This window comes from Oncorhynchus masou, chromosome 5 (genome assembly GCF_036934945.1).
Source record: "Oncorhynchus masou masou isolate Uvic2021 chromosome 5, UVic_Omas_1.1, whole genome shotgun sequence".
NCBI lineage: Eukaryota > Metazoa > Chordata > Actinopteri > Salmoniformes > Salmonidae > Oncorhynchus > Oncorhynchus masou.
The window spans coordinates 78288051-78576408 of record NC_088216.1 but is presented as its reverse complement, the minus strand read 5'-3'; the positions used below and the strand labels follow the sequence as shown (position 1 = coordinate 78576408).

Below are 288358 nucleotides of genomic sequence, written 5' to 3'. Positions count from 1 at the left end.
ATTTACACGGGATAAGACACGGGATAAGACAAAGACGAATACACATATCCTACTGCTACGACATTTTAGATTTTAAAAAGTTTATATACAGTACCAGTCAAAAGTCTGGACACACCTAGTCATTCCAGGGGTTTCTTTATTTTTACGATCTTCTACATTGTCGAATAATCAAATTTTAAATCAAATCAAATCAAATGTATTTATATAGCCCTTCGTACATCAGCTGATATTTCAAAGTGCTGTACAGAAACCCAGCCTAAAACGTCAAACAGCAAGCAATGCAGGTGTAGAAGCATGATGGCTAGGAAAAACTCCCTAGAAAGGCCAAAACCTAGGAAGAAACCTAGAGAGGAACCAGGCTATGTGGGGTGGCCAGTCCTCTTCTGGCTGTGCTGGGTGGAGATTGTAACAGAACATGGCCAAGATGTTCAAATGTTCATAAATGACCAGCATGGTCAAATAATAATAATCACAGGCATAACAGTTGAAATTGGAACAGCAGCATGGCCAGGTGGACTGGGGACAGCAAGGAGTCATCATGTCAGGTAGTCCTGAGGCATGGTCCTAGGGCTCAGGTCCTCCGAGAGAGAGAAAGAAAGAGAGAAAGAGAGAATTAGAGAAAGCATACTTAAATTCACACAGGACACCGGATAGGATATAAGAAGAACTCCAGATTAATAATAGTGATGACATCAAAACTATGAAATTACACATGGAATCATGCAGTTTCCAAAAAAATGTTAAACAAACCAAATATAGTTTCTATTTGAGATTCTTCAAAGTAGCCACCCTTTGCCTTTTTGACAGCGTTTCACACTCTTGGCAATCTCTCAACCAGCTTCATGAGGTGGTCACCTGGAATGCATTTCAATTAATAGGTGTGCCTTGTTAATAGTTAATTTGTGGAATTTTATTCCTTCCTCTTGTGACACCCCATCCCGTGAACGGGACCGTTGTCATCATCTGACACTAATTAGCATAAAGCAACGGACATAAATATTACTAGAAAATATTCTTATTCATGAAAATCACAAGTGAAATATATTGAGACACAGTTTAGCCTTTTGTTAATCACCCTGTCATCTCAGATTATATGCTTTACAGCCAAAGCTAGACAAGCATTTGTGTAAGTTTATCGATAGCCTAGCATAGCATTTCGTCCTGCTAGCAGCAGGTAACTTGGTCACGGAAATCAGAAAAGCACTCAAATTAAATTGTTTACCTTTGATAAGCTTCAGATGTTTTCACTCACGAGACTCCCAGTTAGATAGAAAATGTTCCTTTTTTTCCAAAAAGAATATTTTTCTTGGCGAAATAGCTCCGTTTGTTCTTCACGTTTGGCTGAGAAATCGCCCGGAAATTGCAGTCACGAAAACGGCAAAAATATTCCAAATTAGCTACATAATATCGACAGAAACATGGCAAACGTTGTTTATAATCAATCCTCAAGGTGTTTTTCAAATATCTATTCGATAATATATCCATCGGGACAAATATTTTTTCAGTAGGACCGATTGGAGTAATGGCTGTATTTTACGCAAGAATCTCTCTGGGAGCATCAGGTGACCACTTGCGCATTGTAGCCGCCTACGGGTATTCTTCAACATAAATGCGTAAAACTACATCACAATGCTGTAGACACCTTCGGGAATACGGAGAAAGCGTAATCTGGTTGATAGCCCATTCACTGCTCAATAGGGACACATTGGAACGCAGCGCTTTCAAAACATGAGGCACTTCCGGATTGGATTTTTCTCAGGCTTTCGCCTGCAACATCTGTTCTGTTATACTCACAGACAATATTTTTACAGTTTTGGAAACTTTAGAGTGATTTCTATCCTAAGCTGTCAATTATATGCATATTCTAGCATCTTGTCCTGACAAAATATCCCGTTTACTACGGGAATGTTTTTTTTGCCCCCTAGTCACAAAAGGTTAATGCGTTTGAGCTAATCAGTTTTTTGGTGACAATGTAGGGGAGGTATACAGAAGATATCCCTATTTGGTAAAAGACCAAGTCCATATTATGGGAAGAACAGCTCAAATAAGCAAAGAGAAATGACAGTCCATCATTACTTTAAGACATGAAGGTCAGTCAATACAGAAAATGTTACGGACTTTGAAAGTTTCTTCAAATGCAGTCGCAAACACCATCAAGTGCTATGATAAAACTGGCTCTCATGAGGACCACCACAGGAAAGGACGATCCAGAGTTACCTTTGCTGCAGAGAATAAGTTCATTAGAGTTACCCGTTACCAGCTCAGAGAATGTGTGCAAAGCTGTCATCAAGGCAAAAGGTGGCTATTTTGAGGAATCTAAAAATGTAAAATATATTTTGGTTTGTTCAACACTTTTTTGTTTAGTACATGGTTTGACATGTTCTTTCATAGTTTTGATGTCTTCACTATTATTCTACAAACCCTTGAATGAGTAGGTGTGTCCAAACTTTTGACTGGTACTGTATATATGTTTGTATTGCTTGTTTTGCATGTTATTTTGAAGGCTCAGTAATTGGACACAGATAAAATGACGTCAAATCAAGTTATTTCTGCCACAGCTTTGATTTGAATGATCATGTCAACATCATACTTTCAAAATCTTAGCTGGTAACAAGATGAGCAGTCATTATCATCAATCAAGTCAACAATCTACTGGCAAATCCTTTTCAATTGTTGTCATATGAAGAAAAGATATAGATAAAAAGTATCACTGCTCATTGGCCATTGGACACAAACAATACACAACAAGTTGGAAATCGCAAAATCAATGAGTGGTTTGGAATGAATCAGTGGCTAACTTCAAGCGTTGCAAAGCAATCACTAGTCTGCTATTCAGTGGAGTGGGTGTGTGGAACAAGTCTTGGTATAAAGGTCTCTTTTCCAAGCTTAATAGGATAAACATTCACATACAACACCATTGGCCAGAAAAGGTTGAATACATTGGCCATGCTGACAATCCTGCAAAAACTCTGCCGCGTTCAAAACAACTGGAAACTTGGAACTGGGAAATCTCAGACTTCAGTGAGTTCAAGACAACTGGGAACTCGGAAAAGAACAAGCTCAGACTGGGATAATATGTTTTGAACGGTCATCCAACTCGGAATTCCAAGTCAGGAACTCTGGCGTCTTTCTAGAGCTCCGACCTGAAGATCACTGACGTCATGATTCAACCTTGATTTTTTTTTTAGTTCCCAGTAGTCTTGAAAGTACCATAAATCCAGAGAATGGCAGACTTTGATGACAAAGTTTGATGAGAAAATGTTCCCACAAGAAGGACCCTCGGGCCACATTCCTGTTCAAGTAAGCCCAGAACAAAAAGTGGAATCCAAAAATGTATTGTATGCTGCTGCATAATGATGTATTATGCCAGGGAGCTATGTATGCTGTAGCTACGAAAGTAATACTAAGTGTATGTTGTGTAGTAAGCTGTTAGTAGCCCATGTGCCTCACCCTAACAATTTGGTCCCTGTCCCCATTTAGCTTAGCCTACTGTTCTAAATTGGTGGTGCACACATAGCCTACAGAGCTTTCATTGTAAGAGTTTTCATTGTCTGCTTATTTGCCCCATTTATTTATCCTACGGTTCTGACTTTGTGTACAGGAATAATACTGAGAATGGCCCATGTTCTGAATTCTGTCGCTGTACATTTCAAAAGTGCTGAATAAATAGCTATATTCACTACGTCTGTCCTAGCTCGCTCATTAATGTCTTTTTCGCAATTACAGATTGCCTCTTATCTGCTCGTCATTCCCTTTTACCATAGTTTATAGGTACATCTCAATTATCAGTAGAAACCACATTTGTTTAAGCAAGTCAGCCATATCAGCTATGTTTTTTTAAAGGCAGTAAAATAATTAACTGTTTTGTTGCCAGACAAGGGTCCGCTGATAACCAGGTGTAGAAGTGATAAGGAGTCACTCCATGGTGCTGAATAGAAAGCTCTTATGTGGGACAGCTTTATGTAGTCCTAACAGTTTGTGGGCACCGTTTGTCACCGTTATAGTGCAATTAATGTATTGTTTAGTGTTGTGTTGGGTTGTGTAGTGGAGTGGCTTTGTTGGCATGCATAAAAAACAAAACATTTTTGAGTTTGCCCCACCAAGATTTACATGCTAAAATCACCACTGCCCCCAGCACAAGGTGCACCTGTGTAATAATCATGCTGTTTAATAAGCTTCTTGATATGCCACACCTGTCAGGTGGATGGATTATCTTGGCAATTGAGAAATGCTCACTAGTGGGGATGTAAACACATTTGTGCACAACATTTTAGAGAAATAAGCGTTTGTATTCATGGAATATTTCTGGGATCTTTTATTTCAGCTCATGAAACATGGGAACAACGCTTTAAATGTTGCATTTATATTTTTTGTTCAGTATAAATAACATTAGTGAATTTTTTTCAGCTATTACTATTTGTAGAAAACATTGTTGTTGTTGTTTCTCTCTCTCTCTCTCTCTCTCTCTCTCTCTCTCTCTCTCTCTCTCATATATATACATATATATAGTGTTCACTCAGTAAGTATCAAAGACCCAAATATGACAATTCACAAATGCATGTTGCGAAACCACTAACATTTCAAAGCTACCACTTCACTGCCTGAAAGCTGTGCCTACGTCAAACCCATGTGACGTGGATGATATATGAACAACGATTGACACCATCCATATTTCTATTTTCAGAGCCTATACTGTATTGATTAATCATTGCAGTGGCTATATTAGGCTGTGAAGGAAAGTGCAATCACTTGTTTAATGAGATAAGTGAAAAATGACAGTGCTATACAGTACACTCTGAACAAAGGTAAACATTCTAGAACCGAGAGGATCGCACTTGGAGTTTAATGAAAGACAACTCATGCATAGTGGAACACCCAAACCTTCAGAATGCATCCCAACAGAAGGCTTGCGTGTTAGAGTTTCAGAATTAATCCTAACAGAAGGTTTGCTTGTTAGAGTTTCAGAATGCATCCTAACAGAAGGTTTGCGTGTTAGAGTTTCAGAATGCATCCTAACAGAAGGTTTGCATGTTAGAGTTTCAGAATGCATCCTAACAGAAGGTTTGCGTGTTAGAGTTTCAGAATGCATCCTAACAGAAGGTTTGCGTGTTAGAGTTTCAGAATGCATCCTAACAGAAGGTTTGCGTGTTAGAGTTTCAGAATGCATCCCAACAGAAGGCTTGCGTGTTAGAGTTTCAGAATGCATCCCAACAGAAGGTTTGCGTGTTAGAGTTTCAGAATGCATCCCAACAGAAGGTTTGCGTGTTAGAGTTTCAGAATGCATCCCAACAGAAGGTTTGCGTGTTAGAGTTTCAGAATGCATCCTAACAGAAGGTTTGCGTGTTAGAGTTTCAGAATGCATCCTAACAGAAGGTTTGCTTGTTAGAGTTTCAGAATGCATCCTAACAGAAGGTTTGCATGTTAGAGTTTCAGAATGCATCCTAACAGAAGGTTTGCGTGTTAGAGTTTCAGAATGCATCCTAACAGAAGGTTTGCGTGTTAGAGTTTCAGAATGCATCCTAACAGAAGGTTTGCGTGTTAGAGTTTCAGAATGCATCCTAACAGAAGGTTTGCGTGTTAGAGTTTCAGAATGCATCCTAACAGAAGATTTGCTTGTTAGAGTTTCAGAATGCATCCTAACAGAAGGTTTGCATGTTAGAGTTTCAGAATGCATCCTAACAGAAGGTTTGCGTGTTAGAGTTTCAGAATGCATCCTAACAGAAGGTTTGCGTGTTAGAGTTTCAGAATGCATCCTAACAGAAGGTTTGCATGTTAGAGTTTCAGAATGCATCCTAACAGAAGGCTTGCGTGTTAGAGTTTCAGAATGCATCCTAACAGAAGGTTTGCGTGTTAGAGTTTCAGAATGCATCCTAACAGAAGGTTTGCATGCTAGAGTTTCAGAATGCATCCTAACAGAAGGTTTGCGTGTTAGAGTTTCAGAATGCATCCTAACAGAAGGTTTGCGTGTTAGAGTTTCAGAATGCATCCTAACAGAAGGTTTGCGTGTTAGAGTTTCAGAATGCATCCTAACAGAAGGTTTGCGTGTTAGAGTTTCAGAATGCATCCTAACAGAAGGTTTGCGTGTTAGAGTTTCAGAATGCATCCTAACAGAAGGTTTGCGTGTTAGAGTTTCAGAATGCATCCTAACAGAAGGTTTGCATGTTAGAGTTTCAGAATGCATCCTAACAGAAGGTTTGCGTGTTAGAGTTTCAGAATGCATCCTAACAGAAGGTTTGCGTGTTAGAGTTTCAGAATGCATCCTAACAGAAGGTTTGCATGTTAGAGTTTCAGAATGCATCCTAACAGAAGGTTTGCATGCTAGAGTTTCAGAATGCATCCTAACAGAAGGTTTGCATGCTAGAGTTTCAGAATGCATCCTGACAGAAGGTTTGCGTGCTAGAGTTTCAGAATGCATCCTGACAGAAGGATGCATTCTGAAACTCTAGTGTAGAATTGCACCATGCTGTATGAGTGCTCTCCCCTTCTCTCTCTCTCAAATGTAATTGTAATACATTGTCAACTTGTATCTACTGTAGCTCTTTTCATTACATGTGTTTCTTTTGCCAACACAGATACAGTAGATGGTAGTCTGCCTTCTGTGCTTTCACATTACCACACACACACACACGCACGCACGCACGCACGCACACACACACACACACACACACACACACACACACACACACACACACACACACACACACACACACACACACACACACACACACACACACACACACACACACACACACACACACACACACACACACACACCAATATCATTAGTCCCTAACGTAACCATCTGTTCTTCTGTAAATTTCTTATGCATAAACTGCTAACCAATTGTTGGCAAAAAGCCTTCACTCTGAGCTTCACATGCATCACAGCTAATTAATGGCTTACCTGGGAGAGAACATGAATTGATATTTTGTGTGAGTCTTATGGGAAATTAAAAAATGCATAACAACCCTGACTCACACCAAGTGGAGAGTGCTACCATTGCCTTCCTGGACATTGTCATGACACCGCAGACAGTACTGCCAGTGTACATACTAATTGACACAGGAGGAAGTAGCCGCTACGCCACCTTATTTAATGAAGTGAGGTCTTTGAATAAATAACTAAATACAATTAAACATTAAATAACGAAAACACAAGTTCTTAACATCAGGGGTGGAGCATGAAAATTACAAGACATATTGCTATAGAAAGATTTGATTTACTGCAAGGTAATGAGAAGCAGACCAACAGTAATGTGATCAATTAATTATCAATAAATAATAGGAGCGCTCCACATATCTCAAACGTCATCACATCTCAAACGTCATCACATCTCAAACATCATCACATCTCAAACGTCATCACATCTCAAACATCATGACATCTCAAACATCATCACATCTCAAATGTCATCACTTCTCAAACGTCATCACATCTCAAACGTCATCACATCTCAAACATCACATCATCACATCTCAAACATCATCACATCTCGAACGTCATCACATCACAATCATCATCACATCTCAAACATCACATCACATCTCATAAATAACTAAATACAATTAAACATTAAATAACGAAAACACAAGTTCTTAACAAACGTCATCACATCTCAAATATCATCACATCTCAAACGTCATCACATCTCAAACATCATGACATCTCAAACATCATCACATCTCAAACATCATCACATCTCAAACATCACATCATCACATCTCAAACGTCATCACATCTCAAACATCATCACATCTCAAACGTCATCACATCACAGTCATCATCACATCTCAAACTTCAAATCATCACATCTCAAATGTCATCACGTCTCAAACATCATCACATCTCAAATGTCATCACATCTCAAACATCATCACATCTCAAACAACATCACATCTCAAACATCATCACATCTCAAACGTCATCCCATCTCAAACGGCAACACATCTCAAACATCATCACATCTCAAACGTCACATCATCACATCTCAAACGTCATCACATCTCAAACATCATCACATCTCAAACGTCATCACATCACAGTCATCATCACATCTCAAACATCACATCATCACATCTCAAACGTCATCACATCTCAAACATCATCACATCTAAAACATCATCACATCTCAAACGTCATCACATCTCAAACGTCATCACATCTCAAACGTCATCACATCTCAAACATCATCATATCTCAAACGTCATCACTTCTCAATCGTGATCACATCTCAAACATCATCACATCTCAAACATCATCACATCTCAAACATCATCACTTCTCAATCGTCATCACATCTCAAACATCATCACATCTCAAACATCATCACATCTCAAACATCACATCATCACATCTCAAACATCACATCATCACATCACAATCATCATCACATCTCAAACATCACATCATCACATCTCAAAAGTCATCACATCTCAAACGTCATCACACCTCAAACATCATCACATCTCAAACGTCATCACTTCTCAAACGTCGTCACATCTCAAACGTCATCACATCTCAAACATCATAACATCTCAAACGTCACATCATCACATCTCAAACGTCATCACATCATCACATCTCAAACATCATCACATCTCAAACATCATCACATCTCAAACGTCATCACATCTCAAACATCACATCATCACATCAAACATCATCACATCTCAAACATCATCATCACATCACATCATAACATCTCAAATGTCATCACATCTCAAACATCATCACATCTAAAACGTCATCACATCTCAAACATCATCACATCTCAAACATCATCAGATCTCAAACGTCATCACTTCTCAATCGTCATCACATCTCAAACATCATCACATCTCAAACATCATCACATCTCAAACATCACATCATCACATCTCAAACATCACATCATCACATCACAATCATCATCACATCTCAACATCACATCATCACATCTCAAACGTCATCACATCTCAAACGTCATCACATCTCAAACATCATCATATCTCAAACGTCATCACATCTCAATCGTGATCACATCTCAAACATCATCACATCTCAAACATCATCACATCTCAAACGTCATCACATCTCAAACATCATCACATCTCAAACATCATCACATCTCAAACGTCATCACATCTCAAACATCATCACATCTCAAACATCATCACATCACAAACATCATCACATCTCAAACATCACATCATCACATCTCAAACGTCATCACATCTCAAACATCATCACATCTCAAACGTCATCACATCTCAAACGTCATCACATCTCAAACATCATCACATCTCAAACGTCATCACATCTCAAACATCATCACATCTCAAACATCATCACATCTCAAACATCATCACATCTCAAACATCATCACACCTCAAACATCATCACATCTCAAACGTCATCACATCTCAAACATCAAGTCATCACATCTCAAACATCATCACATCTCAAACATCACATCATCACATCTAAAACGTCATCACATCTCAAACATCATCACATCTCAAAACGTAATCACATCTCAAACATCATCACATCTCAAACGCATCACATCTCAAACATCATCACATCTCAAACATCACATCTCAAACATCATCACATCTCAAACGTCATCAACATCACAATCATCATCACATCTCAAACATCTCATCACATCTCAAACATCATCACATCTCAAACGCCATCACATCACAAACATCATCATCACATCTCAAACATCACATCATCACATCTCAAACGTCATCACATCTCAAACATCATCACATCTCAAAAGTCATCACATCTCAAACATCATCACATCTCAAACGTCATCACATCTCAAACATCATCACATCTCAAACATCATCACATCTCAAACGCCATCACTTCTCAATCGTCATCATCTCAAACATCACATCTCAAACATCATCACATCTCAAACATCACATCATCACATCTCAAACATCACATCATCACATCACAATCATCATCACATCTCAACATCACATCATCACATCTCAAAAGTCATCACATCTCAAATGTCATCACATCTCAAACGTCATCACACCTCAAACATCATCACATCTCAAACATCATCACTTCTCAAACGTCGTCATCACATCTCAAACGTCATCACATCTCAAACATCATCACATCTCAAACGTCACATCATCACATCTCAAACATCATCAGATCTCAAACGTCATCACTTCTCAATCACATCACATCTCAAACATCATCACATCTCAAACATCATCACATCTCAAACATCACATCATCACATCTCAAACATCACATCATCACATCACAATCATCATCACATCTCAACATCACATCACATCTCAAAATCATCACATCTCAAATGTCATCACATCTCAAACGTCATCACACCTCAAACATCATCACATCTCAAATGTCATCACATCTCAAACATCATCACATCTAAAACGTCATCACATCTAAAACGTCATCACATCTCAAACATCATCACATCTCAAACATCATCAGATCTCAAACGTCATCACTTCTCAATCGTCATCACATCTCAAACATCATCACATCTCAAACATCATCACATCTCAAACATCACATCATCACATCTCAAACATCACATCATCACATCACAATCATCATCACATCTCAACATCACATCATCACATCTCAAAAGTCATCACATCTCAAATGTCATCACATCTCAAACGTCATCACACCTCAAACATCATCACATCTCAAATGTCATCACATCTAAAACACCATCACATCTAAAACGTCATCACATCTCAAACATCATCACATCTCAAACATCATCAGATCTCAAACGTCATCACATCACATTCATCATCACATCTCAAACATCATCACATCTCAAACATCATCACATCTCAAACGTCACATCATCACATCTCAAGCGTCATCACATCTCAAACATCATCACATCTCAAATGTCATCACATCTCAAACATCATCACATCTAAAACGTCATCACATCTCAAACGTCATCACATCTCAAACATCATCATATCTCAAACGCCATCACTTCTCAATTGTCATCACATCTCAAACATCATCACATCTCAAATGTCATCACATCTCAAACATCACATCATCACATCTCAAATGTCATCACATCTCAAACGTCACATCATCACATCTCAAACGTCATCACATCTCAAACATCGTCACATCTCAAACATCACATCATCACATCTCAAACGTCATCACATCTCAAACGGCAACACATCTCAAACATCATCACATCTCAAATGTAATCACATCTCAAACATCATGACATCTCAAACATCATCACTTCTCAAACGTCATCACATCTCAAACGTCATCACATCTCAAACATCATCACATCTCAAACATCATCACATCTCAAACGTCACATCATCACATCTCAAACGTCATCACATCTCAAACATCATCACATCTCAAACGTCATCACATCTCAAACGTCATCACATCTCAAATATCATCATATCTCAAACGTCATCACTTCTCAATCGTGATCACATCTCAAACATCATCACATCTCAAACATCATCACATCTCAAACATCATCACATCTCAAATATCACATCATCACATCTCAAACATCATCACATCTCAAACATCACATTATCACATCTCAAACGTCATCACATCTCAAACATCACATCATCACATCTCAAACGTCATCACATCTCAAATATCATCACATCTCAAACATCACATCATTACATCTCAAACTTCATCACATCTCAAACGTCATCACATCTCAAACATCATCACATCTCAAACATCACATCATCACATCTCAAACATCATCACATCTCAAACGTCATCACATCACAATCATCATCACATCTCAAACATCACATCATCACATCTCAAACATCATCACATCTCGAACGTCATCACATCACAATCATCATCACATCTCAAACATCACATCACATCTCATAAATAACTAAATACAATTAAACATTAAATAACGAAAACACAAGTTCTTAACAAACGTCATCACATCTCAAATATCATCACATCTCAAACGTCATCACATCTCAAACATCATCACATCTCAAACATCATCACATCTCAAACATCATCACATCTCAAACATCACATCATCACATCTCAAACGTCATCACATCTCAAACATCATCACATCTCAAACGTCATCACATCTCAATCATCATCACATCTCAAACATCATCACATCTCAAATGTCATCACGTCTCAAACATCATCACATCTCAAATGTCATCACATCTCAAACATCATCACATCTCAAACAACATCACATCTCAAACATCATCACATCTCAAACGCATCCCATCTCAAACGGCAACACATCTCAAACGTCATCACATCTCAACATCATCACATCTCAAACGTCATCACATCTCAAACATCATCACATCTCAAACGTCATCACATCACAATCATCATCACATCTCAAACATCACATCATCACATCTCAAACGTCATCACATCTCAAACATCACATCATCACATCTCAAACGTCATCACATCTCAAACGTCATCACATCTCAAACGTCATCACATCTCAAACATCATCATATCTCAAACGTCATCACTTCTCAATCGTGATCACATCTCAAACATCATCACATCTCAAACATCATCACATCTCAAACATCATCACTTCTCAATCGTCATCACATTTCAAACATCATCACATCTCAAACATCATCACATCTCAAACATCACATCATCACATCTCAAACATCACATCATCACATCACAATCATCATCACATCTCAAACATCACATCATCACATCTCAAAAGTCATCACATCTCAAACGCATCACACCTCAAACATCATCACATCTCAAACGTCATCACTTCTCAAACGTCGTCACATCTCAAACGTCATCACATCTCAAACATCATCACATCTCAAACGTCACATCATCACATCTCAAACGTCATCACATCTCAAACATCATCACATCTCAAACGCCATCACATCACAATCATCATCACATCTCAAACATCACATCATCACATCTCAAGCGTCATCACATCTCAAACATCATAACATCTCAAATGTCATCACATCTCAAACATCATCACATCTAAAACGTCATCACATCTCAAACATCATCACATCTCAAACATCATCAGATCTCAAACGTCACATCATCACATCTCAAACGTCATCACATCTCAAACATCATCACATCTCAAACGTCATCACATCACAGTCATCATCACATCTCAAACATCACATCATCACATCTCAAACGTCATCACATCTCAAACGTCATCACATCTCAAACATCATCACATCTCAAACGTCATCACATCTCAAACGTCATCACATCTCAAATATCATCATATCTCAAACGTCATCACTTCTCAATCGTGATCACATCTCAAACATCATCACATCTCAAACATCATCACATCTCAAACATCATCACATCTCAAATATCACATCATCACATCTCAAACATCATCACATCTCAAACATCACATTATCACATCTCAAACGTCATCATATCTCAAACATCACATTATCACATCTCAAACGTCATCACATCTCAAATATCATCACATCTCAAACATCACATCATTACATCTCAAACTTCATCACATCTCAAACGTCATCACATCTCAAACATCATCACATCTCAAACATCACATCATCACATCTCAAACATCATCACATCTCAACGTCATCACATCACAATCATCATCACATCTCAAACATCACATCATCACATCTCAAACATCATCACATCTCGAACGTCATCACATCACAATCATCATCACATCTCAAACATCACATCACATCTCATAAATAACTAAATACAATTAAACATTAAATAACGAAAACACAAGTTCTTAACAAACGTCATCACATCTCAAATATCATCACATCTCAAACATCATGACATCTCAAACATCATCACATCTCAAACATCATCACATCTCAAACATCACATCATCACATCTCAAACGTCATCACATCTCAAACATCATCACATCTCAAACGTCATCACATCACAGTCATCATCACATCTCAAACTTCAAATCATCACATCTCAAATGTCATCACGTCTCAAACATCATCACATCTCAAATGTCATCACATCCCAAACATCATCACATCTCAAACAACATCACATCTCAAACATCATCACATCTCAAACGCCATCCCATCTCAAACGGCAACACATCTCAAACATCATCACATCTCAAACGTCACATCATCACATCTCAAACGCATCACATCTCAAACATCATCACATCTCAAACGCCATCACATCACAGTCATCATCACATCTCAAACATCACATCATCACATCTCAAACGTCATCACATCTCAAACATCATCACATCTAAAACATCATCACATCTCAAACGTCATCACATCTCAAACGCATCACATCTCAAACGTCATCACATCTCAAACATCATCATATCTCAAACGTCATCACTTCTCAATCGTGATCACATCTCAAACATCATCACATCTCAAACATCATCACATCTCAAACATCATCACTTCTCAATCGTCATCACATCTCAAACATCATCACATCTCAAACATCATCACATCTCAAACATCACATCATCACATCTCAAACATCACATCATCACATCACAATCATCATCACATCTCAAACATCACATCATCACATCTCAAAAGTCATCACATCTCAAACGTCATCACACCTCAAACATCATCACATCTCAAACGTCATCACTTCTCAAACGTCGTCACATCTCAAACGTCATCACATCTCAAACATCATCACATCTCAAACGTCACATCATCACATCTCAAACGTCATCACATCTCAAACATCATCACATCTCAAACGCCATCACATCACAATCATCATCACATCTCAAACATCACATCATCACATCTCAAGCGTCATCACATCTCAAACATCATAACATCTCAAATGTCATCACATCTCAAACATCATCACATCTAAAACGTCATCACATCTCAAACATCATCACATCTCAAACATCATCAGATCTCAAACGTCATCACTTCTCAATCGTCATCACATCTCAAACATCATCACATCTCAAACATCATCACATCTCAAACATCACATCATCACATCTCAAACATCACATCATCACATCACAATCATCATCACATCTCAACATCACATCATCACATCTCAAAAGTCATCACATCTCAAATGTCATCACATCTCAAACGTCATCACACCTCAAACATCATCACATCTCAAACGTCATCACTTCTCAAACGTCGTCACATCTCAAACGTCATCACATCTCAAACATCATCACATCTCAAACGTCACATCATCACATCTCAAACATCATCAGATCTCAAACGTCATCACTTCTCAATCGTCATCACATCTCAAACATCATCACATCTCAAACATCATCCCATCTCAAACATCACATCATCACATCTCAAACATCATCACATCTAAAACGTCATCACATCTAAAACGTCATCACATCTCAAACATCATCACATCTCAAACATCATCAGATCTCAAACGTCATCACTTCTCAATCGCATCACATCTCAAACATCATCACATCTCAAACATCATCACATCTCAAACATCACATCATCACATCTCAAACATCACATCATCACATCACAATCATCATCACATCTCAACATCACATCATCACATCTCAAAAGTCATCACATCTCAAATGTCATCACATCTCAAACGTCATCACACCTCAAACATCATCACATCTCAAATGTCATCACATCTAAAACACCATCACATCTAAAACGTCATCACATCTCAAACATCATCACATCTCAAACATCATCAGATCTCAAACGTCATCACTTCTCAATCGTCATCACATCTCAAACATCATCACATCTCAAACATCATCACATCTCAAACGTCACATCATCACATCTCAAACGTCATCACATCTCAAACATCATCACATCTCAAATGTCATCACATCTCAAACATCATCACATCTAAAACGTCATCACTTCTCAAACGTCATCACATCTCAAACATCATCATATCTCAAACGCCATCACTTCTCAATTGTCATCACATCTCAAACATCATCACATCTCAAATGTCATCACATCTCAAACATCACATCATCACATCTCAAATGTCATCACATCTCAAACGCACATCATCACATCTCAAACGCATCACATCTCAAACATCGTCACATCTCAAACATCACATCATCACATCTCAAACGCATCACATCTCAAACGCTATCACATCTCAAACGGCAACACATCTCAAACATCATCACATCTCAAATGTAATCACATCTCAAACATCATGACATCTCAAACATCATCACTTCTCAAACGTCATCACATCTCAAACGTCATCACATCTCAAACATCATCACATCTCAAACATCATCACATCTCAAACGTCACATCATCACATCTCAAACGTCATCACATCTCAAACATCATCACATCTCAAACGTCATCACATCACAATCATCATCACATCTCAAACATCACATCATCACATCTCAAACGTCATCACATCTCAAACGTCATCACATCTCAAACATCATCACATCTCAAACGTCATCACATCTCAAACGTCATCACATCTCAAATATCATCATATCTCAAACGTCATCACTTCTCAATCGTGATCACATCTCAAACATCATCACATCTCAAACATCATCACATCTCAAACATCATCACATCTCAAATATCACATCATCACATCTCAAACATCATCACATCTCAAACATCACATTATCACATCTCAAACGTCATCATATCTCAAACATCACATTATCACATCTCAAACGTCATCACATCTCAAATATCATCACATCTCAAACATCACATCATTACATCTCAAACTTCATCACATCTCAAACGTCATCACATCTCAAACATCATCACATCTCAAACATCACATCATCACCTCTCAAACATCATCACATCTCGAACGTCATCACATCACAATCATCATCACATCTCAAACATCACATCATCACATCTCAAAAGTCATCACATCTCAAATGTCATCACATCTCAAACGTCATCACATCTCAAACGTCATCACTTCTCAAACGTCGTCACATCTCAAACGTCATCACATCTCAAACATCATCACATCTCAAACGTCACATCATCACATCTCAAACGTCATCACATCTCAAACATCATCACATCTCAAACGCCATCACATCTCAAACATCATCACATCTCAAACATCACATCTCACACGTCATCACATCTCAAACATCATCACATCTCAAACAACATCACATCTCAAACATCATCACATCTCAAACGCCATCCCATCTCAAACGGCAACACATCTCAAACATCATCACATCTCAAACGTCACATCATCACATCTCAAACGTCATCACATCTCAAACATCATCACATCTCAAACGTCATCACATCACAGTCATCATCACATCTCAAACATCACATCATCACATCTCAAACGCATCACATCTCAAACATCATCACATCTAAAACATCATCACATCTCAAACGTCATCACATCTCAAACGTCATCACATCTCAAACGCCATCACATCTCAAACATCATCATATCTCAAACGTCATCACTTCTCAATCGTGATCACATCTCAAACATCATCACATCTCAAACATCATCACATCTCAAACATCATCACTTCTCAATCGTCATCACATCTCAAACATCATCACATCTCAAACATCATCACATCTCAAACATCACATCATCACATCTCAAACATCACATCATCACACAATCATCATCACATCTCAAACATCACATCATCACATCTCAAAAGTCATCACATCTCAAACGCATCACACCTCAAACATCATCACATCTCAAACGTCATCACTTCTCAAACGTCGTCACATCTCAAACGTCATCACATCTCAAACATCATCACATCTCAAACGTCACATCATCACATCTCAAACGTCATCACATCTCAAACATCATCACATCTCAAACGCCATCACATCACAATCATCATCACATCTCAAACATCACATCATCACATCTCAAGCGTCATCACATCTCAAACATCATAACATCTCAAATGTCATCACATCTCAAACATCATCACATCTAAAACGTCATCACATCTCAAACATCATCACATCTCAAACATCATCAGATCTCAAACGTCATCACTTCTCAATCGTCATCACATCTCAAACATCATCACATCTCAAACATCATCACATCTCAAACATCACATCATCACATCTCAAACATCACATCATCACATCACAATCATCATCACATCTCAACATCACATCATCACATCTCAAAAGTCATCACATCTCAAATGTCATCACATCTCAAACGCCATCACACCTCAAACATCATCACATCTCAAACGCATCACTTCTCAAACGTCATCACATCTCAAACGCATCACATCTCAAACATCATCACATCTCAAACGTCACATCATCACATCTCAAACATCATCAGATCTCAAACGTCATCACTTCTCAATCGTCATCACATCTCAAACATCATCACATCTCAAACATCATCCCATCTCAAACATCACATCATCACATCTCAAACATCATCACATCTAAAACGTCATCACATCTAAAACGTCATCACATCTCAAACATCATCACATCTCAAACATCATCAGATCTCAAACGTCATCACTTCTCAATCGTCATCACATCTCAAACATCATCACATCTCAAACATCATCACATCTCAAACATCACATCATCACATCTCAAACATCACATCATCACATCACAATCATCATCACATCTCAACATCACATCATCACATCTCAAAAGTCATCACATCTCAAATGTCATCACATCTCAAACGTCATCACACCTCAAACATCATCACATCTCAAATGTCATCACATCTAAAACACCATCACATCTAAAACGTCATCACATCTCAAACATCATCACATCTCAAACATCATCAGATCTCAAACGTCATCACTTCTCAATCGTCATCACATCTCAAACATCATCACATCTCAAACATCATCACATCTCAAACGTCACATCATCACATCTCAAACGTCATCACATCTCAAACATCATCACATCTCAAACGTCATCACATCACAATCATCATCACATCTCAAACATCACATCATCACATCTCAAACATCATCACATCTCAAACATCATATCTCAAACGCCATCACTTCTCAATTGTCATCACATCTCAAACATCATCACATCTCAAATGTCATCACATCTCAAACATCACATCATCACATCTCAAATGTCATCACATCTCAAACGTCACATCATCACATCTCAAACGTCATCACATCTCAAACATCGTCACATCTCAAACATCACATCATCACATCTCAAACGTCATCACATCTCAAACGTCATCACATCTCAAACGGCAACACATCTCAAACATCATCACATCTCAAATGTAATCACATCTCAAACATCATGACATCTCAAACATCATCACTTCTCAAACGTCATCACATCTCAAACGTCATCACATCTCAAACATCATCACATCTCAAACATCATCACATCTCAAACGTCACATCATCACATCTCAAACGTCATCACATCTCAAACATCATCATCTCAAACGCTATCACATCACAGTTGTCATCACATCTCAAACATCACATCATCACATCTCAAACGTCATCACATCTCAACGTCATCACATCTCAAACATCATCACATCTCAAACATCATCACATCTCAAACGCATCACATCTCAAATATCATCATATCTCAAACGCCATCACTTCTCAATCGTGATCACATCTCAAACATCATCACATCTCAAACATCATCACATCTCAAACATCATCACATCTCAAATATCACATCATCACATCTCAAACATCATCACATCTCAAACATCACATTATCACATCTCAAACATCATCATATCTCAAACATCACATTATCACATCTCAAACGTCATCACATCGCAAACGTCATCACATCTCAAACATCACATCATCACATCTCAAACGTCATCACATCTCAAACGTCTTCACATCTCAAACATCATCACATCTCAAACATCACATCATAACATCTCAAATGTCATCACATCTCGACATCACATCACAATCATCATCACATCTCAAACATCACATCATCACATCTCAAAATCATCACATCTCAAATGTCATCACATCTCAAACGTCATCACATCTCAAACGTCATCACTTCTCAAACGTCGTCACATCTCAAACGTCATCACATCTCAAACATCATCACATCTCAAACGTCACATCATCACATCTCAAACGTCATCACATCTCAAACATCATCACATCTCAAACGCCATCACATCTCAAACATCATCACATCTCAAACATCACATCTCAAACGTCATCACATCTCAAACATCATCACATCTCACATGTCATCACATCTCAAACATCATCACAACTCAAACGTCATCAGATCTCAAACGTCATCACTTCTCAATCGTCATCACATCTAAAAAATCATCACATCTCAAACGTCATAACATCTCAAACATCATCACATCTCAAACATCATCAGATCTCAAACGTCATCACTTCTCAATCGTCATCACATCTCAAACATCATCACATCTCAAACATCATCACATCTCAAACATCACATCATCACATCTCAAACATCACATCATCACATCACAATCATCATCACATCTCAAACATCACATCATCACATCTCAAAAGTCATCACATCTCAAACGTCATCACACCTCAAACATCATCACATCTCAAACGTCTCACTTCAAACTCAAACGTCACATCTCAAACGTCATCACATCTCAAACATCATCACATCTCAAACATCACATCATCACATCTCAAACGTCATCACATCTCAAACATCATCACATCTCAAACGTCATCACATCACAATCATCATCACATCTCAAACATCACATCATCACATCTCAAACGTCATCACATCTCAAACATCATCACATCTCAAATGTCATCACATCTCAAACATCATCACATCTCAAACGTCATCACATCTCAAACATCATCACATCTCAAACATCATCAGATCTCAAACGTCATCACTTCTCAATCGTCATCACATCTCAAACATCATCACATCACAATCATCATCACATCTCAACATCACATCATCACATCTCAAAAGTCATCACATCTCAAATGTCATCACATCTCAAACGTCATCACACCTCAAACATCATCACATCTCAAACGTCATCACTTCTCAAACGTCGTCACATCTCAAACGTCATCACATCTCAAACATCATCACATCTCAAACGTCACATCATCACATCTCAAACATCATCAGATCTCAAACGTCATCACTTCTCAATCGTCATCACATCTCAAACATCATCACATCTCAAACATCATCCCATCTCAAACATCACATCATCACATCTCAAACATCACATCATCACATCACAATCATCATCACATCTCAACATCACATCATCACATCTCAAAAGTCATCACATCTCAAATGTCATCACATCTCAAACGTCATCACACCTCAAACATCATCACATCTCAAATGTCATCACATCTCAAACATCATCACATCTAAAACGTCATCACATCTAAAACGTCATCATATCTCAAACATCATCACATCTCAAACATCATCAGATCTCAAACGTCATCACTTCTCAATCGTCATCACATCTCAAACATCATCACATCTCAAACATCATCACATCTCAAACATCACATCATCACATCTCAAACATCACATCATCATCACAATCATCATCACATCTCAACATCTCACATCATCACATCTCAAAAGTCATCACATCTCAAATGTCATCACATCTCAAACGCATCACACCTCAAACATCATCACATCTCAAATGTCATCACATCTCAAACACCATCACATCTAAAACGTCATCACATCTCAAACATCATCACATCTCAAACATCATCAGATCTCAAACGTCATCACTTCTCAATCGTCATCACATCTCAAACATCATCACATCTCAAATATCATCATATCTCAAACATCATCACATCTCAAACATCATCACATCTCAAACATCATCACATCTCAAATATCACATCATCACATCTCAAACATCATCACATCTCAAACATCACATTATCACATCTCAAACGTCATCACATCTCAAACATCACATTATCACATCTCAAACGTCATCATCACATCTCAAACATCACATCATTACATCTCATCACATCAAACATCACATCATCATACATCTCAAACGTCATCACATCACAATCATCATCACATCAAACATCACATCATCAAACATCACATCAAATCATCATCACATCTCAAACATCATCACATCTCAAACGTCATCACATCTCAAACAACATCATCACATCTCAAACGCATCATCACATCTCAAACATCATCACATCTCAAACGCATCATCAAACATCATCTCAAACGCATCACATCTCAAACATCATCACATCTCAAACGCCATCACACATCTCAAACATCATCACATCTCAAACATCATCACATCTCAAACGCATCACATCTCAAACATCATCACATCTCAAATGTCATCACATCTCAAACATCATCACAACTCAAACGCCAAATCTCAAACGCTCACTTCTCAATCGTCATCACATCTCAAAATCATCATCAAACATCATCTCAAACATCATCACATCTCAAACATCATCAGATCTCAAATGTCATCACTTCTCAATCGTCATCACATCTCAAACATCATCACATCTCAAACATCATCACATCTCAAACATCACATCATCACATCTCAAACATCACATCATCACATCTCAAACGTCATCACATCTCATACATCATCACATCTCAAATGTCATCACATCTCAAACATCATCACATCTCAAACATCATCACATCTCAAATGTCATCACATCTCAAACGTCATCACATCTCAAACATCATCACATCTCAAACATCATCAGATCTCAAACGTCATCACTTCTCAATCGTCATCACATCTCAAACATCATCACATCTAAAACGTCATCACATCTAAAACGTCATCACATCTCAAACATCATCACATCTCAAACATCATCAGATCTCAAACGTCATCACTTCTCAATCGTCATCACATCTCAAACATCATCACATCTCAAACATCATCACATCTCAAACATCACATCATCACATCTCAAACATCACATCATCACATCACAATCATCATCACATCTCAACATCACATCATCACATCTCAAAAGTCATCACATCTCAAATGTCATCACATCTCAAACGTCATCACACCTCAAACATCATCACATCTCAAATGTCATCACATCTCAAACACCATCACATCTAAAACGTCATCACATCTCAAACATCATCACATCTCAAACATCATCAGATCTCAAACGTCATCACTTCTCAATCGTCATCACATCTCAAACATCATCACATCTCAAACATCATCACATCTCAAACATCACATCATCACATCTCAAACATCACATCATCACATCACAATCATCATCACATCTCAACATCACATCATCACATCTCAAAAGTCATCACATCTCAAATGTCATCACATCTCAAACGCATCACACCTCAAACATCATCACATCTCAAACGCCATCACTTCTCAAACGTCATCATCTCAAACGCATCACATCTCAAACATCATCACATCTCAAACATAATCACATCTCAAACGTCATCACCACATCTCAAACATCATCACATCTCAAACGTCATCACATCACAATCATCATCACATCTCAAACATCACATCATCACATCTCAAGCGTCATCACATCTCAAACATCATAACATCTCAAATGTCATCACATCTCAAACATCATCACATCTAAAATGTCATCACATCTCAAACGTCATCACATCTCAAACATCATCATATCTCAAACGCCATCACTTCTCAATTGTCATCACATCTCAAACATCATCACATCTCAAATGTCATCACATCTCAAACATCACATCATCACATCTCAAATGTCATCACATCTCAAACGTCACATCATCACATCTCAAACGTCATCACATCTCAAACATCATCACATCTCAAACATCACATCATCACATCTCAAACGTCATCACATCTCAAACGTCATCACATCTCAAACGGCAACACATCTCAAACATCATCACATCTCAAATGTAATCACATCTCAAACATCATGACATCTCAAACATCATCACATCTCAAACATCATCACATCTCAAATGTCATCACTTCTCAAACGTCATCACATCTCAAACGTCATCACATCTCAAACATCATCACATCTCAAACATCATCACATCTCAAACGCCACATCATCACATCTCAAACGCCATCACATCTCAAACATCATCACATCTCAAACGCATCACATCACAATCATCATCACATCTCAAACATCACATCATCACATCTCAAACGCCATCACATCTCAAACGCATCACATCTCAAACATCATCACATCTCAAACGTCATCACATCTCAAACGTCATCACATCTCAAACGTCATCACATCTCAAATATCATCATATCTCAAACATCATCACATCTCAAACATCATCACATCTCAAACATCATCACATCTCAAATATCACATCATCACATCTCAAACATCATCACATCTCAAACATCACATTATCACATCTCAAACGTCATCACATCTCAAACATCACATTATCACATCTCAAACGTCATCACATCTCAAATATCATCACATCTCAAACATCACATCATTACATCTCAAACTTCATCACATCTCAAACGTCATCACATCTCAAACATCATCACATCTCAAACATCACATCATCACATCTCAAACATCATCACATCTCGAACGTCATCACATCACAATCATCATCACATCTCAAACATCACATCATCACATCTCAAAAGTCATCACATCTCAAATGTCATCACATCTCAAACGTCATCACATCTCAAACGTCATCACATCTCAAACATCATCACATCTCAAACATCATCACATCTCAAACGTCACATCATCACATCTCAAACGTCATCACATCTCAAACATCATCACATCTCAAACGTCATCACATCACAATCATCATCACATCTCAAACATCACATCATCACATCTCAAACGTCATCACATCTCAAACGTCATCACATCTCAAACATCATCACATCTCAAACATCATCACATCTCAAACGTCATCACATCTCAAACATCATCACATCTCAAATGTCATCACATCTCAAACATCATCACATCTCAAACATCACATCATCACATCTCAAACGTCATCACATCTCAAACATCATCACATCTCAAACGTCATAACATCTCAAACGTCATCACATCTCAAACGTCATCACATCTCAAACATCATCACATCTCAAACGTCATCACATCTCAAACGTCATCACATCTCAAACATCATCACATCTCAAACGTCATAACATCTCAAACGTCATCACATCACAATCATCATCACATCTCAAACATCACATCATCACATCTCAAACGTCATCACATCTCAAACATCATCACATCTCAAACGTCATCACTTCTCAAACATCATCACATCTCAAACATCATCACACCTCAAACGTCATAACATCTCAAACATCATCAGAACTCAAACGTCATCACTTCTCAATCGTCATCACATCTCAAACATCATCACATCTCAAACGTCATAACATCTCAAACATCATCACATCTCAAACATCATCAGATCTCAAACGTCATCACTTCTCAATCGTCATCACATCTCAAACATCATCACATCTCAAACATCATCACATCTCAAACATCATCACCACATCTCAAACTTCATCACATCTCAAACATCACATCATCACATCTCAAACGTCATCACATCTCAAACGTCATCACATCTCAAACATCATCACATCTCAAACGTCATCACATCTCAAACGTCATCACATCTCAAACGTCATCACATCTCAAACATCATCACATCTCAAACGTCATCACATCTCAAACATCACATCATCACATCTCAAACGTCATCACATCTCAAACATCATCACATCTAAACACTAAACAGTCAATCAGTAATCACAATAAGTGCACACAATTGAGGAGAGTGTGCCCTGGGAGAAGGAGAGCGGATCTGGAGGGAGATGGGCACTTACGCACACTCACACATTCTGGTTCCACTGAATTTGGACTATGACACAGTCCCCACTCTCATCCTTCCAGCACATGCAAACCTGTACACAGATAAACGAGATCTGCTGGACACAGGGAAAAACTGGCTATTCAAAAGGAAAACCCCACCCCCCTACCAACAGGTAGCACCTGGAGATAATCACAATTGAATGCATGTCACATAATAATCACAGTCAACCCAGAGTGGGTTCAAAACTGAGAGGGTTCAACCCAAAGAGGGTTCAAAAGTGAGAGGGTTCAACCCAGAGTGGGTTCAAAACTGAGAGGGTTCAACCCAGAGTGGGTTCAAAACTGAGAGGGTTCAACCAGAGTTGGTTCAAAACCGAGAGGGTTCAACCCAGAGTTGGTTCAAAACTGAGAGGCTTAAAAGAGTGATTACATACAGTATGTCTGTAAGTAAAAAATGAATCAAAACAAGGTTAAGCCGAATAGGACAGTATTCGGTTGAATTGACATCAACAGTTCGCTCATGTTAGTGATATCACATTGTAAGAAACTTTCAAATAACTTGTCAAAGCCACCATTCTCTTTGTTTAACATTGTACTGTACATAACCCTATGAGCATAATAAGTTGAGAAGGTGAGAAGATGTCTTTTTGGTTGAAAATACATCGTGTCAATGTCTTTTTAACCAAAAATATGTTTTTTCATGTCATTTGATTACTGGGAACCTGATCCCACGGCATGTGCTCACTGCTCAGCTTGCCACCCCATTGTTTTCTAGCGTGATCAGGGATTTATATTGGAGAGACTATTTCTATGCATCTTCCTACATTGTCTATCTTTGGTCACCCACAGAGTCCTTCCTTTTCTCTTCTGCCTTCCAAAAGGATATCATCAAATCCAGACGCAGTCACCTGCAAAGGAATTGGGATCTCAGATTTGCTGCATATACAGTGCACTCGGAACATATTCAGACCCATTCACTTTTTCCACATTTGGTTACATTACAGCATTATGCTAACATTTGTTTAGTTTTTTTAACTAGACAAGTCAGTTAAGAACAAAAAACATGCATTATATAAATAAAAAAATCCTCATCAATCTACACACAATAACCCATAATGGCAAAGTGAAAACAGGATTTTAGAGTTTTGTAAATGTATTAAAAATAGAAAACAGATACCTTATTTACATAAGTATTCAGACTCTTTGCTATGAGACTCGAAATTGAGCTCAGGTGTATCCTATTTCCATTGATCATCCTTGAGATGTTTATACAACTTGATTGGAATCCACCTGTGGTAAATTCCATTGATTGGACATGATTTGGAAATTCACACCTGTCTATAGAAAGGCCCACAGTTGACAGTGCATGTCAGAGCAAAAACCAAGCCATGAGGTCGAAGGAATTGTCTATAGAGCGTCGAGAAAGGATTGTGTCGAGGCACAGATCTGGGGAAGGGTACCAAAACATTTCTGCAGCATTGAAGGTCCCCAAGAACACAGTGGCCTCCATCATAATACAATGGAAGAAGTTTGGAACCACCAAGACTCTTCCTAGAGCTGGCTGCCTGACCAAACTGAGCAATCAGGGGAGAAGGGCGTTGGTCAGGGAGGTGACCAAGAACCCAATGGTCACTCTGACAGAGTTCCTCTGTGGAGATGGGAGAAACCTCCAGAAGGACAACCATCTCTGCAGCAATAAGGCCTTTATGGTAGAGTGGCCAGATGGAAGCCACTCCTCAGTAAAAGGCACATGACAGCCAGCTTGGAGTTTGCCAAAGGGCACCTACAGTAAAGGACTCTCAGAGCATGAAAAACAAGATTCTCTGGTTTGATGAAACTCTTCGCCTGAATGCCAAGTGTCACGTAGGGAGGAAACCTGGCACCATTCCTACGGTGAAGCATGATGGTGGCAGCATCATGCTGTGGGGGTGTTTTTCAGAAAGCAGGGACTGGGGGACTACTCAGAATTCGAGGGAAAGATGAACGGAGCAAAGTACAGAGAGATCCTTGATGAAAACCTGCTCCAAAGCACTCAGGACCTCTGGGGGCAAAAGTTCACCTTCCAACAGGACAACAATCCTAAGCACACAGCCAAGACAACGCAGGAGTGGCTTCGGGGACGTCTCTGAATGTCCTTGAGTGGCCCAGCCAGAACCCGGACTTGAACCTGATCCAACATCTCTGGAGAGACCTGAAAATAGTTGTGCTGCGACACTCCCCATTCAACTTGACAGAGCTTGAGAGGATCTGCAGAGAAGAACGGGAGAAACTCCCCACATAGAGGTGTGCCAAGCTTGTAGCATCATACACAAGAAGAATCGAGGCTGTAATGGCTGCCAAAGGTGCTTCAACTAAGTACTCAGTAGAGTTTGAATACTTATATACATGGAATATTGTTTTTATACATTTTGCAAAGATTTATAAAAACCTATTTTTACTTTCTCATTATGGGGTACTGTGTGTAGATTGAAGGGGGGAAACAATTGAATCAATTTTAGAATATAACTAAATGTGGAAAAAGTCAAGGGGTCTGAATACTTTATGAATGCACTGTATTTAATGGTTTAAGAGAGAAACCATAAATATTCTGTAACTCTTTCAAAACCTTATTTTGAATGTTTCTTATTCACAGCACACTTCACACTGGTTGACAAGAGATCCTCAGGGATCAAATCCAATTGTATTTGTCACATGCGGAGCATACATGAAATGCTTACTTACGAGCCCCCCAACCAACAATGCAGTTCAAGAAATAGAGTTAAGAAAATATTTATTGATTAGAGCGTTTTTTCCCCTCTGGTTGCACATGTGACATGCTGGTAGAAATGAAAGTCCCCGACCACTATGAGTGCCGTTTCTGGATGAGGATTTTCTTGTTTGCTGATGGCCTTATACAGCTCGTTGAGCGCGGTCGTAGTGCCAGCATCGATTTCTGGTGGTAAATAGACAGCTACAAAAAATAGAGATGAAAACTCTCTTGGTAGATAGTGTGGTTTACAGCTTATCATGAAGTACTCTACCTCAGGCGAGCAATACCTCAAGACCGCTTTAATATTGTGCACCAGTTGTTATTGAACAATAGACACACACCACCACCCCTCGTCTTACCAGACGTAGCTGTTCTGTCCTACAGAACGATATTGATTGCCATATAGGATACATATTTTAGGAAACCATGGGTTCGTAGAAAATGTTTTGCTCTGCATATCATTCAGCAATTGTACTGTAAGATTGATAAAATGTAAAGTTACTGACATGTCAAAACAACCTGGACTCGGGTAGACATGGTGAATGTAAATCCGGGACACACCAATTAGTATTATATATTACCTCCAGGGATGTATTGTTGCCATAGTGCGGTGGAGCGGTGCTCCCTCACTTTTTTCAATTTGAGAATACACAGAGCTTGTAAAAAATATTTTGGGAAAATGTATTCTGGTAAATTCTAAATATAGTATATTTCATTACCATTCCATGAAAACGATAGAATGACAAAATAAATAAATATGTAGGCTATAGCAGCCTATACGTGGGTAAATGTTGGTTTCTTCCCTGTCTTCTCTCTCTCTGAAGGTGGCACAAATGATGAGTAAGTGCAGACATGTGTGCAGAGCCCCGTCGGTCGGAGGCGTGACCACTTTGAGCAGGCCAAACCAGACAGAACAGCCACAGACAGAAAACTCTACCAGGGGTTGCTAAAAACGGATGTCCTCAAAACATTTTGTTATGGACTTGGGGCTCATGTAAGGCTATGACGCATTTGAACCCGGACTACTGTCTGAGTGCTTATCTTATAGAAACGTACCACCTCTATTGCATATACAGACAAACTGATCCACTGCATGAACCTTATCATCACACTAACGAGATCTAGGATACAAATTCACTGCGTGTCTGCCTTGATGTTCACAAACCTCCACGGGACCCCTCTTGGGCAGTGGAACCCATATATCACGATTTAAAGGGCGCTTTAAAAATAACCCTCATCAAGATCTGTTGCCTACACCTAATAGTCCTACTCTTCACTTATTATTACAATAAGTGATGAGTTATTACAAATAGAAGATTCACTTCTCAGATTCACTTCACTTCAGTGGTGCCAGTTTAGTCAAGTTATATCAAAGCTGAATCAATGGCTTGAAATATCAGAACCAAATATAAAAGTGTAAAGGCTACTGTAGCAGTAGGCCTATAATACAGTATGTTACACCAAAAACACCTCAGTACATTTCTTATCTGAAGCTGAATGGTCACATTTAATTCCTCATGCCGCCAAAATATCACACCTGCTCCAGGTCCCCAGCATTACGCATTCCTGCCACCAACAGTACTCACACCTGCCTTTCCCCGTCACCTGCATCAGCGTATTATTGGACTCACCTGGACTCAATCACCTGTTCATTACCTCCCCTATATTTGTCAGTTCCCCATTTCTGTTCGACTCTGCTGCATTGATTGTTGATTGTCGTTGTGTATCCGTGTGCTGACGGTGTTCCTGTCTTGTTTCCAATTAAATGTCAACTCCCCCTACCTGGTTCTCCATTCCAGCGTCGGTATTTACAGGAACAGCGCGTGCAATTAGGCAGGATAGGCATTGATTGAAACTAAATACAAGAAAGGCTAATAGTTTGTTAACACCATCTGCTTCAATTCGCCCACGAAACAGTCATTCAAGAAGATCTAAATGCATATTTACATGAAACTGCTTGAGATCAGGTGATTGGCATGCGGACAGAATTTGGACATTTCACTGGTAAAACGTGAAGAGTTATCATTCATGATTGACAGTGATGATAGCCTATTTTTAAATGAGGTATGCCTGACTTAGTGTTGTGGGTATTAATAGAAAAATGTGTGGGTTTAGGAAGAAGTTGCAATTGGAAAATGCATTTTATCCATAGGCCTATTCTACAACGATATTCAATAGTCTACACCTCTCTGAACAAACTGATTGAGAAATGATAACATCATGAAAAAATAGCACTACACCACTGATTACTTAATTAGCAACTTTGCAACTACTTAATTACGTTTTACTATGTTACGTCTAGTCTAGGAGACCAAGCTGGACTGAACGGTAATGACTATTCTAGATTTTGTCTTCGGGATCCAAATTAACCATATGGAACTGAAGGGTGAGATGTTAGACACCAACTGTGTTTCACTGTAAACACCGAACAAGGGAATGTTTTCACATCTATTCTAACCAATTATTCTGAATTATCACCAATTATTATCCAATTATCCAGTTATTATAAAATGTTTTAAATCAAATGATTCTGAATATTAATGTAGTCAGGAGAGATGGGAGTCAGAAGGAACGGTAGTGTTACAGTAGAGCTACTATGTTTGGGAACGTCTTTCCAACATGTTACATGAGCATCCTCCTGTGTGATTCCGTGGAGCCAGATGACTAGGACTTAAAGACAGCAACACCATCCAGCCAGTCAGCATATCCAGAAACCCTCTTCCACCTCCCTTATCCTCACCTCCTCTCTCTACCAACAATACAGCATTATCTAAAACACAGCCCCAGGTGGTTGCAGAAGTCACTCTACATCCATATCATGACAATGCTGCTTCCTTTTCCTAGTGGCAGTGACCTTATGGATTCCCTGTGATCTGTAGTGAAAAGACAGCCACCCCAACGCTAACATTGACAGGACTACAAAGCCAGCCAACCATAGCTTAATCCATTCTAGCTGTAGTCACATGGTCTGGCTGAGTAGGTTATTTTAGATGTTGAACCTCCCTCGACTTCCGTATCCATTATTGTTTTATCATTCAGCCTATTAGCACACTAGGTACTGTAGCGTCCGTGGGTTTTTAGACAACTGGCATAACCACAACTGTTCTGTCATTCTGTGTTATGAAGCTAAAAACACTCTTATTTCCACTGACATTCACCTTCTGAACATTTCAGATGGTGTTTGCAAATGTTTTGTGCGCTGTTTTAATTTGATCCTCTTGTAAATACTTCTTTGTTAAATGATTAATGTACGTACATGTGCTAACATGCTCATCGCAGGCTGTACCGTTAAGTTAAGAGCAGAGAACTTGATTACAATGTTCAAATCCTAAATTACTTTTGGAAAGGATCCATACAAGATTAGGAGTTACAGTTGACTCAAATCACTTGGGCTTGCATTTCTCACAAATTATTACATTTAATATTGTAAAGTTTATTGTGGAGGTCTGAAATGTCTCATAGGTCATAGATTAATTGATTGCCAATTAGTCATGTTAGGGCTAGCCATCACTGTGTGGTTACATCCTTGATCACATCTATTTAAAAAGGTCTGTTCCCATAACAGTCCAGTGTTCCAGCATTAACCACACATTTATGTATAGCTATTGTGAAATCTTTCTACTAACCCTTGAGTTTTTGAATGGTTGAGTAGCACTAAATATACACACAGTCAAAACTTGGTGTGCAATGACTTTATTCTAAGCCATATAGAGTAGGACAGTTATCCAGTAGGCGTACAGTGTCATCAGAAAGTATTCATACCCCTTGACATTACATATTTTGTTGTGTTACAGCCTGAATTCAAAATTGATTAACAAGATTGTTTTCTCAGCCATCTACACACGATACCTCATAATTAAAAAGTGAAATCACGTTTTTCAACATTTTTGCAAATGTATTAATTTACAAAAGTACTCGCACCCCTGAGTCAAGCCATTGTAGTAGAACCTTTGGCAGCAATTACAGCTGTGAGTCTTTCTGTGTAAGTCTCTAACACCATGCCCAGACTGGACGGCGCGTGGGCCATCGTGCGTAAATTGATTTTGTCCCCCCACAACAAACAAAATCACAACATGCAGGTTGAAATCTCAAAACAAACTCTGAACCAATTATATTAATTTGGGGACAGGTTTAAAAGCGTTAAACTTGCAGTTGCTAGCTAATTCGTTCTTTTTAGCTAGCTTGCTGTTGCTAGCTAATTTGTCCTGGGATATAAATGTTAAGTTGTTATTGTACCTGAAATGCACAAGGTCCTCTACTCTGACAATTAATCCACACATAAAACGGTCAACCGGATCATTTCTAGTCATCTCTCCTCCTTCCAGGCTATTTCTTCTTTGGACTTTATATGGTGATTGGGATCAAACTTTCATAGTATTACTACAACCGACCGACCGACCTCACTTCATCTTTCAATCAGCCATGTGGGTATAACCAATGAGGAGATGGCAAGTGGGTATCTGCTTCTATGAACCAATGAGGAGAGGCAGGACTTGCACCTTAATTGTCACAAATAGAACTGACTTCTATTTTAGCTTTTAGCAACGCAGACTTGTTGCAAACATGATGCATATTTTGGAATATTTTTGTTCTGTACAGGCTTCCTTCTTTTCACTCTGTCAATGAAGATATTATTGTGGAGTAACTGCAATGTTGTTGATCCATCCTCAATTTTATCCTATCACTGCCAGTGGTGGAAAAAGTACCCAATTGAGTAAAAGTAAAAATAAAGATACCTTCATAGAAAAGTAAAAGTGAAAGTCACCCAGTAAAATACTACTTGAATTAAAGTATTTGTTTTTATAATTTTATTTATTTTTATTTAAGGATAGCCAGGGGCCCGTTCCAGATAAGAGGTTGTAGGGATGACTAGGGATGTTCTTTTGATAAGTGTGTGAATTAGACCACTTTATTGTCCTGCTAATAATTCAAAATGTAATGAGTACTTTTGGGTGTCAGGGAAAATGTACGGAGTAAAAAGTACATCATATAAATAGTAAAGTAAAGTACAGATACCCCAAAAAACAATTTAAGTAGTACTTTTACTTAAGTACTTTTCACCACTGCACAGCCATTAAACTCTGTAACTGTTTTTAAGCCAATTTTGGTCTCATGGTGAAATCCCTGAGCTGTTTCCTTTCTCTCCGGGAATTGAGTAAGGAAGGATGCCTGTTTCTTTGTAGTGCCTGGGTATATTGGTACACCATCCAAAGAATAATTAATAACTTCACCATGATCAAATGGCTAGTCAATGTCTGCTTTTTAAAATTTGAACCATCTACCAATTGGTATCCTTCTTTGTGAGGCATTAGAGAACCTTGTGGTTCCTTGTATTCTTCAGGCGCCGACAGAGATGGCTGCCTCGCTTCGCGTTCCTAGGAAACTATGCAGTTTTTTTTTTTTACGTGTTATTTCTTACATTGGTACCCCAGGTCATCTTAGGTTTCATAACATACAGTTGAGAAGAACTACTGATTATAAGAGCAGCGTCAACTCACCATCAGTACGACCAAGAATATGACTTTGGCGAAGCGGATCCTGTGTTCTGCCTTTCACCCAGGACAACGGAATGGATCCCAGCCGGCGACCCAAAAAAAACGACTTCGTAAAAGGGGGAAACGAAGCGGTCTTCTGGTCAGACTCCGGAGACGGGCACATCGTGCACCACTCCCTAGCATTCTTCTCGCCAATGTCCATTCTCTTGACAACAAGGTTGATGAAATCCGAGCAAGGGTAGCATTCCAGAGGGACATCAGAGACTGTAACGTTCTTTGCTTCACGGAAACATGGCTCACTGGAGAGACGCTATCGGAGTCGGTGCAGCCAACTGGTTTCTCCACGCATCGCGCGGACAGAAACAAACATCTTTCTGGTAAGAAGAGGGGCGGAGGCGTATGCTTCATGATTAACGAGACGTGGTGTGGCCACAACAACATACAGGTACTCAAGTCCTTCTGTTCACCTGATTTAGAATTCCTCACAATCAAATGTCGACTGCATTATCTACCAAGGGAATTCTCTTCGATTATAATCACAGCCGTATATATTCCCCCCCAAGCAGACACATCGATGGCTCTGAACAAACTTTATTTGACTCTTTGCAAACTGGAATCCATACATCCTGAGGCTGCATTCATTGTAGCTGGGGATTTTAACAAGGCAAATCTGAAAACAAGACTCCCTAAATTGTATCAGCATATCGATTGCGCAACCAGGGCTGGAAAAACCTTGGATCATTGCTATTCTAACTTCCGCGACGCATATAAGGCCCTGCCCCGCTCTCCTTTCGGAAAAGCTGACCACGACTCCATTTTGTTGATCCCTGCCTACAGACAGAAACTAAAACAAGAAGCTCCCGCGCTGAGGTCTGTTCAATGCTAGTCCGACCAATCTGATTCCACACTCCAAGCCTGCTTCCATCGCGTGGACTGGGATATGTTTCGTATTGCATCAAACAACAACATTGACGAATACGCTGATCCGATGAGCGAGTTCATTAGAACGTGCGTTGAAGATGTCGTTCCCATAGCAACGATTAAAACGTTCCCAAACCAGAAACCGTGGATTGATGGCAGCATCTGCGTGAAACTGAAAGCGCGAACCACTGCTTTTAATCAGGGCAAGGTGACCGGAAACATGACCGAATACAAACAGTGTAGCTATTCCCGCCGCAAGACAATCAAACAAGCTAAGCATCAGTATAGAGACAAAGTAGAATCTCAATTCAACGGCACAGACACAAGAGGTATGTGGCAGGATCTACAGTCAATCACGGATTACAAAAAGAAAACCAGCCCTGTCACGGATGTCTTGCTCCCAGGCAGAGTAAATAACTTTTTTGCCCGCTTTGAGGACAATACAGTGCCACTGACACGGCCCGCAACAAAAACATGCGGACTCTCCTTCACTGCATCCGACGTGAGGAAAACATTTAAACGTGTCAACCCTCGCAAGGCTGCTGGCCCAGACGGCATCCCCAGCCGCGCCCTCAGAGCATGCGCAGACCAGCTGGCTGGTGTGTTTACGGACATATTCAATCAATCCCTATCCCAGTCTGTTGTTCCCACATGCTTCAAGAGGGCCACCATTGTTCTTGTTCCCAAGAAAGCTAAGGTAACTGAGCAAAACGACTACCGCCCCGTAGCACTCACTTCCGTCATCATGAAGTGCTTTGAGAGACTAGTCAAGGACCATTTCACCTCCACCCTACCTGACACCCTAGACCCACTCCAATTTGCTTACCGCCCAAATAGGTCCACAGACGATGCAATCTCAACCACACTGCACACTGCCCTAACCCATCTGGACAAGAGGAATACCTATGTGAGAATGCTGTTCATCGACTACAGCTCAGCATTTAACACCATAGTGCCCTCCAAGCTCGTCATCAAGCTCGAGACCCTGGGTCTCAACCCTGCCCTGTGCAACTGGGTACTGGACTTCCTGACGGGCCGCCCCCAGGTGGTGAGGGTAGGCAGCAACATCTCCACACCGCGGATCCTCAACACTGGGGCCCCACAAGGGTGTGTTCTGAGCCCGCTCCTGTACTCCCTGTTCACCCACGACTGCGTGGCCACGCACGCCTCCAACTCAATCATCAAGTTTGTGGAAGACACAACAGTGGTAGGCTTGATTACCAACAACGACGAGACGGCCTACAGGGAGGTGTTGAGGGCCCTCGGAGTGTGGTGTCAGGAATGAAACCTCACACTCAACGTCAACAAAACTAAGGAGATGATTGTGGACTTCAGGAAACAGCAGAGGGAACAGAGGGAAGAGGGAGAGGGAACACACACTATCCACATCGATGGAACAGTAGTGGAGAGGGTAGTAAGTTTTAAGTTCCTCAGCGTACACATCACAGACAAACTGAATTGGTCCACCCACACAAACAGCATCGTGAAGAAGGCGCAGCAGCGCCTCAGGAGGCTGAAGAAATTTGGCTTGTCACCAAAAGCACTCAGAAACTTCTACCGATGCACAATCGAGAGCATCCTGTCGGGTTGTATCACCGCCTGGTACGGCAACTGCTCCGCCCACAACCGTAAGGCTCTCCAGAGGGTAGTGAGGTCTGCATAACGTATCACCGGGGGCAAACTACCTGCCCTCCAGGATACCTACACCACCCGATGTTACAGGAAGGCCATAAAGATCATCAAGGATAACAACCACCCGAGCCACTGCCTGTTCACCCTGCTATCATCCAGAAGGCGAGGTCAGTACAGGTGCATCAAAGCTGGGACCGAGAGACTAAAAAACAGCTTCTATCTCAATGCCATCAGACTGTTAAACAGCCACCACTAACATTGAGTGGCTGCTGCCAACACACTGACTCAACTCAAGCCACTTTAATAATGGGAATTGATGGGAAATGATATAAAATATATCACTAGCCACTTTAAACAATGCTACCCAATATAATGTTTACATACCCTACATTATTCATCTTATAGGTATACGTATATACTGTACGCTATATCATCTACTGAATCTTTATGTAATACATGTATTACTAGCCACTTTAACTATGCCACTTTGTTTACATACTCATCTCATATGTATATACTGTACTCAATACCATCTACTGTATCTTGCCTATGCCGCTCTGTACCATCACTCATTCATATACAGTGCCTTGCGAAAGTATTCGGCCCCCTTGAACTTTGCGCCCTTTTGCCACATTTCAGGCTTCAAACATAAAGATATAAAACTGTATTTTTTTGTGAAGAATCAACAAGTGGGACACAATCATGAAGTGGAACGACATTTATTGGATATTTCAAACTTTTTTAACAAATCAAAAACTGAAAAATTGGGCGTGCAAAATTAATCAGCCCCTTTACTTTCAGTGCAGCAAACTCTCTCCAGAAGTTCAGTGAGGATCTCTGAATGATCCAATGTTGACCTAAATGACTAATGATGATAAATACAATCCACCTGTGTGTAATCAAGTCTCCGTATAAATGCACCTGCACTGTGATAGTCTCAGAGGTCCGTTAAAAGCGCAGAGAGCATCATGAAGAACAAGGAACACACCAGGCAGGTCCGAAATATTGTTGTGAAGAAGTTTAAAGCCGGATTTGGATACAAAAAGATTTCCCAAGCTTTAAACATCCCAAGGAGCACTGTGCAAGCGATAATATTGAAATGGAAGGAGTATCAGACCACTGCAAATCTACCAAGACCTGGCTGTCCCTCTAAACTTTCAGCTCATACAAGGAGAAGACTGATCAGAGATGGAGCCAAGAGGCCCATGATCACTCTGGATGAACTGCAGAGATCTACAGCTGAGGTGGGAGACTCTGTCCATAGGACAACAATCAGTCGTATATTGCACAAATCTGGCCTTTATGGAAGAGTGGCAAGAAGAAAGCCATTTCTTAAAGATATCCATAAAAGGTGTCGTTTAAAGTTTGCCACAAGCCACCTAGGAGACACACCAAACCAAATGTGGAAGAAGGTGCTCTGGTCAGATGAAACCAAAATTGAACTTTTTGGCAACAATGCAAAACGTTATGTTTGGCGTAAAAGCAACACAGCTCATCACCCTGACCACACCATCCCCACTGTCAAACATGGTGGTGGCAGCATCATGGTTTGGGCCTGCTTTTCTTCAGCAGGGACAGGGAAGATGGTTAAAATTGATGGGAAGATGGATGGAGCCAAATACAGGACCATGAACTTATTTAGACTTGTATACTTATTGACTCAAGACATTTCAACTTTTAATTTATTACTAATTTGTAAAAAAAATGAAAAAATACATCTGAACAAAATCTCCATTTTATAAATGTTAAATGCAGGCTGTAACACAACAAAATGTGGAAAAAGTCAAGGGGTATAAGTACTTTCTGAAGGCACTGTATATAGTAGACTGCAGGTAGCTGAGTGTGTTGCTGGTAGGCTAGACTCAGTGCTTCTGGTTCCCTTGTACAGATGGAGGGGAGTGCCCCAGGTAACAGGAGAACCGGAGACAGAGCCAAGGATATGAAACACAGATGACCAGCCTCCCACAGGATGGGATTCAGGGATATGTGAGATCTGCGCTACAATAGATAATTAGTTTGGAACATCTGTTAGAGGAGGTTCCCCAGTACCTCAGTTGGAAAATAATTTTAAATCACTCTGGCTGTGGAAACCATGGTGAGCTTTTCTTATTTACTTTGATTAATTGTTTGTGCTCATCATCAAGGTCCACTTGTTTACATGTACAGTAATACCATATGGTTATGATAGGGTGGCAAGCTGCCTCAAGTGTTTTAGAAGTAGTTCAAGAAGTTCAATGTCATTAAAAAATATATATCTGATGAAGAATCAAACAAGAGAGAAACAAATTAGACATTCTACAAGCCCCAATTTTCTTCCAGACCTTATCTTCCCTTAAAAGTATCTCTTGTTTCACCCCTCTAATAAAACAGCATTTTTAAAATGAACTGTGGAGGTGATATAATCTTCTACGAGAGTCGATTTTGTTTGAAATGTGGACACATGCTATCTCTGCAAATTACATCAAAAGCAAGAACAGATATCTTCTCAGATCCCTGCCAAGCTTATGTAACGAGAGCCTGGCCGTCTGTATTGGAGGGAAGACGCTGTGCACACTGCAGTGTTCAGTCAGGGAGAACCAGCATGGAGCTATAGCTTCAAGTTCCACTGCTTCCCTGTGATTTCAGTCTCCAATTGAATAGCTACACATCAGCCTGACTGACCATGCCAGTGATGATAACAAACAAAAACAACTCGTCTATGACTGAAACAGGTGAGAGAACATATGATGAGATACATTTTCAGTTTGTTCTAATCGTCATCAATCTTCTGCCATCTTCTAAATGATGGGCCATTGACCTCATCAAAGGGTAACTTTGGAAATTAATCTTTAATTTCCCCAGAATCGTTAACTGCCTCATTGGACCCAACCCAAAATATGCTACGGTAACTTGTCCAAATGCACACGCATCAAAAAAATGGGGCCAAGGATGGAAAAAAGACAGAAATACATCAGAATGTCATTTCGTGCCTCTCTCCCTCTCTCCCTCCCTCTCCCTCGCTCTCTCTTTCCCTTTCCCTCACTCTCTTTCCTGCTTTCCCTCCCTCTCTCTTTCCTGCTCTCTCTACCCCTCTCGCTCTCTCCCCCTCCCTCCCTCTATCTCTCTCTCTCTCTCTTTCCCTCTCCCTCCCTGTCTCGCTCCCCCTCTCTCCCCCTCCCTTACTCCATCTCTCCCCCTCCCTCTCTCTTTTCCTTCCCCTCCTTCTCTCTCTCTCCCCCTCACACCCTCTTTCCCCCTCTCTCTCTCCCTCTCCCTCTCTTCCTCTTGCCCCGTCCTGATAGGCATTAGCTCTTTCAAGTCTCCCTCCCATTAACCTGTTCACAGGTTGCAAGGAGAGAAGTGTTACTTTCCTATTTTCTGTCCTCCTCCCCTATCTCTCTCTGATCTTCCCACTTTCCATCTGTCTCAGTAACTATCACAAAATATAATTTCCTTTTTAAATTACAGCAGGCCCTTTGTTATGACCCCTGGGCATTGTGATAATGCAGTGTGGGAGTGGAGAGAGTCTATGATGAGGATTCCTAACAGAAACAGACGCGCTGGCCAGCACTAATGCCAGACTGACAGACAACAGTATATTCGGACACAAGGATACGGGACCTCTACAGTAACACAATGGGAGGGAAAGGCTCCATCGAACCTAGTTGGACAGATTCATCCATTCATTATGTGTCATGGAAAGGGCAAAATCGATGAGTGAGGGCCTGTATAATCAGCTGTCACCTACTTCCTCCTGAATCCATCATTAGTGTACGCAAGGAGAGGAGTTGTCCAGAGCAGGTAGAGAAAATCCTTTGAAAGGGGGAACATACAGTGTGAATGACTGACTGGATGTAGCTGCTTGAGGGCCATGTTGTGTGATACACACGATGAATAGTCTCAGTCCAGGCAAGCGTGAGGAACATGAAGAGGAGGAAGTGTCAGGTACAGGCATACAGGAATAGTTTGATATTAAAATGCCAGCCGCTATGCCTTGGCCCCGAGCACAATAATCCCATTGTGCTGCAGGTCATAGCAGAGAGAGAAGTGGAGCTGCCTCACTTCAAACTAAATTGCTTATTCTGACGAGAAGAACACAAAACAACCATCAGAATAACATCAAATTCCCACCTAAAGTGAATTAGGGAAAACATCCAATTTAGATGATATGGGGAAGACATGGTGAGATATTGAGAACGGAGAGAGAGGCCAAACAATTAGATCAACATGTAGGAGGAACTTTCTTCATAGGCAGACTTCTACAGTTCATCTCAAGTGTTTTCAAGATCCAATGGTTTTTCATTACACTCAGTCAGATTTCATTACGAGGTGAGAAAATCTAATTCTGTTCCATGTATCTGACAGTTTTTCAGACTAATTCATCCTGTCAAGGTGCAGCCTCAACAAACTCACCAGATGGTGTTTATGTAGCTGGAGCCTAGTGTTTCTTGTTCATGTGTCTCTTAAAGTCAAGTGTGGTAGTTCGCTACTAGTTACTTAGCTATTCGTTTTTCTGTTTATAAATGAGGTATTCTCCTTCATAGACCTATTTAATCAACAGAGCTTCAATCATATATGTTTTTGGAGATCTCCATGCGTATTGGGCTGATGAACATACACGAAAGGTACTGCTATAATAGTGATAGTACTGCAATCATATTCAGACAGGCCTAAGAAAGTGCACAGTATTACGCTACACTCGCATTAACATCTGCTAACCGTGTGTATGTGACAAATACCATTTGATTTGATTTAGTAAGCCTAAGCCTAAACCTAAGCCTAAACTCAACTATCCAGCTGTGCACTGGACTATGCTGTTAACAACATAGTAAGCCTTAACTTCTTAAATGTAGGATCTCTTAAACATATGACACATTTGACCATTTAGCATCCTTGCAGACAAAGGACATCCATTCATTGCAAAAGCTCAGCAAATACTGCAGTGAATATGGCACAAACAAAAACTCCACTCCTCTAGTCAGATTTTTATTTTCTGTGACAAGGTTACCGGCTTGAGAACTCTTGAGTGTCTTTTCGAAATGTCAATAACATTCTTAGATTCAAGCTGTGGTTTTCAAAACACCCTGAAATTATTTCTTGCTCTCAAGCTTTCGTTGAAAGCCTTTTATGCCTTGATATGCAAAACCCAGAGGATTCATTTGTGAAAAGGCTTTCCAGTGTTAATAGAATATTAGAGCACATAAAGGTAAATTACTGAAGGATTGTGTTTTAATACGTCCGGGATGTCATAGTGCAGAACAGGTTCATTCTCCTATCCAAGGGTAGATTCAAATCATTGTTAGTAGATTGAAAGGGCCTTTCTCTGGGACCGGTTTCATGTGTCCTCTTTCTCTTCTACCGAACGCCACAGTGGGATGCCGTCTGATTAATCTTAATGAATTATGGAAATTGCCTTTATCTCAAACAATTTAGGAATGTTTCTGTATTGTTTTATTAATGCACTTTTGAATTACTCTGTATAATCACGTAGCCCTTCTCTGAGCCGTTCAGTGTTTGTTCTTCATTGCGAGCTCTTTATAAAATCCTTGGTGGTCTCTGGCGTATTGCATGCAGGAACGAGATATTAGTCATTACAGTAATTTAATGATTTCTAACCAAACAAGAGTCAACCTGGATCACTAAACGTATCACCCCATATCGCTCTATTCCCCACGGTCTGGTCTTTGAGAGCATGTCTCTCCTAAAATGTATACTTAATTAATTGTGTCCATCATCCGGAGAATCCTGTGGTGAATGTACTGTTTCAACTGACAGACAAAATATTAAATGCCCTGGATGACTGAAGCCCCGGCCTGAAGAGAGTCTGGAAATGCTGTATTGTGTTGCATTATGATAAAGGGCTTTTTGGTTTCCATAAATACCAGTAGGTCTACTGGAAATGATGATGTGCAGTAAGGTAAAAATACACTGTGAGTTTGTCTTCACATTGACTTGATGAACTTGATGGAGCTACTTTTAGCAACAGATGAGCTGCATTCTCACACATACAGTAATTCATGAATGTAAATAAACATGAGTTACTGAAACATTGAATAGCAAAATGGCACAAAGAACTTAATTTCAGGTGTAATTTTTGTGTAGGTGAATACTTGAGTTAAATGAGTGATAGCCTGTAACAGACAATTGTCTGGCCGTGAAGACGGCGGAGTACAAATAGAGATTAAGCATCTGCTCTAAAGTATAGTTATATAAACGCAACATGCAACAATTTCAAAGATTTTTGCTGAGTTACAGTTAATATAAGGAAATCAGTCAATTTATATAAATCTATTAGACCCTAATCTATGGTTTTCACATGACTCGGCAAGGGCGCAGTGGGGAGCCATGCCCAGCTAATCAGAATGATTACTTTGTTACAGACAAAAATTCTCCCCAGCACCCCACTCCACCCCCTCAGATGATCCCGCAGGTGAAGAAGTCAGAGTGGAGGTCCTGGGCTGGCGTGGTTACACGTGGTCTGCAGTTGAGGCCGGTTGGACGTACTGCCAAATTCTCTAAAATGTCGTTGGAGGCGGCTTATGGTAGAGAAATGAACATTACATCTCTGACAACAGCTCTGGTGGACATTCTTGCACTCAGCATGACAATTACATACTCCCTCAACACTTGAGACATCTGTGGCATTGTGTTGTGTGATAAAACTGCATATTTATTGTCCCCACCATTATTATCATGCTGTTTAATCAAATTCTTGATATGTCACATCTGTCAGGTGGAGGAACTATTTTAACAAAGGATAAAATGCTCACAAACAGGGATGTTAGCAAATTTGTGCACAACATTTGTGAGAAATACGCTTTTTGTGCATATGGAACATTTCTGGGATCTTTTATTTCATCTCATGAAACATGGGACCAACACTTAACATGTTGCGTTTGTATTTTGTGATCAGTATATTTTCCGAGTTTATATTCCCTAAGAGTTATTCCTTTCCACTAAACATTTAGTGAACTGCCATCTCTAAATGCACCATCCAACCACTCCCACACCAAGACTTACAGCTGTTACACAAGTACCTTTATGCTTCATCAAATCTGTCACTGATGTACCAGACGCTACCATCAGAGCGGCATCACAGACAAACAGGAATTTCCATACATATTGTCACCAATTTATACCCGGGAACCATATATATGTATCTACATGTCCCAATCATCCTTATCATACCAGCAGAAGCAGAACCCCACATTATAAGGTTACATATCATAATATTATGGGGTGTGCTGGGGTTAGGAAAGCCATAGGAGCAAATTCAACACAGCTCCATCTGTGTCCTCCGTATCTCTGTGTTTCCTGTGAGCAGCCTGCCTGCCTCTAACCTGTATTTGGTTTCCACAGGGAGGGGAATAGAGCTGCATGTTGATAATAACATCAAAAATTACAATGGCCGCAGTATATATCGGTGTGGAAATGGAAGAGTGTGCCATTCGCCCTTGGCCCCCACAGATTAAGGCTGCAACACAAACAGTCAGAAGGTTCAGCAGGCAGGACTAAGCCTTCTCTTCTCTATTGCAGCTAGCCCCCCCCCCCACTCTCTCTCTCTTTCTCTGCTCTCCATCCAGTTCCACCCCTGCTCGAGACTGTACGTCTTGAATTCCGGTTTATTTTCTGTAAGCTTTTAATGACATGCACTAACAACGTTTTGGGGATTTCTCGGAGGTGGCTTCTTAACAGGAAATCGCTCAGAAGGAAAGAGCATCTTTGTGCAAAAGGGCTTTCATTGAACGGCTTTGGTAGAGGGCAGGGTAATGGGCTACTCACTAAACAGGGAACTCACTAAATGGCAAAAAAAACGCCAGCAGTTGGTTTAAGAAACTAACCCGAATGGTCCATTTTACAGTACTTGTTTTGGTTACCCTTAAAACATGTCTTTATTTAATTTATTTGGTGTTCTTATATCACTTATACCACAATCAAGGTCTACTATTGTTTTTAATGTATTTCTTTTCGATGTGTGAATTTCTTCATAAAAAGCACAAACACGCTCTTCAGAAGGCGGGGTGGGGTGAAGACCAGAGGAAAAACAGTGCCATGTATACAACTCTGGATTAATGCAACTCTGAATTAACGCAACTTTGAATTAACACAACTCTGAATTAACACAACTTTGAACTAACACAACTCTGAATTAACACAACTCTAAATTAATACAACTCTAAATTAATACAACTCTGAATTAATGATCAGCGCTCTTCCACTTCAATTAGTCCACTATTTGCAGGACTGGCTAATTGTAAATTAGTTCCAGTGTGGATACTGGACAATTATCGTATGCTAACATCATTAACCTTGCACAAGACAAGTCCCACAGAGGTTGTCTGGGACTGTGACATAAACAGGACTTTTTTCATGTAATCTGAGTTCATGCATATGGATTCCCAGAGAATGCAATGAAAGGGGATATCTTTAGGTTACTGGCAAAACACCCTTAACTGCTAGGCTACCTGTGGGAGAGGTGCTATATGACGTCAGTGCAGTAGGTCCTTTTCATGCAGTTCCTGGTTTCCCATTCTGACCTCTGTTTCACAATGCGTCATCAACCCCCATGACAGGACCATGTCAGAATGACCACTTTTAGTGTTGTTGATATCCTGCCTCACAGTAACATTAACATTCAGTACTACACTACTGTGATATAGCACAAACAAGTGCATGGAATGGTTTTTTATATTTTTTATTACATTTTGTGCTTGTACTGTGGGGGTTTATATGCACAATAGGGGTGTTGAAATTCTTTGCTTTTTATTTTGGCTTTACAGTATTTGATGGTCTTGCGATGGTGGCCTCAGCAATGTTGTAAAATCTATTGTGTTGCAGAGACGTTTGAAACTATGATACAAAACCAAACCCCTTTTCACCCAGTGTTATCCTTTTGAAATAGGTTTATTGAGATAATACTGACACTTTTACTCAATGTTGGTCACCAGGCTTTTAAAAACAGATAGTAAAACAGTTAGTAAAACAGTTGGAGCTTATGTCATTTTAATTGGTTTGGTGAAACAATCCCACTGGGCACACACTGGTTAAATCAACATTGTTTACACGTCCAATCAATGAAATTACGTTTAACGGACATGGAATAGATGTTGAAGTGAAGTCTGTGCCCAGTGGGATGGTGTCTTTTAATTCAAAACACTGAAACTTAGAGGTTAGAACAGTTTTTTCTACTGTGCCATCTCCTTTGATGTCTCAAGTTCTCAAAAACACTTCATATTTTTTTTCCAAATCAAAAACCTTAAAAAGAAGAGACATCTGATTCATAAAGCTAAAAAGGAATGGAAATGCTTATGATCTAAAATCGATCTCGAACACAGACACATTGTTTTGGAGTCACTGAGCTCTCAGTGACAAAAAGAGGAACATTTTGAAAATGTCACGTCACATGTTTCGAATTAAGGTTTATCTCGCTTGCGTAATCCACAGTATGTCTTTTTAATTAATAAATACCTTGCAGGTTGGATCTCCTACTGTAGTAGTCCGTTGGAGGAAAAAACACAAACAGGAATTTGGTGGGTGATACAATAACGGCTAGGAATTGGATGTAATCAGTAGTCCAGTTGTCTGGATAGGTGGTTCTATGTTATTTCCAGGTCAAGTCTCTGCTCTGCATCCGTTCAGTAGAATATCAGGAGTTTTCCATGTTCCCTTACTGGTCCCTCGTTCCTTCCCAAAATCATTCAATACATAGTTCTCACATCCAAGAAGACCCCGTGGTTTCTGTCAAGGAAGAAATGACTGATGACACCAAGTCTTCAGATCCAGGACAGACAGCACTATCGCGTGACCTGTAAACAGGGGAGATAGCAGGGTGTTAGTTCATATTAATGGACACTACAGATTAAACTAGGATTTGCAGCTATTTATGACACAGGCAGTGTGTAAAAACCTCAGTCAGTCTGACCTGGCTGCTGGGCTACAAAACCAGAAGAAGATTTAGTGATTAATTACACAACATAGATAGAGTGTTGTTTATTCCAAAAGATCCATCTCAAAGTAAGACCCACACCACACTCCCTGTTACTGTGTAAATCTATATTCTATATCTGTCATACTGTGCAGATCTATCTGTCAAATGGGCTGCATACACCAGGCTGAGTTTGAATCCCCAGCTGCTATGGCCATCACTCACCTGTCCTAGGGTGTCAGAGTCAAATACATTGTACTGTAGTATTAGGAATTAGAACTCTATTCTACTATTCTACTATTCTACTCTATTAGAACTCTACTCTAGAACTCTATAACTCTATGCATTCCAATTAGACTAGTTTGGATTCCTGCTTCACCAAAATGGCTGCCATCATCAGTACATTCTGGAACTATGAAGGTCTATGACATCAGCCCCTGCTTGGTGGTACAGTACGTATGGTACAGCATATGTCATTTCAAAGAATACTGCACATGATTCATTTTGACACCCTATTAAGCCAAGTATTTCACTGACCATTAATCCAAAGGGCCTTCAAAAAGTAGCAGGTTGACGTTTATTGTCATGAGTCTTGCCCAAGAGGCAGAACTAAGCGGTTTCCACAAGATGGCCCAGCTGCAAAGTCAACAATGGCTATAGACCTATTGTAAAACAATATATTCTGGTTCTTCATTTAAGGCTAGGGTTAGCCATTAGAGTTAGCAATGTGGTTAAGGTTAGGTTTAAAATCAGATTTGATGACTACCCTGCAGAGCTACCTCCAATAAATGACAACCTGTGAATATTAATCCAAAGGGCCTTTACAAAGTACAGTATGACGTGCCATATTTGCTGTTAACATGGTCATATTAACAGTGCTGTTTCCCAGTATGCAAAAAATTCCTCCCGCTTGCTATTTTCCGCTTTCCCTGCAACCAAAACTATAATTTCCTACTGCCAGCGGGCGAGGGGAGTTTGTCATTCAAAACGTGATTTGCATCTCTGGTGGGTAGCCTCCACTCATACAGTAGGTCCGCTATAAGCCCTTGGCAGGCCACTTTTGCATCTCTGGCGTTTATCCCCCACTCAGAGGACAGTTATAAGCCCTAGGCAAGCCATCTAGACATGAGTTAATTTGAAAGACAATGGCAAGGAATTTCTCTAACCTCAAATTGGGCCTGTCACCTTCCAGCTAATCACAGACAGCCAGAGGCTGCAAGTTGATTCTGTTGTTTCTATAAATACCTTACATGTGTTGTGATTTTAATATGATTCGATTTTTTTGCCAATTTAAAAACACAATACAACCACATGTGGCCAAACTGCATCTAAAATCCTAGAAGATGACTCAAAGTGATACACCTAATCATTTACAGTTCAAGTAGATTCATGATATCATGATTATGACCAAAAATAGCCTACATTTTTGCCATTGATTTAATATACTATACTGTATTTGAAGCAATACAAATGGTTCCTCCTTAAACCTCCTCACACACTTAAACACCACAGAAGAAGCCGAAAAGCCTTCACCAGTAAGTTATCCTTGTTACCTCCTTTGCTTCATTGTGTTTTCAGACCTGTCTTGATGCCTTGATAGTAGCCATTAGCTGGATTTCATAAAATAAAACACTGGAATTAAAGATCGGTTGAATTGTTTGTATTTATCACCACCGAATGTTTTGTGTGAGGAAAACGGCAAGTGAATGGCAGGAGAACGGCTGCCGCTTTACAAAGCGGCATTTCGGGGGTGAATGAAGTAGATGGGCAAAAAAAGAGTCTCATGTCGCTCGAACTGGAGGGACGCCGGCCTCCCGAGTGCTCACTGCTAACTGGGTAGTTTTCCTCTCTTTACTGTTAACATGGTCATAGTAACAGTTCTGTTAGTTGTCCTCTCTTTGCTGTAAACAAGGTCATTGTAACAGTTCTGTTAGTTATCCTCTCTTTGCTGTAAACAAGGTCATTGTAACAGTTCCCTTTAAGTACAACATGCTAACATATTTAGTGTGAAGAAGTATAAGTTGGTCTCTTTATCACACACATTCATAGGTGTTCCTATTTGTGAATTGGCACATATTAGTGTCATTCAATTAGTGAGTGGCGGAGGCTTCATGGTCTTGGCCTGAAAAGCAGCGCGGAGCGTAGGGCTCGGGGCCAGGCGACAGGATGTGTCAGTACTCCAGTGCACACTGTTCCAAGATATGCCTTAATCCAAATCAAATCAAATGTTATTGGTCACATGCGTGTGTTTAGCAGATGTTATTACGAGTGTAGCGAAATGCTTGTGTTTCTAGCTCCAACCGTGTTGCAATGTCTAACAAGTAATATCTAACAATTTCACAACGCATACCTAATACACACACATCTAAGTAATGGAATGGTATGAAAAATATGTAAATGGACGAGCAATGTCAGAGCGGCATAGACTGAGATACATGTAGAGTCTCACTTTCTAACAGACATCACACACCAACATCGAACATCTAAAAATACATTAGGCTGTCGTTTTCTGTTCCCGGGTGCTGGAAAAGGGGAACAGAAGTCAATGAGACTCATCAGGAAGCTGGGATATAAGACCACATTTGATTGGTCAGGATCAAACTAAGCCCTGATGCAAAGCTTCATGGACAAACAAAACAAAAAACAAACACAAACAATTGCCTACCCCTGATAAACAAAATGATGTTGTTATTTCAATGTTGTTCTTTGCTTGTCACCAATAGGGATTGAATGAAACAGTAGGTTTGACATAGTATCTGCACTAGCATTGAATGCTCAACCATGTAACATCATGTGTGGCAAGGCTTACAATGAGTAAGAACGTCCATCACAGTGGATGTACAATACAGAAAATCAACATGGGTCCCAAGCACCCTTCTTCATTATCTTAGTCCAAACTAGGGGTGTGAACAGTTTAAACATTACAATATTTAAACGAGGTTGGTATGCTTAACGTCAAGAAAAATCCCTAAACGAGAAAACAATTCAAATCACAGTGCTGTTATCACAAAACATTATTTTCCATGTTCTAGCCTAACCAGACTATATGGCTATAAAGGCCTTGGGAAAGGTGTGTCATTTAAATTCAACCAGAGAGGAGGAGGAAAACTTTATGCTACTTTGGTGAATATGTGAGGCATGCAAGACAAGACATTGCAAGATGCAGATTAGATTAGCAAGATATATCCACATGGTTCTGCCTGCCCCTCCTCTCTCTCCCTCCAGCTGGCCTGCCTGCCTGCTCTTTCTCTTAGTTAATGACACAGGTGTGTATTCAGTATTCGGTCTGATGCATGCAGAATATCCTAGTTTAGACAATTCATGGGACTGATGTCTCCCTAGTACAGAAGTATCTTTGGGCCAGTCTTGCGAGCACAAAGTAGGCTCCTCTTTGTTTCTGAGTGGGTGAGGATGTTTTTCACTCATAATATGAAATTACAGTAGGCTACCGGTATAGCCTGTATCGATTACCCTATAATATAATGGTAGATGGCCCCTTGAAAGCGCCTTGGCTACTGCGTGTATGCTTGGCTGTTAAAGGCTCTGCATGATCAATCTGAAATCTGCAGTGGCCGTATATAGCATTTATTGTGATGCGGCCTCCGCAGAAGTCAGAGCAGAGCAGAGCTGATGTGTCGAAAGTTGTCAAGGAAGTGAGTTTGTGTTTATACAGGACGTCTCGTCCCAACCTACCGTCAACCAATCAAGTCAATGCAGAGCTATACAGAGCCCTCCACATTGTTAAAACATTTGGGAGAAGCACAGCGATGCAGTATGGAGCTCGATTTGGCCTCCGCAAGCTCTGTGATTGTGTCAAACCCTCCGTGATTGTGTCAAACCCTCCGAGATTGTATCAAACCCTCCCTAAGGACCCTCCTGATCGCATTTCCAGAGCAAGCATCCCAGCTAGCAATGAGAAATCGGCCCAGAAGCAGCCCGCTTCTCGGGGGACGGAACTGATTGTATCGGCCCGGAATCGGGTGTCGGACTCGGCCCGGAATCAAAATGAATGACTGCCCAGAACCGGCCCAAGTACATAGAGCCGTTTCCGTCATCTAGAATTCAGCCGATTTTGCCAGCATCTTAGCAGAATCCCCCCAGAAACGGCCCGATGTAAATGTAAATAAATGTATACATAATTACCCCATTTAGTCATTTTAAATATTACTATTATACATTGCAAATTATACCCACCCACAAAGAAACATGTCTCGGAGGAAACACCATACACCTGGTGACCGTGTCACTGTGCAATCGCCTAGCCCGCCACAGGAGTCACTTCAGCGAGATGGGACAAGGACATACCGGCCGGCCAAAACCTACCCTAACTCAGATGACACTGGGCCAATTGTGCGTCGCCTCATGGGTCTAGAAGCAGCATCTGTAGAAACGCAGTTTGCACTGTTACGCAGTGTCTTAGACTGCTGCGCCACTCGGGAAGTTTCTTCTGAAAAGTTTTTAATGCTTATCAAATGCCTTGACAAAGTATCAAAATACTTAAATACTACACAGGATTCTTAAAGAATTTCATTTAAATGTTAATTGTATTTTTTTTATCACAGAAACAATGAAAAAATGTGGAAAAATAAATAATGAAATGTTATTTATATAAAGCAGCCCGTGTAATAATCTGCCAGAGAGTAACGTTGAGCCCCAATCATGGGCCTGAATCTGCCCAAGCCCCAAGTAATACATGGGCCGATAACTCTCACCGGAATCTGCCCAAGCCCCAAGTAATACATGGGCCGATAACTCTCACCGGAATCTGCCCAAGCCGCAAGTAATACATGGGCCGATAACTCTCACCGGAATCTGCCCAAGCCGCAAGTAATACATGGGCCGATAACTCTCACCGGAATCTGCCCAAGCCCCAAGTAATACATGGGCCGATAACTCTCACCGGAATCTGCCCAAGCCCCAAGTAATACATGGGCCGATAACTCTCACCGGAATCTGCCCAAGCCGCAAGTAATACATGGGCCGATAACTCTCAACGGAATCTGCCCAAACCCCAAGTAATACATGGGCCGATAACTCTCACCGGAATCTGCCAAAGCCCCAAGTAATACATGGGCCGATAACTCTCACCGGAATCTGCCCAAGCCCCAAGTAATACATGGGCCGATAACTCTCACCGGGGCCGATCTGCCAGAGCCCCAAGTAATACATGGGCCGATAACTCTCACCGGAATCTGCCCAAACCCCAAGTAATACATGGGCCGATAACTCTCACCGGAATCTGCCAAAGCCCCAAGTAATACATGGGCCGATAACTCTCACCGGAATCTGCCCAAGCCCCAAGTAATACATGGGCCGATAACTCTCACCGGAATCTGCCAAAGCCCCAAGTAATACATGGGCCGATAACTCTCACCGGAATCTGCCCAAGCCCCAAGTAATACATGGGCCGATAACTCTCACCGGAATCTGCCAGAGCCCCAAGTAATACATGGGCCGATAACTCTCACCGGAATCTGCCAGAGCCCCAAGTAATACATGGGCCGATAACTCTCACCGGAATCTGCCAGAGCCCCAAGTAATACATGGGCCGATAATCTCACCGGAATCTGCCAGAGCCCCAAGTAATACATGGGCCGAATCCTAGCCATAAGTAATACTGCCGAAGGCGACCCAGACATGACGTTGGCCGAGTCTGACTCTCAGCCGAGTGCCACCACTATCAGCCGGAATCAGCCCAGTTCCACTGTGCTAGCTGGGATGAATGGGTTTTTAGGGTAGGCTACACTACAGCTGTACGCAGACACCCTCTCTGGAGACATGAATGGCATTTGACTTGTCTGTAAAGTAATTCCTAACTTCCATCACTTGGCAACCTGAACTCTCAAACCTAGCCTGCCTGCTGCCTTAGCACAGACCACTTTTTCCTAAAAAAGTCATTTCAAGTTAGTTAAATGTTGCTACTTATCAAGATATTTAATAGAACAAAAGCACATCTAGCTATCCTACCATAAAACAAACTGCTTAAACAACACAGCAGCACATAAATCAGCTATGTTTATTGTTGTCAGGGAAACAATAGAACAAAGAGACAGACACCCTTTTTTTAGTTGTCTGAAAAGTGAAATTATCCGCGTTACTGTAGCTGCGTTCTGTGTCTGTAAAGGGTCGCGGTAGATAGAACTTCATTGCCCGGCCCTAGTAGTCATATACCCTTAATAGGAACATTATTCTGCAATGTGAATTGATGTGGAATTTTATGATTTTGATTATAATTTTGAAAGAAAAACATAAAAAAAATGGCAGTTTAAACGTTAAGAAATGTTCTCCATTTGTTACATCCTTAGTCCAAACACAGTAAGCCCTTTGGAGGCCTGTTATTTTGCAATCTTACCCAGCTTCTCATCACAGACATACAACTAATTCTCTCTTACATCACAACACTTGTCCTGTGAAATTGCTCTGTGACGCTTGTTATGTGTGATGTGTGTTGATTGATATGATGTGAAAGCAGAGGTGAGGGCATGACTGGTGACATTACCGGAAGGATTCGAACCCCTGGTCGGGTCTTGCCTGGCCAGTGTGAGGCTCTGTGTCTGCTCTTTGACACGGGGAGAATGGAGAGCTGCTAAGGTCGTTGGAGAGATGCCCTGGGGGCTTTGTGGAGGTGATTTGTTATTGTGAATCTGTCGTGATGTGAAGTGACACCGTCATTTGTTATCAGCCATAAATAGGACTTGGATCAATATGGAGAGATGGTGAGCCACTGATAGTCTATTGATAGTTTGTTGATTTATAGGGGGACTCTATTTATTACAAAATAATGTATTACCAATTTAACATCGTAAAAACACACATTAGCACATATAGAAAACAAATCATTGAATGAATGCTACTACCCACACACACTTCTTATTCTGAAAACGAGGTACGTATCTATCTTTGTAGGAGCATGTAGATTTTTACAGAACCCCCAAAAAAGTTTTATTAGACCACTGAACAAAAACCTACTGCTTAAAAACAAACTTCTCATTTAGAAAAGAGCCTATGTGGCATCGATATGACTCTACTAAGAGTAAATAGGATCATTTTTGTAATAAAGTCAAGTCAACAATATTTTTTTGTGAAACTTTTGTGAAAGGTTCTTGACTGCATCACAAAGTCAATTAAGGTTTGTTTCAATCCTGCCCACATCTGGCAGAACACAAGTAATTATCAATTCGAAGTGAAGCTGCACGTGACCCAATTGTAATGCCTGTGGTAAATTGGGTTGACTTTGGATATCCTTATGGGGCTAGTTAGGGACCATCTGTAAATTACACAATGTACAGGAGACTAAATCAAACAAACTGAAATAAAACCTACTTCCCAAAATCAAACAAACTGAGCTTCTGTCTAGCCCTACTGTAATGTAGCAGTCACCTGCACACCAGGCTGCCTGCCTGCCTCTCTGCCTGCCTGCCTGCCTGCCTGTCTGTCTGTCTGTCTGTCTGTCTGTGTGAGAGAGAGTGGGTATACATTATTAACCTGGCTAAAATAAAATAAAAAGTCTGCCTCGCCCAGGCCCTCCACACAATGAATAATGGAGAAGGCAGCTCAAGTACAGGCGTTTGGTGAGTCAAACACCAGGCCGTGATAGATGGCTCTGGGCCCACTGTGTCACACACCCCCCTTCCTCCCTCACCCCCAACCCCACCCCAAACACAGACACACATAACCTCTGGAATCACCCTGAACATCCACCTCCACGGCTCAGTTTTTCTTCAGAGGCTGTTTGTTTGTTTCTTTGTTGTTTTTTGCCTGTTTTGTTTCCTTGCTGACGTTTGAAGTTACATCCAAGACTACTCAGATTTTTTCAAAAGCAGGCCCCGACCCAAGCCTGTTCTCTTATCCCATTGCCAAATGCAAGTGGGTCAGATGGAAGCGCAAGAGTTCTCTGTATACCGATAGGCAGGCAGGCAGGCAGGCAGGCAGGCAGGCAGGCAGGCAGGCAGGCAGGCTGGCAGGCAGGCAGGCAGGCTGGCAGGCAGGCTGGCAGGCAGGCTGGCAGGCAGGCTGGCAGGCAGGCATGCAGAGATGTTTAAAGGCCCAATGTAGCCGTTTTTATATACATTTCTAATAATTTCTGGGTAAAAATTTGGTGCCGTACTATAAAAGATTTCCATTAAAATCTCAAGGAAGAATTTCGCAAGGACTGCCTGGATCTGAGTGGGAAGGGGAAAACTGAAAACTAGCTGTTATTGGCAGAGATGTTTGGAACTCTCTTTTTTATTGGTCAATTTACAGCATGGTGATGTCACCATGGAAATCAGAAACTCCAGCCCATGCAAACCTGCTGATTAGAAGGTGTTGTGTAGATTGTATTTTCAACCAGCAACTATCATAAATTAACACAGATAAAATGTTTTCAGAATTGTACAGTGTTAGTTTCAACAGATGTTGTATAATATGATATAAAACACAGAAAAAATGAATGTTGACTGCACTGGGCCTTTAAGGATAATGTTGGCTTTCCTAGGTGGGCATGTTTTCAGCCGATGTAGGAGCTGGGATATACAGTCATTTGAACCATAGACTTGCATTTTCTATTTCAAGGTGATTATTTTTCATATTTATCACCAGAGCCTGCTGTCAAACTGTCATATGTACTTCAGAATTACACTTTTCATATGGAAAACAAAAAACAAAATGTGTGAGTATAATATTGATTTATTTTACCTTTATCTGAATGGGAGTCACCATTGAGACAAATGTCTCTTTTACAAGGGAGCCCTGCATATACACAATTGACAAAATAAAGTAAAATGCAATTGTCACATCTGATCCTCCCCTCCTGCGTTCGATGTCTCCAGTTTACGAACCACCGACCCTGGCTACCCATCATTACGCACACCTGCGCCTCATCAGTTACACCTGGACTCTACCACCTTCCTGATTACTTCCCGTATTATAGCACTCTGTTGTTATTTCCCATCAGCCGTTATAGACTGTTCCTATGTCCCGGCGCTACTCCTGTTTTTGTACTGTTTATTGTTCGTGCTCTATTAAACTCTCCAAATGCACCTGACTCCCAGCGTCTATGTTACAGAATAACGTCTCAATATTATGGAAGCAGCAGTTGATCAAGGCTTCTCCTAGATGGTCAGCGAACAGGGAAACCTACTTCGCCAACACCACAACCAGCTGGCTCAACTGGGAATGGCTATGGAAGAGGTCCTCTTCGTTCTGCAGCATCTCAACGTTATCCAAGGGGCATCACCTCCCTCGGGCGGAGGATCATCAAATCAATTCTTATTTGTCACATGCTCCGAATACAACACTGTGAAACGCTTACTTACAAGCCCTTAACCAACAATGCAGTTCAAGTAATAGAGTTAAGAAAATATGCCCTAAATAAACTAAAGTAAAAAATAATCAAAAGTAACACAATAACGAGGCTATATACAGGGGGTACCAGTACCGAGTCAATGTGCAGGGGTACAGGTTAATCAAGTTAATTTGTACATGTATGCAGGGGTAAAGTGACTATGCATAGTCACTTCACCCCTAGAGAAAACAGTCTATGACTTGGGTGACAGGAGTCTTTGGCAATTTTTTGGTCTTTCCTCTGACACTGCCTAGTATATAGGTCCTGGATGGCAGGAAGCTTGGCCCCAGTGATGTACTGGGCCGTACGCACTACACTCTGTAGGGCCTTATGGTCAGATGCCGAGCAGTTATCATATCAGGCGGTGATGGAACTGGTCAGGATACTCTTGATGGTGCAGCTGTAGAACTTTTTGAGGATCTGGGGACCCAAGCCAAATCTTTTCAGCCTCCTGAGGGGGAGGTTCCTTTTTTTATGTCTCTTTTTTTAGTTTGGTCAGGGCCTGAGTTGGGGTGGGCATTCTATGTTTTTGTTTTGTATTTCTGTGTTTGGCCTGGGTTGGTTCCCAATCAGAGACAGCTGTCTATTGTTGTCTCTGATTTAGAACCATACTTAGGCAGCCTGTTTTCCCACTTTGGGTTGTGGGTAGTTGTTTTCTGTTTCAATGTTTGCACCATACGGGACCATTTCAGTTTTAATTTATTCTCTTGTTCTTTTGTATTTAGTGTTCAGTTAATTAAAGGAAATATGAACACGTACCACGCTGCGCTTTGATCAACTCCTTCTTCCTCGGATGAACATCATTACAGCTCCACTACAGCCCTGTCTAAGTTAATGGTGCCTGTTCGGCCTGCTTTTTCCTATAGTCCGCGATCAGCTCCTTTGTCTTGCTCACATTGAGGGAGAGGTTGTTGTCCTGGCACCACACTGTCTGGTCTCTGACCTCCTTCCTATAGGCTGTCTCATCATTGTTGGTGATCAGGCCTACCACTGTGGTGTCGTCAGCAAACTTAATGATGGTGTTGGAGTCGTGTTTGGCTATGCAGTTGTGGGTGAACAGGGAGTAAAGGAGGGGACTAAGGACACACCCCTGAGGGCCACCAGTGTTGACGATCAGCGCGGCAGATGAGTTGTTGCCTACCCTTACCACCTCGGAGCAGCCCGTCAGGAAATCTAGGATCCAATTGTAGAGGGAGGTGTTTAGTCCCAGGGTCCTTAGCTTAGTGATGAGCTATGTGAGAACCGTGAGCTGTAGTCAATGAACAGCATTCTCACATACAGTGGGGCAAAAAAGTATTTAGTCAGCCACCAATTGTGCAAGTTCTCCCACTTAAAAATATGAGAGAAGCCTGTCATTTTCATCATAGGTACACTTCAACTATGACAGACAAAATGCGGAAAAAAAATCGAGAAAATCATATTGTAGGATTTTTAATGAATTTATTTGCAAATTATGGTGGAAAATAAGTATTTGGTCAATAACAAAAGTTTATCTCAATACTTTGTTATATACCCTTTGTTGGTAATGACAGAGGTCCGCACAAGGTTTTCACACACTGTTGCTGGTATTTTGGCCCATTCCTCCATGCAGATCTCCTCTAGAGCAGTGATGTTTTGGGGCTGTTGCTGGGCAACACGGACTTTCAACTCCCTCCAAAGATTTTCTATGGGGTTGAGATCTGGAGACAGGACCTTGAAATGCTTCTTACGAAACACACCTGGGCGGTGTGTTTGGGATCATTGTCATGCTGAAAGACCCAGCCACGTTTCATCTACAATGCCCTTGCTGATGGAAGGAGGTTTTCACTCAAAATCTCACGATACATGGCCCCATTCATTCTTTCCTTTACACGGTTCAGTCGTCCTTGTCCCATTGCAGAAAAACAGCCCAAAAGTATGATATTTCTACCCCCATGCTTCACAGTAGGTATGGTGTTCTTTGGATGCAACTCAGCATTCTTTGTCCTCCAAACACGACAAGTTGAGTTTATACCAAAAAGTTAGATTTTGGTTTAATCTGACCATATGACATTCTCCCAATCTTCTTCTGGATCATCCAAATGCTCTCCAGCAAACTTCAGACGGGCCTGGACATGTACTGGCTTATGCAGGGGGACACGTCTGGCACTGCAGGATTTGAGTCCCTGGCGGCGTAGTGTGTTACTGATGGTAGGCTTTGCTACTTTGGTCCCAGCTCTCTGTAGGTCATTCACTAGGTCCCCCCGTGTGGTTCTGGGATTTTTGCTCACTGTTCTTGTGATCATTTTGACCCCACGGGGTGAGATCTTGTGTGGAGCCCCAGATCGAGGGAGATTATCAGTGGTCTTGTGTGTCTTCGATTTTCTAATAATTGCTCCCACAGTTGATTTCTTCAAACCAAGCTGCTTACCTATTGCAGATTCAGTCATCCCAGCCTGGTGTAGGTCTACAATTTTGTTTCTGGTGTCCTTTGATAGATCTTTGGTCTTGGCCATAGTGGAGTTTGGAATGTGACTGTTTGAGGTTGTGGACAGGTGTCTTTTATTCTGATAACAAGTTCAAACAGATGCCATTAATACAGGTAACGAGTGGAGGAAAGAGGAGCCTCTTAAAGAAGAAGTTACAGGTCTGTGAGACAGAAAACTTGCCTGTTTGTTGTTGACCAAATACTTATTTTCCACCATAATTTGCAAATAAATTCATAAAAAATCCTGCAATGAGATTTTCTGGATTTTTTTCCGCATTTTGTCTGTCATAGTTGAAGTGTACCTATGATGAAAATTACAGGCCTCTCTCATCTTTTTAAGTGGGAGAACTTGCACAATTGGTGGCTGACTAAATACTTTTTTGCCCCACCGTAGGTGTTTTTTATTGTCCAGATGGGAAAGGGCAGTGTGAAGTGTAATTGAGATTAAGTCATCTGTGGATTTGTTGGGGCGGTATGCTAATTGGAGTGGCTCTAAGGTTTCCGGAATGACGGTATTGATGTTATCCAGGACCAGCCTTTCGAAGCACTTCATGAATACCGACATGAGTGCTACGGGGCGGTAGTAATTTAGGCAGGTTACCTACACATTCTTGGCAAAGGGACTAAGTTAAAAATGTCAGTGAAGATACTTGCTAGTTGGTCCTCGCATGCTATGAGTACACGCCCTGGTAATCCTTTTGGCCCTGCAGCCTTGTGAATGTTGACCTGTTTAAAGGTCTTGCTCATATTGGCTACGGAGAGCGTGACCACACAATCGTCCAGAACAGCTGGTGCTCTCATGAAAGCTTCAGTGTTGCTTGCCTCGAAGCTAGTATAAATGGAATTACATTCAAATTCAGTTTTTTGCAATTCCTGACATTTAATCCTAGTTAAAATTCCCTGTCTTAGGTCAGTTAGGATCACCACTTTATTTTAAGAATGTGAAATGTCAGAATAATAGTAGAGAGAATGATTTATTTCAGCTTTTATTTCTTTCATCACATTCCCAGTGGGTCAGATGTTTACATACGCTCAATTAGTATTTGGTATCATTGCCTTTAAAATTGTTGAACTTGGGTCAAACGTTTCAGGTAGCCTTCCACAAGATTTCCACAATAAGTTGGGTGAATTTTGTCCCATTCCTCCTGACAAAGCTGGTGTAACCGAGTCAGGTTTGTAGGCCTCCTTGCTCGCAAATGCTTTTTCAGTTCTGCCCACAAATTCTCTATGGGATTTTAGGTCAGGGCTTTGTGATGGCCACTCCAATACCTTGACTTTGTTGTCCTTAAGCCATTTTGCCACAACTTTGGAAGTATGCTTGGGGTCATTGTCCATTTGGAAGAACCATTTGCGACCAAGCTTTAACTTCCTAACTGAGATGTTGAGATGTTGCTTCAATATATTCAATATATCCACATAATTTTCTTTCCTTATTATGCCATCTATTTTGTGAAGTGCACCAGTCCCTCCTGCAGCAAAACACCCCTACAACATGATGCTGCCACACCCGTGCTTCACGGTTGGAATGGTGTTCTTCAGCTTGCAAGCCTCCCACTTTTTCTCCAAACATAACAATGGTCATTATGGCCAAACAGTTGTATTTTTGTTTCATCAGACCAGAGGACATTTCTCCAAAAAGTATGATCTTTGTCCCCATGTGCAGTTGCAAACCGTAGTCTGGCTTTTTATGGCAGTTGTGGAGCAGTGGCTTCTTCCTTCCTTGCCTTTGATGTTATGTCGATATAGGACTCGTTTTACTGTGGATATACACTGCTCAAAAAAATAAAGGGAACACTAAAATGACACATCCTAGATCTGAATGAATGAAATATTCTTATTAAATACTTTTTTCTTTACATAGTTGAATGTGCTGACAACAAAATCACCCCAAAATGATCAATGGAAATCAAATTTATCAACCCATGGAGGTCTGGATTTGGAGTCACACTCAAAATTAAAGTGGAAAACCACACTACAGGCTGATCCAACTTTGATGTAATGTCCTTAAAACAAGTCAAAATGAGGCTCAGTAGTGTGTGTGGCCTCCACGTGCCTGTATGACCTCCCTACAATGCCTGGGCATGCTCCTGATGAGGTGGCCGATGGTCTCCTGAGGGATCTCCTCCCAGACCTGGACTAAAGCATCTGCCAACTCCTGGACAGTCTGTGGTGCGTTGGTGGATGGAGCGAGACATGATGTCCCAGATGTGCTCAATTGGATTCAGGTCTGTGGAACGGGCGGGCCAGTCCATAGCATCAATGCCTTCCTCTTGCAGGAACTGCTGACACACTCCAGCCATATGAGGTCTAGCATTGTCTTGCATTAGGAGGAACCCAGGGCAATCGCACCAGCAAATGGTCTCACAAAGGGTCTGATGATCTCATCTTGGTACCTAATGGCAGTCAGGCTACCTCTGGCGAGCACATGGAGGGCTGTGCGGTCCCTCAAAGAAATGCCACCCCACACCATGACTGACCCACCGCCAAACCAGTCATGCTGGAGGATGTTGCAGGCAGCAGAACGTTCTCCACGGCATCTCCAGACTCTGTCACGTCTGTCACGTGCTTAGTGTGAACCTGTTTTCATCTGTGAAGAGCACAGGGCGCCAGTGACGAATTTGCCAATCTTGGTGTTCTCTGGCAAATGCCAAACGTCCTGCACGGTGTTGGGCTGTAAGCACAACCCCCACCTGTGGACGTTGGGCCCTCATACCACCTTCATGGAGTCTGTTTCTGACCGTTTGAGCAGACATATGCACATTTGTGGCCTGCTGGAGGTCATTTTGCAGGGTTCTGGCAGCGCTCCTCCTTGCACAAAGGCGGAGGTAGTGGTCCTGCTGCTGGGTTGTTGCCCTCCTATGGCCTCCTCCACGTCTCCTGATGTGCTGGCCTGTCTCCTGGTAGTGCCTCCATGTTCTGGACACTACGCTGACAGACACAGCAAACCTTATTGCCACAGCTCGCATTGATGTTCCATCCTGGATGAGCTGCACTACCTGAGCCACTTGTGTGGGTTGTAGACTCCGTCTCATGCTACCACTAGAATGAAAGCACCGCCAGCATTCAAAAGTGACCAAAACCTAAGCCAGGAAGCATAGGAACTGAGAAGTGGTCTGTGGTACCAGCTGCAGAACCACTCCTTTATTGGGGGTGTCTTGCTAATTGCCTATAATTTCCACCTGTTGTCTATTCCATTTGCACAACAGCATGTGAAATGTATTGTCAAATCAGTGTTGCTTCCTAAGTGGACAGTTTGATTTCACAGAAGTGTGATTGACTCGGAGTTACATTGTGTTGTTTAAGTGTTCCATTTATTTTTTGAGCAGTGTAGATACTTTTGTACCTGTTTCCTCCAGCATCTTCACAAGGTACTTTGCTGTTGTTCTGGGATTGAAGTACGTTGATCTCTAGGATACAGAATGTGTCTCCTTCCTGAGCGGTATGACGGCTGTGTGGTCCCAAGGTGTTTCTACTTGCTTTGTTTGTACAGATGAGCGTTGTACCTTCAGGCATTTGGAAATTGCTGGATGAACCAGACTTGTAGAGGTCTACAATTGTTTTTCTGAAGTCTTTTGAGCAAAGAGGGACTGAGTTTGAAAGTAGGCCTTTTAATACATCCACAGGTACAACTCCAATTGACTCAAATGATGTCAATTGGCCAACCAGAAGCTTCTAAAGCCAGGACATCATTTTCTGGAATTTTCCAAGCTGTTTAAAGGCACAGTCAATTTAGTGTATGTAAACCTCTGACCCACTGGAATTGTGATACCGTGAATTATAAGTGAAATAATCTGTATGTTAACAATTGTTGGAAAAATTACTTGTGTCATGCACAAAGCAGATGTCCTAACCGACTCGCCAAAACTATTGTTTGTTAACAAGAAATTTGTGGAGTGGTTGAAAAACAAGTTTTAATGACTCCAATCTAGGTGTATGCAAACTTCCGACTTCAACTGTAGCTCCTCTGGTAGGTTCGCGTCACTGGGCATCTCGCGGGTGGGTTTCCCTTTGTAGTCCATAATAGTTTGCGAGCTCTGCCATATCCGACGAGTGTCAGAGCTGGTGTAGTAGGATTAAAACTTAGTCCTGTATTGACGCCATGGCTTCTGATTGGGATATGTATGTACGGTCACTGTAGGGATGACGTCGTCGATTCACTTATTGATGAAGCCGGTGACTGAGGTGGTACAGTGGTTTGTACTGTAAAAGTTGCAGCGTACTGCAGCACAGCTTGTGTGGTGTCGCAGAATTCTATGGCATGTTATTTAAGTGCCAACCACTGGTACCATTAATGCTAGTTAGTGCTAGTTTGGCCACCAGAGGGTATCATTGAGAAGCATTTGATAGTGTCTGTACTAGAGAATTTAAAACCTTTTTTGTAAGAACATAGTATATGGGACTGATTTTAAGAAATGTTTAATACATTTTATTAATATTATGTTGTTTCTATTAAAAAAAATGAAAACACCTCTGGGTTTCAGTTAGGATGGAATGGAAAATATGGGACTGTCCAACATGATGGTCGAGAGTTGGCTACAGTAAGTAATGTAGCCTACTCTCGACCATCATGTTGGACATGTTGGACAGTGCCATATAAAATCAGTCCCATATACTATGTTCTTACAAAAATGGTTTTAAATTCTCTAGTACAGACACTATTGAAGGTTATTTAGCTGAAGAATCCCCGTGTCGTGCGGGCACGCGGGAGACCGGGGTTCAATTCCCCAACGGGGAGGAAGGAATAGTCTGTCCATGTAAATAGGAATCTGACTTGCCAAGTTAAATAAAGGTTACACTAAGAGCATAACATTTCTAGTTGTCGTCTAACCAATATCCAAACGGAGATTCAGTGAAAATAAAAATCTCATTGATTAATCAAGACCAGTCCGCATGCTTGTCTCAGAGCAGCACAAAACGGTGCTAAAATAGTTGTAGGCTTTGCTTCAAATCCTATTGCTTCTAACTTCAATATGCTCTTTAAATAAATAAGATCTACACCACTTTTAACATCACACTACTCAACATTAGTGAGACTCATGTCGCCTACGGTAGGCCTACAGTATATTGAAAAATATAATGTGACTCTCCACCAATAATTACATAAAGAGGATTGGAGGATTCTAAATTAAAACCAAAAGCTGCCTCATGGGTCTCCCGCTGGCAGCCTGCACGGGCATCGAACCTGCATCTGAAGCAACGCATTTTGCTCTGCGGGAGACCCCATCCACTCTAGAGCGCCCATCCAGAAAGTATCAAAATGCAGAGAGGTGTTGCTAATCGGGTTTCAAGTGTTTGAAAACATCTTTTCAAAATGCCACCAGCTGTCCATCACTACTTTAAATAAAAACACAGCATCTTGTTTGCATTCTTTATTATAACCACAATGTCACAAATAATTGTACAGCCAACCTAACTTAGATATGCATTTGACGATAGACTTCAAATCAAATTTATTTGTCACATACACATGGTTAGCAGATGTTAATGTGAGTGTAGCGAAATGCTTGTGCTTCTAGTTCCGACAATGCGGTAATAACCGACAAGTAATCTAACTAACAATTCCAAAACTACTACCTTATACACAGTATTAAGGGATAAATAATATGTACATAAAGATATATGAATGAGTGATGGTACAGAACGGCATAGGCAAGATGCAGTAGATGGTATCGAGTACAGTATATACATATGACATGAGTAATGTAGGGTATGTAAACATATAAAAGTGGCATAGTTTAAAGTGGCTAGTAATACATGTATTACATAAAGATGCAGTAGATGATATAGGGTACAGTATATACATATGAGATGAGTAATGTATGGTATGTAAATATTATATTAAGTAACATTGTTTAAAGTGGCTAGTGATATATTTTACATCAATTTCCATCAATTCACATTATTAAAGTGGCTGGAGTTGAGTCAGTGTGTTGGCAGCAGCCACTCAATGTTAGTGGTGGCAATTTAACAGTCTGATGGACTTGAGATAGAAGCTGTTTTTCAGTCTCTCGGTCCCTGCTTTGATGCACCTGTACTGACCTCGCCTTCTGGATGATAGCGGGGTGAACAGGCAGTGGCTCGGGTGGTTGTTGTCCTTGATGATCTTCATGACCTTCCTGTGACATCGGGTGGTGTAGGTGTCCTGGAGGGCAGGAAGTTTGCCCCCGGTGATGCGTTGTGCAGACCTCACTACCCCCTGGAGAGCCTTACGGTTGTGGGCGGAGCAGTTGCCGTACCAGGCGGTGATACATTCCGACAGGATGCTCTCGATTGTGCATCTGTAGAAGTTTGTGAGTGCTTTTGGTGACAAGCCGAATTTCTTCAGCCTCCTGAGGTTGAAGAGGCGCTGCTGCGCCTTCTTCACAACGCTGTCTGTGTGGGTGGACCAATTCAGTTTGTCCATGATGTGTACGCCGAGGAACTTAAAATGTTCTACCCTCTCCACTACTGTCCCATCGATGTGGATAGGGGGGTGCTCCCTCTGCTGTTTCCTGAAGTCCACAATCATCTCCTTTGTTTTGTTGACGTTGAGTGTGAGGTTATTTTCCTGACACCACACTCAGAGGGCCCTCACCTCCTCCCTGTAAGCCATCTCGTCGTTGTTGGTAATCAAGCCTACCACTGTAGTGTCGTCCGCAAACTTGATGATTGAGTTGGAGGCGTGAATGGCCACGCAGTCATGGGTGAACAGGGAGTACAGGAGAGGGCTCAGAACGCACCCTTGTGGGGCCCCAGTGTTGAGGATCAGCGTGCTGGAGATGTTGTTACCTACCCTCACCACCTGGGGGCGGCTCGTCAGGAAGTCCAGTACCCAGTTGCACAGGGCGGGGTCGAGACCCAGGGTCTCGAGCTTGATGACGAGTTTGGGGGGTACTATGGTGTTAAATGCTGAGCTGTAGTCGATGAACAGCATTCTCACATAGGTATTCCTCTTGTCCAGATGGGTTAGGGCAGTGTGCAGTGTGGTTGAGATTGCATCAGCTGTGGTCCTATTTGGGCGGTAAGCAAATTGGAGTGGGTCTAGGGTGTCAGGTAGGGTGGAGGTGATGTGGTCCTTGACTAGTCTCTCAAAGCACTTCATGATGACGGAAATGAGTGCTACGGGGCGGTAGTCGTTTAGCTCAGTTACTGTAGCTTTCTTGGGAACAGGGACAATGGTGGCCCTCTTGAAGCATGTGGGAACAGTAGACTGGGATAAGGATGGATTGAATATGTCTGTAAACACACCAGCCAGCTGGTCTGCGCATGCTCTGAGGAAGCATGCTCTGGAGAGCCGTCTGGGCCTGCAGCCTTGCGAGGGTTAACACGTTTAAATGTTTTCCTCACGTCTGCTGCAGTGAAGGAGAGTCTGCAGATTCTGGTTGCGGGCCGTGTCAGAGTGGCACTGTATTGTCCTCAAAGCGGGCAAAAAAGTTAATTAGTCTGCCTGGGAGCAAGACATCCTGGTCCGTGACGGGGCTGTTTTTTTTTGTAATCCGTAATTGACTGTAGACCCTGCCACATACCTCTTGTGTCTGAGCCATTGAATTCTGACTCTACTTTGTCGCTATACTGACGCTTAGCTTGTTTTATTGCCTTTCGAAGGGAATAGCTACACTGTTTGTATTCGGTCATGTTTCCAGTCACCTTTCCCTGGTTAAAAGCAGTGGATCGCGCTTTCAGTTTCACGCGAATGCTGCCATCAATCCACGATTTCTGGTTTGGGAACGTTTTAATCGTTTCTATGGGAACGACATCATCAATGCACTTTCTAATGAACTCGCTCACCGAATCAGCGTATTCATCAATGTTGTTGTTGGACGCAATGCGGAACATATCCCAGTCCACGTGACCGAAGCAGTCTTTGAGCGTGGAATCAGATTGGTCGGACCAGCGTTGAACCTGAGCGCGGGAGCTTCTTGTTTCTGTTTGTAGGCAGGGAGCAACAAAATGGAGTCATGGTCAGCTTTTCCGAAAGGAGGGCAGGAGAGTGCTTTATATGCGTCGCGGAAGTTAGAATAGCAATGATCCAAGGTTTTACCAGCCCAGGTTGCGGAATCGATATGCTCATACAATTTAGGCAGTCTTGTTTTCAGATTAGCCTTGTTAAAATCCCCAGCTACAATGAATGCAGCCTCAGGATATGTGGGTTCCAGTTTGCAAAGAGTCAAATAAAGTTTGTTCAGGGCAATCGATGTGTCTGCTTGGGGGGGAATATATACGGCTGTGATTATAATCGAGGAGAATTCCCTTGGTAGATAATGCTGACGACATTTGATTGTGAGGAATTCTAAGTCAGGTGAACAGAAGGACTTGAGTTCCTGTATGATGTTGTGGTCACACCACATCTCGTTAATCATAAGGCATACGCCCCCGCCCCTCTTCTTACCAGAAAGATGTGTGTTTCTGTCGGCGCGATGCGTGAAGAAATCAGCTGGCTGCACCGAATCCTTTAGCGTCTCTCCAGTGAGCCATGTTTCCGTGAAGCAAAGAACATTACAGTCTCTGATGTCCCTCTGGAATGCTACCCTTGCTCAGATTTCATTGACCTTGTTGTCAAGAGACTGGACATTGGCGAGTAGTATGATAGGGAGTGGTGCACGATGTGCCCGTCTCCAGGACCCTGACCAAAAGACCGCTACGTTTCCCTCTTTTACGTCGTCTTTGTTTTGGGTCGCAGGCTGGGATCCATTCCGTTGTCCTGGGTGGAAGGCAGAACACAGGATCCGCTTGTGGTGAGTTGACGTTGCTCTTATATTCAGTAGTTCTTCCCGACTGTATGTAATGAAACCTAAGATTACCTGGGGTACCAATGTAAGAAATAACACGTAAAAAAAAAAACTGCATAGTTTCCTAGGAACGCGAAGCGAGGCGGCCATCTCCTAATTCAGTGATATTTATTCCCATAGTAATTCATTATGGATCCAATAACTAAATAAACTTTGTCATTTTGAAAGATTATTTTTATAATTATTTTATAATTATTTTTTTAACGAAAGCATAAAGATGCCATTGTTGGTTATAGTGTTTTAGATTAAACGTGCAGACTGGCACTAAAAACAGTGGGAACGATTCCCTAGTCAGTGCCATTATTAGTGCAATGCCCCTTAAGGTGTTGCTATGTGCTACCCAGTGTGGTGGGGTGGGGATCCACCATTCAGGAGCCATGACCAATATGACCAAAATACACTACCGTTCAAAAGTTTGGGGTCACTTAGAAATGTCCTTGTTTTTGAAAGAAAAACTCATTTTTTGTCCATTAAAATAACATCAAATTGATCAGAAATACAGTGTAGACATTGCTAATGTTCTAAATGACTATTGTAGCTGGAATGGAATTCTAATTCTATTCTAATGGAACATCTACATAGGCGTACAGAGGCCCATTTCAGCAACCATCACTCCTGTGTTCCAATGGCACGTTGTGTTAGCTAATCCAAGTTTATAATTTTAAAAGGCTAATTGATCATTAGAAAACCCTTTTGCAATTATGTTAGCACAGCTGAAAACTGTTGTTCTGATTAAAGAAGAAATAAAACTCGCCTCTATGTTTAACAGCAGAGAAATCCCCCCTAAATTATATATTTTCAACTTGAAATTGTATGACTTTTCCTAGAGTGACCCCAACATTTGAAAAAGTGAAACATTTGTTCACATTTCCATGAAAGCTGTACACCACCAGGGTACAAAGATTGTCTTAGGGTCATTTTTGACCCTGCAGTCCTAAAATAATTTACACACCACATAAACCAAAGACACACACACATGCACACAATGATAAATTGAGATTATGTGTGCTACTGATTGAACTCAGACAAAACTAAAACTTCTTTGTGCAACATCTCCCCTCCACGACCCCAAACCTGACTCAAGTTCACAGACAATAAAAACAACTTCAGACAAATAAACAACATTTCAGGCAAAATAAACAAAAGGGTTTTCGAATGATCAGCTTTTTAAAATGATAAAGTGGATTAGCTAACAAAACGTGCCATTAGAACACAGGAGAATAGTTGCTGATAAGGGCCTCTGTACGCCTATGTAGATATTCCATTAAAAAATCTACCGTTTCCATCTACAATAGTCATTTACAACATTAACAATGTCTACACTGTATTTCTGATCAATTTTATGTTATTTTAAATGGACAAAAAATCTGTTTTCTTTAAAAAAACATTTCTAAGTGACCCCAAGTCAATAAACAGATCACTGACCATTTTGAATTCCACCGTATCTTCTCCGCTGTGCAATCCGGTTTCCGAGCTGGTCACGGGTCCACCTCAGCCATGCTCAAGGTACTAAACAATATCAGAACCACTATCGATAAAAGACAGTACTGTGCAGCCGTCTTCATCGACCTGGCCAAGGCTTTCGACTCTGTCAATCACCGCATTCTTATCTGCAGACTCAACAGCCTTGGTTTCTCAAATGACTGCCTCGCCTGGTTCACCAACTACTTTGCAGACAGAGTTCAGTGATTCAAATCGGAGGGCCTGTTGTCCGAACCTCTGGCATTATCTATGGGGGTACCACAGGGTTCAATTCTCGGTCTGACTCTTTTCTCTGTATATATCAACGATGTCACTCTTGCTGTGGGTGATTCCCTGATCCAGACGATACCATTCTGTATTCATCTGGCCCTTCTTTGGACACTGTGTTAACAAACCTCCAAACGAGCTTCAATGCCATACAACACTCCTTCCATGGCCTTCAACTACTCTTAAATGCTAGTAAAACTAAATGCATGCTTTTCAACCATTCGCTGCCCGCACCCACCCCACAAGCATCACTACTCTGGATGGTTCCGAATGAGAATATGTGGACAACTACAAATACCTAGGTGTCTGGCTAGACTGTAAACTCTCCTTCCAGACTCATATTAAACATCTCCAATCCAAAATTACATCTAGAATTGGCTTCCTATTTTGCAACAAAGCCTCCTTCACTCACGCCTCAAAACATACCCTCGTAAAACTGACTATCCTACTGATCCTCAACTTCGGCAATGTAATCTACAAAATAGCCTCCGACACTCTACTCAGCAAATTGGATGCAGACTATCACAGTGCCATCCGTTTTGACACCAAAGCCCCATACACCACCCACCACTGCAACCTGTATGCTCTCGTCGGCTGGCCCTCGCTACATATTCGTCGCCAGACCCTCTGGCTCTAGGTCATCTACAAGTCTCTGCTAGGTAAAGCTCTGCCTTATCTCAGCTCACTGGTCACGATATCAACACCCACCCGTAGCACGCGCTCCTGCAGGTATATCTCACTGGTCATCCCCAAAGCCAACACCTAATTTGTCCACCTTTCCTTCCAGTTCTCTGCTGCCAATGTCTGGAACGAACTGCAAAAATCGCTGAAGCTTGGAGACTAATATTTCCCACACTAACTTTTAACATCAGATATCTGAGCAGCTGACCGACTGCTGCAGCTGTAAATAGCACATCCAATCTACCTAACTCATCCCCATATTGATTTTAAAGTACCTTTCTGCTCTTTTGCACACCAGTATATTTACTTGCACATCATCATCTGCACATCTATCACTCCAGTGTTAACTTGCTACTATGGCCTATTTATTACCTTACCTCCTCATGCCATTTGCCATTTGCATGGCATTTGCACACACTGTATATCTTTTTTTCTATTGTGTTTATTCCATGTGTAACTCTGTGTTGTAAATGAGAACTTGTTCTCAACTAGCCTAACCGGTTAAATAAAGGTCAAATAAAAACTTTGGTGCAAAGAAACTAAATGCAGATTTACGCAACTCTGAGGAGACCGAAGAGATTTCCACAGGTAGCCATTCCTGAATTAAGGCCATTCCCTTAATTATGTGAGGATCTGGATCCCAACCAGGGGTACTGGAACCCCTGGGTGTACTTGGCCTATCCACAGGCATTACATTATAAGGTAAATCAGGGGCATTCTGGGCAGTGTACATTTCAGTTGGTGGTACAGTAACCGAAAAAGGTTGGGAATCACTAGTGGGAGGTATGGCTGGAGTTTTTGTAAGAGAGCTTTATAGATAAAATAAATCATTGAATTGACCTACATAACTTCAAAGAGAGTCAGCCTACTTTCTGTAAAGAATGCAGTGACAAGTACTGCACCTATCACCCTTAATAAAACGGTGTGTTACTTAATACGTGATAAGTGGCTAAGTTTGCGTGTGTGGGTCTCTCACTGCAACCTCTAGATACTCCTCCTTCAATATTGACAGTATCTCAGCAGAATTGAGCCTTTTTGATCATATGCACTTTGAATGTATTGGTCCTGACAGGTACAGACACACAACCAGTAGGTGACTACATTTGGCTAAGTAGAGGACCAATCAACACCTTCACTTACTGAAGATTCTACGTCATGGTGGACTTTAGAAGAAACAAAATTGTGTGTGTGTGTGTGTGTGTGTGTGTGTGTGTGTGTGTGTGTGTGTGTGTGTGTGTGTGTGTGTGTGTGTGTGTGTGTGTGTGTGTGTGTGTGTGTGTGCGTGCGTGCGTGCGTGTGTGTGTGTGTGTGTGTGTATACATTTGTGTGTGTGTGTGTAACAGTACATGTGATGCATTTGCTTACATTATGCACCCACCTTCGTCGTCTTCACTTTGTTGCCCGTACTGCAGCTCCAGCCTTTCAGATCAGGCAAAACTTTACACTCCTCCCCATCCATACATGGATGCATCTGACACCACCACTTCTGGGCAACTATGGAAGCTGCAAGAGGCAATGAGAGAGGGACACAAGTGATTAAAGTGTGCCCTTTACAAGTCAGTGAAAATATACATCCACTAGTAGACTGCAGTAACAACTGAACCAACAAAATATGTCTGTTTCTACAAACATGTCAATAAAAGTGAATAGAAGGTATTTTGATACACGACTGACAGTACAGTAGTGAGATCCTCCATGACTGACAGTACAGTAGTGAGATCCTCCATGACTGACAGTACAGAAGTGAGAGGTACTCCATGAATGACAGTAGAGTAGAGAGAGATCCTCCATGACTGACAGTAGAGTAGTGAGAGATACTCCATGACTGACAGTACAGTAGTGAGAGATCCTCCATGACTGACAGTAGAGTAGTGAGATCTTCCATGACTGACAGTAGAGTAGTGAGATCCTCCATGACTGACAGTAAAGTAGTGAGATCCTCCATGACTGACAGTACAATAGTGAGATCCTCTATGACTGACAGTACAGTAGTGAGAGATACTCCATGACTGACAGTAGAGTACTGAGATCCTCCATGACTGACAGCACAGTAGAGAGAGATCCTGCATGACTGACAGTAGAGAAGAGAGAGATCATCCATGACTGACATTACAATAGTGAGATCCTCTATGACTGACAGTACAGTAGTGAGAGATACTCCATGACTGACAGTAGAGTAGTGAGATCCTCCATGACTGACAGTAGAGAAGAGAGATCCTCCATGACTGACAGTAGAGTAGTGAGATCCTCCATGACTGACAGAGTAGTGAGATCCTCCATGACTGACAGTAGAGAAGAGAGATCCTCCATGACTGACAGTAGAATAGAAATCCTCCATGACTGACAGTAGAGAAGAGAGATCCTTCATGACTGAGAGTAGAGAGAGATCCTCCATGACTGACAGTAGAGAGAGATCCTCCATGACTGACAGTAGAGAAAAGAGATCCTCCATGACTGACAGTAGAGTAGAGAGATCCTCCATGACTGACAGAAGAGTAGAGAGATCCTCCATGACTGACAGTAGAGTAGAGAGATATCCTCCATGACTGACAGTAGAGTAGAGAGATCCTCCATGACTGACAGTAGAGTAGAGAGATCCTCCATGACTGACAGTAAAGTAGAGAGATCCTCCATGACTGACAGTAGAGTAGAGAGATATCCTCCATGACTGACAGTAAAGTAGTGAGATCCTCCATGACTGACAGTAAAGTAGTGAGATCCTCCATGACTGACAGTAAAGTAGTGAGATAATCCATGACTGACAGTAGAGTAGAGAGATCCTCCATGACTGACAGTAAAGTAGTGAGATCCTCCATGACTGACAGTAAAGTAGTGAGATCCTCCATGACTGACAGTAAAGTAGTGAGATCCTCCATGACTGACAGTAAAGTAGTGAGATCCTCCATGACTGACAGTAAAGTAGTGAGATCCTCCATGACTGACAGTACAGAAGTGAGGTCCTCCATGATTGATAGTACAGTTTTAATTTTTTTAGTTCACCTTTATTTAACCAGGTAGGCTAGTTGAGAATAAGTTCTCATTTACAACTGTGTCGTGTCTTTACTATCATGAACTGAAGACTTGTAGTTTTTATCAAAGATTCTCTGTAATTAGTTATTACGCGATTAGACTGATTAATCATGTAACCGTAATTACTAGGAAGTAGGGGCACCAAGGAAAAATATTCAGATTACAAAGTTATCATTTCCTAAAATAACTTTTCAGATATTTTATCTGATCAATGAGTCTTCGAATTAATTAATTATTTACTTTATCTACATTTACATTACATTTAAGTCATTTGGCAGACGCTCTTATCCAGAGCGACTTACAAATTGGTGAATTCACCTTATGACATTTACCTCACGTTAGTCTCATTCTAAACGCCATAAATTGTTGGTTATCTGCACGAACCCAGTCTTCACTATGAGTCATCCATACATCAATTGTCTTAAATCATTTATTTATTACTAACTAAGTAACACAGAAATGCATAAACAAACAAACAAACAAGGTAAATGTGGTTACATGAAATGATAGGAGAATGTGCCCTAGTGGGCTAAACCGGCATTGTGGCTTGTTAGACAAAAGGGGAAGAGTGATAATTGTAACAATTGAAATGCTAATCCTTTACACATGAACGCTCACTCATTCGGGAACAATTGCAATGAATATATATATTTACGCTCAGTGTGTTGTCTTGATCGCTGGTGAAAAGTTTGTTTCATTTGTAGAATTGTCCGTCTCTCTCCCTCTGTCGTGGTTATAGTGGTTTAGTTCAGAGTGACATTCATTCGTTTCGTTATAGAGTAGTGGATGTTTCGGCGGTTGTCGTTCTCATAATCCCCTACGGGAGAGTGCAGATGCTCTCCGCGCACTTTACAGAGATCGCCTTGACAAAATCGTCAAAAACGTCCACCTCTTTGACCCCGTTCCTGGGAAAGCCAAACGACACTGAGACATTCTTAGCAGACATAGAAGACGCCTTGGATGGCTACCGAAATACTATTAATGCAGACAGGCTCTACATTTTGAAGCGAACGTCCCACAGACACGTGACAAGGTTCATCCGTCTACAAGAACAACACGTGCAAAACGACTATGCTAAACTTGCCACTGTTTTGAAAATAGAATTCAGTGGTTCTGTGACTCGCAAACATGATAGCTCGTTGGCTAACAATATCAGACAAGTTTGAAATGAACATCCACAAGCCTACTATCACCGGCTTCGTTCAGCTTAATTTGGTATGCTCACTGAAACCGGAATGGAAGATCTATTACCATTTAAACAACTGTTCCTGTCAAACATGTCTCCCAACTTCATTAGTTACTTGGGCCCTACTGCCCACGTTGGGTTGCCAACCTCGATGCTCCGAGAACTTGCAAGCACAGCTTTTGAAGCATCAAAAGCAAACTGGGCTAAGGGCCCGGACACCTTGACCTTCGAGCTTAGGCGGGAACCATCACTCGGATCAGAAGGTGCTGCATCGGGGACATGTGGGGTAAAAGATGACGATCAAAGGGGGTGGCTACCACGTAACCACCACCCCGACAACCACCGCCATAATAATAGCTACGAGGAACGTCCCCAATCTAACAGATCCCGTAGAGATCAACCTTGCCGAAATGCCCCTGTGCCTAATTCTCACAAACGGTCAGGACCTAAGGGTAACAAGCGTAACAAATTGTTCAACAATGATCTAAACGCTAACTAAAATTATCTAGAAGCTCTGATAAGAGATATACTGCATCGCAAGATATCTGAGAAGGATGACAAGGATAAGTCATCATGACTAAGCATAAAATTGTTGGAAACCAAGTCCGCCGAAACTTTTAATTTTTTATTTTTTATTGTACCCCTTTTTCTCTCCAATTTTGTGGTATCCAATTGTTTTTAGTAGCTACTATCTTGCCTCATCGCTACAACTCCCGTACGGGCTCGGGAGAGACGAAGGTTGAAGGTCATGCGTCCTTCAGATACACAACCCAATCAAGCCGCACTGCTTCTTTACACAGCGAGCATCCAAGCCGGAAGCCAGCCGCACCAATGTGTCGGAGGAAACACCGTGCACCTGGCAACCTTGGTTGGCGCGCACTGCGCCCGGTCCACCACAGGTCAAAACCAACCCAACAGACGTAATCACGAACGGACCCCCTACGGGAATTGTTCACCGCGACGACCCAGGACTCCTCATAATTAACTGCAGAGGTGTATGTCCGCCTAGATGCAGAGAATGTGTACCGCCAACGCTTTCCACCTGCAGCGCATTTGAGTTGGGCCGGGGCTGACTGGACCAGCCAGGCAATTAACCACGCCTAGCTAGACACTGCCCATATGTTGGCCCAACTCCAAAAGTTCACAGTAACCCAGTCAGAACTAGCAGAGCCCAGGCGAGAGAAACGATTCGTCGGGGCGCTACTATCGATAGGAGCAGCCGTAGAGTCACTATTTTCCCTAGGTACCACTGCCGTCAACGCAGTCAGTCTAGCCACAGTCAAGAGGAATGTTAGGGAGATTACTGAAGAGATGCCACTTATCCAGCAGCAGATGAAGGCACAGCCCCTCAGGTTGCAGCCTGTGGGAAAGTCTCTCCAGGACACTATTCTGGTGGTCAACACACACGCTACTCTCCTGAACAAAACTATCCTGTCTGTAGGAAAGCTAGCAGAGGTCATGAACCATGTCCAATTGGTTTGATTGTTACTGGAGGATTTTCTCTGTGAAGTTAGCCCTTCTATGGACCACTTGGCCATGAATAGAATCCCCTCATATCTAGTGCCCCTCTCAATGGTGCATAACATACTGACCTCAGCTACTTCAACCACGATAAGGCCATAACAGTCACATTTTGCCTATAGTCTGGGGTCGGCCATCCCAATACACGTTGATGTTGGTTGTAAGGAAGTGGGATTTCTACTGGCGCTGCCGGTTGTTGAACTGGAGAATATCTACAGATTGAAAACAGTTCTCAATGTAGGATTTTGGCGCGACAGTACCCATGTAAAGATTGCCACCCCCCAGTTGTAGCTTACCAGGAAAACAACCCAGATGTATATCTCACCCCTAACCTGTTAATGTGTACTCTAACCAAAGATGTCCACTACCTCTGTCCTAGCAAACCGGATAACACTGAGCGTCTTTGTGGTTTTAAAGCTATCACCAGAGAAGAACGCTGTAGAGCCAAACTAACAGCCAGGGATGGGGCCACCACCACACAAGTGGATGTGGTAGGGAACCGATGGTTGGTCAACACACCGTTCGCGTCCGCCACTATGACTTACAAACGCCATGATTACGCCATGATTATGATTACCTCGCTCTATACCAACTTCCCGACGACAGGATAGACACAGAAATTGAAATGCCGGACGCTTTCGCTAAACGTTCCCTTGAGTTACCACAAGCCATTCAAAACCAAATCCAGTACGAGGGACCCATGACTGTTGGTCTTAGCGTACGGGATGAGGCACTTTTAGTTGACCCGACTGACTACAGACCAAAAGATTGGTCTGTCGCCCGCTCTTGGACGGTGCCGGACAGTATCCTGACCATGATCCTTGGTCTTATTTCCCTTGGCGTGTGCACCTACTATGTACACAGGCGCACACGTGCAATGGAAGACCTAATTAGGTCTTATACCAGGATTACCCGTGGGACGGATCGATTCCGATGTTTGGAAAGTTAGCAATAGATCCTGAAACCCCCTTAGGGGGCCCAGTCCCAGCCTCCTCTCCTGAACTCATTAGGTCAGCCCAGTAATGTGCCCAATGTAAGCTTTGGCCTTCAGGGGCCAAGTTTTTCCAAGTGCCTTAACTACCCACCTGCAAGTAGGATCACCATAGACATGACATTAGAAACACTGCGATGATAGAGTCACTTAGCCAAGACCTTGGACATACAGTATATAGAACATAGTCCAAATTAGATGATTAAGGTGTGGTAGACACATTTTGTATACTTTTATGTTTTTATTCCATTATTTTTCGTTTCATTTCCTTTGACACTTAGGAACCAGTAGAGCCCAATGCCGCTCATTTGGGGAGGAAATGTAATGATGTATTGCCTGAGTGTTGTGCGTTATTAACGTCTGCCAAGTTACTGCCTAGGTCCACTAACCAGGATAACTGGACGACGGGCCGGAACACAGAGCCACTGCCGAACCTCCTGGGTCCATTCTGGTGGTGGTCCGCAGCTTGCGGAAATCCTACCAGGGTGAACCACCAAAAGGGGGGTGGGGTGGACTGCTATGGTGATCCACAAACCAGGACATCCGATGATCATTCTTATGGTAGGTTGCAACATACAGAATCACTCCAAGTTGAACCTACCAGAGGGGGACTGTCATGACTGTCTTGGTCAGGTTACAGGAGACCACAACCCTACAGATTATCTCTCAACAGAGGAGGATAGATCTAGGGTTCTGATGATGCCCCTCACGGCCCTGGTAAATCTCAGGCCACAGACAAATTCCTTTGTCCCGTTACTATGGAGAACCAGCCTCAGGACATTAAACATGAAATAAAGGGACTTTGGAACAATGGTTTCCGTCAGCCACAATAGTGGTCATGACGATAGATGGACAATGAAAATGTATGTCATTTTTGTTCTGTTATTAAAGGTTAATAGATTATGTTATTACGAAAACATTGTAATGTGAAGGGTTTTCCTAGTATATGTCTGATGTTTATACATTGTACATAGTATGGAAAATATCCAAATCAAAGAGAATGTTTTGGGGAAGATGAAATGTTAAGTTAGTTGTCTAAAATGGGATTTGAGAAAAACCTAACCCTTGCCTCATTAACTTGGTACGCCCAGAGAATTTCCCTAAAGGCAGTTATGCCCACTTCTGACCCTAGGGTATAAAACCTGTGAGTATAGAATTTAAAACAGAATTACGTGACCCCAGCTGCAGCAGCGTCTGAAAAAGTCAACCAACCGAGAACGCAACGCAAGTTTCAGGACAAAGAAATCCTTTTCTACCCAAGCTAAGGATGAGTAGCTGTGTCTAAGCGGGTGAATTCAAGTCGAACCACCTAGCTTCCATCTCCCATCGAATCGTGGTATCTAAAGGGTTTCATTCCTATGCTGTGAGCTCTGAGCTCCAGAGCTGTCTGTCCTCAGAAGACCCCTTCCAGAGAAAAGGGGGGAACAGACTCCTAAGCCAAAAGGGACACAGACACCGGGAGGACAAGCAACGAGGTGCGCAGGAGAAGTGCGTCATCGAACAACAGAACGGTCCACGCAGAGAATCCCCGGAGATCATCCCCACGTAATTACATCATTATATTCTGACCCATGAGAGCGGCAGTTTGAGGCAAGGCTAGGGTTAGAATAGCATAGCTGACAAATTCACCAAATGTATATTTCTTTTGTGTACTTCTTTTTTTTCTCTCTTTTGAAATTCCCATTGTGGGTAACACGCGCCATAGTGTGTTGGCCCGTTATACTAAGTTCTAATCAATAGCTTATAATGTGTTTTGTCTATGTGTATCTTTTATCATCATTTTAGCTTTTTAGTAAATAAATATTCAATTAAGATTGGTGTGGTACGAATTCATTAGTGGGACTCGGATCCGTGCAGATTCAAGGGCTATACGACGTTCAGATTATGAGACTGATAGAGGAAACTGGTTAATTAGCGGCTGTTGTAAAATCGATATTCTGAAATTCTTTTGAGTTAATTTGGGAAATAGAAACTCAATAAAAACTAGTTTTCCCATGGTGCCCCAGGTTAATGAGTTAATAATTGCTTGATTCAGTTAATCACGTAATTAGAAACTTGTAATCCTTCGATGAGCAACAGTCGTCACATTAACTAATACAACATCACAACAATAGTCTAAGAGTTTAACCACGTGGTATGGTTAAAAGATTCAGCAATGGTCTACAACCTTTGTCTCCACCTAATGGAGAAAAGCATGGTCTGGTGATAATTTCTCAAAGTTGGGTTTTATTTGGAATGGCAGAAAAGGGCTGTGCCAGGATGTCTGACCCTAACTGGGCTCAGGGCCGGTCCAGGATGTCTGATCCTAACTGGGCTCAGGGGCGGTCCAGGATGTCTGACCCTAACTGGGCTCAGGGGCGGTCCAGGATGTCTGACCCTAACTGGGCCCAGGGGCGGTCCAGGATGTCTGACCCTAACTGGGCTCAGGGGCGGTCCAGGATGTCTGACCCTAACTGGGCTCAGGGGCGGTCCAGGATGTCTGACCCTAACTGGGCCCAGGGGCGGTCCAGGATGTCTGACTCTAACTGGGCTCAGGGGCGGTCCAGGATGTCTGACCCTAACTGGGCTCAGGGGCGGTCCAGGATGTCTGACCCTAACTGGGCCCAGGGGCGGTCCTCTGATTTAGTTCACTCCAATCCTCTTTTTGAGTTTTCCTTCATTAAACAGTCCAAAATCATATTACACCATTTTACAAACAGTATCATACTCACTCCTTCATCTTATACAACATTTAGATGTAAACCTCATATCTGAGGCTATTATATAAACAGCGTTATGGTAATGTGGCCACACTGTCTCCCATGAGCTTCCCCAAGTTGTAACAAACGGACCAGTTCGTAGCTGGATTCTTCACCGACCTTTTATACATTCTCCAGAACATGAAATTTGTTCGTACCTCAAGTTCTGTGAGGTGGAAGGAATTGCTTTGTTCTCTATGAAAATTTACTCTCTCTATACTGTGTCCATGAGGAGATCCTCAGGAATTTACGACGTCTCTCTGACCACAGCAACCTAGTTGAAGGAGGCAAGGGGGAGGCAGGGAGAGGGGGATGGGGCTTGCAATACCCAAAGATGCCAACCTCCCCCATACCCCCCTGGTGGCAACCCCATACCTCCCCTAGTGGTTAGGATCTTGTTTGTCCTGCAAGTTACAAATCAACATAAAATCATGAACACGTGATGTCCTGTTTGTAGATCATCGTTACGTGATGTCCTGTTTGTAGATCTTCGTTACGTGATGTCCTGTTTGTATGTCATCGTTTCGTAATGTCCTGTTTGTAGATCATCGTTACGTGATGTCCTGTTTGTAGATCATCGTTACGTAATGTCCTGTTTGTAGATCATCGTTACGTGATGTCCTGTTTGTAGATCATCGTTGCAGTTCCCTCTGCTGGTTGAACTGGGTAGGCTTCTCTGAAAGCGGAACAGTTCACCACAAGGATGGCAGTTGATGTCCGGTTGGTGATCGCCGTTACGGTTCCTTCTAGTGATGTACCTTGGTAGGTTCCCTGGAAGCTGCAAAGTACCCCAGGGAGGGCCAGGTGATGTCCTGGTTGGTGATCGCCGTTGTGGTCCCCCCCCACCCCCCTCTGGTGGTTTACCTTGGTAGGCCGCCACAAGGATGGGCCGTGGGTGTCTGGATTTGGGGTCGCCGTTCTGGACCCGTAGTCTGGTCGTCGTCCAGACTGGAAAGATCTGGGCAGTAACTTAGGCAGATGTTAACAACGCACGCACGCACACACACTCATGAAATATATATAATTATATTAATTCCCCAATGAGCGGCGTTGTGTCACTAAGCGATGGTTGTATGGGGACTTTGTTTATGGCGCTATCACTTCAAAGGAACTGAACCGAAAAGGAATGAAAGCATAAACAAAAGATATACAAAATATAGTTCTCACACAAAAATCATCTAATTGGACTGTATTCTTTATACGTACAATGTTCTGGCAAAATGACTATCATGGCATTGTCTCTAATGCCATATCTAGGTTTTTCCTACTTGGTGTGTTGCTTATGGACTATCCTAAGTTGATAACTATATGATAAGTCTACAGCTGTAAGGCACTAGTTTTAGGAAGAAAACTGGTGAGTGCTGTAGAGTCAAAGGCCTAGAAATAAATTTACTAAGGCTGGATCCTAGCATAAATACTAATTGGATGTACCATTGTGCATGTGCGCTTATGCCTACACAATCGCGCATGTCAAAGAAGGAAGAAGAACCAAGTATCCTGGCAGATTACAACTTGTTCAGAATGAGTCTGACGTAGTCAGGTAATTTTCAGGTCAATGCCTGGAGGTCAGTCAGAATTGATGTCCAGGGAATCTTTAGTAGTTTTTACTACAAGTCACTGTGTCTTCCACTATTGTAGTGGTGCTAGGTATGAAGTCTATTTCATAGCTATGTTATCGACGGAGGAGCTAACCTCACAACGGAAGTACTCTTTAAGTAATGGACCAGTCGTACGTGGTGTGATCATGGTTAATGATTCTAATAATATTCCTCCTGAACAGAGGATTCTATTTATTAGTGACATGTGTGTTAACCATTGGAAGAGTGCACTGGAGATTCCCTTCCACGTGTTGCACTCTGAGTGACTCCTATGTCGCTATTGTCAAGTGTAATTTGATTGGTTAGGTCTCTAACCTTCTTACTCATTGTAGCTGGACTGACTGTCACTGGTATTGGTACTCAAAGGGACCAGTTATCCTAATGATTTATTCTGAAATATTATACTACCGGAACACATGATTGGAGCATTTTACTAGTTGTATTGTATTTGAACCTACACATGGCAAGGAATGATTATTGTTGCCATTTGTTTTGGAGGTGGACAAGACCTTCCGGTTACTAGTCCAACGCTCTACCCACTAGGCTACCCTGCCGCCCCAATACGACTAGTGTGGTACACCTCAGTACTATCTTAGATGTGTTCTAAGACAATACCTGTCTAGGGGCCTGTCTGCTCCTCACTGTTCTCATAGGGGAGTTTACAACTAGATTTTATTTATGCTCTGGCGGCCTCGTACAGTGTTGTCCATAGTCTCGACCCCCCAAACGGCCTCAATGAGGCTCATCATGGGTCTGGGCTACTATTTACGTGCCCTGTGTGTCTCCGGACTCCCCCACCACCGGGTGGTGTTGGTGTCCAAGGGGCAAACGAAAAGGTCGGACCCTATGTACGAGTTGTCAGCGGCCTCGTTGTTATGAGAATGGCTGTAACCTTTCAACCAAATCACCTGGTGTTTGTGCTTCAAAACGCTCAGTGGCTGTCGAGGCATGTCAGTCACCACCATGTCCGCGTGTGGCAACCTCTTCAGTACCTGCAAACTGAGATGAGGATATCAGTCTGTGATATCGCAAAGTGTTTCAGCAGTGGGAGTCATCGGGTTAGTTGCTGGACTGACGCCATTTGTGTCATTGTAAGGCGTGACAGTCCCCAACAAAGCGGAAGGTGTATCATTGGAAGCAGAGTATACTCTGCGCATCAATATGTTTCTTGCTGAGACGGCCACAGTGCTTGAGGAAGTGTCCGAAGGGCAAGAGGAGTTCATCTCAACTATCGTATTGCACGACTGCAAGGAGGAGGGAAGTTGCTTATTCACTGAGACAGCTGGCTCGAAATCATGAAAAGATTGTCAATCAGGTTGGCTGATGGAATGTGTCGAGATGTCGTAATATCTCCTTGGATCGGATTCTGCCCCAAGAGGTTTCTAAACGTATTTTTCCCAAGGGGGGCTTTCGACAGATACCCCTTGTGAATGACTGCGTTGCAGCTAGTGTTAGGGACCGGCTGTGTGGTCTGTGGAGAAGGCACTGTGGCCTGTGACCATCCCTGGTTGGTTTTCCAATCCATCAATGGGAGTAACCAATCCATCAAGTCTGCTCCAAGAAGCAGGGTTACAGTTTCAAAGGCTGGTAACATACACAGGGTGAATGAGCGATACGTCCTTCCAGTGTAGTTTCAGCATGACTCTCAATGTGAGAGACGAGGTAGTCTGAGTGACCTCTCGAAGTGTAGTGTCGCATCGTTCCACTTTTAACCAACGTTTAGTTGGCTTCAAACCCCTTTTAAGATCATCAAACAATGTTTGAGAGATGAGTGATATTGTAGCACCCAAATCAATTAGTGCATGCAAGTTAAGCAGTCCTCCAGGACTGTTTCCAGGTATGGCCGTTTAGATTTGTGGTTAGTGGACATATTCCCCACAAAGTGGAGTGGTCGTTCGCAATGACGTGATGTGCCATTTATGTTCAAGGTGGAGGCAGACTGACTTATCCGATTTTGAGTGGCTTCCATTTTCTTTGCAACCTTTGTATCCGAGTCTATAGACAAAGCCCGGGGACTTGTTTCTTGATCAAGCGGGCCCTGGATAGGGTCTTGAATGAGAGCGGGAGAAATTTGAACTTTAACGTCCTTCCTATGGGTGTTAATTCCTGTGTACCTGGTGTCCGGTAATTCTTCGTCTAGTCCTTGTGACTTATCTTTTACCCTTTTCTCAAATTGTTCTCGAATTAGTTCTTCCTGTAGTGGAACTTCTGGAGAACATTGGTATACGTTTTGATCGTCCTTCAACCCGTTGTTACCCTTGTGCTCTGCCACTTTTTGTGGGTTGGGTGCAGGAACGTAGCGAACAGGTCGATTGTAGCGGTAGTCATGTTGATGGCGACGTACTTTACAGTTATTTCGACCACGGAGGTTACTGGAATCATGGTTTCGTTGTAGAAACTGTTGTTGTGCGTCATCTCTCAACGCTCCAATACCTCATAATGCACCCTCTAACTGATGTGCTCCTGGTCAAACTTCAAAACCGAGTGGTCAGGGCTCTTAGCGTTGTGAACTGTTGATGCCTCAAAAGCTGTGCTTGCAAGCTCTCTGAGTTGTAAGATAGGCAAGCCAACATGGGCGGCAGGGCCCAAGTAGGTAATGAAGGTAGGATACATGTTCGACAGGAACATTTGTTTAAAAGGTAACAGGTCTTCCATGCCTGTTTCAGTGAGTAGGCCAAAGTAAGCTGAACGAAACTTATGGTAGTAAGCTTGTGGGTGTTTGTTCCGAGCTTGTCTGACGGTGTTAGCCAGTGAGCTATCATGTTTGAGAGTCGCAGAACCACTTAATTCTAATTTCAAAGATGTGGCAAGTTTAGCGTAGTCATTTAGCACGTGTTGCTGTTGTAGGCGAATGAACCTTGAACCTATTCGACGTTCGCTTCAACAGGTAAATCCTGTCAGAACCCGTAGCGTTTGGGTAGCCATCCAACGTGTCCTCTATGTCAGCTAGGAAAGTCTCAGTATCGTTTGGCTGACCTGGAATGGGGTCAATGGTGGGGAAATTCATGATGAGTTTGTCAAGGTATTCCACGCCAAGTGGGCAGATAGGGTTGGCTTCATCCTGTGGGGAGATTGCGGCCGAAAGGCCAAGAGGAGAAGCCAAGCCTTGTTGTTGTTGTTGGCTAAGAGGCGCAATATTACTCAGTGCCGAATGGCCAAGAGGAGAAGACTGAGGGACACATGAGGGATGCAAGGTCTGAAACCTATCGTCTTTACTCCTGTGAGTACAGGGCTCCGGTTGCTTGGATTGGTAGTCACACCGTAGAGCGTGACCATTCTGGACTTCCTCCAGATGGTACCTAAGGGTGGTATTCTGCTGCATTGCAGAGTCCATTTGAGCGCTTAGAGTACTGATTTTGGACACATGAGTGTCACACTTGCTCCTTCGGGCTCAAACTTATCTGTCATGGTTTGCAGATAGAGGTCTTGAGTACGGAGTGAGAGATTCAGTGATGAGATTTCCTCCACTTGCTTAGAAATGAATATTTCTATCTTCATCACCTGAGTTCTCCCATCATTCATTTGGTCAGCGACTTCAATGAGTTCTGCTGATTTGTCATCCAACTTTGTCATTGTGTTCATTAACTGATTGGCTTTGGTCTGCAGCGTTTTGAGTAGAACCATGTTACTCTGAGTAACGTTCAAGAAAAGTTCATGCATGTTATCAAGTTGAGCGCTCCTGTTTGTAGATAACTCTTCAAATTTATCTAGTTTGGAGTGGACATCATCATACTTAGTTCTGTCTAAATCGAGTTGTTCCTGTAGCATATGATTTTGTTCCTGTAGAAGATGATTTTGTTGAAGAGCTTGTGCCTGTTCATTGTCATAAATATTTGCAATTACATTTAATTGTTCAGTTTTCAAGCGCAGTTCCATAGCTAGCAGAATTTTTCCCTTTTCTGTATTTGTCATTGGTTTCCCGGATCTCTCCACCTGTCCCTTTATGTCTCCCATTACCTGCTCGCGCTTCAGCTGTGCACTGCGGTATTGGACAGATGCCAATCTCGGATGGCAAGACATCAGGGCTAGACCGGAGAGAACCTTTATGAGGCCTGCGCCTGATGGTGGATTTTGGACAGCGTTATTGTCTGTTTTTCCACTAATGGCATAATTAGGGTTGGTATTGCTGCTGAGTTCAGAGATCAATCAATTTGGTGGAGGTGGAGGTTCAGTAATTAGCAGGCAAGTGGGGACTACCCCCTCTGATAGCTTGCACATTATTAGAACATTTTGAAAGGAAAAAATGTTTTTCCTAATTTTCCAAAGTTTGGTTTTGGAATATATTGGGAGCTGCAAAGACGATTTTAATCTATTTATAGATGTTAATGAACCATCAGTACTGGACAGTACTGTGGAAGTTGGACGTGAATGAATTTGCAAAAGCAAATTGAATTAATCAATGATAATGATTAATCATACCTGGATTGGCTATCTGGATATTAAAGTTTAAATTAACCTGGGAAGTTGGTTCATCTAGGTTACTATTGCAAAGTTTTAGGTGTCTCATTTAATTGGAAGAACCTAGAAAGGTATGTTTGACAATTTAAAGAAATAAATTGAATGAGACGATACTACCCAAGTAATTGAGATTGCTGGATTATCATAAAGATAACGTTAAGTACATTTACCACTATGGTACACTTTCCCCTCAGGCCAAAACCATATGCAGACGATGAATGTGCAAGTAGAGATACTGGTGTGCAAAGGAGCAAAAAAATATTACAGATGGGCTATGTACAGGTGCAATGATCTGTGAGCTACTCTGACAGGTTATGTTTAAAGTTAGTGAGGGAGAGATGAGTCTCCAGCTTCAGTGATTTTTGCAATTCGTTCCAGTCAATGGCAGGAGATAACTGGAAGGAAAGGCATCCAAAGGAGGAATAGGCTTTGGAGGTGACCAGTGAAATATACCTGCTGGAGCGCGTGCTCCGGGTGGGTGCTGCTATGGTGACCAGTGAGCTGAGATAAGACGGGGTTTTACCTAGTAAAGACTTATAGATGACAGTAGTGAGAGATCCTCCATGACTGCGAGCTGACTGGCTGCTTGGCTGCCTGGCTGGGCTGTGTGTTTCCAGAAGTGAATTACAGTCCGTGGGTCAATGTCAAGACCATGAACACAGTGGCAGGAGCGGAATAAACAGAGCGGCGTAGTGGAGGTGGGATAGGAGCAGAGCTCCAAGGTCTACAGCTGCCTCTAAGGAGGCCTGTAGGGGGTAAGGATTCCCTTGAGATTTCTAATGCTTCAGCAAGCAGTGTCAAGACGGGAGGAAGCCCCTGTCAGAGCCATTACAGTACAGAACACAAGACAGGGATCGATTCACCTGTCGGAGGGGCCACTGAGGACATGATATTAAATGACCTGTCCCCCTCTCTACTTCAGTGAGTCAGCGCAGCAGCTCCCCAGGTCTTAGTGTCTCATAATCCAGCAGACAGACTGCAGACAGACAGCATATAGCTGGCTGGCTCAGTAAGAAGTTGACTGGGTCAGTTTGAAGTATCCTAAAACAGATCACATACAGAATGCTCTAAGACAAGTGATCTAAAGAGCTCTTAACCAATTAAATGTTTAGATTGTTCAGTAGATTGATCAGTAGATTGATCAGTAGATTGTTCAGTAGATTGTTCAGTAGATTGTTCAGTAGATTGTTCAGTAGATTGATTAGTAGATTGATTAGTAGATTGATCAGTATATTGATCAGTAGATTGATCAGTAGATTGATCAGTAGATCGATCAGTGGATTGATCAGTAGTTTGATCAGTAGATTGATCAGTAGATTGATCAGTATATTGATTGTTCAGTAAATTGATTGGTAGATTGATCAGTAGAAGAAAATATTTTACCCTAAATGTGACCCATCACCTGGATTCGGTCTTATGTAGCATCATTTGAAATGGTACTTTCTACATAGGATAAAAGTAGACTCTAGAGCTACAAAATTGCATATCATACACTGCAGTTGAGGAACAACGGGAAAGTGAGTCTGCATTGAAAGTTAATAAACTTGTAACCCCACTTTTTAGAAAATGACCCATGATATTTTTGGTACACCTACTGGAGAGCTCTTCTTTGTCAACACCCATTCAGAATTGTTCACACCCTCTTTAGCCTTAGCCCTACCCATTACTTTAAGGTTTCACATATGAGTCCATGTGCTAAACAGAGTGAATACGTAGTGTAGTAAACAACCAAAGATTTCAAGTCTAGAAGTGGTGAAAGTAGCAGCAAAAAGTAGTAGTGAATTGGCCTATATTCTAATCTGAATTTGGTGCAGGTCATGTTGTACTTTACATTACGGTCTCTGGTAAACACCCACTCTATCAAATAAAATCAAACTTTATTTGTCATATGTACAGGATACAGAAGGTGTAAACAGTACAGTGAAATGGTTACTTGCACAGTGGAGTCTTGCATAGTGGAGTTAGCTGAACAATGAATCATCATCCCAACTCATAATACCATGCACCATGCATGAATCTGCAGGTAACTAAAGCTAACCATCTATGTTCAATGTTAGTTAGCTAATATTAGGCTATAACTAGCAATAAAAATGGCTTTCTGAGATACAAATGATATTACTAAACAGATCATACACGTAACGTTAGCTAGCAATACACGTAACGTTAGCTTGCAATGAAAAACAACTTTCTGAAAAGATTTGAAACATATAATATCTGAAAATGTAGCTAAACTCTTACCCGTATACATTGATGAACATTTCTCCCTCTGTCATGGATGCCATGGTTGCCCTTAATTTGAAGATGTAACCCAGAGACAGGTGCTTTATACAACAGCCTTCTCTGTTCTTTTTTGACTCTCTCCGTATTTGTCAATCATCTCTCTGCTTCCACCGGGCATTCCATTGATTTCAAATCTCAGTCAAATTCTTCCGTGACAACAACACTGTTGATCGTTGTTTCTTCCCCTATCACGGTCATCAGAAGACTCTACAATTTCTAGTTCAATGAACATGTTGTTTTATACCTAAATCAGGTATTTCCTGATCATCTGATTTAGTCAGAGAGAGTCAACATGGCACAATCGTCCTCCAGAAAGTAGTCCATCACAGCCTTTTCCCACTGATCTTTGTCAATAGTGCAATTATCTTCAGGGCAGCAATGCAACACTTCAGTTATTCATGATATCTTAAAAAAGAACGCTGTGGTAGAAAGGGTTATCCACACATATTGAGCAGCTCATGTTATAGACAGAAGCATGTTACATGGCAGACCAATCCAAATTCATCTCTCGACATGTCCAGCTTATCATTTTCTCAGCCAATAATGGATAGCAGGAAGGTTCCTGTATTTTTCCGTGGCTAAACCAACTAGGCTCAGAATTTAACAATTGTATTCAAATTTACAGATAGCATACAAGTTTGCTATTAAGGTACATGAAAGATCACATGTTCCAGAAGGCATTTCGGCCAAAAAACGCATACATTAAAAAAAGTATTTAAAAAAAAAAAAAAAAACGTTAAAATGTCTTTCCTGTGAAGTAGTGACGTGCAACATATTCCTAGCTTCTTAAACGGGTAACACATTTTGAAAATTTGAAGAAAGCATTTGAAACAACACTATTTCTAGGTGATACATGAGTGAAACTAGACCAATGTTGGTACAATATACAGCCTCTTACTGTGGTGTTAATCCTGTCAATAAAAATAGAAAACATACGAGAGAAAAAACAAAGACCGTACCGTCCACACAAGATGGGGCCGCTCTTGTTGTCCCGGCAACCTGTCCGGGGAAGCAGGAACATTTCACCGTCTGGGATCTCTCTTCGATCTTGTTCTTGTTGCAGCAGCGGTGGGCGGCGGTCACTTCACAGGTCCCTGCTTTGACATGCACTGCAAACACAGAGGTGGTTCCATGTTAGAATCATGTTCAACACTCCAGCTCCTGCAGAACAAACACTGTAAGCTACAGCTATGTCTGTAAGGACAGATCTCAAATGACCCTATTCTCATTAGTGCACTCTGTATGTTTGTCCCAGGTTTGAACAGTCACATAGGGCTGCCACATTGGGCTCTGGTCAGAATAGGGCACTACATGAAAAAAGCAGTGGAACTGGCTTTGAGGTCCATATCTGAATTTGAGGGATACAGTGAGACAAAGACTGTACCCTACAGAGGCTTTGAAACACAAACTCTTTGTATGTACCCTACAGAGTCAATAAGACACATCTTTCTTTGTACCCTAAAGAGTCTATAAGAAATCTTTCTACAGTATCTACACTTCAGAGTCTAATCCATCTAAAGCAATGAGTATATTGATTGGGAATATCCCTCCTGATCTTAAATGGCCTTTAAAAAAGCCAGAGAAGAGTGGGCAGGAGGAAGTGTATTAGAACCGACCAGGCAGGGACCTCTATATAGCTGACCTGCAGCTCACTGCAAAGATACATCTCTCGTGTACTTTCATGCTTAAATTGTTCTCCACGTAGGGGGCCTTTTCTTTCCTGCAACTGATGAATTATGCATAGGGAAAATCCTTCTTTAAAAGCTGAGAGGGCCACAACTTCAGTGGTGAGAACACGGACAATATAGTTACTTCATGAAGTAAGAGATATAAAAATACCCCATATAGATTGGTGCTGAATTATTAATTCCAAGTATAAAATGTAGACTTTTTTTGTGGAGATGTTTGAACAAGCAACGCATTAATCCACAGCAATGTTAACAGCAATACATTGTCGATGTTGTGTTTTTAAATGCCTCCTTTGATGTAAGGAATCGTGGACTGAATGACCACAGAATTGTTGTGTCAATTGCGTTTACATCAATAACAGTATGACCTGTGTTATACCATTTAAAGATGAGTCTTTTAATATTCAGAATAATAATTTACTGCGGGTGATGATATCCTTCATGTACACAGTTGTCTTTTTAGATAAAAAAAAAATAAAAAAAATCTATTTGTGTCTATTTTATATTCATTACCTTCTTAGTAGACCTACGTGAAAGTCTTTCGTTTTTTACACATCATTGTCAAGGGGGAAAACGATTAAAAGTTTCAGTGTTATTTTCAGATCAGCCTTAATTACGCCTGTAAAGATTTTCAATTTGGGACCTGAATTGAAAATAGATTGAAAATGGGCCTCCATCTTGTCATTAGTGAGCAATCCAAAAATCTAATCTACAACATTACAAACATTTTGCTTCCAATCAATAAGGGGCCATTCAAATTCCAACAAAAGGCCAGTTAACAATTGGTGATTGAGTGTTTTCCAGCCAACACAACCTTACTGATGCAAACACAGGTGAGGGTCTTTGTCTGTGATGTGATTATCTTTAAGCCACAGGCATACCCCTGGGTCACAGTTTCAATTGCTCAAATTGACTATTCAAACTTTTTTGAAGAGGGGGAGATGTATGTGACTGATACGTAATCAATAACGGTCCAGTAAAGCTCCGTGTCACTCAGTCACTCAGTCACTCAGTCACTCTGTTACACTGGGAGATAAACGGAACAATCGAATGTCAGAGTTGAAGGAAATGATCTTATAAGTGATCAAGAGGTGAATTTTAGAACACACAATAGATTCAGAAAACAGAAATGTCATAATAATAGCTACCAGTGATTTCTCCATAATAATTTGATCAACTTGTTCACTAAAATGTACTGAGCATTCCACAGCAGAGAACTTTCCGCTCCAAACCGAGCAGCCATGTTTGCTAGCCCTGCATGGCTAGCTTTGCCAAGTCACCCAGTTCATTGGCTGCGCCTCCACCCTACGCCCACCAGGCTATTTGTGGTTGAGAGGAGGAGAGCCAGTGCAACAGAGCTACCGTACAGGGTTAGGTCTGGGCTGGATAGCTGGAAGACTGGAAGGGTTTACTCATTAGGGTGCAGTTGGCAGCATGCAGCCAGAGCTGTGAGGAGAGGAACCTGTAAAAAACTGATTAAACCTCGGCCTCAGCAGCCCTCTACGGGTCAAGGTCACTGACTCAGGAGTCAAACCCCACACCAAGCAGTGTGCATGGTGGGGAGGGGGTAGGGGGGCAAGGTGAGGAAGATTAGGGTGTGTGTTACAGGGGTGAGGTGAGGGGTGAGGCGAGCCTTGGTTGGTAACTACACACAACAAAGAAAAGGCCATAAGCTGGATGACTGCTGATCCTATACCCTCAGCCTACACCCTCAGCCTATTGGGAGAAGGTGGAAGTGAAGTGTGAGAAATATGATGGTCCTGGTGCCCATACTGTAGTTGGACAGGATGCCCATACTGTATATGGGCTAGTTTCCCTGTTATACAGTGCATTCGGAAAAGTACTTAGAACCCTTGACATTTTCCACATTTTGTTACGTTACAGCCTCATTCTAAAATGATTCAGTTGTTTTTTTCTCATCAATTGACACACAAATACCCCATAATGACAAAGCAAAACCAGGTATTTAGAAATTTTTGCAAATATATACAAAAACATTTCTGGAAATATCACATTTACATAAGTATTCAGACCCTTTACTCAGTACTTTGCTGAAGCACCTTTGGCAGCTATTACAGCCTTGAATCTTCTTCGGTAAGAAGAAGTGTCTCCCATTCTTCTGCACTGGCTGAGCCACTCAAGGACATTCAGAGACTTGTCCCAAAGCCAATTCTGCATTGTCTTGGCTGTGTTCTTAGGGTTGCTGTCCTGTTGGAAGATGAACCTTTGCCCCAGTCTGAGGTCCTGAGTGCTCTGGAGCAGGTTTTCATCAAGGATCTCTCTGTACTTTGCTCCGTTTATCTTTTCCTTGATCTTGATTAGTCGACCATTCCCTGCCAATGAAAAACATCACCACAGCATGATGCTGCCACCACCATGCTTCACAGTAGGGATAGTGCCAGGTGTCCTCCAGATATGACACTTGGCATTCAGGCCAAAGAGATCAATCTCGTTAGACAGATAATATTTTTTTCTCAGTCTGAGAGAGCTTTAGGTGCACTTTGGCAACATCCAAGTGGGCTGTCAGGTGTCTTTTACAGAGGAGTGGATTCCGTCTTGACACTCTACCATAAAAGCCTGATTGGTGGAGTGCTGCAGAGATGGTTGTCCTTCTGGAAGGTTCTCCCATCTCCACAGAGGAACTGGAAATATGTCAGAGTGACCATCAGGTTTTTGGTCACCTCCCTGACCAAGGCCCTTCTCCCCAAATTGCTCAGTTTGGCCAGGTGGCCAGCTCTAGGAAGAGTCTTGGTGGTTCCAAACTTCTTCCATTTAATAATGATGGAGGCCACTGTATTCTTGGGAATTTTTTTTGGTACCCTTCCCCAGATCTGTGCCTCGACACAATCCTGTCTTTGAGCTCTATGGACAATTCCCTCGACCTCATGGCTTGGTTTTTGCTCTGACATGCACTGTCAACTGTGGGATCTTATATGACAGGTGTTTGCCTTCCAAAATCATGTCCAATCAAATGAATTTACAACAGGTGGACTCCAATCAAGTTGTAGAAACTTTTATACTTTATACATGTTAGAATAAGGCTGTAACATAACAAAATGTGGAAAAGGGTAAGGGGTTTGAATACTTTCCGAGTGCACTGTATACACTAGATGACCAAAAGTATGTGTACACCTGCTTGTTGAACATCTCATTCCAAAATCATGGTTATTAATATGGAGTTGGTTCCCCATTTGCTGCTATAACAGCCTCCACTCTTCCGGGAAGGCTTTCCACTTCGATTACTGCGGCTTCCATTCAGCCACAAGAGCATTAGTAAGGTTCGGCACTGATGTTGGGCGATTAAGCCTGGCTCACAGTTGGCATTCCAATTCATCCCAAAGGTGTTCTATGGGGTAGAGGTCAGTGCTCTGTGCAGGCTAGTGAAGTTCTTTCACACCAATCTGGTGACAGCAAGTTTTACACCACTCCAGCCTACACTAGGTATTGCGCATGGTGATCTTAGGTTTGTTTGTGCTGCTCGGTCATGGAAACCCATTTCATGAAGGTCCCGAGGAGCAGTTGTTGTGCTGATGTTGCTTCCAGAGACAGTTCGGAACTCGGTAGTGAGTGTTGCAACTGAGGACAGACAATTTTTACATGCAACGCTCTTCAGCACTCGGTGGTCCCATTCTGTGAGCTTGTGTGTCCTACCACTTTGCAGCAAAGCCAGTGTGGCTCCTAGACGTTTCCACTTCACAATAACAGAACTTGCAGTTGACTTGGGCAACTCTAGCAGGGCAGAAATCTGATGAACTGACTTGTTGGAAAGGTGGCATTCTATGACGGTGCCACGTTGAATGTCACTGAGCTATTTGGTGAAGCCATTCTACTGCCAATTTTTGTCAGCGACGGGTGTTGCTGAAATAGCCAAATCCACTGGCTCATTCATCCCCCCCTCCTTTCCCCTGTAACTATTCCCCAAATTGTCAACTTACCTGGTAAAATAAGGGTTCCAAAAAATAGCAGTTGAAAGTTTGGACACATCTACCTATTCAAGGTTTTTCTTTATCTACTACATTGTAGAATAATAGTAAAGACATAAAAAATATGAAATAACACAAGTGTTCAACAAAAAATATATACATTTAAAAAGTAGCCACCCTTTGCCTTGATGACAAGTTTGCACACTTTTTGCATTCTCTCAACCAGCTTCACCTGGAATGCTTTTCCAACAGTCTTGAAGGTGCTGAGAACATGCTGAGCATATGTTGGCTGCTTTTCCTTCACTCTGCGGTCCAACTCATCCCAAACCATCTCAATTGGGTTGAGGTCGGGGGATTGTGGAGGCCAGGTCATCTGATGCCGCACTCAATCACTCTCCTTCTTGGTCAAAAAGCCCTTACACAGCCTGGAGGTGTGTTATAGGTCATGATAGTCCCACTAAGCGCAAACCAGATTGGATGGCGTATCACTGCAGAATGCTGTTGTAGCCATGCTGGTTAAGTGTGCTTTGAATTCTGAATAAATCACTGACAGTGTCATCAGCAAAGCACCCCCACACCAGCACATCTCCTCCTCCATGCTTCACGGTGGGAACCACACATGCGGAGATCATCCGTGCACCTACTCTGCGTCTCACAAAGACACGGCGGTTGGAACCAAAAATGGCACATTTTGACTCATCAGACCAAAGGACAGATTTCCACCGGTCTAATGTCCATTGCTTATGTTTCTTGGCCTAAGCAAGTCTTTCTTATTATTGGTATCCTTTAGTAGTGTTTTTTTTGCAGCAATTCGACCACAAAAGCCTGATTCATGCAGTCTCCTCTGAACAGTTGATGTTGAGATGTGTCTGTTACTTGAACTCTGTGGAAGCATTTATTTGGGCTGCAATCTAAGGTGCAGTTAACTCTAATGAAGGTAACTCTGGGTCTCCCTTTCCTGTGGCGGTCCTCATGAGAGCCAGTTTCATCATAGTGCTTTATGGTTTTTGCAACTGCACTTGAAGAAACTTTAAACAGTCTTGAAATTTTCCGGATTTTCTGACGTTCTAAAGTAATAAAGTAATGACGGGCTGTCGTTTCTCTTTGCTTATTTGAGCTGTTCTTCCCATAATATGGACTTTTTTTTACCAAATAGAGCTATCTTCTGTAACAGCCCTACCTTGTCACAACACAACTGATTGGCTCAAAGGTATTAAGAAGGAAAGCAATTCCACAAATTAACTTTTAAGCACATCTGTTAATTGAAATGCATTCCAGGTGACTACCTCATGAAGCTGGTTGAGAGAAGGCCAAGAGTGTGCAAAGCTGTCATCAAGGCAAAGGATGGCTACTTAGAAGAATCTCAAATATAAAATATATTTAGATTTGTTTAACACGTTTTTGGTTACTACTATTCCATTTGTGTTATTTCATAGTTTTGTCACTATTATTCTACAATATAAAACATAGTAAAAATAAATAGAAACCCTGGAATGAGTAGGTGTGTCTAAAATTTGACTAGTACTGTATATATAATATTAATAATTTGAAGGGGTGTCCACATACTTTTGTATATATAGTGTACCATCGGGCTCATTAGGATCTCTTTGAGATCAATGGAGAGGATGCAAAGTACTAATAGTATAGTCAGAATAATGTCTCAATGTGCCAGCTAGCTAGAAGCTTCTCCTCTTTCTCTTGCAGTGTTGCCCTGCTGTGCTAGTCCAGACAGCTGGACCAAATGGCTCCCAACACCTGTGATCAATACGTTTCACTTAAAGAATGTATATTAGGATTGTCATCAGTTAGAATCCCCCAGCACCCACGTCAGCAGGAAGGAGAGACTAATGAGGACTGGCGTGAGGTCCGGAATCAATAGCACTTTAAGCACAGTGCTCCTCTCTGCAATCATATTAATTGATCCCTGAATGATAAGTGCCAACATGCATCCAGAAGTTATTTAGAGCTTTGATGAGTCACAGAAGAGAGAAACACTGATAAAACTAGTGGAGGCAAGAAGCAGCTAATGACTGTGTTTTCAGATTGTCTCATGGTATTATGGCATGGGGAGCTTTGCTTTTAAAGGCACAGCTTGAATTAATAAATTCTGTTGCAATAAATTCTGAATATTTTCTTATTGAGCTGACAAGTATAGCACACACACAATTAAATTTGATCTATTTTTTTTTTACAATAATCTTCCCAGTGGACCTGTAGTTTGCAAATGTTCTATACTATCATCCACATTTTATAAATAACTGCAAACTGTATTGCTGAATGCTTGTGTAATTAAATTCATCCTGTACAGAAGTAGACACAAAACAGTACATTATAGCTTTGCTAGTTGGCTAGTTTTGTGGTTAAAAAAAATAGAATATTAAAATGTTCTGTAATATATTCAAACAGCTGTAACAAAATGTAAATGACACTGAAGGATTTATGTTGACAAGCAATTCCAGACACAAGGCAATTGTAAGGTTTGGAGACTAACACTTGTCGAAAGCTATTTTCTTCTCAGAAATATGTTTGTTTTCAATTCATGAGAATGATTGGTGGAAACATCTAAAATAGAAACATAGAAATGTGACCTTCCATGGAGGCTAGGAGCCATTTAAAAATAAAACGGTGCATAGTCAGTCTGCATGTAGCCTCAAACAAAAAAGGAATATTTGATGGGATGTGCTCTCCTTTCAATTGCCCTGCTCAAAGATATTCTTTTTGAGTTGCTGTCATATTTTTCATCAATTGTTTGCTAACATGATGACAAATAATAAACAAAAACAAATGGGAAAGAATAGCCACATTTCCTGTGAGTTTATTTATGATGTCTGTTCATGGGAGAAATTAGCATTGCAGTGTGGCAGTCACTTGTCTTGATACACCCTGTATTCTTCAGAAAGTGTCTCAGGCGTTTGTTTTGTGCAGCATACAAAACACTGACAAAGAGGTAGAGAAAGTCAAGCCACAGCAGAAAATAAAGAGAATTGCGCATTGAACCCAAAGGCAATGAAAACTGCATCGCTGTGAATATTAGAATTTCAGTTCATGCAACATCCTAGATAAAAGAAATGTACCTTTTAACTTGTCAGTCATACTAAGTGACAATAACGCAGAAAAATGGCCCACACGCATCATAAAATAATGGTGATCGTGGAACATCTTCAGTGAAACCTTCGAAGCAAACATCTGCTTCTGGTCAACATTTACCATGGGTCCATGCTATGTGGGATCCTTGGGACATCCCTACCCAATTGAAGTATACATTTTATGGTTAAGGTAAGTGTTAGGGTTAGGTAAGGGTTATGGTTAAGTTTAGGGTTAGGTAAGGGTTATGGTTAAGTTTAGGGTTAGGTAAGGGTTATGATTAAGTTTAGGGTTAGGTAAGGGTTATGGTTAAGTTTAGGGTTAGGGTAGGAGTTAGGGTTAGGTAAGTGTTATGGTTAAGTTTAGGGTTAGGGTAGGAGTTAGGGTTGAAAATAGGGATGTCTCAACGATCTTGAATAGTACTAACCATTTACCATGCCTCCTCTCCGTGAACAAGTTTCAATCAGCAGGTGAATAAAATGACTGTCCAGTATGTAGGCGGCAGGTAGCTTAGTGGTTAAAGCGTTGGGCCAGTAACCGAAAAGTTGCTGGATTAAATCCCCGAGCTGGCAAGGTAAAAATCGGTCGTTCTGCCCCTGAGCAAGGCAGTTAACCCAATGTACCCCGGCGTCGAAGAAGTGGATGTCCATTCTGGCAGCCCCCGCACCTCTGATTCAGAGGGGTTGGGTTAAGAGGTTGGCGTTGGGTTAAATGCGGAAGACACATTTCACTAGGTATCCCCCTGTCCCTACTCTGGCTAAATTAACTCCAGAGCTGACTTGTTTTCTAGGGCCTTACTAGGATGGGCTCTAAGGGATCAAAATTATTCTAGCTTTCCCAAAATTCCCTGGTTCCCAGAAAGCCTGTTTGGAAGGTTCCCAGAATCAGGAGGCAATAAGCAGGAAATCTGGTATCCTCAAACCATGACTTTTGTAAAACTTGGGAATTTTGCAACACTAAGGGGTTCAAAAGCATTCTTGAGGAATGTTCTTTAACTGTCATCTACTTCAAATGCACCTCAGACAGAGAGTCTCCCTGTACCCTTCTGACAGTGTGCATCAGACTCAGCAGTTCAGTCTAGCACAAGGAGGCGAAGGAGAGGACACAGTGTTCCGCCATCACATCAGCCTTCACCACTGCAACAACCTTGGAGAGAACTCTAGCTAACAACCTCAGTCTGGTCAATGTGCAGCGATCGTTGAGAGTTGTTTTAAGCACAGTTCTGTATATCATATGTTTTGGCTCACTGACACAGACATAGGGCTTATAATACGGCAACATGAGAGAGGGGCGTTTTAAATGCCTGTAGGCTTTTAAAGCATCCACTGGCTTTTTACTGTAGAAATCTTCAATATATACAAAGGCTTAACTGAAACAAGGTTAAAGAGGGTTAGAGCACTGTAGAAGCTACAGTATAAGATCAAACAAGACCCATTCAGTTAGGACTACTGTGTTTTTCACAGCTTGATCTAATACTGTAGTCATGATAAGCTTCATGCTCCCAGCACATCCTCATGGTTATTATTACTCACTCACAGACACTGCTGAGGGCATTAAAAGCTTTTAGGATAGACAGAGAGAGAGAGAGAGAGAGAGAGAGAGAGAGAGAGAGAGAGAGAGAGAGAGAGAGAGAGAGAGAGAACCCAATTACCTAGTCACCACCACAGCAATTTACATCCAGTCACTTGTGAAACGGTTATGATCGGGTATGAACTAATGAGAGAACCAACCTGACCATCTGGGCTGCGCGGGAACAGAGCTCAAACACACTCGCACGACAGGACCCAGGCTGGGTCACACTATCGGAGAGGCTGAGTTAGTAGGCTGATCTAAAATGTTCAAATTGAATTAATGTCACAAATGTAAACGTTGTTTCCTGACTGTGTTGATGACAGCAATAGTCTGTGTTTGTATCTCCCTGACAGACAGGAAACTAACTTCTCTGTCCACTGAGGCACGAACGGACCCAAGCCTCTGGTTTAGCTTCACTGACTCCTTTTAACCAGAAAAGGAAGAAAACAAAATGTCCTTAACCTCATTTCCTGTTTGTGCTGCTCTCCCTTTTCAACCCACAGACTGGGGAGGCTAAATCACAACACTGTCAACAGAGTCACGGGCGGGTGTGGGCCCAGACCACAGCAGCCAGCAAAACAGGTAGACAATAGAAACACCATGAATAAATGATGACTAGATTTTATGCTCAAGCTGCTCATGTAGCTTGAGAGATGGTACTGTACAGTACAGCCACAAAATGCTGAGTATATGACTGTCTGTCTGCTACATTTTGCATTGTCAAAAGTCTAAGCAGTGATGTAATACCTGGGATCAATCCTAAGGTCCTCATAACACCAGTTAAACATTTGCAAAAAGAGAAACAAAGGGAGGACAGAGCGAGGAGGGAGAGATGTATGGACTAGGTGAAAGAGGTATATGAAAAAGAGAAGGTGGAGATAGTTTTTTCCACCTCTATCATGTTATAGCATTTAAAGCAGGCATGGAAATATTGGTTCCCTGAGACATTCATCCCTCAAGCTTCCTGAGCAATGGGAGTATGTTTCAGAAGACTTATGTTTAATTGGCTTACGGTTTTCTGAAGAGATTGACTCATATCTCTCCTGCTGTAAACCTGCTGAGCTCGACAATCACACTTGGTTGTGCCCAGGAAATAAGCCCACATCACAGAGACAGGCTAGAGAAAGCTCCACAGATGCCAAAGTGTCTCTGAGTATACTTTCGCACTAGGCCTTACTGACGCTTTTCAATAGTTTCACCTGTGCAACAAAATACAACTATGGAAGACTGTAAAAAGTCAACCAAACCAAATGTTTGCTTGACTTTATACAGGCTTCCACAGTTTTTCCATGGTTTTGTTTTGTTGCACAGGTATAGTACTAAACTATAGTTAGCATGAGGCCTACTGAGAAATATAAGGTGCTCTTAAAGCAACAAGGAGCAAATATAGATGACATAATATGATACTATACATAAGCCATAAACTATGAACTTCAGACAGATGAGTACGCCTTACTTGACCATCCCTACAACATCAACTGTATCTTGACACCCTCAGTCACAAGCCAGACTCTTGACAGTTGTTGTAAATGCAGGACTGGAGGAGAACATTATTCAACTTTGGCTCAGAAAGCATCATATGCCTCGAAATCCACTGTGTTGATGAGTAGAGGTGTTTCTGATTGTGAAGCTCCTTTTCCTTGGTAGAATCAATAACTACTGTGTAAACTTGGGAACGCCAGATACACACTGCTGTGCGTTATTGTGTTAACATAAAGAGCTATTCTGCAGTACATGCACATTCTTCCAGGGTTTGTTTCGTCTGCATTGCAGCATTGCAGCATTGCACAGACACTTGCTATTTGACTAATCTACTCTATCACACATTGGCATTATAGTTCCATTCACCAAAGCGTATTATCTGTATATAACATGTTATACAGTATTATTAACCATTATTAATCCTCTCTGGTTCATTACCATAAAACAGATACACTTTCTCTCAAAATATCCCCAACAGCAATGGCCTCAGCTCTCCTTCTCAACCTTGTCGTCTGCAGCGTGGTGACAACCCTCCAAGAGGCCTTAGCAGGAGAGAGTTCATAGTGTATAGTGTAGCAGCATGTAAATCTTGTTCATTTCTATATTCTCTCATCTCACACGCCACACATACTCGTTATCTGTCTGAGAGCCGTCATGTCACCTCTAAATGGGTTGCAGTCTCCTCTCTCAAAGTGTAAACCGATTGTGCTAACGCTCCACTCTCGGGGTTGATTGACAGGCAGAATGTCAGGAGACATCCAGAATGTCAGGAGACACCCAGAATGTCAGCAGACACCCAGAGCTGTGGAGCAACAAAGGGGGGGATAAGGCCCTTGTTCGCCGCGTGAGAGTGGCACACGTTTCCAGTTCTATCTCCAGTCGGCTACAATAAGGGAATCATGATTTGAATACTGAGAGGTGTCTTTATCTCTCTGAGTTTTGCTACTGTAGATATAATCAGTTGAACAGGCTGCATATACAGTGCCTTCGGGAAGTATTCAGACCCCTTGACTTTTTCCATATTTTGTTACTTTACAGCCTTATTCTCAAATTGATTTAAAAAAGAATTGTCCTCAGCAATCTAGACACCATACCGCATAATGACAAAGCGAGAACAGGTTTTAAGATTTTTTTGCAAAATAAAACGTTTTTACATAAGTATTCAGACACTTTGCTATGAGACTGGAGACTCGAAATGGAGCTCAGGTGCATCCTGTTCCATTGATCGTCCTTCAGATGTTTCTACAACTTGATTGGAGTCCATTGTGGTAAATTCAACTGATTAAACATGATTTGGAAAGGCACACACCTGTCTATATAATGTCCCACAGTTGACAGTGCATGTCAAAGCAAAAACAAAGTCATGAGGTCGAAGGAATTGTCCGTAGAGCTCCAAGACAGGATTGTGTTGAGGCACAGATCTGGGGAAGGGAACAAACAAAACAATCTGCTGCATTGAAGGTCCCCGAGAACATAGTGGCCTCCATCATTCTTATATTAAAGAAATTCAGAACCACTAAAACTCTTCCTACAGCTGGCCGCCTGGCCAAACTGCGCAATCGGGGGAGAAGGGCCTTGATCAGGGAGGTGACCAAAAACCTGATTTTCACTCTGACAGAGTTCCAGAGTTCCTTTGTGGAGATGGGAGAACCTTCCAGAAGGACAACCATCTCTGCAGCACTCCACCAATCAAGCCTTTCTGGTAGAGTGGCCAGATGAAAGCCACATGACAGCCCGCTTGCAGTTTGCCAAAAGGCATCTAAAGATTCTCAGACCATGAGAAACAAGATTCTCTGGTCTGATGAAACCAAGATTGAACTCTTTGGCCTGAATGCCAAGCGTCACGTCTGAAGGAAACCTGGCACCATCACTACGGTGAAGCATGGTGGTGGCAGCATCATGCTGTGGGGATGAGACTCAGGGACTGAGAGACTAATCAGGATTTAGGCAAAGATGAATGGCGCAAAGAGATCCTTGATGAAAACCTGTTACAGAGCGCTCAGGACCTCAAACTGCGGCAAAAGTTCATCTTCCAACAGGACAGCGACCCTAAGCACACAGCCAAGACAGCGCAGGAGTGGCTTCGGAACAAGTCTCATTATGGGTTATTGTGTGCAGAGTGATTAGGGAAAATACAATTTAATACATTTTTGAATAAGGCTGTAACATAACAAATTTTGAAAAATTAAAGGGGTCTGAATACTTTTCAAACGCACTGTATATGTTTTGAAATCCACTTATGACCAAATATGGAATATTACCTATACTATGTGCAGTAATATCCGTTCTCATACTAAATAGTGGATTGCCTTGGAGAACAATGGATTTGGGTATTCACCAACCAACATGTAGTGCCCAGCTGCTGAGTTGCTATAGTCACCCCCAGGTCAAGGTGAATATGACCTGACCATTTTCTCTCAACTCACAATATCTATGTGAGTATGTGCCTTTCCCTAATAGGCCACACTGCAGAACAATGTCAAGAGACCTTTAAAAAAAGCAATTTCCAGAAACTATCCAGCAGTCCCACCCATTATATTTTATGCTCCATTCACATAAAACGTGCTGCTCAGCCTTGGTTGTGTTTTTTATGGGTTCGATGTGGACACTGTGCTGTGCTGTTCTTCATTCCAGCAGAGAGATGCAAGCCGGGGGGTAAAGGAGATATCGAGCACAGCTGAGAGATGGAGATGCGATTGATAGATTGAATTTTAGAAGCTTACATTTCCATCGTAGCATGGCTGAAAAGAAAGGAGTGGAAGAAGAGACGACCCAGGGCTCTGTGACTGCCACTGAAAACCCTGTTCAATGTTGCTTGGCTGGGGATGAGCACTGGTAAATGTCTGGTAGGATTTATATCATCTAACTGCACTTCAAAGGACAGTTATTAAAGCACATTTCTTTAATTAACAATCAGGGGCCGTCAATCTGCAACAGTAATAACAGCATGGGAATTAGTGTTTAGAAGAGGAAATTAAACTTGCCTGATTTATTGTCAGCAATGTTGGGATAGCACTGTGACAAAACACTCCGATGGTAGGCTATTTGAAACATTCAGTCAGATGCTAAGCTATTTGAAACATTCAGTCAGATGCTAAGCTACTTGAAACATTCAGTCAGATGCTAAGCTTTTTGAAACATTCAGTCAGATGCTAAGCTATTTGAAACATTCAGTCAGATGCTAAGCTATTTGAAATTTTCAGTCAGATGCTAAGCTATTTAAAACATTCAATCAGATGCTAAGCGTTTTGAAACATTCAGTGAGATGTTAAGCTATTTGAAACATTCAGTCAGATGCTAAGCTATTTGAAACATTCAGTCAGATGCTAAGCTTTTTGAAACATTCAGTCAGATGCTAAGCTATTTGAAACATTCAGTCGGATGCTAAGCTATTTGAAATATTCAGTCAGATGCTAAGCTATTTGAAATATTCAGTCAGATGCTAAGCTATTTGAAACATTCAGTCAGATGCTAAGCTATGCCCTCGGCTGTGGGAGGGAAATAAAGCATAATCACAATAAAGAGCCCACAAACATATTACCCAGAGGGAATGGAAGAGATATGTTGTACGATGGTGTATTTATTTGGATCCCCATTAGCTTCTACTTTAAACTGAATAGGTCTTAGAAAATAAAATGTCTTCTAGAAAGTGGTATGAGCCAATTATAGCTCACCATGAAGAGAACCAGTCATCACTCACCACATTTGATTAGAATCATGACGTCAAGGATAACAGAAATATCCATGATCTTCAGCCAAATGTTAATACTTCCTCCAAAATGCTACAATCCCTCTCTGTAGAAATATCATCATCTTAATGAGCACTTGAAGAAATGTTTTCAATCACCAAGAGAAAAATGGAAAAATACATTGAACTGACACAACTCATGATCTTTACCCATGTACTAAACATGCTCCCTGTAAATAGCACATAGGCCTACATATATAGCCTACATGGGCTGAATATTTCAGCTCAATCACGAGGTAATCACACACAACCAAGAGGAACATGTTCTGAACCATAATCCTGACTTTGACACAATACCACCACATAATCTTTATAGTATATAATGCCCATCATTGACATATTTATTGCTCTAAATGATTCAAGGCATTAGAAATTCAACAGAGAGTGTTAAAATCCGAGTGCAAAAGAATGGGACGGTGGCCAATTTGGAAGGTGATATCCTCGGTGCTCAGCCTCAACCAAGCGTTTCCAGTTAACAACAACACAATTGACTGAACTTAAAAGGGGTTCCAATATCCAGGTAATGGCAAGGCTCTCAGTGTAGACCTAATTACTGCTACGCTGTTAGCACTTCTCCGCTAATTGCATTCATCATCACTGCAAATTCATTATCATCGAAACGAAGATCAAGGATCCCTCATTTATATTAAAATCTAAAAGCCACCAGGTTTCTTTTGAGTTACAGGGTAGTTAGAGGTAGGTAACTAGCTTCCAATGTGGTGTGGGATAATGTCATTCTATTGGAACTCTAATTGGAGAAGGACAGGAGAGAGTAATCACTGCAGAGATGTGTGAAACGCTGGGTCACAGCAGGGGGTCCGTTAGTGCAATGAAAAATCATTTGAGATCATTTAGAGACACTCAACTAATGTCTAATTAAACCACTCTTGACCTGACAACTACAGAAGTAACGACTGTTAACCTGACAACTACAGTAGTAACCACTCTTGACCTGATAACTACCATAGTAACCACTCTTGACCTGACAACTACAGAGGTAACGACTCTTAACCTGACAACTACAGTAGTAACCACTCTTGACCTGACAACTACAGTAGTAACCACTCTTAACCTGATAACTACCATAGTAACCACTCTTGACCTGATAACTACAGTGGTAACCACTCTTGACCTGACAACTACAGTAGTAACCACTCTTGACCTGACAACTACAGAGGTAACGACTCTTAACCTGACAACTACAGTAGTAACCACTCTTGACCTGATAACTACAGTAGTAACCACTCTTGACCTGACAACTACAGTAGTAACCACTCTTGACCTGACAACTACAGTAGTAACCACTCTTGACCTGACAACTACAGTAGTAACCACTCTTGACCTGACAACTACAGTAGTAACCACTCTTGACCTGACAACTACAGTAGTAACCACTCTTGACCTGATAACTACAGTAGTAAACACTCTTAACCTGACAACTACCATAGTAACCACTCTTGACCTGACAACTACAGTAGTAACCACTCTTAACCTGATAACTACAGTGGTACCCACTCTTAACCTGACAACTACAGTAGTAACCACTCTTAACCTGATAACTACAGTGGTACCCACTCTTAACCTGACAACTACAGTAGTAACCACTCTTAACCTGACAACTACAGTAGTAAACACTCTTAACCTGATAACTACCATAGTAACCACTCTTGACCTGACAACTACAGAGGTAACGACTCTTAACCTGATAACTACCATAGTAACCACTCTTGACCTGACAACTACAGAGGTAACGACTCTTAACCTGACAACTACAGTAGTAACCACTCTTGACCTGATAACTACAGTAGTAACCACTCTTAACCTGATAACTACCATAGTAACCACTCTTGACCTGACAACTACAGAGGTAACGACTCTTAACCTGACAACTACAGTAGTAACCACTCTTCACCTGATAACTACAGTAGTAACCACTCTTCACCTGACAACTACAGAGGTAACGACTCTTAACCTGATAACTACCATAGTAACCACTCTTGACCTGACAACTACAGAGGTAACGACTCTTAACCTGACAACTACAGTAGTAACCACTCTTCACCTGATAACTACAGTAGTAACCACTCTTCACCTGACAACTACAGTAGTAACCACTCTTCACCTGATAACTACAGTAGTAACCACTCTTAACCTGATAACTACAGTAGTAACCACTCTTGACCTGACAACTACAGTAGTAACCACTCTTGACCTGACAACTACAGTAGTAACCACTCTTGACCTGACAACTACAGTAGTAACCACTCTTAACCTGATAACTACAGTGGTACCCACTCTTAACCTGACAACTACAGTAGTAACCACTCTTAACCTGATAACTACAGTAGTAACCACTCTTAACCTGACAACTACAGTAGTAACCACTCTTAACCTGATAACTACAGTGGTACCCACTCTTAACCTGACATCTACAGTAGTAACCACTCTTAACCTGATAACTACAGTAGTAACCACTCTTAACCTGATAACTACCATAGTAACCACTCTTGACCTGATAACTACAGGAGTAACCACTTTTAACCTGATAACTACAGTACAGTAGTAACCACTCTTGTGTGATAGTTGTTGTTCATACTAACCCAACAATGCTTGTAAATGTAAGGTATTGTTAAAATTCAAGCAAATCAACTCATGTCTTTCTGTTATGACTCAAACTTTTACACTATAAATAATTCACCTGATGTGGCAAAGTTCCTAAACACCTCACAAAGCACAGAAGAAGAACAACATACTGCAGTCTGCATATAAAAGATTCAAATCTCTAAGCGTTTACTGTCCACTTCTTAAACAAATCGTATTTCTATATCAAATGTCTTCCTCAGTCCTTCATGGATAAACACTGCATCATACCTCACATCCTCCCAGCTCATATAACCAGCTGCCATTCAGAGAGGTCTATAGCATGGGACAAATATTAGTGGTCTACCACTAGGAAACAGAGCCACCTGACCCCCTCCCCTGTCTGTCACCAACAGCGCATTTCAAACAGGCCCCACGTCTCCATCACTTCCGTTTCCTCATCTCCTCATCCCGATACATTGACATGGACCACACACACGCTCTGTCTTCTCCACCACGCTCAGCTCTGTCCCTAGGGAGGCCATGACCTGCTCTGCCACCACTGCCTGCCCACTGCCCAGCAGAATGACAGCACTAGTCCCAGAGCTATGCTGTTCTCTCTGCCCTATTTTGGCTGTAGGCTACTTGATGTACACCATTACAAATCTGCAAGGCTCCCTAAAGACCGATATGGCATCCAGAGTATAGAGTACAAACATCAGTCAGCCAGTCAGAACCAGTCTGATGTCATTATCTCACTGTTAGAAGACAATATACTATATCTTTCAGGGGGGGATATGGAAGCAGGAAATACATTACAGTGACTGTTTGATTTCAAATCAAATTTTATTTGTCACATGCGCCGAATACAACAGGTGTAGTAGACCTTACAGTGAAATGCTTACATACAATCCCTTAATCAACAACGCAGTTTTAAGACAAATAAGAAATAAAAGTAACAAAAAATTAAAGACCATCAGTAAAATAATAATAGTGAGGCTATATACAGTCGTGGTCAAAAGTTGAGAATGACACAAGTATTACTTTTCACAAAGTCTGCTGCCTCAGTTTGTGTGATGGCATGTTGCATATACTCCAGAATGGAGAGTGATCAGATTAATTGCATTTAATTGCAAAGTCCCTCTTTGCCATGCAAATGAACTGAATCCCCAAAAAACTGCTGCTCTGGCAGCTCCTGGCTGACTGACGGCTCAGGCCAGACTGGCGGTTCTGACGGGTCAGGACAGACGGGATACTCTAACAGCGCTGGGCAGGAGGAAGTCTCTGGCAGCTCTGGACAGACGGGAGCACCTGTAGGGATGAGACGGAGAGACAGCCTGGTGCGGGGGGCTGCCACCGGAGGGCTGGTGCGTGGAGGTGGCACTGGATAGACCGGACCGTGCAGTCGCACTGGAGCTCTTGAGCACCGAGCCTGCCCAACCTTACCTGGTTGAATGCTCCCGGTAGCCAGGCCAGTGCGGCGAGGTGGAATAGCCTGCACTGGGCTGTGCTGGCGAACCGGGGACACCATGCGTAAGGCTGGTGCCATGTTCGCCGGCCTGAGGAGACGCACTGGAGACCAGATGCGTAAAGCTGGCTTCATGGCACCTGGCTCGATGCCCACTCTAGCCTGGCCAATAAGAGGAGCTGGAATGTATCGCACCAGGCTATGCACATGCACTGGGGAGACTGTGCACTCCACCGCATAACACGGTGCCTGCCCGGTCCCTCTCTATCTCTGGTAAGCACGGGAAGTTGGCGCAGGTCTCCTACCTGGCTTCATCACACTCCCCATGTTCCCCCCAATACATTTTTGGGGCTGCTTCTTCTTGGGCTTCCAGCCACTCTGCCGTGCTGCCTCCTCATACCGGTGCCTCTTTGCTTTCGCTGCCTCCAGCTCTGCTTTGGGGCGGTGATATTCTCCTGGCTGTGCCCAGGGTCCTTCGCCGTCCAGAATCTCCTCCCAAGTCCATGGGTCCTGCGTTCTTTGCCGCTGCTGCTGCTGGCCGTTACCACGCTGCTTGGTCCATTGTTGGTGGGTTATATTCTGTCACGTTCGTTGAATGGAGTAGACCAAAGCACAGCGTGGTGTGAATCCATTCTTTTATTGAATGACGAAAAAACACGAAGAACACTTAAACAAAAACAACAAAACGAACGTGACACTATGACACCGAGTGCAGACACAGGCAACTACACATAGACAATAATCCACGAACCACAATACAAAACAGGCTACCTAAATATGGTTCCCAATCAGAGACAACGACAAACACCTGCCACTGATTGAGAACCATATCACGCCAAAACACATAGAAACAGACTGACTAGACAGGCAACATAGAATGCCCACTCATATCACACCCTGACCAAACAAAACATAGAAACAAACAACAATAATGGTCAGAGTGTGACAGTCAACCATGGTTACCTGCAAGGAAACACGTGCCATCATCATAGCTTTGCACAAAAAGTGCTTCACAGGCAAGGATATTGCTGCCAGTAAGACTGCACCTAAATCAACCATGTATCAGATCATCAAGAACTTCAAAGAAAGAGTGGTTCAATTGTTGTGAAGAAAGCGGCGGCCAAGAAAGTCCAGCAAGCGCCAATACCGTCTCCTAAAGTTGATTCTGCTGCGGGATTGGGGCACCCCCAGTACAGAGCTTGCTCAGGAATGGCAGCAGGCAGGTGTGAGTGCATCTGCATACACAGTGAGGCGAAGACATTTGGAGGATGGCCTGCTGTCAAGAAGGGTAGCAAAGAAGCCACTTCTCTCCAGGAAAAACATCAGGGACAGACTGATATTCTGCAAAAGGTACAGGGATTGGACTGCTGAGGACTGGGGTAAAGTCATTTTCTCTGATGAATCCCCTTTCCGATTGTTTGGGGCATCTGGAAAAAAGCTTGCCCGGAGAAGACAAGGTGAGCGCTACCATCAGTCCTGTGTCATGCCAACAGTAAGGAAACCTGAGACCATTCATGTGTGGGGTTGCTTCTCAGCCAAGGGAGTGGGCTCACTCACAATTTTGCCTATGAACACAGCCATGAATAATGAATGGTAACAACACATCCTCCGAGAGCAACTTCTCCCAACCATCCAGGAACAGTTTGGTGACGAACAATGCCTTTTCCAGCATGATGGAGCACCTTGCCATAATGCAAAAGTGATAACATTGTGGCTCGGGGAACAAAACATCGATATTTTGGGTCCATGGCCAGTAAACTCCCCAGACCTTAATCCCATTGAGAACTTGTGGTCAATCCTCAAGAGGTGGGTGGACAAACAAAACCCCACAAATTCTGACAAACTCCAACCATTGATTATGTAAGAATGGGCTGCCATCAATCAGGATGTGGCCCAGAAGTTAATTGACAGCATGCCAGGGTGGATTGCAGAGGTCTTGAAAAAGAAGGGTCAACACTGCAAATATTGACTCTTTGCATCGACTTCATGTAATTGTCAATAAAAGCCTTTGACACTTATGAAATACTGAATACTTCAGTATTCCATAGTAACATCTGGCAAAACATATCTAAAGACACTGAGGCAGCAAACTTTGTGGAATTAATACTTGTGTCATTCTCAAAACCTTTGGCCACGACTGTACAGGGGGTACCGGTACAGAGTCAATGTGATTTGATTATTAAAATGGAAAAGCTGAAGGCAGGAACAGGTTATTGTCACGTTCTGACCTTATTTCCTTTGTTTTGTCATGATTTAGTATGGTCAGGGCGTGAGTTGGGGTGGGTAGTCTATGTTTGTTTTTCTATGATTTGGGTATTTCTATGTTTCGGCCTAGTATGGTTCTCAATCAGAGGCAGGTGTCATTAGTTGTCTCTGATTGAGAATCATACTTAGGTAGCCTGGGTTTCACTGTGTGTTGGTGGGTGATTGTTCCTGTTTCTGTGTTTGCACCAGATAGGGCTGTTTAGGTTTTCGCATGTTTATTGTTTTTGTTAGTCTATTCATGTATAGTTTTTTTCTTTATTAAAGAACCATGAATAGAAACCACGCTGCATTTTGGTCTGCCTCTCCTTCAACTAAAGAAAACCATTACAGTTATGGGTTGTTTCAACACAGAAGAAAATAGTAAATATCGGTAGAGGCTTCACTGACTTAAACATTTGGTTTCTATTCTAAACAGACAAGAGATTAGACAGAACCAAGTCATGGCTGGATCACATAATGCTAGTCATAAGAATGACCTCTGCACCCTGTGATCAACCCTCTGTCGATGTGACCTTTTTCAGTGAAACATCTATGGTACGCATTATATGGTTGTTAGATTCTCGTTAATTCCTCATTGATCACACAAGACCTGTGATCAGCTCCCTGTAGAAATTCAAACATGAAAATCTCCCATCAAAGAAGATATAAGTATCCAAACCACCATCATATGCTGCATCTCAGTTTAATAGGTGTCACTACAGTCCTTGGTTCGAATCACCTCCGGCCGTGATTGGGAGTCACATAGGGAGGCGCACAATTGGCCCAGCGTCGTCTGGGTTTGGCTAGGGTAGGCTGTCATTGTAAATAAGAATGTGTTCTTAACTGACTTGCCTGGTTAAATAAAAAAAACATGTTTTCGACTAAAATGCTAATGCATATTTGCATAAAAAAACAAGTATCTCATGGAGCATAAGAACCAGTGTGAGAATGATCCATTAGAGCGCATTACACAGTTTTTACAAAGTATTCACCATAAGCAAATATGCAAATATGGCGCTGGAATGCAAATGAGGGGGAATGACTGCACAATTTCAACTCATAAGCATATCTGCACAGTCTCATGTGACGTTTGTTAAACCTTAAACCCAACATAAACCAAAAAAAAATAAAAAATTGAATACATTTTGGGATTCAGAGTTTTACAGCATCTATGAGCAGTAAGGTTTAATCCCTTTCCACTGTGAGATGTAACAGAGTGTGAGCATTTCATCTCCAGAAAAGCAGAGCTGTCACACCGCATCACACAATCAGCTTGGCCAATGTGTTTTTCACGCCCGGTTTCCTTTCCACTGCATTTCAGCATCTGGCCATCCGGCTGCTGACTGACTAACAAATCAGAGAGAGCCTGATTGCTGTTTTCAAAATGAGAGAAAAAAATGGATCTGTTCGTAGTAATGTTTTTTATTTGAATGAAATGAAGCTATTGAAAGATATCCACACGATTGATGTGTTGTGTGTAATTCAGGGTCACTTTTGATCTAGCGATTTCATGGATCTAAGTTGTATACTGTAGATCACACCAGCAAAAAGAAAAACTGGTTTCTCTGTCCCCCCCCCTCTCATGACTATAACTAATGAATGTGGATGGTGCTTTGGGGGCTTGCAGTCTTATTAATGTGCTCGGCTGTGCTCTCGTCAGGTTACGGTGAAAGGTTCAATTGCTCTGGCGAGGCCCCCACCTCAATAAAGAGCGGTGCTAAAGAGGTTTGTTTATTGGGCAGACCTTGGCTTGACCTCTGGAGCTGCGGGACCTGCCTTGTGATTACCTCAGTGTTGGCCCTGCCCTCAGAGACCAGTGGCTGGCAACTAGTCCACTTCCCAGGGCTGTCGAGTGGCTGTGTGGTCTGGCCATCTCTTCAAAATCAATCACACTCACTCCGCATAGTGGTGCACCCATCTCTGTGGAAACGAACATGGCTTGTGGCCATACTACAGGCGCTTGGATACTAGTAGATTTTTGGAAGACTAATAATGTACTCAAGTGAGTTTATCATGAACATTTGAAACTTCAGGTCTTTTCCCTGTCTCTAGTAGCCTGGGGTTTCATTTCATCTGCGATCACAGTGTTGCTGTTCCAGTGTTGTTGTTTTGTCTAATCCAGAGACGTCTCTCCAGTCGGGTATCGTTGTGACCTCATTATATCAATGTGATGTCACAGCTTCTACCTTTTCGCCCAGGGGAGCACTGACTCTCTCCCCATCACTAAAATCACTCTGAACTTCACAACAGTTCTCCTAAAGCTGCAAATGTCTGTTGTTGTTTTGTTATATTGGCTTTTTGTTCGAAGCCAAAAAAACTCAAAATCAATATGTGACCCCAGAGCAACGTACATTCCTGTCTACATCAGCCTCTCCTCATTTCAGTGTCGCACAACTAATAAGTGTCCATTAATTATTTACAGTGAGATGTGTTGGAGTGAAGAACTGATCCATATGACTGCTTTTACAGTGAGATCTGTAGGAGTGAAGAACTGATCAATATGACTGCTTTTACAGTGAGATGTGTTGGAGTGAAGAACTGATCCATATGACTGCTTTTACAGTGAGATCTGTAGGAGTGAAGAACTGATCAATATGACTGCTGTTACAGTGAGATCTGTTGGAGTGAAGAACTGATCAATATGACTGCTTTTACAGTGAGATCTGTTGGAGCGAAGAACTGATCATTATGACTGCTTTTACAGTGAGAAGTGTTGGAGTGAAGAACTGATCAATATGACTGCTTTTACAGTGAGATATGTTGGAGCGAAGAACTGATCAATATGACTGCTTTTACAGTGAGATATGTTGGAGCGAAGAACTGATCAATATGACTGCTTTTACAGTGAGATCTGTTGGAGCGAAGAACTGATCAATATGACTGCTTTTACAGTGAGATGTGTTGGAGTGAAGAACTGATCCATATGACTGCTTTTACAGTGAGATGTGTTGGAGTGAAGAACTGATCCATATGACTGATTTTACAGTGAGATCTGTTGGAGTGAAGAACTGATCAATATGACTGCTTTTACAGTGAGATCTGTTGGAGTGAACTGATCCATATGACTGCTTTTACAGTGAGATGTGTTGGAGTGAAGAACTGATCCATATGACTGCTTTTACAGAGAGATCTGATGGAGCGAAGAACTGATCCATATGACTGCTTTTACAGTGAGATGTGTTGGAGTGAAGAACTGATCCATATGACTGCTTTTACAGTGAGATCTGTTGGAGTGAAGAACTGATCCATATGACTGCTTTTACAGTGATATCTGTTGGAGTGAAGAACTGATCCATATGACTGCTTTTACAGTGAGATCTGTAGGAGCGAAGAACTGATCAATATGACTGCTTTTACAGTGAGATCTGTTGGAGTGAAGAACTGATCCATATGACTGCTTTTACAGTGAGATCTGTAGGAGTGAAGAACTGATCCATATGACTGCTTTTACAGTGAGATCTGTTGGAGTGAAGAACTGATCCATATGACTGCTTTTACAGTGAGATCTGTAGGAGCGAAGAACTGATCAATATGACTGCTTTTACAGTGAGATCTGTAGGAGTGAAGAACTGATCCATATGACTGCTTTTACAGTGAGATCTGTTGGAGTGAAGAACTGATCCATATGACTGCTTTTACAGTGATATCTGTTGGAGTGAAGAACTGATCCATATGACTGCTTTTACAGTGAGATCTGTAGGAGCGAAGAACTGATCAATATGACTGCTTTTACAGTGAGATCTGTTGGAGTGAAGAACTGATCTTTTACAGTGAGATCTGTTGGAGTGATATGACTGCTTTTACAGTGAGATCTGTAGGAGTGAAGAACTGATCCATATGACTGCTTTTACAGTGAGATCTGTTGGAGTGAAGAACTGATCCATATGACTGCTTTTACAGTGAGATCTGTAGGAGCGAAGAACTGATCAATATGACTGCTTTTACAGTGAGATCTGTAGGAGTGAAGAACTGATCCATATGACTGCTTTTACAGTGAGATCTGTTGGAGCGAAGAACTGATCCATATGACTGCTTTTACAGTGAGATCTGTTGGAGCGAAGAACTGATCCATATGACTGCTTTTACAGTGAGATCTGTTGGAGCGAAGAACTGATCCATATGACTGCTTTTACAGTGATATCTGTTGGAGTGAAGAACTGATCCATATGACTGCTTTTACAGTGAGATCTGTTGGAGTGAAGAACTGATCCATATGACTGCTTTTACAGTGAGATCTGTTGGAGTGAAGAACTGATCCATATGACTGCTTTTACAGTGAGATGTGTTGGAGTGAAGAACTGATCCATATGACTGCTTTTACAGTGAGATCTGTAGGAGTGAAGAACTGATCCATATGACTGCTTTTACAGTGAGATCTGTTGGAGTGAAGAACTGATCCATATGACTGCTTTTACAGTGAGATCTGTAGGAGTGAAGAACTGATCAATATGACTGCTTTTACAGTGAGATCTGTTGGAGCGAAGAACTGATCAATATGACTGCTCTTACAGTGAGATGTGTTGGAGTGAAGAACTGATCCATATGACTGCTTTTACAGTGAGATCTGTTGGAGTGAAGAACTGATCCATATGACTGCTTTTACAGTGAGATCTGTTGGAGTGAAGAACTGATCCATATGACTGCTTTTACAGTGAGATCTGTAGGAGCGAAGAACTGATCAATATGACTGCTTTTACAGTGAGATCTGTTGGAGTGAAGAACTGATCCATATGACTGCTTTTACAGTGAGATCTGTAGGAGCGAAGAACTGATCAATATGACTGCTTTTACAGTGAGATCTGTAGGAGTGAAGAACTGATCCATATGACTGCTTTTACAGTGAGATCTGTTGGAGCGAAGAACTGATCCATATGACTGCTTTTACAGTGAGATCTGTTGGAGCGAAGAACTGATCAATATGACTGCTTTTACAGTGAGATGTGTTGGAGTGAAGAACTGATCCATATGACTGCTTTTACAGTGAGATGTGTTGGAGTGAAGAACTGATCCATATGACTGCTTTTACAGTGAGATCTGTAGGAGTGAAGAACTGATCCATATGACTGCTTTTACAGTGAGATCTGTTGGAGTGAAGAACTGATCCATATGACTGCTTTTACAGTGAGATCTGTTGGAGTGAAGAACTGATCCATATGACTGCTTTTACAGTGAGATCTGTTGGAGCGAAGAACTGATCAATATGACTGCTTTTACAGTGAGATGTGTTGGAGTGAAGAACTGATCCATATGACTGCTTTTACAGTGAGATCTGTTGGAGTGAAGAACTGATCCATATGACTGCTTTTACTGATCCATATGACTGCTTTTACAGTGAGATCTGTTGGAGTGAAGAACTGATCCATATGACTGCTTTTACAGTGAGATCTGTAGGAGCGAAGAACTGATCCATATGACTGCTTTTACAGTGAGATCTGTTGGAGTGAAGAACTGATCCATATGACTGCTTTTACAGTGAGATCTGTAGGAGTGAAGAACTGATCCATATGACTGCTTTTACAGTGAGATCTGTTGGAGTGAAGAACTGATCCATATGACTGCTTTTACAGTGAGATCTGTAGGAGTGAAGAACTGATCCATATGACTGCTTTTACAGTGAGATCTGTTGGAGTGAAGAACTGATCCATATGACTGCTTTTACAGTGAGATCTGTTGGAGTGAAGAACTGATCCATATGACTGCTTTTACAGTGAGATCTGTTGGAGTGAAGAACTGATCCATATGACTGCTTTTACAGTGAGATCTGTTGGAGTGAAGAACTGATCCATATGACTGCTTTTACAGTGAGATCTGTTGGAGTGAAGAACTGATCCATATGACTGCTTTTACAGTGAGATGTGTTGGAGTGAAGAACTGATCCATATGACTGCTTTTACAGTGAGATCTGTAGGAGTGAAGAACTGATCAATATGACTGCTTTTACAGTGAGATCTGTTGGAGTGAAGAACTGATCCATATGACTGCTTTTACAGTGAGATCTGTAGGAGTGAAGAACTGATCAATATGACTGCTCTTACAGTGAGATGTGTTGGAGTGAAGAACTGATCCATATGACTGCTTTTACAGTGAGATCTTTTTGAGTGAAGAACTGATCCATATGACTGCTTTTACAGTGAGATCTGTTGGAGTGAAGAACTGATCCATATGACTGCTTTTACAGTGAGATCTGTTGGAGCGAAGAACTGATCAATATGACTGCTTTTACAGTGAGATCTGTTGGAGTGAAGAACTGATCCATATGACTGCTTTTACAGTGAGATCTGTAGGAGTGAAGAACTGATCCATATGACTGCTTTTACAGTGAGATCTGTTGGAGTGAAGAACTGATCCATATGACTGCTTTTACAGTGAGATCTGTAGGAGCGAAGAACTGATCAATATGACTGCTTTTACAGTGAGATCTGTAGGAGTGAAGAACTGATCCATATGACTGCTTTTACAGTGAGATCTGTTGGAGCGAAGAACTGATCCATATGACTGCTTTTACAGTGAGATCTGTTGGAGCGAAGAACTGATCCATATGACTGCTTTTACAGTGAGATCTGTAGGAGTGAAGAACTGATCCATATGACTGCTTTTACAGTGAGATCTGTTGGAGTGAAGAACTGATCCATATGACTGCTTTTACAGTGAGATCTGTAGGAGCGAAGAACTGATCAATATGACTGCTTTTACAGTGAGATCTGTTGGAGTGAAGAACTGATCCATATGACTGCTTTTACAGTGAGATCTGTAGGAGCGAAGAACTGATCAATATGACTGCTTTTACAGTGAGATCTGTAGGAGTGAAGACCTGATCCATATGACTGCTTTTACAGTGAGATCTGTTGGAGCGAAGAACTGATCCATATGACTGCTTTTACAGTGAGATCTGTTGGAGCGAAGAACTGATCAATATGACTGCTTTTACAGTGAGATGTGTTGGAGTGAAGAACTGATCCATATGACTGCTTTTACAGTGAGATGTGTTGGAGTGAAGAACTGATCCATATGACTGCTTTTACAGTGAGATGTGTTGGAGTGAAGAACTGATCCATATGACTGCTTTTACAGTGAGATCTGTTGGAGCGAAGAACTGATCAATATGACTGCTTTTACAGTGAGATGTGTTGGAGTGAAGAACTGATCCATATGACTGCTTTTACAGTGAGATCTGTTGGAGTGAAGAACTGATCCATATGACTGCTTTTACAGTGAGATCTGTTGGAGTGAAGAACTGATCCATATGACTGCTTTTACAGTGAGATCTGTAGGAGCGAAGAACTGATCAATATGACTGCTTTTACAGTGAGATCTGTTGGAGTGAAGAACTGATCCATATGACTGCTTTTACAGTGAGATCTGTAGGAGTGAAGAACTGATCCATATGACTGCTTTTACAGTGAGATCTGTTGGAGTGAAGAACTGATCCATATGATTGCTTTTACAGTGAGATCTGTAGGAAGAACTGATCAAGAACTGATCAATATGACTGCTTTTACAGTGAGATCTGTAGGAGTGAAGAACTGATCCATATGACTGCTTTTACAGTGAGATCTGTTGGAGCGAAGAACTGATCAATATGACTGCTTTTACAGTGAGATGTGTTGGAGTGAAGAACTGATCCATATGACTGCTTTTACAGTGAGATCTGTTGGAGTGAAGAACTGATCCATATGACTGCTTTTACAGTGAGATCTGTTGGAGTGAAGAACTGATCCATATGACTGCTTTTGACAGTGAGATCTGTTTTACAGTGAGGAGCGAAGAACTGATCAATATGACTGCTTTTACAGTGAGATCTGTTGGAGTGAAGAACTGATCCATATGACTGCTTTTACAGTGAGATCTGACTGCTTTTACAGTGAGATCTGTAGGAGTGAAGAACTGATCCATATGACTGCTTTTACAGTGAGATCTGTTGGAGTGAAGAACTGATCCATATGATTGCTTTTACAGTGAGATCTGTAGGAGCGAAGAACTGATCAATATGACTGCTTTTACAGTGAGATCTGTAGGAGTGAAGAACTGATCCATATGACTGCTTTTACAGTGAGATCTGTTGGAGCGAAGAACTGATCCATATGACTGCTTTTACAGTGAGATCTGTTGGAGCGAAGAACTGATCCATATGACTGCTTTTACAGTGAGATCTGTTGGAGCGAAGAACTGATCCATATGACTGCTTTTACAGTGAGATCTGTTGGAGTGAAGAACTGATCCATATGACTGCTTTTACAGTGAGATCTGTTGGAGTGAAGAACTGATCCATATGACTGCTTTTACAGTGAGATGTGTTGGAGTGAAGAACTGATCCATATGACTGCTTTTACAGTGAGATCTGTAGGAGTGAAGAACTGATCCATATGACTGCTTTTACAGTGAGATCTGTTGGAGTGAAGAACTGATCCATATGACTGCTTTTACAGTGAGATCTGTAGGAGTGAAGAACTGATCAATATGACTGCTTTTACAGTGAGATCTGTTGGAGCGAAGAACTGATCAATATGACTGCTTTTACAGTGAGATGTGTTGGAGTGAAGAACTGATCCATATGACTGCTTTTACAGTGAGATCTGTTGGAGTGAAGAACTGATCCATATGACTGCTTTTACAGTGAGATCTGTTGGAGTGAAGAACTGATCCATATGACTGCTTTTACAGTGAGATCTGTAGGAGTGAAGAACTGATCAATATGACTGCTTTTACAGTGAGATCTGTTGGAGTGAAGAATTGATCCATATGACTGCTTTTACAGTGAGATCTGTAGGAGTGAAGAACTGATCCATATGACTGCTTTTACAGTGACATCTGTTGGAGTGAAGAACTGATCAATATGACTGCTTTTACAGTGAGATCTGTTGGAGCGAAGAACTGATCCATATGACTGCTTTTACAGTGAGATCTGTTGGAGCGAAGAACTGATCCATATGACTGCTTTTACAGTGAGATCTGTTGGAGCGAAGAACTGATCAATATGACTGCTTTTTCAGTGAGTCTGTTGGAGCGAAGAACTGATCCATATGACTGCTTTTACAGTGAGATCTGTAGGAGTGAAGAACTGATCCATATGACTGCTTTTACAGTGAGATCTGTTGGAGTGAAGAACTGATCCATATGACTGCTTTTACAGTGAGATCTGTAGGAGTGAAGAACTGATCAATATGACTGCTTTTACAGTGAGATCTGTAGTAGCGAAGAACTGATCAATATGACTGCTTTTACAGTGAGATCTGTAGGAGTGAAGAACTGATCCATATGACTGCTTTTACAGTGAGATCTGTTGGAGCGAAGAACTGATCCATATGACTGCTTTTACAGTGAGATCTGTTGGAGCTGATCCATATGACTGCTTTTACAGTGAGATCTGTTGGAGTGAAGAACCATATGACTGCTTTTACAGTGAGATCTGTAGGAGTGAAGAACTGATCCATATGACTGCTTTTACAGTGAGATCTGTTGGAGTGAAGAACTGATCCATATGACTGCTTTTACAGTGAGATCTGTTGGAGCGAAGAACTGATCCATATGACTGCTTTTACAGTGAGATCTGTTGGAGTGAAGAACTGATCCATATGACTGCTTTTACAGTGAGATCTGTAGGAGTGAAGAACTGATCAATATGACTGCTTTTACAGTGAGATCTGTTGGAGCGAAGAACTGATCCATATGACTGCTTTTACAGTGAGATCTGTTGGAGCGAAGAACTGATCCATATGACTGCTTTTACAGTGAGATCTGTTGGAGTGAAGAACTGATCCATATGACTGCTTTTACAGTGAGATCTGTTGGTGTGAAGAACTTATCAATATGACTGCTTTTACAGTGAGATCTGTTGGAGTGAAGAACTGATCCATATGACTGCTTTTACAGTGAGATCTGTAGGAGCGAAGAACTGATCAATATGACTGCTTTTACAGTGAGATCTGTTGGAGTGAAGAACTGTTCCATATGACTGCTTTTACAGTGAGATCTGTAGGAGTGAAGAACTGATCCATATGACTGCTTTTACAGTGAGATCTGTTGGAGTGAAGAACTGATCCATATGACTGCTTTTACAGTGAGATCTGTAGGAGCGAAGAACTGATCAATATGACTGCTTTTACAGTGAGATCTGTAGGAGTGAAGAACTGATCCATATGACTGCTTTTACAGTGAGATCTGTTGGAGCGAAGAACTGATCCATATGACTGCTTTTACAGTGAGATCTGTAGGAGTGAAGAACTGATCCACATGACTGCTTTTACAGTGAGATCTGTTGGAGTGAAGAACTGATCCATATGACTGCTTTTACAGTGAGATCTGTTGGAGCGAAGAACTGATCCATATGACTGCTTTTACAGTGAGATCTGTTGGAGTGAAGAACTGATCCATATGACTGCTTTTACAGTGAGATCTGTAGGAGTGAAGAACTGATCAATATGACTGCTTTTACAGTGAGATCTGTTGGAGCGAAGAACTGATCCATATGACTGCTTTTACAGTGAGATCTGTTGGAGCGAAGAACTGATCCATATGACTGCTTTTACAGTGAGATCTGTTGGAGCGAAGAACTGATCCATATGACTGCTTTTACAGTGAGATCTGTAGGAGTGAAGAACTGATCCATATGACTGCTTTTACAGTGAGATCTGTTGGAGTGAAGAACTGATCCATATGACTGCTTTTACAGTGAGATCTGTTGGAGCGAAGAACTGATCCATATGACTGCTTTTACAGTGAGATCTGTAGGAGTGAAGAACTGATCCAATGACTGCTTTTACAGTGAGATCTGTTGGAGTGAAGAACTGATCCATATGACTGCTTTTACAGTGAGATCTGTTGGAGCGAAGAACTGATCCATATGACTGCTTTTACAGTGAGATCTGTTGGAGCTGATCCATATGAAGAGTGAGATCTGAACTGATCCATATGACTGCTTTTACAGTGAGATCTGTTGGAGTGAAGAACTGATCCATATGACTGCTTTTACAGTGAGATCTGTAGGAGTGAAGAACTGATCAATATGACTGCTTTTACAGTGAGATCTGTTGGAGCGAAGAACTGATCCATATGACTGCTTTTACAGTGAGATCTGTTGGAGCGAAGAACTGATCCATATGACTGCTTTTACAGTGAGATCTGTTGGAGTGAAGAACTGATCCATATGACTGCTTTTACAGTGAGATCTGTTGGTGTGAAGAACTTATCAATATGACTGCTTTTACAGTGAGATCTGTTGGAGTGAAGAACTGATCCATATGACTGCTTTTACAGTGAGATCTGTAGGAGCGAAGAACTGATCAATATGACTGCTTTTACAGTGAGATCTGTTGGAGTGAAGAACTGTTCCATATGACTGCTTTTACAGTGAGATCTGTAGGAGTGAAGAACTGATCCATATGACTGCTTTTACAGTGAGATCTGTTGGAGTGAAGAACTGATCCATATGACTGCTTTTACAGTGAGATCTGTAGGAGCGAAGAACTGATCAATATGACTGCTTTTACAGTGAGATCTGTAGGAGTGAAGAACTGATCCATATGACTGCTTTTACAGTGAGATCTGTTGGAGCGAAGAACTGATCCATATGACTGCTTTTACAGTGAGATCTGTAGGAGTGAAGAACTGATCCATATGACTGCTTTTACAGTGAGATCTGTTGGAGTGAAGAACTGATCCATATGACTGCTTTTACAGTGAGATCTGTTGGAGCGAAGAACTGATCCATATGACTGCTTTTACAGTGAGATCTGTTGGAGTGAAGAACTGATCCATATGACTGCTTTTACAGTGAGATCTGTAGGAGTGAAGAACTGATCAATATGACTGCTTTTACAGTGAGATCTGTTGGAGCGAAGAACTGATCCATATGACTGCTTTTACAGTGAGATCTGTTGGAGCGAAGAACTGATCCATATGACTGCTTTTACAGTGAGATCTGTTGGAGTGAAGAACTGATCCATATGACTGCTTTTACAGTGAGATCTGTAGGAGTGAAGAACTGATCCATATGACTGCTTTTACAGTGAGATCTGTTGGAGTGAAGAACTGATCCATATGACTGCTTTTACAGTGAGATCTGTTGGAGCGAAGAACTGATCCATATGACTGCTTTTACAGTGAGATCTGTAGGAGTGAAGAACTGATCCATATGACTGCTTTTACAGTGAGATCTGTTGGAGTGAAGAACTGATCCATATGACTGCTTTTACAGTGAGATCTGTTGGAGCGAAGAACTGATCCATATGACTGCTTTTACAGTGAGATCTGTTGGAGTGAAGAACTGATCCATATGACTGCTTTTACAGTGAGATCTGTAGGAGTGAAGAACTGATCAATATGACTGCTTTTACAGTGAGATCTGTTGGAGCGAAGAACTGATCCATATGACTGCTTTTACAGTGAGAACTGTTGGAGCGAAGAACTGATCCATATGACTGCTTTTACAGTGAGATCTGTTGGAGCGAAGAACTGATCCATATGACTGCTTTTACAGTGAGATCTGTAGGAGTGAAGAACTGATCCATATGACTGCTTTTACAGTGAGATCTGTTGGAGTGAAGAACTGATCCATATGACTGCTTTTACAGTGAGATCTGTTGGAGCGAAGAACTGATCCATATGACTGCTTTTACAGTGAGATCTGTTGGAGCGAAGAACTGATCAATATGACTGCTTTTACAGTGAGATCTGTTGGAGCGAAGAACTGATCCATATGACTGCTTTTACAGTGAGATCTGTTGGAGCGAAGAACTGATCCATATGACTGCTTTTACAGTGAGATCTGTTGGAGTGAAGAACTGATCCATATGACTGCTTTTACAGTGAGATCTGTTGGTGTGAAGAACTTATCAATATGACTGCTTTTACAGTGAGATCTGTTGGAGTGAAGAACTGATCCATATGACTGCTTTTACAGTAGGCTACATTATCCTTGCACCTGACCATTGTAAACAACCTCACCTCTTCAATGTGATAGCTCATAGCAATGTGTTGTGGTGAGCTTTCTGGCCCAAAATGTCGGCCTGACATCGACTAGTTGGAAGCTACTAAAGCCATACAATTTCAAGTGCTTTGAGGACCTGGTGGAAGAGATACGTTAAGCCATGTAAAGCCATACTGTATAGGAAATATTTTACATTAAGTATTGTATTATAACATGTTACATAGTAGGTGCTTTGCATTTACCCTGTAATAGTTGAACAGTTTACGTTATTGCACATATTAAGTTATTACACAATTTGCTGACAGTAATTACACACCATCATTATGATGAGGATGTGTTCGACGTGCCCATAGAGATGCATACAGTATCTACTGTAATTGTGTTAACATACCTATGTGACTTCTGTGTGACGAAGCGAGGGTCAGCTGTCCCCAGAGAGACACCAGACAGACGGCCAACAGCAGCACCCTTCTGCCCACACTCCGTAGGTCTCTCTCCCGCATTCTGAAAAGACAGGATGGGGAAAATTTGTTCAGTCACATATCAGACATTAGGGCATTTTTGGAGTGTCATGCAGGAGTGGCGTAGCGACAACACTACAGCACAGCTCCAATAACATGATGCGATCTCTATTGTACTCCACACATTTCACTGTAAGGTGACTACAACTACACCTGTTGTATTCAGGCGCATGTAACAAATACAGAGACAGCAAGACAAAATCACAATGGAGAAAGCAACTGGCTTTGTGCATTGGACTCTTTACAAGCGCTAGTGATCAGCATCATCTGTCCCATCCTGCTGATACAGTACAATGTGTCTTCCTTCCCACAAACCAGAATAACAGATTCAGGATCTTAACTTGATCACCCTGTTGCTGGGTAACTTTTTGGCAATGCAGGAAATTAAATACTTGTAGTGTATTTGAGGTTTCAAAAAGCTTCTGAAGCTTGTAATTTCCACTTAGAAATTTCAGACTTAATTTTCCATTATGAAAAAAATATCAACCCTTACAAAAATGCAGTGCTTTCCTTCCACCACTGTGAATTCCAGTTTATTGTTTGATCGACTGCAAGGATTTGTGTTTCGCATAGCTTTCTTCACAGAGACGAACACACCCATGTTGATTCAGTGTTAACTGACTTAGGTAAATAACTTGTTAGTATTCACGTGTCAACATAGAGAAGAGAGGTGCTTTTCATTTCTCCTAAAATTATGTGTTGTATTATCTTACCAAAACATAGCTACAGGAACGCTGCAGCAACCACAAACCCACCACAACCTCCAGTATTGTACTTCTCTATAGTCCAAGAAGATCTACAAATAGAATGTCTGACTGTCCCTTATTCCTCCTTTTCCCTCTTTATAAACGACGCCTCACTGTCCCTTTTCCCCCCGTCTCCCTCTTCATAAATGACATCAGACTGTCACTTATTCCCGTTTCCCTTTTTATAAATGACGTCTGACTGTCCCTTATTCCCCCGTTTCCCTCTTTATAAATGACGTCAGACTGTCCCTTATTCCCCCGTTTCCCTCTTTATAAATGATGTCTGATTGTCCCTTTACCCCTGTTTCCCTCTTTATAAATGACGTCTGACTGTCCCTTTCCCCCCCGTTTCCCTCTTTATAAATTACATCTGACTGTTCCTTTCCCCCCCGTTTCCCTCTTTATAAATTACGTCCAACTGTCCCTTATTCCCCCGTTTCCCTCTTTATAAATGTCTGACTGTCCCTTTCGCCCCGTTTCCCACTTTATAAATGAGGTCCGACTGTCCCTTATTCCCCCGTTTCCCTCTTTATAAATTACATCTGACTGTTCCTTTCCCCCCTGTTTCCCTCTTTATAAATTATGTCAGACTGTCCCTTATTCCCCCGTTTCCCTCTTTATAGATGATGTCTGACTGTCCCTTTCCCCCGTTTCCCTCTTTATAAATGACGTCTGACTGTCCCTTATTCCCCCGTTTCCCTCTTTATAGATGATGCCTGACTGTCCCTTTTCCCCCGTTTCCCTCTTTATAAATGATGACTGACTGTCACTTTCCCCCCGTTTCCCTCTTTATAAATGATGTCTGACTGTCCCTTATTCCCCTGTTTCCCTCTATATAAATGATGTCTGATTGTCCCTTATTCCCCCGTTTCCCTCTTTATAGATGATGTCTGACTGTCCCTTATTCCCCTGTTTCCCTCTTTATAAATTACGTCAGACTGTCCCTTATTCCCCCGTTTCCCTCTTTATAGATGATATCTGACTTTCTCTTTTCCTCCGTTTCCCTATTTATAAATGACGTCTGACAGTTCCTTTCCCCCCGTTTCCCTCTTTATAAATGATGTCTGATTGTCCCTTTTCCCCCCGTTTCCCTATTTATAAATTACATCTGACTGTTCCTTTTCCCCCCGTTTCCCTCTTCATAAATGACATCCGACTGTCCCTTTCCCCCCTTTCCTTCTTTATAAATTACTGTCTTTCACTCATTCCCTTGTTTCCTCTCCCCCTCCTCCCCCTAGAACCGGGAGGGAGGTTACTAGGTAATAGTGTTTGGGTGGTCTGTCTTGGCTAGCATTTCCCAGCTCACTAATCTTCATGTAGTGTTCAGGGTCTGTTGTCCAGTAAAACACTGTGGCTGTGTAAGAGGTCCTGGGAGAGGACTACAAACAATGCAATCAGAGGCTCATCTTATTGCCAACAGAGCATGCTCCGCTCACAGGAAAAAACAGTCACAAATCACAGGCATCCTTTCAACGCCTTTGCAGTGTATCCACTTGAATTAGTGAAAAGATTTTTTCATGCAAAGAGCTTAACTCTTGCTTATTTGGCAGTGGCTGGTGAAGGGAGTAGAGAGGGAGACATCAACAGTTGTAGAGCTGGGTGGCATCTAATGGGAGGTTCTATCTACTGTAGCCTATGTAGAGGAGGCTTCTCTGATGGCTTCTGTCAAGTACAACCAGACCTGGATTCAGATTCAGTATTTTTTTCCCTTTCTTTGAGCGTTTCATTCAGCCAGCCTTGAGTGCCAGATTGGTGGGTTTTTGAGCCATTTTGGGGCAATTCCATTATGACACCTGGTTCTATTGCGCCGCCAGGTAAGATGAATTAAGCACAGCAAGAATGTGAAATAAAACAAATACTATTTGAACCCAAGTCTGGGCACAACCTCCATCTACCTAACCAGACCAGGCCACCGTGTTCAGGTGGCTGAAGGGACTTGGAAAACAGGACAAGTATCCCCCTGATAGAGATGATGATGGGACCAGGTGGCGTATCAGAACGGTTGGAAGAGGAATGGAAAACCAGCTGAACAGGTGAAAATATCGCTTGGTGTGTAATGGTTGTCTGACGAGGAGGAGTAGTAGGAAGGATCGAAGGACCAAAGCGCCGCGTGGTAAGTGTCCATATTGTTTAATAAGAAATATGAACACTGAACAAAACAAAAAACGACAACGTGAAATAACAAAACCGAAACAGTTCCCTGTGGAACAAACACTGACATGGAAAATAATCACACACCACTCAAAAGTGAAACCAGGCTACCTAAGTATGGTTCTCATCAGGGACAACGATTGACAGCTGCCTCTGATTGAGAACCATACCAGACCAAACACAGAAATCCCAAATTATAGAAAAAGCAACATAGACTGCCCACCCCAACTCACGCCCTGACCATACTAACACAAAGACAAAACAAAGGAACTAAGGTCAGAACGTGACATGGTGATTACTGGTCCTAGACCTTTATGTGCTTTATTTAGCCAACTCGGACTATTGTTGTTACACCATGCATGTATGGCATGACAACGATTGTCAGACGAGTTGGCTCAACTCCATGCATGTGGCATGCATGGCAACACATGCATGACATGAAAATTATAGAGGAGTTGGCTCAGGCACATACAGGTCTGGGACATAACACCACCAGGGTAGTTGAGGGAGGCTGAGGGATGGTCTTTCTGCATACTTGCCATACAGTGGGGCAAAAAAGTATTGAGTCAGCCACCAATTATGCAAGTTTTCCCACTTAAAAAGATGAGAGAGGCCTGTCATTTTCATCATAGGTACACTTCAACCATGACAGACAAAATGAGAAAAAAAATCCAGAAGATCACATTGTGGGATTTTTAATGAATTTATTTGCAAATTATGGTGGAAAATAGGTTTTGGTCAATAACAAAAGTTTATCTCAATATTTTGTTATATAGCCTTTGTTGGCAATGACAGAGGTCAAACGTTTTCTGTAACTCTTCACAAGGTTTTTCACACACTGTTGCTGGTATTTTGGCCTTTCCTCCATGCAGATCTCCTCTAGAGCAGTGATGTTTTGGGGCTGTTGCTGGGCAACACGGACTTTCAACTCCCTCCAAAGATTTTCTATGGGGTTGAGATCTGGAGACTGGCTAGGCCACTCCTGGACCTTGAAATGCTTCTTACAAAGCCACTCCTTCGTTGCCCGGGCGGTGTGTTTGGGATCATTGTCATGCCGAAAGACCCAGCCACATTTCATCTTCAATGCCCTTGCTGATGGAAGGAGGTTTTCACTAGAAATCTCACAATACATGGCCCCATTCATTCTTTCCTTTACACGGATCAGTCGTCCTGGTCTCTTTGCAGAAAAACAGCCCCAAAGCATGTTTCCACCCCAATGCTTCACAGTAGGTATGGTGTTCTTTGGATGTAACTCAGCATTCTTTGTCCTCGAAACGCGACGAGTTGAGTTTTTACCAAAAAGTTATATTTTGGTTTCATCTGACCATATGACATTCTCCCAATCATCTTCTGGATCATCCAAATGCTCTCTAGCAAACTTCAGACCGGCCTGGACATGTACTGGCTTAAGCAGGGGGACACGTCTGGCACTGCAGGATTTGAGTCCCTGGCGGCATAGTGTGTTACTGATGGTAGGCTTGTTACTTTGGTCCAAGTTCTCTGTAGGTCATTCACTAGGTCCCCCGTGTGGTTCTGGGATTTTTGCTCACTGTTCTTGTGATCATTTTGACCCCACGGGGCAAGATCTTGCGTGGAGCCCCAGATCGAGGGAGATTATCAGTGGTCTTGTATGTCTTCCATTTCCTAATAATTGCTCCCACAGTTGATTTCTTCAAACTAAGCTGCTTACCAATTGCAGATTCAGTCTTCCCAGCCTGGTGCAGGTCTACAATTTTGTTTCTGGTGTCCAGATCTTTGGTCTTGGCCATAGTGGAGTTTGGAGTGTGACTGTTTGAGGTTGTGGACAGGTGTCTTTTATACTGATAACAAGTTCAAACAGGTGCCATTAATACAGGTAACGAGTGGAGGACAGAGCAGCCTCTTAAAGAAGAAGTTACAGGTCTGTGAGAGACAGAAATATTGCTTGTTTGTAGGTGAACAAATACTTATTTTCCACCATAATTTGCAAATAAAATCATTAAAAATCCTACAATGTGATTTTCTGGACTTTTTTTTCTAATTTTGTCTGTCATATTTGAAGTTTACCTATGATGAAAATTGCAGGCCTCTCTCATATTTTTAAGTGGGAGAACTTGCACAATTGGTGGCTGACTAAATACTTTTTTGCCCCACTGTACATACTGTATACAGACTGTATAATACACGTCACCTTCTCAAAACCCATTGGAGGAGAAGGTCAGAGGCGAGGGACCTCTGGCTTTCTCATCCAATGGGATTTTGAGAAGGAAACGAGGAGAGAAGACGTGAGGAGTATGCAATTGAGATTTTCCCACAGTACATCTCCAAAGCTTAAAGATGTAGTATTTCCTGGTTAATGACAGAGATGAGTCGTTGGGACCAATCGGGCAGCTGGGTGGACAAAGCTGACGTGTCATGGTTGGATGGCAAAACAAACTGGTGTTGTTGTTGTTGAGGCTGTTTTTCTCTGCGTGATGCAGCTGGCTGTGTGCCACTTGTCATGCCCCCGAGCCAAGCCAAGCCATGACTACTCTCTCGCAACAGAACCTAGATAAACATGCATCTTTCTAATGAATTAGATAGAGAACATCTGGGCATAATAAATAGCATACCAAACCAACTTCATTGAATTATATTTATAAGGGTTGATCATTAAATGTTTTCTGGTTATGAAATTAATGATATTGCACAGAAATCAGCAGTTATTCACAAATGAATCCCCCCCAATGTGTTGTACCTACCAAAGACAATACATTATGTATAGCAGCTCTGAATTCCTTAAAATGAAACCACAACATGGAATTTCAACACATTTCTCATAACATATATTGTAAATAAAAGCATACAGTGATTTGACCAAACCTACATACAGTATCAACATTGAATCACCTTATCAAGTTTGTTTTGAAGGAAAGTTAAAAGGCAAAAAAATTAAATACAAAGTGAAATGCTACTTTAACCGTGGTAAGAAGAATTCTCCCAACAAACACTCCAACATATTGGACAGAGTGAGTCAGCAATGCAGGCTTGGGTTGCACTCTGTACCTGATTTCTAGAAGAGTGGTTATGGTTTCAGATGAGAGGCTCAGCTGGCTTATTTTCTCTAATTAGTCCCTTTGGAATTCTTCTCTACATGTGGGAAGATGCCTGACATATTTATTTTTGTTCCTGCTTCTAAACTCCCTCTCATTCCTCCACTAAGGGATGTACTGTAGCCAAACTGTAGAGATGTTCAGGGTGGAACAGGATGTACTGTAGCCAAACTGTAGAGATGTTCAGGGTGGAACAGAATGTACTGTAGCCAAACTGTAGAGATGTTTCAGGATGGAACAGGATGTACTGTAGCCAAACTGTAGAGATGTTTCAGGATGGAACAGGAGGGATACTGTAGCCAAACTGTAGAGATGGTTCAGGATGGAACAGGAGGGATACTGTAGCCAAACTGTAGAGATGTTCAGGGTGGAACAGAATGTACTGTAGCCAAACTGTAGAGATGTTCAGGATGTAACAGGAGGGTTACTGGAGCCAAACTGTAGAGATGGTTCAGGATGGAACAGGATGTATTGCAGCCAAACTGTAGAGATGTTCAGGATGGAACAGGATGTACTGTAGCCAAACTGGAGAGATGTTCAAGATGGAACAGGATGGAACAGGAGGGATACTGTAGAAACTGTAGAGAGGTTCAGGATGGAACAGAATGTACTGTAGCCAAACTGTAGAGATGTTCAGGATGGAACAGGAGGGATACTGTAGCCAAACTGTAGAGATGGTTCAGGATGGAACAGGAGGGATACAGTGTGTAGAGATGGTTCAGGATGGAACAGGAATACTGTAAACTGTAGAGATGGTTCAGGATGGAACAGGAGGGATACTGTAGCCAAACAGTAGAGATGGTTCAGGATGGAACAGGAGGGATACTGTAGCCAAACTGTAGAGATGTTCAGGATAGAACAGGAGGGATACTGTAGCCAAACTGTAGAGATGGTTCAGGATGGAACAGAATGTACTGTAGCCAAACTGGAGAGAGGTTCAGGATGGAACAGGATGTACTGTAGCCAAACTGTAGAGATGTTCAGGATGGAACAGGATGTACTGTAGCCAAACTATAGAGAGGTTCAGGATGGAACAGGATGTATTGCAGCCAAACTGTAGAGATGTTCAGGATGGAACAGGATGTACTGTAGCCAAACTGGAGAGATGTTCAAGATGGAACAGGATATACTGTAGCCAAACTATAGAGAGGTTCAGGATGGAACAGGATATGACTGCTTTTAGGATGTACTGTAGCCAAACTGTAGAGATGGTTCAGGATGGAACAGGAGGGATACTGTAGCCAAACTGTAGAGATGTTCAGGATAGAACAGGAGGGATACTGTAGCCAAACTGTAGAGATGGTTCAGGATGGAACAGAATGTACTGTAGCCAAACTGTAGAGATGTTCAGGATGGAACATGAGGGATACTGTAGCTAAACTGTAGAGATGTTTCAGGATGGAACAGGAGGGATACTGTAGCCAAACTGTAGAGATGTTTCAGGATGGAACAGGAGGGATACTGTAGCCAAACTGTAGAGATGGTTCAGGATGGAACAGGAGGGATACAGTAGCCAAACTGTAGAGATGGTTCAGGATGGAACAGGAGGGATACTGTAGCCAAACTGTAGAGATGGTTCAGGATGGAACAGGAGGGATACTGTAGCCAAACAGTAGATATGGTTCAGGATGGAACAGGAGGGATACTGTAGCCAAACTGTAGAGATGTTCAGGATAGAACAGGAGGGATACTGTAGCCAAACTGTAGAGATGGTTCAGGATGGAACAGAATGTACTGTAGCCAAACTGTAGAGATGTTCAGGATGGAACAGGATGTAGAAACTGGAGAGATGTTCAAGATGGAACAGGATATACTGTAGCCAAACTATAGAGAGGTTCAGGATGGAACAGGATGTACTGTAGCCAAACTGTAGAGATGGTTCAGGATGGAACAGGTGGGATACTGTAGCCAAACTGTAGAGATGTTCAGGATAGAACAGGAGGGATACTGTAGCCAAACTGTAGAGATGGTTCAGGATGGAACAGGAGGGATACTGTAGCCAAACAGTAGAGATGGTTCAGGACGGAACAGGAGGGATACTGTAGCCAAACTGTAGAGATGTTCAGGATAGAACAGGAGGGATACTGTAGCCAAACTGTAGAGATGGTTCAGGATGGAACAGAATGTACTGAAAACTGTAGAGATGTTCAGGATGGAACAGGATGTACTGTAGCCAAACTGGAGAGATGTTCAAGATGGAACAGGATATACTGGAAACTATAGAGAGGTTCAGGATGGAACAGGATGTACTGTAGCCAAACTGTAGAGATGGTTCAGGATGGAACAGGAGGGATACTGTAGCCAAACTGTAGAGATGTTCAGGATAGAACAGGAGGGATACTGTAGCCAAACTGTAGAGATGGTTCAGGATGGAACAGAATGTACTGTAGCCAAACTGTAGAGATGTTCAGGATGGAACATGAGGGATACTGTAGCTAAACTGTAGAGATGTTTCAGGATGGAACAGGAGGGATACTGTAGCCAAACTGTAGAGATGTTTCAGGATGGAACAGGAGGGATACTGCCAAACTGTAGAGATGGTTCAGGATGGAACAGGAGGGATACTGTAGCCAAACTGTAGAGATGGTTCAGGATGGAACAGGAGGGATACTGTAGCCAAACAGTAGAGATGGTTCAGGATGGAACAGGAGGGATACTGTAGCCAAACTGTAGAGATGGTTCAGGATGGAACAGGAGGGATACTGTAGCCAAACTGTAGAGATGGTTCAGGATGGAACAGGATGGAACAGGATGTACTGTAGCCAAACTGTAGAGATGTTCAGGATGGAACAGGATGTACTGTAGCCAAACTATAGAGATGTTCAGGATGGAACAGGATGTACTGTAGCCAAACTGGAGAGATGTTCAGGATGGAACAGGAGGGATACTGTAGCCAAACTATAGAGAGGTTCAGGATGGAACAGGATGTACTGTAGCCAAACTGTAGAGATGGTTCAGGATGGAACAGGAGGGATACTGTAGCCAAACTGTAGAGATGTTCAGGATAGAACAGGAGGGATACTGTAGCCAAACTGTAGAGATGGTTCAGGATGGAACAGAATGTACTGTAAAACTGTAGAGATGTTCAGGATGGAACATGAGGGATACTGTAGCTAAACTGTAAATGTTTCAGGATGGAACAGGAGATGGTTCAGGAGGATGGAACAGGAGGGATACTGTAGCCAAACTGTAGAGATGGTTCAGGATGGAACAGGAGGGATACAGTAGCCAAACTGTAGAGATGGTTCAGGATGGAACAGGAGGGATACTGTAGCCAAACTGTAGAGATGGTTCAGGATGGAACAGGAACAGGAGATATGGTTACAGGAGGGATACTAGCCAAACTGTAGAGATGTTCAGGATAGAACAGGAGGGATACTGTAGCCAAACTGTAGAGATGGTTCAGGATGGAACAGAATGTACTGTAGCCAAACTGTAGAGATGTTCAGGATGGAACAGGATGTACTGTAGCCAAACTGGAGAGATGTTCAAGATGGAACAGGATATACTGTAGCCAAACTTAGAGAGGTTCAGGATGGAACAGGATGTACTGTAGCCAAACTGTAGAGATGGTTCAGGATGGAACAGGAGGGATACTGTAGCCAAACTGTAGAGATGTTCAGGATGGAACAGGAGGGATACTGTAGCCAAACTGTAGAGATGGTTCAGGATGGAACAGGAGGGATACTGTAGCCAAACTGTAGAGATGGTTCAGGATACTGTAGCCAAACTGTAGAGATGTTCAGGATAGAACAGGAGGGATACTGTAGCCAAACTGTAGAGATGGTTCAGGATGGAACAGAATGTACTGTAGCCAAACTGTAGAGATGTTCAGGATGGAACAGGATGTACTGTAGCCAAACTGGAGAGATGTTCAAGATGGAACAGGATATACTGTAGCCAAACTATAGAGAGGTTCAGGATGGAACAGGATGTACTGTAGCCAAACTGTAGAGATGGTTCAGGATGGAACAGGAGGGATACTGTAGCCAAACTGTAGAGATGTTCAGGATAGAACAGGAGGGATACTGTAGCCAAACTGTAGAGATGGTTCAGGATGGAACAGAATGTACTGTAGCCAAACTGTAGAGATGTTCAGGATGGAACATGAGGGATACTGTAGCTAAACTGTAGAGATGTTTCAGGATGGAACAGGAGGGATACTGTAGCCAAACTGTAGAGATGTTTCAGGATGGAACAGGAGGGATACTGTAGCCAAACTGTAGAGATGGTTCAGGATGGAACAGGAGGGATACTGTAGCCAAACTGTAGAGATGGTTCAGGATGGAACAGGAGGGATACTGTAGCCAAACAGTAGAGATGGTTCAGGATGGAACAGGAGGGATACTGTAGCCAAACTGTAGAGATGTTCAGGATGGAACAGGAGGGATACTGTAGCCAAACTGTAGAGATGGTTCAGGATGGAACAAATGTACAGGAGGGATGGAACAGGATGTAGCCAAACTGTAGAGATGGTTCAGGATGGAACAGGATGTACTGTAGCCAAACTATAGAGAGGTTCAGAGAACAGGATGTTTGCAGCCAGGATGGAACAGGATGTACTGTAGCCAAACTGGAGAGATGTTCAAGATGGAACAGGATATACTGTAGCCAAACTATAGAGAGGTTCAGGATGGAACAGGATGTACTGTAGCCAAACTGTAGAGATGGTTCAGGATGGAACAGGAGGGATACTGTAGCCAAACTGTAGAGATGTTCAGGATAGAACAGGAGGGATACTGTAGCCAAACTGTAGAGATGGTTCAGGATGGAACAGAATGTACTGTAGCCAAACTGTAGAGATGTTCAGGATGGAACATGAGGGATACTGTAGCTAAACTGTAGAGATGTTTCAGGATGGAACAGGAGGGATACTGTAGCCAAACTGTAGAGATGTTTCAGGATGGAACAGGAGGGATACTGTAGCCAAACTGTAGAGATGGTTCAGGATGGAACAGGAGGGATACAGTAGCCAAACTGTAGAGATGGTTCAGGATGGAACAGGAGGGATACTGTAGCCAAACTGTAGAGATGGTTATGGTTCAGGATGGAACAGGAGGGATAGAACATACTGTAGCCAAACTGTAGCTGTAGAAACAGTAGATATGAGGATGGAACAGGAGGGATACTGTAGCCAAACTGTAGAGATGTTCAGGATAGAACAGGAGGGATACTGTAAGAGATGTTCAGATGGAACAGATGGTGTCATGTTCAGGATGGAACAGGATGTACTGTAGCCAAACTGGAGAGATGTTCAAGATGGAACAGGATATACTGTAGCCAAACTATAGAGAGGTTCAGGATGGAACAGGATGTACTCTAGCCAAACTGTAGAGATGGTTCAGGATGATGGGATACTGTAGCCAAACTGTAGAGATGTTCAGGATAGAACAGGAGGGATACTGTAGCCAAACTGTAGAGATGGTTCAGGATGGAACAGGAGGGATACTGTAGCCAAACAGTAGAGATGGTTCAGGATGGAACAGGAGGGATACTGTAGCCAAACTGTAGAGATGTTCAGGATAGAACAGGAGGGATACTGTAGCCAAACTGTAGAGATGGTTCAGGATGGAACAGAATGTACTGTAGCCAAACTGTAGAGATGTTCAGGATGGAACAGGATGTACTGTAGCCAAACTGGAGAGATGTTCAAGATGGAACAGGATATACTGTAGCCAAACTATAGAGAGGTTCAGGATGGAACAGGATGTACTGTAGCCAAACTGTAGAGATGGTTCAGGATGGAACAGGAGGGATACTGTAGCCAAACTGTAGAGATGTTCAGGATAGAACAGGAGGGATACTGTAGCCAAACTGTAGAGATGGTTCAGGATGGAACAGAATGTACTGTAGCCAAACTGTAGAGATGTTCAGGATGGAACATGAGGGATACTGTAGCTAAACTGTAGAGATGTTTCAGGATGGAACAGGAGGGATACTGTAGCCAAACTGTAGAGATGTTTCAGGATGGAACAGGAGGGATACTGTAGCCAAACTGTAGAGATGGTTCAGGATGGAACAGGAGGGATACAGTAGCCAAACTGTAGAGATGGTTCAGGATGGAACAGGAGGGATACTGTAGCCAAACTGTAGAGATGGTTCAGGATGGAACAGGAGGGATACTGTAGCCAAACAGTAGAGATGGTTCAGGATGGAACAGGAGGGATACTGTAGCCAAACTGTAGAGATGTTCAGGATAGAACAGGAGGGATACTGTAGCCAAACTGTAGAGATGGTTCAGGATGGAACAGAATGTACTGTAGCCAAACTGTAGAGATGTTCAGGATGGAACATGAGGGATACTGTAGCTAAACTGTATAGATGTTTCAGGATGGAACAGGAGGGATACTGTAGCCAAACTGTAGAGATGGTTCAGGATGGAACAGGAGGGATACTGTAGCCAAACAGTAGAGATGTTCAGGATGGAACAGGAGGGATACTGTAGCTAAACTGTAGAGATGTTTCAGGATGGAACAGGAGGGATAATGTAGCCAAACTGTAGAGATGTTTCAGGATGGAACAGGAGGGATACTGTAGCCAAACTGTAGAGATGGTTCAGGATGGAACAGAATGTACTGTAGCCAAACTGTAGAGATGTTCAAGATGGAACAGGATATACTGTAGCCAAACTATAGAGAGGTTCAGGATGGATCAGGATGTACTGTAGCCAAACTGTAGAGATGGTTCAGGATGGAACAGGAGGGATACTGTAGCCAAACTGTAGAGATGTTTCAGGATGGAACAGGAGGGATAATGTAGCCAAACTGTAGAGATGTTTCAGGATGGAACAGGAGGGATACTGTAGCCGAACTGTAGAGATGGTTCAGGATGGAACAGGAGGGATACAGTAGCCAAACTGTAGAGATGGTTCAGGATGGAACAGGAGGGATACTATAGCCAAACTGTAGAGATGGTTCAGGATGGAACAGGAGGGATACTGTAGCCAAACAGTAGAGATGGTTCAGGATGGAACAGGAGGGATACTGTAGCCAAACTGTAGAGATGGTTCAGGATGGAACAGGAAGGATACTGTAGCCAAACTGTAGAGATGGTTCAGGATGGAACAGGAGGGATACTGTAGCCAAACTGTAGAGATGGTTCAGGATGGAACAGGAGGGATACTGTAGCCAAACTGTAGAGATGGTTCAGGATGGAACAGGATGTACTGTAGCCAAACTGGAGAGATGTTCAGGATGGAACATGAGGGATACTGTAGCTAAACTGTATAGATGTTTCAGGATGGAACAGGAGGGATACTGTAGCCAAACTGTAGAGATGGTTCAGGATGGAACAGGAGGGATACTGTAGCCAAACAGTAGAGATGTTCAGGATGGAACAGGAGGGATACTGTAGCTAAACTGTAGAGATGTTTCAGGATGGAACAGGAGGGATAATGTAGCCAAACTGTAGAGATGTTTCAGGATGGAACAGGAGGGATACTGTAGCCAAACTGTAGAGATGGTTCAGGATGGAACAGAATGTACTGTAGCCAAACTGTAGAGATGTTCAGGATGGAACAGGATGTACTGTAGCCAAACTGGAGAGATGTTCAAGATGGAACAGGATATACTGTAGCCAAACTATAGAGAGGTTCAGGATGGAACAGGATGTACTGTAGCCAAACTGTAGAGATGGTTCAGGATGGAACAGGAGGGATACTGTAGCCAAACTGTAGAGATGTTTCAGGATGGAACAGGAGGGATAATGTAGCCAAACTGTAGAGATGTTTCAGGATGGAACAGGAGGGATACTGTAGCCGAACTGTAGAGATGGTTCAGGATGGAACAGGAGGGATACAGTAGCCAAACTGTAGAGATGGTTCAGGATGGAACAGGAGGGATACTATAGCCAAACTGTAGAGATGGTTCAGGATGGAACAGGAGGGATACTGTAGCCAAACTGTAGAGATGGTTCAGGATGGAACAGGAGGGATACTATAGCCAAACTGTAGAGATGGTTCAGGATGGAACAGGAGGGATACTGTAGCCAAACTGTAGAGATGGTTCAGGATGGAACAGGAGGGATACTGTAGCCAAACAGTAGAGATGGTTCAGGATGGAACAGGAGGGATACTGTAGCCAAACTGTAGAGATGGTTCAGGATGGAACAGGAAGGATACTGTAGCCAAACTGTAGAGATGGTTCAGGATGGAACAGGAGGGATACTGTAGCCAAACTGTAGAGATGGTTCAGGATGGAACAGGAGGGATACTGTAGCCAAACTGTAGAGATGGTTCAGGATGGAACAGGATGTACTGTAGCCAAACTGGAGAGATGTTCAGGATGGAACAGGAGGGATACTGTAGCCAAACTGTAGAGATGTTCAGGATGGAACAGGAGGGATACTGTAGCCAAACTGTAGAGATGTTCAGGATGGAACAGGAGGGATACTGTAGCCAAACTGTAGAGATGTTCAGGATGGAACAGGAGGGTTACTGGAGCCAAACTGTAGAGATGGTTCAGGATGGAACAGGAAGGATACTGTAGCCAAACTGAGCTCCTACCCTCTGGGCTCTCTGCTAAGCTAGGCTGTAGCACAGTTTGGGTCTGGACCAGCTTTGGATTTAGACCCAGACATCTGCTACAGTATACTACACAGAGGGTTGAGATGTAAAGAGGAAATGACTGGAATGGTTTCATGCCAGGAAGCCAGAGAGGAAAACAGGAGGGCATGTTAATCCAGGCCTCAGGTGGTTTACAGGTTCATGGTTCATGACCTAAAGACCAGTAGATAATCAATAGATTACCAGTATATCAACCAGTATATGACCAGTATATCACCGGTAGATAATCAGTAGATCATCAGTAGGTTAACCAGTATATTACCAGTATATTACCCGTATGTCACCAGTATATGACCAGTATATCACCGGTAGATAATCAGTAGTTAAACAGTATATTACCTGTATATCACCGGTAGATAATCAGTAGATCATCAGTAGGTTAACCAGTATATTACCAGTATATTACCAGTATATTACCCGTATGTCACCAGTATATGACCAGTATATCACCGGTAGATTATCAGTAGTTAAACAGTATATAACCTGTATATCACCAGAAAATCATCAGTTGAAAACCAGTACATCACCAGTATATCACCATTAGAGTATCAGTAGATTACCAGTATATAACCAGTAGATCATCAGTAGATCATCAGTAGATCATCAGTAGTTAACCAGTATATTACCAGTATATCACCAGTATATCACCAGTATGTAACCTGTATATGACCTGTATATCATCAGTATATCACCAGTATATCATCAGTATATCACCAGTATATCACCAGTATATCACCAGTGGTTAACCAGTATATTAGCAGTATATCCCCAGTAGATCATGAGTAGTTAACCAATAATAATAATAATAATATATCCCATTTAGCAGACGCTTTTGTCCAAAGCGACTTACAAGTCGGCTGGGGCCACTACTTTTACATATGGGTGGCCCTAGCGGGAATCGAACCCACGACGCTTGGCGTTGCAAGCGCTGCAAGCGCCATGCTCTACCAACTGAGCCACACAGGACCCCAACCAGTATATTACCAGAAATTAATTTTAACTTTATTTAACCAGGCAAGTCAGTTAAGAACATTAACATTAAAATTAAATTCTTATTTTCAATGCCGGCCTAGGAACAGTGGGTTAACCTCTTGAAACTCCCCATCCCGGATCTGGGATTGTGACTAAGCCTCAGGCTCATTAGCATAACGCAACGTTAACGATTTCTGAAAATCGCAAATAAAATTAAAATAATGCGTTTGCTCTCAAGCTTAGCCTTTTCTTAACAACACTGTCATCTCAGATTTTCAAAATATGCTTTTGAACCATAGAAATTGACTAATTTGTGTAAGAGTATGCAAAGCTAGCATAGCATTTTGTGTAGCATGTAGCACGCAACATTTTCACAAAAGCCAGATAACCAAATAAATAAAATCATTTACCTTTGAAGAGCTTCTGATGTTTTCAATGAGGAGACTCCCAGCCACATACCAGATGCGCAGTGCTTCCTGAAAGCGTCTGTGTGTAGGAGAAATCGTTCCGTTTTCTACATTGCGCCTGGCTACCGAAACAACCGAAAATGCAGTCACCTACAACGTGAAACTTTTTCCGGATTAACTACATAATATCGAGAAACATGGCAAACGTTGTTTGGAATCAATCCTCAAGGTGTTTTTTCACATATCTCTTCATTGACATGCAGTTTGTGGAAGCTTGCTTCTCTCTCTGTGCCCCATGGAAAATACTGGCAGGTGACTTTTGCGCATCAAGTTTCGTGGTAAATGTGGTCTCTTATGGTCAATCTTCCAACGATCTGCCTACAAATACGTCACAATGCTGCAGACACCTTGGGGAAACGACAGAAAGGGCAGACTCATTCCTCTTGCGTTCACAGCCATATAAGGAGATCATGAAAGACAGAGCCTCAAAATCCTTGTCATTTCCTGGATGCCAAGTCATCTTGGTTTTGCCTGAAGCTCACGTTAAAGGGCACGCACAGAGAAGATATTTGTATTTCTGGACACGTCAGAGTGTTTTCTTTCGAACAGTAGCAATTATATGCATAGTCGAGCATCTTTTTGTGACAAAATATCTTGTTTAAAACGGGAACGTTTTTCTTCCAAAAATGAAATAGCGCCACCATAAGTGTAAGAGGTTAACTGCCTGTTCAGGGGCAGAACGGCAGATTTTTACCTTGTCAGCTGGGGGGTTTGAACTTGCAACCTTCCGGTCCAACGCTCTAACCACTAGGCTACCCTGCCGTATATCCCCAATAGATAATCAGTAGATTACCAGCATAATCTGGTCAGTAGATAACAAGTAGATAGTAGTTATCTACATCAGTAGATAACAAGTAGATAATCAGTAAATCATCAGTATATCACCAGTAGATAATCAGTATATGATCCTGTTCCGTCCAGTATATCACCAGTATAATCACCATTATATCACTAGTTGATAACCAGTATATCACCAGTAGATAACCAGTATATCACCAGTAGATCATCAGTAGATCATCAGTAGGTTAACCAGTAAATTACCAGTATGTCACCAGTAGATAACCAGTATATCGCTTGTATATGACCAGTATATGACCAGTATATCACCCGTAGATAATCAGTAAATTGTCAGTATATCACCTGTATATCACCAGTAAATCACAAGCAAATCACCAGTATATCACCGGTATATCACCAGCATATCACCAGTGGATCACCAGTATATCATCAGTAGATCACCAGTGGATTACCAGTAGATAATCAGTAGCCAGTATATCACCAGCATATCACCAGTAGATACTCAGTAGATTACCAGTATATCCCCTGGTTATCACCAGATTATCACCAGTATATCACCAGCATATCATCAGTATATCACCAGTAGATCATCAGTAGTTAACCAGTATATTAGCAGTATATTAACAGTATATTACCAGTATATTGCCAGTATGTCCCAGTAGATCACCAGTATGTCACCAGTATATCACCAGTATTTAACCAGTATATCACCAGTATATGACCAGTATATCACCAGTAGATACCCAGTATATCATCAGTATATCACCAGTAGATGACGAGTATATCACCAGTAGATAATCAGTATATCGTCAGTATATCACCAGTAGTTAACCAGTATAACATCAGTATATCACCAGTATATCACCAGTAGATCACCAGTATGTCACCAGTATATCACCAGTATTTAACCAGTATATCACCAGTATATGACCAGTATATCACCAGTTGAAAACCAGTATATCACCAGTATATTTCCAGTATATAATCATTAGATCACCAGGTTATCACCAGTATATCACCAGTATATCACCAGTAGATCACCAGTATGTCACCAGTATATCACCAGTTTTTAACCAGTATATCACCAGTATATGACCAGTATATCACCAGTAGATCCCCAGTATATCATCAGTATATCACCAGTAGATAACCAGTAGATCCCCAGTATATCATCAGTATATCACCAGTAGATAACCAGTAGATCCCCAGTATATCATCAGTATATCACCAGTAGATAACCAGTAGATCCCCAGTATATCATCAGTATATCACCAGTAGATAACAAGTAGATCCCCAGTATATCATCAGTATATCACCAGTAGATAACAAGTAGATCCCCAGTATATCATCAGTATATCACCAGTAGATAACCAGTAGATCCCCAGTATATCATCAGTATGTATATCAGCATTATATCACCAGTATGTCACCAATATATCACTAGTAGATTACCAGGATGTCACCAGTAGATAATCAGTAGTTAACCAGTATATCACCAGTACATGACGAGTATATCACCAGTAGATAATCAGTAAATCACCAGTATATCACCGGTAGATAATCAGTAGTTAAACAGTATATCATCAGTATATCACCTGTATATCACCAGTATATCACTACCAGTATATCACCAGTATATCACCAGTAGATCACCGGTAGATAATCAGTAGATATCCTTGTAGCACCCTACTGAACCCTATGGATAACCCAGAGTCCGCTCAAAATGAGGCACACAGGTGAGTACATCATTAGCATGTAAGGTACTTGCCAATGGTGGAGATGGTCACTTTCAATACCACTAGGCATGACAGAGTGCCAGCCCTCGACTTCGTGCCACACTGAATAACTGACACATTTACAGATTCTTCGAGAATACTTAAGCATGGTCTGTGGCATGCAATCAAGGAAACAATACCCAAACATTCTGGAACTTAAATGCAATTAACATTGGAGCATATGGCTAGATTGGCAGTGGAATGCAGAGTTGAGTGGGTTTCTATTTATGGCATCACCCTACTTTGGTAAGAGCCAAAGACTTAAGAACCAAAAGCGTAACCCACAGAGATGGGAATTTCAATACTTTTAAGAAAATATGTAGATCTATTTCAGATTGATTTGAAGTGATGCATAATCAATGATGCATCCACCCTTGTCTAAAAGTTAAGGTTACAACCAGTAAAGAACATCATGGGAAGACTTCAGTTGGGTCTTTAACCATGACCCAGGGGTAGCTAGCTTAGTTGACACCCAATTGTATACATCCCAAGAAATCATTTTGAAAACAGAAAAACTATGGGTGATGTTCTAAACTCAGACTTTCACATACAAATCATTAATTTATGTCAATGGGAGACTTTGTGAGAGTTAAACTTCCAGTTTAAGTGCACGGATCTCAAGTCAAAATACTGCCTTATGATGTATAACAGATTAGTTTAAATCTTGGATCAATCCTGCACACACAAAAAGTATTGGTCTACCAGTTGGAATGGGGGAAGATTAACTCAGCTCTGTTGCCCTCGGTCTTGGAAGTATGGATTTAGAAAAGATATTTGGGGTGAGGCTTATGAGTCCAAGGCACCCACCCAGTGCTCGTCTGTGGTGCGTAGAGAACTCCTGCCACGGTTCTGTTTCTGAACCAATCAATTAGAACTAGCGCCATTGTGCTTCCAGGGAAATAGCAACAGCATTCTAAGAGCTATTAGTTTGCACTATTTAACAATGGCTCCAAGATATCTGCTCCCCTTTACAGACGCAGCCACTCTCTCCCCTGGTTCTCTCTCTCTTTCTCCCTCTCCCCTCTTTCCCTATCTTTCTCCCCCATCTCTCTCTCTCCCTTCTCTATCCCGGCCCTCTCTCTCTCTCCCCCCTCTCTCTTTCTCTACCCCTCTCTCCTAGCTAAACCCCACTGATTTGCATACTTCTTTCTGGTTCAATAACCCACCACAAACACACTGAGAGCGACTGGCAACCTTTATCTCGTCTTAAACTGACAACCAAATTGGGGTTAGAAGTTGAATGAAGCCCCAACAGAATTCAGCAAACCAGAGTAGAGAAATGCGGCTGAATCTCAGAGTTCACTCCCCACTGGGGTCTCAGAGTTGGCAACATTAGTTCCAGTACTGGAAGAGGCTGACAAAGCCCTGTTGGCCCTGTTAACGGAGCTAAATTTGGGAAGGCTGACCTGGCTGAAAAGATCCCCTCCAGTTTATAATATGGCAGAGGTCATCTCAATAATGTTGGAGCTCCCCTGCCTGCCACGGGTAGTCCATAATGCCTGGCTGCACTCTCGGAGTTCTCCGGGTTTATATGGTCCCGCACACACGCGTGCACCCACACACACACTCCTGACTCATCCACTCTCCTCCCAGCGTGTTTTGGGCAGTGCACTCAGGGTGGATAACCTAAGGAAGAGGCGAGGGCTCAGATAACTATTGTGTTGCTACAGAATACACCCAAGACCACAAGGCTGGCTACAGAGCAGCAAGGGGAACTGCCCCTCCCTACCTTCAGGCTATGCTCAAACCCTACACCCTAACCTAAGTACTCTGTTCTGACACCTCTGGTCTCTTGGCCCTCCCACCCTTATGAGACTGCAGCTCCCACTCTGCCCAGTCCAAGCTCTTCTCTGTCCTGGCAACCCGATGGTGGAACCAACTTCCCCCTGAAGCGAGGACAGCAGAGTCCATGAACATCTTACAAAAACATCTGAAACCCCACCTCTTCAAAGAGTATTGTAAATAATCCCACAGCATGCCTGTCTACAGTGGGACTACCCAGTGGTTCTGACCGACAGCATGCCTGTCTACAGTTGGACTACCTAGTGGTTCTGACCGACAGCATGCCTGTCTACAGTTGGACTACCCAGTGGTTCTGACCGACAGCATGCCTGTCTACAGTTGGACTAGCCAGTTGGACTACCTAGTGGTTCTGACCGACAGCATGCCTGTCTACAGTTGGACTACCCAGTGGTTCTGACCGACAGCATGCCTGTCTACAGTTGGACTAGCCAGTTGGACTACCTAGTGGTTCTGACCGACAGCATGCCTGTCTACAGTTGGACTACCCAGTGGTTCTGACTGACAGCATGTCTGTCTACAGTTGGACTAACCAGTGGTTCTGACCGACAGCATGCATGTCTACAGTTGGACTACCCAGTGGTTCTGACCGACAGCATGTCTGTCTACAGTTGGACTAACCAGTGGTTCTGACCGACAGCATGCATGTCTACAGTTGGACTAACCAGTGGTTTTGACCGACAGCATGCCTGTCTACAGTTGGACTACCCAGTGGTTCTGACCGACAGCATGCCTGTCTACAGTTGGACTACCTAGTGGTTCTGACCGACAGCATGCCTGTCTACAGTTGGACTACCCAGTGGTTCTGACCGACAGCATGCTTGTCTACAGTTGGACTGCCCAGTGGTTCTGACCGACAGCATGCCTGTCTACAGTTGGACTAGCCAGTGGTTCTGACCGACAGCATGCCAGGCTACAGCTGGACTACCCAGTGGTTCTGACCGACAGCATGCCTGGCTACAGCTGGACTACCCAGTGATTCTGACCGACTGTATGCCTGGCTACAGTGGGACTACCCAGTGATTCTGACCGACTGTATGCCAGGCTACAGTTGGACTACCCAGTGATTCTGACCGACTGTATGCCAGGCTACAGCTGGACTACCCAGTAGGCAAAATTAGTTGCATTGATATCAGGCTGACATCCTATATAACGTCATGGTCTGTCACGTTCTGACCTTTATTTCCTTTGTTTTGTATTTATTTAGTATGGTCAGTGTGTGAGTTGGGTGGGCAGTCTATGTTTGATTTTCTATGATTTGGGATTTCTATGTTTCGGCCTCGTATGGTTCTCAATCAGAGGTAGGTGTCATTAGTTGTCTCTGATTGAGAATCATACTTTGGTAGCCTGGGTTGCACTGTTTGTTTGTGTGTGATTGTCTATGTTGATGGCTTGTTCCAGCGCAGCTCGCATTAGCTTCACAGTTGTTATTTTGTTTACTGTTTTTTGTATAGTGTTTCTGTGTTCAGTTCTTTCTTTAATTAAAACATTCAACATGAACACATATCACGCCGCATTTTGGTCCTCCGATCCTTCTGGCCTCTCCTCTTCAGATGAAGAGGATGACCGTGACATGGTCAGGTTGTATATTTGCTGTAGAAAAGCATGACTTCTTTCCCAGACACCTTGAAATCATTTCTTTAATTATTATTCTGGTTTACCTGATTGTATAATGTATATTCAACCGCCTTTTAAAAGGTATTTTCAAATATTTCAAAGAAAGAATCCACTTCTTAGCACCACACGCTAACTACCCTACTCTCAGTTACATTGAAATTATTTCCACGACTGGATTAAAGATTTTGCGGATATATGGCAGAGTTATTAGCATTTTAGAGGAATTAACTCCCAATAAGCTTTGCTCGTTGGTTCTATGCGGGGGGCTTTTCGTCAAAGCTGTTGTCACTTCTGATATAGACTCACACATCAAATGACATTTTTGGACTGTGTGTTCCATTCCCCTAAATGAATATTCAAAACCGTGAAGAGAACACATAAATTGAATGCATGAGCTGTAATAAGATCAAAGTCATGCTAAGTGGATCTTCAAGCTTTATTTCCACATTTCATCCAACAATGTGTCTGCTGAAGCAGAAAATTATACTGCTGCTTTAAAGCAATATAAGTCACTCTAGAATAAACACAATAAACTGTGATGCTCGTACTCATGTGATTAAACTCCAATACGACTGAATGCCCAGATCTGAATGATCAGGAAACTGATCTCATAGAAAGTGACTGATTATGGGGCTGAACCAGCCATGCCAAGCACCAGCCTCTTTCACCATGGACCTGTCTCTTACATTTCCCCTGCAATGATCCTCAATGATATACTGGCATAATATTCTAACTCTAGAGTCACATGATGTGGAACATGATGAAGCCCACTGGTTCCTGTGCCCGACCAGGCTGGCAATTACAAAGTAATGGGAGGACTTTCTGCTGACCCCAATACCACCTCCACATTAAATGTTGCATGAGGTAACCTTTCATCCCTCTTAGAGGAATGACAGAATCTTGATGCTATTTCCCCTTTAGCAAGCACTTTTTTCCCACAGTGAAGCCCTACATTGAGTCTTAAATAGGTTAAACTTGAAAGCATTCAAGATTTTGCAAAAACTTTTCAAACTGACATAGCATCTTCAGAGTAAAACTATATTCATGTGATAAAGAGCATCTTAAATAATCCCACAGCACCCCCTCTCGCACCGTGAAACAACCCAACCCACCAAAAATGTAGAAATAAAGCCTTTCATGAACTAACACTTGCACTTTTAGCAGTTATCATAAGAATCTCAGTCTTTCAAAAGAAAGAAAGAAAAAAACAATACATCATCATGAGTAGCCTAGCTATAGTTAGCTACAGTAGGTCAACCAATTCATCATCATGAGTAGCCTAGCTATAGTTAGCTACAGTAGGTCAACCAATACATCATCATGAGTAGCCTAGCTATAGTTAGCTACAGTAGGTCAACCAATACATCATCATGAGTAGCCTAGCTATAGTTAGCTACAGTAGGTCAACCAATACATCATCATGAGTAGCCTAGCTATAGTAAGTTACAGTAGGTCAACCAGTACATCATCATGAGTAGCCTAGCTATAGTTAGCTACAGTAGGTCAACCAATACATCTTCATGAGTAGCCTAGCTATAGTTAGCTACAGTAGGTCAACCAATACATCTTCATGAGTAGCCTAGCTATAGTTAGCTACAGTAGGTCAACCAATACATATTCATGAGTAGCCTAGCTATAGTTAGCTACAGTAGGTCAACCAATACATCTTCATGAGTAGCATAGCTATAGCTAGCTACAGTAGGTCAACCAATACATCATCATCAGTAGCCTAGCTATAGTTAGCTACAGTAGGTCAACCAATACATCATCATGAGTAGCCTAGCTATAGTTAGCTACAGTAGGTCAACCAATACATCATCATGAGTAGCCTAGCTATAGTTAGCTACAGTAGGTCAACCAATACATCATCATGAGTAGCCTAGCTATAGTAAGTTACAGTAGGTCAACCAATACATCATCATGAGTAGCCTAGCTATAGTTAGCTACAGTAGGTCAACCAATACATCATCATGAGTAGCCTAGCTATAGCTAGCTACAGTAGGTCAACCAATACATCATCATGAGTAGCCTAGCTATAGTTAGCTACAGTAGGTCAGCCAATACATCATCATGAGTAGCCTAGCTATAGTAAGTTACAGTAGGTCAACCAATACATCATCATGAGTAGCCTAGCTATAGTTAGCTACAGTAGGTCAACCAATACATCATCATGAGAAGCCTAGCTATAGTTAGCTACAGTAGGTCAACCAATATATCATCATGAGTAGTCTAGCTATAGTTAGCTACAGCAGGTCAACCAATACATCATCATGAGTAGCCTAGCTATAGTTAGCTACAGTAGGTCAACCAATACATCATCATGAGTAGCCTAGCTATAGTTAGCTACAGTAGGTCAACCAATACATCATCATGAGTAGCCTAGCTATAGCTAGCTACAGTAGGTCAACCAATACATCATCATGAGTAGCCTAGCTATAGTTAGCTACAGTAGGTCAACCAATACATCATCATGAGTAGCCTAGCTATAGTAAGTTACAGTAGGTCAACCAATACATCATCATGAGTAGCCTAGCTATAGTTAGCTACAGTAGGTCAACCAATACATCATCATGAGTAGCCTAGCTATAGTTAGCTACAGTAGGTCAACCAATACATCATCATGAGTAGCCTAGCTATAGTTAGCTACAGTAGGTCAACCAATACATCATCATGAGTAGCCTAGCTATAGTAAGTTACAGTAGGTCAACCAGTACATCATCATGAGTAGCCTAGCTATAGTTAGCTACAGTAGGTCAACCAATACATCATCAGCTATAGTTAGCTACAGTAGGTCAACCAATACATCTTCATGAGTAGCCTAGCTATAGTTAGCTACAGTAGGTCAACCAATACATCATCATGAGTAGCCTAGCTATAGTTAGCTACAGTAGGTCAACCAATACATCATGAGTAGCATAGCTATAGTAGCTACTAGGTCAACCAATATAGTTAGCTACAGTAGGTCAACCAATACATCATCATGAGTAGCCTAGCTATAGTTAGCTACAGTAGGTCAACCAATACATCATCATGAGTAGCCTAGCTATAGTTAGCTACAGTAGGTCAACCAATACATCATCATGAGTAGCCTAGCTATAGTTAGCTACAGTAGGTCAACCAATACATCATCATGAGTAGCCTAGCTATAGTTAGCTACAGTAGGTCAACCAATACATCATCATGAGTAGCCTAGCTATAGTTAGCTACAGTAGGTCAACCAATACATCATCAGCTATAGAGTAGCCAGCTACATCATCATGAGTAGCCTAGCTATAGTTAGCTACAGTAGGTCAACCAATACATCATCATGAGTAGCCTAGCTATAGTTAGCTACAGTATCAACCAATACATCATCATGAGTAGCCTAGCTATAGTTAGCTACAGTAGGTCAACCAATACATCATCATGAGTAGCCTAGCTATAGTTAGCTACAGTAGGTCAACCAATACATCATCATGAGTAGCCTAGCTATAGTTAGCTACAGTAGGTCAACCAATACATCATCATGAGTAGCCTAGCTATAGTTAGCTACAGTAGGTCAACCAATACATCATGAGTAGCCTAGCTATAGTTAGCTACAGTAGGTCAACCAATACATCATCATGAGTAGCTAGCTATAGTTAGCTACAGTAGGTCAACCAATACATCATCATGAGTAGCCTAGCTATAGTTAGCTACAGTAGGTCAACCAATACATCATCATGAGTAGCAGCTATAGTTAGCTACAAGGTCAACCAATACATCATCATGAGTAGCCTAGCTATAGTTAGCTACAGTAGGTCAACCAATACATCATCATGAGTAGCCTAGCTATAGTTAGCTACAGTAGGTCAACCAATACATCATCATGAGTAGCCTAGCTATAGTTAGCTACAGTAGGTCAACCAATACATCATCATGAGTAGCCTAGCTATAGTTAGCTACAGTAGGTCAACCAATACATCATCATGAGTAGCCTAGCTATAGTTAGCTACAGTAGGTCAACCAATACATCATCATGAGTAGCCTAGCTATAGTTAGCTACAGTAGGTCAACCAATACATCATCATGAGTAGCCTAGCTATAGTAGCTACAGTAGGTCAACCAATACATCATCATGAGTAGCCTAGCTATAGTTAGCTACAGTAGGTCAACCAATACATCATCATGAGTAGCCTAGCTATAGTTAGCTACAGTAGGTCAACCAATACATCATCATGAGTAGCCTAGCTATAGTTAGCTACAGTAGGTCAACCAATACATCATCATGAGTAAGCTATAGTAAGTTACAGTAGGTCAACCAATACATCATCATGAGTAGCCTAGCTATAGTTAGCTACAGTAGGTCAACCAATACATCATCATGAGTAGCCTAGCTATAGTTAGCTACAGTAGGTCAACCAATACATCATCATGAGTAGCCTAGCTATAGTTAGCTACAGTAGGTCAACCAATACATCATCATGAGTAGCCTAGCTATAGTTAGCTACAGTAGGTCAACCAATACATCATCATGAGTAGCCTAGCTATAGTTAGCTACAGTAGGTCAACCAATACATCATCATGAGTAGCCTAGCTATAGTTAGCTACAGTAGGTCAACCAATACATCATCATGAGTAGCCTAGCTCAGTAGGTCAACAATACATCATCATGAGTTAGCTACAGTACAGTAGGTCAACCAATACATCATCATGAGTAGCCTAGCTATAGTTAGCTACAGTAGGTCAACCAATACATCATCATGAGTAGCCTAGCTATAGTTAGCTACAGTAGGTCAACCAATACATCATCATGAGTAGCCTAGCTATAGTTAGCTACAGTAGGTCAACCAATACATAACATGAGTAGCCTAGCTATAGTTAGCTACAGTAAGTCAACCAATACGTCATCATGAGTAGCCTAGCTATAGTTAGCTACAGTAGGTCAACCAATACATCATCATGAGTAGCCTAGCTAGCTAGGTCATAGTAGCTCAACACATCATCATGAGTAGCCTAGCTATAGTTAGCTACAGTCAACCAATACATCATCATGAGTAGCCTAGCTATAGTTAGCTACAGTAGGTCAACCAATACATCATCATGAGTAGCCTAGCTATAGTTAGCTACAGTAGGTCAACCAATACATCATCATGAGTAGCCTAGCTATAGTTAGCTACAGTAGGTCAACCAATACATCATCATGAGTAGCCTAGCTATAGTTAGCTACAGTAGGTCAACCAATACATCATCATGAGTAGCCTAGCTATAGTTAGCTACAGTAGGTCAACCAATACATCATCATGAGTAGCCTAGCTATAGTTAGCTACAGTAGGTCAACCAATACATCATCATGAGTAGCCTAGCTATAGTTAGCTACAGTAGGTCAACCAATACATCATCATGAGTAGCCTAGCTATAGTTAGCTACAGTAGGTCAACCAATACATCATCATGAGTAGCCTAGCTATAGTTAGCTACAGTAGGTCAACCAATACATCATCATGAGTAGCCTAGCTATAGTAGCCTAGTTACAGTAGGTCAACCAATACATCATCATGAGTAGCCTAGCTATAGTTAGCTACAGTAGGTCAACCAATACATCATCATGAGTAGCCTAGCTATAGTTAGCTACAGTAGGTCAACCAATACATCATCATGAGTAGCCTAGCTATAGTTAGCTACAGTAGGTCAACCAATACATCATCATGAGTAGCCTAGCTATAGTAAGTTACAGTAGGTCAACCAATACATCATCATGAGTAGCCTAGTCAACGTCAATACATCATCATGAGTAGCCTAGCTATAGTAAGTTACAGTAGGTCAACCAATACATCATCATGAGTAGCCTAGCTATAGTTAGCTATAACCAATACATCATCATGAGTAGCCTAGCTATAGTTAGCTACAGTAGATCAACCAATACATCATCATGAGTAGCCTAGCTATAGTTAGCTACAGTAGGTCAACCAAAACATAACATGAGTAGCCTAGCTATAGTTAGCTACAGTAAGTCAACCAATACATCATCATGAGTAGCCTAGCTATAGTTAGCTACAGTAGGTCAACCAATACATAACATGAGTAGCCTAGCTATAGTTAGCTACAGTAGGTCAACCAATACATCATCATGAGTAGCCTAGCTATAGTTAGCTACACTAGGTCAACCAATACATAACATGAGTAGCCTAGCTATAGTTAACTACAGTAGGTCAACCAATACATAACATGAGAAGCCTAGCTATAGTTAGCTACAGTAGGTCAACCAATACATAACATGAGTAGCCTAGCTATAGTTAGCTACAGTAGGTCAACCAATACATCATCATGAGTAGCCTAGCTATAGTTAGCTACAGTAGGTCAACCAATACATCATCATGAGTAGCCTAGCTATAGTTAGCTACAGTAGGTCAACCAATACATCCTCATGAGTAGCCTAGCTATAGTTAGCTACAGTAGATCAACCAATACATCATCATGAGTAGCCTAGCTATAGTTAGCTAGAGTAGGTCAACTAATACATCATCATGAGTAGCCTAGCTATAGTTAGCTACAGTAGGTCAACCAATACACAATGACCTACTCATGATGATGTATTGGTTGACCTAGTGTAGCTAACTATAGTTAGCTAGGTCAACCAATAAAGGACAAGTCTTTGAGTGTATGCATCATCTAAAGTTGGAGAGGACAGTTCATGGATTGATCAGAGGAAGGTGGTCAGGGAGATGGGTGATGAAGAGTCTGGTGATGATCATGTAGAGGGCTACTGTGGGAAGTGGGGAGTCATGTAGCTACTGGACTTCTCTTTCACTCTATGTTGCAGCCAATTGGGTGACGTCTCAGCAGCTCTGGGCGCCTGAAAGCTCACCACTACAAAGTTCAGAGTAGTAGCCAGTCGTCCTCACCGTGAGTCCTCTGCCTCAGCGTTCCTCTTCTGCATCTCCCATTACTTTCAAGCTTCAGGTGAGTCCTCAATTGATTTTTCAAAAGATCAGCAAAAAAGCTGGTACATCGTCCAGATGCATCATTCAAACAACAAATACATTTTATTCAACGGGGCGAGGCAAAGCAGAGGTGATCAAAAATCTTTCATTTCAGCCATACAACAATATAATCCATTATTAAAGTACAGTACTCTATGTTTACAATATCATAAACAATCTTTTACACGTTCCAAATTACATTTTCTATATTCATATGGTTTAAGGGGCACTTTTGTTGTGACAACAAGGTGAAGGTACTCTCTAACTCAAATGGCACAACAGAATCATTCAGATAGTCCAAAGAACAACAAATTACACCCATCTCATATAATTAATATCTGGAAAAGGCCGAAGTAGAAACGGATGCTGCTGCAGCATTGCTCATCTTCACAGTGGGAATCCAGTCGACATGGTGTCTTGATAGAGTTCAGCTGGTGAACCTACAGTAGTACATAAACCAATGAAAAGCACACCTGATGTTAGAACATCACTTCCTCAGGTCACCAATACCATCAGGGAACTTTATATATGTATTTATATGTACATTCATTTTTACCCCCCTTTCTCCCCAATTTCGTGGTATCCAATTATTAGTAGTTACTATCTTGTCTCATCGCTACAACTCCCGTATGGGCTCGGGAGAGACGAAGGTCGAAAGCCATGCGTCCTCCGAAACACAACCCAACCAAGCCGCACTGCTTCTTAACACAGCGCGCATCCAACCCGGAAGCCAGCCGCACCAATGTGTTGGAGGAAACACCGTGCACCTGGCGACCTTGGTTAGCACGCACTGCACCCGGCCCACCACAGGAGTCGCATGTGGGCGATGAGACAAGGATATCCCTGCCGGCCAGGCGTGAACCCAGAGTCTCTTTTGGCACAGCTAGCGCTGCAATGCAGTGCCCTCGACCACTGCGCCACCCGGGAGGCCCACCATCAGGGAAATTAAGGGTTTTAGTGTCATATAAAGATTACTATTGTTGGGCTGGAACAACCAATAGTCAACACAGCAGGTTGTCCTATCCCATTGAGGCCTTTGTCCTATTCTGTAATGTTCATACATTTTCCCTCCTCTTATGAATAAAGTTCTCAACAAATTACCATTATGTTATTATATGAACACATGCATATATGATAACAACTGGAGTTGTCCTCCAGGCTATAAGGACATCATATTATCTCCCCTTTTTGCCTCTCAGTGCAAGAGACGTCACTGCTGTACTTGATTGGAATCCAGGCTGCATCATATCCGGCCGTGATTGGGAGTCCCATAGGGCGGTGCACAATTGGCCCAGCGTCGTCCGGGTTTGGCCGGGGGGAGACCGTCATTGTAAATAACAATTTGTTCTTAACTGACTTGCCTAGTTAAATAAAGGTTAAATAGATTTTTTTTATGATGGTCATGGCTATATTTGACACTTCGTAGCAGATTAGGAGAATTTATGCAGCAGGTTAGGAGAATTAGGTTAAGGTTAGGTTAGCTAAAATGAAGAAAAAAAAAACTTTTTGGGTCCCTTTTAGCCAGGACCACTTTTCGGCCTAGATTACATGGTTGCATTCAAGACAAGGTGGTTTTTATTTATCTGTTGTCAGTGTCAGCAGAGTAGGCATAGGCTACCATCGTATTAAAAACAATTATTCTGCTAATGTCTCTCGTCATACTGTAATGTCCAGGCAGTACTGACATGTCCTGTGTGGCTCAGTTGGTGGCTCAGTTGGCTCAGTTGGTAGAGCATGGCGCTTGCAACACCGGGGATGGTTCTAAAGCATGATTCTAAAAGGCATGGCTCTAAGGCATGGTTCTAAGGCATGGTTGTAAGGCATGGCTCTTTGTGAGTCACCATAGACCTACAGGTCATAGACACTAATGATGTTTGTGATACACGATAGGCTTCTGTTCTGATTAAACAAATTATACTTTCTAATAATAACCTTTAAATACTGATCAGCACCCCTTCAGTGTCGCTGTGAGTGCAAACCCGGGCAGATTCATAAATACAAGGACTGCTCACAATGTGGGCAGGGCCCAAATAATCAGAAAGGACCTCATCAGTGACCCTTTGGCAGCAGCTGAGTGCCTCCTTCGACCACCTGATTGGGACAGAGGCCAAGGCTCCCAGACCCTAACAAAACAATATGCTCAAGCACCTAAAAGTCTACTAATACTTTCCAGTGACTGAGGTTAATTCCTGCTGAATAATTTACAATGGAGGCAGGCAGGTTCTCGTTCCATTTGCTTCCACAGAAGTAACTTTGCATGCGCTCATGTATTATTGACCGGTGACCGCGGCCACAGTGCATGGGAAAAGGGAAAGAGCAATGGCAAAAACAAAAATGGGCTGCCCAATTGCACAAACATGCATGAGAGTACAGACAGACTGAGGATGAGCAGGCTAGTCTGGGCATGGGAAAACAAAGTCTGTGTTAGCCAGTCACGCGCAAAGCACTGGTTGATGACAGAGACAAAAAAACAACAAGGGTGAGGAGGCTGCAAAAGCTAAACAAAGAAAGAAGGCCACATTTGGTTGTGCTTCCCCTGTGCTGATATGATCCAACTGCATGCCAGGACGACAAAGTACGCAGAGTAGACAACTACAGGCTTTAGAGATGGGGGTGATCTCATGTCTCAACTTTTTGGGACTGAGGACTCCTTTTGTGATAATAAATTCATCAGGGACCTCTTCATAATCAAAACAACTTGAGTGACATATAAAATAGCATACAATGAGTTTATCTATGACTTCGACTTGCATGGCCTGACGAACCAAGTCTCGGCCCCTGGAAGGGACATTTTGAAGAACCACTTCTTGGCATCAGAGAAAACATTTAGCAAATTTCCAAACATTCTATCACAGGGGAAAAATTCTTTTTGTTGTTGCAGCTTTAAAGCTAATATCCTGTAATTCTACACACATTGACATAAGGCAGAGAGAAGTGTTTATGGTTTTAAAGCTAATATCCTGTAATTCTACACACATTGACATAAGGCAGAGAGAAATGTTTACGGTTTTAAAGCTAATATCCTGTAATTCTACACACATTGACATAAGGCAGAGAGAAGTGTTTATGGTTTTAAAGCTAATATCCTGTAATTCTACACACATTGACATAAGGCAGAGAGAAATGTTTACGGTTTTAAAGCTAATATCCTGTAATTCTACACACATTGACATAAGGCAGAGAGAAATGTTTACGGTTTTAAAGCTAATATCCTGTAATTCTACACACATTGACATAAGGCAGAGAGAAGTGTTTACGGTTTTAAAGCTAATATCCTGTAATTTTACACACATTGACATAAGGCAGAGAGAAATGTTTACGGTTTAAAAGCTAATATCCTGTAATTCTACACACATTGAAATAAGGCAGAGAGAAGTGTTTACGGTTTTAAAGCTAATATCCTGTAATTCTACACACATTGACATAAGGTAGAGAGAAATGTTTACGGTTTTAAAGCTAATATCCTCTAATTCTACACACATTGACACAAGGCAGAGAGAAGTGTTTACGGTTTTAAAGCTAATATCCTGTAATTCTACACACATTGACATAAGGCAGAGAGAAGTGTTTACGGTTTTAAAGCTAATATCCTGTAATTCTACACACATTGACATAAGGCATAGAGAAATGTTTACAGTTTTAATGCTTAAATGACAGTTGACTTATGTACAAAAAAAGTGGTTCTGGGGAATTTTATGGAATAAAATAATTATCAAGTTGAAAATGCATAATTTGGGGAGTACCGTGAATACCAATATCCCTGTGAGCCTCCCAGACCCATGTTGCATAGGACATAATTGAAGATGAATAATATTACATTGTATTATATTACACTCTCTGTTGTTAATAATATTAATCAAAAAAATAAATGTAAAAAATATGCGGTATATATAATATATATACTAAATCACATCAGATTTTATTTCTCACACGCGCCAAATACTACAGATGTAGACCTTTCCCTGAAATGCTTACATACAAGCACTTAACCAACAATGCAGTTAAGAAAATGAGTTAAGAAAATATTTACTCAATAAACAAAAGAAAAAAAATATTTAAACAGTTGAAGTCAGAAGTTTACATACACCATAGCCAAATACATTTAAACTCAGTTTTTCACAGTTCCTGACATGTAATCCTAGTAAAACCTCCGTCTTAGGTCAATTGGGATCACAACTTTATTTTAATAATGTGAAATGTCAGAATAATAGTACAGAGAATCATTTATTTCAGTTTTTATTTCTTTCGTCACATTCCCAGTGGGTCAGAAGTAAACATTAATTTAATTAGTATTTGGTGCATTGCCTTTAAATTGCTTAACTTGGGTCAAACGTTTCAGGTAGCCTTCCACAAGCTTCTCACAATAACTTGGGTGAATTTTGGCCCATTCCTCCTGACAGAGCTGGTGTAACTTAGTCAGGTTTGTAGGCCTCCTTGCTCACACATGCTTTTTCAGTTCTGCCCACAAATTTTCCATAGGATTGAGGTCAGGGCTTTGTGATGGCCACTCCAATACCTTGACTTTGTTGTCCTTAAGCCATTTTGCCACAACTTTGGAAGTATGCTTGGGGTCATTGTCCGTTTGGAAGACCCATTTGCGACCAAGCTTTAACTTCCTGACTGATGTCTTGAGATGTTGCTTCGATATATCCACAATTTTCCTCCCTCATGATGCCATCTGTTTTGTGAAGTGCACTAGTCCCTTCTGCACCCGACACAACATGATGCTGCCACCCCCGTGCTTCATGGTTGGGATGGTGTTATTTGGATTGCAAGCCTCCCACTTTTTCCTCCAAACATAACAATGGTCATTTTGGCCAAACAGTTCTATTTTTGTTTCATCAGGCCAGAGGACATTTCTCCAAAAAGTCTGATCTTTGTCCCCATGTGCAGTTGCAAACCGTAGTCTAGCTTTTTTATGGCGGTTTTGGAGCAGTGGCTTCTCCCTTGCTGGGCGGCCTTTCAGGTTATGTGGATATAGGACTTGTTTTACTGTGGATATAGATACTTTTGAACCAGTTTCCTCCAGCATCTTCACAAGGTCCTTTGCTGTTGTTCTGGGATTGATTTGCACTTTTTGCACCTGAGTACGTTCATCTCTAGGAGACAGAACGCGTCTACTTCCTGAGTGGTATGATGGCTGCGTGATCCCATGATGTTTATACTTGCGTACTATTGTTTGTAAAGATGAACGTGGTACCTTCAGGCATTTGGAAATTGCTCCCAAGGATGAATCAGACTTGTGGAGGTCTACAATTTATTTTCTGAAGTCTTAGCTGATTTCTTTTGATTTTCCCATGATGTCAAGCGAGTTTGAATGTAGGCCTTGAAATACATCCACAGGTACACCTAAAATTGACTCAAATGATGTCAATTAGCCAATCAGAAGTATAAAGCCATGACATCATTTTCTGGAATTTTCCAAGATGTTTAAAGGCAGAGTCAACTTAGTGTATGTAAACTTCTGACACACTATTATTGTGGTACAGTGAATTATACGTGAAATAATCTGTCTGTAAACAATTGTTGGAAAAAAATACTTCTGTCATGCACAAAGTAGATGTCCTAACCGACTTCCCAAAAGTATAGTTTGTTAACAAGAAATTTGTGGAGTTGTTGAAAAATTAGCTTTAATGACTCCAACCTAAGTGTATGTAGACTTCAAACGTATATATAAAACATTTAACAATAAAAAATGTCTTAAGAAAAGGAGCAACAATAACGAGGCTATATACAGGGGGTTAGTTGAGGTAATTGAGTAGGCAAGGGTAAAGTGACTATGCATATTTTTAGGGCCTTCCTCTGACACCACTTGGTATACAGGTCCTGGATGGCAGGAAGCCTAGCCCCATTGATGTACTGGGCCATACGCACTACCCACTGTAGTGCCTTGCAGTCGGAGGCCGAGCAGTTGCCATACCAGGCGGTGATGCAATCCTCTCGATGGTGCAGCTGTAGAACTTTTTAAGGATCTGAGGACCCAAGCCAAATCTTTCAAGTCTCCTGAGGGGGAATAGGCGTTGTTGTGCCCTCTTCACGACTGTCTTTCATCAATGATCTCTCTGTATTTTGCTCTGTTCATCTTTCCCTCGATCCTGACTGATCTCCCAATCCCTGCTGCTGAAAAACATCCCTAACGCATGACGCTGCCACCACCATGTTTCACCGTAGGGATGGAGTATATATATATGTATATATATATATAATTCCAAAAAAGTATTCAGACCACTTGACTTTTTCCACATTTTGTTACCTTAGCTTATTCTAAAATTTATTAAAAACAAAAATGTCCCATCAAATTTCCCATCAATCTACACACAATACCCCATAATGACAAAGCGAACACAGGTTTTAGAAATGTTTGCAAATGTATTAAATATAAAAAAACGAAATACCTTATTTACATATTCAGACCCTTTTCTATGAGACTCGAAATTGAGCTCACGTGCATCCTGTTTCAAATCAAATCAAATCAAATTTTATTTGTCACATACACATGGTTAGCAGATGTTAATGCGAGTGTAGTGAAATGCTTGTGCTTCTAGTTCCGACAATGCAGTAATAACCAACAAGTAATCTAACTAACAATTCCTAAACTACTGTCTCATACACAGTGTAAGGGGATAAAGAATATGTACATAAGGATATATGAATGAGTGATGGTACAGAGCAGCATAGGCAAGATACAGTAGATGGAATCGAGTACAGTATATACATATGAGATGAGTATGTAAACAAAGTGGCATAGTTAAAGTGGCTAGTGATACATGTATTACATAAGGATGCAGTCGATGATATAGAGTACAGTATATACGTATGCATATGAGATGAATAATGTAGGGTAAGTAACATTATATAAGGTAGCATTGTTTAAAGTGGCTAGTGATATATTTACATCATTTCCCATCAATTCCCATTATTAAAGTGGCTGGAGTTGAGTCAGTGTCAGTGTGTTGTCAGCAGCCACTCAGTGTTAGTGGTGGCTGTTTAACAGTCTGATGGCCTTGAGATAGAAGCTGTTTTTCAGTCTCTCGGTCCCAGCTTTGATGCACCTATACTGACCTCGCCTTCTGGATGATAGCGGGTTGAACAGGCAGTGGCTCGGGTGGTTGTTGTCCTTGATGATCTTTATAGCCTTCCTGTAACATCGGGTGGTGTAGGTGTCCTGGAGGGCAGGTAGTTTGCCCCCGGTGATGCGTTGTGCAGACCTCACTACCCTCTGGAGAGCCTTACGGTTGAGGGTGGAGCAGTTGCCGTACCAGGCGGTGATACAGCCCGCCAGGATGCTCTCGATTGTGCATCTGTAGAAGTTTGTGAGTGCTTTTGGTGACAAGCCAAATTTCTTCAGCCTCCTGAGGTTGAAGAGGCGCTGCTGCGCCTTCTTCACGATGCTGTCTGTGTGAGTGGACCAATTCAGTTTGTCTGTGATGTGTATGCCGAGGAACTTAAAACTTGCTACCCTCTCCACTACTGTTCCATCGATGTGGATAGGGGGTGTTCCCTCTGCTGTTTCCTGAAGTCCACAATCATCTCCTTAGTTTTGTTGACGTTGAGTGTGAGGTTATTTTCCTGACACCACACTCCGAGGGCCCTCACCTCCTCCCTGTAGGCCGTCTCGTCATTGTTGGTAATCAAGCCTACCACTGTTGTGTCGTCCGCAAACTTGATGATTGAGTTGGAGGCGTGCGTGGCCACGCAGTCGTGGGTGAACAGGGAGTACAGGAGAGGGCTCAGAACGCACCCTTGTGGGGCCCCAGTTTTGAGGATCAGCGGGGAGGAGATGTTGTTACCTACCCTCACCACCTGGGGGCGGCCCGTCAGGAAGTCCAGTACTCAGTTGCACAGGGCGGGGTCGAGACCCAGGGTCTCGAGCTTGATGACGAGCTTGGAGGGTACTATGGTGTTGAATGCCGAGCTGTAGTCGATGAACAGCATTCTCACATAGGTATTCCTCTTGTCCAGATGGGTTAGGGCAGTGTGGTTGAGATTGCATCGTCTGTGGACCTATTTGGGCGGTAAGCAAATTGGAGTGGGTCTAGGGTGTCAGATAGGGTGGAGGTGATATGGTCCTTGACTAGTCTCTCAAAGCACTTCATGATGACGGAAGTGAGTGCTACGGGGCGGTAGTCGTTTAGCTCAGTTACCTTAGCTTTCTTGGGAACAATGGTGGCCCTCTTGAAGCATGTGGGAACAGCAGACTGGTATAGGGATTGATTAAATATGTCCGTAAACACACCGGCCAGCTGGTCTGCGCATGCTCTGAGGGCGCGGCTGGGGATGCCGTCTGGGCCTGCAGCCTTGCGAGGGTTAACACGTTTAAATGTCTTACTCACCTCGGCTGCAGTGAAGGAGAGACCGCATGTTTTCGTTGCAGGCCGTGTCAGTGGCACTGTATTGTCCTCAAAGCGGGCAAAAAAGTTATTTAGTCTGCCTGGGAGCAAGACATCCTTGTCCGTGACTGGGCTGGATTTCTTCCTGTAGTCCGTGATTGACTGTAGACCCTGCCACATGCCTCTTGTGTCTGAGCCGTTGAATTGAGATTCTACTTTGTCTCTGTACTGACGCTTAGCTTGTTTGATAGCCTTGCAGAGGGAATAGCTGCACTGTTTGTATTCGGTCATGTTACCAGACACCTTGCCCTGATTAAAAGCAGTGGTTCGCGCTTTCAGTTTCACACGAATGCTGCCATCAATCCACGGTTTCTGGTTAGGGAATGTTTTATTCGTTGCTATGGGAACGACATCTTCAACGCACGTTCTAATGAACTCGCACACCGAATCAGCGTATTCGTCAATGTTGTTATCTGACGCAATACGAAACATGTCCCAGTCCACGTGATGGAAGCAGTCTTGGAGTGTGGAGTCAGCTTGGTCGGACCAGCGTTGGACAGACCTCAGCGTGGGAGCCTCTAGTTTTAGTTTCTGTCTGTAGGCAGGGATCAGCAAAATGGAGTCGTGGTCAGCTTTTCCTAAAGGGGGGCGGGGCAGGGCCTTATATGCGTCGCGGAAGTTATAGAGTAACAATGATCCAAGGTTTTTCCACCCCTGGTTGCGCAATCGATATGCTGGTAAAATTTAGGGAGTCTTTTTTCCAATGATCATCCCTGTGATGTTTATACAACTTGATTGGAATCCACCTATTCAATTGATTGGACATGATTTGGAAAGGTACACATCTGTCTATATAAGGTCCCATAGTTGACAGTGCATGTCAGAGCAAAAACCAAGCCATAAGGTCGAGGGAATTGTCCATAGAGCTTCGAGACAGGATTGTGTCGAGGCAAAGGTCTGGGGAAGGGTACCAAAATATTCCTGCAGCATTGAAGGTCCCCAAGAACACAGTGTCCTCCATCACCCTTAAATGGAACCCCCAAGACTCTTCCTGGAGCTGGCCGCCCGGCCAAACTGTGCAATTGGGGTAGAAGTGCCTTGGTCAGGGTGGTGACCAAGAACCTTATGGTCACTCTGACAGAGCTCCAGAGTTCCTTTGTGGAGATGTGAGAACCTTCCAGAAGGACAACCATCTCTGCAGCACTCCACCAATCAGGCCTTTATGGTAGAGTAGCCAGACGGAAGCCACTCCTCAGTAAAAGGCACATGATAGCCCTCTTGGTGTTTGCCAAAAGGCACCTGAAGGACTCAGACCATGAGAAACAAGATTCTGAAACTCTCCAAGTGCAGGTGTGCCAAGCTTGTAGCGTCATACCCAAGAAGACTTGAGACTGTAATCGCTGCTAAAGGTGCATCAACAAAAAATTGAGTAAAGGGTCTGAATAATTACATAAATGTGATATTTTCGTTTTTATTTTGAATACATTTGCAAACATTTCTAAAAAACTGTTTTTACTTTGTCATTATGGGTTAGTGTGTGTAGATTGATGAGGAAAAACAACAATTTAATCAATTTTAGGATCAGGCTGTAATATATAAAAATATGGAAAAAGTCAAGGAGTTTGTATACTTTCCAAATGCACTGTGTATATATATATGGAAATCTGTCCAGGACCCCCAGCAGTAGTCCGTGGACACACTTTGAGAATCCCTACTCTAACTGAACGTAATACTGTGATGGATCGTAACTTCTTAGCTCAACTGTTGCTGTTCAACATCAACTGACTATTGTTTATATAAAATTCCATTCGAATTTTCCGGTTCAGATTCATTAGAATTCAACACTTAAAGAGGACTAACAAGTCAACCATCTACTGCTGTTGTTTAGTTTAATGCTTTTAAATTATATTAATTTGGCTGGTAGTTAATGAAAGTGTTTACAACACCATCCCCTGTGAGAGCAGCTCAACAATAATTGAGTGTCTGCTAATTGACTTGCCTGACATGTTTGGACAAGCTAATTCTCTGAGCAATTTGGAGGTTTAATTTGACTTATTACCAGCTTCGAGTCTTTGTTCTCATCAGCAAGGGGCCCCCAATGGGTTCTGGCTTCACAGAGTACAGACATGGCATTTAACCACCCCCAACTTCAGCCTCTTAAGGCCTGCTACAGGTCAGCTAACCAAATCCCTAAAGATTGGTAGAAGTACAACATCATGCATGGATTTTGTGAAGAAAAAAAAAACACCAGATGAAAAATCTGTTACCAAGACAACAAAATGTGAGCAATGAGCTGGGAACCCACTAATTAGATGAGAGAACATCCGTCGGCTAGCAAGCAAGTGTGTTTCCTCATATTATGCGCTAACTAGTGATGCTGTATTCTGTGTGAGGTTGGTTTCTTTGCACAATAGATCTGCAGTGAGCCGCTGTATGTCAGGCTGTAGCCACTTGGCAGCGCCCCGTCCATTCTGGGAAAAGGAAAAGCAACGAGGCAGAAGAGGGAAAGCTAAAAGAATCTCTTTTCAACCCAAAGCCAGTTGAATTTTTGGACAGGCCTGCTTAATTCCCTTTTAAAGTCCCTTCAAGAGATTTTGTTCAGTGCTGTTCCGTTGTGTATTTCCTGCAGGGAGTCTTCTGTTGTTTTCAGGACACGCTTCAGCCTATTTCTGATCATTTCCAGCATAAATGAGGCCGTGCTTTTGGGTGAATGTGCACACAATTGCAAGTGGGAATAGAGTTGACTGGTTCTTCATTTCGCCTATAGCCGGGTAAGTGAGAACGCAGGCTCTCCCTCGACTCAAGGAAATGCTGCTGAATATAATCACAGAAAATCTACTGGCCATAAGTTATATATAATAAAGTGGTATTTACAGCAGGTGCAATAAATACAAATATATTTTAATTCTACAACTTTGTTCATCTGAGAAAAACACAATTTCAAGACGAATTAAGTGCTCCCGTCCCAACAACAAACTAAGATGGTAATGGTACACAACAAACTGAGTCTTTATCCGTTGAAAAGAACACTGCAATTTATACAGGACATTTAACACTCTCGCTCACAGCAGCAAGTCCCCTACACGCTGCTCAGATCAAGAAGAAATTTGCTCGCCAGCCAAGCATGGACACTGCTGGGATTGTGTCCTGGCGCAACAGAGGAAAAGTGACAAGATGAGGAGTGAGGAGGCAAGAGCTGCTGTCGCGTGACTGGAACTTCTGCTGCTCTCCTATCTACATTGTTCCTGAGTTTAGTGAGATGGATTTAATAAAACTAGATATATATATATACAGTATATATGACTGGAAGTCTCTTCTACAATTTCAACACACTTTAGGAGTGGGGGAGGATGGGGGATTTCTAGAGTTGTTGGAATGCCACAGTAGGCTATGTTAACTAAATGCAAATAGTTGTGCCTCAATGTGCCCATTGGAAACAGCACCATTGAAGGGGAGAAACGTAAACCATGAGAGAAGTCCTACTCCTACTGTACATATACATCAATGTCAGTTAGTCCTTTGCAGGTGACCTGGGGCTGAGATGTCACCCCCGAGAAGACTGCTTCATTGAGCATGTCCACATATCCCTACATTATCAGACCTGCGATAGGTACTACAGGGAACAGCCCAGATGGTCTGTGTGTGTGAACAATATAATTGTTTCTGATTTCCCTCCCTCTATCTCCCTATCTCTCTACATGGTATCCATATGCCTCTGGCTCTCTCGCAGCTCTGAAGATATTCCTCTGTTTATTGTCCCTCTCCTCTCAGGGGGATTGATTCATTCCAATCAGCAAGTGAGGTGTTTTTAATTACAGTGTCAAATGATCTGTTAACCAACACAATGAAATCCATGATATCCTCCAAATGCATTGGTGAGTCCCCTATGTATCATCCTGGTCTGCAGTGGCTATAGGGTCAGCTAGGATTACTGCAGGATGAACCCCCACATAGAGCAACACTTAATGAGCTGCAACTCCTCTCTATCTTACCCTCCCTGTCTCTTACTCCCTCTCTCTCTTACCCTCACTCTGTCTCTTACCCCTCTCTCTCTCTCTCTTACCCCCTCTCTCTCTCTCTCTTACCCTCTCTCTCTCTCTCTTACCATCTCTCTCTCTCTCTTACCCTCTCTCTCTCTCTTACCCTCTCTCTCTCTGTCTCTTACCCCTCTCTCACTCTTACCCTCTCTCTCTCTGTCTCTTACCCTCTATCTCTCTCTCAATTCAATTCAATTCAAGGGGCTTTATTGGCATGGGAAACATGTGTTAACATTGCCAAAGCAAGTAAGGTAAACAATAAAAATTAACAGTAGACATCACACATACAGAAGTTTCAAAACAACAAAGACATTGAAAATGTCATATTATATATATATATACAGTGTTTTTACAAGGTACAAATTTGAAAGGACACTCTCTCTCCCTCTCTGTCTTTTACCCCATCTCTGTCTCTTACCCTCTCTCTCTCTCTCTTTGACCCTCTCTCTAACTCCCCCTCTCTCTCTCTTACCCCTCTCTCTCTCACCCACTCTCTCTCTCTCTCTCTCTCTCTCTCTCTCACCACTTCTCTCTCTCACACCCCTTCTCTCTCTATCTCATACCCCCTCTCTGTCTAATACCCCCTCTCTGTCTCTTACCCTCTCCCTCTCTGTCTAATACCCCATCTCTGTCTCTTAACCTCTCCCTCTCTGTCTAAGACCCCTTCTCTGTCCCCTACCCTGTCCCTCTGTCTCTCTCTGACACTCTCTCTGACCCTCTCTCTCTCTTACCCCCTCTCTCTCTGACCCTTTCTCTGTCACTTCTCTCTCTCTGTGTCGCTTACCCCATCTGTCTCTTACCCCCTCTGTCTCTTACCCTCGCTGTCTCTCTCGCTGACCCCCTCTCTCTCTCTCTCTCTCTCTGTCTCTTACCCTCTCTGTCTCTTCTCTCTCTCTGTCTCTTACCCCCGGTCTGTCTCTTACCCTCTCACCCCCTCCCTCTCTCTGACCATCTCTCTCTGTCTCTTACCCCCTCTTTCTCTGTCTCTTACCATCTTTCTCTTTCTCTTACCCCCTCTCTGTCTCTTACCCCCTCTCTGTCTCTTTCCATCTTTCTCTGTCTCTTACCCCCTCTTTCTCTGTCTCTTCCCCCCTCTTTCTCTGTCTCTTACCCCCTCTTTCTCTTTCTCTGTCTCTTACAATCTTTCTCCCTCTCTCTCTTACCCCCTCTCTCTCTGACACTCTCTCTGATTCTCTCTCTCTTACCCCCTCTCTCTCTCTGTCACTTCTCTCTCTCTATGTCGCTTACTCCGTCTGTCTCTTACCCTCGCTGTCTCTCTCGCTAACCCCCTCTCAATCTGTCTCTTATCCCCTCTCTATCTCTTACCCCCTCTCTCTCTCTTAACCCCCCTCTGTCTCTTACCCCCTCTTTCTCTGTCTCTTACAATCTTTCTCCCTCTCTCTCTGACACTCTCTCTGACTCTCTCTCTCTTACCCCCTCTCTCTCTCTTACTCTCTCTCTGTCACTTCTCTCTCTCTGTCGCTTACTCCGTCTGTCTCTTATCCTCGCTGTCTCTGTCTCTTACCCCCTCTTTCTGTGTCTCTTACCCCCTCTTTCTCTGTCTCTTACCCCCTCTTTCTCTGTATCTTACCCCCTCTCTCTCTGTCTCTTAACCTCTCTCTCTCTCTCTTTCTCTCTCTCTCTCTGTCTCTCTTAACCTCTCTCTCTCTCTCTCTCGCTGTCCCTTAACCTCTCGCGCTCTCTGTCTCTTAACCTCTCTCTCTGTCTTTTACCCCTCTCTCTCTCTTAACACATCTCTCTCTCTCTCTCTCTAACACCTCTCTCTCTCGCTGTCTCTTAACCTCTCTCTATCCCTCTCTGTCTCTCTTAAAACCTCTCTCTCTCTCTCGCTGTCTCTTAACATCTCTCTCTCTTAACCTCTCTCTCTTAACCTCTCTCTGTCTCTAAACCTCTCTCTCTGTCTCTTAACCTCTCTCTTTCTTAACCTCTCTCTCTCTGTCTCTTACCCCTCTCTGTCTCTTACCATCTTTCTCTTTCTCTGTCTCTTACAATCTTTCTCTCTCTCTGTCTCTTACCCCCTCTCTGTCTCTTACCATCTTTCTGTCTCTTACCCCCTCTTTCTCTGTCTCTTACCCCCTCTTTCTCTGTCTCTTACCCCTCTTTCTCTGTCTCTTACCCCCTCTTTCTCTGTCTCTTACCCCCTCTCTCTCTGTCTCTCTCTCTCTCGCTGTCTCTTAACCTCTCTCTCTCTGTCTCTTAACCTTTCTCTCTCTTAACCTCTCTCTCTCTCTCTTAACACACCCATCTCTCTCTCTCTCTCTCTCTCTCTCTCTTAACATCATCTCTCTCTCTCTCTCTCTCAACACCTCTCCCTCTCGCGGTCTCTCTGTCTCTCTTAACCTCTCTCTCTCGCTGTCTCTTAAACTCTCTCTCTCTCTGTCTCTTAACCTCTCTCTCTCCCTCTCTGTCTCTCTTTCTCTGTCTCTTACCCCCTCTTTCTCTGTCTGTTACGCTCTCTTTCTCTGTCTCTTACCCCCTCTTTCTCTGTCTCTTACCCCCTCTTTCTCTGTCTCTTACCTCCTCTTTCTCTGTCTCTTACCATCTTTCTCTTTCTCTGTCTCTTACAATCTTTCTCTCTCTGTCTCTTACCCCCTCTCTGTCTCTTACCCCCTCTTTCTCTGTCTCTTACCCCCTCTTTCTCTGTCTCTTACCTCCTCTTTCTCTGTCTCTTACCATCTTTCTCTTTCTCTGTCTCTTACCCCATCTTTCTCTGTCTCTTACCCCCTCTTTCTCTGTCTCTTACCCCCTCTCTGTCTCTTACCCCCTCTTTCTCTGTCTCTTACCCCCTCTTTCTCTGTCTCTTACCTCCTCTTTCTCTGTCTCTTACCATCTTTCTCTTTCTCTGTCTCTTACCCCATCTTTCTCTGTCTCTTACCCCCTCTTTCTCTGTCTCTTACCCCCTCTTTCTCTGTCTCTTACCCCCTCTTTCTCTGTCTCTTACCTCCTCTTTCTCTGTCTCTTACCATCTTTCTCTTTCTCTGTCTCTTACAATCTTTCTCTCTCTGTCTCTTACCCCCTCTCTGTCTCTTACCCCCTCTTTCTCTGTCTCTTACCCCCTCTTTCTCTGTCTCTTACCCCATCTTTCTCTGTCTCTTACCTCCTCTTTCTCTGTCTCTTACCATCTTTCTCTTTCTCTGTCTCTTACAATCTTTTACTCTCTCTGTCTCTTACCCCCTCTCTGTCTCCTACCCCCTCTCTGTCTCTTACCATCTTTCTCTGTCTCTTACCACCTTTCTCTGTCTCTTACAATCTTTCTCTATCTCTTTCTCTGTCTCATAACCTCTCTCTCTCTATCTCAATTCAATTCAAATTAAATTCAAGGGCTTTATTGGCATGGGAAACATGTGTTAACATTGCCAAAGCAAGTGAGGTAGATAATATATAAAGTGAATATATAAAGTGAAAAACAATAAAAATTAACAGTAAACATTACACATACAGAAGTTTCAAAACAATAAAGGCATTACAAATGTCATGTTATATATATACAGTGTTTTTACAATGTACAAATGGTTAAAGGACACAAGATAAAATAAATAAGCATAAATATGGGTTGTATTTACAATGGTGTTTGTTCTTCACTGGTTGCCCTTTTCTCGCAGGCAACAGGTCACAAATATTGCTGCTGTAGTAGATATGGGTGTTTTTCAAAATTGGATTTGTTTTCGAATTCTTTGTGGATCTGTGTAATCTGAGGGAAATATGTCTCTCTAATATGGTCATACATTGGGCAGGAGGTTAGGAAGTGCAGCTCAGTTTCCACCACATTTTGTGGGCAGTGAGCACATAGCCTGTCTTCTCTTGAGAGCCATGTCTGCCTACGGCGGCCTTTCTCAATAGCAAGGCTATGCTCACTGAGTCTGTACATAGTCAAAGCTTTCCTTAATTTTGGGTCAGTCACAGTGGTCAGGTATTCTGCCGCTGTGTACTCTCTGTGTAGGGCCAAATAGCATTCTAGTTTGCTCTGTGTTATTGTTAATTCTTTCCAATGTGTCAAGTAATTATCTTTTTTTTCTCATGATTTGGTTGGGTCTAATTGTGTTGTTGTCCTGGGGCTCTGTAGTGTGTGTTTGTGAACAGAGCCCCTTACCCCCTCTTTCTCTGTCTCTTACCATCTTTCTCTGTCTCTTACCACCTCTTTCTCTGTCTCTTACCACCTCTTTCTCTGTCTCTTACAATCTTTCTCTCTCTCTGTCTCTTACCCCCTCTCTGTCTCTTACCATCTTTCTCTCTCTTACCCTCTCTTTCTCTGACAATCTTTCTCTCTCTCTCTTACCCCCTCTCTCTATGTCTCTTAACCTCTCTCTCTGTCTCTCTTAACCTCACTCTCTCTTAACCTCTCTCTCTCTCTGCTTCTCTTAACCTCTCTCTCTCGCTTTCTCTTAACCTCTCTCTCTCTCTTAACCTCTCTCTCCCTTAACCTCTCTCTCTCTCTGTCTCTCTTAACCTCTCTATCGCTGTCTCTTAACCTCTCTCTCTCTCTCTCTCTCTCTGTCTCTTAACCGCTCTCTCTCTCTTAACCTCTATCTGTCTCTTAACCTCTCAATCTGTCTCTCTTAACCTCTCTCTCTTAACCTAACTCTCTCTCTCTCTTAACCTCTCTCTCTCTTAACCTCTCTCTCTGTCTCTTACCATCTTTCTCTGTCTCTTACCCCCTCTCTGTCTCTTACCATCTTTCTCTGTCTCTTACCTCCTCTTTTTCTGTCTCGTTCACAGCTTTGTGGAAGTTACCTGTGGCGCTGATGTTTAGGCCAAGGTATGTATAGTTTTTTGTATGCTCTAGGGCAGCAGTGTCTAGATGGAATTTGTATTTGTGGTACTCTCTCTCTCTTAACACCTGTCGCTCTCGCTGTCTCTCTGTCTCTTAACCTCTCTCTCTGTCTCTTAACCTAACTATCTCTCTCTTAACCTCTCTCTCTCTCTCTTAACATCTCTCTCTGTCTCTTACCATCTTTCTCTGTCTCTCTCTCTCTCTCTCCCCTCTTACCCCCTCTCTCTCTCTCTCTCTCTCTCTCTCTTAACCTCTCTCTCTGTCTCTCTTAACTGCTCTCTCTCTCTGTCTCTTAACTGCTCTCTCTCTCTCTCTGTCTCTTAACCTCTCTCTCTCTTAACCTCTCTCTCTCTGTCTCTTACCCCTCTCTCTATCTTAACCTCTCTCTCTCTCTCTCTCCCCTCTATCTCTCTCAACTGCTCTCTCTCTCTGTCTCTTAACTGCTCTCTCTCTGTCTCTTAACCTCTCTCTATCTTAACCTCTCTCTCTCTCTCTTAACCTCTCTCTCTGTCTCTTACCATCTTTCTCTGTCTCTCTCTCTCTCTCTCCCTCTTACCCCCTCTCTCTCTCTCTCTCTCTCTCTTAACTGCTCTCTCTCTCTGTCTCTTAACCTCTCTCTCTCTGTCTCTTACCCCTCTCTCTATCTTAACCTCTCTCTCTCTCTCTGTCTCTTAACCCTCTCTCTATCTTAACCTCTCTCTCTCTTAACTGCTCTCTCTATCTGTCTCTTAACCTCTCTCTCTCTGTCTCTTAACCTCTCTCACCTCTCTCTGTCTCTTACCTCTCTCTCTCCCTTACCCCTCTCTCTCTCTCTCTCAACTGCTCTCTCTCTCTGTCTCTTACCCCTCTCTCTATCTTAACCTCTCTCTCTCTCTCTCTGTCTCTTACCCCTCTCTCTATCTTAACCTCTCTCTCTCTTAACTGCGCTCTCTCTCTGTCTCTTAACCTCTCTCTCTCTGTCTCTTAACCTCTCTCTCTCTCACTGTCTCTTAACCTCTCTCTCGTGCTCTCTCTGTCTCTTAACCGCTCTCTCTCTTAACCTCTCTCTCTCTTAACCTCTGTCTCTTAACCTCTCAATCTGTCTCTCTTAACCTCTCTCTCTTAACCTAACTCTCTCTCTCTTAACCTCTCTCTCTCTCTCTGTCTCTTAACCTCTCTCTCTCTGTCTCTTACCCCTCTCTCTATCTTAACCTCTCTCTCTCTCTCTGTCTCTTACCCCTCTCTCTATCTTAACCTCTCTCTCTCTGTCTCTTAACCTCTCTCTCTCTGTCTCTTAACCTCTCTCTCTCTGTCTCTTAACCTCTCTCTCTCTGTCTCTTAACCTCTCTCTCTCTCTCTCTCTCTTTCAACTTCTTCGATATAGGGGGCTCTCTTTTAATTTTTGGATAAAAAACGTTCCCGTTTTAAACAAGATATTTTGTCACAAAAAGATGCTCGACTATGCATATAATTGACAGCTTTGGAAAGAAAACACTCTGACGTTTCCAAAACTGACACAGAACTAATGCTACAGGTGAAACCAAGATGAAATTTCATACAGGAAATGCCCCAGATTCAGATTTTGAATGCGCTGTGTTCCAATGTCTCCTTATATGGCTGTGAATGCGCCAGGAATGCCTACACTTTCTGTCGTTTCCCCAAGGTGTCTGCAGCATTGTGACGTATTTGTAGGCATATCGTTGGAAGATTGACCATAAGAGACTACATTTACCAGGTGTCCGCATGGTGTCCTCCGTCTCTCTCCAGCTGCGTCCACTTTTCCATTTGGTTCAGAGGAGAAAGGCAACTGCCACGAATGATTTATCATCGAATAGATATGTGACAAACACCTTGAGGATTGATTCTAAACAACGTTTGCCATGTTTCTGTCGATATTATGGAGTTAATTTGGAAAAAAGTTTGGCGTTGTGATGACTGAATTTTTGTTTTTTTTTCTTAGCCAAACGTGATGAACAAAACGGAGCGATTTCTCCTACACAAATAATATTTTTGGAAAAACTGAACATTTGCTATCTAACTGAGAGTCTCCTCACTGAAAACATCCGAAGTTCTTCAAAGGTAAATGATTTTATTTGAATGCTTTTCTTGTTTTTGTGAAAATGTTGCCTGCTGAATGCTAGGCTTAATGCTATGCTAGCTATCAATACTCTTACACAAATGCTTGTGTAGCTATGGTTGAAAAGCATATTTTGAAAATCTGAGATGACAGTGTTGTTAACAAAAGGCTAAGCTTGTGAGCCAATATATTTATTTCATTTAATTTGCGATTTTCATGAATAGTTAACGAGTCAGATTTGTAAAATGCTTTTCGGCGAAAGCATGAGTAGCTATTATCTGATAGCAGGCAACACGCCGAAATACCAGAAGGGACGTAAACAAACGAATTAGCGTAGCCGGTGCTACACAAAACGCAGAAATAAAATATAAAACATTCATTACCTTTGACGAGATTCTTTGTTGGCACTCCTATATGTCCCATAAACATCACAATTGGGTCTTTTTTTCGATTAAATCGGTCCTTGTGTACCCAAAATGTCAATTTATGAACACCGTCAGATCAAGTAAAAACATATTTTTTAAACGCAACATTATTTTTTAAATTAAAAAAGTTGCCTATAAACTTTGACAAAACACTTCAAACTACTTCTGTAATCCAACTTTAGGTATTACTAAACGTTAATAAACGATCAAATTGATCACGGAGCGATCTGTATTCAATAAGCACGAGTTAGGGAAACGTAACTAACTTTTCCGGTTCCATTGTTTACAGCTGTGGACTTGACAACCGGATGTGGCTATTTACTCAGATGACCAAGGATTTAGTTGAATCGAAATCACAACACTGGCGACATCGTGTGGAAGCTATAGGAACTGTATTCTCACCCTTAAGTATTTTTCCTTCCAATAGACAATACATACACTGGCGGATTGATTTTTTCTCCGTCGATTTAGTGACCAGGTTTTCTGGCGATTTTGACCACGGAACTCATTCTGTTATAGTCACAGACACCATTGAACCAGTTCTAGAAACTTCTGAGTGTTTTCTATGCACACATACTAATCATATGCATATACTATATTCCTGGCATGAGTAGCAGGACGTTGAAATGTTGTGCGATTTTTAACAGAATGTTGAAAAAAGTAGCCCGATCTCTAAGAGGTTTTTAACACCTCTCTCTCTCTCTCTTTCTTAACACCTCTCTCTCTCACTGTCTCTTAACCTCTCTCTCTCTCTGTCTCTTAAGCTCTCTCTCTCTTAACCTCTCTCTCTCTTAACCTCACTCTCTCTCTGTCTCTTAACCTCTCTCTCTCTTAACCTCACTCTCTGTCTCTGTACCTCTCTCTCTCTCTGTCTCTCTTAACCTCTCTCTCTGTCTCTTAACTCCTCTCTCTCTTTCTGCCTCTTAACCTCTCTCTCTCTGTCTCTCTTAACCCCTCTCTCTCTGTCTCTTAACCCCTCTCTCTCTCTGTCTCTCTTAACCTCTCTCTCTCTCTTAACCTCTCTCTCTCTCTTAACCGCTCTCTATCTCTGTCTCTTAACCCCTCTCTCTCTCTCTGTCTCTCTGTCTCTTAATCTCTCTCTCTCTCTTAACCTCTCTCTATCTCTGTCTCTTAACCCCTCTCTCTCTCTGTCTCTTAACCTCTCTCTCTCTCTGTCTCTGACCCCGTCTCTCTGTCTCTGATCCCTTATTGCTGTCTCTTAACCCCTCTCTCTCACTGTCTCTGAACCCTTCTCTCTGTCTCTGGCCCCTTCGCTCTGTCTCTGTCTCTCACACACACCCCTGTCTCTGTCTCTCACCCTCCCCCCTCTGTCTCTCTCACACCCTTGCTCTCTGTCTCTCTTAACCTCTCTCTCTCTCTGTCTCTTAACCTCTCTCTCTCTCTTAACCCCTCTCTCTTTCTCTGTCTCTTAATCTCTCTCTCTCTCTCTTAACCTCTCTCTATCTCTGTCTCTTAACCCCTCTCTCTCTCTGTCTCTTAACCTCTCTCTCTGTCTCTTAACCCCTCTCTCTCTTTGTCTCTGACCCCGTCTCTCTGTCTCTGATCCCTTATTGCTGTCTCTTAACCCCTCTCTCTCACTGTCTCTGAACCCTTCTCTCTGTCTCTGGCCCCTTCGCTCTGTCTCTGTCTTGCACACACACCCCTGTCTCTGTCTCTCACACTTCCCCTCTGTCTTGCTCTCTCACCCCCCCTCTCTCTATCTCTCTCACACACACACACACACACACACACACACACACACACACACCCTCTGTCTCTCACACACACACACACCTTAAGTCTCTCTCTTTCTCACACACACACCTCTGTCTCTCTCCCTCACACCCCTCTCTCACACCCCCTCTCTTACACACCCCCTCTCTCACACACACACACACCCCTCTGTCTGTCTCTCACACCCCCCTCCCCTCTGTCTCTCTCTCACCCCCCCTCTGTCTCTCACTCTCACACACACCCATCTGTCTCCCTCTCACACACACCTCTCTGTCTCTCACACACACACCCCCTCTCGCACACCCCCCTCACTCACACACCCCCTCTCTCACACACCCCCTCTGTCTGTCTCTCACCCCCTCCCTCTGTCACTCTCTCACACACACCCCTCTGTCTCTCTCTCTCTCACACACACACCCTCTGTCTCTCTCTCTCTCTCTCTCACACACACACCCTCTGTCTCTCCCTCACACACCCTCTCTCTCACACACACCCTCTCTCACACACCCCCTCTCTCACACACACCCTCTCTCACCCCCCTCTGTCTCTGTCTCTCACCCCCCGTCTCTGTCTCTCACACACACCCTCTGTCTCTCCCTCACACATCCTCTCTCTCACACACACCCTCTCTCACACACCCCCTCTCTCACCCCCCCCCTCTGTCTCTGTCTCTCACCCCCCCGTGTCTGTCTCTCACACACACCCCCTCTGTCTGTCTCTAACCCCCCCCTGTCTGTCTCTTACACCCCCCTCTCTCTCACCCACTCTCTCTGACCGACACTCTGTCCCTGACCCTCTGTCCCTGACCCTCTGTCCCTGACCAACCCTCTCTCTCTCATTTAAGGGGCTTTATTGGCATGGGAAACATTTGTTTACATTGCCAAAGCAAGTGAAATAGATTAAACAAAAGTGGAAAAAAATTAACAGTAAACATTACACTGACAAAAGTTCCTAAAGAATGAAGACATTTCAGATGTCATATTATGTCTATATACAGTGTTGTAAAGAAAGATGTGCAAATAGTTAAAGTACAAAAGGGGAAAAAAAAACACAAATATAGGTTGTATTTACAATGGCGTTCTTCACTGGTTGCCCTTTTCTTGTGGCAACAGGTCACAAATATTGCTGCTGTGATGGCACTCGGGTTGCACATTTTGGGTGTGATTCAGAGGTGGAAACTTTCAGAGGGAATTTACGGGAATATATTGGAATTAACGGAAATATGCTAATTAATATTAACACCATTAAATGTAGATGTTTTTTTGCATTGTATATATTTCCCATATCATATGGAGACAGAAACAAACATTTTACCTGATCATAAGTAGACATAATTACAAGTGATGAAATCCTTCCAACAGAAATAACAGTTACCAATTGAACTTTAATGAAATGAGTTGATTTCATTGAACAACAATAAAAAGGGAATATTGAACGATCTCCAATGATCCATCTCATCTTCAAAAAACGTTTTCAACATAGATCTGTAAAATGATAGTCTAGAAACTAAAGCTTTGGTTGTCTTCCTCTCAGGCTTCCATGTCTTCTCCCTGGACCTCCTCAATGTCCACCTCTTGAACATCAGACTGAATTCTGATCTTCACAGTCACTTTCCAACCTTGTTGAGGATGGCTCGTTGTCAGGCTCAAAAAGCCTCAAATTTGCCCAGATGGCCACCAATTTTTCAACCCTTGTATTGGTCAGCCTGTTGCATGCTTTGGTGTGTGTGTTCCCAAACAAGGACCAGTTGCGTTCTGAGGTGGCTGATGTTGGTGGGATTTGGAGGATGATGGAGGCAACAGGGGAAAGATCCTCAGATCCACAAAGTCCCTTCCACCAGGTGGCTGATGAGATATGTTGGCACGACTACCATATTGCATTGCCAGACTGCCAAGAACCTTGCCCTCATCCAGGCCAAGAGGGCGAGACACAGTAATGATGGCACCATATGCCTTGTTGATCTCTGCACCAGACAGGATGCTCCTGCCAGCATACTTGGGGTCCAACATGTACGCTGTGGCGTGTATGGGCTCCAGGCAGAAGTCTTCACGCTTTTTGATGTATTTCAGAACTGCAGTTTCCTCTGCATGGAGCAACAGTGAAGTGGGCAGGGCAGTACAGATTTATTTTCTTACATCTTAAAGAGTCTGAACATCAGACAGGATGGCATTGTCTCCCTCAATCAGTGCAATGGCTACTGCTATAGGTTTCAGGAGTTTCAGGCTGCTTACCACTCTCTCCCAAAATACATAATCTAGGAGGATCCTCTTGATGGGGCTGTCCATATCGTCAGACTGTGATATGGCCATTTCTTGGAGAGACTCCTTCCCCTCCAGGTGACTGTCAAACATGATGACAACACCACCCCAGCGGGTGTTGCTGGGCAGCTTCAATGTGGTGCTCTTATTCTTCTCACTTTGCTTGGTGAGGTAGATTGCTGATGACCCTTCACATACCTAACCATTTCCTTGGCTCTCTTGTAGTGTGTCCATTGGTTTTCCATGATGTCCTTGAGGAACAGATTCAATGCATGAGCAGCACAGCCAATGGGTGTGATGTGAGAGTAGGACTCCTTGACTTTAGACCAAGCAGTCTTCATGTTCGCAGCATTGTCTGTCACCTGTGCAAATACCTTCTGTGGTCCAAGCTCATTGATGACTGCCTTCAGCTCATCTGCAGTGTAGAGAACGGTGTGTCTGTTGTCCCTTGTGTCTGTGCTCTTATAGAATACTGGTTGAGGGGTGGAGATGATGTAGTTAATTATTCCTTGCTCACGAACATTCGTCCACCTATCAGAGATGATTCTTTCACTTGAACTCTGTTGAACTCTGCATCCAGCAAATGAGTAGATAAGCATGTCTGGTTGGAGGAGTGTATGCTGGGCAAAGAACATTCAGAAATCTCTTCCAATACACATTGCCTGTGAGCATTGGAGGTGAACCAGTTGCGTACACAGCTCGAGCAAGACATTCGTCAGCATTTCCCTGACTATGTTCCTCCATTGAGTCAAAAAAACGTCTGATTCCAAGAGGACAATGAGCTGTTGTTATCGATAAGGTGACTGATTCATAATTTTTCACTTCGAATATCAGTAGGGGGACTTTTGTCAGAGGTTGCTTGTTATGAGAGCTGAGGGAACTTTATGCACTTGGCCAGATGATTCTGCATCTTTGTTGCATTCTTCCCATATGATTTGGCACAGTATTTGCAAATGTACACAGCTTTTCCTTCTACATTAGCTGCAGTGAAATGTCTCCACACATCAGATAGTGACCGTGGCATTTTCCTGTAAAGATTAGAAAAAAAGGAGTAATTGTTTTATAAAAATACAATTCCATGTACAGATAAATAAATAGTTAAGCAGTTAGATTGTAAGGTAAATGTTTTAATGTTTTAAATGTTTTAAGATGAAACATGTATGGAAACAGATGAATTAACACTTCTCAGTTAGCAGGCTCAAGAAGCTAAAAACCCACATGGTAGCAAAAACTAACTAGGAGAAATTGTTAACAAGTTACAAAACTAGTTAACAAAAAAAGTCAAGTATGTCATATAAAATATATTCACCCCAACCAGTATTGTAATCAAAACTTACCCGAAAGCATGTAGTGTGGGCTCAATAGCATCTCATTAGTGTGCAAGATCTTGAGAATCAGCTGTACATCTGATGGAAGAGTGCACTGTACATGTGATGGAAGATTGCACTGTACATGTGATGGAAGAGTGCAGCGCACATGTGATGGAAGAATGCACTGTACATGTGATGGAAGAGTGCAGCGCACATGATTACCGGGAATTTACCAGAAAGTTTCCGACTCTTTGCAACTCTAGATGGCACAGTGTGGTATTTCACCTAATAGATATGGGTTTATCAAAATTGATTTGTTTTCAAATATTTATGGGTCTGTGTAATCCACCTAATTTTGTGGGCGGTGTCCACATAACGGGGGGCGGTGTCTTCTCTTGAGAGCCAGGTATGCCTTTGGCGGCCTTTCTCAATATCAAGGCTATGCTCACTGAGTCTGTACATAGTCAAACATTTCCTTAATTTTGGGTCAGTCACAGTGGTCAGGTATTCTGTTTTTTTGTAAATTCCTTCCTTTGTAAATTCCAGTTAGTGTTAAGTAATTATCTTCTTGTTTTCTCATGATGGTTAGGTCTAATTGTTCCTGTCCTGGGGCTCTGTTTGTGTTTGTGAACAGAGCCCCAGGCTTGCTTAGGGGACTCTTCTCCTGGTTCATCTCTCTGTAGGCGATGGATTTGTTATGGAAGGTTTGTTAAATGCTTCCATTTAGGTGGATGTAGAATTTAACAGCTCTTTCTGGATTTTGATAATTAGCGGGTATTGGTAATTCTGCTCTGCATCCATTATTTGGTGATTTACGTTGTACACAGAGGATATTTTTGCAAAATTCTGCAATTTGGTGTCTCAATTTGATGTTTGTTCCATTTTGTGAATTCTTGGTTGGTGACCTCACAATCATAAAGGGCAATGGATTCAAGTATTTTTAACCAGATCCTAATTAGATCAATCACAGCTTTGTGGAAGTTATCTGTGGCGCTAATGTTTAGGCAGAGGAATGTATCATTTTTTGTGTGCTCTAGGGCAAAGGTGTCTCGATGGAATTTGTATTTATGGTTCTGGTAACAGGACGTTTTTTGGAACACCATTATTTTTGACTTACTGAGATTTACTTTCAGGGCCCAGGTCTGACAGAATCTGTGCAGAAGATCTAGGTGCTGCTGTAGGCCCTTCTTGATTGGGGACAGAAGCACCAGATCATCAGCAAACAGTAGACATTTGACTTCAGATTCTAGTAGGGTGAGGCCAGGTGCTGCAGCCTGATCTAGTGCCAGTGCCAATTTGTTGATATATATGTTGAAGAGGGTGGGGCTTAAGCTGCATCCCTGTCTCACCCCCGGCCCCATGTAAAGAATGTGTGTGTTTTTTGCCAATTTTAAATGCACACTTGTTGTTTGTGAATATTCATTTTATAATGTCCTATGTTTTTCCCCAAACACCACTTACCATCCATTTGTATAGCAGGCCCTCACACCAAATTGAGTCTAAAGCTTTTTTTAAATCAACAAAGCATGAGAAGTCTGCCTTTATTTTTGTTTGTTTGTTTGTCAATTAGGGTGTGCAGGGTGAATACGTGGTCTGTCATACAGTCATTTGGTAAAAATCCAATTTGACATTTGCTCAGTACATTGTTTTCGCTGAGGAAATGTACAAGTCTGCTGTTAATGATAATGCAGCTGATTTTCCCAAGATTGCTGTTGATGGATATCCCCACAGTAGTTATTGGGGTCAAATCTATCTCCATTTTTGTGGATTGGGGTAATCAGACCTTGGTTCCAAAAATTGGGGGAAAATGCCAGAGCTGAGGATGTTGTTAAAGAGTTTAAGTATAGCCAATTGGAATTTGTGGTCTGTATATTTTGTCATTTCATTAAGGATACCATCTCTCTCTCTCTGTCTCTCTGTCTCTCCCCCTCTCTCAATTCAATACACTTTTTTGATATGGCAAGTTAAATTACTTATATTGTCAAAGAATACATGTAACAAAAATGGTGGGAACAACAGCATCTTATCTTTCTGTTTTCTCATGATTTGGTCTAACTGTGTGTCTTTCTCTCTCTCTCTCGCTCTGTCAGTCTCTCTCACTCGGTCTCTCACTCGGTCTCTCACTCGGTCTCTCATTCGGTCTCTCACTCGGTCTCACCAATTAGTGTTGAAATACAGTAGAAGTCAGACCCTCATGATTTCGAAGACTATGCAATGAGGAAAGCTTAGTAGTAGAAACCTGAACTGAAGATTTGAAAAGTGAGCAACCTTGATGTTGTAGTCAAATAACTGGTGGAGTGTGGTGCCACACTTCGAGAGGCTCAAGGCCCCGAGGTAAAGAAATGCTTTCAGTGCGTTCACTGTGAAATGATAGCACAGCACATATTATAATAACATTACACCTAACGTCAGGTAAATGTGGATATGTGCTGTGTTATCAATTTCATAGCCATCCTTTGAAGGCTTTCTCTGAGCTTTTGTTCTTCTTTTTACAAATGAAACATTTATCTCCCCATCAAGGGTGTGTGACCTTCTATGATTTGTGTTTCAACAACTACTGTTTGGACATAAACAGAAAACATGAAAACACTAAATATGGCCTTCAGTCTCAGGATAATATTCTGGTATTGTTTCTTTACACAGTGTGTTCTTTCAATGAAATCCTTTCCTGTTATGGTGGTGAACTGAATAACACCATCATGTGGGTCAAAGGAAAGGGCTCAACACCGGGAGGAGGAATATGTTTAAGAGACTCCCCACTCGAGACATCCTCAGACCATTACTTCCAGGGGCAGTCACCGACTAATAAATGTAGCAGAGCTCATCCTCTAACGGTGGTCTGTTTCAAATCGAGTGCTGGCTTGCAAGAGATAAGAAAACTCCTTAATCTATCTATCTATCTATCTATTGAGAGACAGAGAGAGATAACTACTATGCTCATGTGTAATAGGCCGACGGTCATGGTAAGATTAGCACAAGAACTCCACCATCCTCACACAACATCAAATCAATCAAATCAATTGTTATTAGTCACATGCGCCGAATACAACAGGTGTAAACCTTACAGTGAAATGTTTACTTAAAAGCCAACAATGCAGTTTAAAAAATATGAATAAGAATAAGCCCACTAACACCTCTCTCAGACCACAGAAAAATCACAGTGTATCTGAGAAGAGTGGAACCAAACATGAAGCATCATGGCCCAATAAATGACATGGTACTAAACAGGCCTATAGATATAGTGCGAACAGTACAGTAACTACAAAAAGCTAAAAAATACAATCTCTCCTAGACAACTTTTTAGCATTAACATTCTCCTGCAGCAATGAAAGTATACATTTGGCCATTTGGAACAAACTTTATATTTGACAAATTAGCGTCCTTGGTTAATCTAAAGAAACCTAAGAGCAAATTAAAAATAATAGAGAATGAAAACGGTGTGATAATGATTCCAAAAATCTAAAGAAATTAATTGAGAAATATATCTAATAAAAAACACAGAGACCCAGACAACAAAAATATACGCCTTCAATATGGAGAAACACTGAAGCAATACAAACACACCTTAAGAATAAAACAGGAACAGCACATTAGAAATCAGCTGGATGGAATTGAGGAATCTATAGAATCAAACCACTTCTGGAGAATTGGAATAAATTAAACAAGCCTCATCATGAGGAATTGGCTTTCCAAAATGGGGATATGTGGACAAATCACTTTGCAAACCTCTATAGCAATATAACAAAGAGCCCAGAACAAAAAGATATACAAGAAAAATTACAAATCCTTGAATCAGCAGTCAATGACTCAGAATCATGTGGATACTCCAATTACAGAAGAAGAATTATTGGAAAACGTGCACTCTACAACAAAAAAGGCCTGTGGTGCTGATGGTATTTTTTAAGCACATATTTTTTTTAACCTTTATTTAAATAGGCAAGTGAGTTAAGATCAAATTCCTATTTACAATGACGGCCTAACCTGGCCAAACCTTCCCCTAACCCGGACGACGCTGGGCCAATTGCGCGCCGCCCGATGGGACTCCCGATCACGGCCGGTTGTGATACAGCCCGAGATCGAACCAGGGTCTGTAGTGACGCCTCTAGCACTGAGATACAAACAACAAATTCAAATTGGCTATACTCAAACACTTCAACAGTATCCTCACTGCAGGTATTTTCCCCGATATTTGGAACCAATGATAGATCACACCAATCTATAAAAATAAAGACACATTTGACCCAAATAATTAGAGGAAACACAACATCCTGAGCAGAAGCCAGATTTGATTTTTTATTATCGTACAACAGACCACATTTCCACCCTCCACACTCAAATAATGGCAGGATTGTAGGTGTACTATTTTTAGATTTCAGTGCAGCATTTGATTTAGTGGATCATGAAATTATTTTGACAAAATGAACGCATTATGGTTTTAAGGAGGTAGCATTGAATTGGGTACAGTCATATCTAACTGACAGGAAACAGTCTACCTATATCAATGGTTCATTTTCTTCCCCTAATGTGTTAAACTGTGGAATACCGCAGGGCAGCTGCCTTGGGCCACTTCTCTACTTAATATACACCAACGACCTTCCCTATGCCTTGGTTGAAACTCAAGCTACTATATTTGCAGATGATACTACAATTTATGCAGCAAGACAAACGGTTCAACAGGTACAGCAAGCTTTGCAAGGAGATTTGGAGATTATCAGGAAATGGGTTTGCCAAAACAAACTTGCTTTAAACACCAAGAACTAGGAAAAGGCCAAAACAGCATGGGATACAATTAAGTATGGGAGGAGTACTAATTGAAGAAGTGGCAGAAACCAAACTACTGGGAGTGCAGCTAGACAACTGCTTATCATGGTCGTCTCAAATAACTAATCTATGTAAAAGAAAATATTAAAACAGCATGCATAATCAGAAGGATAGCTAAATATTTACCAGGGAAAATCCTTCAGCAAATAACACAGGCATTGGTTGAGAGTCAAGTGAACTATTGTTCGGTGGTCTGGGGAAATGCATCATCTAGTGAAGTCAGGAGGCTGTAGAATGCACAGAATAAAGCAGCAAGGATTGTTTTAAGGCGGAGATATGGTTATTCTGTTGCAGTCATGCGCAGTGTTCTTGGTTGGTCATCAATCGACAAGATAATTGAAAAAACATGCTTATCTTATTTTATAATATACATAATTTAAAACGGCCTAGTTCTATTCACAATGGTATTCAGTTGGTAAGAGACAGACATTCCATAAATACTAGGAATAGATTGTCCACCATCTATGGGTTATCCAGACACAAAAAAAGAAATGGGCAAAATAACATTTTGATTTAGAGCAATAAAGAAATTGAATAAATTAACTGAGCAAACTAGAACCCTTTCAATATATAAGTTTAAACATTATTTAAATGACCATCGTTATGTTTAGAGGAAAAAGGGGGATGCTTGCAAGCCAAAGAACACCATCCCAACCGTGAAGCACGGGAGTGGCAGCATCATGTTGTGGGGATGCTTTGCTGCAGGAGGCTGGTTCACTTCACAAAATAGATGGCATCAAGAGGGAGAAAAATTATGTGGATATATTGAAGCAACATCTCAAGACATCAGTCAGGAAGTGAAAACTTGGTGACAAATGGGTCTTCCAAATGGACAATGACCGCAAGCATACTTCCAAAGTTGTGGCAAAATGGCTTAAGGACAACAAGGTATTGGAGTGGCCATCACAAAGCACTGACCTCAATCCTATACAAAATTTGTGGGCAGAACTGAAAAAGCGTGTGTGAGTAAGGAGGCTTACAAACCTGACTAAGTTACACCAGCTCTGTCAGGAGGAATTGGCCAAAATTTACCCAAGTTATTGTGGGAAGCTTGTGGAAGGCTACCCAAAACGTTTGACCCAAGTTGAGCTATTTAAAGGCAATGCTACCAAATACTAATTGAGTGTATGTAAACTTCTGACCCACTGTGAATGTGATGAAAGAAATAAAAGCTGAAAAAAAATTATCTCTACTGTTATTCTGACATTTCACATTCTTAAAATAAAGCGGTGATCCTAACTGAACTAAGACAGGGAATTTTTACTAGGATTAAATGTTAGGAATTGTGAAAAACGAAGTTTATATGTATTTGGCTAAGGTGTATGTAAACTTCCGACTTCAACTGTATACTTTGACAATGTAAGTAATTTAACTTGCCATGTCAATAAAGTCTATTGTATTGAAAGAGATCGAGAAAGATCAAACGAGAGAAAGATTGAGAATGAAAATGATAGACAGACAGACAGAGAGACAGACAGATATTTGGCTCTAAACAGAGAGTACACAGTGGCAGAAAACCTAACCACCGTGACTGACGAAATATTAAGGAAATCTTTGACTATGTACAGACTCAGTGAGCATAGCCTTGCTATTGAGAAAGGCTGCCGAAGGCAGACCTGGCTCTCAAGAGAAGACAGGCTATGTGCACATTGCCCACAAATTGCAATGGAAACTGAGCTGCACTTCCAAACCTCCTGCCAAATGTATGACCATATTAGAGACACTCACTTGCTTTGGTTGGCAATGTAAATATTTGTTTCCCATGCCAATAAAGCCCCTTAAATTGAATAGATTGATAGTGAGTGAGAGAGAAACAGACAGCGAACGAAAGATAGAGGTAGAGTGAGAGAGGTAGAGTGAGAGAGAGAGAGTGAGAGAGAGGTAGAGTGAGAGAGAGCGGAGAGCGAGAGAAAGATAGCGAAACACAGAAAGAGAGAGAGAATGAGAGAGAGAGAGAGAGAGGTAGAGTGAGAGAGGGAGATAGAGAAAGAAACACAGAAAGAGAGAGGAGAGGGAGAGAAAATGAGATTGAGAGAGTGAACAAAGGGAGAGAGAGTAAGAAAGAGAGAAACAGAGACTGACTTTTTGTCCTTCTTTAATGAAACATTCTCATTTCATTAAACCCCCCCTTAAAGATAAATCATCAAAATATATCCTGTACTGCATACATGTACCATACTCACCTTGCCCTCTACCACACGATACAACACCACACATCACAATAACCAAAAACCTCACCACTTCTACAACCATATGTCCAAAACATATTCCCCAGCTATACAGACAGCACCCCCAACACACCATATCTCCTGAAACACCTCCACACTTTTTATCAGTTCACAGAACTCAAATTCTACCCTAGGGCACGCAGAGACCATCCCATTAAATAATAGTGAAGGGTATGTTATCCCCCCACCTTTGACCCTGTTCCTCCTTGTTAGCCAAATAGCCAACTTTGTCTGAGCAAACAGAAAATTCAACAAAACACACTTGGCTTTCTCCTTATTTGAATACCTGTAGCCCATTATAAACATCCCAACAGTAAAAACCGCCCCCAACTTCTTACACAGACATTCCAACATAGACATTAATGGCATTAAACTGGTGCACACAGAAAACACATGAATCACAGTTTCTCTCATAACACAGAAAGGACACCCCTGCCCGATTCCCAGTTCAACCAGTTGTTAGTGGCCAGGACTCCATGTAGAACCCTCCACTGGAGGTCCCCTGCCTCTTTTGTACTGGGGTTTATAGAGCCCCCTCCATCTAAAGCCCACCATACTCTCCACCCCACATACCCCCTGCCATTGATGTGCCTTCACTCCTGTTACGCTCCTAATGTTCCTTATCTTAACACAGAGGTTGTAGAGGGCTTTACCTCCCACTCCTTCAAACTCCCCCAGGCTCGGAGTGTTAAAATCTAACAAGTCCTCCAGACCCCCTTGCCAGTCCCCAGTCTCTGCTGTCACCTGCAGTGGCGGAAACATTAGTGGAAACATTGGTAGCACTTCGGCCACTCAAACACTCCCCTCACCGACTCAGACAGTGCCTCCTGGACCTCCTCCAGGAATCTCACCAGCAGCCTAAGAGACATTATTCCTGTTTGTTGTTCCAGAACTACCAGGGATTTCCACCCCTCCTCTCCCAGCAGTCGCAGGTCACCCAGCCTTTGTAAACCCGCTGCCATCAGTTGCCTCTGCAGGGTGACCGACAGAACCGATCTCAAAGGGATGGCTGGGTTGTGAAAGATAGGCTCCTCACACAGCCCGGGCTCCACACCCCCTTCTCGTGAGGGCCTTAGAAGCTGCCAGGCCTTCAGCACTGCAGAGTAAAAGTCTGAGAAACATGCTGTACTCAGCCTCTCCAGCTTCATGAGGAAGAGTTGCTGGTCCAACCCTAATCCGCCAGCTCTCCTCAGCAGTGCACATGCTGGTTCCCTCCAGCCAACATCAGTATGGTACAGCAGTCTCTGCACCGCCTTTAGTCAGAAAGGAGCCACCCTATCTCCAGTTCCACCAGGCCCTGTTCTCCTTCGTGGACGGTCATGTACAACACTGCCGCCCTCAGCCAGTGATGGCCCGACCAATGGCTAATGTGTATAACTGCCCCAATAGAGGGCATCCTTGTCTAATGCCCCGTCTCATGCAGACTGGCCTACTGAGCCCCCCTCCCACCTTGACCATACATGACTCCCCAGCATACATCTTCACACAAATCAAAAAACCTTTCCCAAACCCAAAAACCGACATCACATTAAACAGATACTCATGGTCCACTCTATCAAAAGCCTTCTCTTGATCTAAAAAGACCAGTCCAAAGTTCACATTAGAACCTCTCGAAAAATCAAACATGTCCCTGATTACTAACAAGTTGTCCGTGATTGACCGTCCCGGGACACAATATGTTTTGTCCTTGTGTAATGTAGAGTCCAGATGGGACTTCAGTCTGTAGGAGAGGACCTTAGCAAATATATTTTAGTCCGCACAGAGTAATGCCACAGCCCTCCAGTTCTTAAGTTCACACAAGTCCCCTTTTTTGTGCAGGAGTCAGAGCCGTCCAACGGCAGCTCATCGCAACTCTCCTACCCTGACGCATGCACGCAACACAAAAAAAGAAGTCCAGTCCAATTATTCCCCAGAATTTTTCATAAAACTCCACTGGAAGTCAATCAACCCTCGGTGCATGGCCGGGGGACATCAGTGTTACGGCCTCTGCCAGTTCATGGGACAACAGAGGAATGTCAATTTCATCCCTCTGTGCCAGAGAGCGCTTAGGGAGTTCTGTGAACAAGACCTGAGCACACGTACGATCACACATTTCTGCCCTATACAACTCAGTATAAAACTCCACAGTTTGCTAATGCATCTCTCCCACCACAGAGGTCACCCACCCATCAGACAGCCATAGACAATGCATACCCTTGGCTTCACCACTCTGTCTTTCCAAAACCAAAGAAGAAGGAGCTGGGAGCGTCCATCGATAGTATTTTAGCTTCCAAATGAGAGATTTGGGTTTTCATAAGGTTAGGGCTCTGCTCAATCAGTGGCGCGCCCATGTGAAGAGACATGGGTTATAAAAAAATTCAAACACGCCCTCCTCTCCCTTCCTATATAAAGCCTTGACCACAATATAACCTCCTGTTCCGAGGATGTGAGGACGACGGTCCATACGTTAAAAGGACTAACATGCCAACTACAGAACTAAGCCAACCTCAGCGTGAGCTTAATTTGCAAATGGTATGAACTTTGAACTCTTATTCACTACAGAAGTGATACCTCCTAGCCATTAAGTTAGCAACAGCAGCTGCAAACGTGGGCTAGGAAAGAACAGACAGAGTATTCCGTCTACCACAACGACGTTACTACAACATATACAATTTACCAGCAGAGACATTCTTCAAAGGACCTTCTTCGGGGAGGCAGGGTAGCCTAGTGGTTAGAGCGTTGGACTAGTAACCGGAAGGTTGCAAGTTCAAATCCCCGAGCTGACAAGGTACAAAACTGTCATTCTGCCCCTGAACAGGCAGTTAACCTACTGTTCCTAGGCCATCATTGAAAATAAGAATTTGTTCTTAACTGACTTGCCTAGTTAAATAAAGGTAAAAAAAAAAGGATCTGTTGTTGTGGGGCAACACAGCCTTCCATCTACCACCAACCTACAGAAAGCTATGTATTTCATTTTCCAAATGGGCGGTAATTTGGAATGCATCAGATACTGTATTTACGATAGAGACATCGCTTCTCCCTTTGTTCCTCAGTCTTCCCACTCTTTCACTCAAACCCAGCCCCCTTTTCTTTGGGTAACCAGCTGTCATATCTGTTCTGCCCGCGAGGGACGTTTTCCTTTATGACGTAATTTGTAATCAAGGTATGATTCATTCTGTGTATATGTTATTCTGTGTGATTAGTCAGGTATTTAGTAAATAATTAAAACCAATTTTGTATTGCTCATTCAACTTGTTAGCCAGGGTTCGTGAAGATAACCAAGAATTTACAACATTCAGATGAGACTGAAATAAGGTGATGATTGATATTGACTGCTATTGATGTAAAATATTACTAGGTCTTTAAGAGTTTATTCGGAAGATAACAGCTCTATAAATATTATTTTGTGGAGCCCCGACTTTCTAGTTAATTACATTTACATGACTAGCTCAATCAGGTAATATTAATTACAGAGAAAGGATTTTATAGAATAGCATGTCATATCACTTAATGCGGCATAGCCAAAGACACGACACCACCATCCATAACCTGTCTAGGCCCAGCCTCATCTACACCACCATAAATAACTTGACTAGACCCAACCTCATCTACACCACCCTCCATAACCTGATGTTACGTTCCCCAGTTTATGTGTTGTAGTTTGTGTATTTGCATGTGTTTATTTTAGGAAATGGCTTCCTGAAATCCCTCAAGCAGCTGATTGGTCGACTACATGGCTAATTGGAGAGCTGACCCCACCCCCTCGTCAAGACGCAGCTGTCTCCAATTACCCATTCATTCTGAAGCTATATAAATGCCAGTGTTCTGTTCAGGAGAGAGAGATTTGCTGGGAGGTCATTGCAGAGATTTTGCTAGAGAGATTTTGCTGGAGATTTTGCTGGGCTGAGAGTTGGTATGTTTTGTGAGTTTGTTGCTCAGATAGAGCTTATTTGATGTCCTTTGTTTCTTAGTTTGTTTGTGAAATTGTTTAATATTCTGTTTCATTTGTTCCCAGGGGGGAAGGGGAAGGCACCTAGGGAGTGCTTAGGCAAGAGGCCCGCGGGCATACATATACCCGTAGCATATTCTCTGTCTAGGCAAACTAGGTAAGACCTGGGCGCCCACACCCTTGTATTTTGGTTAGGGCACTAGGTGGTGTTAAATTAGGTAAGTAGTGGGTAGGCAAGTAAGATAGGAGAGGGGGGGGGCTTTGAGACTTACTTTCTTTGCTTTGGTTCCGTCCAGCCCCTTTTCCCCATATTACCGTGTGAAGGAATAAAGTCCTGGTAAACGGTACCACATTCTGCCTGTTGTCATTCTTTCTTGCACCTACAGTCCATACCTTTTTCACTTCACGGAGAGTTTAGTTGTAGCAGGGTGTTGCGTTCCCTCTTCATAGAGGCGTGCGTAACACCTGACTAGACCCAGCCTCATCTACACCACCCTCCATAAACAGACTGGGCCCAGCCTCATCTACACCACCCTCCATAATCTGACTAGACCCAGCCTCCTCTACACTACCATCCATAGCATGAATAGGCCAAGTCTCATCTACACCACCATCTCTAGCATGACTAGGCCCAGCCTCAGCTACACCACCATCTCTAGCATGACTAGGCCCAGCCTCCTCTACACCACCATCTCTAGCATGACTAGGCCCAGCCTCAGCTACACCACCATCTCTAGCATGACTAGGCCCAGCCTCCTCTACACCACCATCTCTAGCATGACTAGGCCCAGCCTCAGCTACACCACCATCTCTAGCATGACTAGGCCCAGCCTCAGCTACACCACCATCTCTAGCATGACTAGGCCCACCCTCGATATCCCCCACTGGGGGCGCTTATACCCTCACCTTGTCTACGGCCTTTATGTGGGAGAAGTGCAAATCAATCCCAGAACAACAGCAAGTTACCTTGTGAAGATGCTGGAGGAAACAGGTACAATAGTATATATATCCACAGTAAAACAAGTCCAACATCGACATAACCTGAAAGGCCGCTCAGCAAGGAAGAAGCCACTGCTCCAGAACCGCCAAAAAAAAGCCAGACTACGGTTCGCAGATGCACATGGGGACAAAGATCGTACTTTTTGGAGAAATGTCCTCTGGTTTGATGAAACAAAAATAGAACTGTTTGGCCATTATGACCATCGTTATGGTTGGAGGAAAAAGGGGGAGGCTTGTAAGCCGAAGAACACCATCCCAGCCGTATAGCATAGGGGTAGCAGCATCACGTTGTGTGGGGGTGCTTTGCTGCAGGAGGGACTAGTGCATATATTGGATATATTGAAGCAACATCTCAAGACATCAGTCAGGAAGTTGAAGCTTGGTCGCAAATGGGTCTTCCAAATGGACAATGACCCCAAGCATACTTCCAAAGTTGTGGCAAAATGGCTTAAGGACAACAAAGTCAAGGTATTGGAGTGGCCATCACAAAGCCCTGGCCTCAATCCTATACAACATTTGTGGGCAGAACTGAAAAAGCGTGTGCGAGCAAGGAGGCCTACAAACCTGACTCAGTTACACCAGCTTTGTCAGGAGGAATGGGCCAAAATTCACCCAACTTATTGTGGGAAGCTTGTGGAAGGCTACCCGAAACGTTTGACCCAAGTTAAGAAACTGAAAGGCAATGCTATCAAATACTAAAAACTAACTTCTGACCCACTGGGAATGTGATGAAAGAAATAAAAGCTGAAATAAATCATTCTCTCCACTATTATTCTGACATTTCACATTCTTAAAATAAAGTGGTGATGCTAACTGACCTAAGACAGGGAATTTTTACTAGGATTAAATGTCAGGAATTGTGAAAAACTGAGTTAAAATGTATTTGTCTACGGTGTATGTAAACTTCTGACTTCAACTGTACATATGCATTGTAACATGTGTGCTGTCAACGTGCAGCAGTGAGATAGATATCAAGAGAGGTGTAGCTAATTACTGTGTGTCAATTAACCCCACGCCTGTGAGCCAGATGCATCAAAACCCACTAACAGCGTGCACCATTTCCTCAACTGAATCCACATGTCATATGCGATTTGGATCCTGAGTAGTTGTGTCTCTACAATGCAGCCGTATGCTCTGCCTGGGAGACTCGGTTGAGTGAGCAGCACTGTGATCTGGTGACCAGTGCTCATTAAAGTATTACTTCATGGTCCCGGAGTGAGAGAGAGAGAGAGACAGACAGAGACAGACTGGCAGGCAGGCAGGCAGGCAGACAGACAGACAGACAGACAGACAGACAGACAGACAGACAGACAGACAGAAAGAAAGAGTTTCCTCTTATCCTCTATCCCTATCCCCTTTAAACATATTTAAAACCTCTTGAAGCTGGGGGCACTATTTTTATTTTTGGAAAAAATAATGTTCCCAAAGTAAACGGCCTATTTCTCAATACCAGATGCTAGAATATGCATATAATTGACGGCTTGGGATAGAGAACACTCTAAAGTTTCCAAAACTGTAAAAATATTGTCTGTGAGTATAACAGAACTGATATTGCAGGCGAAAGCCTGAGAAAAATCCAATCTGGAAGTGACTCTTATTTTGAAAGCTCTGTGTTCCTATCCATCCCTATTGACCATTGGAAGGGATATCAACCAGATTCCTTTTTCTGTGGCTTCCCTAAGGTGTCTACAGCCTTTAGACGTAGTTTCAGGTCTTTATTTTGAAGAATAAGCGTAAACGTCCACATTGCGTAAGTGGTCAGTTGTTGGCTCTGATTTTTGTCCCGGTTGATATATTATCGAATAGATATTTGAAAAACACCTTGAGGATTGATTATAAAAAACGTTTGCCATGTTTCTGTCAATATTATGGATATAATTTTGAATTTTTGTCTGCGTTGTCATGACTGCTATTTCCGGTGGATTCCTGGGCATAACGCATCAAACTAACGGAGATATTTGGATATAAAAAATATCTTTATGGAACAAAACAAACATTTACTGTCTAACTGGGAGTCTCGTGAGTGAAAACATCCGAAGATCATCAAAGGTAAACAATTAATTTGATTGCTTTTCTGATTTCTGTGACCAAGTTACCTGCCGCCAGGTGTACATAATGTTTTGTTAGTATATCGATAAACTTACACAAACGCTTGTATTGTTTTCGCTGTAAAGCATAATTTCAAAATCTGAGACGACAGGGTGATTAACAAAAGGCTGTGTTTCGCTATATTTCACTTGTGATTTCATGAATATTAATATTTTCTCGTAAGATTATTTGACCGTTGCGCTATACTATTTAGCGTAGTTGATGACAATTAACCCGGATCCGGGATGGGTGGTTCCAAGAGTTAACATTATTCTCTACTAAGTACTGCCGCTTAATGCCCACCAAAAACAAGTAATGCACATATGTTGGGAATGGGGAGGCTGGGGCTATGAAATACTTCATTCAACAGTTCAGTCAGTGAGGGCTGCTGGTGGCTGGTGTTGTGGCTTGTGTGGCTGGCTGAGGCTTCAACCACTGCTTTCAAAGCGGATCCGAATAAGTGCTGTCCTGCTCGTGGCAAGTGGAACTCCACCCCATGCCTGCTCTGTTAATGCCCCAGGATTAAACACAGCTCAGAGACACAGATTGGGTGATGCAGTGGAAGGGGAGCTGATTGGCCCAACAGATGGGTTTTAGTAGGGAAAGAAGCTTTAATCAATCCAGTTTGGACATTGTTTACAGAGTCCAGCAGCAGGGAGCACATTGTATATAGCACAGAGGAGGAGAGGGAGGGAAGGAGAGAGAGGAGAGGAGGAGAGAGTGGAGGTGAGAGAGGAGGGGAGGAGGGGGGAGAGAGGAGGAGAGGAGGGGGGGGGTGAGAGGGAAGAAGGAGTGGAAAGGATGGGAGAGGAGATCATAGCCAGTAGCATTTGATTACACAAGATGAGATGTGAACAAGACTAGTGAACCTGGGTGGTGTAGGCCTATGGTTGTTGCTATAGCGATAATGACTGTTCACTGGCAATGACAGGAATTAAAATAAATATCTGTACATTGAACAATAAGATCAATATTTTGAAGTATGATGTGTCATGTTTCACTTATGAATTGTTGATTATTGGGTAGGCTTTTTGGGGGGTTAAAATGAATATCAGCCGAATCATTGGTGCATTGGTGTAAAACAAACATAAAATGAGGGCTGAAACATATATTAGCCCAAAAGCAATAATCACTGTAAGCTGTCAGAAGAATGAGGCAAACATGACAGATGAGATGAGGTCCATTTCAAGGGAGAATAAACATAGCCTCATTAGAGTCAAAAGAAAGTAAATGGAAAAAATGGAATATATTTGCTGTGCTTTTATCAGTGTTTAACATCTGACAAGGAGCTGTCATTATCCTACCAGCTTGACTTGAGATGAACATGACACATCATGAAACATTATAGCTCAGTACTGATAAAGGTAGTGAGGCGTGTAAATGAACTTTAGCGACTACGACTGAAAATAGAAGTGTGTGTTGACAGCACTGTTCTTCAGCTGACTGTATCTTGTCTCTATACCATCTGGAGGTATCTAACACAAGATTATTACTTAAAATAACATTGAAGGCTGAAGTTTAGGACCACTGCTGTTATTCCATCACAATATAACTAATTGAATAGGTCTAATAAAATAGCTATCAGCCCTCCTCTGTGTACACATCTAGCGTATGTAGATTTGTATTTATCAGATATAATCTGTAAACAAGGTACGAAGAAGGAATATTAAGGCGGTATACTGCATGGGGCAGTTTGACTGCTGTGGTGGACTGCTTACTGCTGTCTCCCAGGCCTCTCCTCTCTGTTTTCACCTCTCCTGTCCAGCAGTAGTCTGTCTGTCTGTCTGTCTGTCTGTCTGTCTGTCTGTCTGTCTGTCTGTCTGTCTGTCTGTCTCCCAGGCCTCTCCTCTCTTTTTTCACCTCTCCTCTCCAGCAGTAGTCTGTCTGTCTGTCTGTCTGTCTGTCTGTCTGTCTGTCTGTCTGTCTGTCTGTCTGTCTCCCAGGCCTCTCCTCTCTTTTTTCACCTCTCCTCTCTAGCAGTAGTATGTCTGTCTGTCTGTCTGTCTGTCTGTCTGTCTGTCTGTCTGTCTGTCTGTCTGTCTGTCTGTCTGTCTGTCTGTCTGTCTCCCAGGCCTCTCCTCTCTGTTTTCACCTCTCCTCTCCAGCAGTAGTCTGTCTGTCTGTCTGTCTGTCTGTCTGTCTGTCTGTCTGTCTGTCTGTCTGTCTGTCTGTCTGTCTCCCAGGCCTCTCCTCTCTGTTTTCACCTCTCCTCTCCAGCAGTAGTCTGTCTGTCTGTCTGTCTGTCTGCTTCAGTCCCAGAATCACCTACACCAGGGGACATATCGCTGAGAGAAATACCTAAGCCTATTTTCTCATTACTAGTTGGTAGCAGGGTTGAAAGATAAGGCACAGAAAGGTTTATTGTGAGACTGACCTTTTCTCATTTCTACACAGAAAAAAAAGCAAGAGGAAAGCCAGCATTAGCATGGATCAAGGGAATAATCTAACAACAAACATACCAGTGAGGAAATACTGTATGCAGACTGGAGATTATGTGTTACTTATTCTGGCTGAAAATCTAACCCCATCTTCTGGTTGGCCATGTTTTAAAAGGTGTCACTGGTAGAGGAAATGTCTAGAACCAAATTAAGTAGAACATGGAAAACAACATGAAAAATAGCATGTTCCTTCCTATAGCTAGAATAGTGAGTGAACCATGGGTTAGTTAGTTTTATCCAGCTTCCATCTCCTGTTAATCTAGGACATGATCAAAGTGTTTTTCTCCTGTTTCTCTAATGTGCTTTTCTTCCAACTTATTCAATTCCTTTATGATTAAACATTCAGTAACAGAATCAAAAGGAAATTCCCACAAGCAATGTAGGAGCATGAAAACAGAACATTTGTGAATATTTCACACCAGCACCTATTTCAAGACATTACCTTTGGAAATGTGGACCACCACCTATTTCAAGACATTACCTTTGGAAATGTGGACCACCACATATTTCAAGACATTACCTTTGGAAATGTGGACAACCACCTATTTCAAGACATGACCTTTGGAAATGTGGACCACCACCTATTTCAAGACATTACCTTTAGAAATGTGGACCACCACCTATTTCAAGACATTACCTTTAGAAATGTGGACCACCACATATTTCAAGACATTACCTTTGGAAATGTGGACCACCACCTATTTCAAGACATGACCTTTAGAAATGTGGACCACCACCTATTTCAAGACATGACCTTTGGAAATGTGGACCACCACCTATTTCAAGACATTACCTTTAGAAATGTGGACCACCACCTATTTCAAGACATTACCTTTAGAAATGTGGACCACCACCTATTTCAAGACATTACCTTTAGAAATGTGGACCACCACATAAAAAACGCGCCACACAAATGTGATAACATAGGCAGTGAGAATCTAAATAAAACAAACCACTGGCACCTACAGCAAAAGCAATTATTTTTTACAAAAGTGCTACATTCCGTGACTAGTGTAACATCTTCACAGTGGTTTTGACTGGACTTAACATGGCTTATACCCCAGCTAAAAGCCATACCTAGAACTATTACTACATAATTCAACAACACCGGTCAATCAGGAAGTACAGATGCGTTCCCCTGGGTCGTCCCTCAGAAGAGGCAGTTTAGTGGCAATCTGCTATCCACATCAGCCTGCAACCTGAGAGCCTTGTCATATTGAACCATGTCCTGTCACATTGCGTGGCACTGCTGAAATGTGTCCTCTACCACACCGAGGCAGACAGACAGGCAGCTCTTCAGCTCGGGCCGAGCACGCACTCGTCACACATTACTCAGGTCCAACGGTAAACATTGAGATTAAACAAACTAGAAGCACTCTGGAGTTTTGACATTTCCGTTGTGTTGCATACCTCGGACAAGGCCGGCTGTAATGTTCTTCCTAAAAGGTATTTCATGTCAACATCCCTTAACAGCCTTTAGAGGTAAGAACATAAACAGTAAAAGAGACTGTCCACTGAAGCAGCACAAAAGGGGTTTGTGAGCTGACCCCCTCTGCTGGTCAATGGCATTGCCTGCACTGATTGATCGACTGAGAGACAAGCGTTGTGGAGGAGCGACGCCATCTGACGTGAGCCAATGGTGAGACAATGGTGATATGGTCAGTAGGGCCCCGAGTTTCTCTTGAGGACCATGTCACATGACCATGACCTGACCACCATTTAGCCAGTGTTAACATGGTGTTCCAAGGATTCTATTTAATGGATTCTAGTTCCACTGCTGTTGTGTAGTGTGTTCTGGTGTTTTGTGTTGTGGTTCTGTTGGTGTGTTGTGGGGGGGGGCAGTCAGAGGACGACATGACACAGAGTGTCTGTGCTGCCTCCGTATTGTCTTCCAGAGAGAAACGGGAGTGCTTCCAAAACAATCAGCACATGCATCACAAACACGCCCGGCAATCTAAAGTTCACTTCAGTTCAGACATGTGATGGGTGGTGATGACATCTAATCTACCTCCCACCTCCTCTCCTCCTCCCTCCATCACACAGACATCCAGAAGGTGACAGGACAAGCAGACAGTGTTTGCTCTGCTAGAGATAGTGTGAAGTCTTCTTGTTGCGCGAACAGAGAAGTTGCTTAATGAATTGGCAGTGTCTCACCACGTCCTCTGCCAAACAGCAGCTATATAGCCCAGGCATCTGTTTCTCAGCCAGGAGGGGCCCATCTCTCCCATCCTCCTATTGTTTCCCTCCCTTTTTCATTTACTCATCCTAATTTCTTCTCAATCGGTTTCCCCTGGATGTACAGCCTCACTACATTGTGTTCCTAATGACCTCAAGGCTATTCATTACCAGCGACACACTGAACATCTCAGCAGAACAAGACACAAAATGGAGCTCATTACCAGCGACACACTGAACATCTCAGCAGAAGAAGACACAAAATGGAGCTTGCCATCATACTGTGATCTTAATTGATACAAAGGAGATAAAGAAAAGGTTTTATATTTTGACAAAATGCTACACAAGGGCATGAATACAGTATTTTCTTACATTGTAGCATGACTATGAAGTAAGTACTGAGGGTTAGAAACTGTCAAAGGAGTTGGCCTTGCTTGAGAGAACATAGAGCTGTAGAAGCTGAGAGTTTGATCTAGTCTGAGGTGTAGTGATTGACCTAGGCATACTGCACGTCTGACAGGGAGACAGCTCCACAATGCCCCCATCGAAGGATCCTGCTGAGATGTTTCTATTTCGACTTCACAGAGAACACTTAGCTGTCAATGAGCTTCTGCCCTCATCTTTCAACAAGAAGCTCTGGATGTTTCACAGCTCTAAGCGTGTCTCTTTTACTGAAAGCACAATTAGTCAAACTGCCAGGTAGCCCGATCTCGCCATTTGTTAATCAATGGTGGACCTGCCCATTTTGTCCTTTTTTTTCTTCCACCTATTCTTGGGGTTTGACCATCTCTTAACACTCAGCCATACACTTTGATTGACTATCCATGCAGTATACTCCTACCCTGGCTGTCTACAGCTGAAAATCCAGTGGTCCAGCCAGCCCTGGGCGTCCAGAGAGGCTGAGTGAGGCTGCCGTCTTAAGGGGATTGGACACAGTCACACTCCTCAAGACAAGTTCCACTGATCCATGAATTGAGTCTTAACCACAGATCAGTGGACAACATTAGGACTACAGCAGCTTCCTTTCTATGAACAGGACTGGGAGAGCTGGGGGAGTGGTGGAAAGAGAAAGAGAGGAGAGAGATAGCCATTCATATAGTACTTCAACTATTGGCATATTGTTAAAACATTGTACATAACTAAAAATATAACATTTGGAAACGGCCTTATTCCTTTGAAACTTTTGTGAGTGTAATGTTTACTGTTCATTTCTGATTGTTTTCAAGTTTGTTTATTGGTTTTAATTTGCTTTGCAACATAATTTGCTTTGCCAATAAATCCCCTTTCAATTGATTTGAGAGCAGGGGGAATATGGGGCTGCGGGGCAGGGGGCAGGGGGTGATTAAGAGCAGTAGGGGTTCAATTATCCCCATTTCCTGCTGATACAGCCACCACTTCTGATTGGAGCTGGAAGATCTCACCTTCTTAAATAAGCTAATGAGTGTTTGTTGGGGGATCATTTCAAACAAGGGATGATTTTGTATTATTACATGGAATGGCAAGCTGTTAGAGAATAGTAAACATTTGATTATGCATAATTACATGGGGAGTGTAAGCAGAGCGAGCAGGCTGCAAAAAGAGAATTAGAGATATTTCCAAACATTGTTCAGAAACCCTCAATCCCAACAGAAATTATGTCATTATAAACAAATAATAAGCTCCTTTATATTCTCAGTAGTGTTCAACTCAACTCAATTTCCCTGTCTCACTTAAATGTGATGTGTATTTATCTCTCTCTCTCTCTCTACCATCTCTCACCCATGCTGTCTGTCTGTCTGTCTGTCTGTCTCTCTCTCTACTCTCTTTTCCTTTATTCTTTCTGAATCATGCTGTCTGTATGTCTGTCTCTCTATTTTACACACAAACCACACATTCACTATGCACACGCACACACACACATACTCTCACGCAGGTTGAAAAATAATTTCAGACAAACTTCCATGACTCTGGGATGACGGCGGGCCAGTTCAAACAGCTTCTGGATGTTTGGAAACAGAGAGTGGCAGGGAAAGCATGCAGAGCTGGATTTGTGCTGTGTATTTAGAAAGCTATTCCTGAGGGGAAGGCAAAGAGCAGCAAAGCTCAAACAGAGCCACAGAGTCATTATTTTTAGTCCTGTTTACTGTGCGGCTGTTGGAACGTATGCCCGTCTCCTCCCTAGGAATAGAGAGAGAGAAAAAAAGAGAAGAGAAATGGAACAGGCCCCAAGGAGAGCACACACCATTATACAATCAGATGCAACATAATTATAATCTGTTCAGTTCATTTTACAGCGCAGAGATAATATCGCAAAAATAGACATTGTAAGGAAATAAAATGGGCTTAGTGTTTCAGGATGAACATTTATCATAATTCTGTTTATAAATCAGAGGTTGGAACCTATTCAGGGAACAGGAACGAAAACCAGAAAATAACTACATTTTTTAAGGAACAGAAAAGGAACCTGGAACGAAAGTCATCGATACTGTTCCGGAACAGAACCAGTTAATAACGTTAATTTACATTGCATTTTTTCTAGTCCTACAAAAAAACGCATCAAAGCACCAATGCAAAGTCCTCACTCTGTCACTCAGAAACTTATTCCAGTGTCTGCTTGCAAACTGAACATCTTTTCCTGTGTGTGTTTAGGCTACCTGCCCCTCCCCCTTCAAAGCAAGTACTGATGATACATGTGTGATTCAGAAGACAGCTGTTTAAATACCTAGAGAAGAATGGATTAACTTATTCAATGCTAGTTAAGGATTTTATAGGCTTAGTTATCACGTTGTATTTATTAACTACAAAAAAAATATAGTGGTTCTGTGTTCAGAACAAAATGATTGGAAAAGTTCCAACCCCTGTATAAACTCAACTCTTCCCATTGCATCACATGATAACTCATGTGTGCTGTGTGCTGCCACACCTAGTGGATGTTTGTTTTTACAGAACATGAAAGAAAATAGTAGAGATCCACCACAAAGGTACCACTGGATGGATTTCAGGTTGAAAATGCTCCTTCATCATCTCTGGCCCTGAGTTCTCCCTGCAGTGCCTGTCAAAGCGCCATTCACAGAGGATCCACCTCAGTATAACAGCTACAGAACAAAGCCAAGCTGGCGATGACATGAATGATCTATCACACTCAACCACCTGCTTCCCAAAAGCAGGCCATTTAAATTCCACATCTGCTCCGTGCCGCCCTCCACAGACACTGAAACGCTGCAGAATAGACACACACCCACACACACACACACACACACACACACACACACACGCACACACACACACACACACACATGCATGCATACAGTCACAGACACACACACAAACACACACACAGCAGAAAAAACTCTGATGCCCAATCCAACCTCATTTTCAGGTCATGGTACAGTAAGGCATTTGGAGAGTCACATGTCTAGGGCTGGTGTTGGACAGCAGGCTGGGGCCTGGGAGCCTGAGAGATCCCTGGAGGTCAATGACGCAAGGCTTCACAGACCAACCCCGGCCCATGGTGACCGCAGACCACCAGATTAATCACCAATAGACTCCGGCCACCTGTCTGCTCTCGGCCCACTGACTGGAACAACCGGACACCAATCCCAGTGGTGCAATCGGACAACAGACAGACTTATTAAGTGATCTCCAACATTCTTCGGCTTGACCTTAGGGTTTCTATTTTTATGCAAAGTTTTTTTTTTGTATTAGGGTTTATTATTTTCTTGAAGTGCACTAATCTATGTATTGAATAAATGGCAGCTAAATGTGTTCTCTTTCCAGAATAATTTAGCTTTGATTAGTGTGTTCTATCTGTTTGAGTCATCTAAACACACGTTACATAACAAAAAATAACATCACTCCATGTTGACATTATGGGGTATTGTGTGTAAACTAGTGACAAAGAATCAAATTGAAATCCATGTTAAATTCAGGCTGTAATTCCACAACAAAATGTGGAACAAGTCAAAGGTATGAATACTTTCTGAAGACACTATGTGGTGAATTCAAACTCTTAGTACAAAACTCCAAACTGGTAAACACTTAACGCAGCCAGTCTTACATTCAAAACCTTTCACTGTGCATTCATTTTGCTTGTAGACATATGTTTACTGTGAAATATAATGAGTACATTGGTTTAATCACCAAAACACAACATAATAATATATTCTCAATGTCGTACTTTTAACAACCAGTTAATCCAATAGCAGAACATGTAAAATACATGTTTCAGAAGTACTGTATTTTACAGTACATTACACTGTTTTCACATTAGCCAATACACTTGCACTACCCAATAAAATTGACCGAATATCAAATTTCTATCATTTCTATCCCACGTCTGATCAAAGGTGTGATCCTTGAAGACATCTTTCACAATGTAATCAAATGAAATAAATTAAAGGAACATCCTGTTTAGCAGGCACTAGTTTGCATAAAGCCTGTCTTGAGCATTTGGCCATAAGCTCTCATTGAAATCACAGTAAATATCATCATTGTTCATGCACCAAGGGAAAAACCTTTTGGCATGGCAAATCCACTGCCTGGATTGAAATCATTGCATGCCTCATCCATGGCCTCAAGAAGCGTGGTACACTCATGGGGATGGCAATCATACAACTTCCACCCATATTGTAATTGTGTATTGTATTTTAAAGTACTGTATTGTAGGCCCCCCGAGTGGCGCAGTGGTATAAGGCACTGCATCGCAGTGTTGTGGCGTCACTACAGCCTGGGGTGTGATCCCAGGCTGTGTCATTACCGGCCGTGACCGAGAGTCCCATAGGGCGGAACACAATTGGCCCAGCGTCGTCTGGGATAGGGGAGGGTTTGGCCAGGGGGGCTTTACTTGGCTCATTGTGCTCTTTTGGAGGGCCGAGCGCCTGCAGGCTGACTTCGATCGTCAGTTGAATGGTGTTTCCTCTGACACATTGGTGCGGCTGGCTTCCGGGTTAAGCGAGCGGGTGTTTTAAGAAGAGTGGTTTGGAGGGTCTTGTTTCGGAGGACGCATGACTCGACCTTTGCCACTCCCAAGCCCGTTGGAGAGTTGCAGCGATGAGACAAGATCGTGATCACGAAATTGGGAATAAAAAGGGGTAAGAATTACAACGAAAAAATATACAGTACCAGTCAAAAGTTTACACACACCTACACATTCAAGTATATTTCTGTATATTTTACTATTTTCTCCACTGTAGAATGAAAACTATGAAATAACACATATGGAATCATTTAGTAACCAAAAAAGCGTTAAACAAATTAAAATATATTTTAGATTCTTCAAAGTAGCCACTTCATGAGATAGTCACCTGGAATGCATTTCAATTGTTAATCAACCTCTTGGTGTTAGGGGGCAGTATTTTCATTTTTGGAGAAAAAAACGTTCCAGTTTTAAACGGGATATTTTGCCAGGAAAAGATGCTAGAATATATATATAATTCACAGCTTTGGATAGAAAACACTCTAACGTTTCCAAAACTGTAAAGATATTGTCTGTGAGTATAACAGAACTGATGTCGCAGACGAAAGCCTGAGAAAAATCCAATCCGGAAGTGCCCCAGGTTTTGAATGCGCTGCGTTCCAATGACTCCCTATTCAGCTGTGAATGTACCATCAACGAGCATACGCTTTCTACGTATTCCCCAAGGTGTCTACAGCATTGTGACGTAGTTTTATGCATTTCTGTTGAAGAATAGCCGTAGGCAGCCACATTGCGTAAGTGGTCACATGGTGGCTCCGAGAGAGATTCTCGCGGAAAATACAGAGGTAGCCATTACTCCAGAGTGAAAAACGAATTGTCCCGACTGATATATTATCGAATAGATATTAGAAAAACACCTTGAGGTTGGATTCTAAACAACGTTTGCCATGTTTCTGTCGATATTATGGAGCTAATTTGGAATATTTTTCGGCGTTGTGGTGACCGCATTTTCCGGGCGATTTCTCAGCCAAACGTGAAGAACAAACGGAGCTATTTCGGCTACAAAAATAATTTTGGGGGAAAAAATTAACTTTGGCTGTCTACCTGGGAGTCTCGTGAGTGATAACATCCGAAGTTCATCAAAGGTAAATTATTAAATTTGATTGCTTTTCTGATTTCCGTGACAAGTTTGCCTTGTCTAGTGACAAGTTTGCTTGTCTAGCGTTGGCTGTAAAGCATATTTTGAAAATCTGAGAGGACAGGGTGATTAACAAAAGGCTAAGCTGTGTTCCAATATATTTCACTTGTGATTTTCATGAATAGGAATATTTTCTAGGAAGATTTATGTCCGTTGAATTATGCTAATTAGTGTCAGATGATGATAACGGTCCCGTTCACGGGCTGGGCGTCACTACAGGTTAAAAGTTAATTTGTGGAATTTCTTCCTTCTTAATGTGTTTGAGCCAATCAGTTGTGTTGAGACAAGGTAAGGTTGGTAAATGTGCTGTGATGAAACTGGATCTCATGAGGACCTCCACAGTGCTCAGCAGATGTGGGAACTCCTTCAAGACTGGAAAAGCATTCCATGTGAAGATGGTTGAGAGAATGCCGAGTGTGCAAAGCTGTCATCAAAGCAAAGGGTGGCTACATGATTACTACATGATTCCATATGTGTTATTTCATAGTTTTATTATTCTACATTGTAGAAAACAGTAAAAATAAAGAAAATCCTAGAATGAGTTGATGTGTCCAAACCTTTGACTGGTACTGTTTATATTGCACTGTATTTATGTATTGTGGCTCAGTTCATAAGAACATGGCACTAGCAACACCAGCGTTGTGTGTTTGATTCCCACTGGTGTCACATAGCCAAAGTGGACTGTTGTCTTCTATATAATTGGCATATATTACAGTATTACAATACTGGATTGGCCAAAAGCAATTTTAGTACAGCAATGTTTTGAGTTTTGTACTAAGAGCTGTGAAAATATACCACATACTTGTGAAAATTGCACCAAAGCAATTGAAAAAAAAACAGTATATTTGTGCTGTGCTACGGTCAGTACAGGATTAGTGTTCGCTGTGTGTGTGTATCGTGTGTTTGTATCCACATAGTTGTGAGTGTGTGTGTTTGCTTCAGCTGAAGCTGTTTTATTTCAGCTTACTTGTTGAGTTACAGAGAGAGCCAGGAGGCCGGCTGTGGCTCTGAGGAGACTGCTGAGGCTATTTTAATGAGGGTGATGAATAGGTGCGTCTGAGCTCTCTGTCTGACACCACAGAAGATGCTTCCAACAGGCCTTTTCAAACTGAATCTAAAGCCCCAAAATACCATGATATCCACCCCAATACACACACACATCTCTGTTATGAGAGAAAATACATAAAACACATGAAACTTTAGTCTTTTCGTCAAAGTAACCGAGACAGAAAGAGCATGGCCAGCTCTATACCACTGTTCATTAGCAATTAACCATATTTATTATATGTCCTCCCTTTTCAGGGCAGATTTATTCTCCTTAGTGGTTGGAACACTGGACCAATGCAGTGTCACAGACTATCCTGTCAGGATCGTCCGGTTACATCACAGAACAGAACATGCTCTTTGAAAAGGACACGCTACTACTGTAAGCAAGCCTTCCCACATCAAGCTTCAAGCTTCCAGAAGCTCTAGTGACGCTTGGGAAGATGCCTTCAGATTAGAACCATCACCATGACCGTGTCCGTGTCAGTTTAGTTCCACCACCACCAACACTCCAAAGGCTTAGGCCAGGCTCTGTCAGAGATGGATCGAACTCCTCCTAATGCTGACTTAGCTACTGTCCATCAAGATCAAGACAGCTCCTCCTCAAGCACCATAAAGTCCATTCACACTGTCAGTGAGATGAACCACTCTACTCCAGATTTCTCCTTAGTTGGAAATTCGAAAACAATGGGACTGTCAGCTGGTGGAATAGTGGCCCTTTAATGAATCTCCCAGGATTCTGGAATTTGACTGTTTCCAAACTGTTAATACAGGTAGGATGAACTAACTGTACATATTTGCATAAGTTGTACATTCTTCAGCATGGATTACAGTGGTGAGCACTGCACATCTTATTTCATCATCAAAAATGAAGTGTGATGCTTTCTGTACCAAAAACCTGTGTAGGATGGCTTTATTAAACCGTTGAGAGCAGATTAGAGATCTAAAAGACAGAATTTACACTCAGTGCTTAAAAACAGATAGATTATCAGAGTTTAAAAAATGAGGGCTATTCTGGGTTGAAACTCAAATTAATGGGGGAGAGTGTCCAGAGCTGGAAGCCAACATCTCTGGGCTAAAGATCCATCTGAACGTTCTGTGATGTTTACGTGTGCCACAAAAATAAATACTGCTATGGTCATTTACATTTTGGCAGGTCATTGTGTTCTGCTATGTGAATCAGCACAGAAAGAGATACTGTAGTTAACACACAGTATGATATCTTGACCTGTTGTCAGTAAAAGTAGCTTCAAGCACCAAAATAGAATCAAATGTAGCATTATTTATTAATGGCAATATCCATTCCGAAATCCCCTCTCATTATAAGGTTCCTGCATCATAAGGCCTGGTACTCCTCTCCTATTATAGGACTGAATAGTAAAAGCACTGATGGTTTTAATGAGACAATCAGTTCACACACTTCATTAATTAGACTACCTTCACAGGAAGAGTAGCAAGATGTTCAATCACCCACATGCATGCAGTCGTCCCCACCCAGCCCAGACTTATTTCCCTGTTTAATGCTGTAGTTTTCTTCTCGCCTCCATTGGCCCTTGTTTTGTCAGCATGTGTGGGGGACTAAATAATTGCCTCTATATTTCCTGAATTGATTTTCTTGCACAGTTCTAACACAGTGGTCAGGCATGCACTGAGGGATCCGTGTCAGCCTTCTTCCCGTAGGCTTTGTGTTTCAAAGCAGCGGACACACGCACACGCACACGCACACACACACACACACACACACACACACACACACACACACACACACACACACACACACACACACACACACACACACACACACACACACACACGCTGTTTTAAAAGCAGAACACTTCGTCCCATTCAGAGTAAAGGCAGTGAGTGGCCCCTCTTTCTTCTCAGTCTCATTATGGGGGCCAACGTTACGCATACAATGTTACCCACACCCTTGTAGAAAATACCTCTTTGGGTGTGATCAATGGTTTTACAGATATGCACCCTAAACCTCTACTGTAAACAGTATAACTTGTGTCGATAATCAAGTCAACTGTTACTAAGAGAAGACATAGTTAATGTTGCTGTGGTGATCCAGAATCGTATTTGACACACTTCACCAAGTTCCTTCCTGTAGTCTTTATTTGACCTTCCGTTCAGCCTCCTTCACTTTTAATCTCTATGGAAAAGAATTAGTAAGTGTGGCCCTTAGCCTCCTCCTCAAGGTCCAGTAACCACCTTCATAGCAGACTGACAGGGGGAGGAATGTAGGACCTGGCTCTTGGGGAACAAAAGGAGGGCAGTAAGAAAGTAAGAAAGAAAGAACCTATCCACTGACACTCCTGTAGTCTTACCATCGCTGAAATTCCTCTCTTCCAATCTCACCCCTCATTGTACAGAGAGGCATGGGTTCCCTTGAGGTTTGAGGGATGAACACACTCTACAGCACAACATCACGACATTACACCTCTGCTGAAACCCCTCAGCCCTCTGTCGGGGAGAGAGACAGGACATGGTAACAGAGGGAGGGAAACAGGAGAAAGAGAGTGCTTTCGTGAAGGAGAGTTGGGGCATCGACTGTGGCATTAATTAATGAGAGGCCTGGCAGCGTTCATACAGACGCACTCTGCTCGGGTGTTACCCAGGGAGGAGGGGGCCACCATGGGGGACATGAATAATTGAAGCCCCTGCTTTAAAAGTTTAAATGAATTAGGACTGGGGAAGGGGGGTTAAAAGACATGCAGGGAGAAAACATCTCAATTATGTTAGTAATTATGGAAGTTGGAGGGGCTGTGAGGTGTTGTGGGGTGTGTTGTGGGCTCACTGTGGTAACAGCTTACTATTCCACTTCAATAACTACCCCCCAAAAAAGGTTGAGACTGAACTTGTACTGGTACCCACTTAATTAGCCATTTTCACTTTTTGGGGTGAACAAGTTCACTTCCATATGCTTCCTTTAAAGATGTATCAGAACCTGCTTGGTGATTTATCACAGGCAAAACTTTCATCTGATATCTTTTCTACACATATTTTATCTAGTCGGAACAGAAACCTTGATGGATAATCAATTACTGTCACTGTTGCACTTGTATGCAAATGCAGATGTGGTTGAAGTTGAGTCTTTCTGATATAAATGTAATAAAAATTGTATTGTCAATCCATGCTGAACTCCACTGAACTCCGCTGAACTCCGACAGGAGGTTGATAACAGACGGAGAGGAAAACCCACTGCCCTTTCGAGTGACAGCTGCTTTCCACTATACTGACATCCACATAGAAGCAAAAACATCTGCGTTGTCCTTCTCCAGAGAAAGAAGAGGCTCACGGTTGCCTTACGATAGATCCAGTGCCTTGAACTCTTTGAGAGTAAACACTGATCATACTGTGAACACAGTGACACTGAAGATACAAGCAGGCCTCGCATGCTGGGCTCACACAGGGCTGGGGAGAGAACAGAGAGAAGGACCTACGGGGAAGATGAGAGGAGATATCCGGCTTCTATGATGTTGGCAGCCTTCTCTAAGCTGACAAGCCGAGCACTGCCTCTCCCTCTCCTCTTTCCCCTTCATTTTCTCCTCCCTTTCGCCCTTCTCTCACTCCAAAGTCCAAAGCCCAAGAGAAATTAGTCACCTGCACACTGTACAAAGAAAGCTGAGGCAATGAGTGAGAGGGAGCGACACAGAGCGAGGGAGAGAGAGAGAGAGAGAGAGAGAGAGAGAGAGAGAGAGAGAGAGAGAGAGAGAGAGAGAAAGAGATTGAGAGATCGGGAGCGAGAGAAAAATTATCTGAAGCCCTAAAAAAGGACGTATCAGGGTCTCACAAGATTTAAAAGCTGAAGTTGAAAGAATTGGGTCTCAAGGAAAATGGCAAGCGCTACAGACGGGAGATCGGGATAAAGTCCCTTTAGGCTGTAGCTCAGTAATTATCATGTAATTAACAAGTCACAAAAACAAAAGAAAATTATGAGTATTTTTATCATGCAAATCCTAATTTCCATATTTGCATATGTATTATTGAGATCAATCCTTTAGCAAGTTCTTCATATATATCTTTCGGCAGATGAAACATATTATAAACATTTCTATAGCATAAGGCCTTGTCTGTCTTCCTTGATTGTTAACCTATCAAGTACCTATCTCATATATTCAATTGAATGCCCGAGAAGCTGGTGTTTGGAGGATATATCGGCATGGGTGATGTTAGGCTCGAGACGAAGTCTGGTAACACTTCAAATAATGATTTACATATTTTCATTAAAAACTTTATTTTGATTAATTTATTCATACTATTTCATCCTTCCACAAGATATAGTCCCGACACAAATCTAGGGTTGCTACCCAAGCCGGCGAGTCGTTCGTTCTATCAGTTCGGTTGCCAGAGACGCGACCCCAGTCGTTCAGTCTTTTTGTTCTGTATCTATGGACCTAGTCGTTTGTTCTAAATGTTCTATTGCCATACCGGCTAGCAACGTTCTTATCCCTTGCTTACAAGTTAGCAAGCTATGGTTAACTTACAGTCACGTCAAACAGTACTGCCAGAATAACAACAAAGTAGCTGCATTTGTTTAAGCCATTTTCTAGTGACATTTATTTGGATACATCTATAACAATGAGCTAATGAGGCGCGATTTCACCTGGCATAGAAAATGAGTGTTCTCTTGTCTGGACACTGTTGTTCAGAGGAGCCAACAACACAGCTAACACAATCCTTTCAAACGGGAAAGACTGCAAACAAGCTGCATTTTGTTTCGTTTCACCTGTTTTCTATTGATATTTCATTGTATATATCCATAAGATTTGGCTTGGCCCCTAAAAGTCTCACACACTTTTACAGATGCACAATTGAGAGCATCCTGTCGGGCTGTATCAACACCTGGTACGGCAACTGCACCGCCCGCTACCGCAGGGCTCTCTAGAGTGGGGCGTGGTCAAGCTACCTGCCCTCCAGGACACCTACAGCACCCGATGTCACAGGAAGGCCAAAAAGATCATCCAGGACAACAACCACCCGAGCCAATGCCTGTTCACCCCGCTATCATCTAGAAGGTGAGGTCAGTACAGGGGCATCAAGGCTGGGACCGAGAGACTGAAAAACAGCTATCACAAGGCCATCAGACTGTTAAATAGCCATCACTAGCACATTAGAGGCTGTTGCCCTATATACATAGACTATATATATATACATATATACATAGACAATCACTGGCCACTTTCATAATGTTTACATATTTTGCATTACTTATCTCATATGTAGATACTGTATTCTATTCTATTCTACTGTATCTTAGTCTATGCCACTCTGATATTGCTAGTCAAAATATTTATATATTACTAATTCCATTCCTTTAATTTTGATTGTGTGTATTGTTAGATATCACCTGTTAGATATTACTGCACTGTTGGAGCTAGAAACACAAGCATTTCGCTACACCCGCAGTAATATCTGATAAACACGTGCATGTGACAAATAAAATGTGAAATCATTGGATTGTTTTTAAATTATGCTGATTAAAGGTTGACTGATTATGATTTTTCAACGCCGATACCGATACCGATTATTGGAGGACCAAAAATGCCGATACCGATTAATCGGTCAATTTTTATTTTATTTATTTGTAATAATGACAATTACAACAATACTGAATTAAGTTATTTTAACTTAATATAATACATCAATAAAATCGATTTAGCCTCAAATAAATAATGAAACATGTTCAATTTGGTTTAAATAATGCAAAAACAAAGTGTTGGAGAAGAAAGTAATATGTGCCATTATGCAATATGTGCCATGTATGTGTCATGTAAAAATGTGTGTCATGTAAAAATGTGTGCCATGTAAAAATGTGTGCCATGTAAAATATGTGCCATGTAAGAAGGCTTAAGTTCCTTGCTCAGAAGTTCCTTGCTTAAGTTCCTTGCTCAGAACATGAGAACATATGAAAGTTGGTGGTTCCTTTTAACATGAGACTTCAATATTCCAAGGTAAGAGGTTTTAGGTTGTAGTTAATATAGTATGTATAGGACTATTTCTCTCTATACCATTTGTATTTCATATACCTTTCACTATTGGATGTTCTTATAGGCACTATAGTATTGCCAATTTAACAGTATAGCTTCCGTCCCTCTCCTCGCTCCTCTCTGGACTCACGAACACATCGACAACATCCACAATCGAAGCAGCGTTACCCATCGCTCCACAAAAGCCGAGCAAAGCAGAGCAGGGGGAAAAACTACTCCAAATCTAAAAGCTAGTGACGTTTGAAACGGTATTAGCGCACACCCAGCTAACTAGATAGCCATTTCACATTGGTTACACCAGCCATTAGGCTGATAGGCTTGAAGTCATAAACAGATTACGGGACTGCTGGTGCTCAGTCAGACTGCTCTATCAAATCAGACTTAATTATAACATAATAACACACAGAAATACGAGCCTTTGGTCATTAATATGGTTGAATCCGGAAACTATCATTTTGAAAACAAAACGTTTATTATTTCAGTGAAATACGGAACCGTTCGGTATTTTATCTAACGGGTGGCATCCCTAAGTCTAAATGTTCTTGTTACATTGCACAACCTTTAATGTTATGTCATAATTACGTAAAATGTTGGCAAATTAGTTCGCAATGAGCCTGCCAGCCCAAACTGTTGCATATACCCTGACTCTGCGTGCAATGAACGCAAGAGATATGACACAATTTCACCTGGTTAATATAGCCTGCTAAACTGGATAAGTAGTTATAACTAGTTATTATGATTGATTGTTTTTTATAATAAAAGTTTAATGCTAGCTAGCAATTTACCTTGGATTCGACTGCATTCGCGTAACAGGCAGGCTCCTCGTGGAGTGCAATGTAATCTGAAGGTTACGAGCGTTGGACAAGTTAACTGTACGGTTGCAAGATTGGATCCCCTGAGCCGACAAGGTGAAAATCTGTCGTTCTGCTATCATCAGATAATAGCTTCTTATGCTTTCGCATTTTTAAACTCTGACATGTTGGTTGGATTCACAACGAGTGTAGCTTTAATTGAGTATCTTACATGTGTGATTTAATGAAAGTTTGAATTTATAGTATTTTATTTTAATCTGGCGCTCTGTATTTTCCCTGGCAATTGGCCAGTTGGGACATTTGCTTCCCGCCTATCCCAAAGTTAACTGACTTGCCTAGTTAAATAAAGGAATAAAAATAAAAATAAACATAAAAACTTTTACATCGGAAATCGGCGCCCAAAAATACAGATTTCCGATTGTTATAAAAACTTGAAATCGGCCCTAATTAATCGACCATTACGATTCATCGGACGACCTCTAATGCTGATTCATGATTTCGACTGGCTGAGAAAAGCGGCCTGCCTGTCTGTCTCGTCCTGACTCCAGACAAGTTTATTACTATGAGAGAGCTGGAGATGGAATTTGAATATTGAAACAATGTTGCAAATGTCGGTGAAACAGACAGCAAGGTTTATACAAATCTCTGCTGTTTGAAACTAAATATTAAAAAGAAACGTGAGATAATGTCTTTATGCTTTTTATAGTGGAGACCAAGTTTAGGATGCAAAAGAGTAAATAGGTATTTAAAAGTCATTGATTTAGCCGTGGGTAACTTGTGGAATAGACACCGGCTGTAGTGCAGATTTAACAAATCAGCATTCATGATTAGACCCAAACGTTGTATAAATCTCAACATTTTTTCTCTCCCATTCCATTAATACATATTTAAAGGAGTGGAATGCTTGTCTGCCAAAACTTAAAATACAGAAAGTATTACATGTATTTGAATCAAATCAAATTGACAGTTCTTTCAAATAAACCATGAAAGATGGGTCCCAAGCATCTAGTACAAGTCATGTACATTTTGCCACATACAGTATACATAAGACAAAAAAATAACGTTGGAATTTGATCGAAGCGAGGAACTGATGTTGCCCTTCAGGGGAGACAACAGCAAAACTATGTCTGATTTCAGTTTCTCTTTCCCATCTTGTACTCCAGATAGATCAAGTCTTTCCCATTGTGTACTGCAGATAGATCAAGTCTTTCCCATCTTGTACTCCAGATAGATCAAGTCTTTCCCATTGTGTACTGCAGATAGATCAAGTCTTTCCCATTGTGTACTGCAGATAGATCAAGTCTTTCCCATTGTGTACTGCAGATAGATCAAGTCTTTCCCATTGTGTACTGCAGATAGATCAAGTCTTTCCCATCTTGTACTCCAGATAGATCAAGTCTTTCCCATTGTGTACTGCAGATAGATCAAGTCTTTCCCATTGTGTACTGCAGATAGATCAAGTCTTTCCCATCTTGTACTCCAGATAGATCAAGTCTTTCCCATTGTGTACTGCAGATAGATCAAGTCTTTCCCATTGTGTACTGCAGATAGATCAAGTCTTTCCCATCTTGTACTGCAGATAGATCAAGTCTTTCCCATCTTGTACTCCAGATAGATCAAGTCTTTCCCATCGTGTACTGCAGATAGATCAAGTCTTTCCCATTGTGTACTGCAGATAGATCAAGTCTTTCCCATTGTGTACTGCAGATAGATCAAGTCTTTCCCATTGTGTACTGCAGATAGATCAGATAGATCAAGTCTTTCCCATCTTGTACTCCAGATAGATCAAGTCTTTCCCATCGTGTACTGCAGATAGATCAAGTCTTTCCCATTGTGTACTGCAGATAGATCAAGTCTTTCCCATTGTGTACTGCAGATAGATCAAGTCTTTCCCATCTTGTACTGCAGATAGATCAAGTCTTTCCCATTGTGTACTGCAGATAGATCAAGGCACAATATATCTAATGACACGTGTACAGTCCCAGCTCTTCTGTAAAGGGATCTGATGATGAGAAACTTGAACTTTCCCATTTCCATTTTTTGTGTGTGAATGAGTCAATCCCCTAGTCAGAGACCATAGAGATAGATCAAGTCTTTCCCATTGTGTACTGCAGATAGATCAAGTCTTTCCCACTTGTCTTTCCCATTGTGTACTGCAGATAGATCAAGTCTTTCCCATTGTGTACTGCAGATAGATCAAGTCTTTCCCATTGTGTACTGCAGATAGATCAAGTCTTTCCCATTGTGTACTGCAGATAGATCAAGTCTTTCCCATTGTGTACTGCAGATAGATCAAGTCTTTCCCATTGTGTACTGCAGATAGATCAAGTCTTTCCCATTGTGTACTGCAGATAGATCAAGTCTTTCCCATTGTGTACTGCAGATAGATCAAGGCACAATATATCTAATGACACGTGTACATTATTTTCATGATAGGCTTTTCTTTGAAGTCCCAGCTCTTCTGTAAAGGGATCTGATGATGAGAAACTTGAACCGTCTGTGTATGTCATAAAATCAACACCCCTTTCCATTTTTTGCAGGTTGGTGTGAATGAGTCAATCCCCTAGTCAGAGAGACCATATTGTACACCAACTTATAGGAGAGTCAGTTCAGCTTAACTTGCAGTGAACAACCGCATGGAATCAGGCCCTTAAAGGAGAGAACTTTGACATAATCGACAGTTTTATTGCATCGTATTCCCTTAATTATAATCAGAGCTGGATTGCTTTCCCTCAGCCTTTCTCCACAAAAAAATAACAAGCGTAGAAAACAACAGGCACATTTTTAAACCATGTAATTGCAATTTTCTACCCAAATTGCAGCCTAATGATTACAGGCATGAGGTGGAGCCTGACAACAGCAGCAGAAAGAGAAAGAAGAAACATCTCTGCCAGGGAGCCTTGGGCATTTAAAAAAAACAATATGAGAGAAAATGACTGCTCTCTTCCTCCCAAAGGGAGCGCAGTGTAGAACTGAATCTCTCTAAAGCTTCAATTCCCCATCCAGGCCTTTCGCAGTGATGATGGTAAAGGCATAGAGTTCTCTAGCATTGCCTGGTGCCGTGGAGAGGAAGTTAATAGGAATTCACTGCAATGGCAAAGTATTGGGAGTGAAGGCTGCCAATCACCGACACTCTCAAACGAGGTGAGGTGGAGAGGGAGGGGATTGGGATGAAGAGGGATGGGGGGAAGGGTTGCCAGCTAGCAGCGCTGAACCTCTATAGAGGTGTGTGTGAGTTCCTGAGCTTTCCTGAAGCTGCTGGGTGTTCAGGGCTCAGACTCCTGTGCTGTCCACTTCCAGGCCCTGGATAGAGGACACTCCCCTAATTCCTTCATTGTACTGTAGTCCTTCATATGGTGAGAATGGGCTGGAAGAGACATTACATGATATGGTAAAACGACTGAAATGTTTAGTTTCTTGAATGTGTATGTGCTGCTAGGTGGAAGCCATTGAGTTATAACAGATAATTATGCATGTTTTTCTTGCTTCGCTTGACTTGAATTATGGCCCAGCATTGAATAAATGGTTGCAATACAGTTACAGTCGGTTGAAAAATGTTACAATCGTATACACATTGAGTATTTGATGATATAACTTGGAATCTAATTCGAGTTCAAAATAGTTCAAACAAAAGTCTGTTGAATGCGATGTGGCATCCTGCCCCCCGGGCACTGTGCAAGCTGTTTCCCAGCGTTTCACAACAATGCCATATGAACTTTACGTGAAAGACCCCCGCAGGAATCCAATCTGCAGCCACATCAGGTACACTGGCTGGACAACAGACGCAGCTGAGATCCGCTCTGTTTGACAAACCTGTAACAATGCAAGCTGGTGCCAAAGCAAGCTGGTGCCCCTCCATCGCAAACACATTCGTCCACTCTCACACACACACACACACCAAAACACACACACCAACACACACACAGCACATTGTTTTCTCTAGGATGTTTTTTTCAGCAGCGGTGGCAAAGTTAGCATGGGGGTGGGGGGGGGATCAGGGAGGGGGTGAGGTAGTGTGTGTGGGGGGGGGGGGGGGCAGCAATATTACAGTCCAGACAGAAATTTTAGAGGCTCTCGTCTTGGCCGCAGAGACAAAATGTTGCTGTTGTAAAGCTAATTTCCTGCAATTCTACACATGTTGCCATGGGAAGGTGAGAAAATGTACAATTTTAAAGCTAGTTCCCTTCAATTCTACACAGTTTGTCATGAACTGCAATAACATTTTCAGTGTTAAAGTGACTGTCCAGTTAAAATCATATTCTGTTAACTCAAATACAGATAATGTTGGTGACACCTATAATTGTTTTTGTGGCCAAAGCATAAATTGGAGAGAAAAAACACTTAAAAAAAAACACCTCAAATGTGTAACTCAAACAGACCGTTTCAAAAATGCTTCCTATTTCCTCATAGAGCATGATGTCATACTCCTGAGGAAGATGAAGCTGGCCAATTAGAATTCTAGATGAGGATGAGCTGGCCAATCAGCGGTCTACTCGTATATAGCCTCACTACTATTTACAGCCTTGCTACTGTATACAGCCTCGCTACTGTATACAGCCTCACTACTGTATACAGCCTCACTACTGTATACAGCCTCACTACTGTATACAGCCTCACTACTGTATACAGCCTCGCTACTGTTTACAGCCTCGCTACTGTTTACAGCCTCGCTACTGTATACAGCCTCGCTACTGTATACAGCCTCGCTACTGTATACAGCCACACTACTGTTTACAGCCTCACTACTGTTTAAAGCCTCACTACTGTATACAGCCTCACTACTGTATACAGCCTCGCTACTGTATACAGCCTCGCTACTGTATACAGCCTCACTACTGTTTACAGCCTCACTACTGTATACAGCCTCGCTACTGTATACAGCCTCACTACTGTATACAGCCTCGCTACTGTATACAGCCTCGCTACTGTATACAGCCTCACTGTATACAGCCTACTACTTTACAGCCTCACTACTGTATACAGCCTCACTACTACAGCCTCACTACTGTATGCAGCCTCGCTACTGTTTACAGCCTCACTACTGTATACAGCCTCTCTACTGTATACAGCCTCACTACTGTTTACAGCCTCACTACTGTATACAGCCTCTCTACTGTATACAGCCTCACTACTGTATACAGCCTCACTACTGTTTACAGCCTCACTACTGTATACAGCCTCTCTACTGTATACAGCCTCACTACTGTATACAGCCTCGCTACTGTTTACAGCCTCACTACTGTATACAGCCTCACTACTGTTTACAGCCTCACTACTGTATACAGCCTCACTACTGTTTACAGCCTCACTACTGTTTACAGCCTTGCTACTGTATACAGCCTCACTACTGTCTACAGCCTCACTACTGTTTACAGCCTCACTACTGTATACAGCCTCACTACTGTTTACAGCCTCACTACTGTTTACAGCCTCACTACTGTTTACAGCCTCACTACTGTATACAGCCTCACTACTGTTTACAGCCTCACTACTGTATACAGCCTCACTACTGTTTACAGCCTCACTACTGTTTACAGCCTCACTACTGTCTACAGCCTCACAGCCTCACTACTGTCTACAGCCTCACTACTGTTTACAGCCTCACTACTGTATACAGCCTCACTACTGTTTACAGCCTCACTACTGTATACAGCCTCACTACTGTCTACAGCCTCGCTACTGTTTACAGCCTCACTACTGTATACAGCCTCACTACTGTTTACAGCCTCACAGCCTCACTACTGTATAGAGCCTCACTGTATACAGCCTCGCTACTGTTTACAGCCTCACTACTGTTTACAGCCTCACTACTGTATACAGCCTCGCTACTGTTTACAGCCTCACTACTGTCTACAGCCTCACTACTGTTTACAGCCTCACTACTGTATACAGCCTCGCTACTGTATACAGCCTCACTACTGTATACAGCCTCACTACTGTATACAGCCTGTTACAGCCTCACTACTGTATACAGCCTCACTACTGTATACAGTCTCACTACTGTATACAGCCTGCTACTGTATACAGCCTCACTACTGTATACAGCCTCGCTACTGTATACAACCTCACTACTGTATACAGCCTCACTACTGTTTACAGCCTCACTACTGTATACAGCCTCTCTACTGTATACAGCCTCACTACTGTATACAGCCTCACTACTGTATACAGCCTCGCTACTGTTTACAGCCTCGCTACTGTCTACAGCCTCACTACTGTTTACAGCCTCACTACTGTATACAGCCTCGCTACTGTATACAGCCTCGCTACTGTTTACAGCCTCGCTACTGTTTACAGCCTCACTACTGTATACAGCCTCACTACTGTTTACAGCCTCACTACTGTATACAGCCTCACTACTATATACAGCCTCGCTACTGTTTACAGCCTCACTACTGTCTACAGCCTCACTACTGTTTACAGCCTCACTACTGTATACAGCCTCACTACTGTTTACAGCCTCACTACTGTATACAGCCTCACTACTGTCTACAGCCTCGCTACTGTTTACAGCCTCACTACTGTATACAGCCTCACTACTGTTTACAGCCTCACTACTGTTTACAGCCTCACTACTGTATAGAGCCTCACTACTGTATAGAGCCTCGCTACTGTTTACAGCCTCACTACTGTTTACAGCCTCACTACTGTATACAGCCTCACTACTGTTTACAGCCTCACTACTGTATACAGCCTCACTACTGTTTACAGCCTCACTACTGTTTACAGCCTCACTACTGTATAGAGCCTCACTACTGTCTACAGCCTCGCTACTGTTTACAGCCTCACTACTGTCTACAGCCTCACTACTGTTTACAGCCTCACTACTGTATACAGCCTCGCTACTGTTTACAGCCTCACTACTGTATACAGCCTCACTACTGTTTACAGCCTCACTACTGTATACAGCCTCGCTACTGTTTACAGCCTCACTACTGTCTACAGCCTCACTACTGTTTACAGCCTCACTACTGTATACAGCCTCACTACTGTTTACAGCCTCACTACTGTATACAGCCTCGCTACTGTATACAGCCTCACTACTGTATACAGCCTCGCTACTGTATACAGCCAGTCTTTTTTACTGTTGTTTTTTTCCCTACCTATTGTTCACCTAATACCTTTTTTGCACTATTGGTTAGCGCCTGTAAGTAAGCATTTCACTGTAAGGTCTACACTTGTTGTATTCAGCACATGTGACAGATACACTTTGATTTGGGTAAGTCTCTAAGAACTTTCCACACCTGGATTGTGCAACATTTGCCCATTATTATTTTCAAAATTCTTCAAGCTCTGTCAAATTGGTTGTTGATCATTGCTAGACAAGCATTTTCAGGTCTTGCCACAGATATTCAAGCAGATTTAAGTCAAAACTGTAACTCAGCCACATAGGAATATTCACTGACTTCTTGGTAAGCAAAGCCAGTGTAGATTTGGCCTTGTGTTTTAGGTTATTGTCCTGCTGAAAAGTGAATTCATGTCCCAGTGTCTGGTGGAAAGCAGACTGTACCAGGATTTTGCCTGTGCTTAGCTGCATTCCATTTATTTTTTCAAGCATTCCCATAACATGATGCAGCCACCACTATGCTTGAAAATATGGAGAGTGGTACTAAGTAATGTGTTGTATTGGATTTGCACCAAACATAACACTTTGTATTCAGGACAAAAAGTTAATTGCCACATTTTTTTGCAATATTACTTTGGGGCCTTGTTGTAAACAGGATGCATGTTTTGGGATATCTGTGTTCTTTATAGGCTTCCTTCTTTTAACTCTGTCAATTAGGTTAGTATTGTGGAGAAACTACAATGATGTTGATTCATCCTCAATTATCACAGCCATTAAACTCTGTAACTGTCTTAAAGTCACCATTGGTCTCATGGTGAAATCCCTATGCGGTTTCCTTCCTCTCTGGCAACTGAGTTAGGAAGGATGCCTGGATATTTGTAGTTACTGGGTGTATTGATACACCAGCCAGAGTGTAATTAATAACTTCACCATGATCAAAGGGATATTAAATGATTGCTCCCCACCCCCCATCTACTAATAGGTGGCCTTCTTTGCAAGGCATTGGAAAACCTCCCTAGTCTTTGTGGTTGAATTTGTGGTTGAAATTCCCTGCTCGTTTGAGGGACATTACAGATAATTGTATGTGTGAGTACAGAGATGAAGTACTCATTCAAAAATCATGTTATACTCTATTATTGAACACAGAGTGAGTCCATGCAACGTTTTATGTGACTTGTTAAGCAATGTTTTATTCCTGAATTTATTTAGGCTTGTCTTAACAAAGGGGTTGAATACTTATTGACTCAAGACATTTCAGCTTTTCATTTTTCATTAATTTGTAAACATTTAGCAAAAAATGAATTCCACTTTGAACTTATGGGGTATTGTGTGTAGGCCAGTGACACAAAATCTAAATTTAATACATTTTAAATTCAAGCTGTAATACAACAACATGTGTAGGCGCTGTAGGTCATATATCATAAGAAACTGGAAACACTAGATACTTTACTATAAAGCTAATTTCCTACAATTCTACACATTTTGCCATGGGGTATGATCTGTTCTCGTGCTATCTGAGTGACTCAAACATTATAACAAAATCAATGAGGGCCCCTTGCCATGAAATATTGGGCATTTTAGATTCTCCCTCACTGTGTAGTTTTATTCTGGTGGTTGTTAGTTCTCAAAGATGATCTCATAAAAAATGATACAGCTCCATTATCTTTCTATATAATTTATATCTGCTTTTAGTCATTTAAGGTCATTTAAAAATATTTTGTATTTTGCATTTGCATCTGGCAAATTAATATATGGGAAACACTGCAGTAGTAGAGTGACACAAAATAATTGTAAATAAATATGAGATAGAGTTGTGTTTCACTGTCCAACCTGAGGAGCAGCCAGCAGCAGCAGCCTGCACCGTACTGCTCCGTACTGTACACAGCATCAGCCCATAGTGACTGGGACCCTGCTGGCTCCCAGGCAACCAATTTGTTTGTTTATTGTCTTGGTGTTTTGGCATGGTTACAGTTCATTGCAGCCAGCCCAGCTTGGGCATGCTTCTTTAATGTCATCTATAAAACATGGGATCTGCTCCACCACCTCCTCACATGACAGAGCAGAGTGTACAGCGGCACGATGATGCTGCTGCCACTCGCTCTCTCACGAGCCATGATGGAGCTTAGACGTTCTTCTGAAACCCTCTCGGATCCACCTCAGTGGTTGCACGGGGAGGCGGGACATGCTGTATAATGTGATATACGACACACCTATTAGCCCATAAAGAACAGGCCCTGCACTAAAGTATTTTGAACTGCTAAAATATGGTGCAATCCTGTGTGTGGCCAGCTGCCTTGTGAAGACTAAAGTACTACACATCTGATGCCAAACCTAATGCTTCCCCAGCAACAAAATACCCATGATCTGTGTTTGGCTTTCTGAATAGTTGCATCACACTAGTGTACATGGTATTGTTATCACTTGAAGGAACACTTGAAGGCACTCTTACCTTTGAGTTGTCGTGGTAATGAACTGGCATATTGACAGTGTAAAGCATCTTTGACAATGCTTTGGGTATGTGATTGGTTAAAGGGGACATTGTAGTACTGTACTCATTTTTTATCCTAAAAGTGACATAAGCAGTAGATGCTGTTTGTTGGGACAGTTGATGTACTGTACATGTACGTGTTAATCTACCCAATGGTGAGTTGGTTCATTTTTAAGAAGAATCACAAGATCTTTGCTTCTGGCTGCCTGAGTATGTCTGAGTGTGTCTGAGTATACCCGAGTATAACAGAGTATACCCGCGTATGTCTGAGTATGTCTGAGTATGTGCAAGTATGCCCGAGTATGTCTGAGTATTACCAAGTATACCCAAGTATTTCTGAGTATGTCTGAGTATGTGTGTCTGAGTATACCTGGGTATAATCAAGTATAACTGAGTATACCCAAGTATGTCTGAGTATGTGCGAGTATGTCTGAGTATGTCTGGGTATGCGCGAGTATGTCTGAATATACCTGGGTATAACAGAGTATACCCAAGTATGTCTCAGTATGTCTGGGTATGTCTGAGTATACCCGAGTATAGCTGAGTATATCATAGTATGTCCGAGTATGTCTGAGTATGTGCGAGTATGTCTGAGTATGTCTGAGTATTTGCGAGCATGTATGAGAATACCCGTGTATAACTGAGTATACCCAAGTATGACTGAGTGTGCCTGAGTATAGCTGAGTATAAATGAGTATTCCCAAGTATGTCTGAGTATGTCTGAGTATGTGCGAGTATATCTGAGTATGCGCGAGTATGCCTGAGTATAATTGAGTATGCCTGAGTATGCCTGAGTATGTGTGAGTATGTGTGAGTATGCCTGAGTATGTGTGAGTATGCCTGAGTATGTGTGAGTATGCCTGAGTATGTGCGAGTATGCCTGAGTATGTGTCAGTATGCCTGAGTAAGCTAACAGTACAATTTCAAACTGGACTTCAAATAAAATGTAAAATACATATTTTGCTTGTCTCATGCATGCAAACTGAGCGCAGTACCTTTTCATATTGATCTGACAGCCAAGAGCTAGCACAGAGCACAAATACTGCCTAGGGGTTGCTCCTTAAAACTAGACACAAGCCTCTTATCCCCAATGTTCTCTTCTTCTAGAAATCACCTGCTGTCTTATGCATATCAAGTGTTCACAGATCCAGCACTGTTGGCCTGCCACGCTCAGACTCCTCTCTTTGTTGCCAATGTGACAGCTTTTATTTTCAAATGACAAAACCCTGAACATATCCTGGCTGGTGTATCGCTCCACCACAATGTCTCTTTCAGCACGAGGACAATATTAGGTCAGAGAATGAGAGAGCGAGAAAGAGAAACAAAGAAGAACATGTTTTATTGTCGCACACTGGATAGACACAGATGAAATGGGTCTGTGAGAGCCACCTTCCTTCCTTCTGTTAGTACTGCTGCTTCATATTGTAGAACAGACCTGGTCACTACGCTCCAAAGGAAGGTTCCCCAACTGCTGGCATGTGGGCTAAATCTGGCCCGCCAGCAGTATTATTTGGACCCGCAAAGCCCCCCAAATTAATTAGGAATATTTGTTTAATTAAAACATATATATATACAGTTGAAGTCGGAAGGTTACATACACTTAGGTTGGAGTCATTAAAACTTGTTTTTCAACCACTCCACAAATTTCTTGTTAACAAACTATAGTTTTGGCAAGTCTACTTTGTGCACGACACAAGTAATTTTCCCAACAATTGTTTGCACACAGATTATTTCACTTATAATTCACTGTACCACAATAACAGTGTGTCAGAAGTTTACATAAACTAAGTTGACTGTGCCTTTAAGCAGCTTGGCAAATTCCAGAAGATGATGTCATGGCTTAAGAAGCTTCTGATAGGCTAATTGACATCATTTGAGTCAACTGGAGTTGTACCTGTGGATGTATTTCAAAGCCTACCTTCAAACTCGGTGTATCTTTGCTTGACATCATAGGAAAATCAAAATAAATCAGCCAAGACCTCATTTTGGTCCCTTGAAAATGCCTGAAGGTACCACATTCATCTGTACAAACAACAGTACACAAGTATAAACACCATGGCACCACGCAGCCGTCATACCACTCAGGAAGGAGACGCGTTCTGTCTCCTAGAGATGAACGTACTTTGGTGTGAAAAATGCAAATCAATCCCAGAACAGCAGCAAAGGACCTTGTGAAGATGCTGGAGGTACAAATAAGTACAAAACTTTATATATCCATAGTAAAACTAGTCCTATAATCGACATAACCTGAAAGGCCGTTCAGCAAGGAAGAAGCCACTGCTCCAAAACCTCCATAAAAAGCCAGACTACGGGTTGCAACTGCACATGGGGACAAAGATCGTACTTTTTGGAGAAATGTCCTGTGGTCTGATGATACAAAAATAGAACAGTTTGGCCATAATGACCATCATTATGTTTGGAGGATAAAGGGGGAGGCTTGCAAGCCAAAGACCACCATCCCAACCGTGAAGCACAGGGGTGGCAGCATCATGTTGTGGGAGTGCTTTGCGACAGGAGGGTCTGGTGCACTTCACAAAATAGATGGCTTCATGAGGAAGGAAAATTATGTGGATATATTGAAGCAATGTCTCAAGACATCAGTCAGGAAGTTAAAGCACGGTCGCAAGTGGTTCTTCCAAATGGACAATGACCACAAGTGGTTCTTCCAAATGGACAATGACCACAAGCATACTTCCAAAGTTGTGGAAAAATGGCTTAAGGACAACAAAGTCAAAGTATTGGAGAGGCCATCACAAAGTCCTGACCTCAATCCTATTGAAAATTTGTGAGCAGAACTGAAAAAGCATGTGCGAGCAAGGAGGCCTACAATCCTGACTCAGTTACACCAGCTCTGTCAGGAGGAATGGGATAAAATTCACCCAAGTTATTGTGGGAAGCTTGTGGAAGGCTACCCGAAACGTTTGACCCAAGTTAAACAATTTAAAGGCAATGCTACCAAATACTAATTGAGTGTATGTAAACTTCTGACCCACTGGGAATGTGATGAAAGAAATAAAAGCTGAAATAAATCATTCTCTCCACTATTATTCTGACATTTCACAATCTTAAAATAAAGTGGAGATCCTAACTGACCTAAGACAGGGTATTTTTACTAGGATTATATGTTAGTAATTGTGAAAAACTGAGTTTCAATATATTTGACTAAGGTGTATGTAAACTTCCGACTTAAACTGTATATTATCTTGGACGTGAAAATACCACCTCCTATCCTTAAGAAGTTAAACTGTATATTATCTTGGACCTGAGATGCAAAAAGTCCCAAATGCAATGTACCAAGAAGGAAGTAACCCTACCTAAATAATGCAGAAGTTACATTTGAACTTAATTAAAATCGGAGAGAGAATGCAGGACACAGCCAACTAATAAAGCAGGCAGCGGACCATTTTGTGGTGCTGAAACGTAAAGCTGCAACCACAGAGCAATCAATAGAAGGTGAACAGTGCCTGCTGCTGAAAATATAGATAACTTGTTATGCAACAGATGGAGCCCAACTGCCCAGCAACAGATGGAGAAAAGCTACACCAGTCGAATAATTCATTTCAACATTAATCTTAATTTTAATTTGACTTTACAAACAACAAGAGGGCTTAATTGGAGTTGATTATTTCCTGAACCAAGGCCCATATAAAATAACTTAACTTGCTGAGGTAGGCTATGTGGCTTAACAGCATCTTTCACTAGAAAAGAAAATGGCCTAATAGAAGTGTTTTATTTTTTATTAGACCTACTTACAACTGCAACTGGCCAAGAATGTAGTATCCTACATAAAACAATCATTTAAAGAAAAAAAGGCGATGTTTGTGTCTGAATGTCTGTATCGGGAGTCTCGGGATAACCTGCTCCTGTAATGACAAAACAAACAGAAAATACTGTCAGCATGAGACCTAAATATTGCTGGATAAGCACTAATAAAAAAAAAATAATAATCACAATAATGTTAGTAACCTTTAACTATTTATTAAATAAAAGTTAAGTTACTTACTTAATGGGAAAAGTTGCATTTCCCCTCGGACAGGATCTTGTGGATGTGTGGTGAGAGGGATGTGATTTTGATGTTCAGACAGTCCTCGATTAACCTTTGTGAACGCCAGTTCCTGTCGTGAGTCATGTTGGAAAAGGAGGACTCGCAGGTGTAAGTCGATCCTAACTTTGTTAGAACATAAAATGCTAGTTACTTTATTGTGCTGTATTCCTCTGAGCATGCCACCCAAAACGCACACAAGGACTCGGCACTCCTGAGTGCATCCCTGATTGGGCTCGATGTCTGGAGTTCAATCAGTTCAGTTTGAATTGCGGCCTCATCCAGCGAGGGTATCGTTTTCTTAGCAAGGGAGGAGAATTCTCCACATGGACGGACTGTGAAAGGATCATGTACAAACACAATGATATCCTTGTGCAGACATGCTGTAGTTTTCAAATCTGGTGGAGAAGTTGTCCCTCAGCTGCTTGATGAAATCTTCCATCACCTCTGTGACAATGCTGCGGCCTGGTCCCTCTGCCTGTCGTTTCTTCAGTGTGCTGAAGTGCAGTAGCCTTCCAGATGACAAGTCCAAATCGAACAACTCAACTCAAGTAAAGGCCTCAATTTTTTCCACCACATCCATTACTGTTGTCCCTCTTCCTTGTAACTGCAGATTTAACCAGAATATGTCAGAGCTTTCCTTTACTCAGCCAGCGCACATTGTTGTGAAGCAGGAGATCATCGAGGGCGGCCTCCTCTGACTCTGTCACAAGCTTGCAGAAAAGATGGTGTTGCGTACTTGACGTCCCCCTGACAAAGTTGATTATGCGCATTACTTTATCCATCACATCTCTTAGCTCACTGTTTAGTCTGACACACAGCACACTCTGATGGATGAGACAATGCAAGCCATTCATTTGTGGGGCGATTTCCAGGCCCCTGTATCTGCCCACCATAGCAGGAGCCCCGTCGGTGACAACAAAGTGGACTTTTTTGAATGACAAGCCATGCTGCGTAAACAATTCTTCCAGATTTGTGAATATGTGTACTTCGAGGGGAATCAGTGACAGTAGCTCTTTTATAAAGTAATATCCATGAAAATAACAGACATATACACACACAACTGTGCCACATCGGTGTTGTAAGTACTCTCATCAATAGCCAGGGAAAATTGCTCAACATGACTGAGCCCCTCTAGAACAATCCTATGCAGGTGATCCGCCAGAGCATAAAGGTGGCTGTTGACACAGACAGGGGCACCTGTTTGACAGACGTAATTATGCTTTCCATAGACTTGTCGGTAGCCAATTGCTCCAAAACTGTCACCATGCACTTTTTAAATATATCCGCGTCTGTGATGAACATGTTGTGATTGGTTATAACCCAGGATGCTTTTATGAAGGCACTTGTGATCTTCTGTTCTTGGGTCAGGCCATTTAGGAGGATTCTGCTTCCATGTGTGTAGCTTGCAGTCAATGCTTACATTTTTCTGCGTCAGGCCTCTGTCTGGGGCGGAAAGGCCACTTTGATAGTACCATGCTTAGATTCAGCGACATCGTCATTGCAAATAAGACACACTGGATTGGTATTGGAGAAAGATGGTGAGATAAACACATATCTCCCTGTCCTTTATTCCATGAAACTTCGATTTTCATCATCCACTTTTCTTTTGATCGTTTTTGAGAGCAACATTTTCTCTTGCTATCGAGCTAATTGTTCTGAACGAATGTTGGCATTAAAAAAAGGTGTGTAGACTACAGCAGCTACTCAGAAATGTTTTTCCCAAACAATCAACACACAGAGAAATAGAGAAAAAGTCATAATTGAATAGCGGCATTAGAAATTTTAGGAGCATGATTAGATCAGAAATTACTATGTTATTGTCACTGAATTTATATTAATTGTGCTATTTTGACATGCTAATTATGTTCTGGCCCGCCGACAATTTGCTCAGAGAATGCTAAACCTCCACCCACCATCCTAGCCCTCCACCCACCAACCTGACTCTCCACCCACTATCATAACACTCCACCCATCATCCTAACCCTCAAAGCACAATCTTAACCCTCAACCCACCATCCTAAACCAGCATCCTAACCCTCCAACCACCATCCAAACCCTCCACCAACCTTCCTAACCCTCAACACACCATCCAAACCCTCAACCAACCTCCCAAACCCTCCATCCACCATCCTAACATTCAAAACACCATTCAAAACCTCCACCAATCATCCTAACCCTCCACCATCCACCAAAAATTCAAAACCCTCAACCCACCACCCTAACCCTCAACACACGATCCTAACCCAAGCATCCTAAACCTGCACCCACCATCCAAACCCTCAACCCAACACCCTAACCCTCAACCCACTATCCTACAATCAAAAACCTCAACCCACCATACCACAATCAAAAACCTCAGCCCACCATCCAAACCCTCCACCAACCATCCAAACCTTCCACCAACCATCCTAACCCTCAAACCACCATTCTAACCTTCCACCCACCATCCTAACCCTCCCCCACCATCCTAACCCTCAACCCACTATTCAAACCCTCAACCCATCATGCTAAACCTCCACCCACCATCCTAACCCTCCCCTTACCATCCTAACCCTCCCCCACTATCCAAAGCCTCAACCCACCATACTAACCCACCACCCACCATCCTAACCTTACACCCACCAACCTAACTCTCCACCCACTATCACAACACTCCACCCACCATCCTAACCCTCAAACCACCATCCTAACGCTCCACCCACCATCTTAACCCTCAACCCACCATCCTAACCCAGCATCCTGACCCTCCAACCACCATCAAAACCCTCAAACCACCATCCAAGCCCTCAACCAACCTCCCAAACCCTCCATCCACAATCGTAACATTCAAAACACCATTCAAAACCACACTCCACCAATGATTCAAACCCTCAACCCACCACCCTAACCCTCAACACACCATCCTAACACTTAACCTCTTGATACTACCCATCCCGGATCCGGGATCGCGAATACAGCCTCAGGCTCATTAGCATAACGCAACGTTAACGATTTCTGAAAATCGCAAATGAAATGAAAATAATATGCCTGCTCTCAAGCTTAGCCTTTTCTTAACAACACTGTCATCTCAGATTTTCAAAATATGCTTTTGAACCATAGCAAATCAAGCATTTGTGTAAGAGTATTGCAAGCTAGCTTAGCATTTTGCGTAGCATTTAGCACACAACATTTTCACAAAAACCAGATAACCAAATAAATAAAATCATTTACCTTTGAAGAGCTTCGGATGTTTTCAATGAGGAGACTCTCAGTTACATAGCAAATGTTCAGTTTTTCCTGAAAGAATCTTTGTGTAGGAGAAATCGCTCCGTTTTGTACATCACATTTGGCTACCGAAACGAACCGAAAATTCAGTCACCAAAACGTCAAACTTTTTCCGAATTAACTCCATAATATCGACCAAAACATGGCAAACGTTGTTTAGAATCAATCCTCAAGGTGTTTTTTCACATATCTCTTCATTGATATGCCGTTCGTGGAAGCCTGCTTTCCCCTCAGAATCCTATGGAAAAATACCAGCAGCTGAAAATGACGCACCAATTTCGACGGAGGACACCTGGAAAATGTAGTCTCTTATGGTCAATCTTCCAATGATATGCCTACAAATACGTCACAATGCTGCAGACACCTTGGGGAAACGATAGATAGGGCAGGCTCATTCCTTGCGCATTCACAGCCATATAAGGAGACAATGGAAAACAGAGCCTCAAAAATCCTGCTCATTTCCTGGTTGCCGTTTCATCTTGGTTTTGCCTGTAGCTCCTGTTCTAGGGCACCCACAGACAATATCTTTGCAGTTCTGGAAAATTCAGAGTGTTTTCTTTCCAAAGCTATCAATTATATGCATAGTCGAGCATCTTTTTGTGACAAAATATCTTGTTTAAAACGGGAACGTTTTTCATCCAAAAATGAAATTGCGCCCCCAGAGTTTCAAGAGGTTTTAACCTACCATCAAACCCCCTACCTACCATCCAAACCCTCCACCAACCATCCAAACCCTCCACCCACCATCCTAACACTTAACCCACCATCCTAACCCACCATCCTAACCCTCCACCCACCATCCTAACCCTTAACCCACCATCCTAACCCACCATCAAAACCCTCAACCCACCATCCCAACCCTCTACCCATACCATCCTAACATTCCACCCAGCATCCTAACCCACAACCAACCATCCTAACCCTCCCGCACCATCCAAACCCACAACCAATCACCAAAACACTCCACCCACAATCCTAACCCTCCACCCACCGTCCCAACCTTCCAACCCCTATACTAACCATCAAAACACCATTCTAACCCTCCACCCAACATACAAACCCTCAACCCACCAGCCTAACTCTCCACACACCATCCTAACCCTCCACACACCATCCTAACCCTTAACCCACCATCCAAATCCTCAAACTACAATCCAAACCCTCAACCTACCATCCAAACACTCCACAAACATTCCTAACCTTCCACTCACCATCCTAACCGTCCATCAACCATCCTAACCTTCCACCCACCATACTAAGCCTCCATCCACCATCTTAACCCTCCACCAACCATGCAAACCCTCAACCCACCATCCTAACTCTCCACACACCATCCTAGCCCTCCACACACCATCCTAACCCTCCACCCTCCACCGACAATCCTAACCTTCCACCCTCCACCCACCACCCTAACCTTCCACCCACCATTCTAACCCTCCACCCACAATCCGAACCCACCATCCGAACTCTCCACCATCCATCCAAACCCTCAACCCACCATCCTAACCTTCCACCCACCATCCTAACCCTTCACCCAAAATCCTAATCCTCAAACTACCATCCTAACCCTCAGCCCACCATCCTAACCCAAAATGCTAACCCTCCACCCAAACCACCTCCAAACCTGCAACCACCATACTAACCCTATACCCACCATCAAAAACCTCAACACACCATCCTAACATGCCACACCCCATCCTAACCCTCCACCCACCATCCTAACCTTCCACCCACCATCCTAACCTTCCTAACCCACCATCCTAAACCTCCACCCACCATCCTAACCTTCCACCCACCAATCTAACTCTTCACCCACCATCCTAACGCTCAACCCATCATCCTAATCCATTATCCTAACCTTCCACACGCCATCCTAACCGTCCACACAACATCCTAACCTTCCACCCACCATCTTAACCCTCCATCCACCATCCTAATGCTCAACCCACCATCCTAACCGACCATCCTAACGCTCCACCCACCATCCAAACCCTCAACTCACCACCATAAACCTGCAACCACCATCCAAACACTCCACCAAACATCCACCCACCAGCGAAACCCTCCACCCACCATCCTAACCTTCCACCCACCATCCCAACCTTCCACCCATCAATCTAACCCTCCACCCACCATCCTAACGCTCAACCCATCATCCTAATCCATCATCCTAACCCTCCACCCACCATCCTAACGCTCAACCCATCATCCTAACCCATCATCCTAACCCTCCACCCACCATCCAAACCCTGCACCCACCATCCAAACACTCCACCCATCTCCACCCACCATTCTAACCCTCCACCCACCAACCAAACCCTCAACTCACCATCCTAACCTGACACCCATCATCCTAAACCTCCACCCACGATCCTAACCTTCCACCCTCCACCCACCATCCTAACCCTCATCCCACAATCCTGACACTCCACACACCATGCTAAGCCTCCACCCTCCACCCACAATCTTAACTTTCCAAAAACCATCCTAATCCTCCACCCAACATCCTAAACAGTCATACTAACCCTCCACCCACCATCCAAACAGTCAACAGAGAATCCTAACGCGCCACCCACCATCGAAACCCTCCAACCACTTCCTAACCTTCCACCCATCATCCAAACCTTCTACCCAGAATCAAAACCCGCCACCCACCATCCTAAACCCCCACCCACCATCCTAACCATCCACCCACAAATCTAACCCTCCAACGACCATCATAACCCTAAACCCACCACAATAAACGGCCAACCACCATCCTAACACCAAACATCATAATCTTCTACCCACCATTGTAAACCTCCACCCACCATCCTAACAATCCACACAACATCCTGACCCTTCGCCCACCATCCAAACATTCCACCCACAATCCTAACCCTCCACCCGCCATCCATTCTAAATCTCAAACCACCATGCTAACCCTCACCCACAATCTTAACAAAACATCCCAACCCTCCACCAAAATCCAAACCCTCAACCTACAATCCAAACCCTACACCAACCATCTTAACCTTCCACCCACCATCCAAACCCTCCACCCACCATCCAAACCTTCTACCCAGAATCAAAACCCGCCACCCACCATCCTAAACCCCCACCCACCATCCTAACCATCCACCCACAAATCTAACCCTCCAACGACCATCATAAATCTAAACCCACCACAATAAACGTCCAACCACCATCCTAACACTCCACCAAACATCATAATCTTCCACCCACCATCGTAAACCTCCACCCACCATCCTAATCTTCCACCCACAAATCTAACCATCCACCCACCATCCTAACCGTCCACACAACATCCTGACCCTTCGCCCACCATCCAAACATTCCACCCACCATCCTAACCCTCCACCCGCCATCCATCCTAAATATCAAACCACCATCCTAACCCTCCACCAAAATCCAAACCCTCAATCTACCATCCAAACCCTACACCAACCATCTTAACCTTCCACCCACCATCCAAACCCTCCACCCGCCATCCTAACCTTCCTAACCCACCATCCTAACTCTCCACCCACCACACTAACCCTCTACCCACCATCCTAACCCTCCACACATGATCCTAACCTTCCACACTCCACCCATAACACTAACCTTCCACCCACCAATCTAACCCACCATCCTAACACACCATCCTAACCCTCCACCCACCATCCAAACCCTCCACCCACCATCTAAACCCTCAACCCACCATCCTAACAGGCTACCCACCATCCTAGCCCTCCACCCACCATCCTAACCTTCCACCCAGCATCCAAACCCTCAACCCACCACCCTAATCATCCACACACAATCCTAACCTTCAACACTCCACCCACCACCATAACCACCCACCCACTATTCTAACCCTCCATCCACCATCCTAACCCACAATCCTAACCATCCACCCACCATCTAAACCCTCAACCCACCATTCTAACAGGCCTCCCACCATCCTGGCCCTCCACCCACCATCCTAACCCTCAACCCACCATCCTAACCCAACATCCCGAGATTCCTGAGATTCCCATAGATTGGAAAGCTGCCGCGGTCATCCCCCTCTTCAAAGGGGGAGACACTCAAGACTCAAACTGCTACAGACCTATATCTATTCTACCCTGCCTTTCTAAGGTCTTCGAAAGCCAAGTTAACAAACAGTTTACCGACCATTTCGAATCCCACCGTACCTTCTCCGTTATGCAATCTGGTTTCAGAGCTGGTCATGGGTGTACCTCAGCCACGCTCTAGGTCCTAAACGATATCATAAAAGTCATCGATAAGAGACATTACTGTGCAGCCGTATTCATCGACCTGGCCAAGGCTTTAGACTCAGTCAATCACCATATTCTTACTGGCAGACTCAACAGCCTTGGTTTCTCAAATGATTGCCTATCCTGGTTCACCAACTACTTCTCTTATAGAGTTCAGTGTGTCAAATCGGAGGGCCTGTTGTCCGAACCTCTGGCAGTCTCTACGGAGGTGCCACAGGGTCCAATTCTCGGGCCGACTCTCTTCTCTGCATACATCAATGATGTTGCTCTTGCTGCTGGTGATTCATTGATCTACCTCTACGCAGACGACACCATTCTGTATACCACTGGCCCTTCTTTGGACACTGTGTTAACTAACCTCCAGATGAGCTTCAATGCCATACAACTCGCCTTCCGTGGACTCCAACTGCTCTCACGTGCAAGTAAAACTACAGTGCCTTGCGAAAGTATTCGGCCCCCTTGAACTTTGCAAACTTTTGCCACATTTCAGGCTTCAAACATAAAGATATAAAACTGTATTTTTTGTGAAGAATCAACAACAAGTTGGACACAATCATGAAGTGGAACAACATTTATTGGATATTTCAAACTTTTTTAACAAATCAAAAACTGAAAAATTGGGCGTGCAAAATTATTCAGCCCCTTTACTTTCAATGCAGCAAACTCTCTCCAGAAGTTCAGTGAGGATCTCTGAATGATCCAATGTTGACCTAAATGACTAATGATGATAAATACAATCCACCTGTGTGTAATCAAGTCTCCGTATAAATGCACCTGCACTGTGATAGTCTCAGAGTCCGTTAAAAGCGCAGAGAGCATCATGAAGAACAAGGAACACACCAGGCAGGTCTGAGATACTGTTGTGAAGAAGTTAAAAGCCGGATTTGGATACAAAAAGATTTGCCAAGCTTTAAACATCCCAAGGAGCACTGTGCAAGCGATAATATTGAAATGGAAGGAGTATCAGACCACTGCAAATCTACCAAGACCTGGCCGTCCCTCTAAACTTTCAGCTCATACAAGGAGAAGACTGATCAGAGATGCAGCCAAGAGGCCCATGATCACTCTGGATGAACTGCAGAGATCTACAGCTGAGGTGGGAGACTCTGTCCATAGGACAACAATCAGTCGTATATTGCACAAATCTGGCCTTTATGTGGCAAGAAGAAAGCCATTTCTTAAAGATATCCATAAAAAGTGTCATTTAAAGTTTGCCACAAGCCACCTGGGAGACACACCAAACGTGTGGAAGAAGGTGCTCTGGTCAGATGAAACCAAAATTGAACTTTTTGGCAACAATGCAAAACATGTTTGGCGTAAAAGCAACACAGCTCATCACAATGAACACACCATCCCCACTGTCAAACATGGTGGTGGCAGCATCATGGTTTGGGCCTGCTTTTCTTCAGCAAGGACAGGGAAGATGGTTCAAATTGATGGGAAGATGGATGGAGCCAAATACAGGACCATTCTGGAAGAAAACATGATGGAGTCTGCAAAAGACCTCAGACTGGGACAGAGATTTGTCTTCCAACAAGACAATGATCCAAAACATAAAGCAAAATCTACAATGGAATGGTTCAAAAATAAACATATCCAGGTGTTAGAATGGCCAAGTCAAAGTCCAGACCTGAATCCAATCGAGAATCTGTGGAAAGAACTGAAAACTGCTGTTCAACAATGCTCTCCATCCAACCTCACTGAGCTCGAGCTGTTTTGCAAGGAGGAATGGGAAAAAATTTCATTTTCTCAATGTGCAAAACTGACAGAGACATACCCCAAGCGACTTACAGCTGTAATCACAGCAAAAGGTGGCGCTACAAAGTATTAACTTAAGGGGGCTGAATAATTTTGCACGCCCAATTTTTCAGCTTTTGATTTGTTAAAAAAGTTTGAAATATCCAATAAATGTCGTTCCACTTCATGATTGTGTCCCACTTGTTGTTGATTCTTCACAAAAAAATACAGTTTTATATCTTTATGTTTGAAGCCTGAAATGGGGCAAAAGGTCACAAGGTTCAAGGGGGCCGAATACTTTCGCAAGGCACTGTAAATGCATGCTGTTCAACCGATCGCTGCCCGCACCTGCCCGCCCGTCCAGCATCACTACTCTGGACGGTTCTGAGAATAACTACAAATACCTAGGTGTCTGGTTAGATTGTAAACTCTCGTTCCAGACTCACATTAAACATCTCCAATCCAAAACTAAATCTAGAATCGGCTGCCGATTCTGCAACACAGCATCCTTCAGTCGTGCTGCCAAACATACCCTCGTAAAACTGACTATCCTACCGATCCTCGACTTCGGCGATGTAATTTACAAAATAGCCTCCAACGCTCTACTCAACAAATTGGATGCAGTCTACCACAGTGCCATCCGTTTTGTCACCAAAGCCCCATATACTACCCACCACTGCGACCTGCGCGCTCTCGTTGGCTGGCCCTCGCTTCATACTCGTCGCCAAACCCACTGGCTCCAGGTCATCTACAAGTCTGTGCTAGGTAAAGCCCTGAATTATCTCAGCTCACTGGTCACCATAGCAGCACCCACTCGTAGCACGCGCTCCAGCAGGTATATCTCACTGGTCACCCCCAAAGCCAATTCTTCCTTCGGCCACCTCTCCATCCAGTTCTCTGCTGCCAATGACTGGAACAAACTGCAAAAATCACTGACGCTGGAGACTCTTACCTCCTCACTAGCTTTAAGCACCAGCTGTCATTGGCAGCTCACAGATCACTGCATCTGTACATTGCTCATCTGTAAATAGCTCATCCAATCTACCTCATCCCCATACTGTATGTATTTATTTATCTCTACTTGCACATTCATCTTCTGCACATTCTACCATTCCAATGTGTAATTGCTATATTGTAATTACTTCGCCACCATGGCCTATTTATTGCCTTAACTCTCTAATCCTACCTCAATTGCACATGCTGTATATAGATGTTTATACTGTATTATTGATTGTATGATTGTTTATTCCATGTGTAACTCTGTGTTGTTGTATGTGTCGAACTGCTTTGCTTTATCTTGGCCAGGTCGCAGTTGCAAATGAGAACTTGTTCTCTAGCACACCTGGTTAAATGAAGGTGAAATCAAATCAAATATAACCCCCACCAACCATCCAAACCCTCAACCCACCTCCCTAACACAAAAACCCACCATCCTACCCCTCAATCCACCACCCAAACCCTCACCCTACCATCCGAACCCTCAACCCACCATCCAAACCCTCAACCCACCATCCAAACCCAACATCCTAACCCTCCACTCACCATCCAAACCCTCAACCCACCATCCAAACGCTCAACCCACCATCCAAACCCTCAACCCACCATCCTAACCCTCAACCCACCATCCTAACACTCCACTCACCATCCAAACCCTCCACCCACCATCCTAACCCTCCACCCACCATCCTAACCATCAACCTACCATCCAAACCCTCAACCCACCACCCTAACCCTCAACCCTCCACCCACCATCCTAACCCTCCACCCACCATCCTGACCCTCCACCCCAATACATTCTCATGAATTGTCCACCATCGTTTACATCCAGTTTAACTGTCACAGGCACTGACGCCCAAATAATCCCAATGTGGCCTTTGCTCCATCTGTCAGCAATACCTACCAATAACACAGCCCAATAAACCCCCCTCAGAACAAGCAGCTCCGGGGGCTACTGACGGCAATCTATAAAACACTGTAATGGGTTGCCTGTCAGCGGGTGTGAAAGGGAAGATCTAACCCTCCTCTGACTCTCTGGAGGGACTTCAATTAATCACAGCAGAGCTGTATCGCCGCCACGCAATAAGATCCATAAGGTTATTACCATCAGTGTTCCGCAGGATGAAATGCGATGATAGCACTAATTGCAGAAAAACAGCTGACCGCACAATGCATATCAGGGGGATGAAGGACAGATGAAAGAAAGGAGAACCAGGAAGGATCATATAGTCAGACGAAGATAAAGAGCTGAGGGTGTTGAAGAAGGAGAGAGGAAGAGAGAGAGATTGGAGAGCGAGGGGGAGAAAGGGAGAGAGAGAGAGAGAGAGAGAGAGAGAAAGAGAACAGAGGAAGGAATATGCACCACTGTGCTGTGGTGGTGTGTGGCATAAGCATAAATGTCTACAGTGGCAGACAAGGAAAAGCAAGGCTGATTTCCTACGAGGACAGTGTTTGTTTCCCAAATCACAAATCCACTGTTTCTCTGTCTCCTTCATCAGACACCTGATTTGTTGGAGCATTGAGAGTAAACAGAAAAAGTCACATTTAAAAGACAGATCCCATAATGTGAATAGTCAAATCCACTGCCTCCTCCAATGTGCATTGTCTTAGCATAGGGAGCTCATCTTTTCCTAGTTGTCAACACACAGATTGTTTAGATAATAACTTCTGAGAAACAGACTTGATTATGAATTGATCAAAGACTTGATTTTTGAATAGATCAAAGACTTCATTTTTGAATTAATCAAAGACTTCGTTTTGAGTTTAATGTTAAAAAACTAAGTTATTAGTCATACAAGTCATGTATATTTTTTGTTAAGCTGATTCATTGAAGCAAACATTAGTGTGAAATATTCCCTGAACTGCACCAGAAAAATGGTGCTGCACCCAAACAGGACAGACAGATTAAAGGCAATACATCACACATCCATGTGATTACAGTTGAGTATGTGATTAAGGGTCTCCGCAATTCACCACTCCATCATGCAGCAATATACAGTATATTATATAGGCCTACAATGAGGGGTACATAAAACTGTCTGTGTGTGTGTGTGTGTGTGTGTGTGTGTGTGTGTGTGTGTGTGTGTGTGTGTGTGTGTGTGTGTGTGTGTGTGTGTGTGTGTGTGTGTGTGTGTGTGTGTGTGTGTGAGAGAGAGAGAGGGGGGTGGGGTCTACCATTGCATGCTTTAATTATTAGAATTTCTTCAAAATGCCCTCAGTTATGGGATTCACATCGTGAGAGAAGTTATCCACTCACAGACCTGTATCTGAGCTGCACCAGGAACTGTGATATACACTGGATACAATTATTTAATGTTTATTCTCATTTTATTATTGAAATGAAACCCATCACAACTAGCATCATTGAATATTAGGCCTATGTTCATATGAATCTCATTCATAACCTCGTGTGCCAACTTTTGATACAGATTCTGTGGGCTAATATGCAGCTACCCATAAGGAACACGGTGTTTTACACACATGATAAAGAGAAGAAACCAATACCCAACACTCTCTAGATAACATGTTTAGACAAACGTGAACGCTTTAGTCATCAACCATTATTTATTGGGATTGTATAGGTTTGCATCTCCATCTAAGATAACGGTTTGCATGCATCTATCCCTAACACAAATGAAGCACACATGTAAAATTATAGTTTTCGTAAACCAAAATAATAATTACCACAAAAAGGTATTTGAACATCGGATAGATTGTTCAGTATGTAACAAAGTCAAATTTTTAAGTCTGTAGAAATCGCTGTAAATTCATATATTAAGTCCACAGAATGTGATTGATGTAGGCTATTCCATACAGTGCACAGACGTGTTATGCTCACACAATAAGCGTTAATAGTTTCGATGTATAAAAATACCAAGTGATTTAGACGTGATGAAATTATGTACCCTATTGAGGAAATCGTTAAACCTACCTGTCGTTGTGCTGTCAATTAATCCCGGGAAATGCCCCTCTCATTTGCTCTCCATTTTCAAAAACAAACACAGGGTAATGTTAAAGAAATACAGTTTCCTTTAGCCCGTGAATGTGCCCACCACGACAAAACATAACCTATGAAAATGTGTAGACATCAAGCTTTCAAAACGCCAAATCCCTGAGTCAAAAGATGTCAAAAGAAAATGTAGCCTATTGAATAGACTTTCAAGCTCGACCGGGCTCCCGGCTTAATCGGTCGACTGCATTTATAGCAACTCTGAAGTCTTCTAAAGTTCCTGGTCCTTTAGCGTTTTTTCACAACTTCCCAACCGCAAAAGCAAGAGAGCTTGAAAGCAATGACTGATAGTCAATCATTGTTTCTACAGAACAGATTGTTCTTATTGCAGTTCATCCAGTATTGTTTCGTTCATGTGTTGTGTGTAGACTATGTCTCTTCACGGTCCAGACGACGCATTTGAGATGAGGGGTCCACTCCGGAGCGTTAGCAACGGCAGGCAGAGGAGGACACGCACCTGAGACAAGTGTATTATTTCAAGCTACATTACCAGTGAGCCCGGGAAAATACGGACTACGATGATTTGGCGCCACTCAGTGGCATTTTCACTTCCGGCCTTGGCCTCGTGCAATAAATATGTCTCATAAAGCGCTAATAATAGGAAATGAGATTTATCCTCTTAAATGTGATGGTTTATTGAAGATTTGATGTGTCTTTGACATACTGTATGGTGCCAAGGAAATTGCAAGTACAAAGAGGTGGCCTGTCACACATGCACATTGTAATTAATTGCATATTAGGGTTGGATCGAAATAATGGGTAGGTCTACCTGGAGGAAATAATGGGTAGACCTACCTGGAGGTAATAATGGGTAGGTCTACCTGGAGGTAATAATGGGTAGGCCTACCTGGAGGAAATAATGGGTAGACCTACCTGGAGGTAATAATGGGTAGGTCTACCTGGCCTACCTGGAGGTAATAATGGGTAGGTCTACCTGGAGGAAATAATGGGTAGACCTACCTGGGTGCGTAGACCTACCTGGAGGAAATAATGGGTAGACCTACCTGGAGGTAATAATGGGTAGGCCTACCTGGAGGTAATAATGCGTAGGTCTACCTGGAGGTAATAATGGGTAGGCCTACCTAGAGGAAATGATGGGTAGGCCTACCTGGAGGTAATAATGCGTAGGTCTACCTGGAGGTAATAATGCGTAGGTCTACCTGGAGGTAATAATGGGTAGGTCTACCTGGAGGTAATAATGCGTAGGTCTAATAATGGGTAGGCCTACCTGGAGGTAATAATGGGTAGGCCTACCTGGAGGTAATAATGGGTAGGCCTACCTGGAGGTAATAATGGGTAGGCCTACCTGGAGGTAATAATGGGTAGGCCTACCTGGAGGTAATAATGGGTAGGCCTACCTAGAGGAAATGATGGGTAGGCCTACCTGGAGGTAATAATGGGTAGGCCTACCTGGAGGAAATAATGGGTAGGCCTACCCGGAGGAAATGATGGGTAGGCCTACCTGGAGGAAATAATGGGTAGGTCTAACTGGAGGAAATGGGGGAGGGTCATGCTTTTTCAATTTCAGTCAAGGGGAGGATTTAGTATATATATATATATATATATATATATATTTTTTTTTTATGTTGTCCAGGGGAGGGTAATGTCATTTGTAATTGATGAAATTTCTATATTTCTCAGTGTTTTATAATGACTTGCTTATTAGGCTAAATATCGATGTGTGCCCAGTGCTGCCTCTCATCTCTGATTCTCTGCTGGGCTTGCAATATCAAGTGTACCTGTAGGCTATTTACTGTGGTCTCAATCAAATGATCCATAGGCTATAGGCTACAAACTGCATGCTCGGAGAAGCACAGAGCAAAAAAAAAAAAATTCTAAGGTAGCTGCTGGGATGGCATGAATAAAACTAGGCTGCATTACACACTGCAATGGATATTCCACCGCTGAGCCCCAGCCTGCTATGCTGTTGCTGATCAAAACTGGTTTTGTGTGCTGCCTAACCAATGTCTGTGCTGTGTAGGTCTATGGTGCCAGTTCATGAGGAGAGTCAAAGGCTTATTCCGAAAATCATTTTTGATTAGGCTTAGTCTTGCGCATGGACGAGCCTGTAGCCTATGTTCAGTTCAGTTTGAGAAGGAGCGTGCGAAGATGAGGAGGACCGGAGGTCAACTTTGATAGCTTGCTACTACTATAATATATTTTTTATTAAAAACAATATGTTTCTTGCCCATGATGTAGGCCTATTTATCAGAGTTATTGACCTCACAATAAGCCAGACTTGAGTAACTTACATTGTGGTGCTGAAACTTGAACTCTCAATAGACCCAGATCGAGCTTACTGTCAATTTGGGATGATGGTATCGCTAATGCACATAAATTCAGATTCAATGAAAAAAAAATCTGATGTTTCATTTTAAATGTTCAAACTCATCCAAGAAAGTACCTTACTAAATGTATTAATGTATGCATTTATAACTCATTTTGACAATAGCCTTCAAGAAGCCCTAAGGAAGGTAGCAAACAGGCATTCTCAGACACAGGCCCTATATCTGAGAATGCCTGTTTGTGCCCCCGCACGTTGACTCTGTACTGGTACCCCCTGTATATAGCCCCGCTATTGTTATTTACTGCTGCTCTTTAATTATTTGTTTTTGTAATCTCTTACTTTTTTCTCTCTGTCTTTTCTTAAAACTGCATTGTTGGTTAAGGACTTGTAAGTAAGCATTTCACTGTAAGGTCTACACCGGTTGTTTTCGGCGCATGTGACAAGTAAAATTGGATTCGATTTGAATGGAGTAGAAACCTGGAGGAAACTGACGACAAGGAGATAGTTGAAAGAGGTGCTTTGGAAAGGCTGTAGCACGAAGCAGCAAACGGATAACTAATTGTTAGGATTCCAGAGAAGCCCTGACCTTGATTGTCTGCATGAAAAAATCTTCAGAGAGCAGCTGATGTGTTATAATATACATTATGTCCCTGACATACTCAGGTTGGGAGTACGCTCCTGTTGTTCTCAGACTCACTCTCACCTCCCAAAGCATTACCACTCAGTCTAAAAGGGTTTCTCTCTAGTAATTGCATTATTATCTCTCCATTTCTCAAGCGTTGTATTTTGTCTTCCCCAAAAGACAGGAATGGGCGGAATAATCAAGATAATGCTTTTAAATCGCCTCCGTAGAGAGGAGCCAAACATTTGGATTTGACTTTGATTGCTTTTGGACACCCTCAGAGTGTTATCATCATAAACTCAAGCCATCTACCTCTCAGAGAACACACACACACGTAAGCACACTTGCACACACACTGACCCCCCCCCCCCCACACACACACACACACACACACACACACACACACACACACACACACACACACACACACACACACACACACACTGAACAGAGCCAGTGGGCAGGACATGAAAATCACTGCATGACTGATAATTCATGTTTGGGGGAAAAACATCTGGCCATTTTAATTGACTTATGACATTATATTTTGTGTCGTTATTGAAGGAACTTACTGAAGTCATGGCTACAGACATCGCATCACTCCTTACAGAATGTGTAATTGTAAAAATCCATGCCTTTAAATTATACCGTCATACAGTTTGTGTTTTGATGTGTCTATCAAAACACAAACCAGAATGTGTAGATTTAACAGCGAGCTTTGGATCACTAGAAGCCTGTTAACAACTTCCTCACCTCAAACAAACATAAACACACACATAAACACACACGTACACACACACATAACATAAGTGTGCACAAGTACACACATGCACGGACACACCTGCATACTAAAATGAGATTATCTCATTAATCTCCAGTGCTAATGTGTATTTACATTGTAAGGGGAGCAGCAGCTCATTCCACTGACACATTTCTGTGGACACACTGCTCTCATTAAGTCATGTGATTGGATGGCTTCAGCCATGAGGTAAGGCTCCACAAGGAGAAATCAAAGCAATCCCAGCCCTGGAGTCATACCCACACATCTTTATTATGGGCATACTTCACGAAGGTCCCAGCATTAGACAGATAGAGGGATTGCCATGAAGCCTCATGGCCATTCAACACTGTTCCTAATATGTGCCAGGTCACATAACGGGCAACTTCTGTAGCTAAATCTATGAGGGGAATTGAATTATATGGGGATGCTATCATATGCACATTTGACATCTCCCGTGAAGGACCTCAGCAGTGAATAATAGTGAAAGCAGTGAGTACAAAGTGGGACTGATGAGTTTTCTGTGTCGACCCTGCATAGACTACAATGTCAGCCCCTGCTTTCTCTCAATTCAGCAGGGTGGAAAATAACACTGAAACACTCCCAGTCTCAATGGAGGGAAATTATTGTGGTGGCTCTGCTTAAAATACCAGGCCCTGTGAGTGGAGTAACCTCCTTGCCTCCTCCCCAGGCAGTCCTCGTCCTGAACCCCTCCCTGTCTTCGCCGTGGATGGGATGAAGACGGTGTGACATCAAGCCAAAAAGTGCAGGAGGTAAAATAGGAGGCATAATGGCCTCTGGGATGTAGCTGTCCATCAATTATTCAGCAGCAGCAGCAGTTAATGCCCCTTGATTCAACAGGTCCGCAGACTCACAGACACTTATTTTCGTCTTCCGTCATTTTGACCACAGATAGAGGATACCCAGGAGAAAGGCAGAGAGACGCATTAGGCTTTACGGCTGCTACAATAGTCTTTGTACCAGGTCTTTCCAAGTATCTACTCCATCCAAATACTGGCTGCAGCCTTCACTAATGGGTTTGCATCAAGTGGCATTGTAAATGTACTGTAGTTTCCACTTTTCAACTACCTTCGCTCCCAATGGCAATTCTCTCAACTGCAAGAATATGGAAAATAGAAGACTAGTGAAGATATTGCTGCAATTTGTTGCATATAAGCTAATAAAAGAGAAAGCCCCTCCATTGAGCTCTGCGCTATCATATTTCAAGAGTTTTCCACCCTTTCTGTTTTTCATCAAAAGTAACATAGCTAAATGCCAAAGACAGGATGAAAAGTTGAAACAATAAGAATGCCTTGTGCTGTAATAATATGAAACCAATATGTCCTGGTTTGTGAAATTAATTTGACCATTTAATACCACAACACCCACTCTCAATGCTTCATATCAATAAGAAACTTTATGTTCCACAAATCAGACTGCAGGAAATTCTAAAATCTAATCCACAGTTTGGTAATCAGTGCTGCCTCTTTATTTATCTTTTATTTATTTCACCTTTATTTAACCAGGTAGGCTAGTTGAGAACAAGTTCTCATTTGCAACTGCGACCGGGCCAGGATAAAGCATAGCAGTGTGAACAGACAACACAGAGTTACACATGAAGTAAACAATTAACAAGTCAATAACACAGTAGAAAAAAAGAGAGTTGGTGAGGGAGATAAAAGTCTCTAACTTCAGCAATTTTTGCAATTCGTTCCAGTCACAGGCAGCAGAGAGCTGGAACGAAAGTTGGCCAAAGGAGGTGTTGGGTTTAGGGATGATCAGTGAGATACACCTGCTGGAGCGCGTGCTACGGGTGGGTGTTGCCATCGTGACCAGTGAACTAAGATAAGGCGGAGCTTTAACAAAGCGCAAAAAAAGTACGTATCTCAGAGCATCGTAGCACCATTAGGTGTAAAAACTTTACTTATCCAGTTGCGGCCCACTTCTTGGAGGCAGGCCACTCGATTTCATCTCTGCGTTATATTGGCATTGAACATGTCACCCTCCCTAGGAGAGGGGGTGACCTTGATAATTTATTGTTAAAACGAGAGGCTGCCTGGATCTTTGATTTAAAGACCCTTGCACCTTTCGGTCTCAACGTAGACTTGATCTGAAGCCATTCTTGTGTTTATTGTGCCATTGTAATTGTTTGTAAACTTGTGTAGTCAAATTAATCTATCCATTTGTTGTTTGTATGCTGTTCTTTGTATGATATTTTAATATTTGATTATTAACCAATGATATTAGGCCACTCTTGGCCATGATTACAGACACTTGTGTCTTTTGACACTATATAAACGAGTCATCCCGCAGTGTCTGTGATTATACCCTGATCGAAACGTTGGTATTACATTTTTGCATCTGAGCTCCTAGAGTGCGCGGCTCTCTTTTATTTTCAAGGAGGAGCATTACCTAGCCTGGACTTGTAGATGACCTGGAGCCAGTGAGTCTGGCGAGGAATATGTAGCGAGGGCCAGCCGACTAGAGCATACAGGTCGCAGTGGTGGGTGGTATAACTGCGGCAGCTTTCCAATCCTTGGGGATCTCCGACGATATGAAAGAGAGATTGAACAGGCTGGTAATAGGGGTTGCGACAATGGCGGCGGATAGTTTCAGAAATAGAGGGTCCAGATTGTCAAGCCCACCCAGCTGATTTGTACGGGTCCAGGTTTTGCAGCTCTTTCAGAACATCTGCTATCTGGATTTGGGTAAAGGAGAACCTGGAGAGGCTTGGGCGAGTAGCTGCGGGGGGGCGGAGCTGTTGGCCGAGGTTGGAGTAGCCAGGAGGAAGGCATGGCCAGCCGTTGAGAAATGCTTGATAAAGTTTTCGATAATCATGGATTTATCGGTGGTGACCGTGTTACCTAGCCTCAGTGCAGTGGGCAGCTGGGAGGAGGGTAATATAACTATAATGATGCGGTTTTTGGATGAAAGTATGTAAGGGATAATCAACGAGGGGGTATGCATTCTATGGGAAATAATTAACAACATGCAAGGTGTGTTCCACGACATGCTAGCGGACTGGAACTGACTTTCCACTGAGTTGCATTATTTTCCAGAGAACGCATAGAGCCCCGAGTTGATTATCCCTTTTATACCATGGCTATAATTTAACACAATTGCCGCTATACAGTAAATGTGTTCATGTGTAGCTAGCAAGTTTACTAGATAACTACAGTAGTTGCGGTGGTAAACAAACAAACAGACTTGCTAGCAGATATCAGGCTGACTGGCATGTCGGACCCTGCGAACACTGGGTACTGGTAAGTACAACACAACAAACAAACAGCATAACTCCTACCACACAGCTGTCTGTGCGGGTCGCTACACAGCCCCTCCACCACAAAGTCCCTTGTCCCCGAAAGAACAAACAACGTCTTTGAAGCGACCCGGATGTCTCCTTTGCCTGCGTGGCCGTGATAGGAGACAGAATGTCCAGATGTAGAACAGGGGGCTCAGTCCATGGTAGGGGTTTTCCCCTCTGGGGCCCAGGGGATGAAGGCAGGGCATGGGGAACAAGGATGAGGGAACAGTATATATACGGTACGTGGCTCCGGAGAACCACTCGATGCTTAGGAAATGTCATGGCCAGAGGGGGGGATTGTGGGGGTCCCTGGGGTTTGGGGAGAAGAGGCCCCTCTGTATGGGGCTCTCCAGGACGCTGCCTTTCTTTCTCAGGGGGCTGTAGATCTAGACCAGCTCCCCAGCCACAAAGTGCCTTCCCCGGATGTGCGCGTCATAGTTCATCTTCTGCCTCACACCTGTATTCAGCAGCTGTTCTCTTGCGAAGATGTGGGCTGTCTCCAGGCAGTCCTGGAGTCTTCAGGCATACTCCGGCCCCGGGGGAACAGGAGGGGCATCTAGGGGCCGACCAAACGCCATCTCCGCAGGGGTGCGGATCTCTCTCCCCAGCATGAGGAGGGCAGACGTGCAGGAGGTAGAGTCTTGGACAGCGAAGCGGCATGCCATGAGGACCATGGGCAGGTACATGTCCCAGTCACACTGGTGTTTAGCAGAGACAATGCTGTCCAAGCGTTTTGTTGAAACGCACCTCAAGGCCATCACTTTGAGGATGGAGAGGAGTAGTTCGGGTCTTGTGCAGACCCAGCCTCTCACACACGGTGGCGAATACACAGGACTCAAAGTTTCTGCCCTGGTCACTGTGGATGGAATCTGCAGCTCCAAACCTGCTGAACATCCCCGCTTTCAGGTCTTCGACAATGGTCTCTGCATCCTGGTCAGGCAGAGCATAGGCATTGTGCCATTTTGTGAAGTAGTCCATGAGCACTCAGTGGTTTCCAGTGTCTGTGGTGGAGAAGGGCCCAACTACATCCACTCCCACCATCTCCATGGGAGCCCCAACTGGGAACTGTTGGAGCTTGGCATGAGAACGGCCTGGGGGGCCCTTTCTCACCGTGCAGTTGTCACAGCAGCGGCAAAAGTGCTCCACATCCCTCTTGTGCTGCCCCCAGTAAAAGCCCTGATGAAGGTGGCAGAGGGTTTTTGTGACCCCAAAGTGTCCAGTCCCCACCCTTCCATGAGTACCCTGAAGCACAGCCTCTCCCATTGCTCTTGGGACCCCCACCTGCCACCTCTCCTCTCTGTAGCTGGCTCCTACCATGCCTGCTGTAGCACACCATCAGCTAGCTGCAGTCTCTCAAACTTTGACCACAAACCATTGGTCTTGTGTGAGAGTGCTGCTACCTCTTCCCATGGTGGCCTCAGCTACAACTCTACCCACCGTAGCACTGGCTGTAGGTCTGTGTTCTGTCCCTGCTGCTGCCCCCATTCAGCCACATCGACAGTCTGCAGCTCACAGCAGACAGGCCAGCTCACCCGACACACTGTGGCCCAGACCCCCTCCTTCGCACACAGCTCTCACTCACGGGCCTCTCTCCCCTCAAAGTAGCAGCGCCTGTCTGCAGTATAGGGCCGACGGGACATGGCGTCGGCGTTGGAGTGGCGTGCCCCTGCCCTGTGCACCACTGTGAAGTCGTACGGCTGAAGCTCCTCCAACCAGCGTGCCACCTGCCCCTCTGGCTCTTTGAAAGATATGAGCCACTGGAGAGCAGAGGGGTCAGTATTTACAGTAAAGGGCAGGCCACCCAGTTAGTACTTTAAGTGTTTGATGGAAGCCACAATAGCGAAGAGCTCCCAACCGGGAGACACAGTAGAGGCGCTCATGTTTGTTGAATGTTTTGCTGAAGTACGCCACCATTCTCTCCCCCTCTGGCGACACCTGGGTCAGCACCCCACCCATACCCACATTGCTTGCATCTGTGTCCAGGATAAAGGGCAAGGTGAGGTCAGGGGGGCGAGCACGGGGACCTCGATCGGTGCAAGTTTGAGGGTGCTGAAGGCCTCCTTGCACTCCACTGTCCAAGTGAAGGCCTTGTCCTGCGGCAGCAGGCGGTTCAGGGGAGCAGCGACGCTTGAGAAGCCCCGTACAAACCTCCTGTAGTATTGAGGTAAGGTCCAGGAAGCTCTTCAGCTATTTCTGGTTGGTGGAGGTGGGACAGCCCCCACTTTGTCCTCCATGGTGCTGATACCCTCCTCCCCCACTTGGTGGCCCAAGAAGGTCACCTCATTCCTCATGAAGTGGCACTTCTCGGGGTGGGGCTTCAGGCCTGTGGCAGCCACCCTCTCCCACGCACGCCGTAGCTTCCCCAGGACTGACAGGAGGGAGCTGCAATGGGCCAGGATTTCGTCAAATTATATCAGACACTCCTGTTCGGGGAATGCCATCCAGCACCCTGTCCAGCAAAAATTCAAAAGTAGCTGGAGCGTTGCACAGGCCGAAGCACAGGACCTTGAACTGCCAGTGTCCTCTGTTAGTGGAGAACACATTTTTGGCTCTGGCCTCTGGGGAGATGGGCACCTGCCAGTAGCCACTGCGGAGGTCTAGTGAGGAGAACCAGGAGGACCCCCTAACCAGGTCCAGCGACTCATTGATACATGGTATGGGGTTTGAGTCCTTCCTGGTTACCTCATTCAGCCGCCTGTAGCACAATGCCCTTCAGTCCGCCCCCCAGAATCCGCACGAGGCACAGTTGCAGAAGCACCCATGCCCACTTCAGCCACCATCCTTATAGCGCTCTCCCTCAAAGGGCCTCTGTGCTCCGATGCCCTGGCGACCTCCTCTGCCAGATCCTCTAACATCCATACACACGCATCTCCTTGGTCATGATCGTCCCCTGCCTCATCCTTCACTTACGGATTCCCTCAAAGCATTTTCAACCCCATTCTCCACATAATGTTTGCCAGCCACGGTAGTCAGCTAGCTAGCTGGCTAAGTTTTATCTAAGTTTTTACTTATGACACCAATGTAATAATGACCTAGCTCGATCAGAAATGAACAAAGGTCCAGGCAGAGGATTGTGTTTACGAATTCACGAATTCCTGGTTTATTAACCAAACTCAACACAGGCTACTGTTTGGTCATAGCCCACGCCAAATAACCCAAGTAAAACAGTATCAAACCACAGTTACCCATCTCTTGTTAAGACCAAATGTAAAGAGAGAGAACAATGGCTAAGCATGGTCTTAAACTTGCAGTGCTCCACCTCCCTTCCACCCCCCCCCAGGCATTCCAGGCATTCCCCTGGTTGGCAGATATATATCCCATTTAGCAGACGCTTTTGTCCAAAGCGACTTACAAGTCGGCTGGGGCCACTACTTTTACATATGGGTGGCCCTAGCGGGAATCGAACCCACGACGCTTGGCGTTGCAAGCGCCATGCTCTACCGACTGAGCCACACAGGACCCTACAGATATCAGGTTGGCTGGCATGTCGGACCCTGCGAACACTGGGTACTGGTAAGTACAACACAACATAAGAACAGTATAACTCCTAACACAGATGTCTGTGCGGTTCGCTATAGTACTTAAGTAAAAATACTTTAAAGTACTACTTAAGTCGTTTTTTGGGGTATTTGTACTTTACTTTACTAATTATATTTTTGACAACTTTTACTTATACTACACTACATTCATAAAGAAAATAATGTACTTTTTATTCCATACATTTTCCCTGACACCCAAAAGTACTCGTTACATTTTGAATGCTTGCATGACAGGAATACGCTTATCAAGAGAACATCCCTGGCCATCCCCACTACCTCTGATCTGGCGGACTCACTAAACACATGCTTTGATTGTAAATTATGTCTGAATGCTGTGTGCCCCTGGCTATCCGTACATTTTAAAAACAAGAAAATGATGCTGTCTGGTTTGCTTAATGTCACGACTTCCGCCGAAGTCGGCTCCTCTCCTTGTTTGGGTGACGTTCGGCAGTCGACGTCACTAGCTTTCTAGCCATCTCCACTCCATTTTTCATGTATCCATTTGTTTTGTCTTGTTCCATGCACACCTGGTTTTCATCCCCCAATCAATCTACATGTATGTATTCCCATTGTTCCCCATCATGTCTTAGTGTGAGATTGTTTGTGTTACGTGTGTATTGTTGACGCGCCAGACTGGCTTGTTTTTTCCATGTTCTTTTTCACGAAGATGTTTATTGTTAAACATAATTCTTGTGACTGTTTTGCACGTTTTGCACTTTTGCCTAAATGAAGTGTGCGTCTGTTCACAAATCTCTGCTCTCCTGCACCTGACTTTGCTACCAGTACGCACACATCTGACACTTAATATAGGAATTTGAAATGATTTATACTTTTACTTTTACTTTTGATACTTAAGTATATTTTAGCAGTAACATTTACTTTTGATATTTATGTATATTTAAAACCAAATACTTTTAGACTTTTACTCAAATGGTATTTTACTGGGTGACTTTCACTTTTACTTGAGTCATTTTCTATTAAGGTATCTTTACTTTTACACAAGTATGACAATTGGGTACTTTTTCCACCACAACTTGCTAGTTTCACAAACCAAACTATCTGTCACCACTTCAGCATAAGTTGGTCTCTCTCCTTCTTCGGGCGGTGTTCGGTGGTCGACCTCACCAGCTTTCCAGACACCACCGATCTATGTTTCATTTTCGTTTTGTTTTGTCTTGATCATACACACCTAGTTTCTATTCCAATAATTATATTCCTTATTTAACCCTCTGATTTCCCTCTCCGTTTTGTGCGTTATTGTTTGTCATGTGGGTTCTCGTTGTTCGTGCTTGGGATTATAGTATTTGTACCTAGTTGGAATCTTACTTATTTTGGAGTAAATTTTGGATGATTACTCAGAACTGTGTCCTGCGCCTGACTCTGCATTTTGTCATGTTACCAGCGTCCTCACAGAATAACGCACCAACAAATGGAGTCAGCAGGTACAGCCAGCCCTCCTCTGGAGGAGCGTGTTCAGCAGCAAAACATCGACCGATTGGAGAGAGGGGGTTTTCCGGTTCACCAATCAGCACCTTCCCAGCTCCCACATCAACTGATCCAGAGATCCACACTTCCTTCATCAGAATCCAGTGAGATTCGACCCTCGCTCCCGGGAGCATATGATGGAACGGCTGTCGGGTGCCAGGGGTTCCTACTCCAGCTGGAGCTCTACCTGGCAGCTGTTCAGCCAGCCCCCTCAGGACGCGAGAGAGTGAGCACCCTCATCTCTTGTCTGACTGGAAAAGCACTGGTCTGGGCCAACGCCATCTGGGGAGAAGAAGGCCCAACGTTGGACAATTACGAAGATTTCACCCCCGCTCCCGGGCGGTTTTCGATCATCCTCCTGAGGGGAGAGCGGCGGGGGAACGTTTGTTCCATTTAAGACAAGGGATGAGGAGTGCTCAAGAGTTCGCTCTGGATTTTTGAACTCTGGCCGCCGGCGCAGGATTGAATGAGCGGGCCCTGATCGACCGCTACAGGTGTAGTTGTAGGGAGTTAGCCTGCAGGGACACCACCCTTAATCTGTACCATCTGGTGGACCTATCCATCCGGCTGGACAACCTGTTGGCATCCCACGGACGTCCAGATCGGGGTCTGTCAATTCCATCCCCCAGCACCTCTGATCCTACCCCTATGGAGCTGGGAGGTGCTGCTATGAGGGGGACCGGAGGGGGCACCGTTCCCTACACCAACTGTGGCTGCAGAGCACACACTGCTGGTCGGTGCTGGGGAGGTTTTCCAGGTAATCGAGGTGGCAGGCATAGCACTGGTGGATCATCGCAGGTGAGTAGGCACACACCTCACCCAGAGCTCCCTGTTGCACACATGTGGTTGTATGTAGCCTTTCCTGAATTTTCCCAGCATTCCCAGCATAAAGCACTAGTAGATTCAGGCGCAGCTGGGAACTTGACCGTACCTTTGCACTAGGTTTAAGGATTCCTATTGTTCCTGTTGATGTCCCCTTCCCTGTACATGCCTTAGATAGTCGTCCGTTAGGGTCAGGGCTAATCAGGGAGGTCACAGCTCCACTCCGTATGATAACGCAGGAGAACCATGAGGAGAGAATTAGTCTCTTTCTGATCAACTCTCCTGCGTTTCCTTTTGTGTTGGGCCTTCCCTGTTTGGCTTCTCATGATCCTATTATTTCGTGGCAACAGAGGGCTCTCAAGGGATGGTCTTGTCAGTGCACAGGGAGGTGTGTAGGTGTTTCCTTAGGTGCCACTACTGTGGAGAGTCGAAATCAAGTATCCACCATGCACATTCCCCCCGACTATGCCATTTTGGCACTGGCCTTCTGTAAAAAGAAGGCAACTCAATTACCACCCCATCGACAGGGGGATTGTGCGATAAATCTCCTGGTAGATGCTGCACTTCCCAGGAGTCACGTGTATCCTCTGTCACAGGAGGAGACAGTGGCTATGGAAACATATGTCACTGAATCTCTGGGACAGGGATACATTCAGCCTTCCATCTCACCTGTCTCCTTGAGTTTATTTTTTGTGAAGAAGGATGGAGGTTTGCGCCCATGTATTGACTATCGAGGTTTGAATCAGATTACGATAAAATACAGTTACCCACTACCTCTCATAGCCAGTATGACAGAGTCATTGCACGGGGTGCGCTTCTTCACAAGATTGGACCTCAGGAGCGCTTACAACCTGGTGCGTAGCAAGGGAGGGGATGAGTGGAAGACACTACATCTGGGCACTATGAATATCTAGTCATGCCGTACGGGTTAATGAATGCTCCAGTTTCCAATCCTTTGTAGGCGAGATTTTCAGGGACCTGCAAGGGCAGGGTGTAGTAGTGTATATAGATGACATTCTAATATACTCTGCTACAAGCGCCTAGCATGTGTCTCTGGTGCACAAGGTGCTTGGTCGACTGTTGGAGCATGAACTGTACGTCAAGGCTGAGAAATGTCTGTTCTTCCAAAAGTCCATCTCCTTCCTAGGGTACCGCTTTTCTCTTAGGGTTTGCCAACTACTACCGGAGATTTATCCGGGGGTTTCGGTCAGGTAGCAGCTCCCATTACCTCCTTGCTGAAGGGGGGACTGATGCGCTTGCAGTGGTCAGCTGAGGCGAACAGGGCTTTTTGTCAACTGAAGGCTCTGTTTACCTCGGCTCCTGTGCTGGCGCATCCAGATCCCTCTTTGGCATTGATAGTAGAGGTGGATGCGTCCAAGGCTGGGATAGGGGCTGTGCTGTCTCAGCGCTCGGGTACACCACTAAAGCTCCGCCCCTGCGCTTTCTTTTCAAAGAGGCTCAGCCCGAAACTATGATGTGGGGGATCGGGAGCTGTTGGCTGTTGTCAGGACTCTGAAAGCGTGGAGACATTGGCTTAAGGGGGCTAAACACCCTTTCCTCATTTTACTGACCACCGCAATCTGGAGTACATTCGGGCAGCTAGGAGACTGAACCCTCGCCAGGCGAGGTGGGCCATGTTTTTCACCCGCTTTGTTTTCACTCTATCCTACTACAGACCAGGTTCCCAGAATGTTAAGGCAGACGCACTGTCCAGGATGTATGACACGGAGGAGCGGTCCGCAGAGCCTACTCCCATAATTCCAGCTTCTTGCCTGGTGGCACCGGTGGTATGGGAGGTGGACGCGGACATCGAGCGGGCGTCACGTGCAGAGCCCACTGCATTTTTTCATGTTACCAACTTCCTCACACCGTCAGTCTTAGCTTGACATTATGAAACTTGAATTCAACAATGCTAATGTGTCTTCAATTCTATGTTTGCTTTCAGAAGCAGCTCCAACATAGTACATGTAAGAATGGACTATAGTCATTGAATTCTACCATGTAAATATACTGTACTTTATTTAAGGCATAAGGCCTGAAGGGTTGTAGTATATGGCCAATATACCACGGCTAAGGGCTGTTCTTACGCATGATGCAACTCGGAGTGCCCGCATACAGCCCTTAGTCGTGGTATACTGGCCATTTATCACAAACTCCTGAGGTGCCTTATTGCTATTATAAACTGGTTACCAACGTGATTAGAGTAGTAAAAATACATGTTTTGTTATATCCATGATATACGGTTGATATACCACGACTTTCAGCCAATCAGGATGCAGGGTTTGAACCACCCAGTTTATAAAGGGAAATAATGCACGCTCTAGAATGCCTTTCAAGCCAATCAGAAAGAAGTATTCAACAATGCCATGGTATACATTGCAATACCAAATGTAATGATTGATTTACAGTATGACCAGCCAACATATGATTCAATGATGTACTGTAAATCTAGCCAAGATGAAACACAGATCGTTTACACAGGACTGCCTTTCATCTCATTCTCTGTCCTTATTCTGCACTCCCACCCACCTGGCATTCTCTCTCTCCCCTCTCTCTCTTTCTCTCTCCTTCTCCCCCGCTTTCCCTCTATCTATCTCGCTCGCTCCGTCCATCCCCCTCTATCCCAACTTAGACCTGTCAGTCTTGGCTGCCTCTCCCAGAGCACACACCCCCACAGAGAGCGAGAGAGAGGAGATCAAAGAAACTAAGTCACGTGTCATTCTCCCTTTTTCCAATATGATACAGCTCAGGTCTGGGGTTACACATTTGGGCCCAGTAAATCATTCCTCTGACAGGCAAGTAGAGGGCCTTTTATCAGCTCAGAGATTACATCTTCAATGCCAACCACAGTCAGTTGGTAAGTTGGGAATACTCTATCTTAGACAAAATACAAAATTACAAAACATTGTCCTTTGAGGCTAAAATTCTCATTTTGTTTTCTGGTATAATTTGCCAGGGTTGCTTCCTGGCATTGTTGGCAGCATGTATTTTGGAGTATCTAGATCACCAACGGTGATCGCAGCAACATAACCACAGTTATTAGTTATGGTAAGCAAAAACAGCCATTAAATGTAATTTGAATGCATTCTCTTCAGCAACATAATGCCCATCAGCCATTAACAGTAAGTACAAATATGGCCTGTATCCCTTCATAAACACTTGGCTCTAGGGCCCAGTTGATTGGAGCATGGTGTTTGCTACAACATATTTGTGGATTTGATTCTTGCATGGGTCATAGATACTTAGTTTAAAATGTGTGGTAAATGCAAATCGCTTTGTTTACAAGCGTCTGCTAAATAACCATTACAACATTACATTTTCATCTGTTCATCAGCTGATGAGCCAAACTGCTTCTCATCTCCTATACTCTGGGTCCCTCTATTGGGGAAATATTTACACTACACGACCCTAGAGTAATTACAGAGAAAAGGTGATGTGATCTCTCTGTGATTAGACTACCACTTTTATTAACTGAACACAACACGTTTTATTAATTATGTTCTTCTGTCAAAGACTGAAGACCTTGAAATATATGCGTCATCCTAGACCTGGAAAAACCCAACCATGGTGGAATTGGCAGACCCTCATCCAAACGTCATTACAGTAGTGTAGCAATTAAAGGGGAACAGATCCATCAGCTCTGGATCTTGAACAACCTGTCTTGTGCCAGGTCCAGACCTCTTTACAGAGACAGTAGTGGGCCTATGTTTAGATACAAGGAGGCAACACTATTCCCCCTCTCATGTGTCGTTGTGCTCCAATGGGAACAAAGAGTGAGGGATTGTCCCACCACTCACACCAGTGTGGCGTTGTAGGGAAACAGGCCGTGTCATAAAGGTCCAGACGCCTCAGGCTTTCATATCTAAATCAGACTGAAATGTATCATCACAAAAATAATGCAGGTGAGTGTCAATTTGTCCTTGTGATATAGGCCAGGGATTTTGTAGGCCCACAGATCCATTTTCAACTCTGGAAAGCATGCAGTTTACTAGGCTACAGATTAAATAAATTATGATGAACTTTACAGGGTGGTGAAAGTGCAAAGTGATGAGCTTGATGTTCCTTTCCAATAAATATCAAGGGTCTTATTCTGGTGACACAATGATCGATGCTTGGCTGCCGTTTTACAAATTAAAATAATCTCTCTCTTTTGTCCATAATAATCTCATCATGTATGCTATACCCGCACTGTATCTGCCAGCTTTTGGCTAGAGCGAACGTGCCAATACCAGAGTGGGCACATTTGCTATAAACAGTATTTTGGTGACAAAACCAAAAAGTTGAAAATGCAAGGGATCCCATTTCATTTGTATTTTTTATTCAGTATATGGAAATTTAACCGCAAAATGTATTTTTATGTGTACTACCTCATCACGCAACACTTTTATTCACAACAAGTTCATTTGATGGAAATACATCTCTGGTGGGAAAATTATAATATTTTATTTAGGCAGATTTTAGAATATTCGCATGAAAATCTTTCGCCAATTGGGTGGAAACCGAGCTACTGACAGTCACTCAATTTGCCCATGTCAGCTACATTTGTTTAGATTGTAAATTAGTCTCGCAGCCAGCTATCTAAACTTGTAATCATGGTCGAATAACCAACAGGGAGGGGGCCCCATTCATTTTGTTAGTCACTCTTCGTCAGATATCATATTAAAAACTGCAACATTGTTCTCCACCGTATTGCAAAATGTATAGAATTGCAGGAAATTAACTATAAAACTGCACATTTTATCCTACGGCCCATGGTAAAATGAGTCAAATTGCAAGAAATTAACTATAAAACTGCTAAACTTCTCTACGGCCCATGGCAAAATGTGTAGAATTGCAGGAAATTAACTCTAAACCTTTGCTTAGGGCCCCCAACCCCATCAAAGTGGCCCATCCCTGATAGAGACTATCAATTTGTTTTGATAAATGGACCGCTCAAGAGCGTGCATTTTCTTAATTGTGACAGGGAATAGTTATTTTGTGTCCAGTCCAGACAAGCGCACAATTTGGAGTGTCGTTTATAGTCTTTGGATCATTTTGTTCTTCGCTACGTTAGTATTGGGTTATTAATTAATTTCTGTGTCGGGTTAGGTTATTATTCCCACCGCAATGATAAGTAAAGTAAAAAATGCGATGTCCACGTTGGTGGGAGGAATGATACCCCACGGTCATCACCAGCACCATGGATCCGGGAACGTTCATCACCAGAACTGTCACCAGGACGGTCTGCCTCCACTGTTCCCTTACGGTCGACCCGAGTTCCTGGACCTTACATCGGAGCTTCTTCAATACTCGACAGAACATGCATCTCGACCTGTGCTGACTTTGAAGAGGGACAGCAGGCTTCCCTGGCGGACAGGATACGCAGAGTGAGTGGTTTCTCGACTGGTCATTCATATGCACTGTTGACAATAAAACCGTTTTAGTGTTGCAGTAGAGAACGCATTTAACGGTGTGTGGCGACACGGTGTTGCTATTGCAAATTCACCAAATAGCACACAGCCTTCTGCTGCTGCTGAAACTGCTGCTGTAGCAGCCACTGTCTGGTTACTATGAAACAGTGTAACACACAATGAACTGCTACAGTTATTGCAGTTCAATATTTTGGGGGATCTTGTGATTAATAGGATCTCGCAAAATGTGGGATAAACAAAAACGTAGTCTATGATCATTTGTGCACGTCAATAATGATTTATTATAAACCGTTTCTTTCTTAATTGGACATCAAATAATATAAATCATGTGATTTAAAGCTATTGCTGTGTCTTAAAGGATATGGATGGACTGTGTACTACTATACTACTTGAACTTGTCAAAATACGTTTGGTCTCTTTCATAAAGATTCAATAAGTTGCATAGTTCAGTTTTTTCTTCACGGTTCTTTTGCTTTAGTTTTGCAATTTCTTTGCCAGTACATGGCCAGACGAACCAAATCTTTGGCCTTGGCATCGGAGAGAAAATGTTACTCTTTTCATCAAATTTCCTGCAATTCTGCACATTACAAGAGTACAAGAAATAGGTAGTTGAAAAATGTATAATTGGTGGAGTACTGTGGATACCTGTAAACCTCCCAGGCCCATGTTGCCCAGGGTGAAGAACATACATTGTAGAAGAATAATGTGACATTGTATTGTATTACACCCTCTAAATGTTATTTATCCACAGATCCCTTGGCCACAATGTGTTTCATCTTTTGTAGGGCTAGGCGATATGGACAAAATATTTTTCACATTTGTGAATGGTATTTGACATTATTTTATGTTTTTGAATAATAAAAGTTAAAAATCTTTTTTATTTTTTTTATTTTACCTTTATTTAACCAGGCAAGTCAGTAAAGAAAAAAATCTTATTTTCAATGCCGGCCTGGGAACAGTGGGTTAACTGCCTGTTCAGGGGAAGAACGACAGATTTGTACGTTGTTAGCTCGGGGGTTTGAACTCGCAACCTTCCGGTTACTAGTCCAACGCTCTAACCACTAGGCTACCCTGCCACCCCTATATAAGTAGTTCATGACCCCAGGGTGGCAACAGTTAAATTACAAGTGATTTTAGCCATTCTGATTGTTTTATACTGTTCAATCCAACTTCAACCCAAATACATTTTCAGCATTTTCATCATTGTCTGCATTTCCTGCACTTGTTATAATTTCCACACAGCATGATGTGGGTAGAAAAAGCTAGGCCTAATTCATTCTTGAACTGTTAAAATCATGGAAATATAATGATTATTCTAATTCTATAGTTGGAATATAGTGGGCAGCACTTTGAATACATTGTTGTTTGATGAAAAAAACCATGGAGGAATTTTTGTGACTGGGTATGAACCCTGTCGGTCAGTGTTTCCCAAGGGACCCTAATTAGATGTTACATGACATGTTTTCTCTTCATGTAGCTAGCTTGTTTTTGCATTGTCAAGAACCAGCACGTAAGCATTTTGTTGGACGGTGTATACCCAGGATTCTGAAGTGCTACCAATTTGGTGGCACAGCCGACTTAACATGTTGCTGTGCGACCAGTACTTTTATTTTGGGAGCACCCAAAAAATGATCCAATAAAGAACAAAATGTGTAACAACAACACTCCTCTCTTCACTGCTCAAGCAAGACAGGCTGATACATTGTTTACCAATCGTAACCAATCATAATGCTACAAATGTTCTGTTTAGTATATTACATTTGTTTGTCCAAAACGAATCACCTATGTAAATATGTTTGCATTTGCACTTTTCAATACAATTGTTAAAAGTTATTTTAATTATTTTGTCTTGCCCACTCTCGAGTGATGTTTTCTACATCATCAAAGTGTCAACTGATGACAATTAAGAATGATAGGACAGTCATTTGCAGTAAAAAATAAATAAATGCAATCTGTTGCTCCAAGATTTTGTCTGGTGCTCCTTACTTTTTTAAGTTAGGAGCACCTGTGCTACCAATGAAAAGAGCTGTGTATACCATGTGTGTCCCATACATATAACTAATAAAACATGAAAACTAGCTAGCGCTAGCTAACATATTCATGCTTCCACTATAGACCTTTATCATTCATATAGGTAATGTTAACTGACATATATTATCTCACACAAACAAAACATACAGCATAAGCTCTCCTAAGCCTGTGTTAACCTCAGACCTTATTTTCAGCATTTATCCCCATTAACTTCCCCCCATAGGAATGGCTGAAAAAACCAAAGGTAACTTATTTCCAGCTTTTAGGACTACAAGCTGGCGAGCTCTATTCCTCTCTGATTTAAAATATACCGTTGCACAAACAACATGCTGATCTAGACCTACACCAGCACAAATACCAGGCAGTATTAGCTAGCTACCTTTGCCCGGACTCTTTGTACATTTAGCTAGCTTGATAGCCAGCTAACTAGCGATTAGCATTTATCAGCCAACACATTTTATTTTAGTCACAACTTACTAAGATAAGACAAACTAGCTGTTTGCAGACAGTTAGATACACAAACTAATAGTGTAATTATAGAACACTTGTGGATTTATATTAAGATGCAAAGTGGAAATCTGCATCGTCGTCAGCAACATTTTGTTGCATCTGACCGTGCAGACAGAGTGAATGGCACGGCTTGAGTAACAAGAGGCAAGGCTTGGTGTCGGCAGCGCATGGGGAAGCAAACAGAGAAAACTATAAAAACGGTTATTACACGCACCAGAGTGGCATATCACATTTAACAAACCAAACCTTGAAATACCATTATAGAAGGTAAAGTTAAATCCAAAACTGGTCCTTGCATCAATACCGATATCTAGTCAAATCTAGTCATTAAAAAAATGTCAATATAATATTTTGTTAATTAAGTTCAATAGGTTTTTCAACCACTCCACACATTTATTGGTAACAAACTATAGTTTTGGCAAGTCGGTTAGGGCATCTACTTTGTGCATGACACAAGTAATTTTTCCAACAATTGTTTGCACACAGATTATTTCACTTATAATTCACTGTATCAAAATTCCAGTGGGTCAGAAGTGTACATACACTAAGTTGACGGTGCCTTTAAACAGCTTGGAAAATTCCAGAAAATTATGTCATGGCTTTAGAAGCTTCTGATAGGCTAATTGACATCATTTGAGTCAATTGGAGGTGTACCTGTGGATGTATTTCAAGGCCTACCTTCAAACTCAGTGCCTCTTTGCTTGACATCATTGGAAAATCAAAAGAACTCAGCCAAGCCCTCAGAAAATAAATTGTAGACCTCCACAAGTCTGGTTCATCATTGGGAGCAATTTCCAAATGCCTGAAAGTACCATGTTCATCTATACAAACAATAGTACACAAGTATAAACACCATGGGACCAAGCAGCCATCATACTGCTCAGGAAGGAGACGCGTTCTGTCTCCTAGAGATGAACGTACTTTGGTGTGAAAAGTGCAAATCAATCCCAGACAATACTACCAAATACTGATTGAGTGTATGTAAACTTCTGACCCACTGGGAATGTGATGAAAGAAATTAAAGCTGAAATAAATCATTCCTCTACGATTATTCTGACATTTCACATTGTTAAAATAAAGTGGTGGACCTAACTCACCTAAGACAGGGAATTTTTATTTTGATTAAATGTCAAGAATTGTGAAAAACTGAGTTTTAATGTATTTGGCTAAGGTGTATGTCAACTTCTGACTTGAACTGCACATAGATTGGATGTATTATTTCATCAAACTGCAACAGCTAAATTAGTGGCATTAAAAGTGTGTATTTAGTTTAGCACAGCCATTTTAGAATGGAGAAGAATTTAACTGCTCCCTCTCTCCCGATGATCATTACTAAGTCCATATATAACCTCCATGCTGTTTTTTAAAGTGCAGTCAAAATCACTGTTGTCAGGACAGGTTGGAAACAATGAGCACACAGTGAAGATGGACTCTTGATGCTCCAGGTGGTCAAACTTAACAATGTAAGTTCAGATGTGGTCATTTTGATATCAGAATTTTCATCCAGTCACCAATCCCAGTCACAACTCTTTTCTGTCCTCTACATTAATGACCTCGTCTTCACTACGGTCAGGACAGCAGACGAAAGAACGGTCTCTTCAGACTGAAAGCACTCTGGCCTCTAGCAACTTTAGACTCCAGAGAGTCCCTCCCCTCCCATCTCCTCTGGCTCCTGACACTTACTATATCTTTGTCTTACCTAGATCCCTCATGGAATGGCACTTAACCATGTCACACACACAACTGTGGTTTCTGCCTTTGGATTTGATGCATGTTATGCAATTGTTCATGGCCCCTCATTTGAATGCACTTATTGTAAGTCGCTCTGGATAAGAGCGTTTGCTAAATGATAATGTCAATGTAATCTCCTCGTGGCATCAGTTGACAGATCCTTCACTGATTCACTGAGTGAGGCTGAGATAACTGTTAAGCAGCCAGTGTGGCCAGTGTGCTGATGTTCATCATTGCAGTACAGTTGATTATATTGTTAAATTGTGATTACCTATGGCAAACCAGACAGCTACCAATGCTTTTCCAGCCTTGGAACTGTTTGGAGCCATTATACTGCATACTGTGTCAATATTTTCACATTGGGTGCATACCCAGAGTGCATTCACACACAACACTTCCTCAAAGCAGTTGCCTCACAGTATAAACAATTAGCAAACAACAGATCTGTGATCTGTCTGTGAAAGCTTTTAGGTGGGAACAGAGAGTGACAGTAAGGCTTACTGTACAGGAATTCAAAGGACGGCTCTAGCTTTTTTCAAAGTTGGCATGCTGGAGCTCAGAAGCCTTTTGAATTACTCATACAGTAGCAATCCATCTCAGTGAGCCAAGCATCAATTATCTGTAACCCGGAACTACCTTCCATTACATTCCACTTTAAAAGCATTCAGTCAAATTATATTAGAAGCTGTCACGCCCTGAGCTTTTTATGTCTCTATTTTGGTTTGGTCAGGGTGTGATTTGGGTGGGCATTCTATATTCCTTTGTCTATGTTTTGTATTTCTTTGTTTTGGCCGGGTATGGTTCTCAATCTATCGTTGTCTCTGATAGGGAACCATACTTAGGTAGCTTTTCCCACAGGGTTTTTGTGGGTAGTTAATTTCTGTTTAGTGTTTGCACCTTACAGGACTGTTTTGGTTATGCTCTTGTTTATTTTTGTTATAGTGTTCAGTTTTAATAAAGAAAGCATGAACACTTACCACGCTGCGCTTTGGTCCAATGATTCCTCATCTTGCGACGACGAATATCGTTACAGAAGCACAATTTACAAATCGCCCAAAAAGTCTGTGAACACTGCCTAAACCAAATAAGCTGTGAACACTGCCTAAACCAAATAGGCTGTGAACACTGCCTAAACCAAAAAGGCTATGAACACTGCCTAAACCAAATAGGCTGTGAACATTGCCTAAACCAAATAGTCTGTGAACACTGCCTAAACCAAATAGGCTGTGAACATTGCCTAAACCAAATAGTCTGTGAACACTGCCTAAACCAAATAGGCTGTGAACATTGCCTAAACCAAATAGGCTATGAACACTGCCTAAACCAAATAGGCTGTGAACATTGCCTAAACCAAAAAGGCTATGAACACTGCCTAAACCAAATAGGCTGTGAACATTGCCTAAACCAAAAAGGCTGTGAACACTACCTAAAACAAAAAGGCTGTGAACACTGCCTAAACAAGACCTCAAAGTCTAAATGTTTGTGTGTTTACTTTTCAGATGTTTCTACCTGTAAACTACTTTTGAAAGTTCAATCGTTATATATACTGAACAAAAATATAAACGCAACATGTAAAATGTTGGTCTCGTGTTTTATTAGCTGAAATAAATAATCCCAGAAATGTTCCATACTCACAAAGCTTATTTCTCTCAAATTCTGTGCATGAATTTATTTACCTCCCTGTATGTGTGCATTTAAACTTTTCCAATATAATCCATTAGTGTGGCATATCAAGATGCTGATTAAATATCATGATCATTACACAGGTTCACCTTGTGCTGGGGACAATAAAAGGCCACTTTAAAATGTGCAGTTTTGTCACACAACACAATGCCACAGATGGCTCATGTTTTGAGGGAGCGTGCAATTGGCATGCTGACTGCAGGAACGTCCACCAGAGCATGTAATGTTAATTTTTCTACCATAAGCTGCCTCCAACATTGTATTAGAGAATTTGACAGTGCATCCAACTGGCTTCACAACCACAGAAACCGTGTAACCACTCCAGCCCAGGACCTCCACATTCGGCTATGCCCTCCCAGGCCCACCCCTGATTGCGCCCCTGCCTAGTCATGTAAAATACATAGATTAGGGCCTAATGAATTTATTTAAATTGAATGATTTCCTTATATGAATTGTAACTCAGTAACATCTTTGAAATTGTTTCATGTTGCATGTATGTTTTTGTTCAGTATATAATTATAGAACCTTGTAAGTACAGACTATTCTGTTACCATATTTCCCCTCAATATATTTTGTACCACCCTCCTTATCTCACTCTCAGTGTAATAGAGTGAACAGTTACCACCTCTAAATGTAATATCAGATCAACTATCACGTGTTCATAAGATAATAAATTAACTTGAATAAACTGTTTTACTTCTACAGTGCCTTGCAAAAGTATTCGGCCCCCTTGAACTTTGCGACCTTTTGCCACATTTCAGGCTTCAAACATAAAGATATAAAACTGTATTTTTTTGTGAAGAATCAACAACAAGTGGGACACAATCATGAAGTGGAACAACATTTATTGGTTATTTCAAACTTTTTTAACAAATCAAAAACTGAAAAATTGGGCGTGCAAAATTATTCAGCCCCTTTACTTTCAGTGCAGCAAACTCTCTCCAGAAGTTCAGTGAGGATCTCTGAATGATCCAATGTTGACCTAAATGACTAATGATGATAAATACAATCCACCTGTGTGTAATCAAGTCTCCGTATAAATGCACCTGCACTGTGATAGTCTCAGAGGTCCGTTAAAAGCGCAGAGAGCATCATGAAGAACAAGGAGCACACCAGGCAGGTCCGAGATACTGTTGTGAAGAAGTTTAAAGCCGGATTTGGATACAAAAAGATTTCCCAAGCTTTAAACATCCCAAGGAGCACTGTGCAAGCGATAATATTGAAATGGAAGGAGTATCAGACCACTGCAAATCTACCAAGACCTGGCCGTCCCTCTAAACTTTCAGTTCATACAAGGAGAAGACTGATCAGAGATGCAGCCAAGAGGCCCATGATCACTCTGGTGAACTACAGAGATCTACAGCTGAGGTGGGAGACTCTGTCCATAGGACAACAATCAGTCGTATATTGCACAAATCTGGCCTTTATGGAAGAGTGGCAAGAAGAAAGCCTTTTCTTAAAGATATCCATAAAAAGTGTTGTTTAAAGTTTGCCACAAGCCACCTAGGAGACACACCAAACATGTGGAAGAAGGTGCTCTAGTCAGATGAAACCAAAATTGAACTTTTTGGCAACAATGCAAAACGTTATGTTTGGCATAAAAGCAACACAGCTCATCACCCTGAACACACCATACCCACTGTCAAACATGGTGGTGGCAGCATCATGGTTTGGGCCTGCTTTTCTTCAGCAAGAACAGGGAAGATGGTTAAAATTGATGGGAAGATGGATGGAGCCAAATACAGGACCATTCTGGAAGAAAACCTGATGGAGTCTGCAAAAGACCTGAGACTTGGACGGAGATTTGTCTTCCAACAAGACAACAATCCAAAACATAAAGCAAAATCTACAATGGAATGGTTAAAAAAAAACATATCCAGGTGTTAGAATGACCAAGTCAAAGTCCAGACCTGAATCCCATCGAGTATCTGTGGAAAGAACTGAAAACTGCTGTTCACAAATGCTCTTCATCCAAACTCACTGAGCTCAAGCTGTTTTGCAAGGAGGAATGGGAAAAAATGTCAGTCTCTCGATGTGCAAAACTGATAGAGACATACCCCAAGCGACTTACAGCTGTAATCGCAGCAAAAGGTGGCGCTACAAATTATTAACTTAAGGGGGCTGAATAATTTTGCACGCCCAATTTTTCAGTTTTTGATTTGTTAAAAAAGTTTGAAATATCCAATAAATGTCGTTCCACTTCATGATTGTGTCCCACTTGTTGTTGATTCTTCACAAAAAAATACAGTTTTATATCTTTATGTTTGAAGCCTGAAATGTCGCAAAGTTCAAGGGGGCCGAATACTTTCGCAAGGCACTGTATATTTTCTTCTGAGAACATGAATAGTTTGAGAAGTTTGGAGTCCATTGTCATGCAGGTCCTCCTACACTACAACAACTCACTGCATGCTTGAGAAACTGTGACAGGAAACCACAGGCACATCGGGCAGGAAGAGATCATCTTGACTTCTGGTGATAAACTTGTATGGCTTTCTTAGAAAACTGATTATGAATTAAGTTAGAATCAGAGTTATTTTGACCACCAAGTTCACTTTGTTAATGAAATGTGACTCTTTCTCATTTTTGTCATGGGATGAAGTCAAACATGAGGCAGTGCAATGGTTAATAACCTCTCCCTCAATGTAACAAAATGAAGGAGCTGATCATGAACTTCAGGAAGTAGCAGAGAGAGCATTCTCCCATCCACATCGACCTGGCCACAGTGGAGCTGGTGAAAAGCTTTAAGTTCCTCAGCATGCACATCACTGACGACCTGAAATGGTCCATTCACACAGCCAGTGTGGTGAAGAAGGCGCAACTGTGCCTCTTCAGCCTTAGGAGGCCTAACATACTGCCTGCCCTCCAGGACATCTACAGTACCCGGTGTCACAGGAAGGCCAAGAAGATCATCAAGGACATCAGCCACCCTAGCCATGACCTGTTCACCACACTACCATCTAGAAGGAGTAGACAGTGCAGTTTTATCAAAGCTTGGACCGAGAGACTGAAAAACAGCTTCATTTCCAGGCCATCTGACTGTTAAATAGTCACCACTAGCTGGCTTTTGCCCAGTACCCTGCCCTTAACTTCAGTCACTGTTACTAGCATGCTACCACCCGTACTCAACCCTGCTGCACCTTAGTCACTATTACTAACTGGCTACCACCCGTACTCAACCCTGCTGCACCTTAGTCACTGTTACTAACTGGCTACCACCCGTACTCAACCCTGCTGCACCTTAGTCACTGTTACTAGCTGGCTACCACCCGTACTCAACCCTGCTACACCTTAGTTACTGTTACTAGCTGGCTACCACCTGTACTCAATCATGCTGCACCTTAGTCACTGTTACTAACTGGCTACCACCCGTATTCAACCCTGCTGCACCTATGTCACTGTTACTAGCTGGCTACCACCCGTACTCTATCTGCTGCACCTTAGAGACTGTTGCCCTATATACATAATCATTGAACACTGGTCACTTTAATGATGTTTATATATACTGTTTTACCCACTTCATATGTATATACTGTATTCTAGTCAAGGATCATCCTATACAACTACTGCTGTACACACCTTTCCTCTTGATACACCGTCCATAATGTCTATACACCATCATACACATATAGATTTATATTCCGGTTTCGTGTGTATTGTTTTGTATTGTTAGGTATTACTGCACTGTTGGAGCTAGAAACACAAGCATTTTGCCGCACCTGCGTCTAACATCTGAAAATATGTGTACACAACCAATAACATTTGATTTGATTCGATTCAATGAATTTTAATCATCATCACTGTGGTTTGTGATGTATGCTAAATTCTCTTGAGAGGATGAATTATACAACAAATTTGAGCACAAAATGTAGACGGTTCTCTACAGTATGTCATCATTACTTAGAAAAAAGGAATGAACGATTTTCATCAGCAACAAAATAACTTACCCAACTGATGAGGAAGTTGGTAGAACTGGAGGCTTCCTCTTCTAAAAGTCTCCTACGTGAGTTAGCAAACAGATGTTCTTCTGTTTAACGCAGACAAAGTATTTCAGTCACATGTTTACAATGACTGAAACTGTGCCTTGATGGGACAATATGTCACAAATTGAGTAGAACGTGATCTTCATTGTTTTGTTTTCGTACATCATGAAGACCAGGGAATGACTGGCTTGCACTTTAATGGACTCACTGAAATTAATGTCTATTTCCTCGTAGGCATACAGTACATTCCTTGGTTGCCAGATTAGTTATAATGAAATAGATATTGCATATGTGACACATACAAAATAAATCTCATGAATTGTGAGATGTAAAATGTTTGTGAACATTTTGTAAAAGCTTAAGCTCGAAACAAAGGACTGGACTTTGGCATCCAGTAGGTAAAAAAACTAAGGCCTCTCTAACCCAATGTATGATATTGACAAACCAGTTGCAGATGTGTTGAAAACAATGATTTATATAATGCACTAGATGACTGATAGGGGGTGCTGTGTTGAAGCCACCGTGAATATATCGGCACTCCTCCAACATTGTAAAAAAATACAGAAATGCATTTATTCATGTAGCTTTTGGCCACATTTACTCTACTACAGACACTTCAGTGCATACTTCATATTATGTGAGCTTAACATAAACATTTAATACATGTAAAATATTAAAACATCCTTAAAGTATAATTGTTTGAGATATTTTAAGATTGCTAATGTTACTGTCCCCACTACAACAAAAAAATACTTAAACATTTGAAACATTTAAATAAAATACTGAAGAATTTAATTAATTCCTATGGAGGACTGCTCCTGTGTGGCGCAGCGGTCTAAGGCACTGCATTGCTGGATCCCTGGTTCAAATCCAGGCTGTATCACATCCGGCTGTGATGGGAGTCACATAGGGCGGTGCACAATTGGCCCAGGTTTGTCTGGGTTTGGCTGGGGTAGGCCGCCATTGTAAATAAGAATTTGTTCTTAACTGACTTGCCTAGTTAAATAAAAGTGTCAATATGTCTGACTGGTGACTTCAAAGCCTCTCAATGTCCAATACGTAGCATCATCAATCCAGGGTTTATATACATCATTGGTTGTAAAACATGGAACAACATGACCTGGCCTCAAAGTTGACATGACCCCGATGACTTGTAATTCATGTCCCTGTCATCAGGACTAATGCTCCCCTGGCCACTACTCTACGGTGCAGCTTACTGATTACAAACTGGATGGCTTTTTATAATCATGATTTGGGCAGCCATTGCTGTTTCTACCTCATATTAGAACACTGATATCAGAACATCAAACCAAATAAGGATAATTTCCCTCTACCTGTTGAAATAGCATTTATTTTGCCAAATTTGACATAGTCCTTTTGCCATATAGTAAGACATTTGCTTAAAGGTGTTCTATGCAAACATCAATCTGCCATTTCCTGATTGCTCAAATCCGAATAATTTGCGTAATTTCAGTTTATGTGACAAAACAAGCAAGTATATTTTCCATAACCAAAAATATTGGAGTTTCAGCTGTTGAAACCCAGTGTACAAAACCGAAAGTAAAAGACGCAAAAACTAAACTTAAGAACAGGAAGCATAGAAATAGCGCACATAGAACAGATTTACCGCTTCTTAGACTTGCTTTCAATGAGAATGGCAGAGCTATAACACACATTTCTATGTGAATTTGGTCAGGTCACCCAAAAAGTGACATATTTCAGCTTTAAGAATGATTTCTGAAGGATATGATGTATAGGCTTAACTAAGCGTTTAAAGTTATAACTTGTTTAGTGCAAGACCATTGTGAAAAGGTGAAAGTCAGTATCTTGACTCTGCCCACCATCATCATGATCATAGACAGGTGGCTAATGTACATGATGGACCAGCTTGTAAACCTGTTGGTTAGATATCACCCATCCTCTCAGGTGATGAAATATCTCTCCTCTGTATGACTGGGGTAAGGGCACAGCTGTATAAACGACTCTCTCTTTCTTCACACTTCTCCTAGTCCATCATTAATAATAATTTGGTGGGTGCTTATATTTGTCCTATTTCACAGATGTACAAATGTGTATTGGAAATGTGTTTTTTTGTGTGTAATCTAACTCTCCCTGAGACACCCACTGAGAGTGGAGTCACGGCCAGGATCTGCCATTATCAATGGCGACCATCGACAGAGTTTTCACCTTGTCGGCTCAGGGATTTGAACTAGCGACCTTTCAGTTACTGGCCCAATGGTGTATCTGCTAGGCCACCTCTGTAATAGTTAGGGACACTTTAAGGATTATGCTCCAATTTGTGCAATACATTTTTACAATATGATCCGGCTAAATCCCATTATTCTAAATACCGCTAATTGAATCTGAAAAGGCTATAAAAGTGGCTTGACCCTGTTGGATCCTCGCACCGAAGTGGCAGAGAATCATCGTTTCTCAGCTTTAACGGTACAACAGGGGTGAAACCTTTTGGCAGCCCCTCTCCTGAATCACAAAGCCCTAAGGATAATGGCTTTGTAATGTAATGCATGACTTCATTCCATTTCAGTGTCCTGAAAAGTGTAAACATTGCAGTGATCTGAGGTGAAGGGAGCGAGCTGGAAACTGTCCTCTGTGGCCAAATATTCTTAAAGGTGCTATACTATATCTAATACATGTGAATGGATAGTATGATATTAACTATGGTAGTAGTATACAAGTATGAGTTAAAAAACACTCCACCTCTACTCAGACTACTGCAGTGTCTACTCCCACATACTGTAAGCACAGTCACATGCCCACTGAGCCCCAGTCCGCTGAGATGGTCAGAATATGAAGTCATGCTGCACAAAGTCATTATCATTAAGCAGCATAGGCCAGTAATGAAAACACTTAATCCCAGTCCTACAGCACTATCTGTTCCCCTTTATGTTTTTACATAGATCATAACATTACTATCTCACCATGACAAATGCCACCATGCCACGCTGATAGGCTCTCATTAGTGATTTATCTGAGATGCACCTTGGTTGGGGGATTTGCCTGTCTAGCTCCTGAACCAAGGAGACGTGTATATATTTTCTCATGGATTTATAATATCCCCATACCTTCTTTACCACCATCCCACCTTCCCCAGGACCATCAATGCTGGGAAAAGCTAAATGAGGACCAAGCATCCTGTGAGCTGCTCTACGTGAAGAATCTGAGCGACAAAAAACAGAGCAACTCCACACTGCTGGATGACAATGGGGTGAGACTACCTGAAGTCATAGAATGTTGAGGTTTAGTTCTAGTAATTATGATTATATTAGTAGATGGCCCATAAACTAGGCCTACAGCATTACAATAGGAGTGTAGGCCAAGCATGCACGCATCCTGGTGAAATGTCTGCATTCTATGTACTATTGCCTCTATAGTGAAGGTTGGACCCTTGGTGACATACTACAGCAAGGTTCACCCAGGTCTCTCTCTAAAACAAACATGTCTGTTTAAATGTCTCCAGTCCAAACTTTGAAGAACCAGACATCATTGGGTGGCTGGGTTTTTTTTTCTTTTTTCTGGCAAAGCAAAGACAATCTCCTTAAGACTGACCGATGTATGCTGCTGTATTTAGAAACAGCTTTGTGTGGGTCCGTAGAGCAGCTAACCGCCTCTAGCACACAAAGCCAAAAACCCACTCACTAAGAGATGGCTCCATAATCTCTCAAATGTATTTACACAGCAGAGTCTAAAGCAGTCGATACAGTGCTGTTCAAAGGGTTGTGTCATGTCGGGCCAATCGCTCCCGTCCTTCTGCTGGCCTCCCAACCCCCTCCTCTATTCTCCTTGTTCACCCTCTGTCCCTCCCATTAATTAATTACATCATTGCTTAGTGTGCCCCTCCTCCTCTAGTCCAGTAAGAGGTTAACAGAGTTCCATGCTGCTGTCCATTCTGTGCACTGGGCTCTTAGATATGTCCTAACCGTCTGAACATACACTACTCCACTATACTTAACACTTACTTCTTGGCATAGGCACAAAAGAAGATGGTGAGAAGTAAGATTCACTGGTTTGGAGGAAATCTAGTTAGTGGGATTTACCAGCATAAAGAAATCCTGTGGAAGGGAATATAATCAAGTGGGATATTCACTGTCTTAATATTCGCTGTCTTTCAGAGGTTTTTCTGTGGCACAGTAACTGCTGTCATTGTGAACATATTTACTATGATGTGGTGTCATGAAGTTAGAATTATTCCCATCCATTTTCTGACAGAAATGTCCACACTGGAAATCATTTAGGCATTCACTGAGCTTGTAATTCTCATTGAGTTAAAATCTTGCAAGAGACTTGTTAGAGAGACCCATGTGGCCAATGTTATTTTTTCCTTTCTTACTGTCAGACTAATTGTATTGATATATCTAGATGCATGTTTGATATGATTTGATCTTTATTTGACTTAAACCTTTTCCAGGATGGCACAGGAATCCCTCTGCAGTATTGGGGCATGTTCGACGGCCACGCCGGCTCAGGGTGTGCCATCATGGCGTCCAAACTCCTCCATCGCCCTATCAGAGACAGACTGGAGGACATTGCCCACCTGCTGGAGAACCCCTCTGCGGCGCTCCCTATCTGCCTGGCCAAGAATGGCAGCCCCTACCAGGGGGCGGTGAAGAAGGGGGCGAATGCCACCCAGAAACCTGACGCCATCTCTGATCCCTCCATCCGCTTCCACATGGAGAAGGCTGTCAGTCTGGAGAGTCTGATCATGGGTGTCATAGAAAATGCCTTCAAACAGATGGTAAGACACAGGTGTACGCTCACAGCATATCACCCTACTTTGTGAAATAGAGCTCTACTAGTCTCGCGAGACCATTCTTCCAAATCTCCTCTCAGCGAAGCCTGGGCATCTGAGGCTAGCGTTTTACCACATTAGAGACGAGATACAGTAGCGAGTGAGCAAAATGGGTTTCACAGAATGCACTGATTATTTATCTTTTGGTAGTCGTTATCTCTTAAGTTAAGTATAACCTCTTTAATGCAATAAGTGCTACTGACATTCTGCAAGCCATTGAATGAATGTTTTCTGTTCCTGTTCTGTTGATTACAGGATGAACTGATAGAGAAAGAGAAGATGTCCTATACCATCTCTGGTGGTTGTTGTGCCTTGGCTGCCATTCATTTGATGGGGAAGCTCTACGTTGCCAATGCAGGAGACAGCAGGTATGTCAACAGATCAAACTGATAGCAGCAGGATTGATGAATGCCCGAATGGCTAATGACTGATGTATTACAGGCCTGCTTGTTGTACACATTCAACTCAATGTATTTGATTTCAGTCACTCAATGCAGAGTTGAATGACTGAAACAGAGTTTAAAGGAAGTGATAACATGATGCCCATAGCCATTGATTTGAAGAGGTTTCCTTTGGTCATGCTCATAATAATGTCACACAGCAGTTCTTTCGACCTCTGTTGGCCACTCTTTGTACTGCAACACCATTCATCATGAACCGTAAGCTCCTGGTAGAACTTGCCCATAGGCACAGATCTAGGATCAGTATACTGTTTGTCAATCTTAGTCTAAACTGACTTTAGATCAGTGTCTGGGGGCAATAATCATCCAGTAACATCTCTGGACTTCATGCTGTGTCATCCCTCTTAACACCACATTATCTGTCTTGAGGGTCCTCCTAATATGCGGTCACATTATGGTGTCTGTCTTTGTCATCATACAGTATGTCATTGTCCCTCCCACAGAAATATAATCATTATTCATTCTACTTTGGTTCTTCCTCTTTCTCTACAGAGCCATCATCATCCGTAACGGTGAGGGCATCCCCATGTCCAACGAGTTCACGCCAGAGTCTGAGAGGCAGCGCCTGCAGTATCTGGTGAGGACGGGGTTAATACATGTATTGATTTATTACTTATTTAAAAGGGAGATTCACTCATGAATTAAAGTTTGTCAGATGTTTTCAGACTTTAGAAGTCTCAAAACATCTGAGAAACTTTGATTTTAAAGTGTAATGTCCCTTTAACCATGTGAGTCCCATCACCACGGGATATGAATCTCTTTTCCAATGGTGCCCTGGACAAAAAGAAAGATGCAGGGGAAAGGGAGGTTGGTGTTATTTAATGTCTGATTCAAACTGCATCTTTATTAATTTATTGTCGGCTTGGTGGGTGGCTGGCTGTGTGGGAGAGTGGTGGAACCCTCAGGGAGAGAGATGAATGGTACTGTGTGTTGATTGTGCATCACAGCTATATAATGTTCCACGTTCACTTTTCTTACTGCCATGACACTTCCTTGACGATATGTTTATCAGGGTTGGGGTCTATTCCAATTAAAATCCAGACAATTCAGGAAGTAAACTGAAATTCCAATTCCAACTCCAATTCTCTTCATTGCTATCCAATGTGGAAAATGTGGAATTGGAATTTGATTGACTTTCTGAATTGACTGGGATTTACCACAACCCTGATGATTATTGCTATATTCACATCTTAAAAATATATTAAATCAATGAGCCATTTTGTCACAAGACAAGTCAATTTGACATGACAGTTTGTCATGTAAAGTTTTGTCACTGTTTTCTCTGCTCTGTGTGTCCCTGCAGGGCTTCCTGAGACCGGAGCTGCTTGGGAACGAGTTCACGCCCATGGGTTCCCTCACAGGAACGCCCATGGGTTCCCTCACAGGATCCAGTACAGGGAGCTGGGCAGGAAGATGCTCTTCAGGGACGACACAATGAACGGCTGGTAAATGACAGCTATTGTCGAACATGTGTGTTACTTTTCAGGCCGTTGTATTTTTTATGATTAGGGCCAGGAGTTTTTACAGGCCACATAACCTGACCAGGAAAATAATCTACTTGTTGAAAGAATAGAATTGCTAATCCCTAACCCGTAATCCTATTTGTTGAAGGGCTTACAAAACCATCGTAGAAGTTCCCACTCATATATGGAGAGGGCAAAAAGGTGAAACTGTGTACTGTGTACTGGGTACTGGGTACTGGGTACTGGGTACTGGGTACTGGGTACTGGTGGACATCAGATATATGGTGCAGTAAGGTCTACCATGGGTAGGTTTACATTAGATATATGGTGCTGTAAGGTCTACCATGGGTCGGTTTACAGTAGATATTAGGTGCTGTAATGTCTACCATGGGTCAGATAACATTATATATATGGTGCTGTAAGGTCTACCATGGGTAGGTTTACATTAGATATATGGTGCTGTAAGGTCTACCATGGGTAGGTTTACATTAGATATATGGTGCTGTAAGATATACCATGGGTCGGTTTACATTAGATATATGATGCTGTAAGGTCTACCATGGGTCGGTTTACATTAGATATATGGTGCTGTAAGGTCTACCATGGGTAGGTTTACATTAAATACATGGTGCTGTAAGGTCTACCATGGGTAGGTTAACATTAGATATATGGTGCTGTAAGGTCTACCATGGGTCAGTTTACTTTAGATATATGATGCTGTAAGGTCTACCATGGGTCGGTTTACATTAGATATATGGTGATGTAAGGTCTACCATGGGTAGGTTTACATTAGATATATGGTGCTGTAAGGTCTACCATGGGTAGGTTTACATTAGATATATGGTGCTGTAAGGTCTACCATGGGTAGGTTTACATTAGATATATGGTGCTGTAAGGTCTACCATGGGTAGGTTTACATTAGATATATGGTGCTGTAAGGTCTACCATGGGTAGGTTTACAGTAGATATATGGTGCTGTAAGGTCTACCATGGGTAGGTTTACATTAGATATATGGTGCTGTAAGGTCTACCATGGGTAGGTTTACATTAGATATATGGTGCTGTAAGGTCTACCATGGGTAGGTTTACATTAGATATATGGTGATGTAAGGTCTACCATGGGTAGGTTTACATTAGATATATGGTGCTGTAAGGTCTACCATGGGTAGGTTTACATTAGATATATGGTGCTGTAAGGTCTACCATGGGTAGGTTTACATTAGATATATGGTGCTGTAAGGTCTACCATGGGTAGGTTTACATTAGATATATGGTGCTGTAAGGTCTACCATGGGTAGGTTTACATTAGATATATGGTGCTGTAAGGTCTACCATGGGTAGGTTTACATTAGATATATGGTGCTGTAAGGTCTACCATGGGTAGGTTTACATTAGATATATGGTGCTGTAAGGTCTACCATGGGTAGGTTTACAGTAGATATATGGTGCTGTAAGGTCTACCATGGGTAGGTTTACATTAGATATATGGTGCTGTAAGGTCTACCATGGGTCAGTTTACTTTAGATATATGATGCTGTAAGGTCTACCATGGGTCGGTTTACATTAGATATATGGTGCTGTAAGGTCTACCATGGGTAGGTTTACATTAGATATATGGTGCTGTAAGGTCTACCATGGGTAGGTTTACATTAGATATATGGTGCTGTAAGGTCTACCATGGGAAGGTTTACAGTAGATATATGGTGCTGTAAGGTCTACCATGGGTAGGTTTACAGTAGATATATGGTGCTGTAAGGTCTACCATGGGTCGGTTTACATTAGATATATGGTGCTGTAAGGTCTACCATGGGTCGGTTGACATTAGATATATGGTGCTGTAAGGTCTACCATGGGTCGGTTTACATTAGATATATGGTGCTGTAAGGTATAACATGGGTAGGTTTACATTAGATACATGGTGCTGTAAGGTCTACCATGGGTCAGATAACATTATATATATGGTGCTGTAAGGTCTACCATGGGTAGGTTTACATTAGATATATGGTGCTGTAAGGTCTACCATGGGTAGGTTTACATTAGATATATGGTGCTGTAAGGTCTACCATGGGTCGGTTTACATTAGATATATGATGCTGTAAGGTCTACCATGGGTAGGTTTACATTAGATATATGGTGCTGTAAGGTCTACCATGGGTAGGTTTACATTAGATATATGGTGCTGTAAGGTCTACCATGGGTCGGTTTACATTAGATATATGGTGCTGTAAGGTATACCATGGGTAGGTTTACATTAGATATATGGTGCTGTAAGGTCAACCATGGGTAGGTTTAATTAGATATATGGTGCTGTAAGGTCTACAATGGGTCGGTTTACATTAGATATATTGTGCTGTAATGTCTACCATGGGTAGGTTTTCATTACATATATGGTGCTGTAAGGTCTACCATGGGTAGGTTTACATTAGATATATGGTGCTGTAAGGTCTACCATGGGTAGGTTTACATTAGATATATGGTGCTGTAAGGTCTACCATGGGTCGGTTTACATTAGGTATATGGTGCTGTAAGGTCTACCGTGGGTCAGTTTACATTAGATATATGGTGCTGTAAGGTCTACCATGGGTTTGTTTACATTAGATATATGATGCTGTAAGGTCTACCATGGGTAGGTTTACATTAGATATATGGTGCTGTAAGGTCTACCATGGGTAGGTTTACATTAGATATATGGTGCTGTAAGGTCTACCATGGGTCGGTTTACATTAGGTATATAGTGCTGTAAAGTCTACCATGGGTCGGTTTACATTATATATATGGTGCAGTAAGGTCTACCATGGGTAGGTTTACATTAGATATATGGTGCTGTCAGGTCTACCATGGGTAGGAGACAGTAGGTATATGGTGCTGTAAGATCTGCCATGGGTAGGAGACAGTAGGTATATGGTGCTGTAAGGTCTACCATGGGTAGGAGACAGTAGGTATATGGTGCTGTAAGGTCTACCATGGGTAGGAAACACTAGGTATATGGTGCTGTAAGATCTGCCATGGGTAGGAGACAGTAGGTATATGGTGCTGTAAGATCTGCCATGGGTAGGAGACAGTAGGTATATGGTGCTGTAAGATCTGCCATGGGTAGGAGACAGTAGGTATATGGTGCTGTAAGATCTGCCATGGGTAGAAGACAGTAGGTATATGGTGCTGTAAGATCTGCCATGGGTAGGAGACAGTAGGTATATGGTGCTGTAAGATCTGCCATGGGTAGGAGACAGTAGGTATATGGTGCTGTAAGATCTGCCATGGGTAGGAGACAGTAGGTATATGGTGCTGTAAGATCTGCCATGGGTAGGAGACAGTAGGTATATGGTGCTGTAAGATCTGCCATGGGTAGGAGACAGTAGGTATATGGTGCTGTAAGATCTGCCATGGGTAGGAGACAGTAGGTATATGGTGCTTTAAGATCTGCCATGGGTAGGAGACAGTAGGTATATGGTGCTGTAAGATCTACCTTAATGTAGGTAGAGCCACATTATTTTTCCTGACCAAGTCATGGGACATTGGATTGGCTGTACATTAAAGTATAGCTGGGTCTTCATACCACATGTAGAGTGGTTATCCTCCCGCCCTCGTCATGTTTCCCTGACAGGAATAATGCTTAGCTGCTTAGCTTAATTGTCCCCCACGATGAAATTGGGGAGGGAACTGTGAATCTGTCTCCATTCGTTCGTATGTTCGTCACACAAGATGTCTCAGACAGCAATGGTCCAATTTTGACTAAACTTGGGTGAATGATGCGTCTTGCCATAAAGATCTGGCATTTACAAAATTACACAGATTGGCCCAAGGCCAGAGCTACAGTAATTAACTGTACTGAAATGTGTTAGTCACACGTGATATCGAATTTGGCCCAAGGGGGGCTGCGTCATTCATAGGGGACAACATGTTTACTGTTGCCTTGTTTACGCTGCAGGACAGTTCACCTGCAGGACAGACATAGCAAGATATCATTTTTAGTTGTTCATTCCACTGTATGTGTGGGAGGATTTCATGGTTGTTACCGAACTCTCCCAGTCTTTAGCTGTGTGGTTAAAGATAAATGCTCCTGAGTCACTAATCCTTCATACGTGGATTTTACTCAAATTTAAGCATATCCACAGGCACTAACCCACATTATTCACTGTGTGTGTGTGTGTGTGTGTGTGTGTGTGTGTGTGTGTGTGTGTGTGTGTGTGTGTGTGTGTGTGTGTGTGTGTGTGTGTGTGTGTGTGTGTGTGTGTGTGTGTGTGTGTGTGTGTGTGTAGGCCCGTGTCATGGCCACCATTGGGGTAACACGTGGCCTAGGGGATTATGACCTGAAGGTGTACAACTCCAACATCTACATCAAGCCCTTTCTCTCCTGCTGCCCAGAGGTGAATGAGAGATGGTATGCTCTTTGTGTCTAGGACCATTTATCGCCCACCGTCTGCAAGATCAAAACTTGTCTAGGAGCATCCTAGTGTGTTCCAAATCTTGGCCGACGTCTAATGACCTAAGTTTACTTTATTTTGGCTCATCAATCTATGTATTGTCCAGTATTTTATTTATTATCCTGAAAAGCAAAGATATCTGATCCAAATTCATTGATAGATGGGAAGCCTCTATGATTTATCCTATTATTCCAGCCGTGTTTAACACTCGACCTGCACTCCTTCCCTCCCGTTTCTCCTCCAGGTGATAGTGTACGACATGTCTGAGTACGAGCACGGCCCTGACGACGTGCTGGTGATGGGTACAGATGGGCTGTGGGACGTGACCACGGACAGGGAGGTTGCAGACACAGTTTCAGACTTCCTGTCCTGCTGCGAGCCCACTGATCCTGTGAGGTGCTGTAATCTCTAGTCTGTAATCTACACAATATTAGACCTTTGATTAATTATTGAATTCATTAACAATTAGGTCTAAGGGTATTTCATAGCGACTGCGTTCGAGGTAAGTATCGGGTCAAAGACTGTACCTGCTAGCAGCATGTGTCTCACGTTCGAAGCTACATCCATAATCGGTAAACGGTTCTGATTGAAGGATTGCTGTTTGCGTCACCGAGCAAATCAAATCAAATCCAATGTATTTATATAGCCCTTCGTACATCAGCTGATATCTCAAAGTGCTGTACAGAAACCCAGCCTAAAACCCCAAACAGCAAGCAATGCAGGTGTAGAAGCACGGAACAGTGAACAATAAACTATTCAATCCAGTTTGTAGATGCTGCCCCCTCTCCAAATCAAAATATAATATGAATGCCAATGTTTTAATTTCTCACACCCGTCCGCGGTCCACACCCGTCCGCGGTCCATACCCGTCCGCGGTCCACACCCGTCCGCGGTTCCACACCCGTCCGCGGTCCACACCCGTCCGCGGTCCACACCCGTCTGCGGTCCACACCCGTCTGCGGTTCATAGCTGTCTGTGATTCACACTTGTCTGTGGTTCATAGCTGTCTGTGATTCACACCTGTCTGTGGTTCATAGCTGTCTGTGATTCACACCTGTCTGTTGTCAGCTAATGAGTCCCTAAAAACGGACAGGTGCTGCCCCAGACGAGTAGTAAAGGAAACAAGCAAAGCTAGGACAAAACATTGCTGCATTGCATTTGTAAGATAAATATTAATATCCTTGCAATGTACTTCACTTTTGAGAGGCATTGAACTATGCACTGATTCAGAGATGTCTGAAGACCACAGGGATGCCAGGCAAGAACAGAGCCAATGAATGGCTCTGAATGAATGGCCAATTCAATTAAGAATATGCCACAGCTATAGGCCTATAGAGACCAGCTAAAACCTGAAAATGAGTACTGAGTTATATCTGGACTAGGTCAACATAAGAATGGATGGGCCACATTCAGAAACTAACCAAACACAGAGACACATATAACAACATCCTTGGTAGGCAGAACTATGAGTGCTTCAATAAATAGCTTGACGTAAATATGGCAATGCCTTATTCATAAACTCTAATCTAATACACTATTGCGGCAGTGCGAAACGATACCAGGACATGTGGTCATATAGGTAAGAGCCATGCGTGAAGTTCAGCAGTAGCATAGCTATGTAAGTCAACAGTATGAAGAATACTCACTACTCAAACTACGACTAGGCCGTCTCTACTACTTGTGTAACCGAATGCCCATTTCCCTTCTTGTTTTGTAAACTCACCTGACGCCCAAGGCGGCGTTGCCAGGGAGACAGACCTGGGGCAGAGAATGGCTGGTTGCCTTGTCATGGAAGGATGTGAATCATACTATTACAGTTGCTACCAATTAAAACGGTGTAGATATCACAAGGGGTTGGTGGCACCTTAATTGAGGAGGACTGGCTCGTGGTAATAGGTGGAATGGTATAAATACACATGGTTTCCAGGTGTTTGATGCCATTCCATTGGCTTCGTTCCAGACATTATTATGAGCCCTCCTCCTCTCAGCAGCCTCCACTGGTAAATATTGACTAATCAGGTAGCCTTGAAAAAAACCTACTGAATATTGGTTAGTAAAGGAGGAGTATTTTAAATGATATCTCCACTAGAGGCCAGTATCGAGCCTGTACAAATTACTATGGTAATTTTGAAATGGCATTAACTTTTTGACAAACACCTTCACATAACACATATTTGGGATGCATTGCAAATTCAATTCATGAACATTAAAAAAATACTAATTTCAAATAAATTGCACTTTTCGATGTTTTGACCCCAACTCTTCTCATCCAGATACACGCTGGCTGCCCAGGACCTGTTGATGCGGTCGCGAGGGGTCCTGAAAGAGAGGAGCTGGCGGTTACGCAATGAGAGGCTGGGTTCAGGAGACGACATCACTTGTTATGTGATCCGCTTGGCGGGACCGGCAGGGCCTGCGGGACCGGAGGGGCCCGAGACAGAGACAGAGACATGTCCCACCCTGTCCCACACCACCGTCCCACCACCCCGCCAGGAGAGGACTAGTTCCCTAGGACCAACCAGTGTCACTCCGTCCCCCCTACTCTAGTCTGGGGGAGGTGGAAAGAAAACATCTCTCTTGTAGGGAAGCCTCAGGTTGGGGAGCCGGTGCTAACACATGTTGACCGGCCCATTCCCCTGGCTTCTACAACAACACACTCACCCACCGGGTTCTCCTTATTGTTTATATTTGGTACTACTGTAACCGGTGTTCAATAACATTACCCGACTGACACATGTCCATGTCTGAAACCTGCTCTTTATGATCGCTACTTAACCAGACATCTGCCCCTGTAGTTTCACATTTGAATCTCTCTAATTGAACGGCTGATCATTTCATCAGGGTTGGTTTGGCCATCATCTTATAGCAGTGCTTGGTTCGCCCTTCTGGGTAAAATCTCCTTATTAGCTTATGACCCCCACATGTGATTTATGTCATGCTAAATTGGTAAAATAATCACATTTATGGCTTGTGTAGAGCACAGTATGACAGGTGGAGGTAGATGGCCATGCATACTGTTTAACGCAGATAGCGTGACTCTGGTAGCAGTTGAGGGACTAGCCTCAAGTAGGAATGACGCCACTTCTCAGAAGGCACTGGAGCTCTGTGAGAAAATATCTACCAACATAAGCCCCATGTCAAAGGTCGGGAGATGTGTCTGAAACATGGATGGGGATGAGGAAGACAGAGAATGAAGAGGGAAAAGTCTGTGACCCGTCCCGTGCCAGTGTTTCAATGTCCAATGTCAAAGCAGCAGTGAATGATTATGAAGATGTGAAACCTGAAGCACTTTAAGACAATCTGTTTGTTTAGTGGTAATGAATTCAATGGCTTTTCTTAAATGATGTATGTTTAGAGATATCTTTTTGTTTCTTATTGTTAGTGTTGTCACCAAGAAAGTAGATTGTATTTTTTTGTGTCAGAAATGACTAAGCTGGAATGAGATGTTCATGACATTAGTCTGTTGTAATGTAATTCGATCCAACTCAAATATCAAAGAGTCTTTTGGCATATAGGAGCAATGTCGTTTTGAATTTGAATGAAACCAAGCTTTCTTTCCACTCAAAGTGATCCTATATAATGTATCGGTTTGACTATTTTATTCCAGATTTAAAAGATCCACACTTTTATGCTCCAATTAAATTGTGCACTGGATGAGTTATCTTCTACTTTATTTTCTGGAGTGACAATTTGTAGTAGAGAATCTGTGTCAGTATGTGATCAATTTCACTTGACTGCCTTACTAACACTCGAGGGACATTGTGAGCCAGGGCCCGTATGTTAATATGTTAACTCATTCATATCAAATACTTCATTTCACTCATGTTAAAAGTTTCTAAGAAAAATGTATCCCCTCAAATGTCTTACTTCTCTCTGTAGCCACTAGGTACGTTATCCAGATCTTTTGAGAACTTAGGTTAAAAACGGGTTTGCTTTATTTATAATAAAGAGATAGAGAATAAAGTATCCTTTAATACCAAAATAAGAAGTACACTATGTTCCTTACCCATTTCCCCATATCCTTAGAACATACTCCCTGTAATTCTGAACCGTATGTGGAACTAATAAGTTGGTAAATTATGGAATTATGCCTAATGCAGTTAGATAACGTCCATTCAGTCCAGGAATAAACGCTGTTAATCTTTCAGAAATGTGTGCAATCCATTACAATTATACAGAGATCTCTGGCCTCTAAATCTGGAAAGGGAAGGTAGAGAAACCCTTTTGACTTATTAAATAAATGACTAGGTGACTAGTTTATGTTCATTTTGATGGGTTGTTAATTATAATCATTACTTAGATGTTTAATCCAGGTGACAAAAAGAAGGAATCGTTTGTAGTACTGTAACTATAGGCTATGGAAAATTAAATGACTACCCTAAATACAAATCCTGCAACACAGTAAGCCACATATAGAATATATTTTATAGGGCAATAATAGCTTTGAGGATGCTGTTAAATAAGAACTGCTTAGGTTACCATTTTATCCACACCGTACTAGTGTATCAAATCAAATCAAATTATTTATAAAGCCCTTTTGACATCAGCAGATGTCACAATGTGCGTATAGAGAAACCCAGCCTAAAACCCCAAACAGCAAGCAATGCCGTTGTAGAATCACGGTAGCTAGGAACTCCCAAGAAAGGAAGTGTACTTCCTTGGCTTGATGAAGTGCAGTCTTTGGAATCAGTGAGGTCCCCTCCATTTCCACGGTAAAAAAATGACATCAATGGTAGAGTTCGTTTTGCATGGCCCGGTGCCCCGGGTGAGCGGAGTTTGCACATTTTAGTCCATTTCATTGGCCCTTATGTGAAATATCCACCCACCCAGGGCACCGTAAAATGCAAAAACGAACTCCACCATTGACATTATTTTTGACCGTGGAAATTGAGGGGACCTCACCGATTCCAACGGCTGCACCTCGTCTGGCCTGTTTCTTAGAACCCTCTATGTAGGCTAGTAATTCAGTGGTTCTCAAACCTCTCCTCACTCGGAGACCCCTAGACATTTCACAGTTTTGTTGTAGCTCTGAACTAGCTCACCTGATTCACCTATTCAAGGCCTTGATGATTAGTTGACAAGTTTAATCAGATGTGCTCTCTCTGGAATAGATCAAATATCTGGAACGGCTGGGTGTCCCTGAGGAGAGGTTTAAGAAACAATGGACTCATTTAGCGAATACTGCAGAAAGGATGGCACGATTCAGAGGGAATGAAGACAAGACAGGAGTCAAATCTGAACAGTAACCAGAAAAGGTTAATTATGTTTAAATATCTTCAAGTGTTACAGTTTCTGGTGTGGACTAGGATTGTCCATTTGGCAATAAGTGAATAGGTTATTTTGCGTCAGGTGGAAAAGTAGGTGGTGGCTCGTGACCATAGCAGGGGCATCAGTTTGGTATGGCAGGGTAGCTGAAGGCCAGAAATGTTCAAGTCTAATCATTCCAATCCCGGCTGTTGGCTGTTTAGTTTATTGGTTGGCTTGCTTTAGTCCAATCGTTTAGAGCGCAGATGGCAGCCTGTGCACCTTTCTCAGAACAGATACAGTTCTTTGCTGGTCAGCTGTTTAGGCAATACAGATATTGTTTTAGATTCTCAATTGCTTAGATAATTCCTGGAACAATTCACAATTTTCTCAAATCTTCACACACAATTTTAAAAACTCACACCCAATGGTACAAACATCTAACTTCTGGGTCCCAATTCAAACTTTGCCCTCAGACACACACAAGCTGTCAAACACACAGACGATATGACTGTTACACACTGGAGGGATTCATTCAAAACACTACCAAAATGTTTAGAATAGGTTTTTAGAGAAATCATTTGGGAACTTTGTAAAATCACAGCACTGACTATCCAGATAACCCTTTCAGGAACACCCTGATGAGAACTTGAAAACAGTACCATAATAAATACTTCTTACATTAGTGGATAAGGGAATACTACTGGATATGCTGTTTTGGTCAGAAACCTGACCTTTGAAATGTCACACTGACAAAACATGTCAGGAAGAGTCCATGCACAGTCAAATACCCAATTTCCAAAAGCTTTATTTCCAAATGCAGCAAATGTACAGGTTACTCAGCATCAGCGTTCTCATCATCTCAGGCCATAATCTCATCAACGTCACACATTATGTTTGCTCTTGCCAGGCATCGTGGGAAAAATGCCCTTGTGTGCCTTAGAAAACACTGGATAGACTCCACAGACACATCACCACAGGCCTCCATCATTGCTTCCAGGAGGTTTTGCTGTGCGTAGGGTATATACTTTCCACCACCATGCTGAGAAAAATGCCTCAATCGGATTCAGAAATGGGGAATATGCTGGCAAAAAAGAACGGTGACCCTGGGTTGGTCATTGAACCAGGCGCGAACCAGAGCAACCCGATGGAATAACAAATGCTATAACAAATGACAACATATTGGGCTTGCTCTGGTTGCCCTGACTCCCCTTACTGTTGAAGAATGTTATTGTGCAGCTGATCTAGAAATTGAAGGAGTTGTTCCGTGTTGTATGGACCCACTTTGACGTGGCGGTGGAGGACGCCATGATTGCTGATGGCTGCACATAGGGTGACATTACCTCCCCTCTGGCCAGGAACTTGTATGGTGACCAATGAATTTGCTCCCACTTTGGCGCCTTTTTTTGGGGGTTGAATCTCGTTGATGAAGATGTACTCCTGTGGGTCAGCCATGGCATCCAGCTCAAGATTCTCTACAGAAGTAAAAACACATTTTACTGTACTACAAATACACTACTGTACTGGAATGAAAGATTGTGTACTGCAGTTACTGTAACATTACTATACAGTACTGTATTGATATGCTGGAGAGATGGGACATACTCTACATACTGTAAAAAATCTGTACAATATAGCAATTACCTGCACATACTGGAATCGTCACTCCTTAACTCCGAATTCCTTTCAAAAGGCACACGGTACAGCTGCTTTGTCCTTATGTGGTTCTTCTAAATGATCCGGTCAATGGTGGAAATGCTGATGCTGTCAAATCCTTGGAAGACTACCTGGTCTTCAACTATTTGGGTTTGAATTTCCCTCGAACGAATGGAATTATTGACAATCACCATATTCACAAGGGCAGTCTCCTGCTCAGCTGTGAGAAGTCTCCGCCTCCCTCCAATAGATGGCCACCTCTCAGTTCTTCAAAAATTGAATTTGACCATTACTGACCTTTGGTTTTTAATTTATTGATCCTGCAATTCTGATTGGTGTTTTAACAATTTTGAGGCTTACTGTGGTCAAAACTACACTGAGAACAAAGTGGAGATCCAGTCTATATGCACTACAACATGTATCACAGTAACAACAAGGCAAATTATCTGTTTCCCTTCTGAAAGTACAGACAATGGATGCAACCGTGTAAAGATTTTGGTTGGGTTGCACGAGCTGTCCAGCTTCTCTCATAGTCATCCCATGTATAAGCACATGATGAACTAGGGTGGCACGGATTTCATCTGAGATTACTTGTCTTTGTTGTTGTCGTACTTGTCCTCGTCCTCTGTTGTCTTCCAACTTCGGAATTGTTAGGATCCATTGGACACGCCTCTAAGCCCTATTTATTGATGCTGCAGTTCTGATTGGTGTGTTAACAGTTTTGAGGCTTAGTGTTTGCACCTGGAGAAAGGTGTGCTCTTTGAGTTTAGGTTGTGATAACTTCAGTTAATTATATTGAGAGCATGTGTTTGCTGAATTAATATATAGTGCAATGAATGATTTATTTGGCCACTTGTGTTTAGTTTTGCAGAAAAGGTTTTGAATATTGAAACATGTTTTAAACAGGTGAATAGTGTTTAAGGTTATGGGAAATTTGTGTGTGTTTTGGGGAATGATGTAAGGGTATGGGTTTTTGTGTGTGTTTTGGGGAATGATGTAAGGGTATGGGTTTTTGTGTGTGTTTTGGGGAATGATGTTAGAGTATGTGTTTTTGTGTGTGTTTTGGGGAATGATGTAAGGGTATGGGTTTTTGTGTGTGTTTTGGGGAATGATGTTAGCGTATGTGTTTTTGTGTGTGTTTTGGGGAATGATGTTAGGGTATGGGTTTGTGTGTGTGTTTTGGGGAATGATGTTAGGGTATGGGTTTTTGTGTGTGTTTTGGGGAATGATGTTAGGGTATGGGTTTGTGTGTGTGTTTTGGGGAATGATGTTAGGGTATGGGTTTTTGTGTGTGTTTTGGGGAATGATGTAAGGGTATGGGTTTTTGTGTGTGTTTTGGGGAATGTTAGCGTATGGGTTTTTGTGTGTGTTTTGGGGAATGATGTAAGGGTATGGGTTTGTGTGTGTGTTTTGGGGAATGATGTTAGGGTATGGGTTTTTGTGTGTGTTTTGGGGAATGATGTAAGGGTATGGGTTTTTGTGTGTGTTTTGGGGAATGTTAGCGTATGGGTTTTTGTGTGTGTTTTGGGGAATGATGTAAGGGTATGGGTTTTTGTGTTTGTTTTGGGGAATGATGTAAGGGTATGGGTTTTTGTGTGTGTTTTGGGGAATGATGTAAGGGTATGGGTTTGTGTGTGTTTTGGGGAATGATGTAAGGGTATGGGTTTGTGTGTGTGTTTTGGGGAATGATGTTAGGGTATGGGTTTGTGTTTTGGGGAATGATGTTAGGGTATGGGTTTGTGTATGTGTTTTGGGGAATGATGTAAGGGTATGGGTTTTTGTGTTTGTTTTGGGGAATGATGTAAGGGTATGGGTTTTTGTGTGTGTTTTGGGGAATGTTAGCGTATGGGTTGTGTGTGTTTTGGGGAATGATGTAAGGGTATGGGTTTGTGTGTGTTTTGGGGAATGATGTAAGGGTATGGGTTTGTGTGTGTTTTGGGGAATGATGTAAGGGTATGGGTTTGTGTATGTGTTTTGGGGAATGATGTAAGGGTATGGGTTTTTGGGAATGATGTAAGGGTATGGGTTTGTGTGTGTGTTTTGGGGAATGATGTTAGGGTATGGCTTTGTGTGTGTGTTTTGGGGAATGATGTAAGGGTATGGGTTTGTGTGCTACAGGAACCAGTTTGTGTTTATGCAATCAAGAAACACTGGAAACTTGATGTCAGCATTTGAAGTTGGCCTTGTAGCCAACCATTTTATTTAACTAGGTAAGTCAGTTAAGAACAAATTCTTATTTACAGTGACAGCCTACACCGCCTAACCCTAACGGCACCAGGCCAATGACAGGTTTGTAGTGACGCCTCTAGCACTGAGATGCAGAGCCTTGGACCGGTTACTTTCACATTGATGGCATAGATTCCACAGTACATTAAATATAACTTGCCAACATTAACTATATAATTACTCATGCCTACAGTATACAGACATGGGAATCATAAGAAAAAGTTTAGAAAGCAAATGGCTAATGTCGAAAAATAGAAAATACTAATCTTAAAATTCTCAACTGCTAAATTGTGTGGACAGTAGACTATTTTATTGGCACCAGCAGAGAACATTTTAGTCATTTAGCAGAGCGATTTACAGTCAGTGCATTCATCTTAAGATAGCTAGGTGGGGCAACCACATATCACGGCCATAGTAAGTACATTTTTCCTCAATGAAGTAGCTATCAACAAAGTCAGAGCTAGTAAAGGGACGCAGTATTCAGGTGCGAGTGTTAGTTCACAAGGCTTTTTGAGGGGGGATTATTTAAGATATTCTTTGAACAGGTAGGGTTTCAGGTGTTTTCAGAAAATGGGCAGGGACACCAACATTGGGGTGCCAGAACAAAGAAGTGCTTGGACTGGGTTGAGTGGGAGCCTCCCTCCGTATGGGTGAGAGAGCCAAGAGGTGACAGAACGGAGTGCTTGGGTTGGGGTGTAGGGTTTGAGCATAGCCTAAAGGTAGGGAGGAGCAGTTCCTCTTGCTGCTCAGTAAGCAAGCACCATGGTCTTATAGTGGAAGCGAGCTTCAACTGGAAGCCACTGGAGTGTGTAGAGGAGCAGGGTGACATGGGAGAACTTGGGAAGGTTGAACACCAGGCAGGCTGCAGAGTTCTGGATAAGATGAGGGGTTTGATGGCACATGCGGGGAGCCCAACCAACAATAAGTTGCAGTAGTCCAGACAGGAGATGACAAGTGCCTGGATCAGGATCTGTGCTGCTTCCTGTGTGAGGTAGGGTCATACCGATGTTGTGAATTGGTGGATATAGAGTGGAGAGGGCCTAGAACCAAGCCCTAGGGGACACCAGTAGTGAGAGTACATGGTGCAGACACAGGTCCTCTCCATGTCACCTGGTAGGAACAGCCTGCCAGGTAGGATGCAATCTAAAAGTGTGCAGTGCTTGAGACTCCCAGCCCTGAGAAGGTGGAGAGGAGGATTGGATGGTTCATGGAGTGGAAGGCAGCAGATAGATCTAGGAGGATGAGAACAGAGGAGAGAGAATCAGCTTTGGTAGTGCGGAGCGCCTCCATTACACAGAGAAGAGCAGTGTCGGTTGAGTGACCCGTCTTGAAGCCTTACAGGTGAAGCCAGGGTTTCCCCAAACGTGGTCCTCGGGAGCCTAAGGGGTACATATTTAGGTTGTCATAGCACTACTACACAGTTGATTCAAATAATCAACTTATCAAGCCTAGTTAGTTTGAATCAGCTGAGTAGTGTTAGCACAAACACAAAAAGGTGCACCCCTTTGCGGCCTGAGAAAGATCGTTCTGAGAGAGCTATTGAGAGAGTTGGTCAGAGACTGCACGCTCAAGTGTTTTGGAAAGAAAAGATAGACGGGATACCGGTCGGGCGGGTAGGTTGTCGAGCGGCCGGACCTCACAAGTAGCATGATTTCATCTGGAGGGAAAGGTGAGAGGTCAAGGCGTAGGGTAATACTGTGTGAGTAGGACCAGTGGATTCAATAGGCTGAGTGGATGAGGAGCGGATGTCGTTAACTTTCTTTTCAAAGTCCTTGACTAAGTTGTCTGTAGATTAGGGACGGGTGGGGGATTAAGGAGTGAGGAGAAGGTGTAAAAGTTTCCTAGGGTTAGAGGCAGAAGTTTGACATTTAGAGTGATAGAAAGTGGCTTTAGCAGTAGAGACAGAGGAAGAGGAGAGAGTGAAAGGATTGTAGGTCCTCCGGAAGTTTTCCTCCATTTTCACGGGCTCCATGGGCTGCCCACAGCCCAATTCCATAAGATTGCAATGAGCCACAAAGCAGGAGGAAAGGCTGCATTGGCCTGGAGGAAAGGGAACAGTGAGAGGCAGAGAGAATTGTGACTGCGCATGACCATCTGGGTAGGGTGACAAAAGAAAAAAAAATGGTGATCAGAGACCTGGAGGTGGGTTGCAGTGAGATTAGTAGACAAACAGCCTCTAGTAAAGATGTGAAGTGTATTGCCTGCCTTGAGTGGGAGGGGGCTGGGAAAGGGTGAAGTCAGAGGCAAGGAGGTGATAGAGTTGGAAAGAAAGGAATTGAAGGCAGACGTCGGGAGGTTGAAGTCATAAGTACGAAGCCATCGTCGGGAAATTAGTTTATCAAGGTGTTAAGCTCTTTGAGGAACTCTAAGGTCACTTAGTGGGTGAGATGACAATGTGAAGCTTGGGTGGACAAGTGACAGTGACAGCATGGAATTCAAATGAGGAGATGGACAGTGGAGAGAGGGAGAAAATAGAAAATCTCCACTTAGGAGAAATGAGTAACCCTATGCCACCACCGCGACGACCAGATGCTCTTGAACTATGAGAGAAAACGTAGTCCGTTGAAGAGAGAGCAGCTGGAGTAGCACTGTTCTGAGGTGAACCATGTCTCCATCGGGGCAAAAACATCAGGGGACTGAAAGGCAGCATAGGCTGAGAACTCACCATTCTGGACCACAGAACGGCAGTTCCAAACACTGCCAGAGACCAGGAATTCCACATGTGTTGTGCACGCAGGGTCCACTAAATTAGAAGGGTTGTATAGGGAGCGTCTGTAAAGCCTACAGGGAGAGGAGCAAACAGGTTTAGAAAACATAGTAGCCAAAGCTACAGAAGAGCAAAATGAGATCTGAAAATAACTAGGTAAGATACTTAAGTGAGAGAGTGGCCTTCTCTTTCCTTCCTTCAATACCTCCGCAGAACAACTCAGTAGAAACATGTTTCGGCAATGGTCTTAGTTTTGCAATGAGACTGACACGACCACCGCTGAGAAAGTAGTACTAATACTAGTTGCTAATTGCATTCCAAAAGTGAAGGGCACACATTCCGGTACTACTTTCTGATTGCCTAGGAGAGGTGAAACCAGTCACACTCCAATACAGTCACTGATTACCTAAACAACAGTCACAAATTTCCCCTTAATGTAACGTTCGTCATCTTCCTCTGATGAGGAGTAAGAGAAGTCGGACCAATTTGCAGCGTGGTAAGTGTCCATTTTAATAAGAAACTGACCACTACAAACGAAACAGTCCCGTGTGGTAACTAACACAGAAAATAATTACCCACAACTCAAAAGTGAAACCAGGCTAACTAAATATGGTTCTCAATCAGGGACAACGATAAACAGCTGCCTCTGATTGAGAACCATACCAGGCCAAACACAGAAATCCCAAAACATAGAAAAAGGAACATAGACAACCCACCCAACTCACGCCCTGACCATACTAAAACAAAGACATAATAAAAGAACTAAGGTCAGAACGTGACACTTAATCCTAATTGATGTGCCAACAATGAGCTGTCAGTAGTTCACACACCAAGTAGGCTACTGGGAAAACAGAAGACAGCACTTAAAGTATATGGTCCTAGCTAGCAAAAAGACAGAACTAGACAAATGCAGATAAAGACAAACATGATATTTATCACTCCTGGAGATATCAGGAGTCCTCTAGCTATAGAATGAAGCATCAGCCAAATCCCTGGTGAGAGTCTGCATATTCCCTCTTTCTCAAAGATCAGTACCACTGGAATGTTTTTTTTGGGGTCAATCATTTCCTCCTCCAGGCTAGATGGACGTCATGTTGTACATTAGCCTGCAGATTAGATGATAGATGCA

At 42.4% G+C, this 288358-nt stretch overlaps 1 protein-coding gene and 1 pseudogene across 2 annotated transcripts; one reads left to right on the top strand and one right to left on the bottom strand.

Moving 5' to 3' along the window:
* Positions 1-45574: 45574 nt before the first annotated feature.
* LOC135527959 (chemokine-like protein TAFA-2) lies at positions 45575-236444 on the bottom strand. 2 transcript variants are annotated; one of them, XM_064956662.1, is made up of 5 exons: positions 235981-236444; positions 122601-122713; positions 88455-88604; positions 71059-71196; positions 45575-46605 (listed from the first exon to the last, which is right to left on the bottom strand). In XM_064956662.1, exons 2-4 carry the CDS (start codon positions 122710-122712, stop codon positions 71060-71062), a joined length of 399 nt encoding a protein of 132 aa, XP_064812734.1. In that variant the 5' UTR covers position 122713; positions 235981-236444; the 3' UTR covers positions 45575-46605; position 71059. The 2 variants fall into 2 exon arrangements, with proteins under 2 accessions (XP_064812734.1, XP_064812743.1); XM_064956671.1 differs by having other exon boundaries at positions 71072-71196.
* Positions 236445-253850: 17406 nt separating this feature from the next.
* LOC135540319 (protein phosphatase 1H-like) lies at positions 253851-279050 on the top strand (annotated as a pseudogene).
* Positions 279051-288358: the final 9308 nt, after the last annotated feature.

Excerpts from the sequence above, each read along its gene's own strand:
- LOC135527959 (XM_064956662.1), bottom strand. The coding sequence starts at position 122,712 with ATGCGGGAGAGAGACCTACGGAGTGTGGGCAGAAGGGTGCTGCTGTTG. Across the intron at positions 88,605-122,600 it reads GTCACACAGAAGTCACATAG|TGCATGTCAAAGCAGGGACC; the intron begins GTATGTTAACAC and ends CTGTGTTTGCAG. Across the intron at positions 71,197-88,454 it reads GGCCCCATCTTGTGTGGACG|CTTCCATAGTTGCCCAGAAG; the intron begins GTACGGTCTTTG and ends TGCCTCTTGCAG.